General features: G+C 48.2%; 1 protein-coding gene and 1 non-coding gene across 2 annotated transcripts; one reads left to right on the top strand and one right to left on the bottom strand.

Moving 5' to 3' along the window:
• Positions 1 to 28,246: 28,246 nt before the first annotated feature.
• On the bottom strand, positions 28,247 to 170,847 carry FBXO24 (F-box protein 24). The gene is made up of 10 exons (XM_086945721.1): positions 170,758 to 170,847; positions 92,722 to 92,817; positions 82,292 to 82,475; positions 75,213 to 75,451; positions 69,644 to 69,887; positions 60,866 to 61,024; positions 59,702 to 59,823; positions 49,887 to 50,018; positions 42,470 to 42,640; positions 28,247 to 28,570 (listed from the first exon to the last, which is right to left on the bottom strand). The coding sequence occupies exons 1-10, from the start codon at positions 170,845 to 170,847 to the stop codon at positions 28,247 to 28,249; spliced, it is 1,761 nt and encodes a 586-aa protein (XP_086801847.1).
• A 24,437-nt stretch (positions 170,848 to 195,284) lies between these two features.
• Positions 195,285 to 195,356, top strand: TRNAC-GCA (transfer RNA cysteine (anticodon GCA)). The gene has a single exon. It is a non-coding gene; the product is annotated as a tRNA-Cys (tRNA).
• Positions 195,357 to 221,394: the final 26,038 nt, after the last annotated feature.

Below are 221,394 nucleotides of genomic sequence, written 5' to 3'. Positions count from 1 at the left end.
TGACTGTAAATATTCCTAATCCAGCACAAGAAATCTCTTTACCTGAAATAATGTCCTGAAGAAGGCTCTTGGATTAGGGACTGAAACTGGCTGTGCTAGGTTGGAACTACAGAAAGAAGCGCTGCTCTGGTACCTAATTTGTAATGAACATTTGGAGGCAGTAGCATCCTTGGATGAGCAGGGTCAACACATCCTGGTTTTACTGCTAGGATAAGTGCCCAATAAAGATTCTAGCTGTAGGGGTTATGCACTCTCCGAGAAATCAGAGTGCGTTTAAAGCCAGGGCGAAACTATCTGGAGATGGATGAACGCCCCCGTTCTAATGGGTTATCCAAAGTCAGGAAGAGATACTTGAAGTTACACAACAGATATTTTAAGTGAAAACAAAACTGGGGTTTAACATACCCTGATTAGAAGCGACTTGCATAGAGAAACTGGGGCAAAGGAACGTTTCACTCATCAGGAGAGTGGGTTATGGTTGAGCTGTGAATACAGTGGTGCATATTCACAAGCCCCTAACGCCACAGGAATGTCACTTTTAGTGATGTTCTGGTGGTGATAACCCCTTTACCTTATTTACAAGGCGGCATTAAGCCACTTAACGTGGCTTAATATCACTCAGTAAATAAGGCCCCGTTTCATGCTACACGTAGCGTGAAAGGAGCATGCAATGGGTGTTGGGGTGGGCGTTCTGCCGGAACACCCATTGATTTTGACGCTGTCCCCTATTTATAATGGTGGTGTAAATAGGAGGCAGCGTCAGAATTAAGACCAGGGAAAATCTGGTCTTAAAACATGGTGAACAGACTTTTTACTTTTTTTTATACAGAGTTTTTACTTTTTATATACAGACTTTTTATTTTTTTTATACATGCTTTTTACTTTTTTTATACAGACTTTTTACTTTTTATATACGGACTTTTTATTTTTTTTATACAGGCTTTTTACTTTTTTATAATAGGCTTTTTTACTCCTTCTGATTTGCACAAATTCAAATTACTTGATTTAAAAAATTGTTGGTCATGCTCATGTGACAATAGTGATTTACTCCATATGTTTTTCCAATGCCCTTTGGTCAATTCACTTTGGTCTCGCATTTGGTCCACACTAAACGACATTTTATCTACCGATGTTCCCTTTGAGATTGTACGTATTTTTCTGGGTGGTTCTTCGCTTATATGGAATGTTCATTGTAATGTACCTACATTTATAGATCTTTTCATAGCAATTTTGTTTCAGATAATTACAATCAACTGGAAAGATACTTCACAGATTTCATATAACGCTTGGTGGAATTTGTTATGTCATCACCACAGGCTTGACCGTGCCTTTGCCACCACTGTGCCCTTATTAATCAAAAAAGATTTGTCATGGTTGCCTTTAACTGAGTTTCTCTCCAGACCTGTGCCCTGAATTGTTTATTATCTTCCCTTCTCTCTTATCTTATTATGGTAATTATAGGTATTGTCTTTGTTCTCTAAGTTGCCCCCCTTTTCTCTCCCTTTTTTCCCCCTCCCTCATGACCAAAATACCCTTAAAAGCTTTGTTTCTTGGTACAGTTCACTTACCCCTTTGGGGTTTGAGTTTCATATGGTTTTATATTAACTGCGGTTCTATCTTCTTTAGTGTCCTTTACTTCTGTAATGCTCTTTTACTTTGCATACTTATATTTAATAAAGCTTTCTAAACTAAAAAAAAAAACCATGGTGAAACAAGGAAAACTGCTTCATTTCTCCTCGTGTTTGCTGTTTCTATGTGTCCTGCATTGCGCAGCGCACAGAGGCAGCAATCGCCATCAATGATTGTTTATGTGCCGGACCGTCCATTTAAAAAATGACGCTTTGCAACTTCTATGTGCGGGGCACAATGCAGCGCACAAAGAAGTTACACACCGCCATTCTGGATTGTTTATCTGCAGTCAGGGACACCTTCCTGCGCTTCATCAATCATTCCCCCCAGCAGGCACTCTTGCAAGGGGGCCTGCGTCGGCCCAAGGCAGCTGAATTTAGCGCCAGCGCAGGGAGAAATGCAGGGGTGCGCTGCGTTCTTGTAAATATGGCACATCCCTGCGTTTCTAAAGTGGCGGAGCGCTGCGTTAGCAATTTTGGAGCGAACCCGCGCTCTGCCACTTTCTTCTACATATGCCCCTATGTGTTTCCTTTCACAACACTCGACTAACTTGTCATTCTAATGAACCCCCTTGTGCTGCTGGGGCTAAAGTCTGAAGGAGGAGGGGGGGGGTTAAAACTAGTGCCTCCACTTTCTAAATCAGGGGGTCTTTAGAGCCACCAGGGGAAAGATACAGTCAGGAGGAAGCATCTGACAGTAGGGACGAGCCATCTGAACCGAAGGAGGGGGCAGCATCCGAGCTCAGGAGACAAGTCTGACGCCAAGGGGGGCCTCTATCCTGGTCCTGTCCCAACGCTTCTACGGGCAGAGGCTCCTTTGGTGTCCCACCGTGAACCCTGACCCCGCCCTGAGGGTCAGAACAGGGGGTCCCTGCCACTTACCCTCCCTGACCCCCTCTGATGCCCCCCACTGTGAACAATAATGATGCCCTGAGGGTTAGAGCTGGGGGGTCCCTGCCACTTATTCTCCCACCCCCTCTGAAGCACCCTTCACCCGCCTGAACCCTGTCCATCATGCCCTGCGGGTCAGAGGGGGGCCCTGCATACTTACCCTCCCTGACCCCCTCTGATACCCCCTTTAACCCCCCCCCCCCCCCCCACTCTGTGGACCCTGCCCATGGTGCCCTGCTTGTCAGAAGAGGGGCTCCCTGCCCTTACCCCCCCCCCCCACCCCGACCCCGTCTGATGCCCCCTTCACACCCACCCCCCTCCCCGTGAACCCTGCCCATCATGCCCTGCGGGTCAGTAGAGGGGGGCTCTGCATACTCACCCTCCCCGGGGGTCCGCCGCCGTCTCACCTGCAACCGATGACGTCAGAGCGCGTCTGCCTCAGCTGGCGGCGTTTGAAGGAAAATACTTCTGTCGCGGAGCCTCCGTGACGTCACAGAGCGCGGGTCCGCGCCATCCATGCATTCAAAGCATCACACGCGTGACACGCCCATGCTCTGTGCGTGCGACTCACAGTCAGATCACACGCCCATCCTGTGTGCGTGCCTCTCACAGCCAGATCAAACATGCGTGACACGCCCATCCTGATCACACGCGTGACACGTCCATCCCCTGTGCGCACGTCTCACAGCCAGATCACTCGCAGCCCAGAGACATCCCACCCTGGCCAGGCCGAGTGAGTCCGGGGCTCAGTCATAAGGGAGGTGTTGGGGTTTGTAGATTCATTTCTAGGCTTGTGGCGCCCTCTACCTGACACCGCAGGCAGTTCTGTATGAGAGGCCTCTTCGATCCCCCCGTGACATGGTTCATGGTTTGTGCGAGACACGTCTCGTGCACTGTGCATTGCTGCATCTATATAGCGCTACCTACCTCTACTTGGGGCGATGAAGCGCTTGCCTACAGGAGTAGCAGGCTGCACTGTGTGGGGTGTTTGGTTGGAAGTGCGCTGTCTCTGTTGTGATTCTGTGGGAACTGTCTCCTTGTCTGTTTATGTCTCTGTGGTCCGCAGGCCCGGCTCTAGCAGGGGGTGTAGGTGGGCCAGGCCCCACCAAAGTAGCCCCCTGCCCCCCCCCCCCCCCCCCCCCCCCCAAGGCCCATATAAAGTAGAAAAAACAAAATGTCGTTTTCCAATGTTTCACTGGGCCTGCAGCTGCTTTCTGAGTTAATTGGCAAACTTTCTGACACTCACCAGCGCGGTGGACTCCTTGAGTGACGGGGGAGAGATACACAGGGGCAGATTCACAAGCCCCTTGCGCCACTTTTGCGTCACTTTTAACATGGGACAAGTGGCGCAGGGGGCTTGTATATCTACCCCACAGTGCTTAAGTGATGACACGTGGCCAGTGCCGGTGGGATGTTGTGACTCCGTGGAGGGTGTGATGTCTTTGTAATTGTGGATTTGACGCATTTGTCATATACTGCCAATAATTTGCTGATATGAACCAAAACATTGATTGTAATTCAAACGGATCAAAAGTTACTAAAAAGACTTCCATGTGTGTTGCCAGCAGCGGCGGGTCTGTTCCCCTGAGCAGGCGGGGCTCTTCTCAGCTGCGGATCATTGTATTTAGGTGTTACACCCACATTAGTGAGGTGCAAGCTCTGCTCACACAGAGTTAACGTTAAAAAGGAAAACATGGTGAATCCTGATTCAAAATATGCCACATCAGGCCTCTTCTTGCCACATAATTGAGTGCGCCGTGCCGCATTATTTGACCCTCCCTTTCCAGGTGTTTGCAGCTGGCCCCGCAGACGGCAGAAACAATCTGACCGGATTTTGGCATCCTAAATAAAGTCATTGAAACTATGCAGACAATCAATATATATCTTAAAAGAGAGTGGTTTTCGTTTCTTCCAGCACCGTGTCTTTTCTTAACTCGAGCCGCTATATGTAAATAAACACTGCCAGGGCCACACGTTTGCACTTTTCTGAATTGAAAAGATTTTTATAAGTTTCACCAGCGCAACGCAGATACAGCGCGGGCAGGGGCAGCGCGAGCTCCGGGTACACAAAGAACAGTCATGGCAGCAGTTCTGGGGCTGTGCTGGCATCATGGACTGCCACTGTCCTGCCTACCCCTGCCACTGTCCTGCCTACCCCTGCCACTGTCCTGCCTACCCCTGCCACTGTCCTGACTACTCCTGTCACTGTCCTGCCTACCCCTGCCACTGTCCTGCCTACCCCTGCCACTGTCCTGACTACTCCTGTCACTGTCCTGCCTACCCCTGCCTCTGTCCTGCCTACCCCTGTCACTGTCCTGCCTACCCCTGCCTCTGTCCTGCCTACTCCTGTCACTGTCCTGCCTACCCCTGCCTCTGTCCTGCCTACCCCTGCCACTGTCCTGCCTACTCCTGTCACTGTCCTGCCTACCCCTGCCACTGTCCTGCCTACCTCTGCCTCTGTCCTGCCTACCCCTGCCACTGTCCTCCCTAACCCTGTCCTGCCTACCCCTGCCACTGTCCTGCCTACCCCTGCCACTGTCCTCCCTAACCCTGTCCTGCCTACCTCTGTCCTGCCTACCGCTGCCACTGTCCTCCCTAACCCTGTCCTGCCTACCCCTGCCACTGTCCTGCCTACCCCTGCCACTGTCCTCCCTAACCCTGTCCTGCCTACCCCTGCCACTGTCCTCCTGTCCTCCCTAACCCTGCCACTGTCCTTCCTACCCCTGCAACTGCACCTGCCTACCCCTGTCACTGTCCTGCCTACCCCTACCACTGTCCTGCCTACCCCTGCCACTGTCCTGACTACTCCTGTCACTGTCCTGCCTACCCTTGCCACTGTCCTGCCTACCCCTGCCACTGTCCTGACTACTCCTGTCACTGTCCTGCCTACCCCTGCCTCTGTCCTGCCTACCCCTGTCACTGTCCTGCCTACCCCTGCCTCTGTCCTGCCTACTCCTGTCACTGTCCTGCCTACCCCTGCCTCTGTCCTGCCTACCCCTGCCACTGTCCTGCCTACTCCTGTCACTGTCCTGCCTACCCCTGCCACTGTCTTGCCTACCTCTGCCTCTGTCCTGCCTACCCCTGCCACTGTCCTCCCTAACCCTGTCCTGCCTACTCCTGCCACTGTCCTGCCTACCCCTGCCACTGTCCTCCCTAACCCTGTCCTGCCTACCCCTGCCACTGTCCTCCTGTCCTCCCTAACCCTGCCACTGTCCTTCCTACCCCTGCCACTGTCCTACCTACCCCGGCCACTGTCCTGTCTACCCCTGCCACTGTCCTACCGACTCCTGCCACTGTCCTGCCTACTCCTGCCACTGTCCTGCCTACCCCTGCCACTGTCCTGCCAACCCCTGCCACTGTCCTGCCTACCCCTGCCACTGTCCTGCCTACTCATGCCACTGTCCTGCCTACCCCTGCCCTGCCTACCCCTTCCACTGTCCTGCCTACCCCTGCCCCTGTCCTGCCTACCCCTGCCACTGTCCTGCTTACCCCTGCCACTGTCCTCCCTAACCCTGTCCTGCCTACTCCTGCCACTGTCCTGCCTACTCATGACACTGTCCTGCCTACCCCTGCCCCTGTCCTGCCTACCCCTGCCGCTGTCCAGCCTACCCCTCCCACTGTCCTCCCTACCCCTGCCACTGTCCAGCCTACCCCTCCCACTGTCCTGCCTACTCCTGCCACTGTCCTGCCTACTCCTGCCACTGTCCTGCCTACCCCTGCCACTGTCCTCCCTACCCCTGTCCTGCCTACCCATGCCACTGTCCTGTCTACTCCTGTCACTGTCCTACCTACCCCTGCCACTGTCCTCCCTACCCCTGCCACTGTCCTCCCTAACACTGTCCTCCCTGCCCCTGCCACTGTCCTGCCTACTCCTGCCACTGTCCTGCCTACTCCTGCCACTGTCCTGTCTACTCCTGTCACTGTCCTACCTACCCCTGCCTCTGTCCTGCCTACCCCTGCCTCTGTCCTGTCTACCCCTGCCACTGTCCTGTCTACCCCTGCCACTGTCCTGCCTACCCCTGCCACTGTCCTGACTACTCCTGTCACTGTCCTGCCTACCCCTGCCACTGTCCTGCCTACCCCTGCCACTGTCCTGACTACTCCTGTCACTGTCCTGCCTACCCCTGCCTCTGTCCTGCCTACCCCTGTCACTGTCCTGCCTACCCCTGCCTCTGTCCTGCCTACTCCTGTCACTGTCCTGCCTACCCCTGCCTCTGTCCTGCCTACCCCTGCCACTGTCCTGCCTACTCCTGTCACTGTCCTGCCTACCCCTGCCACTGTCCTGCCTACCTCTGCCTCTGTCCTGCCTACCCCTGCCACTGTCCTCCCTAACCCTGTCCTGCCTACCCCTGCCACTGTCCTGCCTACCCCTGCCACTGTCCTCCCTAACCCTGTCCTGCCTACCTGTCCTGCCTACCGCTGCCACTGTCCTCCCTAACCCTGTCCTGCCTACCCCTGCCACTGTCCTGCCTACCCCTGCCACTGTCCTCCCTAACCCTGTCCTGCCTACCCCTGCCACTGTCCTCCTGTCCTCCCTAACCCTGCCACTGTCCTTCCTACCCCTGCAACTGCACCTGCCTACCCCTGTCACTGTCCTGCCTACCCCTACCACTGTCCTGCCTACCCCTGCCACTGTCCTGACTACTCCTGTCACTGTCCTGCCTACCCTTGCCACTGTCCTGCCTACCCCTGCCACTGTCCTGACTACTCCTGTCACTGTCCTGCCTACCCCTGCCTCTGTCCTGCCTACCCCTGTCACTGTCCTGCCTACCCCTGCCTCTGTCCTGCCTACTCCTGTCACTGTCCTGCCTACCCCTGCCTCTGTCCTGCCTACCCCTGCCACTGTCCTGCCTACTCCTGTCACTGTCCTGCCTACCCCTGCCACTGTCTTGCCTACCTCTGCCTCTGTCCTGCCTACCCCTGCCACTGTCCTCCCTAACCCTGTCCTGCCTACCCCTGCCACTGTCCTGCCTACCCCTGCCACTGTCCTCCCTAACCCTGTCCTGCCTACCCCTGCCACTGTCCTCCTGTCCTCCCTAACCCTGCCACTGTCCTTCCTACCCCTGCCACTGTCCTACCTACCCCGGCCACTGTCCTGTCTACCCCTGCCACTGTCCTACCGACTCCTGCCACTGTCCTGCCTACTCCTGCCACTGTCCTGCCTACCCCTGCCACTGTCCTGCCAACCCCTGCCACTGTCCTGCCTACCCCTGCCACTGTCCTGCCTACTCATGCCACTGTCCTGCCTACCCCTGCCCTGCCTACCCCTTCCACTGTCCTGCCTACCCCTGCCCCTGTCCTGCCTACCCCTGCCACTGTCCTGCTTACCCCTGCCACTGTCCTCCCTAACCCTGTCCTGCCTACTCCTGCCACTGTCCTGCCTACTCATGACACTGTCCTGCCTACCCCTGCCCCTGTCCTGCCTACCCCTGCCGCTGTCCAGCCTACCCCTCCCACTGTCCTCCCTACCCCTGCCACTGTCCTGCCTACTCCTGCCACTGCCCTGCCTACTCCTGCCACTGTCCTACCTACCCATGCCACTGTCCTCCATACCCCTGCCATTTCCTGCCTACCCCTCCCACTGTCCTCCCTGCCCCTGCCACTGTCCTGCCTACTCCTGCCACTGTCCTGCCTACTCCTGCCACTGTCCTGCCTACCCCTGCCACTGTCCTCCCTACCCCTGTCCTGCCTACCCATGCCACTGTCCTGTCTACTCCTGTCACTGTCCTACCTACCCCTGCCACTGTCCTCCCTACCCCTGCCACTGTCCTCCCTAACACTGTCCTCCCTGCCCCTGCCACTGTCCTGCCTACTCCTGCCACTGTCCTGCCTACTCCTGCCACTGTCCTGTCTACTCCTGTCACTGTCCTACCTACCCCTGCCTCTGTCCTGCCTACCCCTACCACTGTCCTGCCTACCCCTGCCTCAGTCCTGCCTACCCCTGCCACTGTCCTGCCTACTCCTGCCACTGTCCTGCCTACTCCTGCCACTGTCCTGCCTACCCCTGCCTCTGTCGTGCCTACCCCTGCCTCTGTCGTGCCTACCCTTGCCTCTGTCCTGTCTACCCCTGCCACTGTCCTGCCTACTCCTGCCACTGTCCTGCCTACCCCTGCCTCTGTCGTGCCTACCCCTGCCTCTGTCGTGCCTACCCCTGCCTCTGTCCTGTCTACCCCAGCCACTGTCCTGCCTACTCCTGCCACTGTCCTGTCTACCCCTGCCACTGTCCTGCCTACTCCTGCCACTGTCCTGCCTACCCCTGCCACTGTCCTGCCTACTCCTGCCACTGTCCTGCCTACCCCTGCCTCTGTCGTGCCTACCCCTGCCTCTGTCCTGTCTACCCCTGCCACTGTCCTGCCTACTCCTGCCACTGTCCTGCCTACCCCTGCCTCTGTCGTGCCTACCCCTGCCTCTGTCGTGCCTACCCCTGCCTCTGTCCTGTCTACCCCTGCCACTGTCCTGCCTACTCCTGCCACTGTCCTGCCTACCCCTGCCACTGTCCTGCCACTGTCCTGCCTACTCCTGCCACTGTCCTGCCTACTCCTGCCACTGTCCTGCCTACTCATGCCACTGTCCTGCCTACCCCTGCCTCTGTCGTGCCTACCCCTGCCTCTGTCATGCCTACCCCTGCCTCTGTCCTGCCTACCCCTGCCACTGTCCTGCCTACCCCTGCCACTGTCCTCCCTACCCCTGCCACTGTCCTGCATACTCCTGCCACTGTCCTGCCTACTCCTGCCACTGTCCTGCCTACTCCTGCCACTGTCCTGCTTACTCCTGCCACTGTCCTGCCTACCCCTGCCCCTGTCCTGCCTACCCCTGCCGCTGTCCTGCCTACTCATGACACTGTCCTGCCTACCCCTGCCCCTGTCCTGCCTACCCCTGCCGCTGTCCAGCCTACCCCTCCCACTGTCCTCCCTACCCCTGCCACTGTCCTGCCTACTCCTGCCACTGTCCTGCCTACTCCTGCCACTGTCCTACCTACCCATGCCACTGTCCTCCATACCCCTGCCATTTCCTGCCTACCCCTCCCACTGTCCTCCCTGCCCCTGCCACTGTCCTGCCTACTCCTGCCACTGTCCTGCCTACTCCTGCCACTGTCCTGCCTACCCCTGCCACTGTCCTCCCTACCCCTGTCCTGCCTACCCATGCCACTGTCCTGTCTACTCCTGTCACTGTCCTACCTACCCCTGCCACTGTCCTCCCTACCCCTGCCACTGTCCTCCCTAACCCTGTCCTCCCTGCCCCTGCCACTGTCCTGCCTACTCCTGCCACTGTCCTGCCTACTCCTGCCACTGTCCTGTCTACTCCTGTCACTGTCCTACCTACCCCTGCCTCTGTCCTGCCTACCCCTACCACTGTCCTGCCTACCCCTGCCTCAGTCCTGCCTACCCCTGCCACTGTCCTGCCTACTCCTGCCACTGTCCTGCCTACTCCTGCCACTGTCCTGCCTACCCCTGCCTCTGTCGTGCCTACCCCTGCCTCTGTCGTGCCTACCCTTGCCTCTGTCCTGTCTACCCCTGCCACTGTCCTGCCTACTCCTGCCACTGTCCTGCCTACCCCTGCCTCTGTCGTGCCTACCCCTGCCTCTGTCGTGCCTACCCCTGCCTCTGTCCTGTCTACCCCAGCCACTGTCCTGCCTACTCCTGCCACTGTCCTGTCTACCCCTGCCACTGTCCTGCCTACTCCTGCCACTGTCCTGCCTACCCCTGCCACTGTCCTGCCTACTCCTGCCACTGTCCTGCCTACCCCTGCCTCTGTCGTGCCTACCCCTGCCTCTGTCGTGCCTACCCCTGCCTCTGTCCTGTCTACCCCTGCCACTGTCCTGCCTACTCCTGCCACTGTCCTGCCTACCCCTGCCTCTGTCGTGCCTACCCCTGCCTCTGTCGTGCCTACCCCTGCCTCTGTCCTGTCTACCCCTGCCACTGTCCTGCCTACTCCTGCCACTGTCCTGCCTACCCCTGCCACTGTCCTGCCACTGTCCTGCCTACTCCTGCCACTGTCCTGCCTACTCCTGCCACTGTCCTGCCTACTCATGCCACTGTCCTGCCTACCCCTGCCTCTGTCGTGCCTACCCCTGCATCTGTCATGCCTACCCCTGCCTCTGTCCTGCCTACCCCTGCCACTGTCCTGCCTACCCCTGCCACTGTCCTGCCTACCCCTGCCACTGTCCTCCCTACCCCTGCCACTGTCCTGCATACTCCTGCCACTGTCCTGCCTACTCCTGCCACTGTCCTGCCTACTCCTGCCACTGTCCTGCTTACTCCTGCCACTGTCCTGCCTACCCCTGCCACTGTCCTGCCTACCCCTGCCACTGTCCTGCCTACTCCTGCCACTGTCCTGCCTACTCCTGCCACTGTCCTGCCTACCCCTGTCACTGTCCTGCCTACCCCTGCCTCTGTCCTGCCTACTCCTGTCACTGTCCTGCCTACCCCTGCCTCTGTCCTGCCTACCCCTGCCACTGTCCTGCCTACTCCTGTCACTGTCCTGCCTACCCCTGCCACTGTCTTGCCTACCTCTGCCTCTGTCCTGCCTACCCCTGCCACTGTCCTCCCTAACCCTGTCCTGCCTACCCCTGCCACTGTCCTGCCTACCCCTGCCACTGTCCTCCCTAACCCTGTCCTGCCTACCCCTGCCACTGTCCTCCTGTCCTCCCTAACCCTGCCACTGTCCTTCCTACCCCTGCCACTGTCCTACCTACCCCGGCCACTGTCCTGTCTACCCCTGCCACTGTCCTACCGACTCCTGCCACTGTCCTGCCTACTCCTGCCACTGTCCTGCCTACCCCTGCCACTGTCCTGCCAACCCCTGCCACTGTCCTGCCTACCCCTGCCACTGTCCTGCCTACTCATGCCACTGTCCTGCCTACCCCTGCCCTGCCTACCCCTTCCACTGTCCTGCCTACCCCTGCCCCTGTCCTGCCTACCCCTGCCACTGTCCTGCTTACCCCTGCCACTGTCCTGCCTACTCCTGCCACTGTCCTGCCTACTCATGACACTGTCCTGCCTACCCCTGCCCCTGTCCTGCCTACCCCTGCCGCTGTCCAGCCTACCCCTCCCACTGTCCTCCCTACCCCTGCCACTGTCCTGCCTACTCCTGCCACTGCCCTGCCTACTCCTGCCACTGTCCTACCTACCCATGCCACTGTCCTCCATACCCCTGCCATTTCCTGCCTACCCCTCCCACTGTCCTCCCTGCCCCTGCCACTGTCCTGCCTACTCCTGCCACTGTCCTGCCTACTCCTGCCACTGTCCTGCCTACCCCTGCCACTGTCCTCCCTACCCCTGTCCTGCCTACCCATGCCACTGTCCTGTCTACTCCTGTCACTGTCCTACCTACCCCTGCCACTGTCCTCCCTACCCCTGCCACTGTCCTCCCTAACACTGTCCTCCCTGCCCCTGCCACTGTCCTGCCTACTCCTGCCTACTCCTGCCACTGTCCTGTCTACTCCTGTCACTGTCCTACCTACCCCTGCCTCTGTCCTGCCTACCCCTACCACTGTCCTGCCTACCCCTGCCTCAGTCCTGCCTACCCCTGCCACTGTCCTGCCTACTCCTGCCACTGTCCTGCCTACTCCTGCCACTGTCCTGCCTACCCCTGCCTCTGTCGTGCCTACCCCTGCCTCTGTCGTGCCTACCCTTGCCTCTGTCCTGTCTACCCCTGCCACTGTCCTGCCTACTCCTGCCACTGTCATGCCTACCCCTGCCTCTGTCGTGCCTACCCCTGCCTCTGTCGTGCCTACCCCTGCCTCTGTCCTGTCTACCCCAGCCACTGTCCTGCCTACTCCTGCCACTGTCCTGTCTACCCCTGCCACTGTCCTGCCTACTCCTGCCACTGTCCTGCCTACCCCTGCCACTGTCCTGCCTACTCCTGCCACTGTCCTGCCTACCCCTGCCTCTGTCGTGCCTACCCCTGCCTCTGTCCTGTCTACCCCTGCCACTGTCCTGCCTACTCCTGCCACTGTCCTGCCTACCCCTGCCTCTGTCGTGCCTACCCCTGCCTCTGTCGTGCCTACCCCTGCCTCTGTCCTGTCTACCCCTGCCACTGTCCTGCCTACTCCTGCCACTGTCCTGCCTACCCCTGCCACTGTCCTGCCACTGTCCTGCCTACTCCTGCCACTGTCCTGCCTACTCCTGCCACTGTCCTGCCTACTCATGCCACTGTCCTGCCTACCCCTGCCTCTGTCGTGCCTACCCCTGCCTCTGTCATGCCTACCCCTGCCTCTGTCCTGCCTACCCCTGCCACTGTCCTGCCTACCCCTGCCACTGTCCTCCCTACCCCTGCCACTGTCCTGCATACTCCTGCCACTGTCCTGCCTACTCCTGCCACTGTCCTGCCTACTCCTGCCACTGTCCTGCTTACTCCTGCCACTGTCCTGCCTACCCCTGCCCCTGTCCTGCCTACCCCTGCCGCTGTCCTGCCTACTCATGACACTGTCCTGCCTACCCCTGCCCCTGTCCTGCCTACCCCTGCCGCTGTCCAGCCTACCCCTCCCACTGTCCTCCCTACCCCTGCCACTGTCCTGCCTACTCCTGCCACTGTCCTGCCTACTCCTGCCACTGTCCTACCTACCCATGCCACTGTCCTCCATACCCCTGCCATTTCCTGCCTACCCCTCCCACTGTCCTCCCTGCCCCTGCCACTGTCCTGCCTACTCCTGCCACTGTCCTGCCTACTCCTGCCACTGTCCTCCCTACCCCTGTCCTGCCTACCCATGCCACTGTCCTGTCTACTCCTGTCACTGTCCTACCTACCCCTGCCACTGTCCTCCCTACCCCTGCCACTGTCCTCCCTAACCCTGTCCTCCCTGCCCCTGCCACTGTCCTGCCTACTCCTGCCACTGTCCTGCCTACTCCTGCCACTGTCCTGTCTACTCCTGTCACTGTCCTACCTACCCCTGCCTCTGTCCTGCCTACCCCTACCACTGTCCTGCCTACCCCTGCCTCAGTCCTGCCTACCCCTGCCACTGTCCTGCCTACTCCTGCCACTGTCCTGCCTACTCCTGCCACTGTCCTGCCTACCCCTGCCTCTGTCGTGCCTACCCCTGCCTCTGTCGTGCCTACCCTTGCCTCTGTCCTGTCTACCCCTGCCACTGTCCTGCCTACTCCTGCCACTGTCCTGCCTACCCCTGCCTCTGTCGTGCCTACCCCTGCCTCTGTCGTGCCTACCCCTGCCTCTGTCCTGTCTACCCCAGCCACTGTCCTGCCTACTCCTGCCACTGTCCTGTCTACCCCTGCCACTGTCCTGCCTACTCCTGCCACTGTCCTGCCTACCCCTGCCACTGTCCTGCCTACTCCTGCCACTGTCCTGCCTACCCCTGCCTCTGTCGTGCCTACCCCTGCCTCTGTCCTGTCTACCCCTGCCACTGTCCTGCCTACTCCTGCCACTGTCGTGCCTACCCCTGCCTCTGTCGTGCCTACCCCTGCCTCTGTCCTGTCTACCCCTGCCCTGCCTACCTGTTCCACTGTCCTGCCTACCCCTGCCCCTGTCCTGCCTACCCCTGCCACTGTCCTGCTTACCCCTGCCGCTGTCCTCCCTAACCCTGTCCTGCCTACTCCTGCCACTGTCCTGCCTACTCATGCCACTGTCCTGCCTACCCCTGCCACTGTCCTGCCTACTCCTGCCACTGTCCTGCCTACCCCTGCCTCTGTCGTGCCTACCCCTGCCTCTGTCCTGTCTACCCCTGCCACTGTCCTGCCTACTCCTGCCACTGTCCTGCCTACCCCTGCCTCTGTCGTGCCTACCCCTGCCTCTGTCGTGCCTACCCCTGCCTCTGTCCTGTCTACCCCTGCCACTGTCCTGCCTACTCCTGCCACTGTCCTGCCTACCCCTGCCACTGTCCTGCCACTGTCCTGCCTACTCCTGCCACTGTCCTGCCTACTCCTGCCACTGTCCTGCCTACTCATGCCACTGTCCTGCCTACCCCTGCCTCTGTCGTGCCTACCCCTGCCTCTGTCATGCCTACCCCTGCCTCTGTCCTGCCTACCCCTGCCACTGTCCTGCCTACCCCTGCCACTGTCCTCCCTACCCCTGCCACTGTCCTGCATACTCCTGCCACTGTCCTGCCTACTCCTGCCACTGTCCTGCCTACTCCTGCCACTGTCCTGCTTACTCCTGCCACTGTCCTGCCTACCCCTGCCCCTGTCCTGCCTGCCGCTGTCCTGCCTACTCATGACACTGTCCTGCCTACCCCTGCCCCTGTCCTGCCTACCCCTGCCGCTGTCCAGCCTACCCCTCCCACTGTCCTCCCTACCCCTGCCACTGTCCTGCCTACTCCTGCCACTGTCCTGCCTACTCCTGCCACTGTCCTACCTACCCATGCCACTGTCCTCCATACCCCTGCCATTTCCTGCCTACCCCTCCCACTGTCCTCCCTGCCCCTGCCACTGTCCTGCCTACTCCTGCCACTGTCCTGCCTACTCCTGCCACTGTCCTGCCTACCCCTGCCACTGTCCTCCCTACCCCTGTCCTGCCTACCCATGCCACTGTCCTGTCTACTCCTGTCACTGTCCTACCTACCCCTGCCACTGTCCTCCCTACCCCTGCCACTGTCCTCCCTAACCCTGTCCTCCCTGCCCCTGCCACTGTCCTGCCTACTCCTGCCACTGTCCTGCCTACTCCTGCCACTGTCCTGTCTACTCCTGTCACTGTCCTACCTACCCCTGCCTCTGTCCTGCCTACCCCTACCACTGTCCTGCCTACCCCTGCCTCAGTCCTGCCTACCCCTGCCACTGTCCTGCCTACTCCTGCCACTGTCCTGCCTACTCCTGCCTACCCCTGCCTCTGTCGTGCCTACCCCTGCCTCTGTCGTGCCTACCCTTGCCTCTGTCCTGTCTACCCCTGCCACTGTCCTGCCTACTCCTGCCACTGTCCTGCCTACCCCTGCCTCTGTCGTGCCTACCCCTGCCTCTGTCGTGCCTACCCCTGCCTCTGTCCTGTCTACCCCAGCCACTGTCCTGCCTACTCCTGCCACTGTCCTGTCTACCCCTGCCACTGTCCTGCCTACTCCTGCCACTGTCCTGCCTACCCCTGCCACTGTCCTGCCTACTCCTGCCACTGTCCTGCCTACCCCTGCCTCTGTCGTGCCTACCCCTGCCTCTGTCCTGTCTACCCCTGCCACTGTCCTGCCTACTCCTGCCACTGTCCTGCCTACCCCTGCCTCTGTCGTGCCTACCCCTGCCTCTGTCGTGCCTACCCCTGCCTCTGTCCTGTCTACCCCTGCCACTGTCCTGCCTACTCCTGCCACTGTCCTGCCTACCCCTGCCACTGTCCTGCCACTGTCCTGCCTACTCCTGCCACTGTCCTGCCTACTCCTGCCACTGTCCTGCCTACTCATGCCACTGTCCTGCCTACCCCTGCCTCTGTCGTGCCTACCCCTGCCTCTGTCATGCCTACCCCTGCCTCTGTCCTGCCTACCCCTGCCACTGTCCTCCCTACCCCTGCCACTGTCCTCCCTACCCCTGCCACTGTCCTGCATACTCCTGCCACTGTCCTGCCTACTCCTGCCACTGTCCTGCCTACTCCTGCCACTGTCCTGCTTACTCCTGCCACTGTCCTGCCTACCCCTGCCACTGTCCTGCCTACCCCTGCCACTGTCCTGCCTACTCCTGCCACTGTCCTGCCTACTCCTGCCACTGTCCTGCCTACCCCTGCCACTGTCCTGCCTACTCCTGCCACTGTCCTGCCTACCCCTGCCACTGTCCTGCCTACTCATGACACTGTCCTGCCTACCCCTGCCCTGCCTACCCCTGCCACTGTCCTGCCTACTCCTGCCACTGTACTGCCTACCCCTGCCACTGTCCTGCCTACTCCTGCCACTGTCCTGCCTATCCCTGCCCCTGTCCTGCCTACCCCTGCCCCTGTCCTGCCTACCCCTGCCACTGTCCTGCCTACTCCTGCCACTGTCCTGCCTACCTCTGTCACTGTCCTGCCTACTCATGACACTGTCCTGCCTACCCCTGCAACTGTCCTGTCTACCCCTGCCACTGTCCTGCCTACCCCTGCCCCTGTCCTGCCTACCCCTGCCACTGTCCTGCCTACCCCTGCCACTGTCCTGCCTACTCCTGCCACTGTCCTGCCTACCCCTGCCCCTGTCCTGCCTACTCCTGCCACTGTCCTGCCTACTCCTGCCACTGTCCTGCCTACCCCTGCCCCTGTCCTGCCTACCCCTGCCACTGTCCTGCCTACTCCTGCCACTGTCCTGCCTACCCCTGCCACTGTCCTGCCTACTCATGACACTGTCCTGCCTACTCCTGCCACTGTCCTGCCTACCCCTGCCACTGTCCTGCCTACTCCTGCCACTGTCCTGCCTATCCCTGCTACTGTCCTGCCACTGCCTTGTCTACCCCTGCCACTGTCCTGCCTACTCCTGCCCCTGTCCTGCCTACCACTGCCACTGTCCTGCCTACCCCTGCCACTGTCCTCCCTAACCCTGTCCTGCCTAACCCTGCCACTGTCCTGCCGACCCCTGCCACTGTCCTCCCTAACCCTGTCCTGCCTACCCCTGCCACTGTCCTCCTGTCCTCCCTAACCCTGCCACTGTCCTTCCTACCCCTGTCACTGTCCTACCTACCCCTGCCACTGTCCTGTCTACCCCTGCCACTGTCCTACCTACCCCTGCCACTGCCCTGCCTACTCCTGCCACTGTCCTGCCTTCCCCTGCCACTGTCCTGCCTACCCCTGCCACTGTCCTGCCTACTCATGACACTGTCCTGCCTACCCCTGCCCCTGTCCTGCCTACCCCTGCCCCTGTCCTGCCTACCCCTGCCACTGTCCTGCCTACCCCTGCCACTGTCCTCCCTAACCCTGTCCTGCCTACCCCTGCCCTGCCTACCCCTGCCACTGTCCTGCCTACTCATGACACTGTCCTGCCTACCCCTGCCCCTGTCCTGCCTACCCCTGCCGCTGTCGAGCCTACCCCTCCCACTGTCCTCCCTACCCCAGTCCACTGTCCTGCCTACTCCTGCCACTGTACTGCCTACTCCTGCCACTGTCCTACCTACCCATGCCACTGTCCTCCATACCCCTGCCATTTCCTGCCTACCCCTCCCACTGTCCTCCCTGCCCCTGCCTCTGTCCTGCCTACCCCTGCCACTGTCCTCTCTACCCCTGTCCTGCCTACCCCTGCCACTGTCCTGTCTACTCCTGTCACTGTCCTACCTACCCCTGCCACTGTCCTCCCTACCCCTGCCACTGTCCTCCCTAACCCTGTCCTCCCTGCCCCTGCCACTGTCCTGCCTACTCCTGCCACTGTCCTGCCTACTCCTGCCACTGTCCTGTCTACTCCTGTCATTGTCCTACCTACCCCTGCCTCTGTCATGCATACCCCTACCACTGTCCTGCCTACCCCTGCCTCAGTCCTGCCTACCCCTGCCACTGTCCTGCCTACTTCTGCCACTGTCCTGTCTACTCCTGTCACTGTCCTACCTACCCCTGCCTCTGTCCTGCCTACCCCTACCACTGTCCTGCCTACCCCTGCCTCAGTCCTGCCTACCCCTGCCACTGTCCTGCCTACCCCTGCCTCAGTCCTGCCTACCCCTGCCACTGTCCTGCCTACCCCTGCCACTGTCCTGCCTACCCCTACCACTGTCCTGCCTACCCCTGCCTCAGTCCTGCCTACCCCTACCACTGTCCTGCCTACCCCTGCCTCAGTCCTGCCTACCCCTGCCACTGTCCTGCCTACCCCTGCCACTGTCCTGCCTACCCCTGCCACTGTCCTGCCTACTCATGACACTGTCCTGCCTACCCCTGCCCCTGTCCTGCCTACCCCTGCCCCTGTCCTGCCTACCCCTGCCCCTGTCCTGCCTACCCCTGCCTCAGTCCTGCCTACCCCTGCCACTGTCCTGCCTACCCCTGCCACTGTCCTGCCTACTCATGACACTGTCCTGCCTACCCCTGCCACTGTCCTGCCTACCCCTGCCCCTGTCCTGCCTACCCCTGCCTCAGTCCTGCCTACCCCTGCCACTGTCCTGCCTACCCCTGCCACTGTCCTGCCTACTCATGACACTGTCCTGCCTACCCCTGCCACTGTCCTGCCTACCCCTGCCACTGTCCTGCCTACCCCTGCCACTGTCCTGCCTACTCCTGCCTCTGCCCTGCCTACCCCTACCACTGTCCTGCCTACCCCTACCTCAGTCCTGCCTACCCCTGCCACTGCCCTGCCTACTCCCAATCTCCAGAGGTGCTGGCATTATTAGATGGGCGTAAAGGCGGAACAGCGCCCTTTGGGGCGCAGGAAACTGTGTATTTATTCTCTTCCAGCAAATTCTCTATTTATGTCAAATGACTAGAAATGGATTATAGGGATGCTGCAACCCCTCCGTCCTAAACCAAAAACGATAGTAGAGTGGGCTAATGCACTTGCTGCCAAGATGTTCCTACAATTGGTGGGGTTCAAGTACTGCTACCCTGCTTTTTGGATTTTTTTGCCTGAAGATTAGGGCAGCAAGATTAGAACTGCAGACACTGTAAAAAAACAAAACACATGTCCTGCCAACAATTTAAAAACTCGGAACTTTTAGGAGTCCCTGATCCCGGATAAAGAACACATTTATTTGAGCTGCAAATAATTGTGTTTGGGCGCATTTTGAGACGATGGGCACAGAACCCGCGTAGACCTCTGATGTTACTGTCAACTAACTCGCAGCTTTGGATGCGGTGTGTCCTTTCTTCAGGCGTCCTGAGAAACCCAGGCCCGCAACTTCCACAACCGCGGCTCTGTAGGGCAGTGGCCGTAATCCGAATTCTAGATTCCTGACAAGAGGAACTGGTGATGGGATTGGTGCAGAGAAGAGGAAAGGAGGAGGAGGGTGTGGGCAAAGAAAAGATGAGGCACATAAGGAAGGATAACAAGAAAGAAGGGCAAGGCAAGAGGTGGATGAAGAAGAAGAGGGAAGTAGAGAGTAGAAGGGGAGAGAACAAATAGGACAGAAGGAGTGTAGGAGAGGGGTGTGTGCCATAAAGTAGAGAATGTGATGAAGATGAGCTAGAGGTGAACGAATAAGGACAGAGGAGGAGAAAGATGAGCCAAGCAGGTGATGGACATAGGGTGGTTGATGGATCTGATCCGAGGAAGGGCTCAGATGTGAGGAGAGAGTAGAGTAGGGAAGGGCGAACTATTTACAAAAATAGAGAGGCAAGTAGCCAAGGTTGTCAACAATACGTACATTCAATATCAATATCGAGGAACAAAGAAGTATGTTGCGAGAGGCCTTGTGCTCTTTTTTAATTTTTTTGCTTCTTTTATTCATTTTGGGTCAGTATACACACTTCGGCACAGCCAACGCGTTTCGCCCACAGTACGGGCTTCATCAGGGCTGTGAACATGACAAACAAGACTATTAACATTGGACAGGTCACAAAAACCTTAAAGGATGGGGCTGATGAAGGCCTAGGAGGATGATTGCCACATTGTTCTTCTCAACATAGTTTCTACTTGTGAGAAGTTGGCCTGGCATATGCTGTCCACAAGTTATAGTGTGCACCGTGCACCAGTCCAAACAACCCTTATTGATGATAGGTTTAAGACAATCTTTATTGAAAGCTATCCTAGTGGTAGCTGTGGAGAGCAACCTTCAGGCTAAGTCTCGAAGGAGTGTAAAGCAGCTTAGTTTACCAGATTATAACCCCTTGAAGGTTTAAATGAAAGAAGAACCACACAATGTATATATATAAAATATATGTATTTATTACTAAACACTCTCTAGCAATCCCTTTATGACATTACAGAGCAAAGTACACACTTTTAATGCAATAGAACTTCAGTAATAGCACAATATTTACTGGGCCCCAGGGGGGAACCAAACCATATATTAAGAAAGTGGTATAAAAACCACGACGTGACTAGACACAAGGCCTAGAGCCTGTAGAATCGCTGGTACCACAAGGAACCACCCAAGGTAGTGACACAGGGGTCCCACGGGGGACGCGTGCAGTGTGAGAACACATCCGCGAGACGCCGTTAGCTTCTATGGGGAACGTTGCGGTTGGAATTTTAAAGATAAAGGACACTTAAGAGAGCACTTTGAGCAAACCCCTTTAGACTTATGGGGTTCTAGGGCCAACACCCACGGGAGCACCGGAGTTTTTGAGTTACCTCACCCAGGGAAGCCAGGTGCATAGGTGTCAAATGGTGTCGGGAATCGTCGTTGATTTCAATGGCGATCTGCTGCAAAGTGCTGCTGCCATGGAGAAGAGAAGTGTCAGGTGTGATCCAAGCCTGGATCACAGATGTGAGGAAACTGAAAACAGAGGGGACAGAGTCTGGGCCATTTGCCAGTGACCAGGGGCTTGGTAGACGAATGCCCACCAATGTTTGGTGATTCAGCTGTGAAGAGGTGAATCTTGACTCTGCAGCCACGATTACCAGGAGGCATCAATGACAACTAGGAGCTGGATTTGAGCTGTCCCACAAAGGAGTGCTGTGGCATCTCCCAACAAGCCTTGGCAACAGCAACCCACGCAGGAAGAGAAAAAATGCTTAGGTGTAGACCAGCAAGGTCCAAGGGACTCCCCAAGTGGTGGAGAGTCAGGGCACGTTTGGAGCAACCAGGGAAGTCCAAGGAAAGTCAAAGTTGCCTTCTCAGGGACCCACCAGTCGACGGACCAGGGATCGCAAAGGTACCTGAAGCAAAAACACAAAGGGCCGGCTCACAGAACACTCGTGGAGTGTAGGCTGGCAATCTTCAGTGGAAATGCTGCTCGGGGTCTGGACTACAAGTAACCCAATGCACAGCTTCAAGGGATGTCGAGAAGCTGATGCACCTGCAAATGTTCACGGTGTCCAGGGGTTCTAGTTCCACAGTACCCACGAGGTCTATGGTTCTCAGCGTTGCTTACAGCTCCGGTCGGCCTCTGGGAAGTCTGGAAATCCACCTCCTGTGTTGCAAATACTTCGGAGTCCGGCGGGATCTTCAAAGATGCAAACCCGTCAGATGTGTCTTTGGTGCCTGCCACGCAGGGGAGCAACTCCTTAACTCCAAGGGAGATTCTTCAGTCATCCAGCATCGTGCAGATTATCGAAGTTGCAGGATTCAGTATCAGAGTTTCATCCAGGTGTAATCTAAAGTGCTGTTGCCAGGGGTTCCTATCTTATACCCCAGGAAGGGGTGGGACAAACTCTGGAGACCCACCTATGGGAGGGTTTGGAAAGAGGGGTGGCTACACCCATTTCCTTTGTCCAGTTTTGCGCCAGAGCAGGGGCTGGTAGCCCTTGCAACCGGTTTGAACTGGGCTATGCACAGGGACACCACATGTGCCCCCAGTGTTGACTTCAAAGCACTCTTGGAGTGCACCCACCCAGCCCCAATACACTAAAGCCAGTCTGGGAGGTGGTGACACCTCCCTGTGACAGGAAACCTATTGTCCAGGCCTCCCCTGCCGGAGTTTCGTCCAGCAGCAGGAGGCCATATATGTGTCTGTGGCACCCATTTTGTGATGCAAGGGTTCTTTTAAACTGGTACCGGGTGTACCGGTGTGTACATGTCTCTCCCTCTAGAAGGGTGGAATCATACCCCCGCTCGACAACAGGATGTGGGAACACACCGCTGACATTCTGGGAAATGCAGTCTCTTGTAGCTCGCTCCGATATTTTCGAGTATTTCTCCAAGGTTGGCGCAGATATTGCTGATCTCTAGACACGTGTTTCTGGTTTATTAACCGCCATCAGTAGTGAATACACTCTTGTATTTTGGGGTTTGCTGAGTAGGCTGCCAAACATTATATCAGGTCCGGTACCTCTCACTGGTGCGCAGGTACTTCATCCACAAGCTCGTCAGCTCAATTACTCATGCGAGTACTTTAACTAGACAACAGGATGTGGGAGCACACCGCTGACCTCTCAGGCAAGGTTCGCCCCCGGCATTCTGGGAAACGGAGTCTCTTGTAGCTCACTCTGATATTTTCGAGTATTTCACCAAGGACTGGTGGGGGGGGGGGTATGATTCCAAAGTGTTCGACACCAAACACAACATGTTTCCTTGCAGCCATTCCAAAGTTAGCATTAGGTTATAATGCACTTAAGAGTAATGGTCTGGCTGCATCACAGAACAACCCCGGAGAATAGATTCCGAAGGCTGCAGAGGGACCCTGCTCATGCATGGGCACCCTCTCACGCAAAACCCAGCACCCTACCTTCAGGATTGATAAGGCCTGCCATAGGCGTGACTGATAGGTTTATGTGTGCAGTGATATAAGGTAAATATAGGGAACCTATATCTAAGTAAGGGGTGCATACACCACCTTACACAGGCTGCAGTAGCAGTCCTGTGGTGTCATTTTGAAAGTCTTCCCAGGGGTGGCATATTACATGCTGCAGCCCCTGGTAGGCCTCTGAGGTATTATGCCCTGGAATGTCGGATACCATATACTAAGGACTAATAAGGGTACCCCAGTAGCCAAACTGGAGTGAACCTAAAGTACTTGGAATCATTTTAGAAAGGAAAGAAGATAGGCTGGGGCCCTGAATAGCAGGATCCCAGCCAAACTAAGTCAAAAACCTTCAAAACACCAGGAAAAAAGTGGGGACAACCATGTAGTCAGATTCCACCTTCCTACATAACCCCCCCCCCCAAACGAAAGGAGATGAGACTAACCTTGTCCATGTGAGCCTTTATTGACTAAGTGGCCTTATAAGTAAGAACCTGCAGTAGCATGGTTACCCCCTGTCTTATGGTCCATTAAGCAATCCCTCACCCTAAGGGGATGAGAGGGTATGAGAGGAGGGGCTAGTTTCCCACCATGGGGAATTACTACCTGTGGTGTGTTTTGGTAAAGTAAAAGGCTGGTGGGTGTCTGAGTAGGGAAGGGAGGCCCTAATAAAGATGGCCTCAGCTTCCTCAGATCACTGGTCACCATGGAGGCCTTACTTCCTATGACTGAGTTGCATCTTGCTCTAAGGGTCAACCTGTGGCTGCCTACAGCTTGAGGTTGGGTCCCTTTGGTTGGGACACTGGAGGGGCATGGTAGGTTTGGGTCCTTTTGGTCCCAGGTTTGCCTTGGCCCAACAGAGTCCATCTGGGGGTAGTCCCTATTCAATATCAAGAGGAATCCCTCAGTGGGTTGAGGAATTTTCACCTGGCTCGGGTTACTAGACTGGGTGCCCCTAATCTGCTGATGGGGGTTTCATCTGGGCAGTGGGCCCTGTAGGGTCCACTGACCTCCACGACCTGGGCCCTGGGCTGGCTAGGGTAGGTTAGAGGGGGCAGGTTACCTGCTCCAGACTGGATACCACCTTGGAAGGGTCCCCTGTCATCAGGGGGTGGTCAGGCCAGGCCTGACTACCTCTGGGGCAGTTCCTTCACAAGGGGTAGGATCAGTTCCCTGAGGAGGCTGACCCTCACCTGAAGTCTGGTGGGAGGTAGACTTTTCTTTAACCCTTCTCCTCTCTTGTGGAGGAGAGTGGGCCATTCTTTCAGGCTCCATCACTCCAAATATCCCTGGGGTTGGGCGGTGTCCCTCACAACCCCACTGACTCTATCAGGGAGGCCCAACATTCTTAAGTGGGCCTGGTATTCAACTTCAGCCCAGGCTGAAATCTCTAGATCATTGCCCATCAGACAATCTACAGGCAAGTTTGGGGACACTGCCACTCTCCTTGGGCCAGTGACCCCTCCCCAGCTGAGATTGACTATGGCCATGGGGTGATCTATTCTGACACCATCAATGTTGGTCCCCTGGTACTTAAACTCAGGTAAAAGCTGGTGAGGGAGGGCTAGTTTCCCTGTCACCATGGTGACACTAGCCCCTGTGTCCCTAAATGCCACAGCCGTCTGACCATTGATTACGGGCTCCTGTCTGTCCTTGCCCAAAGTATTGGGACTCATAGTAAAAGTGGCAAATCCCATGCCACCATCACAGACTGAGGAGGCCTGTGAAAGGGACCTCTCCAATTCAGGGCCCACCTCTGTTCCCCATGAAAAAGCACCTAACTTTGTTGGTGCACTGCTACCAGCTGGGGGATTACTACTTGTAGTACCAGGAGGGGTGGTAGTAGTGCAGGAGGAACATTCTCTTTATTACCAACCCTAAGGCAACTGGGATCAATCTTCCAGTGGCCAGGCCTTTTACAAACATGGCAAAAAGGTTTCTTTTCAGGGGAGGAAGGAGTTTGGGACCACCCCCAGAAGTGGATTTTTGGGGCCCTGTAGTGGATCTATCTTTTGATGTATCCCCACCTTTCTCTTGGGACTTGGTAGAACCTTTCTTCTGGTCTCCACCCTGAGTCTTAGGCCTTACCCTGGTTCTGACCCATTTGTCTGCCTTCTTTCCCAATTCTTGGGGAGAGGTCAGATCAGAGTCCCACCAGGTACTGGGGTAAAAGTTGGCTTTGACAATTATTAAGGATCTGCTCCCTCATAATTAAGTTGTACAATCCTTTAAAATCACACACCATTCTGCCAAGTAGCCAGCCCTCCAGAGCCTTAGTGGCACAATCTAAAAAGTTGTCAACCCAGCCTTGGGGCTGTGCCTTTTGGGTATCTCTGAACTTAATCCTGTATTGTTCAGTGGTAAAGCCAAACCCTTCAATCAGAGCACTCTTCATGACTTTGTCATTATCAGCATTTTCTTCTCTTACAGCGAGGAGCTTGTCTCTACCTTTGTCTGCAAAAGGAGAGCCACAAGATTGCTGCCCACTGCTCCTGAGGGACCCTCTGTACTTTACAGGCCCTCTCAAGTGCAGTTATCCATTTGTGGATGTCATCCCCACTCTGGTAGGGAGGGACAATCTTGTTCAGGTTCCTTTGGTCATGAGTATGTTCTCTAACTCTAGGGACACTGTTGCTGCCACCATGGGGCTCTATTCCCAACTTGTTAGAAGCTCTCTGGAGCTCTAGGGCTTCCCTGTCTAAATCCAACTGTGCTCTTCTGATCATGAGTCTCTCATTCTCAAAGGCAAGCAGTCTGCCCTCTCTCTCAGAGGAGGACTCTCTCCTGTAGGAGGCTGAGGTCCCGTGAGATACAGAGGTCCCTACAGATGAACCAGAATGGTTAGATTCCACTGAGGGAGATCTAGACCTTCTAGGTACACTGTTAGTTCCACCTGGAAGGAGGAATAGGGGACCCCTGGGGATCCCGTCTTCATCCACAGGAAGAACTTGGTTATCCAGGTTAGAGTCAAGTCAAGTCAAGTCAAGTCATACTTTATTCGATTAATTAAAATCATAAAAGCAGTTCCATCACACATATAAGGTTAGAGTCATCCTGATCTACCTGGTCAGCATCAAGGTCAAGGTCTTGGGTGTTTTCACCTCCGGACCTTTCCTCTTCTGCTGCCCCACCCGACCTGCCTGTCTCGTCAGACCTAGGGGTCTTTCTGAGATCATCTAAAAGCAATACCTCTATGAGGCGTTGGGTATCTGGGTGTCTCCCTGTCTTCAATTTCCTAGCTGTACACATGGACCTAAATTCTGGAAATGGGACACGGTCATACTTAGTTAATCTGAAGCCACTGGCCTCAGCCCTTGAAGACATACTAGTGTGGTGTGGTGTCTGCACCTACCTACTGTAGTGGGACAACTAAACTCTCTCTTGAGTTGTAGAAAGGGTGTGCTAGACCCTTGGCACACAACTCTAAGTTCAGTAGAACTTACTTAATTCTAACCTTGATTTATATGTACCTATAGTGGTTTTCAGTCACTCACGGCTCTCCACAGTCCAACAGTTGAAATGATCAGTCTGAGTTTAACGTAACTGTGCATGGTGCGACCGTCGAGATGATCAACCTGAGCTGACCGTGGCTCGCCACAGTCCAACAGTATCAATGATCAGCATTGGCTGGCCACGGCTCTCAACTGTCCATTAGTAGAGGTGGTCAACCTAAGCTGACCACGGCTCTCCACAGTCCAACAGCATCAATGATCAGCATTGGCTGGCCACGGCTCTCAACTGTCCATTAGTAGAGGTGGTCAACCTAAGCTGACCACGGCTCTCCACAGTCCAACAGCATCAATGATCAGCATTGGCTGGCCACGGCTCTCAACTGTCCATTAGTAGAGGTGGTCAACCTAAGCTGACCACGGCTCTCCACAGTCCAACAGCATCAATGATCAGCATTGGCTAGCCATGGCTCTCAACTGTCCATTAGTAGAGGTGGTCAACCTAAGCTGACCACGGCTCTCCACAGTCCAACAGCATCAATGATCAGCATTGGCTGGCCACGGCTCTCAACTGTCCATTAGTAGAGGTGGTCAACCTAAGCTGACCACGGCTCTCCACAGTCCAACAGCATCAATGATCAGCATTGGCTGGCCACGGCTCTCAACTGTCCATTAGTAGAGGTGGTCAACCTAAGCTGACCACGGCTCTCCACAGTCCAACAGCATCAATGATCAGCATTGGCTGGCCACGGCTCTCAACTGTCCATTAGTAGAGGTGGTCAACCTAAGCTGACCACGGCTCTCCACAGTCCAACAGCATCAATGATCAGCATTGGCTGGCCACGGCTCTCAACTGTCCATTAGTAGAGATGGTCATCCTGAGCTGGCCGTGGCTCTCCAGAGTCCAACGTTAGAGAAGATCAACCTCAGCTGATCAATGGTCATAAGTTGGGGGTTTCGGGGACTTCACTTAACTAGCAATGGCTAACCTTCATGTTGGCACCTGGAATGTATGATGTGCTTCAAAGAGTTTATATCTCTAAATGACTACACACATGTGAATGTAAAGTTAGTTGAAGGCGTCCTACAGGATAAGGCTCACCCATGGATGTGGTTTTTTCATGTGTACTAGTTTTAGAGATGTCGGAGCATATTTTGAGCATGATATTTCTAGCCATGAGGGGTGAGATAAGGGGTGATCTTCAAGTGATTATCTTCAGCGACCGTCCGAAGTGAAGAGACCCACAAGAAGAACACGAGTCTGTGGCTTTCAAAGGCAGTTTCATGAGGGAAAAGAATTGTTCTGTGCAATTGGAAGAGCTAGAAGAAGGTGAACACTGGGGAATTAACATCGGAACACACAAAACTGATAAACCTAGAGGGACTTACTTTTCTCCTGGAGCTGGGGAAACATTCCTAATACAGTCTTAGTATCAAATATTTGTGTTTCTGTAATATGTATGTGGTTTGCCAATGTTTCTGTTCAGCTTTCTTTACGTCTGCCTGCCAGTGTTTTTACTGTGGTTCTTTGTAATATTTGTGAACAGTAAATACATGCCTTTAATCTAAAAAGTTAAATCCATACCCCAACTCAAAGTTGAGGACAGATTCCAAAGAGTGGTGGGATTGAACATAGTGTGTTAAAACTGCAGAGAGCCATGCTCCACGTGTACTCCAAGACCACCCTTGCTTCTTATGTGTCTGATGAAAGTCAAGATGAGGTTCAAATCACAGACCCCTCACAATTTCCCCTCTTTGCAAAGTTTCTCAGGTGAGACCTGGTCTTCAGAAAGCACATTCCTTGCATTCACCCTTCAAAATACTCTGCCAAAAGTCTGTCACTTTTTATGGGTTCATTTATTTGCTTTATTTTTTTTCCAGTTATATAATTGGTGGGCGGTAGTAAACAAGACTTTTCTCCATTCTCAATCAGTAATAGCATGATCAGGTCTTCGTGCAGTGTGCAGGCCAGGCACCGCCTCCCGGCCTCTGGATTCAGGAGATGAAGACATCCAAAGTGTTCAGCGATGTCTCCATATCCTCCACTCCTTCCCCATCTGGTTCCCTTGTTCCCCCATAATGTGTTTCTAATATCCCTCGTCCTCCTCTTTCTCGTCCTTCCGTCTCTGTAGCGCCGAGCTAGTTGAGGACCTGTTTTTGCTGGGCTTGCCGCTGCATCATGCCCAGGGCTTCCCAGAAGAAGTCCTTCTGGAAGCCAAAGAGTGACATGTGTCCCACGATCTCCCGCATCTTGGCCATCTGCTCTTCGAGGCTGGCACACTTGTGGAGCTGGCTGAGGTACTCCTCGCAGGCCCGGGCAGCCTCGGCTTCCAGGTCCGTGCCCTGGCACCGGGCCTTACCAGCGGGCAGCTCGCGGTAGCAGGACAGCTCCTCCACGTCATAGCTGGAGAACATGTAGAGACACTCGCGAGTGGAGCAGAGCTGCTTGGTGCAGAGGGGCACCTGTGGGACGAGAAGAGGGCATGGCGTTAGAGAGAGGACCATGTGAGCAGGAGACACCACTGAGGGAAGCAGGGGGTGTTGGGGCAGGAGTAGCAGGATGAGTGACTACTAGGATCATTTGGAGCTCATGGGATTCAAATCCTGGTAAGTAGGGTTCAATTGCAATCTAATGATCTGGCCAGTGACATAGACATTCCATAAAAAAATAAGAATCCAAAATCACAATGCATGAAAACCTGACCTGCTTCATTTAGACTTATTGGCCGTCCCACTGGTAGCAGAGATTAGAGATAAATTGTTATGGTAATGATCTGTATAAATGTCCTTTTCTGTCTGCCTATCCCTATCACCTCTCTGTCTGACTCCATTACAGTTTTGTGTAGCGTAATGTAGACCCACCAAAGCATTTTACATAAGGAATGATTGTACGGAGGGTGAGACATAGAAAAAGGATTTACAGTAATTGTATTTATGTAGCGCTTTCTACCCCTGAAGAGGTGTCAATGCACTTCTTAGAGAGTAGCACGCTTCTCCGGATCCAACAAATGATTTGTGGTGGATTAGTAGAGGGAAATATGAGTTAGTTCAAGCAGTGGACACGTGAGTCTGTTCGCTGGATTGGAACGGATAATGGAGGGATAGAAGAGGGAAGAGTCTAGAGAGTGTTATTTGGGAGATCATAACAGTAAGATGGAGCTTGGGATGAGGGGGAAGCAGCTTGCTTTCTTATTATGTGTTCCCTGGGGTGGGATGGGCTAGTTATTACATCTGATGAAATCAGACACTGAGGTGTTTGGAAGTTATCTGGTGCAAACATTTTCACCTGTCATGAGTGCTTTCCTGAAAATGGAGATGAACAAATGGATGTTGGTGCTTTCCGCACCCAAATGGGATGTCCGGGTATTTTCTTGTTCTTTTTCACTCTTTACATTCTTGGAAATTTGACACAATAAAATTTAACAGGGGCTGCAGGCTTTTTCACCTCTGTTAATTTCTGGGTGTGATAAGCATTGCACTGCTTATAATTGCAATCCTTGCACAAACAGATGTTTCCAGGTGAGATTCTTAGGGAATATTTCCTAGCGATCTGAATCTGACAATTATGGAGTAAAAATCAATATGTTTAAACTTAGGTCCTAGCCAGCCCACCAGGAAACTCAGACCCGGATCTCTCGCCGTAGCTGCCACCCATCACATCCTCCTGACAACCAGTGGAGGACGCTCCTTCTCCCATCTGGCGGCCAAGATGGATGTATGTCGTTACAACGCATGCTTTTTCCACGCATGCCTTTACAATGCAGGTTTTACACTGCAAGTCGTTACAACGACTTGCGTTGGGGGGCGCTGGATAGTGAATAGTTTAATTTACTATTCCAACTCCAGTCCCCGTGGATAGTAGGGAAGGTTTTGGATAGTAAATTAAACTATTCCCTATCCTACAGCGCCCTCCAGTGCAAGTCATTGTAACGACTTGCGTTGTAATTCCTGCGTTGTATAGGTACTGCGTGGAAAAAGTTTCGTTGTAAAGGATGTTTCCCGGCCAAGACATGGAATAACCTTCCCCTGCACCTCAGAGCCTCACCATCGTTCCAGCAATTCTGCATGGACCTCAAGACATGGATGTTCAACCAATAGGAGAACAGGCAGATAGCATCTTGAGACCCTCACAGGTGAAGCAGCCGCGCTCCACAAATCCTGAATGATTGATTGATTGATTGAGTTTTAAAGTTTTTACAAGATCTTCCAAAACATGACCTCATTTTGGTGGCTGGTTTGTGGCAGGACATTGCTGCAAAGAACGCTATAAAAGCAAGGCTTTTTAGCTATTTCTTGAAGATTTAAGCTCTTTCTCAAAAATCACATGAGAGGGTTTTTCTTAAAGCCGGGGAGATGGAGTTCCAAACTTTGGGACCCCTCCATGAGATGGTTAGGTTTAGGGTTCCTGCTCTTTTGCAGGATGGAATTTAAAGATGGCAGAAGTACTTTGAAGTGAAGACAGAGGTTTAGATACTCTAGTCTCACCACTCAGCAAAGGGGCCAGTCTACCTAGCTGACTGGCAAACACAGCAGAGAAAGAATGTATACCCTCCCATGCAGACGGATCAACCAGAACTGTTAGAAACACGAGTTTCTTCCTACAATGGAGGCCCCTTCAATGGTTGAGGCTGTCTCTGTTGTGTTGCAGATGAGGTGTGATTGCCCTGAAGCAAGGCAGATTCATCATTCATGGCACTTAGGTGTTGTCCCACAATGAGGTAAACCTTGTCCCAGACCTGAGGCGGAAGCCGGGTTCTGGAGGTACTCCACTGCTCTTTTAAAAATTGTTCTTAACACTGCACTCGTGCTCTTGTGTGGTGTCACTGTTGTTATTGTTTGTTTTTAATTCACCAAGCACTTTTCAGTGCTCGCTCTCACTCAGCGCACAGCTGATAGTAATAGCTGTTCGCGCTCTCCTGCTTCCTGCTTGCAGCCGCCATCGCCAACGGCGTGCGCGCTGGCTCCGCCCCCTTTTTAGGCCACGCCCCCTGATCATCCTACTTAACCCCGCTGATTCCTAGCGGTAGTGTAAACCTTGTCCCAGACCTGAGGCGGAAGCCGGGTTCTGGGGGTACTCCACTGCTCTTTTAAAAATTGTTCTTAACACTGCACTCGTGCTCTTGTGTGGTGTCACTGTTGTTATTGTTTGTTTTTAATTCACCAAGCACTTTTCAGTGCTCGCTCTCACTCAGCGCACAGCTGATAGTAATAGCTGTTCGCGCTCTCCTGCTTCCTGCTTGCAGCCGCCATCGCCAACGGCGTGCGCGCTGGCTCCGCCCCCTTTTTAGGCCACGCCCCCTTCCTTGCCCCTACAAATGTGCTTTCAGAGGTCGCGCAGCGGACGAGCGCAGCGGGAGCGCCGTTTGCGCGCCGAAGGCGCGCCTAAGGGAAGCCCGTCTGCGCCAAGACCGCGCCAGGCGCAGGAACCCCTGCCCAACACCCTCTTGGCATCAGGTATGCACCCAATGTCCTTCGCAAACTTCAAGGCAGATCGGACTGCCCCTGCAAACTCGACCTCTCAACTACATTTGGTCCCACTAGTTGTAATAATTGTCGTTGGACCCTCAACTTCGCCACGAATCAGCCAACCCCTCCTACGCAACCTTGTTTCACCGGAGGTCTAATTAACGCCAGGTCCATGTGTAAACACAGTCAGGACATCCACGACCTTATTATTGACCACAACTTGGACTGCCTTATGATCACCGAGACCTGGCTTACTGAAGACAGTAACCCTGACATTGCCATCGCCCTCCCCTCAGGGTACTCTTTCCACAGACAGGATAGACTGAAAGGTAGAGGTGGAGGTGTCGCGGTCATTTTAAGGAATTCCTTCAGTTGCCACACATTCTGCCTCGACCCCCTCACCGATGCCGAGGGACTAGGTTTTTCCATCAAGCTTAGCCACACCCTCTCTTTTTCAGGTGGGCTGATCTATCGCCCGCCGGGAAATGCGACGAAATTCCTCGGTTCCCTCAACGACGCACTCGGTCATTTCCTTCTCCGCTACCCTCACTTCACCCTCCTGGGCGATTTTAATCTTCACCTGGAAATACCGATCGACCCCTCCACCAGTAACCTGCTGCAGACATTGGACATCTTCGACCTTCAACAAAGTGTCAAGCTGCCCACACACTCCCTTGGTCATACCCTGGACGGTGTCTGCTCTAATTTCCCAGCCATCTCCACCTCACCCCCCATTCCCCAAATCTGGTCGGATCACAGCCTGATCCCTTTCCACATTCTCAATGTCCTCCCTTCTAACTGCAAAAAACCAATCCGCCAACACACTCACTCCATTAATTGGAAAACTGTGCAGGCAAGTCTTATCTCTCACCCCCTCTCCCCTTCTAACGCCCCCCCTTCCTCTGGAAACATCGATAAAGATGCTGTTTCTTTCAACAAATGGCTTTCGCAAGAAATCTCCGAACGATGTCCACCTAACAAAAAAGTCAACACCCTAAAAAAAACGAAAAACAAAGCACCCTGGTATACTCCTGACCTTACCGCCGCCCACCTCCTCTGCAGGAAAGCAGAACGCAAGTGGCGTAGATCATACGACAACGACGACCGTAGCAACTACATACTCCTGAGAAAAAATTATCTCTCAACTATAAAATCAGCTAAAAAAACCTACTATGTAAACGCCATCAATGCCGCCAATCAGAAACAACAAACCCTCTTCTCCATAGTAAAGTCTTTTACCAAACCAAAAGCCCTCCAACCAGAGATCCCCCCGTCACAAGAGCTGTGCGATAAGATCTCCGACTACTTCGAGGAAAAAATAAGCTCCATTCACATCAACTTTCCCCCTTCCCCCCCGGTGTTCTCTTTCTCAGAGCTTGACAAATTTCGCCCGACCACAAATTGCCTCACTCATTTCTCTCCGGTAACTCTAACTCAAACCAGAGAAGTGATTCTCTCATGCAAATCAGGCTCTCCCTCTGACCCTTGTCCCCCCAAGATCCTCCATATCATCATTGATGAAATAAACCCCATCATCAACGAAATAATCAACCTCTCCCTCAAATCGGGCTCTGTCCCACTTACCTGGAAAAAAGGTACGGTTAAACCTCTGATGAAAAAGGCGAACAAACCCCCCTCTGATCTAACTAACCTTCGTCCCATCACCCTGCTACCCGCACTGGGCAAAATCACGGAACAATTAGTCCATAAAGAGCTTAAGGCCTTCCTCGATGCCCACAACCTACTTCACCCCCAGCAATCCGGTTTTCGGTCTAGACATTCCACCGAGACCGCCCTGATCGAGCTGACCGACACCATTAAAAACCTTCAAGATCAGAGGAAGAAGGCCATCCTGATCCTTCTTGACCTCACGGCGGCCTTCGACACTATTTCCCACTCCATACTGCTAAACAGACTCATGGGTATCGGCATTACCCACTCAGCTCTAGCCTGGATCAGGTCTTTCCTCAGTGACAGGTCTCAGACCATCTCACTGGGCCCCTTCCAATCCAAAGAAAAAAAAATCTCGTGTGGAGTACCCCAGGGCTCCATTTTAAGTCCCCTTCTATTCAACATATACCTCATCCCCCTGCTTTCACTCATAGAATCGTTCGGCATAATCGTCACGTCTTATGCCGACGATACTCAGCTTGTCATCCCTCTCGAAGACAACTCCAACCTGGCCGAACTCAACCTTAAATGCTGCCTCACAGCGGTCTTTCAATGGATGGATAACAACCACCTTCGCTGTAACTCCAGCAAAACCGAAATCCTGCCCATTGGGAAGAACGCATCCTTTTGTCCCGCTCTGTGGTGGCCTGATAACTCTGCTGCTCCACCCCAGACAGTTTCATCGGCCAGAAACCTCGGAGTCATCTTCGATTCCGATCTGTCCTTTGATTCCCATGCCACTACCGTGGCGGGTAAATGCTTTGGCATTATAAAATCCATGAGAAAGTTCTGCGACTTTCTCCCGCTCGACTCCAGAAAGACCATTGCAGTAGCCCTCATTCTCTCTCGGGTGGACTACTGCAACGGCCTCTTGGCAGGGACCAAGAAATCCACCCAACTAAAACTGCAAAGTGTCCTGCACACTGCCGCGCGTCTGGTCTTAAAACTCCCACGTAAATCCTCTATTTCCACTGCCCTCAGATTCCTCCACTGGCTCCCCCTGCACAAGAGAATCCTATTCAAAATTCTCGTTGTAGCCTTCCGAGCCTTCCACAAATCTGGCCCAGTTTACCTTGCGAAACGTTTCCCTCATTACATCCCGGGTCGCATTCTTAGATCCTCTCAAGAAAACCTCATGACCCTCCCCAAATTCAACCTAAAAACCAAAGGCGGAAAAACTCTCAGCACCCTAGCTATCAGAGCCTGGAATAGTATGCCAAAGCATCTTAGATTCCAGACGCAAGAGAAACCCTTTAGGAAACACCTCAAAACATGGATTTTTAATCTCTCTGACGACTGGACTAAAGCAGCCATCTAAACCCCCCACTGCCCTCCCTCTGATCTGGTCCCAGGTTTTCATAGCGCCAAGATGCTCCCTTCGGAGCGAACGTCTGCGCTTTACAAATACCCCTCCAATATCCAATATCCAATGAGAGCCTGCTGTTAATATTTTTCTGAATTTAGATTAAACCTCACATTGCCTGTGTTCAAACTCCTTATGTGCATGTCATGGTCTATCCTTTTATTGGGGTCCTCAGCTCAGCTCTTCAGCAGTTACTCTGACTTCAATGTGTCAAACAGTAGTGGCAGATATCTTCATTCAGAAAGAATACTGCATCCCCACAGCAACTAAGCATAAGGCTGCAGGCCCCTGGAGCATTTATTTGACACCCAGGTAAGTTCACTATTACGTGTAATGGGGCAACTCTGTGTCCCTCCGTGCTACAATTTGTTTTGTTGGGTTTCACAATTGCTTTGTGACAATAGTAATTTGTATTCAATTTCATTAGACAAAATGAATCAAAGATACACCACACAGTATACTACCAACATTTATATATTATATGAACATATTATCATAAATATGGCTGCTATACAATCAAATTCATAACACAACATATTGAGAAAACGTTTTTAGACCAACAAAAATGGTGACATAAATAGTGATAGACATGTGCAACATGAATCACATCCACAACAACATCAAGAGCTTCACAAAATTCATGATGATCCGTCTTTATAGATTTCAGGGTTGTTCAACTCCCGCCCTATATTATTTTCACAATTGTTTAGATAGGGGGAGTGACTCAAGACGTGCAATGGCTGTAACGTCGGCGTTTCAACCTGGGATGTATGTGTTATTGTAAAAACATCACAGCCAGTCTTCTTCAGGACTGGCGAAAAAACATATAGACAGCCTATAGAAAAACAGGGACAAGAATGAATAATTGTGGTGTACCGAACCAGAAATAGACCATAATGACTGGAAGGTGTGTTTGGGGAAATTCACCAATGAAGGTGGTGGACTCATCCAGTTCTTGGATAGAGCCTGAAAGCAACTATTCAAATAAGGTCCATATTCAATGCAAGCGATGTGCATGTTCCCCATGAGTGATTCTAGGGGAATATATAAAATAAATGCTAGAATTACTCAATGAGTAGATTGAATCATGCCGCTGAGGGAGGGACCCAATTATGGAAAAAGGAGCTCACCCATCTGGATGAATGATTCCAGTACCGATAGCCTGAAGATATTCCAGGAAATGGCAGTCACAGTGCTAAATGAATTGGCATAGATGTGGCCTAATAAAAATTATATACACTTGTTGGGAATTGTGAGCACAAGCGTAAACAGAATTGCAAGAGTAATTCTAGCATTTATTCTATACTAGCTTACCCGTCGCGCGTTGCTACGATCTCAGAAGAAAGGAAATTTAAGGAAACTTGTTATGATAACATTCAATTTACATTGTGTCATTTTTATTGAAACTTATTCATTTTAATATGGAAAACATTTTAAATTGTTGTTTTAATTCTGTTTATTTATTTGAGTGCTTGTGGATACACAGTATTTTTTGTTTTTCCGTCTGGTGCGTACACAAATGAATCAGAAGGTTTTCCGACGCGTGTGCTGGCCACATACAGTTGTCCATGTGAGAAGCACGGATTCTCCAAATCTAGTCCACACTCTTGCAGCGATTGTCCTTGTGCTTTGTTGATGGTCATTGCAAAAGCGAGTCGCACCGGAAACTGTAAACGTTCAGTATTGGAAAGATTATGAGGGCCCTGGGGGGCCGATATTTACCAATTTCTTTTTTCTTTTTTGCCAGAAACCTTCGCGGGAGTGTACTCAACAACTTCCCAACGTTTCATGGCGAATGGTGTAGAAATGCATAATGGACAAACAGATATAGATATTCCCCTAAAATCACTCATGGGGAACAAGCACACGCTTGCATTGAATAAGGACCTTATCTGAATAATTGCATTTGGGCTCTATCCAAGAACTGGACGAGTCCACCGTCTTCATTGATGAATTTTCCTAAACAGACCTTCAAGTCATTATGGTCTATATCTGGCGCACTCCCCCTGTCTAAACAACTGTGAAACTAATATGGGGCGGGAGTTGAGCAACCCTGAAATCTAAAAAGACGGAACATCATGAATTTTGCGAAGCCCTTTAGGTTGTTGTGAAATGTGATTCATGTTGCTCATGTCTGTCACTATTTATGTCACAATTTTTGTTGGTCTAAAAACGTTTTCTCAATATTTTTTGTTATGAATTGGATTGTATAGCAGCCATATTTCTGATAAGATGTTCATATAATATATAAATGTTTTATAAGTATACTGTGTGGTGTATCTTTGATTCATTTTTCCTAATGAAATTGAATGTGAACTACTATTGTTACAAAGCAATTGTGAGACCCAACAGAACCAATGGTAGCACCCATCCAGGCAGGTTCAGCCTTTCTAGTGTTCATTGCTGGGTCCCCAGTCAGACCACAGTGTAATCTGGCACTTCCAGTGGTTCACATCTGCTTCAGCCTCTTCCTATGATTTCCATTGTGTGCCCTGTTGACAGCATCACAGCAGCAGTGAGAGGTGTAAACAGACCAAACTCAAGATGGGAAATGGTGCACATCAGGTGGGAAGATGGCATACCCCCACTGTTGTGCCCACCTGTGAGACACTGACACAGGGGCATCTCCTCACTGGTCAGGAAAAGGCTCTCATGAGCAGCTGCCAACTGCCCACCTGTGAGATTCCCATTTGATTGTGAGATGCCCCATCTGCCCTTCTACCAGTGGGGATGATCCATCCACAAATCTGATACTTAATAAAGCCTTCATTTGGGTGCCCGCGCTCCCTGAGCTCTTCTTCTTGCCCACATATGAACACCACGAGGGATGACAAACTATAGCTATAGTGCTTATTCAAGAGATATTTGTTGCAGCCAAGGTAACCACGAGATCCTCGCATTCAAGCCAATGGCGTTGCTTCTCTCCAGTCCTTTGGAAACATGAGGGCGCAGAGAAGGAGTAATGACTGAGCGGGTGCTCGCTAGGGGAGGAGACTGCTTTGGTGCTCTCTTCGCAGCCTCTAAGTGAAGTTGTTACACTACTTGCTGTGAGTACTATTCGGCTCAACACTAGTCCTGTCCATTTTATCCCTATCTCCTTCTTCCTTCTCTTTTTCCTCGTTAGCTTACTCTCTCCCTAAAGTTTCTATCTCAAATTCATTTCGGTGGAGGGGAGCTTGGCTATCTCGAGAAGGTGGGAACAAGACACAGGCAATTGCTAGGGGAAGATACTGGGCGAGGAACCTAGTCTGCAGGTCTGGAGGTGAGGGGATACCAGTATGCAACACTGAAACACAAAGACGATGGGTGGGATGCTCACAAAATGTGCCGCTTATGCAGTTACTCAAACAATGTTCCAGTCACAGTTTTTTGCCTACTTCCCTGCTCCAGGCAGTAACCTGTCATATACAAATCAGAACTGGTACAGCTCCAGCAGGTAGAGTCCAGCCCATGGCTACTGCTGAAGTAGGCTACTTCTCCTTATGCTGGAGCGCTAGGTGTAGTCATTCGGTGGCAGACATTTTTTTTTCTGTGCGGCTGGCATTCTATAGCTTCACACCAACAGGTGCTGCAGCTCATTCAATAAGGTCACATCCTCCCCTTCCCTAACAGTTGCCCCATTTTCCAAATTTTTGTTTCTCACACTTCAGTAGATCATGCTTCCATCCTTGTGTTGGAAGATTGCTCACTATTGGCCAAATGGGCCATAGAGAGGGTTCCAGAGATGGAGAAGGGCAGGGTATGCTTCTTCCATTATTTTGGGTGCCTTAAAAAGATAGAGGACTCATGTTGATTCTGGACCTTTGACTTCCGAACACCTCCTGAGGAAGGACAAGGTGAGAATGTTGCTTCCACCTTGAATTCAGGGAAGTGGATGGTGTCCTAGAGATGCTTCCTGCCATTTTGTGTTGGGGTCAGAGCATTTCTGTTCTACCCTTCAGAATCACATCTGCCCCTTAGGTTTTAGATGATGCCAGTGGTCGCATCTCATTTTTGCAGGTTAGAGTTGCATGTATGTCAACACCTTGATGACTGGCTCCTGAAGGCAGTTGTTTGTGGACCTCCCGTAGACAGTGGTCAACTTTCAGACAGCCAACGTCAACCTCATCAAAATAAAATGGCTGAACCTTCAAGGGATCTTCCTAATGTTTTGAGGGCCTTTGGGCACATTTCAACTGAGTCAAGGGTGTAGCAACAGTGATGGCAAGAGGAGTTCTGATAATGTACATCTGCCAGGCTGCTACCTGGGTGCCGAAACATACCTTCATCAGGCATTACTTTCTAGACAATCAAGTCCACAAGGGAGGCCATTTAGGCCGCTCGGTCCTGGAGGCCTTTCTGAATGTCCACTCCTTAGTCCCTCTACCATTGTGGGAAAGTGCTTTGGTATCTATTCAAAAGGTGAGGAATCTACAGTCAGAAGTATCCAACAGAACAAGTTCTACACCGTTGACACCTTTCTGATGATGGGGGCTCTCTGTAACCGCAGATTCATCACCACCTCCTTCCTTCCTTTTTTGTACCATGGACTTTCAGGGTTCTACAAAGGTTTTGAGTTACATTTCACACATTGTTATTATTCCCGTTTGACACAGATAAAAAATGAACAAGGCTTCCCAGAAATTAGTATCTTGAATTCTCAGTTATTGTTTGAGCAGCGAGCTATATTTCACAGAATAACTCGAAGAAAGCATAGGGGTGGTTCAGTATTAATTGTTTATTTTGAAGATGTTCAATCAGAGTATATAAACTGGAATGAAGCCTTATTAAATACAGAATAACTTAATTCCAGGTACTAGATAGGAACCTGTATCCAGGGACAGGAGGCTGAAGGCCATCCAATAGCCACAAACAACTTTCCTTTCTGAAACTAATGAGAAAGCACCTAAAGTCCTCGTAGCTTCTTATCTGCAAGTTCGACAACAACATAACCACTTAGACAAGAACAGAAGCTGCTGTTCCTTTATTGAACATTGCTTCTATTGTTCAGAAAAGGTGTGTGGGTGCAGACCATCTATGAAACTCAAGTGGGCCCCTTTTAGTGCTAGGTTTAGCTCAGCCTAGGGAAAGGAGGGTTTCAGGTTGTTGAGGTAAAGAAGTCCTTAAACACCATCATAACTTTACAAAATATTTATTTTTCCACCGTCCGACCGATATTGTGACTATTAAAGAAGGAAAGAAACGGTCCAGGAATCCTGAGACTGGACATGAATCCCAAATATTTCTCGGAGGAAAGTTTACTCAAGGCTCTGGACCTCTCCAGCCTCTAGAGAACATAGGTAAAAAGGGTTGCGAGCGTGTATTCCTCCTTTCCCAATGTTGTAGTTCATTCCCATCAATGGGTATATTTAGCTTGAAAGTAGAAGATAGCACTTTTTATTGATGTTTTCACTAGGTTTCATCCATTTCCACTCATTTTTCAGTTATTCATTGTGCAGTTTTTCTTTGGAAACAAAAGAGCCGAACAGCCGACACGTGTTTCGCCTTGTATGGCGAGTAAGGCCAGGGCTTTCTCAAGGCTAATTTTTGTTTTTTCCTTTTTTTCAGGGCAGCAAAGTATCACGATTAATTAATTCATTGTCACACAGTGAAATAAACATCATCAGCAGACAGTCAAATTTGAAAAACGGTCTTCGTCAGATCTAAGGTCACCGGGTAAATCAGCTGCCCAATGAATAACTGAAAAAGGAGTGGAAATGGATGAAACCTAGTGAAAACATCAATAAAAAGATCCTTGCTCACTAGAACTAACTAGTACTGTGCTATCTTCTTCTTTCAAGCAAAATATACCCATTGATGGGAATGAACTACAACATTGGGAAAGGAGGAATACACGCTCGCAACCCTTTTTACCGATATTGTGACTGTTTATTTTTTATAATTGTTACTATTCATATTGTGTGCACCGGGGTAGGATTTTAATTTGAATAAATCTTGAACAAATATTCCTAGTTTCCTAGTGTTCTTGAGTGTGTCTATTCATGATGAAAGAGGGTCTGGTTTCCATGAACAATGCCTGTGAAGTCTTACAGTACCTAAAACGTTCCTTACTAGTAATGCTCGGTGGCTTATGGGATGTTGTGGACCACCGGGTTCTCTGCGTCATTTCAGTCCATTGACTAAGTCCTTGTGCCAAATGTTTAGAAAACTAATCCCTGTGCGATTTTCTGGAAAGTCTTGAAAATGTATCATAACTTGTTCATCCAGTCAGTGGTGTTGAAAAAAATGGAACGTGACATAGAATTTGAAAAGTGTAGCTGTTAAAAATGGTCCCAGCAGAAAAGCCATTAGATTAGGGGCCAGATGTAGGTGGCCATTTACCGACCGGTAACGGCCGATTTCGGCCGTTACCGACCGGTAAATGGTCATTTGTGATGTAGGGACCCTATTTTACAGATTCGGTAAATTTACCGAATCAGTAAATTTACTGAATCGGTAAAATACTTAATCGGTATTTTTACTGATTCGGTAACTTGGAGATGTAGGTGGGACTCTTCTGAGTCCCACAGGCCTTACAGAATCGATATTTTACCACCCAATCCAATTGGGTGGTAAAATACCGAATCCAGGTGTGCATGAACATGTGTGCATGCACACCTGTGCCATGTGACAGACAGACATGCCCTTAGGCATGTCTGTGTGCCACATGTCACACGTGCCTGAATTCGGGGTGCTAGAGGGTGTCAAAGTGACACCCCCTGCACGCTTGCAACATTCGGTATTTACCGAATCGGTAAATACCGATTCGGTAATGCCCATTGATTCCTATGGGCTTCAATGCCCATAGGAATCAATGGGCATTACCGATTCGGAATTTACAGAATCTGAAATACCTACATCACCCCCCTCCATTTTACTATTTTACTATTTTTATATGAATCGGTATTTATGAAGTGGTAAAATGAATTTACCTACATCGGGCCCTAGGTCTTTTGTGCCGCTGAGATATGACTCCACGAAGGATTGTATCTCTTACAAAACTAAAGCAGCAGTCATGAGTTCATCCCTTTGGCAATGTATTATATATGTGTTATGGCTTATTTAGCATGGATTCCACCCTAACCGGTTTCAAAGTGCTGATGAACAACCAAGGATAGACTAATGTCAGTCGACCAGTGATAAAAACAGTAAAGCAACACAAATGTAAAGATACAGTGAGGCAGGTGAACAGGTTCAGCAGTCATAGGTGAGGAACTGCACTAAGATTATTGCAGAAAGGTGAAATAATAAATAACAAACTCAACAGGGAATGATACTTTAATAAGAGGTAATGTTGGGAGGGCATAAGAAGACACTAATATAGTTTCATTGGTGACCATTCAGACAAGATGGGTTACCAGTGCTTGCTTAAAGGAAATGTCATATATGTGTATGGGGGCCCAAATCTAAGAATAATAGGCAAAGACAACAGCAGGGAGTAAAGTCTATGATGTGACAAAGCTAAAAATCACAGCCTAGGACTGTAGTGGGGCAAAGCAGTGAAGGGAAACTTAGGAACAGAAAAAAGAGCTATATCTCATTGAGGGGAAGAGAATATCTCAAACGGATGGTTTAAGGGGGCATAAAGAGGTGTTAAAATAGTAATGGAGGTACACTCGAAACTAATATTTTTTCTCCACTGGCAGAGAATTCACCACTTTCTTGAAAGCTCAGCAGCTCTTTTTTGACCAACCACCTCCAAATCAGGCCTCTTGAGTTCAAGTTCAAGTTCAGAGATTTGTATAGCGCACTACTCACCCAGAGGGTCTCAAGGCGCTTGAGGGGGGGGGGGGGAGGGTTGGTGAGGCCAGTTCAGCCTCCCTGTCTTCTCCAAGGTGCCTCCCCTTCCCATGCCCATGGGTGCCACCTGAGCACTCACTGACCTTGACATGCAGCTTGACGAATGAGGCGCTGCCCTTCAGCCAGCCCGGCAGCCTCCCGCCTGCCCCGCATCCGCTGCCGTGCACCTCCTTGCTGAAGTCGGCCCCTTGGGTGAGGACCAGGGAGTGGTTCAAGCCGCACCAGATGTCGATGGGCCGCTTCAGGTAGCGCACCTACAGAGAGAGAGAGAGGCGGCAGTGCCCAGGTGCACACGTGGCAGCTTTCGAAGTGATTATGATCTTAGCTTTATGTTAGTAGAAGGTTTTCTTAAGTGCTAAATGAACCAGTGACATCACAGTACTCTACAACACATGGAAACAATATCAAACAATATAACTGGTCCTTTAAGTCCTAATAGTTGTACCCTGAGATTGCTCTCAATCTCTCAGGAAGACTCCAAACATGGAACATTACCTCAGCTGGCCCAAAACGAGGCACACTACGAGGTTTTTTAAGCATGTCGGTATTGTCCTTCATCCATCCATCCATCCATCCATCCATTCAACTAAGGGGAAATATCAAAGGTTATTGGTAGGTCAGTAAACAAATTATGTCCTTATTTGTAAGAGGTCGCAGAGCAGAATCTACCCCTCCGGCGGTAGAACCGTATGGTTTACAACACTTTGATGACAGATGTGTCCCGAAAGGACCTCCAGCTGGGATAGCAGCTCCCCCAAAAGCTGATGATATATATATATATATATAAATCGGCAGCTGTTTCTTCACGAGGGCGGAAGAAGGTCGCCCCCTGTCTATTGCGGGCAGCACAGGAAAAAATAAAAGGACAATGAAAAAATGTCATGAGCGCACTGCAGCAGTCAGTCTACCCCGAGCCCAGAGACATGCCACGCGTGTCCTCTGCTGCCAAATGGCAGAATGGAGGACTGAGGCAGTGGCTGGCTAGACACTACAAAGGGTGCATGTCCCTTTGGCCAGCTGTCTTGCGCCAGCCAAAGTGACATGCGCACTTTGAAGCTCTCCGCCCAGCAGGGTGTAGACCAAGCACAGGCCTCCAGGGCCTGAAAGAGAGAAGCAGCCAGCCCACTCCATCCAATCTAGGCACTTCTCTCATGCTGGTTAATAGCATGAGAGGAGCATCTGGATTGGTTAGGGGAGGTCGACCTCTTCACAGCAGACTGCAGATTCAGAAGTGGAACACAGAGGAGCAGCCGGGTCCGTGCAAGTAACTGCTGTGGGGCAGTGTAAGGGGGGATTCCGAGGGACGATGCAGAGGGCAAATTAAATAAATAATTCATTTCCTCTCGGCATTGTCACTCGAAATCTCCCGTACATGGCCCCACCGCACCACTGCTGTTACCTGCACGGACCGCGGCTGCAGAGGAGGACGTACCGCTGTGGGTAAGTACCATTTATTTTATTTATCTAAAATGTTATTGTAGTTGTTTTTTACGGCTTTTGGAGGGAAGGGTTGTTTTATTTGGGGCTTTTGGAGGGAGGGGGTGTTTTATTTAGTTTTACACACCTGTATACAGCAATATATATATATATATATATATATATATATGCACACACACACACCTGACCTGTTTACAAAAATATATATAAACACACCTGTTTACAACACTATACACAAACACACTTATTTATGACGCTCCCTCTCTCTTTCAATGGTGGAATCTGCCGAAACGCGTCTGAGCTGTTGCATTTGGATTAAAGAAATCTTACTTTGAGAAGTATTCACGGAGTCAGTGCCTTCTTTTGATGGAAAGTTTAGACTGGTGTTCGATATATATATATATATATATATATATATATATATATATATATATATATATATATATATATATATATATATATATATATATATATATATATATATGTATATATATATATGTATATATATATATATATATCCAAAATCATGCAGAACCCTTGTGGATTGAGCCACACGGACACCTCATCTCAGCAAAATTGTTTTATTGGCAGCTTGCTGGCAAACCATCCTTCAGGTGAGTAAAAACAAACTGCAGCCATAATTCCAGCCAAACGCGTTTCAGGAGTGAAATCCCTTCGTCAGTGGCTCGTGTGAAGGGCTGGCAGGAAAGCGTTATTTCGGCACCTGGATTCATTAACAAGCCCCCGCCCCACTAGGCGTCGTCAATTTGGCATTATGGGGGTTGTAGTCCTCGCCATTTGAAACCACAATGGGTGCTTTCACCGGAGCCCAAATGTCATTGTTACAAGGCAACTCTCCCGATGAAGACTCTGCCCTGCTTTATTGCTGCCAACTGCTGAGAGCAAACACCACTCTGCAAGGCGTCTGCTCCGGTCCGTTCTGTGATCCGCGATGCTCAATGTCATCGCCACGGAACCGCTCAGACAAGCGGCAGGCTCGTCCGCGACCCAGGAAGGCCGCTTAAAATCCAAAATCATGCAGAACCCTTGTGGATTGAGCCACACGGACACCTCATCTCAGCAAAATTCTTTTATTGGCAGCTTGCTGGCAAACCATCCTTCAGGTGAGTAAAAACAAACTGCAGCCATAATTCCAGCCAAACGCGTTTCAGGAGTGAAATCCCTTTGTCAGTGGCTCGTGTGAAGGGCTGGCAGGAAAGCGTTATTTCGGCACCTGGATTCATTAACAAGCCCCCGCCACACTAGGCGTCGTCAATTTGGCATTATGGGGGTTGTAGTCCTCGCCATTTGAAACCACAATGGGTGCTTTCACCGGAGCCCAAATGTCATTGTTACAAGGCAACTCTCCCGATGAAGACTCTGCCCTGCTTTATTGCTGCCAACTGCTGAGAGCAAACACCACTCTGCAAGGCGTCTGCTCCGGTCCATTCTGTGATCCGCGATGCTCAATGTCATCACCACGGAACCGCTCAGACAAGCGGCAGGCTCGTTCCGCGACCCGGGAAGGCCGCTTAAAATCCAAAATCATGCAGAACCCTTGTGGATTGAGCCACACGGACACCTCATCTCAGCAAAATTCTTTTATTGGCAGCTTGCTGGCAAACCATCCTTCAGGTGAGTAAAAACAAACTGCAGCCATAATTCCAGCCAAACGCGTTTCAGGAGTGAAATCCCTTCGTCAGTGGCTCGTGTGAAGGGCTGGCAGGAAAGCGTTATTTCGGCACCTGGATTCATTAACAAGCCCCCGCCCCACTAGGCGTCGTCAATTTGGCATTATGGGGGTTGTAGTCCTCGCCATTTGAAACCACAATGGGTGCTTTCACCGGAGCCCAAATGTCATTGTTACAAGGCAACTCTCCCGATGAAGACTCTGCCCTGCTTTATTGCTGCCAACTGCTGAGAGCAAACACCACTCTGCAAGGCGTCTGCTCCGGTCCGTTCTGTGATCCGCGATGCTCAATGTCATCGCCACGGAACCGCTCAGACAAGCGGCAGGCTCGTTCCGCGACCCGGGAAGGCCGCTTAAAATCCAAAATCATGCAGAACCCTTGTGCCGGAGCAGACGCCTTGCAGAGTGGTGTTTGCTCTCAGCAGTTGGCAGCAATAAAGCAGGGATTTTAATGCAAACCCCCCTTCACCCCTGACAGACGCGTTTCGCTAATCTAGCTTCGTCAGTGTCAGTTTGTGTTTGTAAAGTGACGCCATTTTAAGCCTATTGGCCGAAACAAAAATCATTGACATCGATGATGTACCATTCTGTCAACGTGGCGGCCATCTTTAAACATATATTTGTCCTCTATTTACAGAGTAAAACATAGGCAATGGCGTAAAAGATAAAGTGCTAAGTGCTCATTTAAAAACATTACAGACAACAAACATTTCATAATTACAGTACACATCATTATTTGCTTGATACTTTCTGGGATATATGATAACAAGACATCAGGTCCTAATATAACCATAAGTAATCTTAGTTTGTTTAGACTTGTGGGGGTGTATCCCCCTATATGCATTTTTTATATTTACATCAGACCTAAAAGTCATTGTTTATTCACCATTCTTGTTATGTAGCCCTGTATGGACAAAAGTATCTTATTCTAATATTCATGATCCCATGTGTATGTTCACAGATGGACCCACAATTCCTCATCGTTATTAAGGCCCCATGGTGTCATAGTTTTTAAGTCAATGATGTATCTTGACGCCAAAATTCTGAGTGCCATTTCTCTGTCTCCCCCACGTTCTAAACGATTTACTTGATCGATACAGTAAAAGCTTAGCAGGTCTCTATTGCTCTGATGAAATTCCGCAAAATGCTGGGCAACCGGTTATGACTTATCTTTGTTAACGATTGCTCGCATGTGTTCAAGTATCCTAAGCTTTGTGGGGTTAATGGTGCTCCCTATGTATCTTCTTTTGCATGGGCACACTAGACAGTAAACGGTATATTCTGAATTGCAATTTAATAGTTTGTTGATTTTCCTGTTGGGTCTCTCTTCACCTGTTCTGCCTGGGCATTCTAAAGTTTTTCTACTCCCTTTGCAGGCTTTACAGCGCAAACAGGGGAAGAAACCTTTCAGGTTCGATCGGTTAGTGGGCTGTGGCTCTGGAGAAAAATGGCTACTTACAAGATGGCCAGACAGTGATTGACAGCGCCGATAAGTTATTAACGGCTGCTTAGATAGATGTTTTTCAAAATGCTGTCAGTTGTCAAAATATGCCAATTTTTCTTGAAAGAGTGAACCAGATCGCCTGATTTTGTGTTAAATTTGGTGATCATTCTCACCTCCTCCTCCACTTTAGGCGCTATTTTAGGCACCAGGAGATCCCTCCTATGGATCGTAGATGCTTTGTTGGAAGCCTGTCGCAGTAGGTTTTTGGAATATCCCCTGCTCAGGAACCTGTTGTTCGCCTCATTACTGGCTTGTTGAAAATTGGTTTCTACTGAACAATTTCTTTTTAGGCGTAATAATTCGCCATAGGGGACGTTTTTTATCAGACTCTTTGGGTGGTAACTCGCTGCATGCAGAACGGCGTTACCAGCTGTTGGTTTCCTATGGAGTCTTGTTTGGAGGGTATTGTTGTTTATATAGACCTCCAAATCCAAATAACAAATGCTAGTCTCACTTATAGTGCTTGTAAATTTCAGGTTCATCCTATTGTCATTCAGTTTGGAGATGTACTCCTCAGCCGAGGTACGATCTCCACAACAAATAATAAAAAGATCATCTATGTATCTGGTCCACATTAAAATGTTATCTGTCCATGCCTCATTGATCTCAACCCATGCTGCGTGCTTCTCCCACCAGCCCACGAACAAGTTCGCGTAACTGGGGGAAAAGCACGAGCCCATCGATGTACCCCTGATCTGTTTGTATAATTGGTTTGAAAAAAGAAAGATGTTGTGGTATAAACAGAAGCGTATCATGCTAATTATCATGTTGCTGTGTGACCTGTATTTTTCTGGCTTTTTATCTAAAAACCATTTGATTGTCATTAAGCCAGTCTCATGGGCTATACAGGTGTATAGATTTACCACATCCAATGTGATTAAAAGCATGTTTTCATCCCAACTGATATTGTCCATAATACAGAGAAAATCCTGTGTATCTCTCATGTATGACGGTAAATCTTTCACAATGGGAGCAAGATACCAGTCTATGAAACGAGATGTATTTTCCAAAAGACACCCAATTGAAGATACAATTGGGTGCCCTGGCGGTCTTTTGGCGTGCTTGTGGATTTTGGGGAGGTGATAAAAAGTGGGCAGGACCAGTGATTCACAATGTAGAAATGCGAACTCATCAGCATTGAGCATGCCTTCCTCCTTCCATTCGATTAGCATTCCATGGACGTCACTGATACTCTTTACATACTCTGTTCTTTGAATGATGATGTAGCACTCTTTGTCTTTCAATTGTCTGTGTGCTTCTTGTTCGTAATGTTCTTTATTGAAGATCACGATATTGCTGCCCTTGTCAGAGGGCTTTATTTAGATGGTTTTGTATATAACTTTAAAACCTCCTGCTTCTAAGTTGCAGGTAACGAGTTTCGGCCGCAAAAACACCCTACAACAGTGCACGTGATGAATAGACATAAAAGACTGTTACCAGTGTAGCTGCACTTCGTATAAATGTGTTTATGTATGTATATATATATATATATATATATATATATACATACACACACACATATATATATATATAAACACACATACACTGAGGGAGGTTTGCAGCACAGGTACGGACCACAAAGCATCTTTACAGAGTCCTGGACAAAGGATTCGCCATTCTTTTTTATTGACCTCACCACAAGTGAAACAGACAAGTGTCCGCCCCAGACGCGTTTCGATCGCACACCGCGATCTTGATCACGGATTGAATTTATATATAGACGCTCACCTCTTTGCAACAGTATATATACACACTCAAACACTTCGTTCCTGCACCCTTGGTCTTGCTTCAAGCAGCACTATATAACATAGGCCTTGCTATGTCTGCGCATGTTAGTTCTTCATTCCTGCACCCTTGGTCTTACTAGGCATTGCTATGTCTGCGCTGCTAATGCTAGTTCTTCTTTCCTACACCCTAGATCTTGTTTCGTGCAGCACTATATAACCTAGGTCTGACAACTTGGCCTCACATCAGCCTGGCTGATGAGGGGTGTTATTCAGACACCGGTCCCAGGATGCTTGTTTCTGGTCCAGGGAAGACCTGGCTTGGCAGTTTGGGCTGGACTGTTCCCATGAGGTACAGGGTCAAGACTGATTTGCATATAGCTGGGCCTGAACTGGGGTGGTGAAGTGAGCTAAAGACTGATGATGGATTCAACGCAGATCTGTGACTGGGGGTGAGTGTCTGGAAAGTTTCAGTGCTCGTCCATCATCTCCTTGTGTTTGCTTTGTTCGCCGGGTATGCCCAGACGTGGGTCCCTTGCTCACTTTGTCACTGGATTCAAGCTAGCCTGGCCAATGAGGGTTATTACCGGTCCCAGGATACTTGTTTCTGGTTCAGAGAAGACCTGACTTGGCAATTTGGGTGGACTGTTCCCATTAGAGCAGGGTGACAACTGATTTGCATATGGCTGGGTCCAAACTGAGGTGGTGAAGTGAGCAGAAGAACAATGATGGATTCAACCCAGATCAGTGACTGGGGGTGAGTGTCTGAAAAGTTTCAGCGCTCCATCCATCATCTTCTTGTGTTTCCAGTGTACATTCTATGCCATGCTCCTGTGCTGAACAGTCTTTGCTTTGCATCACTATCAATGGGCTCCTCTAGACTTCTTTGCAATGTGTATTTTTCTGCTTCACCTAATGGCTCCTGGTTCTTTCTGCTCCTTGTTGTATATCCCCCTGCTCTTACCCTATCCTGCTGCATAGACACTTGGCCTCCATACCTAAAGATGTGCCTTTTAAAACGGTATCATTCTCCCTCTACACTCTGACCAGTCCAGCACCCCCCTCCCACAGACCACCGTGTGTCCACCCACCCACATTCAGAAGCACGCGGCGCAGGAGGGGGGCGCGCCGCTCCTGTGTCTCACCTGTGTGGGTTCACCGCGGTCAATTTTATCTCCTGTTCCCAGCTGCCCATACCTGTTGTTTCCTTGCATAAAAATCCGCCCATACTCGTCCACCAGGCCCAGGTGATTGTATCCGAGAGAGCAGAAGATTATCTGTAAGAGAAAAGGACTGGTTGTGGTTCACTGGTGAAAGGATGGCACAGCCTCATGATGTGGACAAAAGGGTACCCAAGGAGGAGGGGCGACTACAGATGATTCAAGGAGCAAACGACTCTCCAGTGCATGGGAAGTCTTCTGAAGTCAGGGCCCATCCATACTGGGTATGTTTCACCAGGTTGGCTTCTTGTTTTTAACACTTTGGGGAAGATTCTGATGTGGTTTGGAAAGCTTCCCGACCAAATGGGTTTGGGAATAGTTTCTGACTGAATCGGATCAGGAGAGTCCGGCCAACCGAGTACAATGCATCCGGATGCTTCCAGATACGATTTGGTTGGACCCCCATTGACTTCAATGGGAGCCTTTGTTCCGATGCAATGCATAGGCTCCCATTGAAGAAAGGGGTGGCTGGGGAAAATTGGGCACACTGTGGTGGGCACCCCTGGTGCCTGTCACACTGTGCATGGCTGGTCCTCAGACCCATGGGTACCTCCCACAGGCCGGATTGGGAAGGCTCCGGGTGCAGGGGTCTGATTCTGACTGCTGATTCGTGTCTGATGGTACGATTCGGAAAGGCTGTCCAAATCCAGCATCGTACTCGGTCATCGTGGCCTGTAGAGACGTACAATACTGCTCCGTACGGCTCAGTCATTCCAGATGTTGTCAGGTTAGGATTGGGATATTCCTAACGCCTAATTTGCATCATACTCGGTTGGTCAGAAACCTTTAAGAGTCAGTCAGAAAGACACCTTCCCGATCCAATTTCGACAGAACAAATGCTGTTAGGAGGCCTTCCTAACCGCATCAGAATCAGGCCCTTTGTGTTCATTCCAGAACTAGGAAGTACATTAAGTTTTAGTTTGATGCCAGATTAAAGAGCTCTCCTAAAGTGTTTGGTAGGGGGCAGGTTGTGATGTTGGAATGACCAGAGTGCTATGGGCCCTGCAGAACTCTCTGGGGGAGGTAGGGGGGGTTGTTGGACTCACCTGGATGCCATGGGCCCTGCAGAACTCTCTGGGGGTGGGGTCTCAGGGCAGGGGAGGGGGTGTTGGACTGACCAGAGTGTCATGAGCCCTGCGGAGCACTCCAGTTGTTTTCAATCTATCGGATGTTTGCAATAGCACTGGTACACAGTCAGCTTATACAAATATGATTGCACCTCACCTACACAGAGACCACACATTCCAGTGCCATGGCTCTCACTTTTCATTGGTTCTTTGTTATTGCTCTTTAAGGCCATTGGTTTATTGGTATTACCAGGCTTCACCTTCCATTTAAAATGTTTTCCCTGCTGGTTACACAAGCACAAACGCAAATTCAAGCTATACCAAATATACTTCATAAGAATTGTATTTAATATTGAATTATAAATCAAGGAAGTTTAAAAAGTAAAGCTCATAGCATAGTGGTGGCCTCAAGATGCTAAAGTTCAGATTCCCTCGACTAGGTTGGCATCCCATGGGCTATCTGGGAATTATTCAAGCATGTGAATCTATGAAAGATCCAATGCTGGAGAATCATATACTAAACCTAGTTATTGGATGCGGCCACCTTGTAGCGCAATATGGAAGAACTGCTTTTACTGACTCTGAGAAACTGCAAGACAACCAGTAGGTGTCGTGTTAGATGGTACTCACTGCATCATCGGCAGCTAGAGGTGTGGGCACAGTCAGGTCCCGATCACGGAGGAAGGTGAGAGGCCGGCTACCGACACATTGCGAATCCTTCCTCTGATGGTGAGCAAAAGACAGAGACAAGGGTCATCCCTAGGCTGCAACAGTCTCTTGGGAGGTATGATGCGGAGTGATCTGCAGCAAAACATAAAGGAACAGAGCAGAGCAGGTGACCAAGGTGGAAGAACCCGAGAGCAATGTTTGGGGTATCCGTAACAAATTCAACGGTATCCCTCTGGAGCAGGCGCAGGTCAAAGAGTTGAGGAACCTGAGGGGGCAGGCGGACACCACTGGCTGAGGGGTTCAATGGGGCAGTAGGATGTGCAGCTTAAGCACAAATAGACGCAGGAGATTCAACAACCACCGTATCAGGTTCACAATCGAAGAAAGAGTGGAAATATCATTGAATATCAACTCCTAAATCCTCAAACAATTCTTTTTCAGACTAAGAGCCAACATAGGTAGAAAAACAAGAGGGGAGGAAGCAGACGACATATTCAAAACTACGCAAGGGACGTGCCTTTCAAGATTAAACATTGAACACCAACATTTAATCAATTTTCAAAGGAATGAGAGCAGAGGGCTAGGAGCAAGAAGCACAGCAATGTCTGTTTATGGAAAGAGTTACGTATTGCTAAACTTTGATCCAACAATGGAAGACGGGACTCTTATAGTACAAGTATTAGAGGTTGTATGTCAGTACAACGCATGCTTTTACCCCGCATGCCATTACGACGCGGGGATTACAATGCAAGTCGTAACAACGACTTGCGTTGGGGGGCGCTGGATAGTGGAATAGTTTAATTTTCTATTCCAACTCCAGTCCCCGTGGATAGTAGGGAAGGTGTTGGATAGAAAATTAAACTATTCCCTATCCAACAGCGCCCTCCAGCGAAAGTCGTTGTAACGACTTTCGTTGTAATCCCCGCGTTGTAATGGTAGTGCGGGGTAATAGTTGCATCGTAAAGGATGTTCTCCGTATTAGAACATGAAGTAACTATGAAAAATAGATTATTCATCTCACAATATTTCTTTTCACAAACAAGATCCTTCTATTTTTCCAGTTGTTTAACTAAAACTCATGAAAGTGCACTGAAGCCTCCAGGTTGACCCTTCTTGCTTCTAGAAAATCATTACTGCAACCTTTTCTGTCTGTATTGAGAACTTTCTACTGTCTGTGGTAAGAGAGATGAACACTGGTCATTTACTAAGGATGTTGAATTTCCTAACGTTTGGTGAAGAATTGATTCTGTTTTTGAGGATACCACACGCCTACTCAGGTAAACTACACATAGTGAAGGAATGGATGCAACTGAGTGGTCTCTTTTTAGCAAACCTCAGATGACAATAAAATTCTGATGAAAATGATCCAAATTTTTATTATGTTTATTTTGGCTCTATGGACCAACATTTTTTGAAAGTATAGTTACTTCAGTTGACTCCGATATGGCTCTCGTCTATGGTAAAATGTGTTTAACTCTTTTGAAAAACGTTTAGGGGCTAATGGCACTGCATATCTATTACAGTTTGAACTGTTAGCAAATTTGTCACATCACTCCATTAATACTTATGGAGAGCGTAAAGTTCATTATTAGTGGCTACTAAGCATGGGCGGAAAATCCGTTACGCTCGCGGATTTTGCGGATTTTCGGTAAATTCGCAATCCGCGAGATTCGCGAATTTCCTGCAAAATCCGCAAATCCGCGAGCAGCGGATTTTATGGCTTGCTCGCACTGTTCGCGCGAGTTCGCGGCTTCCCAGTTCAACTTCGCGCCCCTTGAATAAGCGCTAAATTGCAGAAATACGATCTTAGCAAAACTGAAACTACTTACCAGGTTCAAAAGTTCAAGCTCATCATTAGTAGCCATTTCCTGTAGTGCTTCCTGAGGGGCCCCTCCAGAGTTCAGTTGCCTACTTGCAACTATTATGTGACCCTGCTCTGACCCTCAGAATAGTTACACAAAGGTCCTGAATTACAGCTAAGGCAGACAAGCAGGAGCCAGGCTGGAAGTTCAAACCCAGTGACACATTAATCAGCCCCTAATTCATTATTGTCAGTTGGGGCAGGGCAGGTGTTGTAACTAATTTTGCAACAATGAAAGCACTTAGCAAGTGCAAAAGATCACTAATCAGGAAGCACTAAGGAAGCAGGTGCCAGCTAAAAAAATATTCTGTGACACATTAATCAGCCCCAAATTAATTCAGGTCACTTGAGGCAGGGAAGGTGTGCTTTGCTTTGCCACAATAATGTACACTGGACAACCAGAGGGTGCTGTGATGAAACAGAGGGTGGCATGGGTGGGCCAGAGGGTGGCATGAGTAGTCAGAGAGTGGCAGTGGTGACAGAGAGTGGCAGTGATGAAGAAGAGTGTCCCAAACAGGCTGGACACGTAGAAACAACAAGTTCGCAAAACTTGCGACCCGACAGGTAAGTTCGCGTTTGGGAAATTGTACAAAACCCTCGCGAACTGGCAGAAACCCGCGCGAACACAAAAAAAAAATCCGCAAATTCGCGAGAATTCGCGGATTTTGCAGATTGCGAGTTCGCAAATACGCAAAATTCGCAAACGCGAGATTCGCAAAATTCGCCCATGCTTAGTGGCTACCTGTACAATATTCAACTTAGTAGGCTTCCATGTATTAAGGAAGTGGCTCATAACATTTCTTTCATGTAGTTTCTAAACTCAAGGTCTCAAATTCACAATGGTTGCTGTCGAAAGAGACTCTTTGAAATCCAGAAGAAACTGAGCTTGACTATCCTCATGAGGTCTTGAATGTTGGTGATAAAAAGCTGCTGTACATAGAAGAATCTTTTGAAGATATACCTCTTCAAGAGCAGAAGAGGATTACAAGGTGTACAAAGTTACTTTAGAGGGGGTTCCTGTCTCAGATGCACACGCTATGCTGAACACCCGAGTGGAGACAAGAAGGACTACATGTCCCATGGAGCCAGAAGTCTCTCGTGAGACTGGTAAATGGTGACAGACATCTTGAATGCTGATCATAAGGTCATCTTGCTCCATAGCCATTGCGATACATAGTTGCTGCATCTGTGACTTGTTGGGCAAAAGTTTGGACTCCTCACAATCTCTTATTCTTGGAAGTCAATGAAAGATGTAACTAGAGTCAGAGAATTGCTGTAAAATGAAAAAAACTGCACTTAAACATACTTTTTTGAATTCTTTAAGACTATAAACTCTTTGGACAATTTTTTTCACCAGGAGTCATCCATAAGGATTATAAACGTAATCTTGCACTTGATGGTTTACACAAGTTGTCAGGCAATAGGATTACACACATAAACTGGCCCTTGATGGTTTACACAAGAAGTAATCCAATAGGATACAAACTTAATCTTGCACTTGATGGTTTAAACAAGGGGTCATCCGATAGGATTACAAACATAATCTTCACTTGATGGCTTAAACGCGAAGGCATCCAATAGGACTACAAATGTAATCTTGTACTTGATGGCTTACACAAGAATATCATCAAAAAAGAGGAGTATAGAGGGAACAGAGAATACGGGTTGCCCTCCACTCTCAAGTCATCAATACAAAAAACCCGTTCTCCTAAGGCAACAATATTTACAAATATGAGCCTAATAGTCGCTTTGGCTATATGCTCTGCGTAGTGTACCTGTCGCATTCCTATCTATTCACAACACACCATCTGTTATTTTTATGGTTTATTTGTGACGCTCTCTTGCCTTTTATTAAAAACTAGTTGCCCTTAATCCAATGACAGTCCCTCACAAGAAACGGCGGTGCATGAATTTACAATTCTTTACAGTTTATCCAGTGCATCAAATAAATTGCTTAATAAGTTGAAATCCCACTTATTCGGGAAATAAATTGTGGAATGGCAATGAACAACCCAAGGGGTAACTGGCAGGTACTCACCAGATAAGCCCACTTTTCTCATCATCGGAGGTTACTTTGTCGTGAATTACATACAAGCTTCTTATAATAGGTTAACGACTGAATTAACTGGATAAAAAACTGTCTTTAATGTTCCTATTAGTCTAGATGTGTCACCACCACACACCTGTAATAAAGAAATTACATCTATGATGACCAAAACACATAGAATGTGTTATGGTAGCTATACATGCATACCAAAGGCATGTGAAAATTGGTATGCATGTATAGCTACCAAAACACATTTTAAATTGGCAGTTCACTCCTAATAAGTAATAAAGTAATTGTGAGAAAGGTGTGCCTGTCAATTTTAACCTCATTCCGTCACTGATTTGAGTGGACTCTGCTGGTCACTCTATCACTTTCACATATTTTGTTTGGACACTTTCTTTTTCTTTTCACGACAAAGTAACCTTAGTAAAATGCAACATGTACATGATTACAAAAATATATTTGCACGCACTTTAGTATGTCACTGTCTCGAGCAGCTGCAGTTGAGAGTTTGCTGTTAGCGTGCAATCCTGCTGTGTGCACAGTGAACAACACTGCCATCAATGTTTCTTTATCAGTGAACACCTGTGAAAGAGGTGATCAGCTATGGAAGTTATTCCATCATAGATGTAATGTATTTATTACAGGTGTGTGGTGGTGACAAATCTAGACTTCTAGACTAGTAGGAACATTAAAGACAGTTTTTTATCCAGTTAATTCAGTCTTTAACCTATTATAAGAAGCTTGTATGTAAGAAGACATGCAGCATACTGTTAACCCAAGATGTCTGAAGGAACTTCAGCATTTCGCCTCATAAGGGCTTCACTGGAAAAATAATTATGACTAGCAGCATAATGTACTGTGAATGTCCTCACTGTTATTTGTATACATGGAACTGAATTACGGATGACATAATATATCAATTGTTGGTACTACGATTAATGTGTACTACTTTATTTGTTTGATTTTTTCCTTTGCTTTATTTAACTCAGTCAGTATTTTGGATAATATTGTCAGAATGTAAGGAGCAATGCATGCAGCAAAAAGTGAGTTAACTGCCATACAGGCAGATGCATCAAAGAAAATACCGGGAGCAAACGGGCAGATTCTCAGAATCTGGCCGTTTGCTCCCGGTATTTTTGCATTTGGGATGCATCATCCCAAATGCGGAAATGGCAATTTAAGGAATCTCTAAATAGCGATTCCTTAAATTGCTCTTGCATTTAAGGAATCCCAAAATGAGATTCCTTAAATGCAATGCATGAAACCCCAAAAAATAGCGATTTCGCTAATAGGGGGAGCAAATTACCATGAAGTTGAACTTCATGGTAATTTGCTAAAATTTTGAAAAATGCACTTTTGTGCATTTTTCTAAGTCACATGTTGCGCACACACATGCCCTTAGGGCATGCGTGTGTGTAACATTTGTGCACAGGTCCATTTCAGGTGTGCGACAGGGTGTCCTTTGGACACCCTGGCACCCTTGAAATAGCGGAACATTAGCTATTCGGTAATAGCTAATCGCTAATAAGGAATGGCTTTCCCATTCATTCCTATGGGCCTTAGGCCCATAGGAATGAATGGGAAAGCCATTCCTTATTGGCGATTAGCTATTACCGAATCGCAAATAAGGAATCTGTAGGAATCGCTAATAACATTGCGATTCCTACATGCATCCCGTTTTGCGAGTCTTTATTAGCGATTCCTTAAAATTCGCTATTAAGGACTCGCAAAACATACCTTTGATGCATCTGCCAGTACGTCTGATAAAAAGGAGTTCTTATGATATGAATACATTGTTTGGTAACTCATTAAGTGGATACAAATTAAAGTAAACAGTGCGAAAATGTGTCTGGTTAAGACTTGCATTTGCCTGCATACTTAGTATTGCATTTAATTTTGTGTTGTTCTTCACTTGTTACATTTTATATTTACATTTATTTAGATTCGCTATTTTAGTTATTGTGTTCATATCCATGGAGTCATACGCATTTGAAACTTTGTCTCAAGCGTTGTTAGATCCAATGCTTGTGTGCCTGATGTACACAGCGTACTAGGCCATGGTGGGGGATTATGGTGTGTTTCCCTATCCACCCTCACCTACTAACTCTTGCAAATAAAGCACCACATTCACATCATCTTCATCATTTTCCTCTCACTGGTCGATGTGGGTGAACAGTGCAAGGATTACTGGAAGAGGATGTGTGGGGTTAGGGACTTACCTTCATCACAGCTACAAGGAAAATATTTTATGGAAGAGACTGCATGCTTAAATGGCTTTCCAAGCAGCATAGTCTCAGATCGAGAACCCAGTTTACTTCATGTTTCTGAGAAACCTTAAAGGCATTGATCAGAGTACAAACATATAAAGCCAGCAGTTATCACCATCCTCATTCTGACAGACAGACCAAAAGAGTTAACAGATTAGTAAATAATGCCAATGTTTTCTAAGGCAATACCAGTATGACTGGCTTCACTAGGCTCCAATGGCGGAATTCATGCATACCAATTCATTGGATGGCTCTATTGACTGGCCTGTGTTCTATTGCACCACTGGTTCCCATGTCCATATGCCTCCAATAGACATTCCTTCCAGTTCTGTTATGGCATTCAATGCCTTAGAATATGGCCCAGACTTTACATTTCCCGAAGGATTCCATGTGCCGCTTTAGACTTGTTTCCTAATATACAGAAATGGAGCACCAAGTGCGGTGATGTGGCTGCTATGAATATGCCAGTACAAACAAATGTAATAAAATGGGAGCGATTATGCATAGCAATTGCCTGAGCACTGCGGAAAATATTTCCATACATTTGTGGGACTCTGCTTGAAGTTATTGTGCTGGGGTATGGTCAATGTGCACTCTCAGCTGGTCACACAGCACATTCTTGGGAAGAACTTAATTTCTCCATGAGATTAAAAGTACAGAATTTCTTGAAATAAATGCAAATATGATCAGAATTCTAATTGATTCATCTCATGCCAAGATGGCCTCCAAGACTTAGTGGTTGCGAGTGTTAACAGGCTGTTGCATTCCCTCGAACCCAATATGCTAGGGTATAGGAATAGGAAGTTAAGGAGGACGGTGTAGGAATATATGAAAAGGATCCCTGTTTCTGTGCTAAAACTCCCAGTCCAATGTGTAGAGACCTGGAAACCACCCTTAATGCTGGGTTTCTTTTCTCCCTTTACCGCCAGCAGACAGGGGGCTTTAAGATTCAGATGGGTTAATCGAAGAGACAGGGAATTAATGCCACGTACCTGGATCCCGATTATTATTTATGTTATTCACTTTAATTGTTTTTTTTGTAATAAACACATTTTTCACTTAGATGTGAGCATTTCTTTTTTTAATGTTTTATTTTGAATGTTACTAAATGCAGATTTAAAAACAAAATAATCACATTGAACAAATAAATGACTCCCGCTAAAGTTTTGCAATGAAGCATACTTGTTTAAACTTCCTAAGAAAACAATTATAAAATTCACATGGAACTTGGACTATGCAATATGGTGATTCTTTCAGTCTACCCTTTAATGAGAAAATTTTATTGGGGGAACTGAAGAAGGTAATAATAGTCAAAGAAACAGACCTTGTACCCCACATGGATAGACCCACCCATATGTAGCCAAGACCTTTGACTACCGACCCCACAGCCAGCTCGATTCTGGCACATTAGATCCAGGCAGACATACAGAGAGCTGAACTTGACTAAAGTCGCACCTGAAAAATACCCTGGACAGCAACTCTTAGAAGCTAATCAGTTCCAAGGTGGACTCATTGAGCTAAACTAAGGATTGATCCTCTTCCACAAAGCTTGATATGTCTGTCATTGTTGTACTGTGCAAGGCTCTGCGTCTGATTCCAATAGAGGTGGGGTCTTACTTTTGGCAAAAGGGCTGGTCACTTTCTTACCAAGTCCCAAAAGTCATTAAAAGGCATTCCATAGGATTATAACTCCTGACCCAAAATAACCCATTTTCTCTGCCCTAGAATATCCACCTTCGGAGACCAGGCTACTGAGAAGGCTTTTTTGACCAGTTTTGTAACTTGTCTTTTTGTGGTTCAGAAGACCCATTTCTTTCTGATCTTACCTTGGATGTTAAAGACAGCGCCAGCGGCATCTGCAAGTCCAGGGGGTCGAAGGCATGAAGCGTTCCAAAGAGGTCGCGATACACTCCGGCTGCGTGGACCTCAAAGTACACAGCTCCCAAATCTACAGAGGCAGGAGGGGAAATGTTAGGTGAACCCCGTACACTTCCACTGTGTATGCCTCAACATTATACAGAGGCCACATGTACGTAGCTATCTCTCGGTTGCAAATGTTCTGATTCACAGAATTACAGACCCCTATTTTGCGATTGAGTAACCTATTACCAAATCTCAAAATAGGTTAGCGATTCAGTATTAGGAATGGGCGTGTTAATGGCATCCTACCTAATACTGAATTGCAGCGGTATGTATGAATGTTTTGTGACCCTTCCCGTTTGTGTAGGGTTGTGAAAATGTTTTTACGAGCAGGTAGTGGTCCCACAAGAAAGTGTTTTTTTTTTTTCAAACGCATTCCGTTTTCCTTTAAGGACTACAGACTGCAATTTGTTTTTAAAACATTGCTTAATTTTAAAACATGCACAGACATGGTGGTCTGCTGTCCTCAGCAGGCCAGCATCCATGTGTTTTTAGAAATCCCCAATGGGTCGCAAATTGCAACCTACCTCATGAATATTAATGAGATAGGTCAATTGTGACCCCCATTAGGAATCACTAAATGTGTCAAAGACACATTAGTACATACATGTTTGATATTTCCTAATAGCGAATTGCAAAGATTCACTATTAGGAAATCACAAAATGAAACCTACATACATGTGGCCCATAGTTCCCCAAATCTGGGTAAGCAGGAGACAGTTTAGATTACCTGTGTGCATCCCCACAGCAAACATTTCCAAGTATGGTCCCCTACCCTAGAGAAGCACACTGCACAGTTAGCATGATGCACACACATGGTGTGCTCCAGCAGACATCATGTTTGAGTGCTTTTTTCTGTGATATCCAGAAAGCACCCTTCTTGTGGTCTCATGCCAGCAGTCTACATGTTGCTCCCTCTCTATGTGCTTCATGCAAACAGATGTTGTGCATATTTAGTGCTTGTTGAGCAGTCTTACATGACATCATGCCAGCAGCATGCTTGCTGATCACTCTGTGATACCAGGCAGATAGCAAGCGTGTTCTGTGAATACAGGTAACATGTACTTTACCTGTGACATAGATCACACTGCTCTGGTTGGAGTAGATGTGATTCACCACAATATGAGAGAGGCACTTGGAGATCTTCCGCAGGGAAAGCTGGACGGTGTAGGATCGCGGCTGGTCTAGTTGGGTCTCGTTCACGATAAGACTGTAAACTTTGCCTTCCTCTAAGGACAAAAGAGATGAGACGAGGCCAACCTGAGAAAGTGAACTTTATGGATGACATGGTGCATTTATCTGATTATACAGTAATGTCTGACCATGGACTGTTCTGCCTTTTCTTGCATCATATGCTACCTCTTCCCTGTTACCCTGCTCCTTTCACTCTATTCCCAAAAAAGACAGGATGGGTGTTGAGGGCCAACTTACTTATCAAAGATCACATTAGGAGAGTGGCAGTAGCAGAGCGACTGCATGGCCCTCTCTGGATTCCCTACTAAGCCCACACGAGGGGTTTGCAATGAGCAGGAAATGAGTGACCTGCATCTTGCTCATGGATAGGCTGTCTTCAGTCCCTTGTTTGAAATGATGGTCCGACCAGCCTAAGACCATTTTAACAATCAAGAACAAGTGACGACTGGGTCATAAGGCTGGAAGAAGATCCCGACACCAGACAGCCAGGTGTAGGATGAAATGCAATCTGTTAACCCTCATTATAAATGTGTCCTCCTGTACTAGTGAATAAACCCTTCTCTATGAATGTATTCCCTCTTTCTTTAAGTCTGGCTTTAATGGGTTTCGAGCAATGAGCAGTCAGCAAGCAACTCTCATCTCTATGAAGGCTCCCATTTAAGACATATGAAATTGAAATGGGAGGGCTAAATGGTGTGTCTTGATTTGCACCTTGAAAGTGGATGTTTGAACCAAACCAAGGACAGCATTCCCTCTGACACCTGTAGAGACAAGCCTCACCTCACTCCATGTCATCACTCCCTGCGATGCACGCTCCATCAAGGTAAAAAAATCACTACTACTGGTGCAAAGCTCACCACAAAAGCAGAGCCCATCTTGCCAATGACCTCCAAGTCTCTCATTGGCCACCAGGTTCACATGACAGTAATATCAGTGGTCATGTGACTTGCATCCAATGTATTGTTCTCCACCACAGTGTTTTCCTATCCAGAGTTTCTGCCACAGAAAGCCCTCAAAATCCCTCTACCCCTGTATGTACTATAGTGTAACATGCAACCCAGACATGCAAAAGCCTTAAATCATGCAACTTCAGCACAGCCTCTGAAAAATTCCCCCCAAGGATGCCACGCCCATAGTAGAAGCCTTCTTGCCAGTGACTTTCAAGCGTCCTATTTGCTGACCAGGATCATTTGACACGTACATCCGTGGCTGTGTGCCATAGCCTCTCTCATGCTCAACAACTAACTATAGTTAGGCTATCCTGTTTTAGGTTTAAACCTATAATAACTGATAAAACCCCACAGAAAAGGAAACAGCCCTCACCAGTGTAAACATATAAACACTCATAAACACCTCCGCAACCATAAACTGAATGCCATTCAAAGAAAGGAAAAGAAGAGTGAAAGAGTCATTTCTATTTCTTCCTGAAGGGGCCAATACAATGTAACTTTGTTATACAAAGTAAGCAGCAAGAACGACTGGGCTAACATTTTTCTGTTTGAGCTGTGTTGTTTAGGGATGTCACTAAGATATTGTTTCTTTTTGCTTTTTTCAGTTTTGTGGTCTAGAGAATCAAGAAATATCAAAACCATATTTGGTATTTTGGCTACATTTGATTCTTTCACTATGTAAAATGGCTGGTTTGATTAGAATCTTTCTCAAAATGTACCATCACGTTTACCCACAGACAGAGAATTGTTGAAACATCAGCCTCCTTTTATAGCGACTCAGTATTGATAGTAGGTGAATTGCCAAACACCCCGGGATTTAAACATTCAATGCAGGGTGCAGTGATAGGGATATGTGAAAAGAGTGCTGTCACCAAGATACTGGGATAGAGGTGAAACATGACTCCAGACTTTTGGAAAACATGGAACACAGAGTCACTTGGAATGCTGCTGTAAAATGTTCTTACCAAATTCATGAAAGTTTGGAGTTATATTATTCGTTTTTGCAGTGATTCAACTACGTATATGAAAAGGTTTTTTGATGAGCTGTGAAAATTGAAACCTGAGCGGAAGTTCTTCCCAGTAAGAGATCCTTCCCACTTGCTAGATGGTATGCTGAAAGCATATTTACAATCTTCAGAGTTAATGAAGAATGATATTGACTTTGTAATCCATTCTGGTGCACAGTTTCGTTATGCGTGGAAACTAAAACCCAAATATTTTCATTTTTTGCTTTGTTTTGCATCAAAGAAAGAGTCATCCCAACTCTGCCATTTAGCCGGTGGTTCTCAGTTCTAGAGGCCGTGAATGCTATATTATCCGTGTGGCAACCGCTTACAACATGTTTGCTTAGTGATGATGCCAAAGGCAAGAAATGTGAGGATCTTTGGTCAGATATTGATAGTGATGTGAAAGAAAGTACAGTCTACTACATTCTTAGATTTTTATACGAAAACATGACAGCTGTAGTGGACATAATAAAAGAACTAGAGTCTGAAAATGCCGTTGTCTACCAAGTATTCAGCATCATTGGTGCAGATGTGAAACATCTCCTTGAGAGTAGGCTGGCAACCTTTAGTGACTTTGGCACTTCAAAATGTTCCATGTTAGAATTCTTGCCACTTGATAAGCAAAGAAATGTTGAGGAGCAATTCAGGAAATGCTATTTAACAATGCACGAGAAATGGCTTGCAATGATGCATAGAAATAGCCCTTCACCGACCATGACATTTGAAGTCAATGAAGCCTCACTGTGGTACTCTGCACAAGTTCTAGATCCCTTCCGTAAAAGGGGATTATTTTCTCAGGACTTTGAAAAGTACTGCTTCATTTTCAACTGTTTCTATGAGGGCAGATGTGCCCAGTTCAATGCATATGTTGCAGAACCTGTTCCGGAAAATCACAATATTCAGGTGCACCAGTATTGGCATTGAAAGCTATGTCAGTGGACAGTGTTAGCAAACTGTGTACTGGCTGGTTTGGTGTTGCACGTCTCAAGTGTCAATGTTGAGAGGGCCTTTTCACAGAGAAAAGTTTACATGGGAACAAAAGAGCGGGAGTGCATGACCAAAGACTCACTGAAGAAGTCTTGTATGGCTTGCTAGGATAAGTTTGATTTGTAAAAATGTATTTTGATGTCATACACACTGTACGTACACTGGCTATATACCATGCACTAACAACGCAATAATAAAAGAAAAGTGTTCCATAAACACCAGAATAATACTAAAAATGTGTAACCACTGATAACCACTGTTTTTTGAAGTACTGAAACCACTGGAAAACACTGAAATAACCCCACCAGAATTGACCAAAAATAGAAACTGTAAAACAAGAAAGCCTAACTATACTGTTTCCTCGTCTTTGCCTATGAATGGTAGAAGATACTTAGGATGACTCCTGTGGTGACTCCTGTATGAGTGTGGAATGGTCTAGGTTTACAATCCCTGCCATCCACACCTCAGATAAGCTTCTTTGATGTGCTAGATTCTCAGCATTCCTTCCAAAGGTGCCACACACCCCTCCCCCTCACACACAATCAAACAAACCAAACTACACTTGCACCTCCAATTCCAGTAACGTCATGTCATACACATCCCAATCACCATCAACAACAGACCATTCTCTGAGCCAACCCTGAAAGTTAAACGCATAAATACACACTCTTCAATATGTAAAATCTGCATATATAGCAGAAGCCAACCTCACAACAATCTCATCACAAACTTCATTACAGAGACTCATCACCCCTTCTCCTTTTCCTCTACTCACAACTGAGACATCTTCACTCCCAGAGGCTACACCATACTATGAGCACACACAGTAGACCAGAGGAGGGCTCAGTTAACAACAAGCCTCTTTGCTTCAAACTCGACAGAAAGCTACAGCTTCACTCACTTCCACACTGTCGTCTCCGCTTTCCAAGCATCCATCATTAATCCTGATGGATAGAGTACCTGGAAATGTTAAGAGTTTAAGTGAAGAATTCTTTGCCTCGTTACCACAACCTCCATCAACCCCTCTGATAATGTCTTTATTGTACCCTTCAACCTCCCAGCAGCCTCATCCAACTGAAACTTAAAGAGATAGGCTTCATCCTCCCTAACTCGATGACCCTCATGCCGTACTCCTCTAAAGTAGCCCACTTTCAAGGAACAACCATGATCTTCACCACAGCGCCACCTTTTTAATGTTACTCTCTAATGCCACTGGACAGACCACTTCGATATCCTGATCCTTATCGACCATGCACCGACCACTCTCCATGGGCAACTCAAACTCTTGAAGCAGCAATTCAGCTCCCTTAAAGGCTTCTTCATTAACCCCTTTGCTGCTCGGTACATTCCCCTGCTGTGCTGGGGGGAGGTGGGGGGGGGCGCACGCAGTGCTCCCATGCTCATGACAAGCTGAGCTCGTCACAGCCACACCCGTTTCTTTAGAACGCTCAGCACAGCAGGGGAATTAGCCCAGCGTGTGAGCGTTCTAAAGGCCATGAAGAGTTCAGCTCGTCATGAGCACCGGAGCACTGTAGCTCATGACGAGCTGAGCTCGTCATGAGCATAGAAGGGGTTAAAAACTGCAAACAAGACCAAGGGAGTGCTGCGGCCACAATCTAATCAACATTCAATGTCAACACCAGTAAGGACTCTCAGTACCTGAAGGTCACATCACTCTAAAGCTGCTGTCTACCACTCCCAAGCCCTCTTTGAATGACCACCAGCTCACTAACTCTTTCCTGTCTAAAGGGTGGAAGGGCACTTCTTGGCAGCATCTCTGACTCCATTCTGGCTGCTTTGCAACTCATCGAAGGACTCATGAAGTAAAAGGTCCTTGCTCGAAGCCAAGCACATCTACATTGGCTGCTCCTGGCAGCTCACCTCATCTCCAGACCTGTTGAATCACTGACAAGGAAGTAGCATCCAGTGCAATGCCTTACCATCTCCAGAGAGAGTGCAACACAATAATCACATAATCACCAGACTTGAAATTAAGAGGAACAGAAAGGAAAAGACCAGAAAACAAATAAGGAACTCTAGGATCTAAAACCCCTCAATATATCAGACTTTTCTCATCACTTGTGTATTTTAAAGGAAAGTCTGAAACACGTCTCTTCAGTACAGATGAAGTACTTCTTTGAGGCCCAAGTGTGAGACTTCTCGTCCATGAGCCACTAATGTCCTTGATCTTCCGTCATTCCGAGACCCAAATATAAAGCACAGTGCTTCATAGTTGCTCCACAAGTTAGCACTCTAAAGGTACCAATGGAACTAAGAGGCCGCCAAGAGCCAGGAATCTCACACAGTAGGGCGGTGTTTCCCAGGGTAGGATGTGGCCTAACCAAGTCGGTTGGGGATGGATGTAGCCGGCAGGACTGTCACAGAGGGTGGCAGGGTCCAAAGCTCATGAAGGATACATAAAAATAATAAGAAAGTGGGATTCTACAAGTCAATGAAAATAACACAGCATGCTTGAGAACAATCTCTTGTCAACTGAGCTCTGTAGGACTTGCTGCCCCGGAATATGACTTCCATGATCCCAGTTTCAGACCAAAGGGGAGGATGGTGTTGACAAACTGAACCTGTTTACATTTGCTGTGTAGGTATCAGCCCTTCTACTTCACTTAGTCTTTTCCTTTTGAAATTTAGTCACCAGCAAGTGAGTGCGGATATTGAATACATATTTCAAAATGGATCTTTTGTCTGGAACCCCACAAAATGCTAAATGAAGCCAACTATGGGCTTGCTTGCGATGTGCGCCTTCAGCCAGGTGTGTTGTGGACACATCTTCCAGGGGTTGAGACTTTGGGATATAAATCGGTGGAGGTAGGTTAGACTCCTGCGAGGATCAGTCTCTCACACATTGGTGGCGGCAAACGCAGTCTTCGTAGAGTTAGCTCATGCACAAAGTCTGGAGAATCGAAGAACGTTTTAGAATTCATGGCACAGAACAGTGCAGGAGGGAATCAGGAGGAAATTTAGTGAGGGGGGACTTAAACTTGCAGAGTACGTTCTGACCAGTCACAGAGTAAACCCAGGAAACAAAACATGCTGTAGTAACACAAAGAACTTACTAGAGAAAATTGTTGCTTATGCATCTCAGGCACTGTTCCTCTAGCCCTCATCCCTTTTATCCAGATGTTATCAACAGCTCTGCGTGTGTTACTGAGCTGAAGCACAGTGTGTGGGGCCTGGAGAAAAGTTAGGAATAGTGCAAACATGAGGTATGGAAGCCAAAGCACGAAGACACCTTTGCATGGGTTCTAAACTTTGACCTACACTTAGTAGCCAGCCAAATGTGAAGCTCACGGTTGAGAATCTCTTTCCTGGTAAGTTAGGAAAGAAGATGTTCACAGCTTCTCCAAAGGTCTGATAAGTGTCCACCACACTGGATAGAATTTGAGACTAGAAGCTCTGCACTGGCGTCCCTGTTTACAGTGATTCAGTTGATGCATTATCCCAGTCGCTAACTTTGCAATGGTGACGTCTCTCTGTCAGTCAAAGGTGACCTCATAAGAAGCTTGACTCTCAGTGAAGTTTCCACACTGGCCAAGTAGAAAAGTCCACACTAATAGTGGGCGAATTCACCCACTAGGAATACCAGTACTGTCTGCTGTCTCACCTCTGGTCCAACAGCAAGGTTTGCACAGCTGGAGTAACTGTGATCCAACAGGCAACCATGCACCGGCCAAGGCTCCTTCCGAAGACCGACACTTGACAAATGCGCCAATTATGGTGACCACACTAAATTATTTTGTAATGCTTTCACACACTATTCCCATTTGTCTAGGGCTGTCACTGTGGTGCCAACGCTAGCTGGTGAATCTAGCATTGAAGGACAAACCAACTGAGTTCTTGGCTAGGGAGTAATTTATCATTGTCATTTGGACTGGACGCTTTCTGAAATTAAATAGAGCTATGACTCAAAATGCAGGTTTGTGTAAGTTTTCAGAATGGTCCTAAATTTGCCTAAAAGACCCTTTACAGCTTGAGTGGTAACTCTCAGATGTGCTCTTTCTCAAGCAGACTCATTTCTCTCTTCCGCAGTGATTGCAGGCCCCAGGCAGGCATGCTAACTGGTCAGAGCATGAAGCATATGCAGAGGGACAGTCAGAAGTGCAGGTCAATTGAGAGGTGTCCGCGGGTGGGGTGGAGAAAGGAGATGCCCAACCCGTCAGCTGCAGCTTCCAACACAAGATAATAATTTCACTCCAGTTATTGTTAAAGGGCAGGCACGCAATTGTTGGGATCTTCTGAACGTGTGATGTGGTCGACTAAGATCCAGACAGCTATGTGAGATTGTGGTGGAATCTGCAACAATCAAGCAGGTGTGTTTGAAAATGAATTGACGCTGTCATGCCGGTGAACCCAGATAGATGACCATGTGTGGTTGCATGTGGGTTAATAGGATTTTGCCTCTTGCTGTCTTCTAAGGTCCCTCTTATGAGTTTAAGTGTAATGCACTCAGTGCACCAGGGCAGGGTCTATCCCTTGGTATACAAGTGCATGCTACTTCTTTCATGGTGCTGCAGTTTACTCTGTATAAAAGGGGTAGATACATTCCTGCCTCAAACCCACATTCCTACCTGTGTCCAGGGCCTAACTTGGTGTCATGAATGTCAAGAGGCAGAGTTCACTAGCCAACTGCAGGTGTCCTCCATGATCTTGGTTATGAGAAGTGCTGGCCATCTCCCAACAATGTCTTCATAGTTCTTGTCCCCGGAGTCCTCTGACCCACTAAAGTCTGCTTCCAACTCTGAGCATTGGGCTGGACCAGCTAGCACCAGGCTTCCTCAAAGATACAATCCAGGTATAACCCTATCTGTGTACAGCGCAGAGACCATACAGTCCTCATCTACCCCTCAAAGATACAGAATCAACTCACTTCTGCTCCAGCTATCAAACGTCTTAAAAGGGTCTTCTAGCTAATAAAGTGACAATCTATCTCAAAACCCAACAAGATCTCATCCCGCAGAGGGGCGCTCTGTAATGTCCATTACTGGGTGAAGAGACTTGAATTTTTCCTTGGCACAATGTTGTCCCTTTAATATATCCCTGCATTTTCCAGGATTTTGGACTGTATCTATTGTGTGAAAGTTGCTAAAGCAAACACAAGGAGATGCTGGACGGAGCGTTGAAACTTTTCAGCCACTCACCCCAGTCACAGATCTGGGTTGAATCCATCATCGTTCTTTAGCTCACTTCGCTACCAAAGTTCAGACCCAGCCATATGTAAATCAGTCTTGACCCTGTGCCTCATGGGAACAGTCCAGCCCGAACTGCCAAGCCATGTCTTCCCTGGACCAAAAAGAAGCACCCTGGTACCGGTTTTGGGTCTGAATTGGGGTGGCGAATTGAGCTAAAGAATGATGACGGATTCAGCCCAGATCTGCGACTGGGGGTGAATGCCTGAAAAGTTGCAGCGCTCCCTCCATCATCTCCATGTGTAAGCTTCTAAAACATACTTTGGATTGCTTCATCGGCCTTCATTCCGAACCATCGTCGATCGCTAGGGAAGACGGTTGTCTAACCAAGACATACACAAGTGACTATCTCTAGTGGCCATGCTGTTATCTCCTAACCCCTACACTATCTTACAGATGTTGATTGTTCCAAACTCTTCTTGTGTCAGTGGAAGTCCCACCTCCCACAGCCCCCAGCACACTCAACGCCCTCTAAAGACTTTAAGGATCGCTGTACCTTTATATACCTGTCAATAGCAGCAGCGACCGCTCCGTCTCCTGACCCACCAGCAGGATCTGCTTGAACTTCATGGATGAGTGGAAGGTCATCTTGAACACCCGCTGCCCGCTGGACTGCAGATAAACTTCCACGCAGTCGCAGGCCAGCTGGGGGCTGTGGGTATCTCGGGACACGATGGGAGCCTGCTCCCGGGTGGCCAGTACGTAGAGGTATTTCCGGTAGATGGTGTCGTTCCTGGGGTCACTAGAAAACTAGAACAGAGAAAGGGAAAAAGGCAACTTTCAAGGAGAGTCCAAGAGGCGACCACAGAAGGTGGCTGCTGTAGAGGGAATCAACCCAACAAGTCAACAACGGCTCTCAACTAAACTAGTGCCATGTCGAGCAAACCAACTCCAACCGGAAATACCGCCACGGCCTGAGTAATTCAAGGAATTGTCGATACTGACAACTTCAGCTTCAACTACCCGTGCATATTTAACTAAGTGAAGAAACACACTATCCATGGCCTAAGTCTGTGAGTTAAATTGTGCTCCTACTCAGATTGATAGGTGAACCAGCATCTCCAGGCATTTGGCCTGTGTACCTACCAAGGGATTTTGCACAATCTCAAAATCAATGTTTTGGCCAAGACATAGACTTAGTACTGAGAGAGAGGGGTCACAGTAAAGGACAATCAATTTATAGACATAAAAAAATAGAGAAACAGTGCATAAGAGATAAGCCTACACTGTATTTATTTGCAATGTAGGTGCGTATTCAATATCATATCATTGCATGAACATACATAAACTGTAAAGTGCCCCAAGGGGTAAGGGAAGTGATAAGGTGAGGATGGTGTGGATAGGGAATAGTGACTGTAAAATACAACCAAATGGCGCAATCACAATTGTATGTCAATTTTAGATGTAAACCAACAAAAGACCAAAGGTTCAGAACATCACTTAATCAAATTCATACTCCACATAAAACATCAATGTGTATCAATAATGGGGTGAAGCTGAAAAATAAAGAGACAGTTGTCGACGTTTCGACCCTCTAAATGTCGCAGGATTTAGTTGTACCCTTGCTTCAGGGTCTTCATCAAGACGGGTTAGGGGCAGGCAACCAAATTAATTGGTGCTCGTCTTCAGATTGAGAGTAGACAGGGTGAGATACATCTGATGTTGTAAGCTTCGAATCATGCTGTGTTGATGCTGAAGGGCCCTCAGGTAGTAAGGATGAGCGATCGGCTCGCTACTAGTCACGAGCCGATGAAGAGTACAGATTAACTCTGCCTCCGATGCTGCACTAATGCGGTGTTTTTTCGATGTTATACACGAACGGGGACTTACATAGCAACGGTCTACCCACGGACTCTCCGGCCTGAGCTTATGCTTTATCTTCAACTACGATCGCTCATCCTTACTACCTGAGGGCCCTTCAGCATCAACACAGCATGATTCGAAGCTTACAACATCAGATGTATCTCACCCTGTCTACTCTCAATCTGAAGACGAGCAACAATTAATTTGGTTGCCTGCCCCTACCCCTTCCTGATGAAGACCCTGAAGCAAGGGTACAACTAAATCCTGCGACATTTAGAGGGTCGAAACGTCGACAACTGTCTCTTTATTTTTCAGCTTCACCCCATTATTGATACACATTGATGTTTTATGTGGAGTATGAATTTGATTAAGTGATGTACTGAACCTTTGGTCTTTTGTTGGTTTACATCTAAAATTGGCATATAATTGTGATTGCGCCATTTGGTTGTATTTTACAGTCACTATTCCCTATCCACACCATCCTCAACCTTATCACTTCCCTTACCCCTTGGGGCACTTTACAGTTTATGTATGTTCATTCAATGATATGATATTGAATACGCACCTACATTGCGAATAAATACAGTGTAGGCTTATCTCTTATGCACTGTTTCTCTATTTTTTTATGTTTATAAATTGATTGTCCTTTACTGGGACCCCTCTCTCTCAGTACTGTAACTACCCAGGTCCCAGTGACTATGGTTGGGTGAACCCTTTGTTGCTATACTCCAAGACAGAGACTTAGACATAGTCTTAGACATGGGCACAGTTATTAAACTTACCCTGTAACATCGCCCAAAACTGGTGAAGTTGAGAAATAAAAAAAATGTAACACAACTCTGTAAAATATGTTTTGGGTGAAAGACCTCTTGCAGAATGCAGGCAGTTTTTCTGTAGGGACAACATTACAACATATATTTTTATTTTAAAAGTTTTATATAGCGTGAACATGACCCAGGGGTATCAGAGTGCTTTACAACTGGTAAGGAAAGAATAGGTATGTAGAGTAAACAACAGAGTGAGCGTAAAAAGGTACAGGATGTAAGAAATCAAAGTAATAGATCAAAACACAGTGGTAACAGTAGAGTAATAGACCGGGGCGAAGATGGCATGTCACATCGGGGCCAAAGAGGATGGGTTCTAGGACAGTAGTGTGTTCATCGATAGCGCTTTCACTTCATTTTTGAAAGGTGTCGTTGAGGGGTTCAGTCTGATTTTAGGGAGCAGGGATTTCCAAATTCTCGGGGCAATACTCAAGAAGGCTCGGTTGTTTCGTTTTTCTTTTTGTGGAATTTCTGTGGTTTCAACCGTAAGGTGCTGGAACTTCTAGATGATCAGCAGCCACCAGACAGCTCTAGTTTTTGAGTGAGGTAAATCGGGGTATTGAAGTGAAGGGCGTTATGAGCCATGCAGGTAATTTTGAGCTATATCCGTGCTTCATATGGGAGCCAGTTTAGGGATTTCAGATCGGAAGTGATGTGGTATTTCTTTTAGCTCCAGTGACGAGTCTTGCCGCAGAGTTAAGAGAGTCCCTTAGTGGAGCCAGCTTAGATCGTGGTAGGCTGCAGAAGGCTGAACTACCATAGTACAGCTTGGAAATCACACGGGCTTGCACGGCAGACTTTAAGTCATTAAGAGGAAGGAAAGGTTTGATTTTCCTTTAAATTTTCATTTGAAAGTTTGCTCCTTTGGTGACAGCACTGATGTACTTCTACATGTTGAAGTTTTTGTCCAGCAGTATTCCTAGTGATCTCGTGTAATCAATAATGTGTGGAACGCAATTAAGAGCTGTTAGTGGCTTCATACATTCTTCAATAGCAGGGGACTATTTGGGAGAGGGGATTAGGAGGAAATATATTTTGAGGGTGTTTATTTTGAGGTGGTTGTAGGTCAGCCAGTTTGGGTTTTTTGTAGGGTTATGTTGAGTGTACTGATGTTCTCAGGGGAAGTGATTTTCAAGTACATTTGGGTGTCATCGGTATACATGTGGTAATGGATGTTAGATAGTTTCAGAATTTCAATTAGCGGCTCCATGAACAAGTTGGAGAGTGGGTGAGAGCGTGGACCCCTGTGGCACCCCTAGAGTGACCAATACAAAATTGGACAGCAATGGGTCAACCTTGATTCTTTGAGTTCTATTGTGGAGAAACGAGGCAAGCCCATTTAGGATGGACCCTGAGAGCCCCATATTATGTTCCAATACATCTAGAAGGCTGTATGTTTAACTGTATCGAAAGCTGACAATAGGTCAAGGAGGATCAGAAGGCCAGAATCTCTCTGATCCAGCATTTTTAACGCGTCATCCACAATGTGTGTGAGAGCGGATTTGTTGCTATGACCCTGACGGAAGCCAGATTGGAATTGATCTAGTAGTCGAAATTGTTCAATGTGGTTTCATAGTTGGGCGTGGACACATTTTTCAAGGAGGTTTGACGGAGTCGGAATGTCAAGGTTGTTAACTTTGCTGGAACATTTTTAATTCCTTAAACTCCAAATTACACTTTATACCCAGTGAGTTAACACATGCTCACATCCACAGCCAGGATTAGGTAATGGTTAAGATCACATTGCACATATACTTATGAAAGCGGGTTTGTGTATACTCACGGTTCGTAATGTTGACATAAAGTGCATCTCTCTAAACAACAGGTAAACTGCTAGGGCAACCAAACCAGCAAGTTAAAATAGACTCTTGTCCAAACTAAAGCCTTGATGACAGACCAGAGCTTATAAAGAAATATGAGAAATATGAGAGTAACTTAAGGATCCCAATATTCTGACAACCTTTTCTACTGCCATCACTAGATGTGTTTAGGCCTGTAAGGAAACATAATGCCAGTTAATCAACTGATGAGTCAACAGTGTTGGCATCTAGAACTAATTTAGGACAAAATGAAATTTGTTGACATAATGGGTCACGCAGCTCAATCAACGAGACCAAAGAGTTAACAAGCCCGAATGAGCGTCACCTGTCCAGGTGGAGGGCACAGAGTGTAGAGGTAGGACGCAGAGCCAATAAACTCTCCACATGCCGCCAGTGCCATGCTGAAGGATACGTCCCCCAACCAGACACTACCCACCTACCAAATATACATCCTCCACCAATAGCAAATTGATTCCACTTCTCAAACCGTACTCACAGCTTCTGATGGATACATCTTCCTGCCTACTCCTCACCTTAAGAATATTCTACCAGGTGTAAGGATGGTCCAGAAGAGATTTTCCTAGCAGTAGCTTTCCAGGGAGTGCCATGACTCTGCCCACTTGACATGATGTCACTGACATATAACAGGCAGCAGCCTGTGTTCTGACATCACTTCCTATTTTCTGTGCTTCGTCGACACAGTCTAGAGGTCGCTCTCTGTATTTCACCAACAAAATTTTCCTTAACTTCAGCAGTGACTAAGTCAAATGTCTCCTCTGAAGGTTTCTTGGTTCAAGCACTGCCGTAAGTGGGGCAAGCAGACGTCTTTATAGCTCCTCACCGCATTGCATATGATGTCCATGGTTTGCGATTCATGATTTCTGATACACCTGATGGCCATCAGGCCATGGGAGACCAAGTAATACTACCCAAGGCAAGTGGGGATACACCAAAGAGTACCCTCTCTCTGACAGGTACGTCCCTGTGAGGGAACTATTTCTCAAAAGGTCTTGCCATAAAAAGACCCACAAAAAGTGCTACATAAAAGAAAAATACTCCTCTTCCTTGTTCCCACACTCTAGAATCATCCTCTGAGCCAATTCCAAGACTGCAGTAGATTCAACTTTTACTGCAGGCTGTAGCGGACATTTGTAGGACCGGTCTGGTACACTCTGACCACTCCTCAAGGATGAACCTTCTTGGTGCTGGGCGACTCGGTTGACACAGACTCCTCCCAGCTCTGCACCTCAAAAGGCTCTGACCTTAGGGTATAAAAATAACTATTATTGTGTAATTACGCTCTCTCTCAGTGCCTCGCAGCATGCCTTACTAGGAAGCTGATGTCAGAGCGCAGGTTGGCACCTATTACATGCCAATGACGTCACGCCCAGCAGGCAAGAGAGCGGATGGAGTCAACACTGGGTAACTACAACAAGGGAGAAGTTTTTGGGGCCAGTGTTAAACCTAGGGGAATATTCTTGAGGTGAGGAACTTGCAGGAAGATTATGTATCCAGCAGAAACATCATTACTGTAAGTAGGTAACTTCTACTTTAATGACCCACCCAATACTTTGCCCAAACTGCTGCTAAATAGAGAAAGAAGACTGAAAGTGGTAAGTGAACCTCACATCCTTGGCATGACGGCATAGCACCACGTAGCGACAGGCTCTCTTCCACTGGATCTGTCCGAGGGTGGAGGAGACCAAAGCGTTCTTCAGAAAGAAGAGGGTTCCCGTGTAGTCCATGATGAAGACGTGGTCCTTGGTGGCCAGGAAGCGGCGGTAGCCATGGGAGAGGTGTGGGGCCACCGTCTTGCTGAGGATTCGCCTCCGGCCCCCAAAGGTTTGGAAGTACAGGCCCTTAGTAGCTGCACGAAATACAAAGTTGACAAAAGAGAAAATGTTAATAAGCGTGGAGGGGAAGGGGCAGAGGAAGAGAGCACACCAACACAAATGGAATATTCTTTAAAAAGACACCAGGTTCAGTTCAGTTTCCTCTGGTTTGCACTCCATTCATAAGGGCTGGAGTACCTCCTTGGTCAGCACCACATGCCCTAAGGCTCTAGAGCCCCAGCTGCAACTGCCCGCAGCACGGCTTGGAGGGGCTGGATTCGGAAGTATAGGTGACTACTGTAGGAACTGGGATCACCAGTTCCCCGGGGGGTAGCTTGACGCGAGCAGGTAGGCACCCGAAAGCTTAGGTGTAAAGTGACCATACAGCACACACATCCACTGAGACACGAAACGCACATAAGGACTGGGATCACACATATAAGGTTGATTAAAATCAATAAGCTTTTATATAGAATCAAGGTTCAGATTAAGCAGATCACTCAAGGAGTTAATAATCAGGGTATCGATATCTAATTCCAACATTTCATCAGGGGAGCAAATAAATAACCAAAGTAGTATGTCTCAATAATCAATCCATTTAAAGGATAAAAGTTGCATTACTCAACAATTACCATTTCATTCTATACCTGTAGCCTAACCACTTCAGGGGAATTCAGGCAACATCTCATTAGGCAATGATAACAGTGCATCAGGTAAAAATGGGCATTTCATTTAAAGCAAAGATAAACCAGGCATCAGGTAAAAATGGGCATTTCATTTAAGGCAAAGATAAACCAGGCATCAGGTAAAAATGGGCATTTCATTTAAGGCAAAGTTAAACCAGGCATCATGGAGTACTTCAATAATCTGGGCCTGGCGTGAACTGTCAATCAACCCTACCCCAGGTCGGGGTTAACTCGACTAACCAGCAGTTACTGTGGGCCTTAGCAATGTCTTGGCCCAGTTCAGGCATTTTTAATGGCCCATTAGGGCCAACGGGGCCCAACAACAGTCTTCCCCAGGGGAGGGGCGAACTCGGGCCTCCTACGGCCTTCCGCCCTCCTCCCCGGGTTACCTTGGTCTTCGGGCCGCTCCGGGCCCCTTGTGACAGTGTCTCGTGGAGGGGGAGGGCTCTCGGTACTCCCGAGCCCTTCAGTGAAGTGGTGTCCTGTTCCCGGGCCCATGATGACGTGGGCGGCCCAGGAACCAATCAGCAGGCGGTTCGGGTGGGCGCGTCAGCGTCAGCCAATCGCTGCGTGTGCCGGATGGGGGCGTGGCCAGGGATACCGCGTCCCCCGTCACGTGATACGGGCAAGGCTTCAGCGGCCTAGCGAGGCCCAGTGGGGCCTACTCAGGATTCCGGCAGCCCTCTCCTGACACCGGGGGCCGCCGCGGGGGTCCAAGCAGCAGCCGGGTCCACTCGAGGAGAAGCACCAAGGTTGCGACGGTAAAGCTCCGAACACCTCAGAGGCCCCAAGAATGACAACGGCCCTTCGCTAATGCGGCGCCGGGCCGCGATCGTGAGTACCTTAGCAGCGCCTCGGCGGGGGCACACGGGCGGCAGCGCGTCTGAGTCCAGCGCCGGGGCGGTCTGGCGCGATCGCTTCTTGGGCACAGAGGGGAGCTCCGCACGATGGGGGCAGAGGCCAAAACACAGCGCCTCGGGTGTCCCGGTGCGAGTGTGGACAGACCGGTGCTGCTCAATTATAGCGCCTCGAGGGCCCTAACAGTTACGGGCTCAGCGCTTCCACAGGCAGCAGGGTGTAGGGGTCCAGCGATTCTCCAGGGGCACAGAGGGGAGCGCTGACACTGCAATACAGCTCGGTTAGGCAGTTCAGGCAGTTCAAGCAGAAAGGCAGTTCAAGGGCTAGCGCTAGTAAATCAGAGCGCTTAGCAGGAAGTCCAAGAACACACAACAGTGGCAGGCCAGCAAAAGGGACCCAGGCAGAGCCAAGGGGTGCAGGGGGGTAACACAGCGCCAGTACCTGGTTGATTCCCAGTGATCCTGCTGGCATAAGAAAGTGGTCTTCTCGGCGCTTGGTGGTTCTAGCGCCCTTGGTAGGCAGTTTCTTGAAGGGGGGGTTGAGTTGAAGGCTGCTGACAGGATTCCTCAGCCGGTCACTGCAGGTGGTCCCTGGGTTTCCCTCCGCCGGGCCAGATCAGTGGGCTAGTTCAGTGTTCCTCACACAGCTTGGTGGGCAGCGCCTAAACCCTGTCACCCCCAGTGGTATAGGTTCCTGACTAGGCCCTACTGCCTAAGTCTCCTGCATAGGTTCCCCCAGGGCAGTGATGCCCCAACTGACTAAAAACTTTATATATGCCCAGGTCAGGTGACCACACTCTAAGGTGGCAAAAGCAGACCCCGCCCCAATTCTTAAAGGTTCCAGGAGCTTCCCTACTCTAACTAAGGGCAGGCAAGGCAGGCTGGTATTGCAACAATGTTTATGGGTTCCAGCCAGCTCGTGGCAGCTAGGGTGCTACTAAAAAGACCACTCCGCAGTAGCAGGGACCTGTGGCAGCCATGTTGGAAGTAGAGAGCACCTGCACCTTAGCATTGGTTAGCAATGGGAAGGTGCTCGGAGACCTAAGGCCAACAAAAAAAAAGAAGGTGGGAAAAATGAGGCAAGGGCGAAAAAATACGGAAAGACCACCCTTGGGCTGACAGGTCTAACAACTACCTGTCAGGGACTGTCCGGGACTATGTGGGGAACACAGTCAGGGACTTGGACAAGGACTGGGAACTGGGTAGAAGACGTACACAGAAAGGAGGAGTACAGTGCTGCCCAGGATCATACAGGGAGTCAGAGGAGAAAGAGGGATCCAAAGGGGAAGCCTTTACAAGTGAACAAGATGGGTAAGACTCAGAAAGGAAGCGCACTCACAAGGCAATTTAGCATTCAGACTAACTACACCCAGGACGGACGTGCAAGACATTTATATAATACAACATTAACAATAAAGGGGGGTTTGGGGTAAAGCACTCAGGAGCTCCACATGGTAAGACTGAAGCTCAGTAAGTTTCTCACCCACAATTGCTGTTACAGATACCGACTGCAAACTCCCACATGTAGGATATGCTTGCAAAGGCAGGGTCTGTGGAGCTTATACCTATGGTGATGTTATAAATGTAACTCAAAGACAATACTCACAGTGAACAAGAAACACCACCTAGGTACTCAGCTGAGCCCACGGATCCTGGCGATCAAACAGGAACACGCAAGGCAGAAACAGCAAAGGGGTAGAACTAAACACAAGCACAATAGACAAGGAGCTCGCAAGCAGGAGTGCATAACAGGAAAGGAAGGAAATGACAGGGCACACTTGGCAGAAAGCAGTTAACACACATACAAGGTAACAGAGGTAAGACAGCAGAATAGAAAGGCAGCAAACTAGAACTGTAACAAAGGAAATGGGAAGAAAGGCAGGGACTGGAAACGGATATACAGAAGGGGAGGCTACAAGGGTATACTAGAGTAGAGCAGGTTAAGGCATCAAGAAAACAAAGTAGCAGAGAAGGCAGTGCTGGGGCAGGAACAAGAAGGGAGCTAAGGATCAGGAGTCAAGGCAGCACTGCAGAAGGTGCTGGTTCAGGAACTACCAAAGCTTCAGGAGTCAAGGTAGCACTGCAGGCAATACTGGTCCAAGGAAAGAGGACATAGCTACAGCCCAGGAAACAAGGAGTCAAGAGAGCACTGCAAGCAGTGCACATCAGGAACAAGAAATAGATAAGCCCAGGAACAAAGAATAACTATAGCTCAGGAACTCAGGAAACAAGGTAGCACTGCAGGCAGTGCTAATTCAGGTACAGGGAATAGCTATAGCTCAGGAACTCAGGAAACAAGGCTGCACTGGAAGCAGTGCTAATTCATGAGAAGGGAAACTGCTGCAGTTCAGGAACAAGGAATAATAAAGCTATGGGGTCGGGGTAGCACTGCAGGCAGTGCTAATTCAGGAACAGGGAAAACAGCAGCAGGTCAGGAACCATGCATAATTAAAGCTCAGGAAACACTGGAAACAAGAATAGCAAAAGCTCAGGGAACTCTGGAACCAAGGATCGGTCTCACCGGTAAACAACTACAATGACCAACCCTTGCCTGAAGGGAGCTGGGGCTTGAAAGAGCTCACAGTAATCACATGCAGCTGGTGTGAGCAGGCTAGCAGCAGCCAGCCACAGGTGAGCTGAATTCCTCCACCCATCCTTGGCCTGCAGGGGTGGAGACAAAGCAGTGAACAGGGAATTCTGGGTAATGGAGTTTCAGGCATGAGTAGGCTGGATTTAAGTCTAAGTTGGCTGGCTTTCACAAAACCCGACATGGATTGGGAATGGATGTCAATTCCCAAATAGTGTCCAAATGGCTGGAAGTCAAGATATACATACAGGGGAGTGTCTGGAGGCATATTAGAACACTGGAGAGTCCCACAGTTCAGCCCCCTGGTGGTGGACACGAGAACATAGGGAGCGAATCGCGACACTACACTTTGTACATCTGCACTCATAAGGGTCACAATGACACCACAGTTGGACTAAGATAATACATTTTTTTAGGTTTAATTTCTTTCATTGATTTTACAAAGAAAATAAATTACAATTCATTAACTTGCCCCATTCCCAATCCCGCCACCGCTTAAATAAGGAGAGAGATGTGACTCACACCATGTGTAAACACATTGTAATCCATACCTGACATTGGATCACTTGAACAGCAGAATTGGTATCATTGGACTAAGGTAATACTTGTGATGTGGGATTCCCTGCCGCACTGCTCAATAGGCTTCGGAAATGATAAACCAGGGAGATTTGATGGTTTACTCACAGGATGAGGAAATGTGCCCAAATGATTGCTTTCCATAAAGCCCACCTTTGGTTCTCAGAGAAACAGTGAGTAGAGACAAAGATACACTGTATCTAAGATTTTAGAAGACACTACTGGAGAAAAGAGAGTTGAGCTGTTAGGATCAGACGGGGCTTTTTCAGCCAAGATATCACCGAGCTCAGAGGGGCGATTCTGGCGTCTAACAGGGCTTCATTTTACAAGTCCTTTTCTGATGGATACTTCTAACCACAGGTTCCTCACCTTTGCAATATTCTCAGACACTACACTGGATCCAGAGATTTTTTCCAGCAAGGCTCACGACACACCAGTAGGTGACTTGACCCCACCCTGGAAGTGATTTAGGGAAGCCACATATAGATGAAACCCGTGCGAGCTGGCGTTCTTAACTCTGTAAGTTTTCCGACAACTGAAAAATTATCCGGGCAGTGTGCCAGGGAATGGGTTTCCCCCCAGAAAACAAGATAAATGATGTGCCATGACTGCAAGCTCCTTGAAGGTTGACTTGTTTTTGGCATTATTTGTGGTTCGGAATGAAATAAAACAAATATTTTCACGCAATAGGTCTCTCGCTCCTTTCTTGATACACACTTGTTGCCTGATTGATCTGTGTGTTAAGTCTCAATTTAATGTACGACTATCTTGGCCCGATTCACAAAAGTAATCTGAGACAAAATCCTAACTTTACAACTTTCGGGATTCACAAAGGGCATTTAGGAATCCTAACTTTACTACTCCTAAATGCCCTTTGTGAATACCGAAAATCGTAAAGTTAGGATTTTGTCTCAGTTAAACTTAAGTTTTGGTCTTAAGTTAACTTAAGTTTAACTGAGACAGAATCCTAACTTTACTTTTTTATAATCACAAAGAGCATTTAGGAGTACTTTACTACTCCTAAATGCCCTTTGTGAATACCAAAAGTCATAAAGTTAGGGCGTTGGCTCAGATCACTTTTGTGAATCGGCCCTCTGTTCTTTGCAAGCTCTCCATCTCATTTCACATTTCTTCCTTCTGCTGTTCTCCTTTCCTCCCTACAGCCTCCCCCAGTGCATAGCAGCCATTTATGCATGTGGTATTTTAGTAGCACAAGCCTGGCCATAGACAGCAGAGCTCTCTACAGACCAGGAAATCTGAAACATTTGGTAATAATGAAGAGCGGGTCGAAGACAAGGCATGGGAGGAGGTGCCAAGACTCCAGGATTCCTGCAATTGAGAAACAGTTTAGATTTAGACACCATGGCCTTATTATACAAAGTGCCCCGGGGGCGCAACGAGCATGTGCGCCCACTTTGAAACACAGAGCAGCTGCTTCAAACCTGCACCGACAGAAACTCCTGAGACTATGAAAGCACATGCAAATATAAGGATGGGTTGACTCTGCTATTGCTCAACCCTTGATGCAACACATTTATTGATTGCATGAATTCAGAAATGCCTTTATCAAGGGGTGCAGATGAGAGCAAAGTAAACATCATGATTAACTTTTTTTGTTGTTTGAGGTCTTATGTTACCTGCAGCCTACCACAGGAGACCTATCTATGCATAATGAGAAAAGTTATAAGCAAATGACTTAAAGACCTGTTGGCTTGAGATGGATTCCAGAGACTCACCGACCAAAATGGCTGTAGAGACACTCGCCATTCAACATGGCTGACAGAGACACTCGACATTCAAAAAAGCTGCCAGAGATACTCAGCAGTCAAAATGACTGCCAGGGACACTCACCGTTCAAAATAGATGCCAGAGACACTCACCATTCAAAATGGCTGCCAGAGACACGCACCGTTCAAAATAGCTACCAGAGGCACTCGCCATTCAAAATGGCTGCCAGAGACACGCACCATTCAAAATGGCTACCAAGACACTCGCCATTCAAAATCTCTGCCAGAGACACTCAGCATTCAAAATGACTGCCAAGGACACTCACTGTTCAAAATGGCTGCCAGAGACACTCACCATTCAAAATGGCTGCCAGAGACACTCACAATTCAAAATGACTGCCAAAGACACTTACCATTCAAAATGACTGCGAGAGACACTCACCATTCAGAATGGCTGCCCTCCTCCAGGATCGCACGTAGTTCCATTCTTCCTTGAGTCGAGGAGAGAGGCGCTTGCAGATCTTCCTCCAGATACCCTCGCTGTTGCTGACCTCGTGGAAGTAGCGGCAGGTCTCTCCCAAAGCCACCACATCCCTCACGGACAGGAAAGAGATGATGTGTTCCAGCTGTTCACAGTGAAAGATTTACAACATGTGCTATTCATGGGGGTTGAAGGCAAAGAATAATAAATGCATTGCACCGGCCCCAGGCGGTCACTGGAAATTGGCGGACTACTTTCAGGTGTGCTTATTCTGAATAACCACATGGATTCATGCTATATTTAAAAAAAGTATTTTGAGTTGACCCAATCCACAGAGACACCTTTGGGACCCTTCTTGTGCTTAAAATGCCTTGAAAGCTAATATTCCCAGTAGACAACCTCAGCTTGGGCTTTCCTGCCCCTCTTAGCACGGGAGATTCTCACAGTGATTGTGAGATTTCTTCTATTGATAGAGGTTTCCACTCTCAAGAAGGCATATGCAGATGTGCAAACATCTGCCTTCCTATATTATAGGTGAACACAATAACTAGAAGCAGCAGGAAAGAACCTGGAGATCTATTGATCTTCTAGCCTGAATAGATCTTTTAATTCTAGTGGTCCAAGGAGCAAAGGGTGAAACATGGTGCTGTTAGTGGTATAAATAGCATCCCATAAGGTCCATGCATACCAACCCCTTCCATGCACAGGACTAACCTTAAAATCTTAACATTCCTTTTAAACTATACGTACGGGGGCAGAAATATAACCGTAAAATGCTGAATCTCTTTTGCTTAAGCTCTGGATTATCCCAGGTATGTATGTGATTTTCATATAGCGCAAACTTGGCCAAAATGCAGCAAATCGTTTCCACTGCTAACGGCCAGCATTGCCGCATGGATCGGTTGTTTGCCCTTATTGGCATATTGGTAGACAGCAGACTTGTGGCCACCTTAGCCTGATTGAAAAACGAAACCAGCCCTGGCAAAAAGGCTTCCACCAGCCACACTTTGCGTTCTTGGTACGACTGCAGCAAACTATCCGGTGACTCTCCACCGAGTATGGCTGAGACACACGTATTCCACTCTCGAGCAAACCATAAGAAAAATGGATTCAAACAGTAAAAACCTCAGCCCAAATTTGACATACAAATATTGGCTATCTATTGTCTGAGCTGCATCATGATGGCTCATCAAGCTCTAGAAGCAGTCCCCTTACTTGCAATCATCTGGGAAAAACAATGCTCAATGGCCAGGAGGACCAAGGGGGTTAGGGGTCACCTAAAAGAGAACACACGTTTTATGTGTTGGCTGAAAGTACTTGCCTAAGACAGTTACTGGTAAGGCCACTTAGAATTACAATCAGGAGGCACTGGTAGAGAGGAATTGCAAACCAAGGGCGCGCCTTCGCTCCACCCGCTCTTCATCGTTTTCCTCAGAAACCATGGAATGGACCTGCGGTGTGCCACAGAGACCAATGTTATCCCTTAGGGATGATAAGGATGAACTATTTCCTGGATTTTCAATGACGACAAGGTAAGTCTCACACTTGTTCTTCTCCAGTGCCCCAGTGTTTATTTGGTCAGCATTTGCTGTTTGACCCTGATGCGCGGTGTAATAGAACACTCAACATTGTAAAGTCCTCTTTTACACCATCCTCCTGTGCCAAGTTCACAAATTACTTAAATAAATGTCCCCTTATCAGTAGGTCTTTCCCCAAACAAGTTTTGGATATATTAAACTTTATTGACTCCAAAAATAATCCTTTGTTGAATGTAGCCCTATGGACCAAGCAACCGGCTGTGAAGAGGGAATGTCAACAGAGGTCATTGAGCCGGGAAGACACTGACCAACGACAGGGTAGATTAAAGATGAGAAGAGCCGAGGTGCGTTGGACACCCTGGAGATGAAGCAGAAGGTGTTGCCAGGAATAGTAACAAACGTCTATGTAAAGTCATGAGAGATACAATCTTTCAAGATCAGTATCCCAGGTTTCATGCCTCGTACAAAGTCAGATTGGGTCTAGAGAGGAAACTGCAGAAGAAGGCTTGGAAAGTGGTGTAGGACACCACAAGGTTTCACTTCCTGGTTTAGACTGGAGCTTTCAGGGCAACGGGGGCTGCACCAGCATTTAAGAAGCTTACAGACAGTAAGCAGCTGCCTGGCAACATTCCTGGGTGTCCTCAGCTTCCAGCTCTGGGTCTGTGTACTGGTAAGACAGGGGCTGGTTACAGTTCTCCTTCAGATATTACATTTCATGAGCTTGTTCATCAGAATGAGTTCTGTTTGTCTTGTATTGTTTTGTGTTGAAAGATTACCAAGGGGTGGTTCTGTGAAGAGCCGATGCTGCTGTTGGTGCCGTTCAAAACCAGTGTCTCTGCTGTCTCCCTTTTCCCTAGTTTCCTCTGGATACCTTATTTGGACAATATATCCAAAACCGGAATATCGTGTCCAAAATATGGAGGACTATAATATCATGTAGGTCCTTTCCTATGGGTAAGTAAAATTTTACAAAATATAAAGCTAAGAATAGTGAATCAATACTTACCTATTTGCACTTATCTACTCGATATTCTTGTCCTTGATATTTTTGACACAATATTCTGTCTACACAATATTCCCGTTTCCGATATTCTGTCACTGATCCCCTGGCTCCACATTGCGGTATTAACGTCCATCACCTCGATTGGAACCGATGGAGGATTGGAACTCTCGACTAAAAGTGATCTCTTCATACAAATCCTGACTGTCTGCCCGGCCGCCTGTCCACCAAGGGTGGAATCTGCTGATGATCCCTTACAAGTCATGGTGCCAGCCGTCTCTAAGGCTCAAAGTGAGGTAGAAATGGCACAACAACAACGCTCCATTTTTGTTCAACCCAATTACTCTGTTGACCATCACCTCCAGAAGGTCCACCCGGGGTTTGTGCTAATGAGACTATTACCAGAACAAACCCTGTTACATATGGAAGTCTTGGGTCAGACAATGCTCGACCTGAGTCAGGCCGCATGAGTGGACCACAGAACCTTCTAGACCCGACCTGATAGGTTTTTTAGTGAAGTGCTGGTTTCTAGTTGAGGTGTTATTGTCCTTTGCCTTGATTGGAACATGTACAGGATTGGGACAATGGGCTTTATTCTTTCAGGAAATTCATCGCTTCAAACAACCCCTGGCAGGCGTACCCGTAATCCAGAGGCAATGGAACCAGTGCTTGAACTAACATCTCTAGGGCAGATACAGGAAGAAATGAGACAGCTTCCTGGGTGTTTTAAGGAGTGAAACTCAGACTTGAGTGGAAAAGGTCTGTGGTCAGACCAAAAGCCTAAGCTCTAACTAGGCCTGGCCGGTGAACTCCACTCCGTTTGCAGACTTTTCCGCACTCCACGCTCCGCGGAGCGCACAAAAAGCCCACCTCCAGGGCCTTGGGGTTGGCCACCTCAGGTAGTAGAGTACCCCATGGGCACAGAGGACGTCTTCGAACAAGCTTCTATAAGTACCACGGGGTCCGCATTATGACAGTCAATAAAGTTGAATATATCCAAAGCTTGATTGGGGAAAGACTTACTGATAAGGAAGCATTTATTTAAGTCAAAAATTTGTATAGCATATAAAGTACATAGAATATATAAACATCTATTATTAAAATAGTTACAAATACAAACAGGACTAAAAACATTTAATCAGAAATTAAAAATATTATAACAAAAACTCAGTCATAAGAATTTATCCCAAACAGCGTTACAATATTACAATATTACAATAACATTACTTATATCAATAATTCATGAGCCAACACAGTTTTACGTGTCAGGTTGCGTTTCCTACTGTTCAGTGAAGACCATAAAAATTAATCCAAGGAAAAACATACGAAAGGATCTGCTAACTGTTGGATGAAATACATAGCGACCCGGCATAGTCTGAAATTTTGTCTATGCAGGAGAAGAAAAATTAGATAAAATGAATCTTTTGCTCTGGATGTGATAAAAGCTGCAGAAGAATTAAATATGTAAGATTGTTTGGGGTGACAGACTACCACAGGGACATGATTAAGTCACTGTATACACATGTCGTGTAGAGCGCATGGCTACCCGGGCTTCCCAGCGCTATCGGTCCTAGCTGGAGTGGAGATATTCAGGGATATTTAGGGAGAGAGGTAGGTTTTCACTTGTTTTCTGAAGCTCATTAAGTTGCCATTATGAACTTGTCACAGGAGGTCGGTGTAAAAGAGGACTTTAGAATGTTGAGTGTTCTATTTAGGGTTAAACTGCAAATCTGACCCATATAAACACTGGGGCACTGGAGAAGGACAAGTCTGAGACTTACCTTGCAGTAATTGAAAATGAAGTATATTCGTTGAGTATATAGCCAAGGTGGAGTAGCGCCTCTTAGGAGAACCATGGTTCCTGGTTCTGGGTATGGTCCGGTAGCGGACTGGCGCGGACAAGCGCAAACGGGCTTGCGTTTGGTGAGGACATGCAGCAACCAGAGTTCCTGGTTCTGGGTACGGTTCGGGTGCAGACAGGCGCAGAAGAGCTCGCGTTTGGTGCGGACATGCGCAACCAGAGTTCCTGGTTCTGGGTACGGTTCGCGTGCAGACAGGCGCAGAAGGGCTCGCGTTTGGTGCGGACATGCAGCAACCAGAGTTCCTGGTTCTGGGTACGGTTCGGGTGCAGATAGGCGCAGAAGGGCTCGTGTTTGGTGCAGACATGGAGCAACCAGAGTTCCTGGTTCTGGGTACGGTTCGGGTGCGGACAGGCGCAGAAGGGCTCGCGTTTGGTCCAGACATGCAGCAACCAGAGTTCATGGTTCTGGGTACGGTTGGGGTGCGGACAGGCGCAGAAGGGCTCGCGTTTGGTGCAGACATACAGCAACCAGAGTTCCTGGTTCTGGGTACGGTCCGGGTGCAGACGGGCGCAGACTGGCTTGCATTTGTTGTGAAAATGCAGCAACGTCCCTGAAACAGTCCTCCATGTAGGAAGGGCGCATGGCCACACGGAAAACTAGGCCCACACACAGAGCATGTTGTGTTTTAAAATAAGTGGAGAAAAAAAGATAATAAAGACAGAGGGGGCAGTTCCTCAAGCAAGGGACAGTACAGGCCCTGATAGATGAAACAAGAGGTCCCACCGGCCAGATCACGGGGGGATCCAAACGACCAGTTCAAAGTGCCCTCACACACCTGTTCGGGTGTCATGCTTCATCAGTGTGCCCTCCTTGTTTAGCTGTCGCTGCAATACCTGACGGGGCCCTCAATGGGAGATCTTTGGCAGAGATCTTCTGATCGACAAGCCGTATTATGATTGCAAGTGAGGGGTGATATAGGGTGGAACCAAGAGAACTTTATTGAAGTGGTGGTCCCTTGACACACTAAGAACAGAAAAGCTTTCTACGGTGACAATGTACCCCAATAAATACGGTGTGTGTGGGGTAAGGTCAACATTGTGTTTTCCTTCTACGCATACTGCATAAAACTTCGTATCCTCTTCATATTCTTTTGAAATATGTCCGATGGTTCATAGTGGAAAACATGTCAGCAGAAGCGTGGCTCGTCAGAGATCCTACACGTAATATTACTTAACATAATATGGAATACATTGATTGCATTTAGATGATTTCATTCCTCAGTTTTCTGTGCTCGGGATGTATAGAGTAGAGGTTGGCTATAACTTGCTTAATTTGCTGTAACATAATTATTCAAAATTACAGCAAAACGAAGCAAGAACCCGCAAAATTACGCGGGAGTGCTATGCACCTTTGTATCCAAAATGGACCTGTGGATGCTTTTTATGTAAGTAAAATAGCATTTAAATGCAACAGAACATGAACAGCTGCAGCCCCTGCTCTCTAGCCAAGTGCATTGTTCCTGTGCTCATTCGGTAGGATTTTTGTGCCAAATTACTAATAATCATGCCAACTGGCATAATGTCTCTGCATTAGTAATGAGAAATTACAGAAAGTTCTTTGACTCTGGATTGTGTCCAGGCCTGGCAGAAAGGCCTTCCTTATGTGAGCAAGAAAGCTCATCTGTTCTTCTTTGGGCGCCATATTTGTAAAGGCGAGCTGAACAGCATGGCTCATCTGTTTCCCATGAAACACTGGTCTCGAGGGGGCATATATTGGGTGATCAGTGGCCCAGGCGGGTGTGCTTGGCAGGGGCCTCCACAGACCCCTTGCACTCAGGGGCGGCTCCTGCATTTAAGCGGAGGAGCGTTGCCCCACAAACAAAAGCCCCAGGTCAGAGCTGAAAAATAGAATGGCATTAAAGTTTATTTATTTATTACCATTTTACTTTTCAGCAATCGACCAGGGAGCTTTGTGCTCTCGAATTTAAAATGTGCATGTCTCTTTGTCCAGCCAGGCATGTGCATTTTAAAGCTCTCTAACTCAGCTGTCTTAAGACAGCTTAATTAGAGAAAGCAAATGCCTCCAGTGCTCTTGTGAGCGCTGATAGAGGCCGCTCCCACCAATCCTAGCCCTGTTCTCATGTAGCATGAGAGCAGCACCAGGATTGGCTTGGGAGTCGGGAGCCTGCCTGCCTCAAGGAGAGAAGGATCAAGAAGGAGTCACGCTCATAGAACAGGTAAGTGCGTTTTATTTTATTTATGTGCCCCCCAGCTCCACCACCATCGAGACATGGCAGCGGCTAGTAAACAGACATGCTATTGAGTTGTTTATCCCGACTTGCACTAATATCGAGTGCAAAATATTGTGATACAAAAATATCGACTGTCAGAATATCGTTGTCAAGAATATTGACTCTAAGGTAAGTAATATCGTTTTTAAAAGTATCGAAGTCATTTATAGCGATTGCAAAAATATTGTTGTTTTAGTTAGTGCTATGTATTTTAGTATGTATTTTAAATGTATGTGTTCTATTTCTATGTCTAAGTATTACATTTGTTTTTTAATATGTGTTACCTTTTTAGAGGTTTTTTAGTAAATTTTGCTTTTAAGTCCGTAGCGGGTTGTTAATTAATTAGGTGTAAATTAATGTTAAATAATTTTCTGGAGTGGGAATAGTCAATGATTCCCCTCCGCTATCCAACACTTTCCCTACTGTTGCACTTGGTGGAGTGGGAATAGTAATTTTTATCCCTCCTCTATGCAACACTTTCCCTAATGTTGCACTATATGGAGTGGGAACATTCATTTTATCCCCTCCACTATCCAACACTTTCCTCACTGTTGCACTCCCTGGGGTGGGAATAGTAATTTTTACCCCTACGCTATCCAACACTTTCCCTACTGTTGTCATCCCTGGAGTGGAAATAGTAATTGTTACCCCTACGCTATCCAACACTTTCTCTACTGTTGTCATCCCTGGAGTGGGAATAGTAAATTATTCCCCTCCTCTATCCAACATTTTCCCTACTATTGCACTTGCTGGAGTGGGAATAGTAATTTTATCCCCTCCGCTATCCAACACTTTCAATACTGTTGCACTCTCTGGAGTGGGAATAGTAAATTATTCCCCTCAGCTATCCAACATTTTCCTCACTGTTGCACTCCCTGGAGTGGGTATGGTAATTCTATCCCCTACACTATCCAACACTTTCCCTACTGTTGCACTCATTGGAGAAGGAATAGTAAGTTATTCCCCTCCGTTATCCAACACTTTCCCTACTATTGCTATCCCTGGACTGGGAACAGTAATTTTTACCCCATGCTTTCCAACACTTTCCCTACTGTTGCACTCCCTGGAGTGGGAATAGTAAAATATTCCCCTTCGTTATCCAACACTTTCCCTACTGTTGCACACATTGGAGAAGGAATAGTAATTTATTCCCCTCCTCTATCCAACACTTTCACTACTATTGCAATCCATGGAGTGGAAATAGTAATTTTATCCCCTCTTCTATCAAACATTTTCCCTACTATTGCAGTTAATGTAGTGTAAAATGTAGTTCTAAAAAAATATACATTTTAATATTCTACTTTAATATATATACATATATATATATATATATATATATATAGAGAGAGAGAGAGAGAGAGAGAGAGAGAGAGAGATTTATTTTTATTTTTATGTTACATGTGTATGTATATATATATATATGTTTATGTATGTATTTATAATTTTTAATATTTTCTAACATTTTATAATTCATTAAAATAATTATTCATTCATATTAATCAGTAAATAAATATTATATTTTATATATGTATGTTTACTTTATGTGTACAATATACAAATTACTTAATATTTTTAACATTTTCTAATAATTCTAATTATCTATTTTTCAATTATATGAATCATTTAATTTATTATACATTCTTTTGTATACATTTTTTTAAAAACAATATTTTTAACAACAATATTTTTAACAACAATATTTGTTTTTGATATTTCGATATATATAGTATAAAGATAGGATGTAGATATTTTCGACGATATTTATGTCACAATATTTTAGTACAACGATATTTGTGTAGTCGATATTATGACAGTGATCCGCTACCTGCCACTGCTTGCACTACTGCTGTGCCTGACCCTTCCCACACTGTGGGATACATGCACTGTTACTGTGGCTTACCTTTCCAAAACTGTGAGGTGCACGCAGTGCTGCTGTGCCTGACCCGTCCCACGCTGTGGGGTGCATGCACTGCTGCTGTGCCTGACCCTTCCAAAACTGTGAGGTGCATGCACTGCTCTGACCCATCACACAATGTGGGGTGCATGCACTGCTGCTCTGCCTGATCCTTCCAAAACTGTGAGATGCATGAAGTGCTGCTGTGCCTGACCCTTCCCACACTGAGGGGTGCATGCACTGCTGCTGTGCCTGACCCTTCCCACACTGTGTGGTGCATGCACTGCTGCTGTGCCTGACCCTTCCCACACTGAGGGGTGCATGCACTGCTGCTGTGCCTGACCCTTCCCACACTGAGGGGTGCATGCACTGCTGCTGTGCCTGACCCTTCCCACACTGAGGGGTGCATGCACTGCTGCTGTGCCTGACCCTTCCCACACTGAGGGGTGCATGCACTGCTGCTGTGCCTGACCCTTCCCACACTGTGGTGCATGCACTGCTGCTGTGCCTGACCCTTCCCACACTGAGGGGTGCATGCACTGCTGCTGTGCCTGACCCTTCCCACACTGAGGGGTGCATGCACTGCTGCTGTGCCTGACCCTTCCCACACTGAGGGGTGCATGCACTGCTGCTGTGCCTGACCCTTCCCACACTGTGTGGTGCATGCACTGCTGCTGGGCTTGGCCCTTCCCAGTCTGTGGAGTGCATGCCTTGCTGCTGTGCCTGACCCTTCCCACACTGAGGGGTGCTTGCACTGCTGCTGTGCCTGACCCTTCTCGGACTGTGGGGTGCATGCACTGCTGCTGGGCTTGGCCCTTCCCAGTCTGTGGAGTGCATGCCTTGCTGCTGTGCCTGACCCTTCCCACACTGTGGGGTGCAGGCACTGCTGCCATGACCTACCCTTCTCAGGCTGTGGGGTGCATGCAGTGCTGCTGTGCCTGACCCTCCCTACGCTGTGGGGTGCATGCACTGCTTCTGTGCTGCACCCTTCCCACACTGTGGGTTGCATGCACTGCTGCTGTGCCTGACCCTTCCCACACTAAGTGGTGCATGCACTGCTGCTGTGCCTGACCCTTCCCACAAGCAGTGGTGCATGCAGTGCTGCTGTGCCTGACCCTTCCCACACTCAGTGGTGCATGCACTGCTGCTGGGCTTGGCCCTTCCCAGACTGTGGGTGCATACACTGTCCAGACTGTAGGGTGCATGCACTCTGCTGTGCCTGACCCTTCCCACGCTGTGGGGCGTTTGCACTGCTCCTGTGCCTGACCCTTCCCTCACGGTGGGTGCATGCACTGCTCCTGTGCCTGACCCTTCCCGGACTGTGGGGTGCATGCCCTGCTGCTGTGCCTGACTCTTCTCACACTGTGGGGCGCATGCACTGCTCTGACCCTTCCCCCGCTGTGGGGTGCATCCCATGCTGCTGTGCATGCCCCATCCCACACTCTGGGGTGCATGCAGTGCTGCTGTGCCTGACCCTTTCCCCGCTGTGGGTTGCATGCACTGCTGCTGTGCCTGACCCTTCCCCCGCTGAGGGTTGCATGCCCTGCTGCTGTGCATGATCCTTCCCACACTGCAGAGTGCATGCACTGATGCTGTGCCTGACTCTTCTCACACTGTGGGGTGCATGCCCTGCTGCTGTGCCTGACCCTTCCCAGACTGCGGGTTGCATGCACTGATGCTGTGCCTGACTCTTCTCACACTGTGGGGTGCATGCCCTGCTGCTGTGCCTGACCCGTCTCGGACTGTGGGGTGCATGCCCTGCTCTGACCCTTCCCCCGCTGAGGGTTGCATGTCCTGCTGCTGTGCATGCCCCTTCCCATGCTCTGGGGTGCATGCACAGCCCTGAGGTGGCTTCTCCTTTACTTACCAGTTCAGGAGGAAAGGACTGCATGGTGGTGGAGCTCATCCGCCCTTTCTTCCCCCCGCTCATGTCCACCATTGAGGGCGACCGTTTCCGTTTCACCTGCAGAGAAGGAACACACAGGCCCATCATGAAGCGAAGGAGGGGAGGGGACAAATACAGAAAGATACCCAAGCTCAGGCCCTGAGAGGACCTAACCCTCACCTAACCTGTTTGCTTTTTGCGAGAACGTCATATATGACTCTAATACCTTTGGCTCCCTGTACTGTACTCATCTCAACTCATAACAGCTTCACAATACGGCACGAGAGGACACACACAACTTCGCCTTGCAAATTTCAGAAGTATTCATTAAAATACACTTTAAATTTGGGCTTTCTCTAGGGTCGCCCCGTGGAGCCCCTTCCTGCACAAAAACAATCCTGCGTGCAGCACAGGAGCCGTTGCACTCTCGCGCAAGGGTACCTGCAGCGGTGCTAGGCATCAAACAGCGCGCCAGCACTAGGGGAGAACAGAAATGCCCCATACCCTTGTAAACTTGGGGTATTTCTGCTCTCTTCCTTTCACACACCACAGAGCAGCAAGTTCCCTTCACGGGCCTCTTTGCCTGAAATAATAATAAATATTCCCTGGGGAGTCAGTGCACACCACACTGTTATTATTATTATTATGTACTTTGTGGGCTCTGGAGATCAGCCCTAGGACTTGTCTGCTTCCGCTTAGGGACTTTTGTTCTGTTCAACAGCCTCTATTCAACTGTATTCATAGAAAACAACCAGTAGAGGTCAGTAAAATACCAGAATTGTTTTCTGCTGAGGGACTTTCTTATTTTATTTTTCTGACACGGCCTCTATTTAACTTTCTTGATAAAAAGCGACCAGCAGAGGTCAGTAAAATACCAGAATCACTTTAGCATTCTCTGGTTTCCAGTCCATAGAAGTTGTCTTCCTCGAGCACCCATGAACAATAATATTTTTTTCAAATCTTGTATTTTCAGTGATATGACCACCGACGCCCTGATTTTATATTAAAAACAGAGCTTTGGACTATACCATTTCCTGCTGAAAGGCAATATTTCTCTCCATGTGGTCTCATACCTGGCGTGTCACGCAGTTGGTGCTTACTTTCACTCCATGTTAAAGAACAGTAGATGTTTCAGCACCCAGGCTAATGTGCTGCTTAGCTAAATGCATATAAGGTCCCAAAGGCGAGACCTATTGCATTGCAAATGCTTGTTATTTCTATGCATGCTCATGGGAGTGATGCGTCGCCTTCTCCGGTGGCAAATCATGAGTTATCTGATCAGATTTAATTTAAACATATATTTGTGTAACTTTACACTGTCGGCTGGTCTGTATATGCCCGTCTTGTGTGTTTTCTCTGCAGTGCCAAGCCTCTGAACTAACTGATTAAAGACCTCACTCAGAATACGTCTAGATCATGGGTGTGAGAGCTGTACATGTTTGGGTCCTACCGGCACAGTGCCTTTCACAGGAAGCTGGCACTGAATGATACCATCACGCCGAGACATTCACGCAACGTCGAAAGTGAGTGTTTCGGAGTGAGAATGAAAAGTGGGCATAAAAGTATTTCAGAGTGAGATTAAAAAGTGAGTTGTTCCAGGGTGAGAATAAATTGTGTTTTCCACAGCGAGAATAAAAATATTGTATTTTGAAGTGAGAATAAAATTTGTGTGTTCCAGAGTGAGAATAAAATGTGAGTGTTCGGAGTGAGAATAAAACGTGACTGTTCCGGAGTGAGAATAAAACGTGAGTGTCCCTGAGTGAGAATAAAATGTGAGTGTTCGGATTGAGAATAAAATGTGAGTGATCCGGAGTGAGAATAAAATGTGAGTGATCCGGAGTGAGAATAAAACGTGAGTGTTCTGGAATGAGAATAAAACGTGAGTGTCCCGGAGTGAGAATAAAACGTGAGTGTCCCGGAGTGAGAATAAAATGTGAGTGATCCGGAGTGAGAATAAAATGTGAGTGTTCGGAGTGAGAACAAAATGTGTGCTCTCCGGAGTGAGAATAAAACGTGAGTGATCGGGAGTGAGAATAAAACGTGAGTGTTCAGAGTGAGAATAAAATGTGTACTCTCCGGAGTGAGAATAAAACGTGAGTGATCTGGAGTGAGACTAAAACGGGAGTGTACCCTAGTGAGAATAAAATGTGAGTGTACTGGAGTGAGAATAAAACGTGAGTGCACCAGAGTGAGAATAAAATGTGAGTGTTCCGAGTGAGATTAAAACATGAGTGTTCTGGAGTGAGAGTAAAAGTGAGTGTTCCGGAGTGAGAGTAAAACGTGAGCATTCCAGAGTTAGAATAAAAAGTGAGTGTACCGGAGTGAGAATACAACGGGAGAGTTCGGAGTCAGAATAAAACATGAGTGTTGCAGAGTGAGAATAAAACATTAGTGTTCGGAGTGAGAATAAAATGTGAGTGTTCGGAGTGAGAATAAAATGTGAGTGTTCAGAGTGAGAATAAAACGTGAGTGTACTGGAGTAAAAATAAAATGTGAGTGTTCCGAGTAAGAATAAAACATGAGTGTTCTAGAGTGAGAGTAAAAGTGAGTGTTCCGGAGTGAGAGTACAACGTGTGTGTTCCGCAGTGAGAGTAAAACGTGAGCATTCCAGAGTTAGAATAAAACGTAAGAGTTCGGAGTCAGAATAAAACACAAGTGTTGCAGAGTGAGAATAAAACGTGAGTGTTCGGAGTGAGAATAAAATGTGAGTGTTCGGAGTGAGAATAAAATGTGAGTGTTCGGAGTGAGAATAAAACGTGAGTGTACTGGAGTGACTATCAAACATGAGTGTATCAGAGTGAGAATAAAACGTGAGAGTTCGGAGCGAGAATAAAACTTGAGTATTCCGTAGTGAGAAAAAATGTGCGTGTTCTGGAGTGAGAGTAAAAGTGAGTGTTCCGCAGTGAGAGTAAAACGTGAGCATTCCAGAGTTAGAAAAAAAAACGTGAGTGTACTGGAGTGAGAATACGACGTGATAGTGTCGGGGTCAGAATAAAACACGAGTGTTGCAGAGTGGGAATAAAACGTGAGTGTTCGGAGTGAGAATAAAATGTGAGTGTTCGGAGTGAGAATAAAATGTGAGTGTTCGGAGTGAGAATAAAACGTGAGTGTACTGGAGTGAGAATCAAACATGAGTGTACTGGAGTGAGAATAAAACGTGAGAGTTCCCAGTGAGAATAAAACTTGAGTGTTCCGTAGTGAGTGAGAATCAAACATGAGCATTCCAGAGTTAGAATAAAATGTGAGAGTTCGGAGTGAGAATAAAACTTGAGTGTTCCGTAGTGAGAAAAAAATGTGAGTGTCCGGAGTGATAATAGAACGCGAGTGTATGAGAGTAAGAATGGAAAGTGAATGTTCAAGACCGAGAATAAAAAGTGAGTGGTTGAGGAGAAACAAGTGAGTGTTCCAGAGTAAGAATAAAGGATTGGGGATGATGTAGCCTGTGGCAGATGGTACTCTAAGTAAGAGTGCAGAGGATATTACGTCCTTCAACCTGACGGAGAACACTCTACCAAGACAGAAACCACCCTCATTGCGGTTGCTGACAAAAAGTTTGGTGGACAGCCGGTCACGGATTTGATGGCCACTCGCTAAACCTTTACAAACTTTTTCTTTTTTTTCAAAAAACAATCACCCAAAGTTGAAGCTTGTTATTGAAAAACAAGAAACTCCCATGGTGTGAGGGTCCATATTTCTTTTTTCTCTGTGAAATTTGAAGACAGAAAAAAGGATACCACACTGTCCACCCGGAAAAGTGGGTGGCGTAAATGCCCTTCTTTCAACAGGACTTACTCCTTCGGGCGTCAGGGGACAATGGATGGTGCAAGCTCGCCTGTCCTAACGATGGCCCTGCCAACCCATTCTTTTACAAATTAAGCACTGCCAAGACCCCATGGCTTTGGCTAAGTAGAAGGCTGGCAGTATGCCTTTTTAAATTAAGCAAAGGATGTTTCCACTGGCACCATTGCTGATAAGCTGTTCCAGTGCTGGGTCCTCCTGTTGCAAATGGCTCACACCTCCTCACCCAGAATCGGGTCACACAGTTGCCAAGTGGCCTCATACCATGTGTGACAGCTCCAGTAAATACAGACTTTTTAACCAATAGCAATTTGATGGGCAGGATTTTTGAGCCCATACTTATAAGCCTAAAAGAAAAACTACAAGTCCCAGAATCCAGTGGGCTTGGATCTAGAGGCCAGGCCTGGCTAGTGGACCACACATGACCGGAGGCCACTTAGCAGCAATACACAGATCTGGGGATGGAACCTGAGAAAGGGAAATGTCCCTTTTTGCTTCAGTATTTCCAAGCAAATGCTCTGTATAATGTAGCTTAAAAGCCATAGTTGGTTTCAGTGTGGCTGTGCCAAAGACACAGACCTCTCAAAGATATTCAACAATCACCCATGCCTTTCACCTCTTTTGAGACTTATCAGTGTGACGTAGTTTACATACTTAGGAGGTCATTAGGATGGCGACCGGACTTTGCCGTCCGCCATCCTCACGGGGATTGCGACCACCCGCCATAAGGGCGGGGGTCCCGTGGTGGGGATTAGGATGCGCCCCCCACAGTGGCGGGCGCATCCCTCATTTTTAACATTGTGGCGGGTGGTGCTCTCTGCACCGCCCGCCACAATACTAAAAGTGCATGTATGCATTTGCATACACGAAGCGGCAGGCACCGCGCAGTGCCTGCCGCTTTGTGTATGCAAATGCTGGGGGGTACCACAAGGTACCCCCCGTGTGCACCCCCACCTCTCCTTTACTCTGGGGGCCCGCAGGGGGCCCCCAGAGTGAAGGCCACATGCCTTTCCGTGGCGGCATCACCGCCACGGAAAGGCATCTAACTGACCCCATTGTAATATGGCTGGGGGTGTCTAATAAACACCACCACCATCTCACCCACCCGTGAAGTCCACTCCTCCCCACACGTCCCCAACGCTACAGCCTATCACACACCTGATATAACCTCTCCTCTCCTCTCACTCATTGGCGGAGATTCCCCCCTCTCATACATCCTCCATACCCCCTCCTCCTCTACCCCACACCTCTCACCTCCCACGAGTCTCGTAGACCCCTCCATCGGTCGGAACCTATCTCCCCCGCCCCGCAGCAGGCCCGTCTCCTATCCTATCTCCCCTCCCACGCTTACTCCCCACTACCCCACTCTCCCAACTAGACTCGCAGAACACATCACCTCCCCTACTTCAACTCCTCCTACGCGCTCCCCCCCATTCTCAGCCCCCAATACCCGCTTCACACCCCCACTGCCTCCAGCCTCCCCCTATCCCCTAACGCACCTGGGCCCCCCCCCCACCAGCACCCCCACCCACGCCTCTGCCCTCCCCCCTTCCCCATCCACATCCCTCACCCACAATCTCTCTCACCCATCGAACGATGCCACTCTCACTACTACAGCAGAGCCCGGCTCCATCGCTAGCATAACCTCCCCCCCCCCCTAGCCAGTCCCCTTTCCAGCTCCCCAATCAACGACTCACCCACGGCTCCCATCCCCTACACCATCCCCAACCCACCTCTGGACACGATTTTATCCACCCTCTTGCAAGTCAAAGAAGAACTCCACACCATCAAAGAGCTTCTTACCACGCGCACCAGACAACCCCTACCTACCACCTCCTCCTCACCCTACAAGTCCCCCATCCGCCCCACATACCCTCTCAAGCTATACTCCCCGTGCTGGCCCTCTATCCCCGCTCGCAACCACACCCACCGTCCACGGCGCGCCCGCAACTCCCTTTCGAACCATGACTTATACACCCTCCTTCGCTCATTTGGCCCTGGCCCTTTAAAACACATAACTGCTACACACCTCCCCATTCCCACAATCCTCACAAATCCCCTTAGGCCCCCCACTCTAAGCAACAGAAGTTCCGTCCCCAATAATCTCAGAAAAATTCCCCTCTCTACAGAACACGCGATCTCCCCTCTTTCCCCCAGACTCAAATGCATCCTACTCAATTGTAGATCAGCCCCGAGACACTCCTCCGACATACGGATCTCATCATTGCATTGGACCTAGACCTGGCCATCTTGACTGAAACGTGGCTAACTGAAGCTTCTACACCTATAATGGACATACTAGTCCCCCCCAACTACCATATCATTAGGCTCGATAGGTCCGGCAAGTTGGGCGGTGGAATCGCATGCATTTTTAGGAGCCACCTCTCTGTTACCAAAATCACTTCCCCCTCCCTCACTTCCTGTGAACTCTTCTGCCTCGATATCTCCAGCATGGGCAAACCTATCTGCTCTTTACATGTCTTCTACCACCCGCCCGGTGACAACCTCACCTTCACCCAACAACTCATGGACACGATCTCATCCAATGCCGGTCGACTGATCACTCAAATTTTCCTGGGTGACTTCAATCTACATTGGAACGATCATAAAGACGCAGTGGTGAATGGTCTCAAAACTTTCCTCAATGCGCTTGACCTCACCCAAATATGCAATAGCCCGACAGACGACAAAGGCTCGATCCTCGACCTTATTATCGCCAAAGAAGGCTCTACCCAATTGGGGTCGATCCAACCCTGTGACTGGTCAGACCATCACATCATCACTTTCTTCATCAACGAAAAAGTTAAACCGATCACAGCTCAACCCACCAAATCCAAGATCTGGAAAAGGGACTTGAAGAATCTCAACCCTATCTCCCTTCCGGCTCGCACTTGCAGTCTCCTCCTTCCTCCGACTGGTGCCCTTGATGTCCAATCACTGACTGACCACTACCTCGACTCGATGAACTCAATAATCAACGAAGCAGCCCCCCAGCAATTGAAGAGAGTCTCCACCAAGAAGTCGAACCCTTGGTACGATGGCAGACTCAACGAAGATAGACGGGCTATGCGAATGGCGGAGCGCACCTGGAGATCTGATCCCTCAGCACTGCACCTAAAAACACTGAAGATCAAGAGAAATGCCTATTTTAGGAAAATCAAGCGTTCGAAATCTAACTTCTTCAGCCTCCAGTTGGACCAAGCAAAGAACCGTCCAAGAAAACTGTTCGAACTAGTCAAAACTCAAACTAAGATGCAGCCGCCTCAATCAAACAGCGCAACAAGCGATATTCCACACTGTGAAGACTTTTCTGCATTCTTCAAGCTAAAGACTGACAACATCAGAAGTGATCTCCTCATTGATGTAAGCCGATACTCCAGACCCATCAGCATGACCACCACTCACCCAAAAAACAACGCTTCATGGACGTCATTCGACACCTACACTGAAGAGACAATTCACAAGCTGCTTGGAACCTTGAAGCCCGCTAATCACTTCTCAGACCCCCTACCTGCTAATGCTGTGAAAGACTTCACACCCCCTGCTCCTCCCACTCTGGACGAACATCATTAACAGCTCCCTTCAAGAAGGTTGCATCCCTGACTCCCTCAAGGAAGGGCAAGTCACACCCATACTCAAGAAACCTACAGCTGACCCGGCTGACATGAACAACTATCGCCCTATCACCAATATCCCCACCTTGGCAAAGCTACTGGAAAAATGTGTACAAATCCAATTGACAAAACACATCGATCAGTTTGACCTCCTCAACCCTCATCAATCAGGCTTCCGAGCGAAACACAGCACGGAAACGGCTATGACGCACATCATTGATGACGCCCTCCAAATCCTTGATCGCAACGATTCCTGCCTACTCATCCTTTTGGACCTCTCCTCAGCTTTTGATACTGTCAAACATGAGAACCTACTGGAGCTGCTAAATACCAGAATGGGTCTATCCGGGACTGTCCTCAAATGGTTCACTTCCTTCCTACATAACCGGTCTCAGACGTTCAAGATCAACAACGTGCTGTCTTCATCGGTGCCTGTAACCTTAGGCATCCCACAAGGCTCATCCCTATCCCCTACTTTGTTCAACCTCGTCATGGAGCCACTCACCACCTTGCTTCATGCATCTAATGTACACTTCCATATGTACGCCGATGACACTCAACTTTACCTCAAGCTACAATCCCCGGAAGACATCAAGCTTCTGAACGCCACACTCAGAAACACCCAATCATGGTTCGCCGATAATCACCTCAAACTAAATGCTCTGAAAACTGAGTTCCTTCTGATATCACCTCCCACGAAGATTGCCATCACCCAGACCTGGCTCAAGGAACTAACGGCGTTCAATGTCCAACCCACCATCGTGGATTCTGCGAAATCCTTAGGCATTACACTGGACGCCAGGCTCAACATGCAGCAGCACATTAGCAAAGCTACTAAAGGAGCCAACTTCCAAATCAACACCTTGAGGAAACTTAAACCTTTCCTCCCTGCTAAGGACTTCCAAACTGCTGTACAGGCCCTAGTTATCCCCAGCATAGACTACGGAATTGTGGCCCTTAGCGGACTCCCCATTACAACAACCACTCCCCTAAGAGCCTCCTTGAACGCTGCCGCGAGACTCATCACTGGATCAAGGAAACATTTGCATATATCCCCGGATTTAAAATCCCTGAACTGGCTGCCCTTTGAGGCCAGAATACAGCTGAAAATTGCCGTTATGACACATTCGGCAATTCACCACAAGTCACCCAGCTACCTCACCCATAAGCTGACTATATCTGGAGGCTCGAGAACCAATAGAAGTACAAATAATCTACTCCTGAAACCTCGTAGATTCCGGAAGGAAAAAACATGCAAACGCTCCTTCTCAGGAATGGCCCCCAGAATCTGGAATGCACCTCCTCCTGAAACCAGGCTTATTTCCTCTACGGCACTTTTTAAGAAAGAGGTAAAAGCCTTCCTTATGGCCAAGTTCACCTGAACTCTCCCGCTGCTGGAACAGAGACTGCTGCACCGTTGCCGCTGGACTGGTTACCTGATTGACTATTGGTACTATCCTTGTAATGTCTGTTATCCTAGTATGCTACAGTCTACTATATTGCTCCTAATAGTTGTTCCAATTACCCTCCTGCTGCCCCTACCCCCTTCCCTGCGAGCTTTGAGAAAGAGGTAAATGTCTAAGTACACCTGGTCACTACTGCTGCGGGACCCACGACTCGGGACTGTTTCGCTATCATCATTTCCATGTCGTTTATTGGTTTTATATATGTACTGCTGCTACCCTTTACTGCTAGGCTACCATATTGTACCCCATAGTGGATTTATACACCCTCCAGTTGCCCCTACACCTATTTCTGTAAAGCGCTCTGATATCTGCAAAGATCTTGTTCGCGCTATATAAAACTTTGAATAAATAAATAAATAAATAAGGTAGGAAAAAAGAGAACGGAGGAGGGCATATCCATGTGGGCTCCCAGCCCCTTTAGACCCCCCTGCCTGAAACAGCCACCCCCTATCACTAACAGACAAACTTATGACAGCAATGTAGAGAAGTTAGAGGGTACTGTGAGACACCGCCCGGCCTCTTAGAGCAGACAGTTGCAGGTCCAACACTTGTAAAAGCCATGCCAACCCATCCCAATCCAGCCGATCTTAACCTTGGCCCTTCCGAACAAAAACACGAACCCCCTCCAGTGAGACCCAAAGGCACACAAAGAGGCAATAAAGGAGAAAAGAGTCAGCAGAAATCATCCCATGGCTACCAGCAGGCAGTGAGTCCTCAGGAACTGTAGATGCAGACGAACTCTCCCGCAGAGATGAACAGTCCCAATGTGTCTTGAACAGGAGTCGTAGCGTCACCAGGAAGGGAGAAGATGACCACAAATTAGATGGATAGTCACAAACAAAAGTCTCCGGGAGGGGAACGCCTGACGATATCTCCAAAGCCGGTAGTGGTGGAAGGTTCAGCAATGTCATGACATCCTCTGGAACACCATCCACCAGGGCACCATCCGATGGTTCCAGTACTCGTTTCCTCACGGGGTTCTCGCACGGAGTCAAAATGGCCGCGTTTAGAATGGCTGCAGAATCCCGTGTCAACAATAAGGCCGGGCCCGGTTCCACCAGGAGCATTTCAGATAGGCGAGTGTCCAATTTGCTCAACAAAGTATCCACATGTGAGCGGAATGCCCAAAGTTCTGCCAGTATTAACTTCAGCGATGGCTCATGCACCGTTCGGTCCATATTCTTGCTATCAATCTCTATCACCACCCCGGGAGATTCCGGCATCCTCGAGGGGGGACAGACAGGATCTCGAACGTGCAGATGCGAAGGGTGACCAGTCTTTGTTCGCAGCCACGGTCAACCCAGTTAAGGGCGCAGGCCGGTAACCCCGAACCACCGAGCCCCGAAGGGAGCAAACCGGGTCTGCGGGACGGGGACCCCCACCCGCAGTCAGCAGCACGCAGACTCACTCCTCCATCGATACTGAGCAATGACAACGATCGCCACCAAATCCGGGCTGAAACAAAGCCTCCACTCCGGTCGACCGGGCCCAGCCCGAGTCTCCTGGCCGATGTTGTTGCACTACAGCCCGGCTGTGAAAGTACTCCAGGCCCCGGCTTCACCGCTGGAGCAGGCCGCAAACTTAAACTCGATGTAACTCCGTCAAACAAGCCGATAAAAGTTTCCGGATTTCACCATCGGAGTGCGGGACAGTTCATGCACACAGAGGCTAGGCGTTAAATCAGGATAACATGCAGGATATCGCGGCGGGTTACGAAGGTCGACGGAGCCGGGAGCCTAAGCAGCCATCTTGCATGCTGACGTAGCTCCTCCTCTCGATGAATGCATCCTTGACCTAGACCAGGATGACCCAGACTTCGAGCATTCCCTATCAGAGGAAGAGCTTCCTTCATCCACTAAAGAAATTATACCCAACCCACTGGGTGAGGAGATGTTCTTTCCACATAATATCAGACACCCGAGGAGCTCAGAATGGTGGCCCCAAGATCATGTAGCCAAATTCATAAAAAGATGGATTAGGAACCCCCTAGAAAGAGAAACACGAAATATCCTAAGGGCAGAATGTCCCAGACCAGCGGTTCAAGAAAAGGTATGCCTGACACCCAACCTCGACCCAGAATGAATCAAATTCCTATTCAAACTGGTTAGAGACCTCAGGAAGAGCAAGGAAAGGTCACTGAAGGCCTGCCAAGATCGCATGGTTGATATTTTAGGCCCTCTGCCTAGAATAATTGATAAGGCAGACAACAGCCTCATTAACGGTACCCCGTTAGACTTAGCTCTACTAAGAGGATGGAGTCGGAGAACCCTGCTCCTATCAGGGAATGCGAATGCAGGGATAAATGCAGATCAAAAAAGAGTAGTCCTTACCAAGAGCAACCCTAAGCTGAGCGGCATGGCTGACAAAGAACCCTCAGCAAACCCCAAAGTATTCGGAGAGGACATGATAAAGACCGTAGGCAAATATGTTGCAACCTTTTCAGCTCTAGACAAGTCTCAGAACAACGTGCGTCGAGTATTCAACCCTAGTGCTCTGCCAGGGCCTGCAAGTCCATACTACAGACAACGAGGATTTGGTCGCCTTTACCAAGGGAATATCACCACACAATTCTACCCGCAGAGAGGAAGACCCTACCACTCTAGAGGATGATCGAGCCCTTCAAAGAGTGAAGGCGAGAGCCCTCCATGCTGGACTATGGTATGGAGACAAAGTAACCCTAGACCACGAAGCCAAATCAGAAATGAACTGGTGGTTAGAGAATCTAGATGCCTGGAACAGCAACGCCATTTTCAGAAACTCTCCAGAATTCATTCTAGGGTCGGATGCGAGCCTTCATGGCTGGGACGTGTGCTCACAGAATCAGAACATGGGAGATCTACAGTCCTATACAGAGAGCTCACACCACATAAACTACCTAGAATTAACTGCTGGCCCTTACACTCTGATGAGCTTCAAACAATCCCTACAAGGCTGACCGATTATTCTAAAAATGGAAAAAATATCAGTTGTGGCATACATACATTTCTCAGATAGTATAAAATCCTCAGACCTGTTGAATCTAGCCCGAAAACTCTGGATGTTCTGTCTAGAACACAAGATAATCAGCTTAAGCACAATTGTTCACAGGAAACTCATTTCAGTCAGCAAAAGTTTTTGTTTTCAGCAAGTTCCAACTATCTTGCAATGATGTAAGCAAACATGTATTTATTTATTTAATGACATGTGTCTGGAGAGAAACAACCAACCAATTTTACTTATTCAACACTCACTTCAGCCAAGTGAATGCTTTTTAATTTGTAACAACATAACCAGTTATACCAAAAATAAATTAGCATTTTGCTGTGTATTGACAATATTTACATATATATTTATACGAGAGAGATTGTGACTCACGTGACCCCAGTGGAGTGACCAAAACCAACAAGTGAGTAAGGTAAAGTGACAGTTTTAAAAGGAATTGGTTATTGGAATTCAGGGATGTCCATGCTAATTTTGGTTTTGGATAACTATTTATCTTGTTGCAAATTAAAAAAGCATTCACTTTGGCTGCCAAAGACATTCTTTTAGTGTTGGGCGCCTGGAGTAGTCTAAATTGTCACACTTGTAGGGGTGTGATGGTAAGTAGCTGTGCTGGTCTGTTCTTGACAGTATTGGTAGGGGCAATGGGTGTTGAAAATGGTAGTGGACTCCTGACGAGAGCCGTGGCACTTATTATTTCAAAAATTAAACACTACCGGAGTAAGTCAATCCAACTTTTAATGTACGCAAATGACGCAGTAATATTCAACCAGACAAGCATCTGTCTACAACACACTTTCTACCAGCTAAACTAATACTGCGCAGGCAATCAACTTATCATTACCTAAGACAGGTAGAACCTATACATAGGCAATAGGATGTCTAGGAAAAGCTCTTGGTAAATGTTATGTTATGTTATGTTAACCGGATTTATTGAGCGCACAGATGCCCCAGCAACAACAAAATCATTAAACAGCAGATTCATATAAGTACTTGGGCATTAGGTTCAATAGCAAGGACTCCTTTTAGAGACAAAAGAAGAAACTGAATCCAAAGAAAGGCACATGTCAGACACCCATACGAACCTAGCAACAGTTTAGCCGGTCCCTTGCTGCAGCCAATGCTTAGTGTAATCAAGCCACATTCATCCCACATTACTTCGGCTGCGAAGCTTCCCCGCCTCATCGATCAGACAACTGGACACTGCCCAGTCATGGCTATTGACTCTCCCTTTATCCACAACTCAGCTACAGATAGGGCTGGAATTTAACAAATGAGTCTGTCCATCTACCAGGCGGGGCTGCAGGGTGTGCCAAGGGGAGTCGCTGAGATCGCGTTTATGGGCAAACTGACTTATATGCTGTGAGTCAAGGGAATGATCTCTCGAGGACTTGGTAAAATCAATCACAAGAGCACAGATGAAAGAGAAGAGGGTGAGACAACACCCTGGCCCCAATTCAAACTATTAGTTAAAAAACACCAGTATTGATGCTCTGTTCTCATTTACTTCTTATTAGCAAAACTTTAAACCATGTTAACATTTTACTGAGCCTGTATGCGGACTTAACATAATTCCAACATAAACGAGATATGGTAAGAGTAAGATTTGGCATATTTCATCTGGCAAATAGTGACAATAAGCATTGGCAAAGCCAATAGGTCTCGCCTAAGCAAATTATGGATTAGCCAATGTGTTTTAGCCATGTTGTACACTTGCATGGCTGCTGTTTGGCACGGCTAAATGTTTGTGGCGTAAAGGAGAGTGTTGTAAATTGGAGTAGAGTTGTCTACTGTGAAGTGTCATAGAGTGGCATAGAGTGGAGTGGCGTAGAGTGGAGTGGCATAGAGTGGAGTGGCGTAGAATGGAGTGGCATAGAGTGGAGTGGCATAGAGTGGAGTGGCATAGGGTGGCGTGACATAGAGAAGAGTAAAGTGGGGTTGAATGGAGTAAAGTGTTGTGGAGTGTTGTGTCATAGAGTGGAGGGATGTAAAGTGTTGTGGAGTGGAATAGAGTTTTGAAGAGTGTCTTAGAGCAAACTGATGTAGAGTGGAGTGGCGTAGAGTGTTGTAAAGTGTTGTAGAGTATCAAAGAGTGGAGTAGAGTGTCATAGAGTGGAGTGGGGAAAGTGCCGTAGCATAGAGTGGAGCAAAGTGTTGTTATGAGGAGTGCAGTAGAGTGTCGCGGAAGGCCGTTCAGTTTAGTGGAGTGGAGTGGCATAGCTTAGAGTGTAGTAAAGTGTTGTGGAGTGGCGTAGAGTGAAGTAAAGTAGTGTAGAGTGTTGCATAGTGGCATAGAGTGGAGTGGAGTAAAGTGTCGTTGAGTGGAGTGGAGTAAAGTGTTGTTGAGTGGAGTGGAGTAGAGTGTTGTACAGTAGAGTAACATAGAGTAGAGTGGTGTACAGTGGAGTATCATAGAGTAGTGTGTCGAGGAGTGGAGTAGAGTGGAGTGACGTAGAGTGGAGGGGCATAGCGTAGAGTGCTGTAGTGTGTCATGGGGTACAGTGTTGGAGAGTGGAGTTGTGTAGAGTACACTATGCATAGTGTGGTAGTGCACTGTCATTACAGACAACAAATGCTCAGTTGAAATGACCATTACATTTGCACACAAATACAATTTCAAAGCTATGCAGCACACAGACAATAGTGTGTGGAAATGTCATCATCTAGTGTATTGGTTTGTTTGGATCGTATTAAAATACTTGTTTTTACCACCCTTCAGATTTACAAAAAAAATGTGCTTGATGCGTGCTTTCCCTTTTCTGATATATTCTGAAATATTTGTAGAGTTCATTTACTGGCATTTAAATTTTGCTGTGTCCTAGAAAACTATAGCATTCTCCAGCAGGTGTCTCCAACCAGTTGATCTCTCAGACACGTTCAGAGCAGCTTGCTGTCCTGAATTAATTTTTAAATAAGCACTGGTTACATTTTCCTTTGAAAGTGAAGGGAAGCCTGTGTTTACTTTACATTATTATCTTCTGGCTGCAGATAGCAGGGCCTGAAACGAGTAGTGCTCAGTCAGATGTATGACCCAGGCTGTAGCACAGAGGGTAAGAACTGAAGCACTGAGGTATTCAACTCTTAAATAAATGTCCTTGTGAATTAAATATTGGAGCTTGAGAGCAAAATGACGTTTCTGAATGCTTTTAAATGGGAGAAAATGAAAATGAAAAGGTACATTAATGATTAAGTTAACTCTGCATTTCAATGTTCTCCCGTTTCAAAGTCTCACCTTTACGCACAGCGGGCATCTTGCTTCCAGTGGACAGTAGACACAGTGCCATATTTATAACTGATAAATACAGTGCAGAAAAATGTTTCATATTTGGAACATTTTTGTGGAACATTTTTTTGCACAATAAATATATCCCATTAAAAAAATGGTTGCAGGTTTGTATTGTTCATGTAACGGTGCCACATACGCGAAAGGTATATCCTGTGCCACAATTACATACATCACAGGTTTCAGTCACCCATACACATATATCACATTCATATGCACATGTTCACACATCCCCAAAGGCCACACTTTCACTGACATACAAGGCAGTCCTCTCTTAGTGCCCTGAGTCAAAGTATTTTGTCCAAACCATAGCCTCTGGCTCTAAGGACATTAGATTTAAAGTCAATGAAGCTGGAAACGGGGGTGTCTGGTAACAGTTTGTGAGTTGTCTAGCCTTTAGCAGCTCACAAAGATTTTCACTGATCAGAAGTAGCTGTCACTGCAGAAAAGATTGGACACCCCTGATCTAAAGCCTTTTCCTTTCAAATGGGTACCCAGCAGGATTGTCACATAAATCCTTTCACTTTGAAGCCAGCTAAAGAGAAGTTAACACCAAGCTCCCTCGGAAGACAGAACCTGTCATTTGTCCTCTATCTTTGAATGCACACCAAATGTGACAAGATAAGAACAAAATCTAAAGGTCTATTTACAGAAAGTGAGCACTCGTGGAAGAATACAAGGAGCGATGGTAAACAGGCAATGGTCCACAGGAGGGCCATGAACATACTGGACAGCCTAACACAAATAAAAGCAGCAGATAAAAAACAAGCACCTTTAAGTTACAAACCACAAAGGCAATGGTCAGCAATGGGTGGAATGCATTCCCATGGAAGCTATCAGGATGTCTGGTAGGCTTCAACCTAAAATGGAAATATACATGCTGTGCCATAAGTTGCCGCTAGCCTTTTTACTGGAAGGAATCTTTGACCCATGTCATTTGCTGGTGTCCAAATTTCGCGATCGTGCACTCGAGACTTTTACTTCCATCAATTAGATGGATGGCTTAACAGACTTTGCTCACAGGCAGTAAAACAATGCTTTACTCCATCAGACATGCAGCTGACCAATGCTTCATGAAAGTTTTAAAAGTGATTCTTTCCGAACTGACACCTCAGGTCCAGGTATCAGTTGTAAGGTTGAAAACAAGTACTTTTTAATGCATTCTTTGAAACTAACATTTACAGCGCATTTCATGTTCGGTAATTAATACTACCTGTACATTGCTTGCTGTTACAATGCGCCAATATAAATATTTATTTGTTTAATTCATTAAAAAGAAGCTAATTTCAAACCTGCTCTTACAACGTATCTTTTCCTTACAGTAACATATCTAGTTTTTTAGGTCTCGCCTCTCAATGCGCATGCGCATTGCAGAGCGAGACTATAGCGTCTTAAACAGACTTTACCCAACTGGGCGATTTGCTGTGCCCGTGGCTTTTAGGTCAATGCGCAAGCGCATTGACCTAAAATGCGCGTGCACATCATCAAATCGCCATCTGTTCCCTCAGCCGCACTCCTCCCACTCCTTTGAAGGGAAGCTTAGCTTCACTTCAAAGGCCCCTGCTGCTTCACACCCTCATCGCCGCTCTCCCCGCTCCGCCCCCTGCTGCAGCCGTGTCGCATTTCTCCTCCCCCCTCCCCACAGCAATGCCCTCCGTCTTGTTTTATTTATTTTTTTAACTTGTTTTCGTTAGGGTTGGTGACACTTTCCCCCCATGTTCAAAGTGACAACAGGCGGCGCAAGGGCCTTGTAAATATGCCCCTCCCCCCATGCACTAAACTGCGCTTTTCTTTTGATCCAGGTACTTGAGTTACTTACGCGCTGCCCTGCACTAGTGATCTGTGTTGTGTCCAGAACTGGAGCAGCTGTTGCCCTGGAGCTGCTGGTGCCCGGGTACCGCCTAGTCCCATTGCTAGGGAGCAAGTTGAAAAGTATGCCAGGGGGGTTGCTCACTCACCAGTGTCACTAGTTTCAGCTTCCGCTCATCGGCAGCGCCCCCCATGGCGCAGCGGCGCGCAGTGTCTGAGGCACAGGATACACTAGGCACAATGACACAAAAGAAGGGGGCGGGGCCATGTGAATGGCTCTGTTTCAGATCGTTTCTACTTTCGATTACTCCTCTGTAATCCGAGTTTGCCAGGCATGTTTTGGTTCATGGTGACGACACGTGGGCAAACAATGCTGTCAGCAGTCTTTGACCCCTTCAAGTGACCGGTGTATTCTTACTGCATTGTGAATTTTATTTAGCTACTTGTTTAATAGTTTTATTAATCGCATTTCGCTTACTTTATAGGGCATGTATAAAGCGGAATGGAAGAAAGCATTGACAAGCAAAATAGTCCATCTGGCGTGGTAGAAATATCTGGGTCCTATCACGATTCCCCCACCCCTCCTTCAACTCCTTCACCCCTCCACCCCTCAGCGCGGGGCGATTCTACGAGCACCAGTTACGTTACACAATGACTGTTTCATATTTTTTGTAGACACGGGGAGATTAATCGGCAGCTCAGGACATTTCTTTAACAGACCAGCCGATTAATCTACCAGTGTCTACAAAAATATTAAACTGCCATTGTATAATGTAACTGGTGGAAAGCGCTGCCGGTCACCATCACCATTTTAAACACGCAGCATTAGTGACAGCAAAGCCCGTGCGATGCTCGTGCAATCAGCTGGCAACGATACACGCACAAACATGTTTATTTCTAGTTCATGTATTGCTGCTAGCTGATCGTGGCACAGGCTTTCCTGTCCCTGACAAAAATGCCTGCAAACAAACTGACTCCTCTAATATGAGCAATCAGTTGCCTTTGAAAATAAGCGTAGTCTCCAAAGGCTCCTTCTGAAACGGTTTGCTGTCAGAGATGGCAGGACACGCTCTCGTAATCCTAGCTATGGAAGCATCTATACTGCAGTATTCAACCTGCGGCAGGCAGTGAGGAAGGTATTTTTGGAGCCACTTTAACTGGTTTCCGGCTTAGTGAAGTGGGAAATTGAAGCAGAGATCTGCTAGCCAGCTTCAATCACCGCTGCTGGAAGCCAGAACGACTGATTCTGGTCAATGACATTTTATTGAAAACGTCCACCATTGAGAAAAAATATCTTCAGACGGGCTAATTAAAATGGCTGTGCTCATTTGGTAAGCCCATCTGCCACCACGCGGGATTGGTACATTTTGTGTACTGTTGGAGATGGCTGTGAGTACAGAGATCTGTGCACATCCAGGCTTGTATTAAACCATTTCCATCACATTCCAGTGACACCGTAATGTGTTTTAGGCTCTATTTTCTTTAAATGTGTCTACTTTTATTAACAAGATATTTGTGTTTAGCAAGAAAACGTGTTTATCTGGAGGACCGTTACACATGGGTTTCCATTATGATTGATAGTTCCCAGGAGCTCACAATTTTACGGCTGCTACACCTCCTGTTACTGTCTCTCAAAAGGATGTGGCCTCACGGCTGCCAACTTTGGAGCTGAAGAACCAGGTTCGAGCGTTGGCATCGGCTCATCACCCAGAGCCTACATTATGTGGAATTATTTGTTTATTCAATATACTCATTTCAGTTTCTTGAAAACATTATTTAACATAACCTAGTTTGAATTTGTACGGCTCTTTTCCGAACCTTGAAATAGCCAAGTTAAATAAACCCTCAAATTACATTATCAATAGCCACCGGGACTATCTGCAGCGAATTCTGAGGGGTTCCTTTCACCCGAATTATTGCTGTTTTTGCTTTCAAGCCGGGGAACACACGCACTATTTTCCTTCTTTCCTTGCTTGCTTCAGAGTCTGTGTCCCATTTCACCTCCCCCCTCCCCACAGCAATTGACATTGTGTACTGGCCTTTTCAAATTGCTACCCCTGTTTTCCCTGGTGGCAAACTTGAACGCGTGCAGTGGCAGCTTGCTCCATGTCACTGCGAGAGAGCCATATACCATACATGAGGGAGCCTAGATCACTGCAAGAGAGCCATATCCTATACAGGGTGGAGCGTCGATCACTGCAAGAGAACCATATACCATACAGGAGGGAGCCTCGATCACTGCGAGAGAGCCATATCCTATACAGGGGGGAGCGTCGATCACTGCAAGAGGACTATATACCATACATGAGGGAGCCTAGATCACTGCAAGAGAGCCATATCCTATACAGGGGGGAGCATCGATCACTGCAAGAGAACTATATACCATACAGGAGGGAGCCTCGATCACTGTGAGAGAGCCATATCCTATACAGGGGGGAGCGTCGATCACTGCAAGAGAACCATATACCATACAGGAGGGAGCCTCGATCACTGCGAGAGAGCCATATCCTATACAGTGGGGAGCGTCGATCACTGCAAGAGAACTATATACCATACATGAGGGAGCCTAGATCACTGCAAGAGAGCCATATCCTGTACAGGGGGGAGCATCGATCACTGCAAGAGAACTATATACCATACAGGAGGGAGCCTCGATCACTGCGAGAGAGCCATATCCTATACAGGGGGGAGCGTCGATCACTGAAAGAGAACTATCTCCTATACAGGGGGGAGCGTCGATCACTGCAAGAGAACCATATACCATACAGGAGGGAGCCTCGATCACTGCGAGAGAGCCATATCCTATATAGGGGGGAGCGTCGATCACCGCAAGAGAACTATATACCATACATGAGGGAGCCTAGATCACTGCAAGAGAGCCATATCCTATACAGGGGGGAGCATCGATCACTGCAAGAGAACTATATACCATACATGAGGCAGCATCGATCACTGCGAGAGAGCCATATCCTATACAGGGGGGAGCGTCGATCACTGCAAGAGAACCATATACCATACAGGAGGGAGCCTCGATCACTGCGAGAGAGCCATATCCTATACAGGGGGGAGAGTCGATCACTGCAAGAGAACCATATCCTATACAGGGGGGAGCGTCAATCACTGCAAGAGAACTATATACCATACAGGGGGGAGCGTCGATCACTGCAAGAGAACAATATACCATACAGGAGGGAGCCTCGATCACTGCGAGAGAGCCATATCCTATACAGGGGGGAGCGTTGATCACTGTAAGAGAACTATATACCATACATGAGGGAGCCTAGATCACTGCAAGAGAGCCATATCCTATACAGGGGGGAGCATCGATCACTGCAAGAGAACTATATACCATACAGGAGGGAGCCTCGATCACTGCGAGAGAGCCATATCCTATACAGGGGGGAGCGTCGATCACTGCAAGAGAACCATATACCATACAGGAGGGAGCCTCGATCACTGCGAGAGAGCCATATCCTATACAGGGGGGAGCGTCGATCATTGCAAGAGAACTATATACCATACATGAGGGAGCCTAGATCACTGCAAGAGAGCCATATCCTATACAGGGGGGAGCATCGATCACTGCAAGAGAACTATATACCATACAGGAGGGAGCCTCGATCACTGCGAGAGAGCCATATCCTATACAGGGGGGAGCGTCGATCACTGCAAGAGAACTATATCCTATACAGGGAGGAGCGTCGATCACTGCAAGAGAACTATATACCATACAGGAGGGAGCCTCGATCACTGCGAGAGAGCCATATGCCATACATGAGGGAGCCTCGATCACTGCGAGAGAGCCATATCCTATACAGGGGGGAGCGTCGATCACTACAAGAGAACCATATCCTATACAAGGGGAGCGTCGATCACTGCAAGAGAACTATATACCATACAGGAGGGAGCATCGATCACTGCGAGAGAACCATATACCATACATGAGGGAGCCTAGATCACTGCAAGAGAGCCATATCCTATACAGGGGGGAGCATCGATCACTGCAAGAGAACTATATACCATACAGGAGGGAGCCTCGATCACTGCGAGAGAGCCATATCCTATACAGGGGGGAGCGTTGATCACTGCAAGAGAACCATATCCTATACAGGAAGGAGCGTCGATCACTGCAAGAGAACTATATACCATACAGGAGGGAGCCTCGATCACTGCGAGAGAGCCATATCCTATACAGGGGGGAGCGTCGATCACTGCAAGAGAACCATATCCTATACAGGGGGGAGCGTCGATCACTGCAAGAGAACTATATACCATACAGGGGGGAGCGTCGATCACTGCAAGAGAACTATATACCATACAGGAGGGAGCCTCGATCACTGCGAGAAAACCATATACCATACATGAGGGAGCCTAGATCACTGCAAGAGAGCCATATCCTATACAGGGGGGAGCGTCGATCACTGCAAGAGAACCATATCCTATACAGGGGGGAGCGTCGATCACTGCAAGAGAACTATATACCATACAGGAGGGAGCCTCGATCACTGCGAGAGAACCATATACCATACATGAGGGAGCCTAGATCACTGCAAGAGAGCCATATCCTATACAGGGGGGAGCATCGATCACTGCAAGAGAACTATATACCATACAGGAGGGAGCCTCGATCACTGCGAGAGAGCCATATCCTATACAGGGGGAGCGTCGATCACTGCAAGAGAACCATATCCTATACAGGGAGGAGCGTCGATCACTGCAAGAGAACTATATACCATACAGGAGGGAGCCTCGATCACTGCGAGAGAGCCATATCCTATACAGGGGGGAGCGTCGATCACTGCAAGAGAACCATATCCTATACAGGGGGGAGCGCCGATCACTGCAAGAGAACTATATACCATACAGGAGGGAGCCTCGATCACTGCGAGAGAGCCATATCCCATACAGGAGGGAGCCTCGATCACTGCGAGAGAGCCATATCCTATACAGGGGGGAGCATCGATCACTGCAAGAGAACCATATACCATACAGGAGGGAGCCTCGATCACTGCGAAAGAGCCATATCCTATACAGGGGGGAGCGTCGATCACTGCAAGCGAACTATATACCATACAGGAGGGAGCCTCGATCACTGCGCGAGAGCCATATCCTATACAGGGGGGAGCGTCGATCGCTGCAAGAGAACTATATACCATACAGGAGGGAGCCTCGATCACTGCGAGAGAGCCATATCGTATACAGGGGGGAGCGTCGATCACTGCAAGAGAACCATATACCATACAGGAGGGAGCCTCGATCACTGCGAGAGAGCCATATCCTATACAGGGGGGAGCGTCGATCACTGCAAGCGAACTATATACCATACAGGAGGGAGCCTCGATCACTGCGCGAGAGCCATATCCTATACAGGGGGGAGCGTCGATCACTGCAAGAGAACTATATACCATACAGGAGGGAGCCTCGATCACTGCGAGAGAGCCATATCCTATACAGGGGGGAGCGTCGATCACTGCAAGAGAACTATATACCATACAAGAGGGAGCCTCGATCACTGCGAGAGAGCCACATCCCATACAGGAGGGAGCCTCGATCACTGCGAGAGAGCCATATCCTATACAGGGGGGAGCGTCGATCACTGCAAGAGAACTATATACCATACTGGAGGGAGCCTCGATCACTGCGAGAGAGCCAAATACCATACATGAGGGAGCCTAGATCACTGCAAGAGAACCATATCCCATACAGGAGGGAGCCTCGATCACTGCGAGAGAGCCATATCCTATACAGGGGGGAGCGTCGATCACTGCAAGAGAACTATATACCATACAGGAGGGAGCCTCGATCACTGCGAGAGAGCCATATCCTCTACAAGGGGGAGCGTCGATCACTGCAAGAGAACCATATCCTATACAGGGGGAGGGAGCCTCGATCACTGCGAGAGAGCCATATCCTATACAGGGGGGAGCGTCGATCACTGCAAGAGAACTATATACCATACAGGGGGGAGCGTCAATCACTGCAAGAGAACTATATACCATACAGGAGGGAGCGTCCATCACTGCAAGAGAACTATGTACCATACAGGAGGGAGCCTCGATCACTGCGAGAGAGCCATATCCTATACAGGGGGGAGCGTCGATCACTGCAAGAGAACCATATCCTATACAGGGGGGAGCATTGATCACTGCAAGAGAACTATATACCATACAGGAGGGAGCCTCGATCACTGCGAGAGAGCCATATCCTATACAGGGGGGAGCATCGATCACTGCAAGAGAACCATATCCTATGCAGGGGGGAGCGTCGATCACTGCAAGAGAACTATATACCATACAGGGGGGAGCATCGATCACTGCAAGAGAACTATATACCATACAGGAGGGAGCCTCGATCACTGCGAGAGAGCCATATTCTATACAGGGGGAAGCGTCGATCACTGCAAGAGAACCATATACCATACAGGAGGGAGCCTCGATCACTGCGAGAGAGCCATATCCTATACAGGGGGGAGCGTCGATCACTGCAAGAGAACTATATACCATACAGGAGGGAGCCTCGATCACTGCGAGAGAGCCATTTCCTATACAGGGGGGAGCGTCGATCACTGCAAGAGAACTATAAACCATACAGGAGGGAGCCTTGATCACTGCGAGAGAGCCATATCCTATACAGGGGGGAGCGTCGATCACTGCGAGAGAGCCATATCCTATACAGGGGGGAGCGTTGATCACTGCAAGAGAACCATATCCCATACAGGAGGGAGCCTCGATCACTGCGAGAGAGCCATATCCTATACAGGGGGGAGCGTCGATCACTGCAAGAGAACCATATACCATACAGGAGGGAGCCTCGATCACTGCGAGAGAGCCATATCCTATACAGGGGGGAGCGTCGATCACTGCAAGAGAACTATATACCATACAGGAGGGAGCATCGATCACTGCGAGAGAGCCATATCCTATACAGGGGGGAGCGTCGATCACTGCAAGAGAACTATATACCATACAGGAGGGAGCCTCGATCACTGCAAGAGAGCCATATACCATACAGGAGGGAGCCTTGATCACTGCAAGAGAACCATATACCATACAGGAGGGAGCCTCGATCACTGCAAGAGAGCCGTATACCATATAGGAGGGAGCCTCGATCACTGCAAGCGAACTACATACCGTACAGGAGGGAGCCTCGATCACTGCGAGAGAGCCATATACCATACAGGAGGGAGCCTCGATCACTGCGAGAAAGCCATATACCATACAGGAGGGAGCCTGGATCACTGCAAGAGAACCATATACGATACAGGAGGGAACCTCGATCACTGCGGGAGAGCCATATCCCATACAGGAGGGAGCCTCGATCACTGCAAGAGAACTATATACCATACAGGCGGGAGCCTCGATCACTGCGAGAGACCCATATCCCATACAGGAGGGAGCCTCGATCACTGCAAGAGAACTATATACCAAACAGGAGGGAGCCTCGATCACTGCGAGAGAGCCATATACCATACAGGAGGGAGCCTCGATCACTGCGAGAGCGCCATATACAATACAGGAGGGAGCCTCGTCACTGTGAGAGAACCATATACCATACAGGAGGGAGCCTCGATCACTGTGAGAGAACCATATACAGTACAGGAGGGAGCCTCGATCACTGCGAGGAAAGCCATATCCCATACAGGAGGGAGCCTCGATCACTGCAAGAGAACTATATACCAAACAGGAGGGAGCCTCGATCACTGCGAGAGAGCCGTATACAATACAGGAGGGAGCCTCGTCACTTGAGAGAACCATATACCATACAGGAGGGAGCCTGGATCACTGCAAGAGAACTGTGACACAAGAACAATGACAATACAGGAGGCAGACTTGTGCACTGTATGCATATAATAGTACATCAAACACCAATTCTGAAAATAGCTAAAGAGGGTGAATGTATAAATCAAGATTTAGCAAAAAATAATAAATATTGCAAATATTTTGGTAAAAAGAAAGAAAATAAAATGCAGAAAAATAGTTATTGGAGGAATAGTTATTACATAACTGAATTGGCTGACCTGGACTAAAAATAAAGCTCACTTAAATAAAAAAAGAAAATATTCCTATTGGAATGGCTGTCCCTAAAGGTTGAATTAGACAAAGAAATTGTGGCTGGAGAGCTAGGTAGGAAAGCTTCCAGGCGCTGTGTCGGAAACGCCAAGAGAGGTTTGATGATATTTGGTGGTGGGCAGTATTGAAAGATGAAGAGATGTCTGGGAGCCAGGTTGTCATCAAGATGAATTTCAAAAAATGAAGAAAGTCAGCCTGACCGACTGAAATCAGGTTCATGAAACTTTATTCCAGAGAACGACGAAATATCGTTTCAATGAACGTAGACCGTTGTCGTGGAAAAAATATGTTAAATAAAAGTGTTGCAGTAGGCTTTCTTCTATGTCTACCATGACCTGTTACTTGAAAACATGTCGAAGAAGGTGATATGGGAAGAGAAGAGGGAGCAGGCGAAGTTCTGAAGGGAGGGGGAGGGTTTCCAGTATGGGGGGGGGGGGGGGGGTTGAATAGGGTAGGGCAGGGGAGGTTGTTAGAGATTAGAAAAACAAGATAATTGGGGTTAAGCAGGAGGGGGCAGCACAAAGGGTATTCAAGGCACTGGAGAAGGTGAAAAGATCGGGAGGACAAGGGGTGGAACATCCTTACATCCTTCCGGGAACAAATAGGGGGTCATTAGCATGGCGGGCGGATCGCCACTGCCGGCACGGCGGTGGCGATCCACCCACCATCCCAAATAGATGTATCACGGCGGACGGAAAGTCCGGCCGCCGCTTTTCCGCCGGTCGGCAATCGCTCCGATTGGCAGCTGGGCAGAATTGGGGCATAATATGGTGGCGGCGCCTAGAAGGCACCGCCAGGCATATTATGATGCTGGGTATCTCAGGCCTTTCCATGGCGGCTTCGCGGCCATGGAAAGGCTGTGGGGAAATTGCTTTGGGGGCCCCCGGGGGCTGGGGGTTGAGGAGGATACACTTTGCCATGCACAAGGTGGCAGGCGCCGCACAGTGCCTGCCACGTTGTGCATGGCAATGCACAACATGCCTCTTTGGCACCCGCTGCAATGTCAAAGATGCGGAATACGACCGCTAGGGTGGCCGTCGTATCCTAATTGGCGGTGCCGGACCGCCACACCTCTGGCGGCCGGTCCCACTACCGCTAGGCTGGGTCCGCCTGCCATCCTAATGAGACCCATAGTGTCGAGACTGGAGCCCCCTTCTCACTTAAATTACTGAAAAACTAACCTGAAGAAATATCTCTTTTTTAGGAATCGGGTCCCTAATTTAGTTTAATTTTGCACCTAATGTTGCCCATCATTTATTTACAGTGTTTCTCTATTATTAATTTATTTATTTCAATATTAGCACTCGTGAAACAAGTGTTTCTGCTCGATGCCTCAAAGACATGGTATTTAACCTTGCACAGTAGTTTAGTTAAGGTTTTTTGGGATGTTGACAACTGTTTTTTGTGTGTGAACTTTCAAAGCAAACAATTACCCCTTCATTTCATGCTTCAGCATTTATTTGTGTATAACTAGGGAGTATATTAAAGCATTATTTAAAAAAACTCCATTTGTTAAATTTTTCAAACATGTACACATTTGTATACTGGAGCCACTCAGTGATGCACATACTGCGGCACTGAGAGCTGCAGCCGAAGGGAAACAACCTTTACAGCGCAACTTTTACACTGCGCTCCCATTACAACGAAACTTTTACAACGCAACATCCATTACAACGCTTGCATTTACAACGCAACTATTACAACGCATGACACTACAACGCACACCACTACAACGCACACCACTACAACGCATGCCATTACAACGCAGTCATTACAACGCATACCATTACAACGCATAGCATTACAACACATAGTGCCTCTACACTATCCAACACTTACCCTACTGTTGCACCCCCTGGAGTTAGAATAGTAATTTTTACCCCTACACTATCCAATACTTAACTTACATGCAATGTAATGTTATGCGTTGTAATGGTATGCGTTGTAAATGTAGTATGCTTTGTAGTGGAATGCGTTCTAAAGGTAGTTTCAAAGAATTCGTTGTAATGGCATGCGTTGTAATGGTATGCGTTGTAATGGATGTTGCGGTGTAAAAATTGCGTTTTAAAGGTAGGCATTGAAAAAGTATGCGTTGTAACGTCAATTGAAAATACAGTAAATTAGGAACTGGTTAATTTATGGACTGAGACTGACATCGGACAAAAGTGAATATATCTTAACCAAGATTTTGGTACAAAAAATGTTTATTCTTTATTAAATCATATTTGGTTTTTTTAACAAAAAGAGCAATATTGTTTGGCTGCTTCAAATATATGACAAACTTTCTACATATATGACATACTATAAATTCTAATTCATGCATATTTATGGTGCATTACAGTAGTTATTTAAAACATGGCTATAAATTACAGTGTACTACGCGCGTTTCGGCTGTGAGCCTTCATCAGGAAGCCATGAGTATTTCCAGGGAACCTGAAAATGGATTAGGATTATCAAAGGCAGCTTTAAAAGGGATATGCTGGTGTTAGGCAATGGAGTCTTGTATATGGAAATTAGAGCTTGCCTGGGCCATTCACATAGGTGTGGTTTTTGCTGGTACTGCGCATCGACTGTGTCGCGATGTCCAATAATGGAATCTGGTGAGGTGGTGAAGCTGAATAGACAGTCTATGATTGTAGGTATCTGGAAAGGCAGTCTCGTTGTTGTTGCTATGCGGGATTCTAAAGGTCTGGGATCGCAGCATGTGCGAAGTCCGGAGTCCGTTGTACCGTGATCTCTTCAGACGGTCCCGCAGGCGATCCTATGATGGAGTCTGTCTGGCGCCTCGGATATGTATCCCGATGAGCGTCATACATCCGCAGCCGAATAATGGGACATATTATCAACACATTGCGATAAATTTCGCAAAGCGTTGTTAGCGCTATTATTTTCAACGCCGGCTATCGCTGGATTTCAACGCCGAGATAGCACATTATTAACAACAATTATCTCTGAGGCGTTATGAAATCCAGCAATAGCAGCGAAAAGCGACATTATCTCTTGAAAATCCAAGATAAAAATTAGAGATAAGGAAATCCTTGCTGATATGTCCCTGTGACCTTAACCCTGCAATCCACCTACCATTATGTAGATGCCTAAGTCACCTTTAAAGCAGGTGTTAAAATACTGCGATAAGGTGGCTTAGCGCTGTAACTCTTGTCGCTAAGCGGGTCTACTGAAGGCTTGTAAATAAAGTGAAGCCTTGTTAGCGTCTATTTCCATGTTGTTTCGCTCCGTAACGCCTACTTAGCATGTCATTAGAGATGGCATGCAAGGCGATAAAAAACGGGAGCAAAACCATGGAAACTAGCGCTAACATGGCTTAGCGCAAGCTTGTAAATAGGGCGATGAAATTATCGACGCTTTAGCGGCAAAAAGTGCTGCTAATTCGGTGATAATGCCCTTGATAATATGCCCCAATGTGTGCTGCTCAGTGGATAAAATAAACTTGAAAACCTATTATACTTGATCCCAAACAATCTGTCCTGGGCTTTGGGGGATATGAACCCCACACCCGCCCCTCTGCGACTCTGCAGAATGGTTTCACCAGATTGATTCGTCAACCTGGTGACACTGATTCTTAAAGATAAATTCATCCAGAAACGTCATTGTGTCCAGGTTAGTTCTTCACCAAGAACACGTATAACTGTCAGGTAGGAGTAAAGGGTGAAAGCTGCCTGTTCCTTGTGGAGTTTAGAAAGTTCAATGAGTCTGGTTCTGTGGGACGAGGTGAGTGGAAGCCAGACTGTAGGGGATTAATTCACTTGGAGATGGATCGATAGTTGGTGACTGTGGAATAAAAGTTTCTTCAAAATGATTGAAAACAGGGAGGGGCGCATGGGTGAGGGGATGTAGAATGTTATGGTATGTTATAAAGGGATTTGTATCGCGCACTGCTACTCAAGAGTGTCCTGGCGCGTAGGGGAACAGTAACATGGGAGGCAGCAAGAGCTAGCGGGTCTGTTTAAACAGATGAGTTTTTAGAAGTTTTTTGAAGATGGACAGTTCCTTAGTATGCTGTAGATCATCTGGCAGAGCATTCCACAGCGTGCCGGCTTTTACCACAAAGGACTGCCCCCCGAGCCGCGCTCGCCGAAATCTGGGGATCACCAGCCGTCTTTGCAAAGCGGAGCGGAGGGGACTGCTAGGAAGGTAGAAGGCAAACCTGGAGCTAATATAGGCAGGGCCCGAGCCGTGGAGTGCCTTATGCGTCATGGTCAGAGCTTTAAAGTGCACTCGCTGAGCGACGGGCAGCCAGTGTAGGTTGCTTAGCTGCTTACGAACGCTCAAACACCTCGGGATGTTAAATGGAAGCCTAACTGCAGCATTCTGGATGACCTGCAGCTTTCCCAGGAGGTACACAGGGATGCCAAGGCAGAGGGCATTGGCATAGTCCAGACGAGACAAAATAAGCGCCCTGGTCACCGTCTCCCTAGCAGAGCGGGGTAGCAGGGGGAAAAACCTCCTCAAGGCTTTAAGTGTGCCAAAGCACACCCCTGAGAGTCTCTTGATCTGCTCATGAAAGCCCAAATCACCCCCAAACCAAATTTCCAGATTCTTGGCTACTCCACAATCTCCACTGGGACATGGGAACCCAGTAGGCCAGAGGGACTCTCTAAAGGCGGGAGGGAAATGGCCATAGAGGAGCACCTCAGATTTATCTTCATTGCACTTCAGGCTAGCCTGAGCCAACCAAGAAAATACAGATGACAGGCATCGGTGGGCCACCTCAGTATGAAGATCATCACCCTTCCACGTGAAGAGAAGCTGGGTGTCATCGGCGTAAGCCATGATTTTAGCACCCAGCTTCTCTGCCAAATAGATCAGGGGTGTGAGGTAAATATTGAAAAGAAGGGGGCTCAATGTAGACCCCTGAGGGACTCCAGTGGCCACTCTACTGTCAGATGAAGAGAAGGGAGGCATCCACACCTGTTGGGAGCGGTTGTTCAAAAAAGGATTTGACCCAGTCCCAGGCCATGCCTGTGATGCCAATATCAGACGGGCGGGAGAGAAGCTGGAGGTGGGGTACCGTATCGAAGGCGGCAGAGAGGTTGAGCAAAATCAGAGCCTCCCTGCCGCGCGCGTCCAGAATCTCCACTAGCGCTGTCTCGGTGCTAAAGGATGTCCTAAACCCGGATTGCACCGGGTGAAGAGCTCCCGAGAATAGAAGATGGAGAAAATAGTGACCTCCAACTGAAGCATTAATAACTGTTTTATTTGTGTCCTGACCATGCTCTGTACTTTACAGGTTGTGCTATAGAAAATCTTTGCCAGGGTTTACTATACACAAGCGTTGCCAGGGTTTGCTGTACACAAGCTTTACAGTGTTTGCGGTAGATAAGCTTTTGCTGTGGACAAGATTGGCTGAGATTTTTCTGTAAACCTTGTTTCTGGGTCTTGCCATGCACAATCTCTGATAGGTTGTTCTGTGGACAGATACCTTTGCCAGGTTTACCTGTGAACAGATACCTTTGACAGGTGTTCCTGTGAACAGATACCTTTGCCAGGTTTTCCTGTTTGCAACCTTTGCCAGGTTTTCCTGTGTACAACCTTTGCCAGGTTTTCCTGTGGACACGCATATTCAGGTTTTCATGTGGACAACCTTTGCCAAGTTTTCCTGTTACTTCCTTTGCCAGGTTTTCATATGGACAACCTTTGCCAGGTTTTCCTGTGGCCATACATTGCCAGGTTTTTCCTGAGACAAGCGTTACCAGGTCTTTGTGAGTGCACAGAAAGAATATCGAGTTTTAAATGTCGACATACACAAATATCGAGTTGGAAATATTGTGATAGAAATATCGACAGTAAGAATATCGTGGTCAAGAACATCGACTTGCAGGTAAGAAATGTCGTTTTTGGAAATATCGAAGTCATTAATATCATTTGCAAAAATATAGTTATTTTAATTAGTGTGATGTATTTCAGTATGTATTTTAAAAGTATGTGTTTTTTTGTAACAGAATTGCTTTTGTTTTTTAATATATGTGTTTATTTTTTAGTAGTTATTAATTTTATTTTAATTATATTTTGTGTTTTTTAGTTCTGTAGTGGGTTGTGGGTTTACAGGAGTATAGGGTGGGAAGTAATTTAATTATAAAAAATGCATTAATATTTTTTATTTATTAACATTTATTTAATTTATAATGTATAGTGTCAATTGTGGGAATGAATTTGTTTTTAATTATTTATTAATTTGTTAATTATTATTAATTATTTAATTGGTAATTAATTATGTTAATTGTGTCATTTTTTAAGGAGCGGGTGGTGGGGTTTATAGGCAAATAGGGTGGGAAGTAATTTATTTATAATTAATTAATTATTATTTGTTAATTAATGCTAATTAATTCATTAACATTTAAATATGGCAATTGTGTAATCCATTTTAGATGTTATGGGGTGACTAGTGGTAAAGGGTGGAAAGTAAATTCCTTAAATTAATTCATACGTTTTTGTTAATTGATAATCATTTATTAACCTCTTGGCCGTGGGGGTAAGTACCCCTCTGTGCTGGGGGGCGGGGGGCGTGCACAGCGCCCAGGTGCTCGTGACGACATCAGCTCGTCACGGCCTCACCCGTTTCCTCAGAACGCTCAGCACAGCAGGGGAATTGGCCCCACGTGTGAGCGTTATGACCGTTATGACAAGCTCAGCTGGTCATGAGCGCACAGGAACCATGGCTCATGACGAGCTGAGCTCGTCATGAGCATGGGAGGGGTTAATGTAAAATTAGTTATGGAAATTGTGTAATGATTTTTAGGTGTGGGCTGTGGTGTTTATTGGGGAAGAGGGTGGAAAGTAATTTATGTTTAATTAATTAATAATTCATTGATTATTAATATTAAATCATCAATTGAAAAATATTTATTGTAATTGTTTATTTTTATTTTGTTTGTGGGTTTTCAATCAATCAATCAAGCCTTTTGTTAAGCACAACTACTTACCCGTAAGGGTCTCAAGGCGCTGGGGGTGGGGGGTGCAGGTTCCAGTCCATCAAGGAGGTGGTCTGGTCTTGAGATCTCTTGAGAAGATGGGAAGCGATGTTGTCTGTCTGAGGTGGAGCAGAAGGGGGTTCTAGGCCTTGGTCGCGAGGAAGGAGAAGGAGCGGCCTCTCGATATGGTTTTTCTGGTGCGGGGACTACGGCGTAGGGGAGCTGCGCCGATCGCAGGGTCCTTTAGGGTGCGTGGAATTTGAGTCAGCTGTTCAGGTATGCTGATCTGGTGTTGTGTAGGGCCTTGTGAGCATGGGTTAGTATCTTGAAGGTGGCTCTTGCCTTGATGGGGAGCCAGTGGAGTGTGCGCGGGTGCTGGGAGATGTGGCAGTGGCTTGGCAGGTTCAGGACCAGTCTTGCGGCGGCGTTCTGGATGTTGTTTCCATAGGGGTAATGTTTGGGTAGTAAATTATTTTCTATCGGTATTAATTTGTTTTTTAATTAATAATATTTCTTTAATTGATAATTAATTATGTTAATTATGGAGGTACATCTTTTATAAAATGTAAATGTGTGTTATGAATTGTGTAGTGTTATAGGGTGGGAAATAAAAAAGATTACATTTATGTAATAATTAATGTTTTTGTTTATAAATCATTTCTATAAAAAATAGTTTTTTGTTTGTATATTATTTTCAATTTTTTTAAAATAAGCTTTCTAGGTATTCGTTAGATTTTTTAACATTATAATCGGTTTCTAGCTTTTGTAATATTTAATCTTTTTATATATGTTTTGATTTTTTAGTTTTTTAAAATCTTTGGTGTTGTTGATATTTTGATTGTTTTAAATTTTGAACGGGCTTCAGTGGACATAATAATTTGTACCCCTCTGCTATCCAACACTTTGCTTATTGTTGCACTAACTAGAACGGGAATAGTAATTTTTACCCCTATGCTATCGAACACTTTCCCTCCTGTTGCACTCACTGGAGTGGGATTAGTCATTTTTACTAGTACGCTATCCAACATTTTCCCTACTGTTGCACTCAATGGAGTGCATAATTTAAGCTTATAATATAATGTTTTGTTATTAGATTTTCTGTTATCAGTGTATGTAAATATATACATATTATTTTGTAAATGTTTATGTATTTATAAAATTATAAAGTAAATTAAAATGAACAGTTTATTAATTGTTGTAACGTAAATAGATACATATATAAAATGTAATATTACCTACTGGAGGTCGCCAGTAGGTAGTTATAGTTAGGACCTAGTTTCCATAGGAAATCCGCAACATTCTATTTGGAATAACTTTGGCGCCGGTTGACAAATACACGCAAAATTCTCCAATAAAAATGGCCTGCTCTGCTCCGCTCCTCCCCTGAAAGTTTCAGGGTGAATATTGAAGCAGGGGCCGAGAAAAAAGGGGGGTCCCAAAACGTGTTTTCTTCATGCAATTTTCCATAGGGACATTTAAGACAGGCTACAGCCCGAACTGCTGAACGGAATTATACCAAATTAGGCAAAAAGGTAGAGTTTGGTTCGCAGATTACACTTTTTGTTAAATGGTGTAAATCCGTTCAGTAGTTTCTGAGAAAATCTAAAGTAAAATCATAGATATATCTATAGACGAACTACTGTACGAGTACTGTCCGAGGATAGTGTGCGTACCATTACGAGCACGAGCAGCATGCTAATTGTCAGTGGACTGTCTGTCAACACTCCAAACCAGGAAGTGTTGGCAGCCATCTTGTGCCTCGGTAGAACCGAGGCACAAGAAAGCAGCGAAAGAAACGCGAAAAACATGAAATGGGGTCGTGGTAGAAACATCCTGACCCCATAGGCCTGCTCAGGGAGTCCCACAAGGACCCCCAAGGCAAAAAACAATATTGAACAGAGGTAAGTTATATGAATGGAAATATATGTTATTTAATGAATTAGTACGTGCAAAGTATTGATTAGGAGCGATGTCATAATCTTCAATTTATCTTTCATTTCCAGAGAGGGATCATATCGTTTTTTTTTGTGGTTTTAAAAAAAAATATTTTCTTTCCCCACTTCCATAGCAAGGTTAGCATTTGACAATACACACTTTCCATACACAATGGTTACATGATTATCATAACATTACATGCTTTTATCAAACTGGATATTCCATTGAAGTACTTCAATCAAAATTTCCAACAAAGATCATAGATACACATAGTCTATTGCTACATATTTGGTAGCGTTGTATTTTTTTTTTCAGTTATTCATATAAACCAAAAATTGCTCCCAAATCATTAGTCCCATTTTGTGCTTTCTAGCTCCTTTTAGCGAGTGTAAGCTAAATTCCAAGCTTGAGATTCTAAATAACTTGGCCCTCCACACCTCAAATCTTGGAGGTTCTTGACATAGCCATTCCCCCGCTATACATAAGCGGGCTATGGTCATTGCGACAAATAAAAAATATCTAAATTTATACAAACTACCCCCCTTTGAAACCTCGTGACCCATCCCTAGCATCATCAAAGCTGGGGTTATCCTAACAGGTATCTCTAATGCTTCACATAAAAATCTTTCCAAAGCTTGTATAAAAGGAAGCAATTTAACACACATATAAAAAATATGGTCTATGTCCGCCTCGGGTGAAGCACATCGAAAACATTTCCCATCGTATCTGTTACCCCATTTTTTCATTCGCGCAGGCGTATAGTACAATCTAAATACAGTTTTAAAAAATTGCACTTGTAAATTTGCTGACATTAAAGTTTCCTTAGCTCTTACAATCGCTTCCTCTATTGATATATCTATTTCGTTCTCACCAAGCGTTTCGGTCCAATATACCATATGTTTCCCCAAATCATCATTCTTTCTTGAGTTTAAGATTTTATACAGTCCCCCTATTCTGCTATGAACCTTTACAGCCTCCATCAACGGATTAGATATCAACTTTAAGTTTTTTTTACCTAAGAAATCCCTAATTTGTATATATTTAAAAAACTGTGTTTGTGGTATACCATAATCCTGTGACAGTATTGCAAACTGCCAGATTGGTCGTATAAATCCCCTAGCGTGTTAATCCCTTTACCCTGCCAAAACCTCGTCACACTGTCTGTACATATAGCTGGGAGCAATTTTGTTGCATTTAATGGGGTATAGTAAGTTATGGTTCCTAAGTTGATTAACCTACGTACTTTCTTCCAGATTTTATTGACTGCTTCTATCGTCTTGAACTTGGTTCTTTTATGGTAGCTCCATTCTATTTCCCTGAATAAGCTCCGATTTGCAGCCATTCCCAGAGTTAAAGAGTATATAGAAATATTAAAACTCGATGTTGCTGAATGAATTCCCTCTTCGCCTCCCATCACTACACTATGCATCTTTTGCAGAAAGCAAACATAATAATACAATAAAAAATCAGGGACCGATAGTCCCCCTCTGTCTTTTGGTAGCGTCATGAGCCGCATGACTCTCCGTGGTTTACCCGAAGTCCATATAAAACTGGCACACAAAGCCTGCAGTTGTTGAATTTGGGCTGGTAATATTTCTAATGGTAGGGACCTAAAGAGATATAAAACCCTTGGTAGTATAATCATTTTTATTATATTCGTTCTGCCGATTAGAGTAAAATGTAGCCTCCCCCACTTTTCTAAAGACTCCGCTATATTTCTGTACAATGAGACCCAATTGGCTGCTACCACTTCTGACATGGCTGCTCTTATCTTGACCCCCAAGTAGGTTGCTTCTACTACTACTCTGGGGTCATTCACCTTAACTGTATGCGAGCACACCAACTGTGTTTTTGCAGCATTCAATTTATAGCCCGATAGTTGACCAAAAACCTTAGCTAGTCGCTCAATTTCTACCAATCCAAGAGTCGGGATCATACTGTTAATGTATATTTTAATTTATATTTTACTGTATGATCCTTCAACTGGAGTTGATTGACTTACAACCAGAATCTTTTTTTTTTTAGTATGCAAGTATTTCTTTATGATTGTAAAATTTACTAAAAATAAAACTCTTTATCTTCTAGAGTGAAATTGGGCTAAAAGTATTTATATTAAGTTGTGCTTTTTCCAATTTTCACTCATGAAGAATAGGAGGATTATCTTTGCTAGTACTTTTTGGGAAAAAAGTAATATAATTGTTGTTTAAAAAGTCATGATTGCTAAATGTAATAATGACATGTAATGTACATAAAAAAAGAAAGATGAAGTGGTGAGGGAGTGTTTGTCGTAGCACTTCTATTCTACTTTATCTGAAAGTAAAAGAAGCCCAAACATTTATAAAAATATGATTGGGCAACACTTATATAATGTAAACATAAGGAATGAGTGCTTATGATAAAATAAAATAAATATGGTCGAACGCGTGATACCAATGAATGTAAAAGAATTTTTGCATTTCACCCATATGATGAATATAAAAGACTCAATAAAAATATTTTGAAAACATAAGAATTTTTCTTTCAAGGATGGTTTGAAAGTTATACATTTTATAAAAGAACCTAGTACTGCACGCTAAAGGAGAAAAGTCAGCACAATTATGATAGAATAGAAAATAGAATAATGTTTTTAAATACTTTTACAGTCAACAAACTCGTAAGCCGAGTACACAGTTTAAGTTAAAAACACCCTACCACAACTAGTTTTTGAAATGCATAGTAAAATAAAGTGCGTAACAAAATGGACTGTATTGTAACGTCACATAGAAAAAGAGAGTCAATCAAAATTAGCATGAGGAAGGTAGACGTAAGTACACAACAGCCAATCAAATTATTTTCAAAATCTGCGCAAGGAAAGAGATTGGTCGCTAATACGTTTTCTTACAATGCTTCACAACCAATCAAAAAGAGGTGTTGAAAGTTTCTGTTTTTAACATACGAGTAAATCAGATATCTTTGCATGTACACGCAGCGAGAGGGAATTATTAAAGATGACTTGCTTTCGCAAGACCCCGAAAGACTTCTTCAAGAAAAAGTACACACTTTACTGCCAGACCCCATTTAATGATTATCCAGGCACTCAAGCCTAAACACGTCAGAAGTCATCTCTCATCACTTTCTTCTTTTTAGTGTATTGTGTGTGGCAGACTGCGTGACCCTATGTCCAGAGCCCTCGTAGGCCCTCGAGACTGCGACACTGAAGAGCAGCTCCTGCAGTGTCCCGGAGCCGCGTGGCTCCCCTCCCAACATTTAAAAGCCATGGGGGAGGTGGTAAATTAGTCAAGACTGAATACGTTAGTATAGCCCACTCCGCTTATGCTACCAGGAAAACACAACAACACTACATGGCCCAGATTTCCATTGTAGTGAATGGTTAGTTCTAGGTCTAGTTGTCCGATCGGCACATACACACTCCCTCATGGCTGGTATAGACCCATACCACACCCATCCAACGCATACCTCACAACACACATGACCCTACCAATAAAAAAGACGGAGGGCACGTGTTGTGCGCCATTTTAGAGTTGTTCCCAAACTACCGAACAAGGGGGCCCACTACAACACCTGAAGCACTAAGCGGGTGAAGAATCTGCGATGATGATGATGGGAGCACGAGTATATCATTAGCAATAGAGATATCAAGACTTAGCACCATATATGAGACTTCTTTGTTGTAGATCGGGACTACATGATGCAGAAGGTGTCTTTTCCACGAAAAGGTGAGCAGTGAGACCAGTGTATGCATCGGAGGGAGTCAAAGGGTTGTAGCAGACTAGATACAAAAAGGCCATTAGCGATTTAGACGAACGTACTCCTATATAGTGTATCAATTTACATGTATAATTTTTTTTCTCAATAGCAGGAACGTTTTTATAATTGCTGAAACGTCCGGAATATTACCTATACAAATAGTTCGTATAAATGTGAGAAGGAACGTGTATGAAAGCGCAATGTTATCTAACTCCACATTAAGATGGTAACAATTACCAATCATAACATCTTTCTTTTACTATCTTTTAGATGTAGAGCTTCAGGGTGCATTATGTTCGGCACATGGTGAAAAACACAGATGACAGAAAGGTGAGCTGCGAATATTGTTTTCAGTCACCCTCTTATTTACTCTCTCCTTTCATTAAAAAATTACACACAATGTTAACTACCTTTTTATCTTACAGGTTGTGTTTTACAAATTGACAAAACCCTCACAAAAGAAAACTACAAAGCTCTACGTTTGTGTATTCTGCGATGATGCGTGGCCATTGTAACAATGACTGAGAAGCCTGCTTCGACACGTACTGCACCCTATTTGAATGATGGCAATGGTATAAGGTGAGCAAAGAAGCTTGTTTCCCAAACAACGACAAGTTATCTGTGAAAGGAGAGAATATGTAGTGTGCAGCAGGTGCGCAATACCCATTAGGCTAACGGAACTTCAGCCCCCCCACCCATCTTGTGTGTCTCTTCCACGTTTTAATGTCTTTTTTTCTCTCTCTTTCTTACTGTCTCTCACGTCGTTTTTTTTTTTTTACAGTTATGGACACTGCTGTCTCCACTGTGCTGTATAGAACCTTACCTGAGTTTAAGTGGTGAACTCTGTTGGCTACAGTGAAGCCTGCTTCGAGACGTAGAGCACCGTCTTTTAATCATGCCTATGGCACTAGGTGAGTAAAGAAACTTGTTTCAAAAACAACAACAAATTATCTGTGAAAGGAGAGAGTGGGTAGTGTGCAGCAGCTTGAGTGTGTAGAAATGCAAAACTATCTCCGAGCAGTGACAACAGATAGGTTACAACAGTCTGAGGAACAGATCTACAAGCTTATTGCTCCACTTTTGTGTCACTTTTAACATGGAAAAAGTGGCGCAAGGAGCTTGTAAATCTGCATCTGACTTTTCAAGAAAAACTCTCAACTCCAGACTCTGCGAGTCAATGGGGTGCAACAGTCTAGGTACGCAATATTAAGAACTCACATTAAAATTCACTTTTGTAAGGAGTTTCGCAATTCAGTTTACGGTGATTAATCAAATGTCCTTTTTTTTGCTTCACCAAACATCCTTCAGAAACAATCACGGCATATCGAGCAACAGCAATGGAATTGTCCGCAACAAATTGAATATATTTTGACGTGTAGAAGCAGAGTTAAAGTGAAGTTGTGAACTCTGATGGCCGCAGTGTTTATACAAGGTAAGCACAGCGGCCTAGATATACAATGCCTCCAATTAAATGCATTAGAAATAAATCGGCGTATTTACAATCCCGTTGTGCCACTTTTGTGTCAGTAACGCAGTAGGCACTTCCATATAGACACCACTTGAATGCGGGGCTATAACTGAAGTGAAATGTACACGGCACACTGCACATGTAAAATCGTAGTGTTACCTTGACTTGTAATGTTTCACCTCATTTAGTCATATCTACATAATTTTAAACTCTAATTTTCTTTTTTGTTTTGCAGATTACCTATCGTACGCCTTTTGGAGTCCACATCATAGTTTGTTTATAATATTGTTTTATTAAAGTTATTTTTCTAGTTGTTTATTACATTGTTATCTTTAAGTTATGTTTACAGTTACTGTTGTTTTAATAAAAGTTAATTAAAAAACTATATACTTTTTTTAGAAATAATATTAATAATTTGAAGTACTATGGTAAGACGTTTGAGAGTAGGGTTGAAAAGTACTGGCTGTACAATAAGTTATATTTTACTCTGGGTGCTCTAAAAGACAGAAAGGAAATCATAGTAAAACAAAACAATGTGTACCAGATTTACAAACCCCTTGCGCCACTTTCGCGTGCAAAGCCACCCCCTACAAAATTAAAAGTGTGTGTGCCTCAATGACGCCCTTCAAACCACGGAAGCAACCACCCCCGGAGATTTCTATATTGTGTGAGGGGGGCTGCGTGGCCCTCCGCTTGGTGCCCTGGAGTTCACCATGCCCAGATCCAGTTCCTGCAGTGTCCTGGGTGGGAAACAGCCATTACAACGCAGTCATAACCACGCGTGGCCGTCACCACAAAGCCATTAGCACGCATATGGCTTTACCACGCATGCCTTTACCACGCATGCTTTTACGACTAGTATGCTTTTACCACACATGATGAAGGCATAAGCGTGGTAATGGCTTTGTGGTAACGGTCATGCGTTGTAATGGCTGTGGCTTACGTGCTTCAAATTAGTTTTTAGGTATGCGTGTGGCCAAGTCTGATAAGATCGGAGGCCAAGGACAAACACCATGGTGTCTGTGGTAGGAAATCTCATGGCTCACAGAGAAGGTAGGCGGGGGGTAAAATAAAAATGAAAGTGGCAGGTATAATAAAAAATAACGGAGGAAACTACTAAAATGGCGGTGACGGAGTATGTAATCAAGGTTTGGCGCACCAGGCAATAAGTTTCAAATAAATATAGATAGAAAATGATTATTAATATATTAGAAAAGTCTAGCAGCGGATGAGGTACACGGCCCGGGAGAAGAAAGTGGCAATTTAAAACCTGAAATGAGGAGAGGTTTGCTTGGCGAACTTGAAGAAAAACAAAGAAGCGTGGTCTTGGAAACGAGGTTGCGCACGCGTAGAGAGTGCAACTGGTGCAGAAAAAAAGGAAAGTTTAACATACTATCACATTTGAGATGTCATCAGTGATGTCATGAGTGATGTCACTGACCATGTCATGAGTGATGTAATATGTGACGTCATCAGCAGTGCATTGCGGGGACGCGAGTTATAGTTAGCTGAACTAACTATAACGGGGGAATTTCAATGGTTTTGTATGAGTGAAATGTCCAGCTAACTATAACATGTGTAAAACCTATGGTTTTTTCAGTGAATATATATATGTTTAAATATTTTTTTAATTAAATGTATTTCTTATATTTATTAAAATGTATATTAAATCGAAATAAGTTTTTTAAATATTAATTTTATTTCATATATCAACATTTTGTACATCAATATTTTTACATCAATATTTTTTCCCGATTTTTTCATATTTACTATTATAAATATAGGATGTCGATATTTTTTACATTAATATTTAAAACTCGATATTTGTGTATGGAGATATTTTGGGCGTTGATCAGTGAACCGTTTTTGTGTGGACAACCTTTGTCAGGATTTGGGATTTTGCATATAATACGGGGGAGTGAGACAGAGGTATAGGTTGTGCCCTCCCACACAAGTGCTGTGCTCATACACTAAACACCTTTTTCCACACCAGGATGGAGTAGGTCCTTGACTTTGATAGTCTAGAGAAACTGACTCTGGCAGGGGTAACTCGTTCAAAGTCACCTCCCAAGATAACAAGAGGTTATGTCTTTATGGACGCTGGACTCTCACCTACATGTGTGGCATGAGTGGGTGGGAGCTCGGAGCTGGAAGGTGGTACTGCAATTAGTTACTATGGGAACAGTTTAAGAAAAGGAGGAATAAAGGGGTGATTAAAAGCAACTGATGGCATACCGTAGGGTTAAGGCAGAATTCTCATGTGTGTTGTATAGGGCCGGACTGGAAACACAAACCAACTCTGGCAATTCAGCTGGACCTGCACGAGGAAGGGGTGGAGGTGCTTGCATGAAGCAATGCTGACTCTTTTGTTACAAGGGGCAGATATTGCAGCACAGCTGCACATTCGGCCCACTGTAACAAAAGCGACCCCCACCCAACCCGCCCACCAGGAAAACGCCTGTCGCCCGCTTTGGCCAGTCCAACCCTGGTGTTGTACCAATATGTGTCAACATATTTTTGCTCATCACAAAGTCACCATCAAAAAGGATCCCAGATATTTGTCAGGACATACTTACTATACTAACTAGTGACCCCTACATCATCAGAAACCTACATCTTTCCCAAAACAGAAAAGAGTTGTGTGAATAATGCATGAAAAAGGGTCACATGCACCCTGATTTGATAACAGTAATAGTAGGCCCCTCCTTGGTATATTAAACAAAGGAGTGAAAGGACAGTCCCTCTTGGGGGAAGGGGGGCAATGCAGCACCCACTGTATGCTTCTAATGTATGCAAGAGGTGTATTCCCCTAGCTTATTACCCGGTCCTGAGGAATGTCCTTGACCTTTAGAGGTGACTTTGTGATGGACCGAAACATATATTTATGTTTGTTAAGTGTTAATTTGAAAGCGCATTACATCACCATTTTTTCTAAGAAGCACCAGGTCTGGAGGTTCAGATCATGGACGCCTTGTCTGATACAGAGCTTTTCATCAATACTCAACTAAATGCAATTACCATAAACACACCGCATCTCTCGTATATGATGCAGTCCCTCTTCCCTTTCTTGTTTTGGTCCCCCCCCTCCCACACTCCCCGTTGGTGTAGTGTCCCCCCCTGAACTTCTCAGACACCTGTACAGAGGACTGTCTAAGGAGTTTGACAAACTGTAAGCATCCAGGCTGTATTTGGCCCGACATGCATCACCACCACCACATCTGTCGTAAGTCACCCCACGGACCCCTGCTCAAAGAGAGATCCGGTTTGAAGGCTCTTCATATTGTTCATAGATCCATAGAAGGCCATACTCAAGTCTACGCAACAACAGTGTTTGAGATTTACTATCCATCAACGCGATTGTGGTCGGCCTCCATGAACCTGATGGTCATCCTCCTGCCCCGGCTTCAAAGAGTTGGTGGTAGGTCTCAGGGTTCAGATTCCACTTATTGGAATGTCCTCCCTCTCTCCTAGCAATTCAAGGAGAATTGCCGATGAAGCCTAAACACAACTCCTCCATGTATTTGATTTCTCATACTAGACATGAAGGCTCACAAACAGCCTCCAGCACAGCTTGCCTTCACCTCAGCCCCATCAACTGGTGAGATGCTCAAGACCGACTCTTAAATCTCAGGCTCTCACACTTGAAGCCTGTCAAGGAAACCCAAGACTTAGAAGATGCAGCCAATGAATACAACACTTGTGGCCAGGCAGAAACGAGATGCTTCCGGACCACGCAGTGCACTCCACCACCATCCTATTGACTCTACCAAAGTACTGTGGTAGAGGTGCAGCTTCACAACACCACACAACAACTCAACATTACCAAAGCTAAACAAGACAAGCTCATAAGCCAGAATTCCTACAGGCAAGGTGGGATCCTGGTCAGCTACTGAGGATTAAATCTGCCCTGAAATGTGACAGAAAGAGAGAAGGGCTGGGACCTGAGAGAGCAGAGAGAAGAACTCCAGAGATCAGGAAAGGGTAAGGAGAAAGACTTCAAGTTGGAGGTGTGGGAAGTTGTCCAAGAAAATCTGGGAATACAAGAATAAGGAGGGAGAAAGAACTGAATGACTTCAGAAAGACTGGGGCAAATGAAGGTCATGGAAGCGAGGAAATGATAACATCATTCAAGTCAAAGAGGGAAAGACACCCACCGAAATGAGATTAAGAAGAGAGCGTTACAACCCTTGGTAGGAATAAGAGTAGACACATGGACATAGATGGCGTGGAGTGGATCCAGGAAGCAGGCAGTGACCCCAGGAAGAATGAACAAACAAAGTCATGATGAGGCAAAAGGTTTGGAGCAGAAATATTCTAACATTAGAAACAAGACGTGTTGGGGACAGAGGGTGTAAATACCCAAAGACGGCTTCAAGTGGACACCAAGGGCCGAAGGTGACAGAGATTTGATGAAGGGAAGAGGATTGTAGAAATGGGAAAGACAGGCATGAATACTGTGGCATGAACAAATATATTTTGATAGCTGATGGATTAGAGCAAGAGATGCCATGTTTTCAGTAAGAAGGAGATTGCAATAAGAACTCGGAAAATAATCTGTAAAAAGAAGAATAAAAGAAGACCCACTGGTTTCATAACATTTATTGAACTTTGTAGAAACTTTCTGGAATGCAAGTCTTAGTGTTTATTGTAAAGGAATGAACACTAATTTGATTAAAAACAACTCTTGAAAAGGTCCAATGCTGACCTTTTGACCCTGTAGACCTCAAAGAGGAGCTTTGTGATTGGCCAGCCCTTCTGAGAAAGGAGGGTTGCAGTGGGTAACAAGAAGGTGTTGTTTTCCAGGTGGGCCTCTGCTATGCTAGGCTTGCCATCTCTTACCTTGAGTCCAGGTGGAAAGCTTCACCCCTCCTTCCCCCTCTCACCTTGGACCTGATGGTCATCTCTTTCTCGGAGTCTAGGTGGATGGCTTCACCGGTCTTTACCCCTCTCGCCTTGGACCTGATGGCCATCTCTTTCTCTGAGTCTAGGTGGATGGCTTCACCCCTCCTTACCCTCTCGCCTTGGACCTGATGGCCATCTCTTTCCTGGAGTCTAGGTGGAAATCTTCACCCCTCCTTCCCCCTCTCGCCTTGGACCTGATGGCCATCTCTAGGTGGAAAGCTTCACTCCTCCTTACCCTCTCACCTTGGACCTGATGGCCATCTCTTTCCTTGAGTCTAGGTGGATGGCTTCACCCCTCCTTACCCTCTCACCTTGGACCTGAGGGTCATCTCTTTCTCTGAGTCCAGGTGGATGGCTTCACCCCTCCTTACCCTCTCACCTTGGACCTGAGGGTCATCTCTTTCTCTGAGTCCAGGTGGATGGCTTCACCCCTCCTTACCCTCTCACCTTGGACCCGAGGGCCATCTCTTTCCTTGAGTCTAGGTGGATGGCTTTACCCCTCCTTACCCTCTCACCTTGGACCTGATGGTCATCTCTTTCTCTGAGTCTAGGTGGATGGCTTCACCGGTCTTTACCCCTCTCGCCTTGGACCTGATGGCCATCTCTTTCTCTGAGTCTAGGTGGATGGCTTCACCCCTCCTTACCCTCTCGCCTTGGACCTGATGGCCATCTCTTTCCTGGAGTCTAGGTGGAAATCTTCACCCCTCCTTCCCCCTCTCGCCTTGGACCTGATGGCCATCTCTAGGTGGAAAGCTTCACTCCTCCTTACCCTCTCACCTTGGACCTGATGGCCATCTCTTTCCTTGAGTCTAGGTGGATGGCTTCACCCCTCCTTACCCTCTCACCTTGGACCTGAGGGTCATCTCTTTCTCTGAGTCCAGGTGGATGGCTTCACCCCTCCTTACCCTCTCACCTTGGACCCGAGGGTCATCTCTTTCTTTGAGTCTAGGTGGATGGCTTTACTCCTCCTTACCCCTCTCGCCTTGGACCCGAGGGTCATCTCTTTCTCTGAGTCCAGGTGGATGGCTTCACTCCTCCTTACCCCTCTCGCCTTGAACCCAAGGGTCATCTCTTTCTCTGAGTCCAGGTGGATGGCTTCACTCCTCCTTACCCCTCTCACCTTGCACCCGAGGGTCATCTCTTTCTCTGAGTCTAGGTGGAAAGCTTCACCCCTCCTTACCCCTCTCGCCTGGGACCCGAGGGTCATCTCTTTCTTTGAGTCTAGGTGGATGGCTTCACCCCTCCTTACCCCTCTCACCTTGGACCCGAGGGTCATCTCTTTCTCTGAGTCTAGGTGGATGGCTTCACCCCTTCTTAACCTCTCGCCTTCGACCCGAGGGTCATCTCTTTCCTTGAGTCTAGGTGGATGGCTTCACCCCTCCTTACCCTCTCACCTTGGACCCGAGGGTCATCTCTTTCTCTGAGTCCAGGTGGATAGCTTCACCCCTCCTTACCCTCTCGCCTTGGACCCGAGGGTCATCTCTTTCCTTGAGTCTAGGTGGATGGCTTCACCCCTCCTTACCCTCTCACCTTGGACCCGAGGGTCATCTCTTTCTCTGAGTCTAGGTGGATGGCTTCACCCCTCCTTACCCCTCTCACCTTGGACCCGAGGGTCATCTCTTTCCTTGAGTCTAGGTGGATGGCTTCACCCCTCCTTACCCTCTCACCTTGGACCCGAGGGTCTTCTCTTTCTCTGAGTCTAGGTGGATGGCTTCACCCCTTCTTCCCCCCTCTCGCCTTGGACCCGAGGGTCATCTCTTTCTCTGAGTCTAGGTGGATGGCTTCACCCCTCCTTACCCCTCTCGCCTTGGACCCGAGGGTCATCTCTTTCCTGGAGTCTAGGTGGAAATCTTCGCCCCTCCTTACCCCTCTCGCCTTGGACCTGATGGCCATCTCTTTCTCTGAGTCTAGATGGAAAGCTTCACCCCTCCTTCGCCCTCTCACCTTGGACCCGAGGGTCATCTCTTTCTCTGAGTCTAGGTGGATGGCTTCACCCCTCCTTACCCTCTCGCCTTGGACCTGATGGCCATCTCTTTCTCTGAGTCTAGATGGAAAGCTTCACCCCTCCTTCCCCCTCTCGCCTTGGATCTGATGGCCATCTCTAGGTGGAAAGCTTCACTCCTCCTTACCCTCTCACCTTGGACCTGATGGCCATCTCTTTCCTTGAGTCTAGGTGGATGGCTTCACCCCTCCTTACCCTCTCACCTTGGACCTGAGGGTCATCTCTTTCTCTGAGTCCAGGTGGATGGCTTCACCCCTCCTTACCCTCTCACCTTGGACCCGAGGGTCATCTCTTTCTTTGAGTCTAGGTGGATGGCTTCACTCCTCCTTACCCCTCTCGCCTTGGACCCGAGGGTCATCTCTTTCTCTGAGTCCAGGTGGATGGCTTCACTCCTCCTTACCCCTCTCGCCTTGGACCCAAGGGTCATCTCTTTCTCTGAGTCCAGGTGGATGGCTTCACTCCTCCTTACCCCTCTCACCTTGCACCCGAGGGTCATCTCTTTCTCTGAGTCTAGGTGGAAAGCTTCACCCCTCCTTACCCTCTCACCTTGGACCCGAGTGTCATCTCTTTCTCTGAGTCTAGGTGGATGGCTTCACCCCTCCTTACCCCTCTCACCTTGGACCCGAGGGTCATCTCTTTCTTTGAGTCTAGGTGGATGGCTTCACCCCTCCTTACCCTCTCACCTTGGACCCGAGGGTCACCTCTTTCTTTGAGTCTAGGTGGATGGCTTCACCCCTCCTTACCCCTCTCACCTTGGACCTGAGGGTCATCTCTTTCTCTGAGTCTAGGTGGATGGCTTCACCCCTCCTTACCGCTCTCGCCTTGGACCTGAGGGTCATCTCTTTCTCTGAGTCTAGGTGGATGGCTTCACCCCTCCTTACCCTCTCGCCTTGGACCCAAGGGTCATCTCTTTCTCTGAGTCTAGGTGGATGGCTACACCGCTCCTTACCCTCTCACCTTGGACCCGAGGGTCATCTCTTTCTCTGAGTCTAGGTGGATGGCTTCACCCCTCCTTACCCTCTCACCTTGGACCCGAGGGTCATCTCTTTCTCTGAGTCTAGGTGGATGGCTTCACCCCTCCTTACCCCTCTCGCCTTGGACCTGAGGGTCATCTCTTTCTCTGAGTCTAGGTGGATGGCTTCACCCCTCCTTACCCCTCTCGCCTTGGACCCGAGGGTCATCTCTTTCTTTGAGTCTAGGTGGATGGCTTCACCCCTTCTTCCCCCCTCTCCCCTTGGACCCGAGGGTCATCTCTTTCTCTGAGTCTAGGTGGATGGCTTCACCCCTTCTTACCCTCTCGCCTTGGACCCGAGGGTCATCTCTTTCTCTAAGTCTAGGTGGATGGCTTCACCCCTCCTTACCCTCTCACCTTGGACCTGAGGGTCATCTCTTTCTCTGAGTCCAGGTGGATGGCTTCACCCCTTCTTCCCCCTCTCGCCTTGGACCCGAGGGTCATCTCTTTCTCTGAGTCTAGGTGGATGGCTTCACCCCTCCTTACCCCTCTCACCTTGGACCCGAGGGTCATCTCTTTCTCTGAGTCTAGGTGGATGGCTTCACCCCTCCTTACCACTCTCGCCTTGGACCTGAGGGTCATCTCTTTCTCAGAGTCTAGGTGGATGGCTTCACCCCTTCTTCCCCCCTCTCGCCTTGGACCCGAGGGTCATCTCTTTCTCTGAGTCTAGGTGGATGGCTTCACCCCTCCTTACCCTCTCGCCTTGGACCCGAGGGCCCTCTCTTTCCTTGAGTCTAGGTGGATGGCTTCACCGCTCCTTACCCTCTCACCTTGGACCTGAGGGTCATCTCTTTCTCTGAGTCCAGGTGGATGGCTTCACCCCTTCTTCCCCCTCTCGCCTTGGACCCGAGGGCCATCTCTTTCTCTGAGTCTAGGTGGATGGCTTCACCCCTCCTTACCCCTCTCGCCTTGGACCCGAGGGTCATCTCTTTCTCTGAGTCCAGGTGGATGGCTTCACCCCTTCTTACCCTCTCGCCTTCGACCTGAGGGTCTTCTCTTTCTCTGAGTCCAGGTGGATGGCTTCACCCCTTCTTCCCCCCTCTCGCCTTGGACCCGAGGGTCTTCTCTTTCTCTGAGTCTAGGTGAAAAGCTTCAACCCTCCTTACCCCTCTCACCTTGGACCCGAGGGTCATCTCTTTCTCTGAGTCTAGGTGGAAAGCTTCACTCCTCCTTACCCTCTTGCCTTAGACCTGAGGGTCATCTCTTTCTCTGAGTCCAGGTGGATGGCTTCACCCCTCCTTACCCCTCTCACCTTGGACCCCAGGGTCATCTCTTTCTCTCAGTCTAGGTGGATGGCTTCACCCCTTCTTACCCTCTCGCCTTCGACCTGATGGTCATCTCTTTCTCTGAGTCTAGGTGGATGGCTTCACCCCTCCTTACCCTCTCGCCTTGGACCCGAGGGCCATCTCTTTCCTTGAGTCTAGGTGGATGGCTTCACCCCTCCTTACCCTCTCACCTTGGACCCGAGGGTCATCTCTTTCTCTGAGTCTAAGTGGATGGCTTCACCCCTCCTTACCCTCTCGCCTTGGACCCGAGGGTCATCTCTTTCTCTGAGTCTAGGTGGATGGCTTCACCCCTCCTTACCCTCTCACCTTGGACCCGAGGGTCATTTCTTTCTCTGAGTCTAGGTGGATGGCTTCACCCCTCCTTACCCCTCTCGCCTTGGACCCGAGGGTCATCTCTTTCTCTGAATCTAGGTGGATGGCTTCACCCCTTCTTACCCTCTCGCCTTCGACCTGATGGCCATCTCTTTCTCTGAGTCTAGGTGGATGGCTTCACCCCTCCGTACCCCTCTCGCCTTGGACCCGAGGGTCTTCTCTTTCTCTGAGTCTAGGTGGAAAGCTTCACCCCTCCTTACCCCTCTCACCTTGGACCCGAGGGTCATCTCTTTCTCTGAGTCTAGGTGGATGGCTTCACCCCTCCTTACCCTCTCACCTTGGACCTGAAGGTCATCTCTTTCTCTGAGTCCAGGTGGATGGCTTCACCCCTTCTTCCCCCCTCTCGCCTTGGACCCGAGGGTCATCTCTTTCTCTGAGTCCAGGTGGATGGCTTCACCCCTTCTTCCCCCCTCTTGGCTTGGACCCGAGGGCCATCTCTTTCCTTGAGTCTAGGTGGATGGCTTCACCCCTCCTTACCCTCTCACCTTGGACCTGAGGGTCATCTCTTTCTCTGAGTCCAGGTGGATGGCTTCACCCCTTCTTCCCCCCTCTCGCCTTGGACCCGAGGGTCTTCTCTTTCTCTGAGTCTAGTTGGAAAGCTTCACCCCTCCTTACCCCTCTCACCTTGGACCCGAGGGTCATCTCTTTCTCTGAGTCTAGGTGGATGGCTTCACCCCTCCTTACCCTCTCACCTTGGACCTGAGGGTCATCTCTTTCTCTGAGTCCAGGTGGATGGCTTCACCCCTTCTTCCCCCCTCTCGCCTTGGACCCGAGGGTCATCTCTTTCTCTGAGTCCAGGTGGATGGCTTCACCCCTCCTTACCCTCTCACCTTGGACCCGAGGGTCATCTCTTTCTCTGAGTCTAGGTGGATGGCTTCACCCCTCCTTACCCTCTCACCTTGGACCTGAGGGTCATCTCTTTCTCTGAGTGTAGGTGGATGGCTTCACCCCTTCTTCCCCCCTCTCGCCTTGGACCCGAGGGTCATCTCTTTCTCTGAGTCTAGGTGGATGGCTTCACCCCTTCTTACCCCTCTCGCCTTGGACCCGAGGGTCTTCTCTTTCTCTGAGTCTAGGTGGAAAGCTTCACCCCTCCTTACCCCTCTCACCTTGGACCCAAGGGTCATCTCTTTCTCTGAGTCTAGGTGGATGGCTTCACCCCTGCTTACCCTCTCACCTTGGACCCGAGGGTCATCTCTTTCTCTGAGTCCAGGTGGATGGCTTCACCCCTTCTTCCCCCCTCTCGCCTTGGACCCGAGGGTCATCTCTTTCTCTGAGTCTAGGTGGATGGCTTCACCCCTCCTTACCCCTCTCACCTTGGACCCGAGGGTCATCTCTTTCTCTGAGTCTAGGTGGATGGCTTCACCCCTCCTTACCCCTCTCACCTTGGACCCGAGGGTCATCTCTTTCTCTGAGTCCAGGTGGATGGCTTCACCCCTCCTTACCCTCTCACCTAGGACCCGAGGGTCATCTCTTTCTCTGAGTCTAGGTGGATGGCTTCACCCCTCCTTACCCCTCTCGCCTTGGACCTGAGGGTCATCTCTTTCTCTGAGTCTAGGTGGATGGCTTCACCCCTCCTTACCCCTCTCACCTTGGACCCGAGGGTCATCTCTTTCTCTGAGTCTAGGTGGATGGCTTCACCCCTCCTTACCCCTCTCGCCTTGGACCTGAGGGTCATCTCTTTCGCTGAGTCTAGGTGGATGGCTTCACCCCTCTTTACCCCTCTCACCTTGGACCCGAGGGTCATCTCTTTCTCTGAGTCTAGGTGGATGGCTTCACCCCTCCTTACCCCTCTCGCCTTGGACCTGAGGGTCATCTCTTTCTCTGAGTCTAGGTGGATGGCTTCACCCCTCCTTACCCCTCTCACCTTGGACCTGAGGGTCATCTCTTTCTCTGAGTCTAGGTGGATGGCTTCACCCCTCCTTACCCCTCTCGCCTTGGACCTGAGGGTCATCTCTTTCCTTGAGTCTAGGTGGATGGCTTCACCCCTCCTTACCCCTCTCGCCTTGGACCAGAGGGTCATCTCTTTCCTTGAGTCTAGGTGGATGGCTTCACCCCTCCTTACCCTCTCAACTTGGACCCGAGGGTCATCTCTTTCTCTGAGTATGGGTGGATGGCTTCACCCCTCCTTACTCTCTCGCCTCGGACCCGAGGGTCATCTCTTTCTTTGAGTCTAGGTGGATGGCTTCACTCCTCCTTACCCTCTCACCTTGGACCCGAGGGTCATCTCTTTCTCTGAGTCTAGGTGGATGGCTTCACCCCTCCTTACCCTCTCGCCTTGGACCCGAGGGTCATCTCTTTCTCTGAGTCTAGGTGGATGGCTTCACCCCTCCTTACCCTCTCACCTTGGACCCAAGGGTCATCTCTTTCTCTGAGTCTAGGTGGATGGCTTCACCCCTCCTTACCCTCTCGCCTTGGACCCGAGGGTCATCTCTTTCTTTGAGTCTAGGTGGATGGCTTCACCCCTCCTTACCCCTCTCGCCTTGGACCCGAGGGCCATCTCTTTCTTTGAGTCTAGGTGGATGGCTTCACCCCTCTCGCCTTGGACCCGAGGGTCATCTCTTTCTCTGAGTCTAGTTGGATGGCTTCACCCCTCCTTACCCTCTCACCTTGGACCCGAGGGTCATCTCTTTCTCTGAGTCTAGGTGGATGGCTTCACCGCTCCTTACCCTCTCACCTTGGACCCGAGGGTCATCTCTTTCTCTGAGTCTAGGTGGATGGCTTCACCCCTCCTTACCCTCTCACCTTGGACCCGAGGGTCATCTCTTTCTCTGAGTCTAGGTGGATGGCTTCACTCCTCCTTACCCCTCTCGCCTTGGACCCGGGGGTCATCTCTTTCTCTGAGTCCAGGTGGTTGGCTTCACCCCTCCTTACCCTCTCGCCTTGGACCCGAGGGTCATCTCTTTCTCTGAGTCTAGGTGGATGGCTTCACCCCTCCTTACCCTCTCGCTTTGGACCCGAGGGTCATCTCTTTCTCTGAGTCCAGGTGGTTGGCTTCACCCCTCCTTACCCTCTCGCCTTGGACCCGAGGGTCATCTCTTTCTCTGAGTCTAGGTGGATGGCTTCACCCCTCCTTACCCTCTCACCTTGGACCCGAGGGTCATCTCTTTCTCTGAGTCTAGGTGGATGGCTTCACCCCTTCTTCCCCCTCACGCCTTGGACCTGAGGGTCATCTCTTTCCTTGAGTCTAGGTGGAAAGCTTCACTCCTCCTTACCCCTCTCACCTTGGACCCGAGGGTCATCTCTTTCTCTGAGTCTAGGTGGAAAGCTTCACCCCTCCTTACCCCTCTCACCTTGGACCCGAGGGTCATCTCTTTCTCTGAGTCTAGGTGGATGGCTTCACCCCTCCTTACCCCTCTCACCTTGGACCCGAGGGTCATCTCTTTCCTTGAGTCTAGGTGGATGGCTTCACCCCTCCTCACCCTCTCGCCTTGGACCCGAGGGTCATCTCTTTCTCTGAGTCTAGGTGGAACGCTTCACCCCTCCTTACCCTCTCACCTTGGACCCGAGGGTCATCTCTTTCTCTGAGTTTAGGTGGATGGCTTCACTCCTCCTTACCCCTCTCGCCTTGGACCGAGGGTCATCTCTTTCTCTGAGTGTAGGTGGATGGCTTCACCCCTCCTTACCCTCTTCGCCTTGGACCCGAGGGCCATCTCTTTCTCTGAGTCCAGGTGGATGGCTTCACTCCTTCTTACCCCTCTCGCCTTGGACCCATGGTCATCTCTTTCTCTGAGTCCAGGTGGATGGCTTCACCCCTCCTTACCCTCTCACCTTGGCCCTGAGGGTCATCTCTTTCTCTGAGTCTAGGTGGATGGCTTCACCCCTCCTTACCCCTCTCACCTTGGACCCGAGGGTCATCTCTTTCTCTGAGTCTAGGTGGAAAGCTTCACTCCTCCTTACCCCTCTCGCCTTGGACCCGAGGGTCATCTCTTTCTCTGAGTCTAGGTGGATGGCTTCACCCCTCCTTACCCCTCTCACCTTGGACCCGAGGGTCATCTCTTTCCTTGAGTCTAGGTGGATGGCTTCACCCCTTCTTCCCCCCTCTCACCTTGGACCCGAGGGTCATCTCTTTCTCTGAGTCTAGGTGGAAAGCTTCACTCCTCCTTACCCCTCTCGCCTTGGACCCGAGGGTCATCTCTTTCTCTGAGTCTAGGTGGAAAGCTTCACTCCTCCTTACCCCTCTCGCCTTGGACCCGAGGGTCATCTCTTTCTCTGAGTCTAGGTGGATGGCTTCACCCCTCCTTACCCCTCTCACCTTGGACCCGAGGGTCATCTCTTTCCTTGAGTCTAGGTGGATGGCTTCACCCCTTCTTCCCCCCTCTCGCCTTGGACCCGAGGGTCATCTCTTTCTCTGAGTCTAGGTGGAAAGCTTCACTCCTCCTTACCCCTCTCGCCTTGGACCCGAGGGTCATCTCTTTCTCTGAGTCTAGGTGGATGGCTTCACTCCTCCTTACCCCTCTCACCTTGGACCCGAGGGTCATCTCTTTCTCTGAGTCTAGGTGGAAAGCTTCACCCCTCCTTACCCCTCTCGCCTTGGACCCGAGGGTCATCTCTTTCTCTGAGTCTAGGTGGATGGCTTCACCCCTCCTTACCCCTCTCACCTTGGACCCGAGGGTCATCTCTTTCCTTGAGTCTAGGTGGATGGCTTCACCCCTTCTTCCCCCCTCTCGCCTTGGACCCGAGGGTCATCTCTTTCTCTGAGTCTAGGTGGAAAGCTTCATTCCTCCTTACCCCTCTCGCCTTGGACCCGAGGGTCATCTCTTTCTCTGAGTCTAGGTGGATGGCTTCACCCCTCTCGCCTTGGACCCGAGGGTCATCTCTTTCTCTGAGTCTAGGTGGAAAGCTTCACCCCTCCTTACCCCTCTCACCTTGGACCCGAGGGTCATCTCTTTCCTTGAGTCTAGGTGGATGGCTTCACCCCTCCTTACCCCTCTCACCTTGGACCCGAGGGTCATCTCTTTCCTTGAGTCTAGGTGGATGGCTTCACCCCTCCTTACCCTCTCACCTTGGACCCGAGGGTCATCTCTTTCTCTGAGTCCAGGTGGAAAGCTTCACCCCTCCTTACCCCTCTCACCTTGGACCCGAGGGTCATCTCTTTCTCTGAGTCTAGGTGGATGGCTTCACCCCTCCTTACCCCTCTCACCTTGGACCCGAGGGTCATCTCTTTCCTTGAGTCTAGGTGGATGGCTTCACCCCTCCTTACCCTCTCACCTTGGACCTGAGGGTCATCTCTTTCTCTGAGTCCAGGTGGATGGCTTCACCCCTTCTTCCCCCCTCTCGCCTTGGACCCGAGGGTCTTCTCTTTCTCTGAGTCTAGGTGGATGGCTTCACCCCTCCTTACCCCTCTCGCCTTGGACCCGAGGGTCATCTCTTCCTCTGAGTCTAGGTGGATACCTTCACTCCTCCTTACCCCTCTCGCCTTGGACCCGAGGGTCATCTCTTTCTCTGAGTCTAGGTAGATGGCTTCCCCCCTCCTTACCCTCTCGCCTTGGACCCGAGGGTCATCTCTTTCTCTGAGTCCAGGTGGAAGGCTTCACTCCTCCTTACCCCTCTCACCTTGGACCCGAGGGTCATCTCTTTCTCTGAGTCCAGGTGGATGGCTTCACCCCTCCTTACCCCTCTCGCCTTGGACCTGATGCAGGTGCATGTAAGAGCTCTATGGAGTGTGCCCAGTTAGAATCAGGGCACAGTGTTTATCTTCAAGTAGGCACAGTTGTTAAACGAGTTTCAGAATTACTTTCTAATGAAAGGTGTTTGAAATTGAATCCCCAAAAGCAGAGGTAATCAAACAGTAATATTTTCCTGCACCCCCATGACGGGCTCATTTTATTATCCAAGTGCACATGAATAAAACAGTGGGTTGTATAGCATATGTGGAGGTTATTAGACATGGCTCTGACAAAACCAGCTAGACACCTTAGGCTAGGTGCCGCCTTACTTACACTGCACATACAAAATGTGACAAAAATGTAAATTCTCCCAACATTTCTTCATACATATCGTGGGGCCTGGTTTAGGGTTTGGCGAGTGAAGTAAAGGCAGACAGGGAGTTGGGGGACTTTACCTCCAGCATCGTGCCTTTATTCCGCCTGCCAAATCTAGACATAGCCGGCGGGCCCGCAGATATCTCTATACATTGGCAAAAACCTCCATCCTTGCGTTTCCTGTCAAAGTAGAAAGTTTGACGGGTGGCTTTGTTAAACATAAAAGCCAGCCATCAAATTTTCCCAAAGCTTTTTTTATTTTTCAAAGACAAGCTTCCAAAGCGTGAGTTTGTTTCTGAAAAATAAAAAAACTTATGACTCCCATGGGAGTTTTCTCCAATTGTATGGATGTAATTTTTCTTTTTTTATGTTCCTTCACAGCCAGGATATACCTGCCAGTGACAGACAGTAAATAAAAGCCATCCGAGCACCAACTTTAAATACGGCGGACGGTTGTATGGCTTACCTCATATGGCCCCTACACCCTCCGGCTGTCAGAGGAAGGTTTACACCAATAGAGTAACTTTTAACCCATCAACTTAAACCTGGAGATCCACCCACCTCTATTCAGGCAGTCGGACCGAAAGTTTGACAAAGAGGGTACTCATTGTTGCGATGGAGTACCCTCTCCACCAGACTTCGAATCAGACCCATTGCACTTTGCAATATACCCATAACACAGTTTCAGAGGCAGAACTGAGTTATTTCTGTGATTATCTGGGATGGGAGAGAGAGAGCAGAGTAACTGGTGCTCTAAAGTCATTGTTTCAAACATGTACAAACTCTACAAGAGTCTAGAGTCCACGTCTGGAGGTCTTCCAGTTGGTCCCTACCTCCAAGGTGAATCTATGCCTAGGCTGCTAAACTTCTAGCCATGTTACACAGTAGAGTTCTTATGGATTGTAAGCATCAGGACTAGAGTGTTTGCATACTGGCTGTCTTCATGTAACTTTCTTATGAATGCTAACAGCTGGTTTAACTACAGATGTAACATTTACAGCCAAGGAAATTAGGTGAATAGTCAATCAACTATCTTAAGTGTGAACATAATGGGTAAAATTCCAAAATTCTACAAAGGAATGATAGACGCGAGCAGAGAACAGGGCACCTTGTCTGGGAAGAACACTGGGAAACAATGTGTAGGATGGGAAATAGTAACAGCTGGGTACGTAGATCAATCATGATACTTTTGAGAAATTAATCAAAGTTTTAAGTGATCCAGAGCATGTACACAATTTCTAGAATTAAAGTCTCACACCACGTTTACTACAGGAGAGAGAGGTATTCAGTTTGAGATCTGTTTCTCCTGAAGAATTATCAGGGTTCCTGAAATCAGACCTGACCAAGGCGAGGTGCCCAATGAGGGGCGCTTATAGTTTTTATAAGAATGGTCAATTTATGTTATCTCCGACTTCTTCAATGAAGATGAGTCTGCCTTACCCAGAGATATCAGTACATAGAGTTTGTCATGAGCATCTGTTTGGAAAGGGGATGAACCAGAATGGTGCATCATACCTACACCGTCAAAGGCGCAAACATGTCAAGCGTTGTAGTGGTGCTCAAACGACAACCCCCAAAATGACCAATGTTGCTTTAATCTATTTCAATGTACAAATCATGACTAACAATAAAGACTGGTTGGATTTTGAGTTCAGTGGATCCTAGAGCTTTTGTGTTGTATCAGTGCCTTTAAAAACATGACAGGGTTGGGGCAGAGCTACCACCAGTCAGGTTTAGATCTGACATGTAATTGATCTTTCTCCATCCCTAGCAGCCTTCAAACATACAGACGGTGCATAAACTAACCAATTTCCCTAGAGAGAGGCCCACCTCTGCCCATACAACAGTTTTTCAGTGCAGGTCTGACCGGGGAAGACCCAGAATCCTGTGCTGTAGACCTTGGCATGACATGAAGCAGAAGCAGCTCCTGTCCTGCTGGAGAAATGCCCTTGGGCGTCTAGGCGCTGTAGTCTTGCTATGCCACTTGGGAAGAACTGGTACTACAAGCTCCCATTGATACTATGACTTCCTACAGTGTAAGCAACCAGGCTTTAAGGCCTTCCTGAAGGGGGAATGCAGCTCCAGGCATGTGAGATGACAGGAAAGACTATTCCAAAGCCTTGCTGCCAAGACTGACAAAGATCTGCCACCCAGTGATGTTGTGCTTAACGAAGATTTATAATAGGACCATACCATTGGAACATGGATTTCATTCCAGCTGGACCTACCATCTAGAGAGCCTTATGCACAATGTAGAGTTCCAGAGTGCAGTGGAGAGTCCTGGTTTGGGACCCACAGCTTTCTAGAGGGTGCTAGAGTTGGCAACAGCCCAGCATGACTTAGAGGCCATACATTCACTAGCAAAGGACCATTGTGAGTGATCGCCCCTCCTTGCGGGTTCTTTTCTAGCACGTGTAATAGAAATGAAGGCTTGTATTGTCTCTGCTACTTACCCTCTGGGGCTCTTCGCTATTTTGGATCTGGGGGACCCTCAGGATCCTCCCGCGCCTGCTCCTATTCACCATCCTCACCTCCGTGTCAGGGTTTCCAATACTTTTGGGCCTCATAAATGCTCATTGATGCAGCTGTTTGGTGCTGACACTGTAGCAGTGTCCACCATTGTGCATTTACCAACATCTGTTATGGCCTGGCATGGTGCTCAGGGGTCTATCTATTTTTTCACCAGTGGGTCTATGTGTGCAAGGGCCAGAGGCTGGCTGTTATGGCAACCTCCTCATTGTGACAGCACCGAGGTGCCCCAAGCACCTTCATTGTGCTTTGCTCAGTATTGTGATATCACAGGTTATGGTGTGACAGGCAGGCTATTCTTAAAGAAGGGCCAATCCCTAGACACACCCATAAACTTTGGGGAAACTGGAACCATATAGTCAGGATGTCCAATATTGACCCTATGAGGGTGTTAGGCTATAGAGGTGATGCCCCTAAAGCCTCCCCTTTTTGGGGTCTCCTATGACTTTACAAGTCTAGGATTTTTGGCCACATATCTGCTTTTCCAATACTGGAATATCACACAGTGGACTATAAATACCTGCGCTTGCTCTTAACTGCCTTCACTATCTCCTCTCATCTTTAGTAGCCCCAAAAAGTCTCCAGCAATCTGTCGACCATGTTTCAACTAGCAGACAACATTTAACTGTTGTGAGGATCAATATAGTGGCACTTTTCTACTGAACCGCTATTAAAGGCCTGTAAGTATTGACACCACCAGATCAATTCTTGAGTATTGTCTTCCACCATGCTTCCTCTGAAAATATCTAACCCCTCAACTTACACTGCCCATCCCCCCTACTTCTCTCCTAAGATGCCCTCTCACACACCTCATCTTCCACTGCACATCTCCACTTCTTCGGTCCTTAGATGTCCTCTTACATACCTCATCTTCCACTGCATATTTCTACTACTTATCTCCTAAAAAGTAATTTCACACACCTCATCTTCCACTATTTCTCTCCTAAGATGTCCTTTTACACATCTCATCTTCCACTACGTCTCTCCTAGGATGTCTTCCCACACACCTCATCTGCCACTTCGTGTCTCGACTACTTCTCTCCTTAGATGTCCTCTCACACACCTTATCTTCCACTACAATTATCTGCTACTTCTGTCCTAAGATGTCCTATCACACACCTCATCTTCCACTGAGCGTTTCCACTACTTCACAAACACACCACCGAAATCTGGGAACTCCTCGACAGCACCACCCCGGACATCGCGTTTCGCACTGAAACCTGGACCAACACCACCTCAGGACCTGACATTGCCATTCCCCAGGGATACAAGATCTCGCGGAAAGACCACCCCACCTGCCCAGTGGGGGGAATTGCCATTCTCCACAAATCCACCCTCTGAGTGCACACACTTTCCGATGAGCCCACAGACCTGATGGAACACCTACACTTAAAAGTACAGGCCAGCCATGCCGCCATCCTCCAAGGAGCCCTCGTCTAGTGACCCCCTGGACCCCGCGGACCATTTGCCAACGCCATCACAACGGCATCACCCTCGCATCCACCAACTACACCTTGCTGGGAGACCTCAACTTCCACCTCGACAACCTACAAGACCCCAGCACCACATTCCTCCTGGACAATCTCCACAACATTGGACTCCCCAAGATCCTGACCGAACCCACGCACTCAACAGGACACACCCTCGACCCCATCTTCACAACAGGAAACTCCATCACTTTCAGCCACCCCACCGAACTCCCGTGGACAGACCATTGCTGCATCCATTTCACCTTCAGTACACCCCCCCATCCACAAAACCCAGCACCTGCTCCCACAAAGAAATTGGACCAAAATCACAGATGACCAGCTCACCACCACACTTGGCAACTGCACCCCAAACATCACGGACAACGACGACCCAGACACCGCAGCCCAAAACCTGTGCAGATGGATCTACGACTGCACCAACACCTTAGCCCCCCTCAAGAACAACAACAAACATGCCAGGAAAGCCAGTTGGTTCCACACCGGACTCCGAGAGTCCAGACGCACATGCCGCCACCCCGAAAAGGCCTGGGAAAACTACAAATTTACAGAAGCCAACAACAACTTCAGAACCGCCACCAACGCCCACCACCAACTCATCAGGAATACAAGAAAAAAGCGATCGAAGACAGAATCTCCACGCACGCGCACAACAGCAAAGAACTCTTCAGCATCATGATGGAGTTCTCCCAACCCATCAGCGTGTCTACAGACATCCCTCCCTCACAAGACCTCTGCGACAACTCAGCACCTTCTTCCACCACAAAATCAAGAACATTTACGTCAATTCTGACAAAGATACCCAACACACAGAACCCACACCAACCACCCCTGACACCTTTTTTTTTTTTTTTACAGAGTTTTATATACCGCAAACTTAACCCAGTATCGGGTATCAGAGCGCTTTACATAGCACCAGTTGCGTTACATGAGGACACATTCATTTTTGTTAGGCACGGGGAGATTAAGTGATTTGCAGAGAATCACAGGATGTTCAGCGTCATTGCTGAGACTCGAACCTGGTTCCCCAGATTTGAGGTCAACCGCCCTAGCCGTTAGGCCAACTCCTCTCCTCAAAGCCAACAATTGACAGCTGGACAACCCTCACCACCGAAGACACACTGAAGATGATGAAGTCAATCCACTTCGGGCCCCCACCTACCCCTGCCCACACTACATCTTCAACAGAGTCGCCGACACCATCGTCCCCATGCTTCACCACACCATCAACCGCTCCATCTTGAACGCCTCCTTCCCCTATGACTGGAAGCACGCTGAGATCAACCCCCTCCTGAAGAAACCCTTGGCAGACCCCACCGACCTCAAAAACTACAGACCCATCTCCCTGCTCCCATTCCCAGCAAAAGTCATTGAGAAAGCCATCAACAGCCAACTTGCCACCTTTATCGAAGAGCACAACATCCTTGACTCCTCCCAATCCGGCTTCAGAAAAAGCCACAGCACAGAAACCGCCCTCCTTGCCGCAACAGACATTATCCGCTCCCTCCTGGACAGAGGAGAGACAGTAGCCCTCATTCTCCTTGACCTTTCAGCGGCCTTCGACACAGTCTCTCACCGCATCCTAACATGCAGACTTCACGACGCAGGGTTCTGGGACAAGGCCCTCAATTGGACCCGCTAATTCCTCTCCGGCAGAACGCAGCGGGCCAGACTCCCTCCCTTTCCTCTCGGACCCCACACTAACCACTTGCGAAGTCCCCAAAGGATCTTTCCTCAGCCTCACTTTGTTTAACATCTACATGGCTCCGCTCGCCCCCATCATCAGAACCCATGGACTCGACATTGTTTCATACGCAGATGACACCCGACTCATCCTCTCCCTATCCAAGGAACCCAACGCAGCCGAACATAACTTTCAAGAAGGCATGGAAGCAGATGCAAAAGGGATGAATAGCAGCTATTTACACCTCAACACAGACAAAATGGAAGTACTCATCATGGGCCCACACCAAGATGCATGGAATGACACCTGGTGGCCCCCTGCCCTCGGAAGCCCACCCACTCCCATGGACCATGCACGCAACCTCGGAATCATCCTGGAATCCGAACTCAAAATGGACCACCAGATCAACTCTGTTGCATCCTCCTGCTTCCAGACCCTCCGCCTCCTACGCAAGACCTTCAAATGGATCCCCCTCCAGCACAGAAAGACAATTACACACGCCCTTGTCACCAGCAGACTTGACTTGGGCAAGGCACTCTATGCCGGAATCAACAAAAACCTCACCTGCAAACTTCAAAACATCCAGAACACTGCCGCCGGACTATTCCTCAACCTGCCAAGACACTGCCACATCACACAGCACCTGCGTACACTCCACTGCCTTCCCATCGAGGCTAGAATCACCTTCAAGATTCTCACCCACCCACACAAAGCCCTCCACAACACCGGACCAGCATACCTGAAAAGCCGACTCACATTTCCACGGATCCCAAAGGACCCTACGATCAGCCCAGCTCTCCAACTCCGTGGTCCCTCTCACCAGGAAGCCCAGATGGGGAGGCCGCTCCTTCTCCTTCCTCACGGCCAGAGCCTGGAACGCCCTCCCACTCCTCCTCAGACAGACGACCTCACTCCCCAACTTCACGAGGGACCTCAAAACATGGCTCTTCGATAGACCGCCTCCTGGATGGACAGGACCCTGCGCCTCCCACCAGCACCTTGAGACCCTTATGGGCGAGTAGTCGCGTTTAACAAACCCATGATTGTTTGATTGGCTCCACTGACTCATCTTTACGGTTTACGATTTAATTCGCTCCACTGACTTACTGGCGCATCTTTCCTGCTGAGTATTTTATTTGCTCCACTGACTCCTCTTTTACTATTAGTATTTATTTTTTTACCCTTGTTCATCTATCCTGGTTAGTATTTCAATCAATCCACTAACTCACTGTCTCATCTTTCCTGGTTAATATTTCATTTGACTCACTGCTCACCTTTTCTGGACAGTATTTCTTTTGCTCCACTGGCTCCTCTTTCCTGGTTAGTATTTCATTCTCTCCACCCACTGGTTCATCTTTCCTGGTTAGTATTTCAATCGCTCCATTGACTCAGTGACTCCTCTTTCCTGGTTAGTATTAAATTCTCTCCAACGACTCACCTTTTCCAGATAGTATTTCATTCGCTCCCATCACTGGTTCATCTTATCTGGTTAGTATTTCAATCGCTCGACTGATTATACTTCCCGCTTACCTTTCCCAGATTATATTTCAGTCGCTCCATTGACTCACTTGGTCATCTTTCCTACATGGCATTCCATTCTCTCCACTCACTGGCTCATCTTTCTTGGTTACTATTTCCTTTGCTCCACGAACTCAACTTTCCTTGTTAGTATTTCATTAGCTCCACTCACTGTCTCATCTTTCCTGGTTAGTATTTCGTTCTCTACACTGGCTCATCTTTACTGTTACTATTTCAATCGCTCCACTTACTAGTTCACCTTTCCTGGTTAGAATTTAATTCGCTTCACCTAATGGTTTATCTTTCCTGGTTAGTATTTCATACGCAACACGGACTCATCTTTTCCGGTTAGAATTTCATTTGACACACTTACTCACTTGTTCATCTTTCTCGGTTAGTATTTCTTGCGCTCCACTGACTCATCTTTCCTATATGGTATTTCATTCACTCCAGTCACTGACTCATCTTTCCTATATGGTATTTCATTCACTCCAGTCACTGGCTCATCTTTCCTATATGGTATTTCATTCACTCCAGTCACTGACTAAACTTTCCTGGATCATATGTCATTCACTCCACTGACTCACAACTGACTGTTACAATTGTTTTGCTTTTTGCTCCGCTGATTCGTTGGTTCATCCTCCCTGAATCGATGTTCCCATACTGCATTAATTCTGTTTCCTCTTTCTGAAACATGCATTCCCCCCTCCCATTGACTCTGGCTTAAAAGACTATACTGAACCCGTGCACAGGGCATGAAAAGGCACCATGATGCGCAAACCGTGGGAGAAGAAAGCCTCAAATGACTGAAGAATGAATAGTCCTGACTTTAAAACCCCTCCGCCCTGTAACACGCATCCGGGCACCTTCCTGTGCCTCATAACACCTCGTGGAGTATCTGATATTTTGGTGGCAGGCCTTTAGGAGTAAGCATGGGCGGAAAATCCATTCCGCTCGCTGATTTTGCGGATTTTCGGTAAATTCGCGATCCGCGAACGCTCGCGAATTTACCGAAAATCCGCAAATTTGCACGCAGCAATTTTTTTTCTTGGTGATACAATTTTGCGGCGTGCGGCGTAAGTTCGCAATTGTGAACATGTAGGTGCGGCGGGCAGCAACAATCTCGCACTCGCAAAATTACAAAATTTCCAATTCTGCACAAGAAATGCACTAGCAAGCAGCATAGACCTTCTGAAAATGATGATTTTTATCAGAATAACTCCTCAGGTTGACATTTGCCTGCCCTTTTTTGGATTTGAGGCCTTTTGACTTTTTTTGGATCACTTTTGGATTAGAAATCAACTTTCACAAGTAAGTTTGTTTGGGGCATTACATTTGCTGTTCTGCAGAAAAACGAGTTTTGCTAAACTGAAAGCACTCAGCAGGTGCAAAAGTTCAAATTCATCATTAATAACCATTCCCTGTACTGCTTCCTGACTGGGGCCCCTCCAGAGTTCAGTTGCTAGTTGCAACAATTGTATGACCCTGCTCTGACCCTCACAGCCGGATCATAGAATAGCTACAAGTAGGCCACAAAGGTCCTGGAGAAAAAAAATTGCACTGCAACAGAAAGCAAATTACAGATAAGGAAGCAGGTACCAGACTGGAATTTTAAAACAGTGACACATTAATAAATCAACCCCAAATTAATTCATGTCAGTTGAAGCAGGGCAGGTGTGCTTGCTTTTTCCCTCCATAATCTACAGTGATGATGATGAACCAGAGGGTGGCATTGATGTACCAGAGGGTGGCATGGGTGAAACAGAGGGTGGCAGTGTTGAAACAGAGGGTGCTGTGAACCTGTGATGATGAACCAGACGTAGAAACAACATAGTCGTGACCGTTGCGTGTCGACAAGTAAGTTCGCAATTGCGAACTGGTACAAAATCCTCGCGAACTGGCAGAAACCCTTGAGAACACTATAAAAACAAAAAAATCTGCAAATTCGCGAGAATTCACGGATTTTGCGGATTGCGAGTTCGCAAATACGCAAATTCGCGAACGCCAGATTCGCAAAATTCGCCCATTCTTATTTAGGAGCCGGAGTTGTAATTGCATTTGCACAGGTCACCTTCCTCCCTGTTAAGAGGGTTCAAGATACTGACACCCGGGCTTCCAATTCGACTCTACCAGCCGAACAGAAACAAGCAGTATTTCCCAGGTCGCCCGCCAGGGGGGGCTCATACAGAGGTTCCCGTGCTTTGAGAGTGATCCTCTTCTGAGCCTGGCATTGGACTCTCCCCAGGACTGAGACTTGGTGGCGGTTGCAACACCTTTCATCTGATGGGCAGGCTTCTGTTCTCTTCCCCTCAAGTGCAGAATCTGAGTCCAGGCCACCTATCTTTTGCAACCAGAATGTTACCCAGCAGGTCTTCACTTCTACCTTTACCGGTTAAACCTTTAGTTTAGTGAGGACTGCTGGTCAAGGTGATCCCTGAGACAGGGTCATCTTCCGCAGGATGAGGCCTCCTCTCCATGGACCACCTGGTTTATCAAGGGGTCCATCCTGCAGCCTTCTCTGGTGGAGGCAGAACCCGAGCATGGGGCCTCTTTCACTTGCTTGTGTATATTATCTCCTGCGTCCATTTCCCCATCCTCCCAGGGTGGTGTTTGGGGTACTCAGAGAGTGAGGGGTGGTCCTTCCTCAATGAATGGTCCTTTTTTCGATGTTTCTATTCCTGTTTGCTCATGACCCTGAAAGGTTTGCCTCTCCCTGCCTCCACTCATGGAGACTTATCTTGCATTCCCATCCGGAAGGAGCTCTGTTGAGGCAGAGACACATCTGGTGCGAGGCGTCGGCATCTGCAGAAAGCTGCACCGACTCAGAAGGACACTGGCCCCTCCAGGGACCCATGGTGTGCCGGACCTTCTGAACCCTGCGCTCCAGAGAGACAGAGCATCTGTCGCGCCCCTCTCAATGGACCACAGGGCAGGCGGGGGCAGCCATGTTGATTGAGGGTGTCCTGACGTCCACCCTACTATGGCTCTGCAATCTGGGCCAAGTGCAGCCCTTTCCGTCCATGACTCTCAGGGTAGAGAGGGCTTGCGGTCACATGTGATCAGAGGGCTAGTGTGGGGGTGCACAAGCTCAGAACTCAAAAGTAAACTAACAGAAAACCAGCTTTTATGTCCAGCCTAGTGCTTCTCTTTTAAGAAAAAGAAAGTCACACACAGTACTAAATACAATGTAATTCAATTTAAGGTACAATTTAGGGACCCTCGTGATATCCTACTCTTGTGGGGCTAGACCCACTGAGTCCCCATTCTGCACTAAACCCACCCTTGGTAATCCACTACTGATCTAGTGGGCATGTGGCAGTTTGTTGTGCTCCTCCTGGAATATATACTTGTACTTTGAAGTTCTTACGGGGGGCAAGTCATGGCCAGCAACCTTGGGGCCACCGTGCCGGCACACTTGTGTGGCTGTCCAATGCAGAATCGACTATAAACTTTTTTTAAAAATGTAGCGCTTAGAATTCGCTGTGCTATATCCTTATTCCCTATGTTTTTGGCCTTTCCAGTCAGAGGCCCTTGGCACACCCAGACAAGGGAGGTATCATTTTACTCGGGAGACTGAGGGGATTGCTGAGTGGTAGGAAATTAGTGCCGGAACCGTGATCCCACACAAAAATTTGAGGTTTTCACAGGATTCTGGGTAGGAAAACGTTGCGGGATCCACACAACCCATACCTCCATGGACTCCCCAGGGTGCCTAGTTTTCAGAAATGTGTGAGTTTGATACGTTTCCCTAGGTGGCTGCCAAGCCAAGGCGGAAAACCCAGGTGCCCCCCCCCTTGCAAAACCATGTTGTTTTGTGATAGGTAATTTTAATGTCTCCACAATGTGTTTTGGGCCCTTGCCTGTCATGGTTATTTGGCCCACCCACACAAGTATGGTACCATTTTTATCAGGAGACCTGGGGGAATGATGTATGGTAGGAAACTTATGTCAGCCCGGTAATCCCACAACATTCCCACACACAAATGTAAGAAAAAAGTGTTTTTTTTGGCCTAATTGGAAGTTTACAGGGGATTATAGGTAAAGATAGTTGGAGGATCTATGCAACCCATACCTCCCTGGACTACCCAGGGTGTCTAGTTTTCTGAAATTTGTGGGTTTGGTAGGTTTCCCGAAATGGCAGCTGAGCCCAGGAACATAAACGCTGGTGACCCCCTTGATAAACCAGGTTGTTATGTGATTGATAGGTGGGCACCTGTGTTTTTGGTCCTGGGTTTGCAGAGATCTAGGGGAACCTAAACAACCCAGACATTCCTAAAAACTCGACACCCGTGGGAGTCAATATTCTGCTGCAAAGCTCAAATTTAGCGAAAAAAGTCAAATTTTCCTCCAATATCTGTGTGGGAAAGTTGTGGGATCACTGCAGGGCACATGTTTCCTACCACACAGTGTTCCCCTCAATCTCCTGATAAAAATGATACCTTACTTGTGTGGATGGGCCAAGTGTCTATGACATGGAAGGGACTGAGTGGGGCCCAAATCGGGTCTAAAGGGGCAGCTTGCTTATCCGTTTTTGGCTGACTTTGGGCACCCACACAAGTGAGGTATCATTTTTCCCGGGAGACCAGGGGGGATGGTGGGTAGTAGGAAATTTGTGCCTGAGCAGTGAAATGAAATGAAAAAGAATTTCTAAAGCGCATGGCTGCCCTTGAGCGTCCCAGCGCTACGTGTACACACAGACAGACCTCTGAACCGCATCCAGAGATGTTAGTCATTCTGGGGGAAAAGGAACGTTTTCAGAGATTTTCGGAATCTGGTCAAGCTAGGTTCTTTCCTCATTGATGTTGGGAGGGAGTTCCATAGCTGACCCGCATTTATTGAAAAGCGGCGTCTTCCGGTCCTTGCTCTTTTTGCTCTCGGATAGCTACCAGGTTTTCCTCGCCAGAGCGGAGCGTTCGTGATGATTTGTAAGGGCGGATCAGATCTCTGAGGATCGGAGGGCCTGTGCCTTGGAGGACTCTGAACACTGTACAGAGCGCTTTGAATTTCACTCTCGCTCTTATGGGCAGCCAATGGAGTGCTTTCAAGGCCAGTTTCGCTGACGTTCTTCTGGGTGTATTCGTCAGCAGTCTTGCGGCTGCATTCTGTGCCCTCTGGAGCATGTTCAGGGTGTATTCCGGTGCAGCCAGGAAAAGGGCGTTGTTATAATCCAGTCTTGACAGAATAAGGCCCTGTACCAGCAATTTCCTGGAGTCTAGTGGGAGTAAGGGCATAACTTTCCGTATTGAGCGGAGCAGCCCATAGCAACACCCTGCGTTTTTTTTCGCCTGAGTGTGCATCGACAGCTCCGGTTCAAGCCAGACGCCAAGACTTTTTATGGATCCCTTCGGGGTCGGAGGATCTCCTAAGCAGGCCGGCCACATACATTTGGGAAGGGAGGTGCAGAGATTTCCCAGCAACATCACCTCGGTTTTGGAGGCATTAAGCTTGAGTCTTGAGTCGGCCATCCATGCCATGATGTTGGTAAGGCAGGCGGCAAACTTCTCACCATGGTTTTCTGCGAGCGAGAGCGAAACAATCAATTGGGTGTCATCCGCGTACGTTCCGAGTTTCACTCCAAAGGGTGCGACCTCCCCCTCCAGTGGGGCCATGTAGACGTTAAAAAGCGTAGGGCTCAGTGATGAGCCCTGCGGGACACCACACTGAAGGGGGGTGGGCACTGATCTATTGTTGCCCTCGCACACTTGATATGTTCGATCACTCAAGAATGACGTTAGCCAGGTGAGCGCCAGGCCTCTTACTCCCAGCTCCTCCAACCGGTGGATCAAGATCTTGTGATCCACCGTGTCAAATGCCGCGCTCAGATCCAGGAGGACCAGAGCTGCTGATCCTCCTGAATCTAAGATGCACCTGCCCTCTTCTACCATGGTGATCAGTGCCGAGTCAGTGCCCTGACCGGGCCGAAAGCCAGTCTGGGTGTGCCGTAACAACTCGTTGGATTCCAAAAAGGACGAGAGTTGCCGGTTAACCCATTTCTCAGCAATCTTTCCCATCCCTGGCAGTAAGGAGATTGGCCGAAAGTTGGACAAATCGGCGGGGTCAAGCCCCGCTTTTTTTTAGCAGGGCTTTTAATATAGCCTGCTTCCAACTGGGGGGGGGGACCTTGGCGGCGGCAAAGGAAGCGTTGAGTAGATCTACTGCCGGACCCGCTATGACATCCGTAAACTGCTTTAGAATGTACATAGGCATGGGATCCGTCGGAGAGCCACTTTTTTGCGCGGCCAGCTCTTTACAGAAAGCTTCCCTAGTGATCGGGGCAAACTTGTCCAGCACGGCTCTATCAGTGGCCAGGCAGCTCTCCCCTAAGGGCGGGCTCTGACGGGGCAAGGGGAGGCCGGCTATGATGTTTTGAATTTTCTGGTCAAAGTACTGGGCCAGAAGGTTACAGCGGTCCGTACTCCCCTCTGAGGGTTCTGGAGATACTGGAACTTTGAGCAGCTCTTTGAGAATTTTATAGGTTTCCCTTGAAGAATTGGCTGATGATTTTATCCTATTTTCAAGGTAGGCCGCTTTGGTGGCATTGCGTGCCACTTTATACGTTCTCATGGCTGCCCTGTACTCTTGTAGTGATCCTACAACTCACCCAAACAGAAGTGTGAAGAGAATGTGACTTTGTAAATAAATTTGAGGTTTTCATGGGATTCTGGTTAAGAAAACAATAGGAGATCCAAGCAAGCCACACCGCCAGCCAAGAGTCCGTACACGCACACAACCATCTACACATACCACCAGCTCAGCACCATCCACACCCACCGCCAGCCAAGCGCCATCCACACCCACCATCAGCCAAGCACCATCCACACACACCACCATCCACGCTCACCACCAGCCAAGCGCCATCCATGCAGACCGTCAGCCAAGCACCATCCACACACACCACCATCCACGCTCACCACCAGCCAAGCACCATCCATGCAGACCGTCAGCCAAGCACCATTTAAACACACCACCAGTCAAGCGCCATCAATGTACACCACCAGCCAAGCGCCATCAAGGCACACCAACAGCCAAGCGCATCCACACACACAGCCAGCCAAATTCTATCAATGCACACAGTCAGCCAAGGAATATCCATGCACACCGCCAGCCCAGCGCCATCCACGCACTCTGCCAGCCCAGCGCCATTCCCCCACATCGCGAGCCAAGCAGAGCCAGACTGGGAACAGCAACCAGCCCTGGCAGATTGCTCCTAGAACATCCCTGAGTGGGGGTTGGGGAGGGGGGTGCTGATAAAAAGCACAGCTCCCGTTTTTCTTTTTTACTAGGGTCCGATATTGCAGCACTGCTGCAAAACTGGCATCTAGTGGCAAAACTGCCCCCATGGCCAGAAAACCAGCTCCCACCCCTCCAGCCCACTAGCCAAATGCCCGGTGCCCACTATGGCCAGTCCGGCCCTGCAGCCAAGCACCATCCATGCACACAACCAGCCAAGCACCATCCACATACACCGCCAGCCAAGCACCACTCCATGCACACCCCAGGCAAGCACCATCCACATACACCGCCAGCCAAGCACCACTCCATGCACACCCCCAGGCAAGCACCATCCACATACACCGCCAGCCAAGCACCACTCCATGCATACCCCCAGGCAAGCACCAATCTACATAGACCGTCATCAAGCACGAGTCCACCCATACTATTAGCCAAAAGCAGATCCACACCCACCACCAGCAAAATGCCAGCCAAAAGTCAGTACACACAGACCGTCTACCAAACTCCAGTTTATACCCGAGACCCTTGAAGGATACAGATCACCCTGAGATGGAAGAGGAGCCCCAGGACTCAACACGTCAGAAGCACAAGATGCCTGACCTAGGAATGGCCACCATTCCCAGAACCAACACTGAAAATGACTATTGATAAGGCCACAACAAGACCTTCATCAGCCTCGATATCTCTGACATCCGCAACTAGGACCCAAGGTCAGCATAGTCAGGGTCAATGGTCCTTAACGGGCTACCTGGGTCCAACAAAGGACCGGCCACAAGAAAGACTTGATTCAACGCCCCTCCAACGTAGCCGTGGTCCCATTGGGTAACATACGCGCCCTCTCTATACCTACCCGGACTTAAGTCTCTGATCCGTCAACACAGCTAGACAGAAATATCCCTGTCACCTAGAGAATTCCTCTATCGACACCACCCCCTTACCAGGAGATCAGGCCAACTCCAACTGCCTCACCCGGACCCAGAGAAACCCCACTCAGAACGCCCCCTTCCCCTCTGCTCCCCTCCTCCCGAGAAGCAAGCCCCCTGTCTCCTCAACTCCCCCTTCCCCTCCTGACCTGACTACACTCTCTCCTCTACACAACATTCCATCCTATTTCACATTGGAGAGAACCCGCCTCCCTCACAACACAGAAAAATGCCACCGGATATGCAATTGGCTTCCACCCCACAAATACCAAACTATCTGGGTCCCCATGGGCTGAACTCCTTCGCCATCACCTTTACCCCCAACCTCTCCAGTAAAGCGAAGAAACTCTTCAAACATAGATTCCTCAAACAACATCCCGAGACGCTATTTGTAGACACTTACCATTGCTCCTGTAGAGAGCAGATAAAAATGGACTTCATTTTCCACACTGAAAGGCCCGACAACTGGACCATCATTCTTAACACACACCTCATCATCTCCAAAACCACCACTACATCCCACACTCTCTCCCGAATCACCAGTCGTTGAGCGGCAATATTTCCTTAACCATCTTCGTTAATGGCACAGTCCTGATACAGGCTAAGAGCGCTCACCTTGAAGTCTTTGACTCCCTCTTCCTCTCTTTAAAAGAGGCTCCCGGGTACACCTCACGATCAGGACCGACTTCATCCCTCTCCCCAGAGACCCTTTCACGACAGGGGAGGCACCGGACCCCTCTCTCATCCGCCTCAAGATCCCCCTTCCCACCATCTCGAGACTCCTACTGTAACTCTGTACTCCCAAATAACGATCTCTCCCCCTTTGGCATATGACCTGCCCACCCCTGCCCCCCTCCCTTCCCCTACTGACTTCCAGGATCGAGAATTACCCTCTAGCTCAACCCCCCCATAGCCCCCCTGTCCTCATGCCACACGAGAACCGATGCCTGTCATGGGGCAGTACCCTCTCTGCCCATGAGCCCTCCCTTAATCAAACCAAGCAGCCCCTCCCCCAATAATCATCAGGACCGGGCCATACACCCCTCCTTTAACAACCATCTCGACAGGGATCCACCCCCTGCTCAAAGGGCAATGCTACCCCAGACACCCTCCCTCCCTCATCGGACCCTCCCCCCTCACCCAAGGACATCGCTGCCCCAGACACCGTCCCTCCCTCCTTGGATAACTTGACCCAATGCCTCATCCTCCTAGAAACTCAGCTCGAAATCCTGATCTGAGGCCTGAACGAAACTCTATCCAAACTGACCTTGTTCCGAAAGCCGACACAGCCACCCACTGAGCTATCTAGTCTCACCCAACCCAATCAAGGCAAGGTTCCATCCCCTAGTGAGCCTCATGGTCCCCCCAGACCCCGACCCTGGTCCAACAGAAAAGGGAATGATAATTGTTACGAAAGGGCCAGAAGAGCATCAACCGCACTTTCCCCTCAGGACGAGGCTCAACTAGCCTCATACTACGAACCCCCGGTGAATTCCTCCCCCCAAATCCAAATAATTGCGGGATTTAGAAGTGAACACCCCCTTCGAGATTCCCAGACCCCCAGCCCACTTAGCCTTCCTACCTAGACCCCAAGCCACTGAGAAAAGGAGCAAAGATGGCCCCCCCCCCATCAACTGCATGCTCCTTAACTGCAGATCAGCCTCTAAACATGCAACCGAACTAGCAGAAGCCATCCTCTCCCATGATATAGACATAGCTTTCTTAACGGCGACCTGGCTCAATAATCTCTCCTACCCCAGCATGGACATGCTGGTGCCTCTCGGATTCGCAATGATCAACAAAGACAGGCAAGTGAAAAGAGGTGGGGGCAAAGCAATCATCCACAAGAACAACATCTCCATCACAGAAACCTCCTCTTGTCTGTAGAGCTCCTTTGAATGTCTCTCAGTCATCATCAAAACACATGATACCAGGCCACCTTCTATACCACCCCTAAGGCAACTCCTCAGAATTTGGGGTTTACCTTGCCGACCTGATTGCCCATTGCGCACTCGGCAACTGTCACAACATATTTCTGGGCGACCTCAATCTAAGATGGAACGAAGTAAAAAACTCGCTCATTCAAACCCTAAACAACCTATTACTAGAAAACAATCTGACCCAACACTGCTCAGAAGAAACTCATCATAGAGGAGCAATCCTCGACGCAATTATAGCCGAAAGCAATACAATCTCCATCGACCACATCCTCCCCGTTGACTGGTCCGACCACCACATAGTTCTTTTTCACATCGACCGCTCGATCTTGTCCAATCTAATCCTCAAACAAGACCCCCAAAAATGGGTCAGGAACACAGCCCAGATCCCTCGAGCTGACCTAGAAGAAATAATTAGCTGGCTCCCCCCAACACCACTGACCATCTCTCAACTACTGAACTCACCTCTCTCTACAACTCCGATTTGACACGCACCCTGGATCACCTTGCCCCCATGAAACAAAAAAAATCCAGGAACATTCCTTCCAGATCATGGTTCTCCTCTGACATCAATGAGGAAAGAAGACAGCTAAAAGCCACGGAAAGAATCTGGAGGAACAATCCCTCTGCCCTCCATCGTGATCAACTTCAAGTAGCACGCAGGATGTACAAAAAGCACATTAAGAACACAAAGACAGCTTTCTTCTGCTCTGCGCTAGATACTGCAAAAAAACGCCCCGAAGAGCTTTTCAATATCATCAGGAAGCAAACCTCTAAGCCTATACCCCCTCCACTAAGGCATCCAAAGAACGTTACGACAACTTCGCCATCTTTTTCAATGACAAAATCGCCAAGAGAGATCTCTCACTTGGCTCAAATCTCATCCCCTCCACCGAGATCAAATCGACCAAAACTCCTGTTAGCACCTCCTTGAACCCCCCATAGCCCTGGTCCTCCTTCATTCCCATCCGGGAAGCAGAGATAGTCAAACTAATCTCCAACGCCAAACCCTCATCCCACGCCCTGGATCAGCTTCCCCCTCACCTGACCAAAGACCTGAAGCTTGTTCTAGCCCCGCTATGGTGCAGGATCATTAACAGCTCTGGAATCCTACCTGAATGCCTCAAAGTAGGCCAAGTCACGCCACTGATGAAAAAAACCAGGGCTAGACACTGAGGATCTGAATAACTTCAGACCTGTATCGAACCTACCTCTTTTGTCCAAGATCTTGGAAAGATGTGTACACCCTCAGTTGACCCAACACTTGGATAACATCAATCTCCAAGATCCCCATCAATCAGGCTTTAGAAAAGGCTGCAGCACCGAATCCGCATTCCTCGATGTCATAGACGATCTACTCAAGTCACTTGACTCATATCAATGCTGCCTTCTCATCCTCCTAGATTTATCGGCCGCATCTGATACAGTTGACCACAAATTTCTCATCAAGGTTTTACAAGAAAGGGCCGGTCTTCAGGAGAAGGTCCTCAACTGGTTCTCTTCCTTTCTCCACAACCGTTCACAAAGAATAAAAATTAAAAACTTTGAGTCCGACCTCCACCCTGTCACTAGGGGCGTTCCACAAAAGTCAGTGCTCCCCCCTCAACTTTTCAACATTTACATTGAACCCCTCACCTCTCTACTCAGGAAATCCAACATCCCCTTTCACTTATAAGCAGCCGACAGCAGCTCTATCTGGAAACCACTTCAATTGATGACATCCAGAGACTTAACACCATGTTCAAGGAGGTTCAACACTGGCTCACAAACAAACAATCGCCTGAAACTCAACCAAGAGAAAACGGAAATACTCCTCATCTCCAACAAAGACGAAAACCCCCAAATCGAAGAATGACTCAAAGCCATTGACCCCCTCAATGGTAACCTCACCTTAGCGAATTCTGTAAAATCTCTAGAGATCACCCTCGACTCGAAACTGGACATGAAGAAACACATTACAAGATCCGCTAAAAGTGCCTTTTTCAATCTGAAACTACTATACAAAATAAAACCCTTCCTCCCACCCAGGACCTTCAACAAGCCACCCAAGCACTGGTGCTCTCCAGAATAGACTACGGGATCGCTTCCCTGACTGGGACGGGAAAATCTAACCTCGCCCCCCTGAAGACAACCTTCAATGCAGCTGCCAGAATGGTTACGGGAACTAAGAAATTCGAACACATCTCTCCTGCTCTCAGAGAACTTAAATGGCTCCCAGTTGAGTTGTGAGCCAGCTTTAGAACAGCCTGCCTCACTCACAAAGCTCTGCACACAGGCAAACCGGAATAACTGGCCGGCACACTTAAAAGGGCCGGCCAGTCCGGAAACCTCAGGAACTCTAACTCTCTACTACTCAGCCCGCTAAAAACTCGCAAGCACAAAACCGCAAACAAATCATTTGCTGTAAACGCACCAAAAATACGGAACTCCACCCTCCCCACATCAGAACAACTCCCTCGTTTCCAGAATTCAAGACACTACTCAAAGCCCTCTTCCTCGACCGCTCTCTAACGAACTGATAGAGCCAAGGAAGTTCCTTGGCTGACGCTTCACCTTACCTTAACTTTGAGATCGATGACACTGATTCAGATCAAGAAAACTCTCTGCTAATTGAACAATGAATACGCTCGTATGAGCGTCTGGTTAGTCTTGCTCCCTCCTCCCCTTTGCCCCTTCGCTTAGGTGCATGTGCCCTACCTGTCGCAATTCCTCATGCTCTCCCAATTTCCTGTACTGTGTATGTGCACAAAATTGTATATGCTGTAAAGCGCTCTGATACCCCTGGGTCCAGCCAGCGCTATGTAAACTCCTAAAATAAATAAATAATAATAAATAAGCACACACACAAACTCTCCGAGGTTTCTTGTGGTTTTCTGCCCCTGCTTGGGTGCAGATGAGAATTAAAATATCACTGAAACAGCCAAAATATGTGCCGAAAAAAAAGGGAGCGGCCCTTGCCTTTGGGGTTTACCACTGGCGTGCCAATAAACATATCCCTGGAGCCTAGTGGGCTTTCTGCCACCCGCATGTTGGCGGATAAGGGGTGATTGCCCTGATCTGCCTTCAGAGGGGCAGAAAGCCTTTTTTGGCAGTGGGGGCATTAGCATGCCCATTCTCTGCAGCCCCCACCCCTACTCATAAAAAAACAAAATCCCTGGTGCGTAGTGGGCTTTCTCCCCCCCACCCCCGGGGGGCAGCTTACGGACTATTGGCCCCATCCAGGGAGTGAGAAAGGCTGTGGCAATTTTTTTCAGAGGGTGGAGGCATTGGCATGCCCATTTTGGGCAGACCCACCTCTACGTACAAACAATAAAACAATCCTTGGTGCCTAGTGGGCTTTCTGACACGGGGCAGATCAGTGGCTATTGCCCCCATCTGCCTCCTGGGGGGGCAGAAAGACTGTGTGATTTTGGGGACAGGGTGGGGGCATTGGCCAGCCCATTTTGGGCAGCCACCCTCCCTATATACAAAACAAATCCCTGATGCCTCGTGTGCTTTCTGACCCCCAGGGTGGGGGGAGCACACTGGAGGCTAATGCCCCATCTGTTCGTGGGGGTCAGAAAGACTGACTTTTTTGCGGTGGTGAGGGAATTGACATGCCCATTTTGGGCAACCCCCACCCATATAAACGTAAAAAAATACCTGGTGCCTAGTATGCTTACTGCCCCCAGGGTGGGCAGATCAGGGGCTACTGCCCCTATCTGCCTCCCAGGGGGGCAGAAAGACTGTGGAATTTTGTGGGGATGGGGGCATTGGTATGCCCATCTCGGGCAGCACCCGCCCCAAAATAAAATAAGCTAAATAAACCCTGGCATCTAGAGGGCTTTCTGCTCTCCAAAGGGCAGATCAGGGGCTATTGCCCCCATCTGCCTCCCATGGGGGTGCAGAAAGAATGTAAAATATTGTGGGGGAGGGGGCATTGGCATGCCCATGTCAGGCAGCATCACTCCTAAATAAGATAAGAAAAAGTAATCCTTGCCGGCTTTCTGCCCCCCTGAGAGGACAGATCAGGGGTCTATTGCCCCCATCTGCCTCCGGGGGGGGGGGGCAGAAAGACTTAAAATAGTGCAGGTGATGGGGACACTGGCATGCCCATCTTGGGCCGCCCCATCCCTAAATAAAATATTTAAAAAAACAATCCCTGGCTGCTAGTGGGCTTTCTGTGCGTCTAGGGGGAAAGATTTGAGGCTACTGCCTCCCTCTAACCCTCAGGGGGGACAGAAAGACTGACTTTCCATCAATTATTTTTGGGGGGCAAAGGGCCTTTCCCAAGGGGCACCTCCCCCCTCCCTTGTGTCTAATGGGTGGATCCCTGCTTGGGGATTGTCCTCCTTTGGGTGATCCCCAACCAGGGATCCACTAGGGAGGGGTACCATTGGAAAGGGGAGATGTTCCCCTTTCCAGTGATACCTCTCCCATCTTTCTACATGCTCGGGGGCTGAGATAGCCCCCTGAGCACGTAGAAAGTGAAACTGAAATGAGCCTGTCCGTCCGACACGCCAAAGGGCTTAAGAAGAAGCGCACAACTTGAGAGTTTGGAAAGTCTGCTGTCTTCCACTGCATTTCACCAGGGCTTCGAGTGAAGACATAACCGCCAGTGTTGTTTCTGGTCTGACCGGATTCTGCGTCCCAGCTGGTGCACTGAGTGTGTGCCTGGCTGAGCTTGGCTCCCCATGGAGATTCAGGGGCATATTTACAACAGCAGTTGCCTCACCCTTGCTTCACGTCTTGCGTGACCGCGCATGGCTTGATAGATCCAGAGTAACGCAGCGCAGTGCAAATACCCGTGTTGTGTTGCTCTTCTGCATTCTGCAGCACACATAGAAAAAGGACAATCCCTCAGAGGATTGTTTTTGTGCAGGCAGGAGTCCCTTCCTGCACAAAACAATCCTGATACAACATTGGCACTCTTGCACCGCGGTGCACGCGTGCCTGAGCTGGCTGTAGGTAGCCAAAAGGGCGCCAGTCCAAGCAATATAGAGGAATGCACCATATAAATACAGTGCCCTTTACCTTTTACACATCACGGCACAGTGGCCGGCTGCGCTGCTTGAAATAACGATAAATATGCCCCGCGGTGCGGAGAAGCAACACAGATAGTGAACGGGGAACACTCGCTGTGTACGTCCCACGCCATACCGTCTCTGTGTGAGGACTTTGCCAAGGAAAGAGCGCTCATAATTAGGTCATTTTCTGAACACCATCTTGCACGCCTGTTTTTCACGAGACCCATTTTTCTACCACTCTTGTCAAGACAAAACAAGCCTTGGCAACGTGAGTATCTCTGTAGTTGGTTGCCAGCTTTTTGGCTTTGTCAATGCTTGATTTTTATTTGTAAAATTGTATTGTCCCACTCAGTCTTTTCCCAACTCTTTCACACAACCTGTCTCTTACCCGCCTGTCCCACACTGCCTCTGACCCATCCTTCCCGCACAGCATCAGACAAACCCCCTCACACCACCTATTGGATAAGCCAGACCTCTCTGTCTCTGATAAGCCTCATCCTGCTTCCCACACTGGCCCACTCCCACCACTGCCCCATTCTTAGTGGCCCATGTGAGTGGACAGCAGAAGCTGAATTTTGCCTCTCTCAGTGCTTCTGAACTGTTGTACAAAGTCCACATACAGGCAGCCACATCGAAGAGGCCACTTCCACTGCTGAGACAGGTCACACTGTGTAAGTCCTGCAGATTGTTTAGATTGGCTGCTGTCACCAGTTTAAATGCCACTGACCTGACTTAATTCTCAATGGGTTCAGAATTGCATGGCTCAAAGGTGGTGAATTATCCAACCAGGTAATGTATTTATTTATTTGAGGTGTTTTATAGAGCACGAACACGACCCACCAGGGTGTCAGAGCACTGTACAGATAGCAGTCAGGCCATACATACAGGGTTATGAATGTACATCCTTGCTTGCGGACTCACCCACCGATGGGGCATACACCTATGCCCCAAAGGAAATGGTCCTTCAATCTGCTCTTGACCCAAGATTTCCAATGGGCGGTGTCCAAGTAACAAGACCCATGTTGCTTTTTACTCATTTGCAAGCTCACCTTGGTTAAGACGCACTTGGGCACCACCATGGCCATGGCCTTGCCACCAGCAGAGAGGTTCCTTCTCCCATCACTGCAGCCTGATCTCATCTTCAGGCAGGTGCCAAGCTTCCTGCAAGATCCTTCCTTGGACTGTGCGGCCACATGGCCTCCTGCTTTCAAGTGATGCCGCTAACCGGACTCTTCATATGTCCACCAAAGTACTTTCAAAAGACAAGCCTATCTTCTTGTCAGTCAATGTCACCCTGAGGTGGGCAGCACTCCAGCTACAGAAGAACATCTTCCATTATCCAGACTATTCCACCTTCCAGAACACCACCGAGCAGTGCCCTGGTAACAGAAGGTTCCAGCTGTAGACACCAAATGAATGTGGCTGTAGCTGGCCTTGGGTCCCTCGCGGAGAGCTGTCTGTCTATGGGGCTTCTTTTAAAAACAGCTTCACACATAGAAACAAACATCAGACACACATATATCCCTTCTTAATCAGAAACCATGCATAATGCTTTATAGTGTATCCTGAAGCAAGCAAAACCCTTGCATTTTTGTGCACAAACCTGTGGCAGAATAGACACTAAAATGATGTTCGGAGCTTTTCTCCAGGTCTTTGATGCAAAGTAGGGTGAGGACCATGGAGCAACACAATTCAATACTGAGTTCCATTATTCAAGGCCTGATAGATCTAATTCTTAGATCTTTAAAAGACCCGGCATTACACCCACTTAGGACGAGCCGTCTGCCAGAGGGAAGGCAGCTCCTTCAGCACCAGTCCTGGTGTCTAAGGGCCTGATTTACAGCTTGGTGGATGGGTCACTACGGTGACGGATATATAAATCCTATAGAATATAATGGGATTTATATTTTGGCGGACAGGATATCCTTCACCAATGTGATGGAGTGACCCATCCGACAAGATCTGAGCCAGGCCCTAAGTGCGGTTTTGAGTTTCAGGAGCATCATTGCTATCTCTACGGATGGGTCTACCACCACAACACTGAGGTAAAAAGATTGTGCTACAAAAGTATTGTAGCTAGAACATAGACTACCAAATATGGTGAAGGGACGTAGACATAGTTAAGTATCGATTCACTGTTCTTAACTCCACCTATATTTATGTATCTTGAGTGTCCATGGATGTGGGTTAGGAATTGTAAATCTTTACTTACCTATGTATTCTTTCTTTCAAACCATTTTGGTACTCAGTATTCGGGCTATTTTATTTTTGCAGCACAATATTTTTGTGCTCGATATTCTGACATACAATTGTCTGGATGTACTGTCTCAGTCTCAAACATGTTTAGTTGCCTTTTCAATCAGAAACTGTTTAGTACCAGAATATTGTGGCCTCATATCATTTGAAAATATATCACTTCAGTGGTGTAGATTTGATATTATTCACTCAAATAGGGTGATATTTTTGTAACCAATATTTAGGACACAATATTTCAGTCAGATACTGTCTTTGATATTAATGTTCTGACATACTCCCATCAGTACCTATCTCCTACTTGATTATGGAATAAATATTTGAAGCCCTATTTTTGCAAGTTAACCTGTACATATTGTGCTGGGTGGACTTGGGTGGGCCTGGCCTTCGCATGGATACTTTTGGTATTCTGGCTTCCAAAAGGTCTCTGTGCTGCATGGGAGAACTGTATTTACAACAAGGGGTGGTGAGGGACAGAGTCTCTGAATTAAGCAGAAATCTCTCACCCAGTCAAGAGATCAGGGCTAGATCAAACACCGTTTTTTAGCTCACTGCACCATCCCAGTTTCAGAACCTGGCTGTATGCATGTTGGACAGGCCACATGAAGGGCCGCTCTCCCCCGGCTCAACCGGGCCCGAGCCCAGCCACGCAAGAGACTACACACCCCCATTGCACGTCCTCCGTCCCCTCAGGGACCCCTGCCCTCGAACATGTTAACCTCGTGGGTCCGATCCTCTGCCGGCCCACGCGCCCAGCCCGGGCCGCCATCTTGGACACTTCACCACGAGGCCGCCTGGCCCCCGATCGACCTCAACCCTGGGCCTAGCCGGCCTCAGACATTCCGGCACCACCCTCCACCCAGGAGGTGAGCGGGCTACTTGGCAAGTCAATGGGAGAAAGAGGTGCCGATGGCTCTCCCCCGCCCAGTACCGCTCGCCCATCGCCTCCCCGGGCGCTGGCTCCACCCCCCTGCTGGGTGTCTGGACTCCCTCATCCCGGACCTCCCGACCTCCAAGTGCGAGGGTCCGGACATCAAAGCACACCAGCCCTATAACTGGGGCAGCTCCAGAGCAGGAAGGCAGTTGTATCTTGGAGTCGAGAGACGTAAAGAGGAACTCATCCTGGACGGACTACTGGCGCTGCCGTAGCTCTGTCTTGTGCACCATCGTCCGGCCTGTTGGCGCTGCCACAGCCGTCGTAACCTTCATCTTCGTCGTCACCGGGACCTGCAGGCTCCGCCGCGGACCGTCGTCCTTTCTTCATCCATCTCGGGACCTGCTTGGCTCCTCCACGGCCCGATCATCTACCACGCCGAGCTCGAGGATTGAGAGCTATTTTGAACTCACTGGTAACTAAGACTGTCCCGCTACCCTTTTCCTCAGCCCGAGATCAGAACCGAGGGGACCCCTGAGTCCAGACCTCCTTGTATCGTACTATCGTAACCTAAGAATTGCATATAAAGTCTCGTTAACCTTCAACCTTGTGTGGTGTCCGTCTGTGGGGGGGAAGTTACTTTTCTGTACAGTCGTTGGAGACGGCTCTCCCTGGAGACCTCTCCCCGTAATCTCGGCCGACCCTCCCGGTCCGTCTAACATTGGTGGCCAGCGGCGCGATCCGAATCACCGCATAACGTACAGAGAGTAGCTCACCCCACAACGAACCACAATGACAACTAAAGAAAGCGGATCAACTGAGAAGTTCCAAATGGAAAAACTAGAGGAGTACAGCCATCGGGAACTGAAGCAGTTCTGCATCGAACTAGGTATCGCTACCACCGGACTAAGCACCAAGGACGATTTTAAGCATGCCCTAGAATCTTGGGCAGAGACCGGGGATGTCGAAGCCCCCGAGCAAAGCACCGCGAAAAATACCAACACGGCCCCGGAAGGGCAAAGAACCAGTCTCTCGCAAGACGAGATCCAAGAAAGAGAAAAAACCCGACTACACGAACTAGAGATGGCCCGACTCAAGATGGACGTAGAACTCAAGTTGGCCGAACAAAAAATAAACTTAGAGCACCTGCGTCTCCGAGAAGAAAGAGAGGAGAAACAGAGGCAAAGGGAGCTCGAGGAAAAGAAACTGGCGTACGAGCACGAACGGAATCTAGCCGAGATCAACCTGCGCAAGCAAAATAAAGAGTTAGGGGTGCCCGACAGACCGCACACCCCAGGGACCACGGAGAAAAAAGTACACATCCCCAAGGATGTTGTCCGAGAATATTTTCGAGAAGACGACATCCAGCAATGGTTTAAGGCCTACGAAATCGCGATGACTGCGCACCGGATCGATAGAAACGATTGGGGAGCCGGCCTATGGGGCAAATTCCTCAATGAGGGTCGCGATACCCTGTTACAGCTCCCAGACCACCAGATGACCTCCTACGACCATATGAAAGCGGCCCTCCTCACCCGCTATGGCCTCACGCCCGAGATGTACCGTCAGAGGTTCAGAGACTGCACACGCATCCCGGGTACAACTTGGGTGGACTATGTAACGTACTTTAGCCGAGCCTTCGAAGGCTGGATCAGAGGGAACAACGTCACGACCTACGAGCAGCTGTTCAATCTGATGGTATGGGAGCACCTGTCCAACAATTGCTTCATTGAACTACGCCAACACCTCCTCGACAGCAAGTTAACCGATCCCCGGCAGCTCGCAGCCGAAGCTGACCGGTGGGAGATCACCAGAGTGGGCCGGAATGGGTCCTACGAGCAGAACAGGAACAACAATGGTCACCACCGACCCAGAGGAGGAGGAGGGGGCCAAGGACGAGGAAGAGACAACACTCCGGCCGCCCCCGCTACCAGCACCACCCCCCCGGCCAACCGGGGCAGCACCCCGGCGCGACCGGGGTATAGAGCCAATGTTACATGTCACCGATGCCAACGAGTCGGCCACTATGCGAACGACCCAAGCTGCCCGCAGTATCAGAGTCCGAAACCCCGCCATGTGGCCGCCGCGGCACTAGGGGAAGAACAGATCTCCGAGGAACAAGAAACAGACGAGCAAGAGTATCAAGAGTGGGAGCCAGCCGCCATGACTCTCGCGTGCTTAGGGGGAAGAGACATGGTCCCGCGGGTCCCCCTACCCGCTAACACCCAGAAGTACAGCCAATGGGTGAGCATCAATGGACAACGGGCCGAAGCTCTTCGGGACACCGGGGCCAGTGTGACAGCCGTCCGCTGTCACCTGGTGACCCCAGAACAATATCTACCGAACATTCTCTGCCCTGTGCGATCAGCCGACAACTCAGAGAGTCTGTGTCGGATGGCCTGCGTCCCCTTTGAGTGGGGAGGGGTCTCCGGCATGTTGAAAGTGACGGTCCGAGACGACGCCCCCGTGGACTGCCTCCTCGGAAATGACCTGGAAAGCTCCCCGTGGGCAGCCGTGGAGCGAAAAGAACACTTGGGGATGTTGGGCGTCCCGGACTGGGCGTGCGTCACCACCCGGTCCATGGCCGCCCGTGCCAACCATCACCCGGAAGAACCAGAATGGCCGGCGCCACCGCCTCCGGTCGCCCCAGCCGAGACCACCGACCAGGACATCCCCCTCGAACTTGCTCAACCCTCCGACCTCGCTAACCTTGACCAGTGGGCTCAAGAAGGGGGACCCACACAAGAACAATTTCGTCAGGAACAGAAGACCTGTCCCTCCCTCGAGGGACTCCGACAACAAGCGCTCGCCCAAAGCGCCGGGGATACCTCCGGAACTCATTGGGTCTACTGGGACAATGATCTGTTGTACAGCGAGCAACGAATCGCCGAGCTGGGGGCCAACCGAGTACTAGTAGTGCCCCTCCGCTTCAGAGACTTCCTGCTGAATCTGGCCCACGATGTCCCCCTGGCAGGGCACCTGGGACAAGATAAAACCTACAGCCGCCTGGTGACCCACTTCTTCTGGCCCAAAATGAGAAACGATGTGCACCAGCATTGCCGATCTTGCCCCACGTGCCAAGCTAGTGGGAAGAGCGGCCGCAAACTAAAGGCCCCCCTGCAACCCTTTCCAGTAGTCACGACCCCATTTGAGAGGGTCGGAATAGACATTGTGGGACCCCTGGACCCGCGTACAAGACAAGGCCATTGTTTCATCCTGGTACTAGTGGACCACGCCACCCGCTACCCTGAGGCTATCCCTCTCCGGACCGTGACAGCCCCAGTGGTCGGCCGGGCCCTGATGGGGATCTTCTCCCGTGTAGGGTTCCCCCGAGAAGTCGTCAGCGACAGAGGCACGAACTTTATCTCTAAATACATGAAGTCCCTCTGGCAACAGTGTGGGGTCACCTACCGCTTCACGACCCCCTATCACCCCCAAGGAAACGGACTTGTTGAGCGGTTCAATCACACGCTAAAAGGGATGATCGGGGGATTGGAAGAGCCCCTCCGTCGCCAGTGGGACGTGCTGCTGCCGTGCCTCCTCTTCGCCTACCGGGAGGTCCCACAGAAATCCCTAGGCTTCAGCCCCTTCGAACTACTATATGGGCACCCAGTGCGGGGGCCGCTCAGCCTGATCAAAGAAGGCTGGGAGATGCCTCCGGCCAAGAGTCCTCCAGATGTCTTCCGGTACCTCCTCACCCTCCGCAACCAGTCCCGGCGGTTCAGAGACCTAGCAAAAGCCAACCTAGAGGCCAGTCAAGAGGACATGAAGAAATGGTATGACCAGAACGCCTCATCAATTGAATTCGAGCCGGGGCAACAGGTATGGGTAATGTCCCCCACAGAGCCATGCGCTCTCCAAGACAAATGGACGGGACCCTTCAAAGTAATCGAGCGCAAGGGCCCTGCCACCTATCTGATCGATATGGAGTCCTCCCGGAATCCGCTCCGAGTCCTCCACACCAACAGACTGAAGCCCCACTTTGCACGAACAGAACTCAGCCTACTGATGGCCACAGACAATGGGGTTGAAGACGACTCCGAGCCTCTCCCTGACCTCTTGCGGGCCCAAGAGCAAGACGGCTCCGTGGATGGGGTCAGACTCTCGGAGACCCTCACCAGAGAACAACGCCAAGAGTGCCAAGCCCTCCTGTCACAGTTCGCCAGTCTGTTCTCCCTCACCCCAGGTGTCACTTCCTGGTGTGTGCACGATGTGGACACCGGAGACAGCCCTCCTATCCGCCATCGGGCCTACCGCGTACCTGATCGGGTACGGGCCTGCATCCAGGCGGAAGTAGCTAAGATGCTCACGCTCGGGGTCATCGAGCCCTCAGACAGTCCATGGGCCAGCCCGGTCGTACTGGTCCCCAAAGCAGCCGCCCCCGGAACCACCCCAGAACTCCGGTTCTGCGTCGACTACCGGGGCCTGAATGAAGTCACCAGGACGGACGCACATCCCATCCCCCGGGCAGATGAACTGGTCGACCGAATGGGAGCTGCCCGCTACCTCAGCATCTTCGACCTGACAGCAGGTTATTGGCAGATCGGCCTCACACCCCGAGCACAAGAACGTTCCGCCTTTTCCACCCCCGATGGCCACTATCATTTTACGGTCATGCCCTTCGGCATGAAAAATGCACCAGCAACTTTCCAACGGCTCGTCAACCAGGTCCTGGCGGGGCTCGAAGAGTTCAGCGCCGCCTACCTGGACGACATCGCTGTGTACAGCCACCATTGGACCGAGCACCTCCACCACCTCCGAGCAGTACTGCAAGCCCTTCAGCGAGCTGGCCTTACGATCAAGGCCAGCAAATGCCAAATCGGACAAGGGTCTGTGACCTACCTCGGACACCAGGTGGGAAGCGGCCTAGTGGCCCCTCTACAGCTGAAAATTGCCGCCATCCAGAACTGGCAGCCCCCTATCACACAAACCGAGGTGCGAGCCTTCCTGGGCCTCACGGGCTACTACCGAAGGTTCGTGAAAGACTATGGTACAATAGTGGGGCCTCTCACCGAGCTCACATCGAAGAATCAGCCCAAGAAGGTGAACTGGACCCCAGAGTGTTAAGCGGCCTTTGAACAGCTGAAGGCCGCCATGTGTTCCGCTCCTGTGCTCCAGGCCCCAGACTACAGCCGGGAGTTCGTCGTCCAGACGGACGCCTCTGACCAGGGCATTGGGGCGGTGCTGTCTCAAGTGAACACCGAAGGCCTTGATCAACCGGTGGCCTTCATCAGCCGGAGACTCCTACCACGGGAGCAACGCTGGAGCACCATAGAGAGGGAAGCCTTCGCTGTGGTATGGGCCCTCAAGAAACTCCGGCCCTACCTTTTTGGTACCCACTTTCGGGTACAAACTGACCACCGACCCCTGCAGTGGTTGATGCATATGCGGGGGGAAAACCCAAAATTGCTACGCTGGTCCATCTCCTTGCAAGGTATGGACTTCACAGTCGAACACCGGCCTGGGTCAGACCACGCCAACGCGGATGGCCTGTCCCGGTTTTTCCGCCTCGACGAGGAGAGTCCCCAAGAGGATGGGTAACTCTCCCCGCCTTCAGCTGGGGGGGACGCATGTTGGACAGGCCACATGAAGGGCCGCTCTCCCCCGGCTCAACCGGGCCCGAGCCCAGCCACGCAAGAGACTACACACCCCCATTGCACGTCCTCCATCCCCTCAGGGACCCCTGCCCTCGAACATGTTAACCTCGTGGGTCCGATCCTCTGCCGGCCCACGCGCCCAGCCCGGGCCGCCATCTTGGACACTTCACCACGAGGCCGCCTGGCCCCCGATCGACCTCAACCCTGGGCCTAGCCGGCCTCAGACATTCCGGCACCACCCTCCACCCAGGAGGTGAGCGGGCTACTTGGCAAGTCAATGGGAGAAAGAGGTGCCGATGGCTCTCCCCCGCCCAGTACCGCTCGCCCATCGCCTCCCCGGGCGCTGGCTCCACCCCCCTGCTGGGTGTCTGGACTCCCTCATCCCGGACCTCCCGACCTCCAAGTGCGAGGGTCCGGACATCAAAGCACACCAGCCCTATAACTGGGGCAGCTCCAGAGCAGGAAGGCAGTTGTATCTTGGAGTCGAGAGACGTAAAGAGGAACTCATCCTGGACGGACTACTGGCGCTGCCGTAGCTCTGTCTTGTGCACCATCGTCCGGCCTGTTGGCGCTGCCACAGCCGTCGTAACCTTCATCTTCGTCGTCACCGGGACCTGCAGGCTCCGCCGCGGACCGTCGTCCTTTCTTCATCCATCTCGGGACCTGCTTGGCTCCTCCACGGCCCGATCATCTACCACGCCGAGCTCGAGGATTGAGAGCTATTTTGAACTCACTGGTAACTAAGACTGTCCCGCTACCCTTTTCCTCAGCCCGAGATCAGAACCGAGGGGACCCCTGAGTCCAGACCTCCTTGTATCGTACTATCGTAACCTAAGAATTGCATATAAAGTCTCGTTAACCTTCAACCTTGTGTGGTGTCCGTCTGTGGGGGGGAAGTTACTTTTCTGTACAGTCGTTGGAGACGGCTCTCCCTGGAGACCTCTCCCCGTAATCTCGGCCGACCCTCCCGGTCCGTCTAACAATGCAAATTAGTCTGTTCCTGTCCCAGTGCATGATGGGAACAGGGCAAACCAAACTACAAAAGCCAATTCTTACACTGGGAAGGAAACAAGCTCCCGGGGACCGGTTTCTGGCATTACAGCCGTCTTCGGCCCGGTTTGCTTGAATCCTGATGGTGCAATGAGCAAGGGACTCACATCTGAGTATACCCTTCCACGCTTAGGGTGGACAAAAATATTTACAACAAGGGGTGGTGAGGGACAGAGTCTCTGAATTAAGCAGAAATCTCTCACCCAGTCAAGAGATCAGGGCTAGATCCAACACCGTTTTTTAGCTCACTGCACCATCCCAGTTTCAGAACCTGGCTGTATGCAAATTAGTCTGTTCCTGTCCCAGTGCATGATGGGAACAGGGCAAACCAAACTACAAAAGCCAATTCTTACACTGGGAAGGAAACAAGCTCCCGGGGACCGACTGATTTGCATATAGCCAGGTTCTGAGCTGGGATGGGGCAGTGAGATAAATAACGGTGATGGATCAAGCCCTGATCTTTGGACTGGGTAAGAGTGGTCTGCTTAATTCAGACACTCTGTTCATCACCACCCCCTTTTCTGAATCGTTTTTGGCCACTATAGGTGTGGCAGGGTATACTCAGACATGAGTCCCTTTCTCACTGCTCCATCAGGATTCAAGCAAGCCGGGCCGAAGAAGGCTGAAATGCCAGAAACCGGTCCCCGGTAGCTTGTCTCCTTTCTGGTGAAGAATTGGCTTGGTAGTTTAGTCTGCCCTGTTCCCATGATGCACTGGGCCAGGGACAGACTGATTTGCATATAGCCAGGTTCTGAGCTGGGATGGGGCAGTGAGATAAATAACGGTGATGGATCAAGCCCTGATCTTTGGACTGGGTAAGAGTGGTCTGCTTAATTCAGACACTCTGTTCATCACCACCCCCTTTTCTGAATCGCATGGGAGAACTGGTCTAAGCATGGGCGGAAAATCCGTTTCGCTCGCGGATTTTGCGGATTTTCGGTAAATTCGCAATCCGCGAGATTCGCGAATCTCCCGCAAAATCCGCAAATCCGCGAGCAGCGGATTTTATGGCTTGCTCGCACTGTTCGCGTGAGTTCGCGGCTTCCCAGTACAACTTCGCGCCCCGCGAATAAGCGCTAAATTGCAGAAATACGATCTTAGCAAAACTGAAACTACTTACCAGGTTCAAAAGTTCAGGCTAATCATTAGTAGCCATTTCCTGTAGTGCTTCCTGAGGGGCCCCTCCAGAGTTCAGTTGCCTACTTGCAACTATTATGTGACCCAGCTCTGAACCTCAGAATAGTTACACATATGCCACAAAGGTCCTGAATTACAGCTAAGGGAGACAAGCAGGAGCCAGGCTGGAAGTTCAAATCCATTAATCAGCCCCTAATTCATTATTGTCAGTTGGGGCAGGGCAGGTGTTGTAACTAATTTCGCAACAATGAAAGCACTTAGCAAGTGCAAAAGATCACTAATCAGGAAGCACTAAGGAAGCAGGTGCCAGCTAAAAAAATATTCTGTGACACATTAATCAGCCCCAAATTAATTCAGGTCACTTGAGGCAGGGAAGGCGTGCTTTGCTTTGCCACAATAATGTACACTGACTGGACAACCAGAGGGTGCTGTGATGAAACAGAGGGTGGCATGGGTGGGCCAGAGGGTGGCATGAGTAGTCAGAGAGTGGCAGTGGTGACAGAGAGTGGCAGTGATTAAGAAGAGTGTCCCAAACAGGTTGGACACGTAGAAACAACAAGTTCGCAAAACTTGCGAGCCGACAGGTAAGTTCGCGTTTTGCGAAATTGTACAAAACCCTCGCGAACTGGCAGAAACACGCGCGAACACAAAAAAAAATCCGCAAATTCGCGAGAATTCGCGGATTTTGCGAATTGCGAGTTCGCAAATCCGCAAAATTCGCGAACGCGAGATTCGCAAAATTCGCCCGTGCTTAAACTGGTCCTGCTTCTGTGGAAGGTGTGATTCTGGGGTTAGAAAGGCTCCTGACACCTCTTCCATTCTTCAACAAATGGGCCTCCTTACAAGAGAATGACTGCATCACATGTTTGAGACACAAGAAAGTTTGCAGGGACCATATGGGAGAGGCTGCAACCTCCACCAGAAGCTTCCCTGGGATGTTGAGACCCTTCCAGTCTTCACCTGAAAAATAAATAAGGAAGGATTATTCTGTGCATGCTTCTTAGGAACAATCCCAGCATAATCCATACATAGAGGCAGAGAGAGAAAAACAAGAGTGAGAGAAAAAGAGAGAGAGAGAGAGAGAGAGAGGGAGAGAGGGAGAGAGAGAGAGAGAGAGAGAGGGAGAGAGAGAGAGAGAGAGAGAGAGAGAGAAAAGACAGAGAGATGGGGAGAGAGTGAGTGAAAGAGAGAGAAAGACATTGGCAGAGTCAGAAAAAGATAGAGTGAGAATCACAGATATAGAGAGATGAGATAGGAAGTGGGTAAAACAGTGCACATAAGAGAGGCCAGAGAATGATAAACTGAGGAAAGAGCAGGAGAACAAGTGTCATGGTTACAGCCAAGCGTCCAGTCTTGGGCACGCGGCGAGACCAACAACCAGGAAGTGAGGAATGGGGCCGACGCGGAGATGTGGTCTAGTCTTCCGTGGCTCTCCGGCGGCCGCAAACCTTCCGGAAGCTGCGTTAATCATAGTCCGGTTTCCGAGTGTGGTGGCATAAAGGCCACGCTAAGGAGCCGGTTGGGGCCTGTAAATTGATTTTTCTTATGACACATGAATTTCTGTACAAGACCGGAGGCTACCATTATGCATTATTCCTTTAATGTCATTCCATGCACGCACTTAAAAGTCATACTGACAGCCTTATCTTTCTTGACTGTTTTTCTGTTTTCGGTCCCTTGCCGCATGGCCCGCTACCAGTAGATAGGCCAGCAAGTTATTTAGGATCAATAAACAAGAAAAGACTAATTTAAAAAACAGTCTTGCTATTGGATGCCATTTTTAAGAGTGATAGTACAATTTTCTAAAGACTTGTTTTGTGTCATTTTTTTCTGGTTTTATTAAATATAACTGAAGGAATGAAGTCATTCATATTCTCTGTTGGCTGCCAGAAAGATTCTATAACTAGGTATTACTGGATTTACGTGAGGGTTCGCATAATAGAATTGTGAGTATATGTTCGATTCACTATTCAGTGCTATATTTGTGTTGATTCCTTTAGGATTTTACGACATTTATAGGATTTCTATCACTAAAACACAAGTGGGAGGAGTTAGGTAAGAAACATGTACTGTATGTCCCTAGTCTCTTTTCAGGGATTCCTGTACTTGTAGTGAAGATTCTAAAAAACATTTTTTGTTATATTACTTTTTAGACATAAGATGTAGTTAGACCACTAAAGGAACCTTTAGAGTCAAGAGGTGAAACAGTAATCTTGAATGGGTCCTGGAGGGGTGCCTTGTGTTGTTCTCCACTTCCCCTTTCCCCTGGGTACTGTTTATTCTAGTTCTTCGATGGTTTTAGGGCTCCGGGTGGCTTAGGGACTTGGCTTCTGAATTCTCATCTTGCTCCCACAGAATTTGCATGGCCAGTTTTCTACAGTAGTTGTGCTCAGTTGTTATACCGAGAAGGAGAGTGATCATAAGGGAGACAGTGATAGAGAGAGTACAGGTGTACTTCCACCAAACTAATTTACGTCTACAAAAGAATGATGGAGGGAATGCGTACATTAATCTCAGAATTCATATATGTGATTATGTTTATGAATACATTTTGATGAACTCATATGGAAACAGAGGTCCCGTGGTGCCATTGTTTTATTTCAATGTGCTGCCATTGAGAGGCGAATCGTTTATCAGTATTGGCATTTTGTTGTTTATTGTTGCATTCCATTAATCTGAGGCACTGGTAATCACTCAAGCCGCATCCCAGTACATTGTTATTTTGCAAACCAACCAAGACACCTCAATTTAGGCCAAGCCATATGCAAATGAGTCTCGACTCAGCTTCAATAGGAACAGTCCAGCCCGAACTGCCAGGCCAGCAGGGGCGGCTCCTCCGTTTGAGCGAAGGAGCGCCGTCCCACTTAAAAATGCCCCAAAGCCTCAGAGCCATCACATCAGACATTTGAGGGTGGCTTTATACGTGCCAATCTTGAATGCTCTGGTGGCAGGGATGAACAGGGTTCCTAAGGAAAGAATACAATCTGCTTTAGCTAGCATTGTACCAGTAGGAGATTTTCTAAGGACAAATGTTTGGGTGTACCACCTGCCACCACACTCTACCACTGGTGTATCTCCTTTTTGTTTCTTAAGAAAGAGATCTTAAGTTTTTCCAGATTGGGTCAAGGAGCTTGTTCCAAAGGAGAAAGATTGTCACCGTAAAATCTCAGAGGTGGGCAAGGAGAGAGTGGCTGTGGTCCAGTCGCCCATAAAATTCACTATGACAATGATTATTGTTGTCGAGCTTATGAAGCGCAATGGTTACTCCAACTGGAGTATCCCCGCGCTAGGACATAGCTGAACCCCAACAACCCTCCCCAGCTGCCACCAAAACGCGGGCATCCAAACAAGATGGCACCTTACCACTACATTCCCCCCCGGGGAAAACGGAAGAGCCATGTTTTCAATTTCTTACGAAACAGAGACTCCGACTCAGTTGTCCTAAGATCCACTGGAAGCTCATTCCATGCCTTAGCTACCAGGAAGCCAAAAGATCTTCCACCCAACCGCGCCTTACGCACCCTGGGCACAATCACTCTTGCACTACCCAATGATCTCAAATTACGAGCAAATTGATTTTTACGGGTACTGATTGGGTGTTGATCAAACATCCCAACAGAGTACAAAAAGAGACAACCAGTCTTTGCTGGAGCAGTACGAATCTTTACAGTGGCGGGAGGGTCAGTCTTGCCTACTGAGAGAGGTTGGTGGAGCAAAAGAGCCCTTGTGAGGTTAACTTTGGAGCAAGCTGGGAAAATTCGCACACACACCAAGGGCTCATTAGTGGAAATGGAGGTCAAAACAGCGATGATTGGTTTGTATTAGAGAGAAACATTTCTGCTTCAAGTGTTCTCCTGAAGTGAGTGCAGAATGAAATACCTTTGAATCAACATTGACAGGTAATTCAGAAGAATGCACTGAGCCCTGGTCCTCTGAGGGTACTGATGTAATTTAGTCTCTAGAGGGAATGTCAGGACTTCAAGCAATGTTTCAGAGAAATAGAGGGATTATTATGTTCAATGAATTTTATATATTTTATTTTTATTTGTTTATTTTATAAGGGGGAAGCTGATGTAGTGTTTTACGCAGTCCCTTCTATTTCTTTATATCATGTTTCAGTCGTCACTGCCTACGCGCATGCGCGGCCTCGCACCATGTTTCGTTTTGTAATTGTAGTAGTTTGTAAGGTCTCATGCCCAGCGCTCCTTCTCCGTGGTACCCAGCTGCAGTATAGCCAGTCATAGCTGAGATCTCTTGGAGGCAGGACTTGCAGGACGTGGGCTCTTGTACCTTTACGAATAAAGGGGCATATTATCAAGAACGGCGTTAAAATTATCACCGCTTTAGCGGCAGGAAACTGCTGCTAAAGCGGCGATAATGGGCTTGATAATATACTCTTGAGAATTTCAATAGAAGTCCAGGTTCACACCAGAACATGGGCTTCTATGGGAATTCACAAGGGCATATTATCAAGCCCATTATCGCCGCTTTAGCGGCAGTTTCCTGCCGATACAAGTGGCGATAATTTTAACAACGTTTCTTGATAATAGGCCCCAAACGTTCTTTCCTCTGCACCTGAAGTCTCCTGCGGTGTGATTTCCATCTCCAGATCGTTGTAATGAGATAAGAATGAACATTTAAAGAACAAAGAAAACACTGAAATTTGGCAGTTATATTTTAGTCAACTAACTAAAGCTCGCACGCCCATTATGCCCTGCTTATGACCTCACATATGACATCACTCATGACAGGTTAAATGACATAATGGATGGCATCACTGTTCACATCTCAAATAGTATTGTGGATGACATCACTGATGAGATCATCCAATGATTGTGACCGTGTGCAAGAGGCATTGTGCACTGGAATTAATTCAAAATACTAAGGGCCGGATGTATGACCATTCATTCCATTTTGAAAGTTGCAAATTGCAACGTTTTGCTACTCGCAATTTGCAACTCGTATAATTGAATGTACAACAGTGTCTCAGACACTGTTTGCGATTCCCACTGGGGTTGCAAATGACTGTGCCTCATTATTATTCATGAGGCAGGTCACAATTTGTGACCCCATTGGGAATGGGCAGCACTCACAGAGATGGTGGCCTGCTGGGGTCAGCAGACCACCATGTCTGTGACTGCTCATTAAATAAATCCTATTTTTTTTATGCAGTCCGTTTTCCTTAAAAGAAAATGGGATGCATTTAAAAAGAAAAATGAAACATTTCTGTTTCATTAGGTCGAGCCTCAGGCATTGCTTGTTGGCGAGATATTTAGTGGGGCTTTCATAAATGCACCCAAAGTGCGGATCGGGTACAGTTCACGTGAGCCAGGCACGTGCACATCGCCAGCCACATCGCACACCATTTGTCTGAGCCTCGGCATCAGACTTCAAAGGAATCCGCTCCCCCGCCCCCCTCATCAGACTTCAAAGGAATCCGCTCCCCCACCCCCCGCCACGCAATGCCAAGAGCTGTTAGTAGATAGCTTAATGGTCTGTTGTATTTTATTCTCGTGTTACTCTAATGTCTCTGCACTCTCGATTTCTTTCAGTTTGTCTTCTCATCACAGTTTCACGGCACTCCCTATCACTCTCTTCCACTCGTTTCTGAATTAATCTCTTTTGTCTGTCTATGGCTCCTTGTTTTTTTAGGTTTATATTTGACTGTGCAGCTGTGTAAACTAGCTCTGTTATCCGCTAGCGAGTGGGCGGGCTGACTGAGGTTTGTTTGTGCCTCTTATCTTGTGCTCCGTAATGCTATGATTACTTTCGGTAATCCCCATTACTCTTAATCCTACTCGTCCTCGACCCAATCATCACTCATGAGGTATCCCACAAGACAGGAAACAAAACAGGAAACACTTTTAGGCTCCACCCCCCCACCTGCCAGGTGTTATATTACTCCCAACCACCAGAAGCACATCCTGACACACCAAGCAACAAAGGCATGGACAGGGAGGGAGGGTGGGAAGCATGACTGGGTCGAGGAGGACTAGGACTAAGAGTAATGGGGATTACCGAAAGTAATCATAGCATTACCTCTACGTCCCTCGTCCTCGACCCAGTCATCACTCATGAGGCATACCAAAGCAACGCCCAAAAAGGCCTTAGGCACACCCAACACAGCAAACACATACCAGACACAAAGGAGTGCAGCAAGTGAAAATTTAATAAACACACAGACTCAGAGCGAGGGGGCAACCCCCACAGCTTGCAACACCCCACAACCAAAATTGGTCCGGTCAGAGAGGGCACAATTCAACCGGTAGTGCCTCATGAGAGTGGATTCGGAGGCCCAAGTCCCAGCCCGACAGATTTCATCAAGAGAAACACCATGAAAAGCAGCCTAAGAGGCAGACACACCCCGAGTGGAACGCGCCTGAAAACCAGCAGGGCAAGGCAAACCAGCACCAAGATAACCCAGAGAAATGACTGCTTTTATCTAGCGACCCAAAATAAGCCAGGAGGCAGCCTTACCCCAGCCAGCCAAACCAAAGGTCACAAAGAGGAAGTCAGAGGAGCAAAACCCCGCAGACCTAGCCACGTAAACAGACAAGGCACGCTTCAGATCCAAAGATTGAAGCAAGAGCTCAGAAGGAGAAGGACACAAAGAAGGAAGAACCAGTTCCTGAGAGGAATGAAAACGAGAGCGGATTTTGGGGAGAAAACCGGGATCCAAAGAGAGGACCACAGCATCATCCAGAAACCGCAAAAACGGGGGAGAACAACGGAAGGCCGTAAGTTACCCGAGCCGTCTCGCAGAAGTAATAGCAACCAGAAACGTCACCTTGTAAGACAGGAACTTAAGGTCCACAGACTCCAAAGGTTCAAACGGAGAGGACTGTAAAACACCCAACACCAAGGAGAGATCCCAAGGGGGCACCAGAGATCGGATAGAAGGAGAAGAGAGAGAGAAATTTCAAAAGAGGCGAGAAACCAACAAGCCATCCGAAGGATGAAAAGAATTCGGATCCCGGAAGGCACAGATAGCAGACCATTGACCCCGCAAGGTAGACAAAGCAAAGCGCTTCTGAAAGCCGTCCAGAAACATCTGAAGAACAGACGACACAGGGCAAGAGGCAGGAGACAGAGCAAGGGAGGAACACCACCCAGAAAAAGAAGACCAGTGTTTGGAATAAGAAGCCAAAGTAGACTTCCTACGAGAGGCCTGCATCACAAATATAATGTGGTCGGGCAGACCACGGGCCCCATGAGACAACCGTTCAACCTCCAGACCGCCAAGGTGAGAGGAACCAGAAGGGAGGGAGACGGGGACCTCAGAGGAGAGGGGTAACGGGGCAGAATCCACGGAGGACCCACAGCCAGACCCAGTAACAGAGGAAACAAAAGACCTCCGCGGCCAGTGTGGGAGAACAGCCACCACCTCAGCCCCCACCTGCCGAACCTTCAGCAAGAAGGCAGGAATCAGAGGAAAAGGAGGAAAGACATAAAGAAGTCAAGGAGGCCACAGGAGAGACAAGGTATCCACCCTCCAAGCACCCTGTTCACAGACCTGGAGCAGAACAGGGGAACCAGGGCACTGGACCGAGAGGCAAACAGGTCCAGATCCGGAGTCCCGAACCTCCGGCAAATCAACCGAAAAGTCCGGGGAGCCAGACACAGGGACAGAGACAAAGGAAACCTCAGACTCAAGGAATCCGCCACCATGTTGTCCACACCCCGAATGTGCTGAGCAGAGAGGGCCAAAAGATGTTGCTCCGCCCAATCCGAAATGGAGCAGGCCACCAGATTCAGGGAAGAACTGCGGGTCCCACCCTGGTGATTGATGGAAGAAGCGAAGCACCCTCTCTACGGCAGAGAGCTCCCTCCAATTGGACGACCTGCGCGACTCCGACGGAAGCCAACGGGCCTGCACCGTACAATGATCCAAAGTTGCACCCCAGCCGGATGCGCTGGCATCCGTGGTCAAAACCAGAGGGGGAGGCAGATGGATACACATCCCCTTGGAAAGGTAGGAAGAATCCAGCCACCATTGGAGAGCAGCTACAATGTCCAGAGACACATGTACAGGAACAGCATAGTCCAAGACAGGAAAGGGGACCCACCGCTGAACATGCCACAGTAGATGAAACCTGGCCCTGGGGATGCTGAAGACAGATGCAGCCATGTGACCCTAATCCTCCAGCCACTGTAGGAGGGGAGCCGCAGCTTGGGACAACAACAGGAGACGGAGAATCCGGCAGAAACACCTTGTCCAGCACTGAGTCGAACAAGGCCCCGATGAAGGTTCTCCTGGTGGCCGGCACAAGGTGACACTTTGGCAAATTTATCAAGAATGCATGATCCCTGAGCGTAGTCAAGGTCAAGAGAAGGTGGTGAGACATGATCTCCAGAGATGGGGCCTGGACCATCCAGTTGTCCAGATATGGGAACACGGACACCCCCAGGAGATGGAGATGCGCCACCAAGGGAGCCACCACCTTGGTGAACACCCGGGGGGACGGGGGGGACCGGAGACCAAAAGGAAGGACGCAGAATTGCCAGTGCTGACCCTCCAGGCAGAAGCGCAGGAAACTCTGATCCCCACAGCCACAGGAATGTGAAGATAAGCGTCCTGGAGATCGAGAGTGGAGAACACCCACCCAGACTGGATCAGCGGAATCACCTTCTGGAGAGTCTCCATCTTGAATGGGATCTTCTGCACAAACAAGTTCAGACCCCGAAGGTTGATGACCACCCGGAAACCCCCCGTGATCTTCGGAACCACAAAGACGATGGAGTAGACACCCATCCCCAGTTCCCTCTGTGGAACAGGGACAGCTGCATGTTTGCTGACCAAAAGACGAACACCCTCCAGCAAGGCCAGACAGCGGGAGGCGTTCCGAGGAGGCGGAGTCACCAATACCTTGAGGGGGGGGACAGGAACTCGATCCCGTAACCCCGAGACAAAACATCTAGTACCCATTTGTCTGAGGTCGTCAATCGCCAAGCATGAAGAAACAGGCGAAACCTCCCACCAACCACAGGTGGACCACCAGCGAGACCGACCTCCTGGACGGCATAGTCAGGAACGCTGCGGGCCAGTCCCAGCACCCCGCTGGGATTTTAACCTGGAAGGTGGCGGAACGACCCGACACTAGAGAAGGAGGAACCCCTACGGGACGGAAGCTGACTAAAAGACAAGGAATGCTTGCGCTCCTTAAAGACCTTATGCAGCTTATCCTCAAGAGTCACCAAACAGACGGGTACCAGTGAAAGGCAACTGTAAAGCCATGGAACGTTGAGCCGCATCCGTCTTCCAAGCCCTCACACTACTTTAGTCCACACATACTGTCCCCTCACACTACTTTAGTCCACACACACTGCGCCCTCACACGACTTTAGTCCACACACACTGCGCCCTCACACGACTTTAGTCCACACACACTGCACCCAAACACTACTTTAGGCCACACACACTGCATCCACACACTACTTTAGTCCACACACACTGCGCACTCACACTACTTTAGGCCACACACACTGTGCCCTCACACTACTTTAGTCCACACACACTGCGCCCTCACACTACTTTAGTCCACACACACTGCTCCCAAACACTACTTTAGGCCACACACACTGCATCCACACACTACTTTAGTCCACACACACTGCGCCCTCACACTACTTTAGTCCACACAAGCTGCGCCCTCACATTACTTTAGTCCACACACACTGTGCCCTCACACTACTTTAGGACATACACAATGCACCCACACACTACTTTAGGCCACGCACACTGCACCATCACAGTACCTTAGGCCACGCACACTGTGCCCTCACACTACTTTAGGTCATGCACACTGCACCCTCACACTAGTTTAGGCCACACACACTGCGCCCTCACACTACATTAGGCCACACACTCTTAACCCTCACCCACTCTGCACCCACACACACTCTGCACCCTCACACACACTGCAACCTCACACTACCTTAGGCCACACTCACTACGCCCTCACACTACTTTAGGCCATGCACACTGCACACTCACACTACTTTAGGCCACGCACACTGCGCCCTCACACTACTTTAGGCCACACACACTGCACTCTCACACTCTGCACCCTCACACACTCTGCACCCTCACACACTGTGCACCCTCACACACCCTGCACCCTCACACACTCTGCACCCTCACATACTCTGCACCCTCACACACTCTGCACCCTCAATGCAACATTCACTCCAAATACCACTCAGTGCCACATAATTACACGCCACATAATTACACTGCACTCAATACAATATACACTCCAAATACCACTCACTGCCCCATAATTACATGTCACATAATTACACTCTACTGAATGCAACACACACTCCAAACAATACCACTCAATGCCACATAATTACACGCCACACAATTTCACTCTATTGAATATAACATACACTCCTCATAATACCCCTCAGTGCGACATAATTACATGCCACATAATTACACTGCACTCAATGCAGCATACACTCCAAATACCACTCAATGCCACATAATTACACACCACATAAATACACTCTACTGAATGCAACACACACTCCACACAATACCAGTCAGTGCCACATAATTATATGCTAAATAATTACAATGCAACATACACTCCAAACAATACCAATCAGTGCCAAATAATTATATGCTACATAATTGCAATGCAACATACACTCCAAACAATACCACTCAGTGCCACATAATTACACACCACACAATTACACTCTACTGAATACAACATACACTCCTCATAATACCCCTCAGTGCCACATAATGATATGCTACATATTAACACTGCACTCAACGCAAATTACACTCCAAATACCACTCAGTGCCACATAATTACACGCCACATAATTACTCTATCTATCTATCTATCTATCTATCTATCTATCTATCTATCTATCTATCTATCTATCTATCTATCTATCTATCTATCTAACACCGTCACTCTGGTGTGATAGAAACTGGCTCCCAGGGGAAGGCCCGAGGTGTGACAGAAACCAGTCTCTCAGGGGAGGCCGGAGGTGTCACCGAAACTCCTTGTCTTTGCTCACTAGGGTAGCCCTCATCCTCCCAACGGGGGCTGGCGCGTCTGGAGCCTACGCTGCGCTGGGGCTGGGGTCATGCTAGGCCCACGGAGTCAGGGATCTCGGGAAGGGAAAATGGCTGCCGGGGGGCTATGGGGCCTTGCGGGTTCAGGGCGCACGGGCTGGGAAGGTGGCCGGGGACAGGCCAATGCGGGTTGTGGGTGTTTGGCCGGACATGGCCAGGGCAGCTAGTGGTCTCTGGGTATGGAGCTGGGCTACTGGGGAGCCGTGTCGCGGGGGGGAACCACGCCACGAGGCCAGGTCCAACAGCCCGGTTGCCACGGTCAGGGAATACTTGAAGATCAGGCCACTCTTAGCTGGGCACTTCCTCATTCATGCTGATGGGTCACCACTAACCAGGTTCCAGCTGGAACGCATCATGGGGGCAGCTTAGGCCAAAGCGAGTCTTTCAGGAGCAGGTCAGAAATTCTCAAGCCACTCTTTTAGGATTGGAGCGGCCACGGCGGCATTTACGGCAGGGATGGGGGCGGAGGGAGTCAAGAGGGTAGGAAGATGGTCATCCACCTGTTTCCAGCGCTACATCCGCCCCTAGGAATGGCAGCAGTTGTTGGTTGGGCAGTACGGAATGTCTCCAAATATATGTATGGTATGTAATTATGTCTGATGGTTCTGCCACGACTTTTCAGTGAACTATGCGCAGTGTATACCTTTCAACTAAGTGTTCGGCCACGTCTTTCCAGTAAACTGTGTGCAGTGTGAACTATTAAACCACGTGTGTTAACATTACGGCGTCCTTCCCCCCTTTTTGTTTGAACGATCTTTTGTCTTCTTTCCAGCGGACTGTTGCGTGTGGGTGATGGGACATTCTTATGTTCCCAGGTTGGAACAATGGGCGGCACTCAAGAAGTGGACCCGGGTTTCGCACGGACGCAGATCGTATGGTTGGGCTTTCCTGGAATGAAATGGGGCAACTTGAAGTCCAAGCTAGACCAATACCTTGTCTTAAGGGGTGGCCCCCGAATGTCCTCATCATCCACCTGGGTGGGAACGATCTAGTCACACTGGGGAGGAGGGCCCTGATTCAGGTCATGCAGAGGGACTTGATAGCAGTGAGCAACAGGTTAGGAGCTGCTGAGCTTCTGTGGTCAGAAATTGTCCCTCGCAGAGAATGGAGGGGAGCTAGATCGCCAGCAGCGATAGAGCATTCCCGCAGGAGGGTCAACAGATCCATGCAGAAGCTTATGGAAAGGAGAGGCCTGGGTTTCATTAGGCATGCACTCATACAGGAAAAAACCGAAGGGTACTACGATAAAGACGGGGTACACTTGTCCGGATTAGGATTGGATATGTTCTTCCTGGACGTACAAGAGGCACTGACAGCGACAGGATGTAAGTAGCGTAGTGGGTGGGGGGCTCTGTCATCGACGGGGGCCTCCTCCAGAGCTGTGACGGAGTACAGGGCGATCTGGAGGCAGACGGCTACAGTAAGGGTACCTCTGCGGCAGAAGGGTACAGTAAGGGCACCTCTGCCTGGCACAGTAAGGGTGCCTGAGCCAAGGGCCAGGAGCCGCAGGAGGTTCCGGGAAACCGCGACGGCGCCCCATTAGTCCTTTGGGTGGTCGGGGGGCCTGAACCGACCGGGGGGGGGGGGGGGGTGAAGAAACCAGCTCACACGGGATGTTTGGCCGGCTGACAACTTTAATTGCTTTTCCATTTGTTATTCCACGGATTCGAATTTCGATGTAAGTGGATAGAAGAACCACAAAAACCTGCAGAGCTCTTTCCTGTCTCTTGAAAAGATGCCTGCCAGGTTACAAAGGTCCGTTCTTTTGTAGGTCGGTCGGTGGGCTCCGCGTCTCTTGATTTAAAGACATACAACTCGCAATCGGCTAGGGACAGCCCCTCCTAAGAGCTCCAGCAGCCAGGCTTCGAGGCGCTCCATCACTAGGGAACTAGCAGCCAGGCTTCGAGGCACTCCATCCCTAGTGAACCAGCAGCCAGGCTTCGAGGCGCTCCATCACTAGTGAACCAGCAGCCAGGCTTCGAGGCGCTCCCACACTAGTGAACCAGCAGCCAGGCTTTGAGGCGCTCCATCACTAGTGAACCAGCAGCCAGGCTTCGAGGCGCTCCATCACTAGTGAACCAGCAGCCAGGCTTCGAGGCGCTCCCACACTAGTGAACCAGCAGCCAGGCTTCGAGGCGCTCCATCACTAGTGAACCAGCAGCCAGGCTTCGAGGCGCTCCATCACTAGTGAACCAGCAGCCAGGCTTCGAGGTGCTCCATCACTAGTGAACAAGCAGCCAGGCTTCAAGGCACTCCCACACTAGTGAACCAGCAGCCAGGCTTCGAGGCGCTCCATCACCAGTGAACCAGCAGCCTGGCTTCGAGGCGCTCCCTCACTAGTGAACCAGCAGCCAGGCTTCGAGGCGCTCCCACACTAGTGAACCAGCAGCCAGGCTTCGAGGCGCTCCCACACTAGTGAACCAGCAGCCAGGCTTTGAGGCGCTCCATCACTAGTGAACCAGCAGCCAGGCTTCCAGGCGCTCCCACACTAGTGAACCAGCAGCCAGGCTTCGAGGCGCTCCATAGCGAACCAGCAGCCAGGCTTCGAGGCGCTCCCACACTAGTGAACCAGCAGCCAGGCTTCCAGGCGCTCTATCACTAGTGAACCAGCAGCCAGGCTTCGAGGCGCTCCCACACTAGTGAACCAGCAGCCAGGCTTTGAGGCGCTCCCATACTAGTGAACCAGCAGCCAGGCTTCGTGGTGCTCCATCACTAGTGAACCAGCAGCCAGGCTTCGAGGCGCTCCCACACTAGTGAACCAGCAGCCAGGCTTCGAGGCGCTCCCACACTAGTGAACCAGCAGCCAGGCTTCGAGGCGCTCCATCACTAGTGAACCAGCAGCCAGGCTTCGAGGCGCTCTATCACTAGTGAACCCGCCGATGACGTGAGAGCGTCTGGCTTCAAGGCGCTCCCTCACTAGTGAACCAGCTGATGACGTGAGACTGAGAGCGTTTCATAAATCTCACACAGAGCTGGCTTTAGTGCTGGTGGCGCCCGGTGCAACAATCTTTTTTAGGACCCCCTGCATACATCTCATTTGTTTTAAAGCATTGGTAAAGGCTGGCTTTATTAATCAACTCAGCTATCGACTTTAAATACAGATCGGCTCTTTGCAGCAGGTATATTAACCCTCTGCACTACTTTATGGCGAGTCAAAACTGCCGCTAGGCAATACACTGATCTTTCTCTAGCAGGAACATTCATCACAAGACTTATCTAGACATTTTTATTGCTGCCTGATATCGAGACACAAGGAGCTCTGCAGCAGGTGCTTTTAAATCTAAGTTATTGCTAAACATAGCCCCCCACCTGATGTCGGCACCCCCTCTCCAGGTCAGCGCCCTGTGCGGCTGCACCAGTCGCACCACCCTAAAGCCGGCAGTGATCTCACAGTCGGCTAGGGGACAGTCCCCCCCCCCCCTCGGGACCAGCACCCAGGCTCCGCCCCCTCCCCCCCACTAGTGAAGCCGCAGGTGGCTTCAGGGCCAGGCAGGGACCAGGAAGTGCCTCTCTCAGGTACACGTCTGCGGTGTCCAGGGCTGTCACTCACTGACGTCAGAGGCATCAGGGGGTATAGCTCAGTGGTAGAGCATTTGACTGCAGATCAAGAGGTCCCTGGTTCAAATCCGGGTGCCCCCTTCACGCTTTTAGTGAAAATTGAATTCTTTCCAAATTAGCGTCAGCTTGATTAGGTCCGTTGAGAAATGACCATCTTGGAATCGGTTTCGACCTCACTCTTTTCTTAATCAACACATTGCACTCTTCTTTTTCAGGCAACTGATTATATGAGTGTGTTTAGTGTGCACTGAAGTGCTTTGAAGTGCTTTTTACTCACAGTTACAGAGATCAGATCATGATCTGTGCAGGTGTGTGTTGGTTTTCCATCTCTTTATTCTTTACCTTGCGGTACTTGTAATCTTGCATTTATAGCGAATAAAAAAAAAGAAAAAGTTCCAGAACCTAGCAGCAGCAACGTCGCGTGCAGCAGAGCTCAGTCCATGCGTGACAGCTCACCCCCATGCGTGACAGCTCACCCCCATGCGTGACAGCTCACCCCCATGCGTGACAGCTCACTCCCATGCGTGAGCAGCTCACCCAGGCCTGGTCTATTTTCGTTTCATGCTGGGAGTTGTAGTCCTGTTTCACCCATTGCAAAACCAGGACTACAAGTCCCAGAAGCCAAAGAAAAGCCATGAACTGCATCCGCTGCTGGCAGGTGGAGCTTCATGGATCTGAAAGTTTCCCAATTGTGTGACTGTGAGATGTGCCTGTGTACCCGAGTGCACACCTGTGTGTAACGCTGTGTGTCCCTGTTTACCTCCATGTTTGTCTACGCTGGGATGTGAGTTTTTGTTGTTTGTTCCTGTGTATGTGTACAGGTGCTCCAACCCACATGCCGGCAAATACAGGTTCTCCTGCACTCTGTGCACCTTTGCCATCATTGGCTTTTGTGGAATACATTGTACTCTGCATGCCCATTCCATCCTTGGCCTCTTTGGTAGGACCGTAGCTCTACAAATTGCTACCAGCATCTTTCTGTAACTAATATGTGAAGAATCCTCCCGTTTCGCAGACTTTACACGAGGCGCCTATCAAATCAATTTTTTTTTCATTTGCTTTCTCGTACTTGATTTAAAAAATATATATAAACATTTCTTTACAGACAGTTAAAGCCAGTTAGTACATGTCATGGCAAGTCTCTCAAATTGTAATCCCCAAAAAAACACAAGATTCTTTTAAAGATGAATTTAATTTTGACATATAAAAATACATTCATACACATCAATAAACAGCTTAGACCCGCCCAACAGTTGTAAAGTCACATGGAGGGTGTCAGCTGATTGCAAGCCACATCCACTGCACTTCTGACTCCTAAGGCTCCTCTTATCAACACCTGATTGCCAGTTCCAACAACTCTTCAAAGTCTTTTCCATTCATTCTCAGCTTGATTTCCCACTTTATGCTCTGAGCCTCTGCCCCATCAGGGGATGCTTGGACCAGTATCTGGTGCATTCGCCCAATCCGGGCCTTTCCCCCTCACCGCCTCCACCACTGAGATTATTTTTGGGGGTTTTGAAATGGCCTTGTTCGTGCTTCCCCCACAGAAAGCACAGTCATTGCCGATATCTAAAAAAAAATATTTCGTCCTACCCCATACAGCTGCTGAAAGTTAAGGAAGGAAAGAACTGTCCTTCCCCAAATAAATCACCCTGAACTTTGATACCCCATTTCCCCCCATCTAAATGTGACTTGATCCTGGAAGATTGGGGGGAGAATACCTATACCTGAAAATGGTGTATATACATTTAATGTTGGAATATTTCATTTCTGCCTCCATACCTTAGAGGCAGCTTTTAATATATATATATATTTTTTTGTAATAACTGGGTTCCAATACCTTGACCAAACATCCCTGGCCACCACTCCCCAGGACTCATTTATGGATAGTTGGTCTCTCGGCCATGGGGACCTCTGCCGCACCCCCCACTAACGATCCACCCATGTGTTCCAAGAGACAAGCCCAATAGGAAACAAGAAAACTAGGAATTGCCCCCCCCTACCTCCCCACCTTGGAAGAATCATCCTTTTAGATGCTTTCCTTGGTTTGCGAAAACCAATAAAAATCTGTAACATACACTTCCAGCTTCACCAGCCATGAGGGGGAGGATGCTAAAGGGATAGTCCTAAATGCATTCAGCACCTTTGGCAGGAGCGACATCTTAAGGACATTGATTTTGCCAAATATCGAGAGATGTAAATGGTCCAATCTCTCCAAATATCTACAGACATTATCTAGGATCGGGATCATATTCAATTCAACAGGTTCATCTATTCGGCTGTAATTCTGACTCCCAGGTAGGTTACCTCAGGAACTACTGATGGCTCTGAGCACTGCATCTTTTCAGAGCAGAGAATCTGCGTTTTCTCCACATCGAGTTTATACCCCGGAGAGGCTTCAAGCCGCTCAGCTAAGCATTTTATCTCCGGGAGCGCAGTAGCGACCTCTGCGGTGCGGACCGCTATATCGTCCGCATCTGCCGGCGCTCTATATTAGACCCCATGAGCCTCCACCGCTTTAATATTGGTGTTTAACTCTAATTTCTTTGGAACGGGGTCGATATACAGAGCGAATAGTAGGGGAGAGTACGGACATCCTTGCCTAGTGCCCCTACTGATATCAAACAGATTTGAGTCCTGCCCTGTAATGTGATTAGCAGCCTTCGGTAGGAGATGTAAGGACCTGATTGACTTGACGAACTCTTCGCACTGGAGGACAGCCCACAGAAAACACCAGGAGACCCGGTCAAACGCATTCTCAGCGTCTAGCAGCACTGTTCCCAATGGTGAGCCTGTGGCTTGTGCCAAATGAAAAAGGGATATGACTCAGCTGACATGGTCTGCCATGCCTCTACCAGGGATAAACCCATGCCGTTGCGTTGAGACCAGAGGGGTGACTATCTTGCCCAGTCGGTTTGCGAGTATTTTTGAGTATATTTTACTGTTGCAGTTAATAAGGGATATGGGTCTAAACAAGCTTGGACTCAAATCTGGTTTCCCCTTTTTTTTAATTACAACTATAGTAGTCCGCTGTCACGAGGAGGGGACATACCCCCTTTGAGCCTGTAGGAATAATTGCAGTATTTCCTGCCTTAAAGATTGAAAAAAGGTTCTATAACATTCTAAGGGGATGCCATCAGGCCCAGCGGCTTCCCCGATGCCAGGGAGTTCAAAGCCTCCTCCATCGTCTTACAGGTTATTGGGGCCGCTGAGTTAGCATTTTGTTCCTATATGACCTTCGACGTCTCCAGATCTTTAAAACAATGTCCCGGATCCTCAAACCATGATCAGGCTGTTTCCTCAGCGTATAGCTGTTCATAATAGTTCTTAAAAACATTCAGCACTTCTGCCAAGGAGTCATGGATTAGGCCAGAATGATCCTTAATCTTGGGGAGTTAATTAGTTACTTTTTGCCTGTAATCGCCCAGTTTTTTCCTCCAGCTCTTAAGATTCAGCCCTATGCTGCATACATTTAGCAAATGCAAAAAGAACAATTGATGGACAGAATGCAGAACAATGTCATATATTCACCCCAGTACGGAGATCTGGGCCTAAATCCATCGTTTTTGTTCCTCATTCCATTCCAGTTTGAACCGAGCCATATGCAAATCAGTCTTGACCCTGTGCCCAATGGGAACAGCCCAGCCCGACTGCCAGGCCAGATCCTCCCTGGAATGGAAACAAGCATCCTAGGACTGGTTTCGGAGTTTCACCCCTCATCAGCCAGGATAGCTTGACTCCAGTGGCATGCAAAGCATGGGACCGATGTCTGGGCATACCTGCCCCACTTGCGATGACAAACTGAGGTGGCATGGTGAGCAAAAGAATGATGGATTAAACCCAGATCTCTTGACTGGGATGAATGTTTTGATTTGTTCTGCATTCAGTGCATCAATTGTGTGTCTTTTGCTTTCAAGCCCTAAGTGCGCCAGGTATGCCCAGACGTGGACCCCGGGCTCACTGGGACACTGGATTCAATCTATCCTAGCTGATTAGGGGGAAACCCCAAAACCAGTCCTACTCCTAGGAAGCTTGTTTACGGTCCAGGGAGGACCTGGCTTGGCAGTTCGGGCGGACTGTTCCCACGAGGCACAAGGTTAAGACTGATTTGCATATGGCCAGGTGTAAACTGGGGTGGCATGGTGAGCAAAGGAATGATGGATTTAACCCAGATCTCTTGACTGTGGGTGAATATTTTGATTTGTTCTGCATTCAATCCATCAGTTTTGTGTCTTTTGCACCAGGTATGCCCAGACGTGGGTCCCAGGCTCATTGTGCCACTGGATTCAAGCTGTAGTGGCTGATGAGGGGTGAAACCCTGAAACCCATCATAGGATGGTTGTTTCCGCCCAGGGACGATCTGGCCTGGTAGTCGGGCTGGACTGTTCCCATTGGACGCAGGGTCAGGACTGATTTGCATATGGCTGGGTTCAAACTGGAATGGCATGGGGAACAAAAAACAATTGATTTATTCCCAGGTATTTGTACTTGTGTGAATATATGACATTGTTCTGCATTCACTTTTTTGTTTTGAGATATAGTTATTTTGGCGATCATAGTAGTGGTATGGGGTTTGGGATAAGTGAAGGAGTGGATGTAGAGGATATATTGATAGATGTATAGGATGAGAGATAGGGTAGTGCATTGGAAGGAGTAGTAGAAAGAAGTTTGAGATGAGTCAGAAAGATGGGCTAGAAGATGTATTAAGCAAAGTATAGGCTGAGAAATAGGCTAGTGCATTGGAAATGCTAAATTAAAAGAAAGTGATAAATATATAGATCCATAAGTACATTGAAAGTATATAGATACATAAAGGGGGTAAGTATATGTAGATTAAAGATATTGATAGAGGCACAGGATGAGAAATAGGGTAGTGCATTGGATATGCTTTTTCAGGAGAAAAGTAACAGACACACAGATCCAAGTACATGGAAAGTACATAGATGCACAATGGAAGTATGTACATGTAGACCAAAGATGATTTTTATTTATTTATGAATATTATTATTATAATTATTATTATTTTTTTTGTCTCTTACCAACATAATTATTTTACATGTTTTATAAAGTAATACACAAAGATAGGTACATATCTATAGTGAAAAAAATGCTGGTATACAGAGGGATATGCTGTAAATTTCTGTTTGCGTATGGTGTTTATGTGAGGAAGAGCCAGAACTTGGTAGTTTTGTGAAGATAAGGTGGTTGTCGGTGGACCTTATGAAGAGTTCCATAGATTGGCTGTTTGAACAGAGAAGGATGTTCCACCCATGGTTTTTTTCTTGCATGATGGGATTTTGAGGCGAGATGCTCCTTTAGAGCTGAGGTTCCTTTGTTGAATGTGTTTGGTGATTTTATTCCTGATGAAGAGTGGTCATATTCCATGTATTGCTTTGTGGGTGATACAAAGCAGCTTGAACGTGATCTTCTGGCAGCCGGTAACCAATGCAGGGCTTTCAAGGCAGGGGAGATGTGGTCTCGTGGTTTGATATGCAAGAGTAGTCTGGCAGCCGAGCTCTGAATCCGTTGTAGTCTTTTCATGGTCGTTAAAGCTGATCCGTGGTAGAGGCTATTGACGTAATCGAGTTTGGACAGAACAAGGGAGATGGCAGCTTAGACCTTGTGTGGAAATCCCAAATGAGGGAAAATTCTTCGCAGCGTTTTTATAGTAGCAAAGCTTGATCTTGCTAGTTTATCCACTTGGGCATTCATCGACAGCTTGGAGTCCATGGTCATTCCGAGGTTTCTTACTTCCTTCGATACTTTAGGCAGTGATCCCAGTTCATTAGGCCATGCGGCAAGCGGGTTGTGATGTTTCCAATCGCCACACGTGAGTATTTCAGTTTTTGAAGCATTCGATTTGAGATGGCTCCAGGCCATCCACTGATCCACGGCTCTGAGACAGCTGAAAATTGGTGATTTTCCAATGTCTTTGGGGCTTTCCAGTTGAAGGAGTATTTGCGTGTCATCTGCATAGTTATAGCACGTGAGGTGAAATGTATTGATCAGTACTGGTAATGACTTCATGTAGATGTTGAAAAGCATGAGCGAGATGATAGAACCTTGAAGGATCCCTGCTTTTGTGGAGTACGGTTTAGACGAGAAAGGTGGGGTATGGATGACATTAGTTCTGTTTGGAAGGTAGGACGCGATCCAGTCTAGAGCAGTCCTCTCTATGCCGGCTTCATAGAGTCTTTGTTTCAGAGTGTCACGGTCAACCGTGTCAAAGGCAGCTGGGAGGTCCAGGAGGAGTAGCGCAGCAACCCCGTTGCAGTCAACTGTATTCTTTAGGTCATCCCAGATGGCAAGGAGGGCAGATTCAGTGCCACTTCCCGGACGTAATCCTATTTGGAAGTCTGAAAATGTGTCATTCTCTTCAATGAATTGTGACATCTGGGGGAAGGCTGCTCTTTCTATCAGGTTGCCCAGGAACGGTCCATTTGTAAGGGGTCTGTAGTTGTCAGGGTTCAGCGGGTCCAAGTTTGTTTTCTTCAGTAAAGGGCATATGTATGACTTTTTGAGTTCTTCTGGAAATATTCCAGTAGTTAAGGAATTGTTGATGATTCTTCTTACTGGAGTGGCAGCAGAGGTTGTTAAAAGAATTGTCTTGAAAGTTTTTGGCGGACACACATCAGAAGGGCTGCCGGCAGGCCTGCTTGCTTTGACCAGGTCCATAAACTCATCGTGTGAAATGTGTTGGAAGGAACATTCTTGGATTGTTGTTTTGTACAAGGATTAGTGCTGGTGCTTTGTTTCTGTTTTAAGTACGAGTCCAACGTGTCTGCTTTGTCCGTGTAATGATTTGCCAGTTTGTCTGTGAAATCATGAGTAACAGGATGAGTTCCTTCTAGGCAATTTGGTTTGCGTAATTCAGTGAGTATTTTATCGAATTCTATATTTGCACATTTAGCGTTTTGAATTCTGTCTGAATAGTACCTTTTCTTAGCTTTTTTTGATAGCGTTGCGTGATGTCGGGAGCTCCTGGGGTGGCTGCAGCAGCCTGGGGTTGATATTAGGGTGTCCCATGGAACGCGGGTTCTCTTGAGATACTCTGAGGCCAACAGCAGAGCAGATGGACAGCATGAGGGGTTAAAAAACAGGATGAGATTTCCCTAAATTCAGGCATAGGTTATCATATATTGGTGTACAATGCTAATATTTACCTGTTGATGTAGTGTTTTGTTATATTTGGATGTTTAGTTTTATCAAACGAGACAGGCAGAAATGAATGAGTGCATAGTTATCGGTTAAATCATTGTGGAAATATACCTTTTAAAGTTCCATTTATTCTCAAAACACGACATAAAAATGGATAAATACCAACAATATGAACAAAACAAAATATGATTAAATAAATATAGAAATGTTAAATAAAATACCATAAAACAGGGTGCTGTGTTGCAACTCCATGATTGTAGATCTGATTATGTAAGAGAATGGTAAAACACATTTCTCCATCTGAATTTATAATAGGACCCCTCTATTGTGCATGCAGTGAATTCTCAGACTGGATTGCCTAACCAGTGTGACTCTATTTGTTCTTTCTCACTGGCTCTCTATTGCTATATTTGCTTATCTTTTTGTTGTTTTCTATATATCCTTGATCATTCTTTTCTCTCCTGCTATTTATTTTTAGTACTCTTCCTGTTCTCTATTTTTGTTTTCAGATTTCGTTTTACGTTTTATTTTTCTCATTTGTTGACATTTCGTTCAATATTTGTTTCTCCCTCTTTAACCTTTGTCGTGTCTCCTTTCTTTCACTTCGTTCTTGCTTTCTATCATTTTCTTTTTCACTCTGCTCTCTTTATTTTTCTTATTCCCTTTACCATGTTCATTTTCATTTCATTTTGTTTTGTTTCTTTCACGTGCAGCTTATTTCTCTTGTTTTCTCAAATTAAATATGTTCTGTTTTGTCTTTTTCTGGTTGTTCTTTTGCATTTCCCTATTTTTCTCTTATTTGCTTTTTTTCTGACATTCTTCCATAAGTTTTTTCATATCATACTTTTTTCAATGTTGTTTTTATTGTCACTTCAATTCGACTTCATCTTTCTTTCTTTCTTTCTTTCTTTCTTTCTTTCTTTCTTTCTTTCTTTCTTTCTTTCTTTCTTTCTTTCCCTCGCTTCATTTCTTCCGTTCTCTGTCCCTCACGTCCTCCGTTGCTCTCCCCTGCCTCAATCCACTTTCTCGCTAACATTTCCTCTGTCCTTTCCTCTCTCCATCTTTTTCTCCTTCCCATTCTCTTGCCCTGGCTCTATTCTTCCTTCCCCGATCTCTGTTTCTTCTTCTCCATCTCAGACTCTCTCCGTGTTTGTTCCCCTCTGTCTCTACCCCACGCGCTCTTTTCCCTTCTCCCTCTACTCTTCCCTCTCTCAGCTCGTCTCCCCTCCCACCCCCTCCATGCATAACGCCCCCACCTCTCTCCCACTGAATCAGTATCACCGCCCTAAACCACTCTCGCTGCAGATCTCTCCCTGGCCAGTAGATGTCGCTAGACACCTGTCCTTCTTTCTAGTGGGCTGGACTCGAGGCCAGATATGGGGGGAGCTGTTTGTTGACCCCATGTCTCGCGTGACACCTTCCAGATGCATTCCTGGCCGAGGCTGCAGCCAACAGAGCTGTTCACTCTGAGAAAGAATTAAATGCAAGAAATGGAAAAGGAAACTACAGGAAAGGCACAAACAGAAAAAAACAGGGGGTTCAGATGGAAATGGAAAATGAACCCAATTCAGAGAAGCATGCAATCTGAACCTCCCTGGGAAGGATTGGGCTGCTGTGGGATTGCTCGAAGTCTGGCAAGACCACGAGGTGGGACTGGGAGTGGAAAGAGGCTGGACATCAAAAGAAAGGGGCCCCCCCATTAAGAAAGAGGGGCCCAGGTTTGCTAATCAGAGCAGTTTTGAACTTGTAAAGACAGGCTGGGTAGGTGTTTTGCAATGTATGACAAACTTTGCATTTGTGCTTGCTGCAAGCAATGTTTGAGGCAATAACAGGGCAAGCAACAGTAACAAGCATTAGCAAAGCCAATAGGTTTGGCCTATGTGAGCTCTGGTGCCATATTGCACAGTAGCCCGCGCTGCTGTGCAAGATGTCAAAAGAGCTGCAAGAGGGACAAGCCTTGCGGGGGAGGTGTGGGAGGAGGGGAGAAAGCAACAGGAAGGAGGCGCAAGAGAGGCGGGTGGGAGCAGCAACAAGGGGCTGCAGGAGACGACAAAGCAACACGATGGAGCTGCGGAGGGGAAGAGCAGCAAAGACGGACAGTGAGAGGAGAGTAAGGGGACAAGCAACAAGGAGGAGGTGAGGAGTAGGAGGGAGGGAGCAGCAACACAACAGAGAGCGGGAGGTGGGCGGGGGACAAGAAATACGAGAGAGGGGTGGAGAGAGAGACAGACTGCAGAACACAGCACTCTTCAAGACTGCATGTCAAATAGTAAAAAAAGAAAGTCCCTGCAGAAGCGCGTAGCCAGTGGAAGGACACTGTCCACAGACAGGAGCCTGTACTAGGGCATGCTCCAAACAATGGAAGCACCTGGAGGGAGGAGGAGGCGCTGACCAATCAGAAGCAAGGAAACAAGAGGGATGTGAAAGCCAACCAGTGGCTAGTAATGGTAATAGGTGGGTTCTAAGCCTGTTTTAAGCTTTTTTTAATAGATTTTGTCAACAGCGCACGCACAATGTCTCAGGCGAAACCCAAAAAACGTCCAGAAGCGGCCAAAGAAAGAGGCAGATCCGATCCTGGTAACAGGGAGAGCCGGAGAAGAGTCCGTTTGTAATGTTCTTGGGGCTCAAGAAATATCAAAGGGTTTCAAGTCTGAAAGATGATTCCAGCCAATGGCAGGCCATGTAGCAAAGGGGCCAGCCGTCTGTCTGACCCTGGAGGGCTCTTCTTCAGCCAAGGAGGCATCTTATATGCATGATATATTGAAAAATAGCATGAACGGGGGTTTCAGGCAGTGCCAAGGGCAGCCCGCTGAACCTTCCCAGGTCCACGCATAAGTCGTTCACTCAGTCTGAGTGTTTGCTTTGTATTCTGGGATGTTTAGTCCTGTTTATCTCATTATAAAATGTAAATAACAAATCCAACAATGCAAAAATGGATAAGCTCCTCGCCAATGGACCTTGGGAAAGTGAGAGTTCTGAAGGGGGCGTGCCTGGCTTATGACTTTGTAGCAGTTTACGGTCACATACTGCACCCTGGCGGCCTCTCTGTAAGACATGCCCACTTTGCATTCTCATTTCCTGTTTGCTCTACGTAGTTCAGAGGTCACCGGTGGGGTCAGCCCGGCTATGGGCCCTCAATTAGAGAATTCGGGCTTATTCAAGAGGTCCATGGTGTATCTACCACTCTGCACCTTGGAAGGAGGGATGTAAAAGCCCCCTAAAGAAGCCAGTAAGATACCCTGAGATCCCCCCTTGACAGAGTGAAGAGATGCCGAGGTGGACTCTGGATGAGGTTTATCTCTTCTACCAGACCAGGACCAGGGAGCGAGTGCGTCACTGCGGCTTCGGGAGGGTCTCCTCCTGGAGGTCTCAAGGGGGGGACCAGGGTGCCTGCAGCGGTGCGTGAGCAGTGAGAGGCCAAGACCTGCACCCAGGTCACCACCTGGGCTGAATGCATGTGTACCTTGGTTATGCAGAGATTCGAGAATTCATTTATGCAGATACCCGCCGGATTAGTGGACCTCGGGTCACAAATAAAAAGAGGCGATGTTCAGGGAGAGGGGATGTTTGGCGCTATGTCTGCTTTGATAGCTTACCGTGATATGACCGCCTTCCCCAAACCCCCTCTACAGACAGCTATGCCAATGAGAGAGGCGGCCCCTGTCTTTGTTAATGCACTCACCGATGCCCAAAATAATGGCCGAGGGGCTGTCGAAGCACACTGGCGCAGGCTATGGGTTCATGTCCCTTGGAAAAGGTCAGAGGTAATGCAGTTGAAAGGGCAGTTACTAGATCCTCGAAAAAATCCGGCTGCCTTTTACAAAGAATTAGGCAAGATAATATCTGCTGGTACACTTATTCTTGAAGACATCGACTTGCTCTTTGGTACGGTCGTTCCTACTGACATTTGGGATAAAATTCGACATACTGACCATGAAGTAGAGCTGGGAGGTAAATGAGCTAAGCTGGAAGCTATGGAAGACGCAAGGACAGGAGGGACTAAGCCAGAAGCTGCCATCCTGACTTTGTCCGATAAAATAATAACGCTTATGAAAACATTTTTGCCAGAAACAGTCATTAACTGGGATAAGATAAATGCCTTTAGGCAGCGAAAAGATGAAAGTGTGGCTGACTTCTTTACCCGTTTTGAAACAGAGTACAAGGGACATAGTGACTTGGACCCCCGGATCCCAGGCTCTAGCCAGTATTTGTCAATAAGTTTGTCAGCAACTTGCTTCCTGAGATTTCCGCCAGGCTCAAGAAGGTTGAGATTACATGGTCTGCACAGAGTATGACTGGTATCTTGGCTATGGCACAGTATCACGAGAATAGGGAGAATGAAGATAGAGAGAAGGAAAGTAAGAAGGCAAGGGATCTTAAGACTAAGGCACTTCTGCAACAGGCTTACCCTCCCCGAGGTCCCGATGCCCGCAGGAATTTCAGACCACAGCCCCAAACCCCTCCGAGGGCTCATCAAGCTACCCCCTCAGGCCCTCAATGCACGGGAGCCCCCCAAACAGATCAGTGTGCTTATTGTAAAGGGTACGGCCATTGGATAGATGAGTGTCTCGTATTAGCTGAAAACATCCGAACAGGGAAGACTCTGCCTGGTGCTCTTAGGAAGGGGAGGCCGACTAGGGACCATGGCCCGCCCCATCCGCAGGACAAAGAACGTAGGTCCAGGGATGATGCTCCTGTCTGGCAACGCCCGGCCAATAGGTTTGATGGATACGAAGCTACACGCACTTATTACAATGATGATTATGACGAAGTTGATGAGACAGGGCTCTATCAAGCATAGGACAGCCAGGAAAGGGGAATTACTAGAGTGCAAATTCCAGTGGATCATAGGGGCCTGTATGTTCAAATGTCAGTTGTGGGGAACGATCAGAATTTGCTTTTGGATACTGCTGCCACCAGGTCTTGTATTGCATGTCTGTCAGTCCCGGAGGCACCCCTTTCTGGCAAAATGAATGTCTCTGTGGTTTTTGCAGGATCACCCGTGACCAGCCCTGTCTCTGAACCCCTCCCTCTCGATATTGGCCCCGCACATGTTGACGCTCCCTTGGTCCTCACTACAGGTTGCAGTGAAAACTTATTAGGCATGGATTTACTGAAAGCTCTGTTTGTGACCATATCATGTAGTCCCCAAGGTGTATCCCTAATAATTTCCCCACCTCAGCCTCCTATATGTATCTCTCCGGTCCCCTCCCACCAGAGTTGCAGTCTTTACCTTCCTCCCTCTGCGCATTATCAGACACTGATGTCGGCTGTCTCAATATACCCCCTCATGTGGTACGTATTCAGTCTGGCGCCATCCTTCCCCGCCTTTGACAATATCGACTGCCTGCGGAAGGAGAAGCGGACCTTTTAACAAAAATATCTGAATTGATGGATAAGGGAGTAGTGGAGGAGACATGTGGTAATATCTGTAACAGTCCCATTATTCCGGTTCTTAAAAAGACCAATGGAGATGCTCTCTCCCCTAAAATATACAGATTTGTGATAGACCTGAGAGCCCTTAACAAAATAACGATCTCCCAATACCCTGTTGTCCCCGACATTACAACAGTCTTGACGATGGTCCCTTCTGACGCCACATACTTTTCTGTCATAGACCTAAAGAATGCCTTTTTCAGTATTCCTATACATCCTGACCGCAGACTTTTTTTGGTACCTCCCTTGGTGGGCGGAGCTTTAGATTTTGCCGCGCCCCTCGAGGCTTCACCGAGAGCCCCAGTATCTATAGTCAAGCTCTCAAAAGTCAACTAGATTCCTTGGAAATCCCTGATAATTCCACACTGATGCAGCATATTGATGACCTCCTCATTACTGCAAATTCCGCCCGACATGTAAAGAAGCTACTCTCTGTCTGTTACGCCACCTTGCCCTCCACAACCACAAGGTCTCTTTAAAAAAGCTTCAGGTTTGTCAAGAGAAGGTGACCTATTTAGATCATCTCCTCTCGAAGGAAGGAAGGCAGCTCACCACTGATCGTGTAGCTGTTATCAATGCTATGACGGCCCCAAGAACACAAAAGCAGGTGCGAGCCTTCATAGGTCTAACCTCATACTGCAGACAGTGAATTTCTAATTTTTCAGCCACGGTCAAACCTCTTCTTGCCCTCACCACTAAAGACATATCAGACAGTTCCTTTTCATGGACTAGAGAGCATGCGCAGGCCTTCCAGGATTTAAAGAGAGTTCTGTGTACTGCTCCAGTCCTCGGTACTCCTGATTATAACAAACAGTTTTTTCTTTTTGTACATGAGGCAGACGGCTGTGCATGCGCTGTCTTGACCCAGATATTCGGTGGTCACCATCGGCCATGTGCCTATTTTTCTTCTACCTTAGATCATGTTGCGAGGGCTCTCCCGGGATGCCTATGGATGACAGCTGCCGCCGCACTCATGGTCCGTCAGAGTGCGGGGATCATCATGAACTCCCCCTTGAGTCTTATGGTTCCCCATTCTGTGGAAACCCTCCTTAATAACACAAAGACACAGTACCTCACTAGCGCACAACTCACAGGATATGAATTGACACTCTTTTCCAGCCACATTAACATTAAGAGATGCACCGTACTGAATCCCGCCACCTTACTCCCACTGGATACTCAGGATGCCCGTTTAGATCCACATGACTGTACATTGAGGACTGTTAGACCTGGCACCATTGGCGTGGGTCTCCCTTCCAGTGTGCCATGGGCGTGTAAATCCAAATGCGGCTGGCGTGCCTGCAGCACTGGTTGTGCCACCCACAGAAGCAGCCTTGTAAAATGTGTCTAAGGTCTGCCATTGCAGAGCCTGCGTGCAGTCTGGTACTGTCATGCTGACTGGACAAGTGCACCTCCTTCCGAGTCCCTAAACTTCCCTTTTCTTCATATCAGTCACCCCTATGGTAGGCCCAAGGGCAGGGTGCATTGTAAGTATAAGACAAACCCTGACATGTGTGGCATGTCCTAATAGTGAATTACAGCCATTTTCGTTTTTTACTATTGCAAGGATACCTGTTCCCCATAGGCCAGAATGGGCTGTTAGAATTGTTACATTTTATAATCCTAACAGGCTCAGAGAACATGGTAGAAATTCAAGTTTAGAGTGCCTGAACTCAGAATAATAAAATACATCTTTTAGTGAAGTTAATTTTATTATTCTGTGTTTGCAAATACCACTTTTAAAAAGTAGGTATTTGCTTGTCTAACCATTCAAACCTGCCTCTGCTAGTTTGTGTATTCCAATGTCTGGTTTTGTGAGTGACAGGGCTGGGGAATTCCAGAAGACAGGCTGAGTCACCCACTTGTGAATAGAGAGACCTGCATCTAGATGGGAGGGAGGAGTGCACCTGAACCTTGAATAGGGCTATGCCTGCCTTCCACAATGCTGGCTCCACCCGCTGGGGAGTGGCTGATGTCTCTGCCCTGCACACTGAAAGAAGAGAAGGAGTACTGTCAACAAAGTGCTCCAGGACTGTACTTGCCTTCCACAATGCTGGCTCCACCTCCTCTGGAGCGTCTGATGTGCATGCCCTGCACTGTGAAAGGAAAATAGAAGTCTGGTAAACAGAGTGCTTCAGAACTGGTTTGGACTGGGCAGAAGCCACTCTCCCCTCAGAGAACAAAGGATTCTGGGGTATAAATAGTGGAACCCTGCTCCCAAGAAATTAGATCACTTTTGGACTACAAGAAGAAACCTTTACTGAGGAGAGGAACCTGAAGAAACTGAGGAGAGACTATTCCCAAGCTGAAGTGCTGCTTGAGGGATTGGCCTGCAGTGGTTGCCTTACTGCCAAAGGAAGGAGAAAGGAACTTTGTGTACTTTGCTTTCAACTTGTGAAGGATCTCCAAGGGCTTGGAAAAGAGCTTGCCTCCTGTTGAAGTCTCAGAGACAACACACTTCACTCCCCAGCTCACCAGAGTTCTTGTGGAAGTACCTGGTGCTGTTTTGGACCTTCTGAGGAACTGCGTGTCGCAACGAGCTGCAAGCGCGACTCCACGAGAAGAAGCGCGTCGCTGTGCCTGCCGTTGCAACTCCAGAGGAAGGAGGGTGTCGCCACTGGAACTGTAGCATTGCACTGCATCGGAGAGAAGAGTGCTACAACGAAGAGGGAGCGTGTCACCGTCGCTGCTGCTGCCGCCGCAACTCCAAAAAAGGGGGGGTGTCACCGCTGGAGCTGTCGCACTGCAGCGCATCAGGAGAAGAATCTCGCAACGCGGTCGGAGCGTGTCGCCATCGCTGTGCCTGCCGTCGAAACTCCGAAGGAGGGTGTCGCCGCTGGAACTGTTGCATTGAGTGCATCGACCAAGAGCACCTCGCATCCCTGAGAAGTGTGCCGCCGTCGGAGCTGCTGCCGTCGCATCTTGGATGTCGCCGCTGTAGTTGTTGCGTCGAGCGCAAGCTTCACGCACCGTGGGAGAAGAGCGTCACCGCTGGAGCTGCTGCTGTCGCATCTTGGATGTCGCCGCTGTAGTCCACGCATCAGATCGAGAGCTTCTCTCATACTGTCATGCCTGCCGAGCCCAGGGGAATAATGCGTGGTTGGCAACAGTTGGCAAGGAGAAAAATACGGACCTTGAAGCATGCGCAGTAACCGCGCATGCGCGAGTGATTAGCGTTGAAGTCTTAAGCCCGCCCTAAACTCACAGGAAACGCTTCGCGTTTAGCCAGTGAGAGTCCCATTTCGTTCCGGGTCTTGTTGTGGCGTCCGAGGAGCTAGGTGTTCGTGTTGGCGTTTCTGGGCCGTTAGGCTGTTGGATTGCGCATTTTCGAGTGTTCGTAAGTTGAGGAGCGGCTTGCTTCTCATCCATGATTGCATACCTGATTGTTGCATTTATCGTGTTAACTTGGATGTTGGCCGTGGATTTGAACGGTGATCCTCGTAATTGAAAGTTTGTTTCTAGGTGCTTTGTCCTTTATTAAGTGCCACCTGTTTGGGTGATGGAATAGGAGTTTCTTTACCTAAGCTTGCCATTAGGTTGGAGTATTTTGTTTTAGCGTTTTCACGTTGTTGTATTGGCGAGTGTCCCTTCATTTAGAGATAAGATAAGAGTAGGGCTTACGTATATCATTCATGAGGTTCATTTCCTTTACAGATACAGTGATTAGTAGCTACCATTTATACTACCATCATTCCAGTTCGTTTCCTACGTTATAGGCATTCTCCACTTCTCACAAGGTACAGACATTGGGGGGGGCAGTAATTTCCACATTGTAAGAAATAATAGGGAGGGTATAGTGTGCACTAAATTTTCTTGTATATATTGCAGTGCTCATATCCAGAAGAGAAACCTCATCTGAAGCAGAGGAGGAGTGTGGAGCGCCATCCTTTCTTTTCCTTTCTTACCCTTGTTTTGTTCCCCTGTGTTCCCCTTGGTTACTTGCTGGGTGTTGGTGTCTCTTCCTGACATCCGGGGGGTGACGAGGGGGAGACAGGGTGTTAAGCATCGTGGATCCAGGGTACTTCCGAGACAACAAGGTGCGTGCATTACACATACCCGAGAAGCGTGCCGCATCTGGAAGATCTTCACATCTTTATTTCTTTGCACCTGAACTTTGCTGCATTTCCCATTGCTGCGACATTGCTTGTCATGGAAGCACAGCGCAACCTAAGTTACTTTGACGGAGATTGTCGCATTTAAGAACTGAACAGAATTAAGCTTAACCCTAGCATCTTAAAGTAATCATAGTGTGTATTTTTGTCGTTTATGGTCTTGTGGTAACTCTATATAAAGTCTACTTATTTTTTATATAAAACCTGTGTGGTGTCCATTTGTAGTGTTGTCACTGGGTTACTGTATGTGGTCACAACTGCTTAACTTACAACGCCTCTGAAGTAAACCCTTGACTGGTCTCACCACGCTAAATAGAAGGTGAGCAGGGGTTATTTTAGGAGTGTAATCCCCCTTGTCCTGACTAGAGGAGAGGGTCCCTGCTTGTCACAAGTACCTACCTGTGCCAACCAAAGACCCCCAAATCTAACAAGGACAGAGGAGGAGACGAAGGGTCGGGTTGACTTACAGGATACTCAGATAGCAGACCCGGATCATGTCTCAGAGGGCCAGATGGTAACACATCAGCCACCTACGCCCTCACGACATTGGAGCAAGTAGTAGAAACAGCTCAGATTCCGCAGTGCTCTGCTCAAGCTGCAGAATTAGTGGCCCTCACTAGAGCCTGTGAGTTAAGCAAAGGAATAACGGTTAATATCTACACTGACAGCCAGTATGCTTTTGGGGTGGCTCACAACTTTGGGAGACTATGGAAAGAAAGGAATTTCCTTACTTCACATGGGACGAAAATTCAACATGGCCCCCTAATTCACCGATTATTAGACTCCCTGACATTTCCCAGAAAGGTAGCTATTATAAAATGTAAAGCGCATAAGAAAGTGATGGATGATGTTGGAAAAGGCAATGCCCTGGCTGACCAGACAGCCAGACAGACAGCTCTTAAGAAAAAGGAAGGAATGTATGTAGGAGGTCCCGCCAGGTGGGTGACAGACGAGGGCATGGTTGAAAACACTGTACAAAGTGTGATTGATATTCAGTCCCACACTACTCCTGAGGAACTAAGGGTGTGGAAGGAGCATTTGACGAAAGAGGGAATTGATGGTTGCTGGGTCCGCATCACTATGGAGAGACAATGGTTGTTGCCTGACAGTCATGTGCTACCAGTAGTTACGATGGCCAATGGCCCTGCTCACCTTAGTGCAAAAGGGATATGTAAGCTGTTGGAACCTACCTGGTATAACTCAAAGATACAAGCATATGCTGAGAGGTTGGTCAAAACATGCATGATTTGCCTTATGTATAACCCAGGTAAAGGCACAATTACTCCTGCAGGAGGATTCTCTCCCCCTACCTTTCCATTCAAAGCCCTCCAGGTGGATTATATCCAGATGGGCAGATGTAACAGTTTAAAATACGTCCAGGTGGTGGTCTGTACCTTCAGCCGATGGGTGGAGGCCTACCCTGTCAAAGTCTGCACCGCTCTCACTATCGCCAAAGTGCTATTGAAAGAATACTTCCCACGATTTGGTTTGCTCCGTTTGGTCTGGAGTGACAATGGGACACACTTTACAGCTCAAATAATGGAGTATGTCTGTTCCGCATTGGGTATGAAACAAAAATGTCATGCAGCTAACCACTCCCAACCAGCAGCTCTAGTGAAAGTGTAGAATGGCATCCTAAAGCCTAAAATGGCCAAGATTATAGCCGAGACAGGTGTCACTTGGGTTGATGCTCTGCCCCTGGCTCTGCTGTCTGTCAGGACAACGGCCCATACCAGGTAGGTCTATCTCCCCATGAGATTGTGTTCGGGAGGCCTGCCAATGTGTGGGGTGTTCCACGGCCCCAGAAACTGTCTGATGTTGAATACCCTGTGTTGACTGATTATCTGTACAGTTTGACTAACACCTTTCGTACTCTTTACCACCAGGTGCATGAGGCCATACCTGTTAAAGCGAGGGCCCAGGATACGTTATCCAACCTGGTGACTGGGTTCTGATTCGCAACTTTCAACGTACTAAGAGCCTCGAGCCCCACTGGACACAGCCCCATCAGGTGTTACTGGCCATCCACACTGCCGTGAAAGTTGAGGGACGGAAGAACTGGATCCACGCGACCCACTGCAGACGAACACCTCTGCCTCTCCCCTATGATCAGTGGGTGAGAGAAGGACAAGGAGACGCAGAGACAGAAATAGTCCCGATGTTTGTTCCCTTCAGCGACGCAAGATTACATTCTACATCTACGGAAGCAGAGAGTGACAGTATACTGAAGGGAAAGAGGGAACACTCCCCTCACTCTGCTAAGCATCAGGAACAATTATTCCCCGACCATACTGTCCCTACTTTCACCCGATATAACTTGCATTCCAGAAGGAAGGCTAGCCCTTGACTGCACTCAGGTGCCTATAGGCTGTAGGGCTGTGATCTCCCGGCTAAGAACGGTGCTGGTATGTCAGACTAAGGAACGCCCTAGGGCTCTTGGCACCTGCATCCAGTGAAGCAACCACCAATCACAGACAGCTGCTAGTGGCCCCTGGCTTAGCACAATGGCAGCCGTCCAATACACCCAAGTCCAGAAACGATATGTCAGTCTCCTACATAGCAAGTGCTTTGTGACCCCCGTGGTGACGCTGTTTGTCTCAATCATCTTGTCTATCATCCGTTGGATGTTACTGATCTACTATCCTGTTACCCCACCAACTCCTACCCCGACACCTGTAGAGCATCCGTATTTCACGTTACCTGTCCACGAATTGCCCCGCCATGCAGAATTTTTCACTAACACCTTTGTCCAGATGTTACATCATCATCAGCAGATCATAAATACTTCCAACTGTTGGGTATATGGACTGATGCCGCATGCTATGACACAACCTGTTCCATTCTTTCCTTATAATTTTTCCATCTCTGGGTCCTGTCTTGCATGGTGGATGTTGATGCAGGAGGCCTATACTGTCAATGGTACTGTCAATTCTGCCCTTGGAACATTTCGAGATGACTTCTGGCGAAACAGGTCTGGCAATACCAATACCCCTTTTTTCACGACCTGTTCAACCACATTGCTATTACCACCGGATGAACTCGGTGAAATGTTAGTATTTAACTTAACTTCTCGACAAACATTTACCAAATTTTACGCCAGAAGGCTACTACCTGATGTACGAAACACTCTGAATGTTATAAATGTGTGGGCCGTGTCTGCATCCATGGCTTAAGAACTAAGAAAGTTGGTACTAGTATCTGTGACATCACTAAAACTTTGAACTCTACGTCTCCTCCAAAGTTGGTGGCGTCCCCCAACACTTACTTTATCTGTGGCACACCAGACTACACTTGGCTCCCCCGTAACTGGTCTGGTATCTGCTATATGGCCTTCCTCCTTCCACCAACGTATCCTACCCATGGAGATTACCACCTGTTGATGAAGGGCGCGTTGCGCCGCTCACGTAGGGGTGTCATATCGGCTGAGGATACAGTAGGCCAGGAAGCCGGGGACTTCTTCAAGGGTTTCCTCCCATTCTGGGGTCCAATGGCAAACAGTCGGGCTATACGAGGACTGACCAGGGTCTTTGAGGCCACCAGAACAGAAACAGCTTGTGCCCTCTCCAACATCACTGCAGAGCTACAGGCAAACTGCCTTGTAACACTTCAAAATCGTATGGTCCTTGACATCCTTGCTGATCGTGGTGGTGTGTGTAAATTGATTGGCTCCAGCTGCTGTGTGTACATTCCAGATCACGCCCCCACAGTATATGATTCCATCCAACATCTGCATCACCTTTCCTCTGAGATTCATCAGGATGAAGGCAACTGGTCCTTCAAAGGCTGGATCTGGGGCCTCCTTTCCCAATGGGGATGAAGGGTCCTCATCTTCCTTGCCTTGGGAGTAGCTGCCCTAGTCTCCTTCTGTTTGTGCCTTCAGTGTCTGCCAATGCTCTGTGCAAAGTGTGTTCAGGCTCTCAAGCCTCAACCTTCTAACATTCATGACACCAATATGAAGATGATGCTCCAACAAGAAACAGATGATCTCATGAATATCGACGTTTCCTAGAGTATTTGCCACTCAATGGCAAAAGGAGGGTCTGAGGAAAAGTGTCCTTCTTGTCAGCATTTGTTTTGTAATTTGAAAAAAAGGGGACCCCTACTACTAATGCATTCACTACTTGTAGGGAATAATTTGAACTCTTTTTTGGAAAGCAGACAGCAGTGAGCTAAATAAATAAGCCAACAAACCCAAGGAAACCATCCAATTAAGTAAATAAGTATTGTGACATGTAGTTGGAACTGATGGAAACAAAAATTATTGATTGTGTATACATTGATTTTGTTGCTTTATTTAAATTATTTGCTTCATTTTTGTTAAACATTTCCTATATATAAATATACATATATTGCATTAAAAGTTCAGTGATAAACATATTTATAATCCAAAATATATGTGAAGACATACTACATTACAAATAAGAAAAGGGGAAAAGTAGACAACACAAATGACACTGATGTTAAATGGGGCTAGTGGAGTAAGCAAAGCGGTGGATGGGAACTCTACGCGCGTTTCGGCATTTGCCTTCTTCAGGAGTCCGTCATTTGCAATAGGACATTGGACACAACAATATGGATGTGGTGGCACACTATTTTCGTGATTTTATTCAAGATAGATAATTATGCTAAGGGGTATCGCTCCCATTACCTTACTTATTATCATGTAATTCTTATTTATGCGCTTCTTGGGAGACTTGCAGGCAAGTTGAAGTTGATAAGTAAAAAACAAGGCGCTTACTCTTAAGTAGCTGTGACTTAATGTTATACAATATTTGTAGAGAGTCAGAATGGCAATTTGATGGAACCTATGACGACTGTTGTATCCGATAAGATGTAATCATGACAGCTGTAATAAATGCAGATAATTATTAATAGGTAACTGAGGGGTTCGAAGCACCGCCAAACCTTCAAGATACTAATAAATGAGGCTTTACGTCAACAGACGATGTGTTGTAATAAGGATACTAGATGTCGTTAATATGGGGACTAGAAGTGCTGGCAGTCCTTGTCATAAGCAAACTTCATGATGTAATTGGGGTTCTGGATAGCGTCCGTCGTCGTGGCCAAACTCACTACTGTCTGCTTTACAAAAAACAGCATTTGTTTTGTGTCAGGACTCCATTATTTTTACATTGCCATTTCGTGTCAAACACCTCTGCACGACCCTCCTGGTCGTTTCTGCTGATATCTGATGAAACTCTAACTGTCACGACCACCCTGCCCTTCCTGCTCCTTATGGTTGAGCCAATTTCGAAAAAGGGAACAAAGAATAGACCTCACCACGCTCGGACTGAACTCCTGCACACCCCCACCCTGTTTCGCAAGACTTGGTCACACCACTGTCCCAGAACTTGTTTCTTTCACATATCCTGCTGTTCAAGATCTATCTGTTCTCTCACGTGCATATCCTGTTTTGCAAGACCTGTCCGTAATCTTTTGCATCATCTGTTGTAGCACCGTCCTGCCTGAACAAAGAATGACGTAACTATATTCTGACTCGGGGGCGCCAGGCCCCCATCCTAACTGGTTTCTCAAGGTGTGAAAGGTGTATATAAGGCCTGTAAGCTGCGGAGTAAAGCAGCAGCCTCCTCTGTCTTGTCTACGATGAGCTTGGGACTCTGTTCCATAGCCCGGGCTATTCGAATAAAACTTGGTTCCTCGTGCTAACGAAGGCTCCTGTGTCTCCTTTTTCTATATAAGGAGGGTATGGAAGACTTGCGAGGTTCCCCCGCTGCCGAAACCCAGTAAGTGGGTATACTTGGTTCTTCCGAAACCAAGGGCAGCATGCATGGGAGAGGAAAGTGATGATGGAAACCAAGGACAGCATGCATGGGAGGGTATAGTGAGGGAGTTGGAAACCAAGGGCAGCATGCATGGGAGAGGATAGGGATGGGGTGGAAACTAATGGCAGAATGCATGGGGAGGATAGAGAGGATGTAACCCAAGGACAGCAAGCATGGGAGATGATAGTGAGGGAGGTGGAAACCAAGGACAGCATGCATGGGAGAGGAATGTGAGGTTGGAAACCAGGGACAGCATGCATGGGAGAGGACAGTGATGGTGGAAACCAAGGACAGCATGCATAGGGGAGGATAGTGAGGGTGGAAACCATGGACAGCATGCACAGGAGAGCATAGTTATGGTTCAAACCGAGGACAGCATGGGCCTCGCACACTTTGCCACTGGATTCAAGCTAGCTTGGCTGAAGAGGGGTGTTACCCTGAAACCGGTCCCAGTATGCTTGTTTCCGGTCCAGGGAGGACCTGGCCTGGCAGTTTGGGATGGACGGTTCCCATGAGGCACAGGGTCAAGCCTGATTTGCATATGGCTGGGTCCAACCTGGGGTGGCGAAGTGAGCTAAAGAATGATGATGGATTCAACACAGATCTGTGACTGGGGATGAGTGTCTGGAAAGTTTTAGCACTCCGTCCATCATCTCCTTGTGTTTGCTTTCATCTTTTGTATCCATTCTTTCTTATCGTTTCCTCTGCCACACCTTGACCTTTCAGGTGAGAGGGGGATCTAGAGGAGCATGATGAAGATGGTGAACCCTGCCTACTCTTCTCTAGATTGTTAAACACAATATGTAATCTTTATATTCATGCACCACTTTTAAAGGCCAAGGAAAAATATTCTAAATTGCCAAATCTTTACCAAAAAAGTGTTTTTAATTTTTTTAAACTCTTCCACCACAAAATAATTGCTCACCCCAAACACTTGACTAATCTGTGAATGCCACCCACAGTATAGCACCAGAGGACTGTTTACTGATCTCTTTCCCCGTCAGCACAAAAAGGAAGCGCATGCATGTGAGATCGCCTCTCATCACTGCACATCTGCAGAACCGGCTTACTTCCTTCTTCCAAATTGGAAGATGCCAATTTTGAATGTCCTGTCAGCTCACCCAACCTTTTTAGCTGGGACACCAAAAGTATCTGATTTGGTGGCTTAGTGTGCTAATGTGTCCATGGTAGGGGGCTTGTGTTTGACCTCATGGTCACAGGTTCAAATTCCAGTGGGTTCATTCAGCCTTTCATTCTTCTAAATGAGTACTACAGAGTAGGGTAACAATAAACATCTGTTATTCAGCGCCAAGATACCCTTCGGTGAACGTGCCCTTTCCAAATACACGTTATGTTATCCAACCAGGGCTCTTTTCGAGCACTCCTGTAGCCTGCTGACCCCATGGATGGGCCCGGATTACCGCCAAGACTGACAGGGGAGGGTTCCAGAGCCCACAATGCAGATCAGAGGCAAGAAGAGATCACTGCTCCCTGGCTTCCTCATCTAAGACAAGAAACAAACAGGGATGCTGGCAATGGCACCCAACACAACGTGGCAAAGCTTGCAGTTTCAGTACTCCTAATAGTTGGTGCCTCGGAGTTGGGATTGAGCCCACATGTAATGATTGGGATGAGGACGATGGATGCAAAAGTCTTGCTTTGCATTTGTTACCCTTTCTAGAGTGTTAACACTATGCTTTTCCCCCTGGACAATAGGCTACATTTTTTAGGTCGAGCCTGGGCAGCACATGCCATGCTCTATGAGGCATGCTGTATTGTGGTTTGGACTTGAAGCTCCGCCCACTCTCCACCCATATTTTTCATTGGCTTGTGTGATTGTCCTTTGGAAACTGGAGCTTTTCATTGGTCAATAGACTTGGTAGTCCCTCCTTAGTACTGTCTTGTCTCACTTTGTACTCAGTAGGCTTTAATTACAGCCTCCGAGGGCTATTTTGCTAAATGGTTTTCTCCTACCTGCTGTTGCAGGCAGGACAAGCTCTCTTGCAACACTTTCTTTTTTTAATTTTGAAATGGCGGCCATGCCCCTTTCTTTAGAAGTGGTTCATGTAAAGAATAGGGTGCGGCCTACATTATCGTGAAAGCCGTCATGGGGCGCTTTTAAAAAATAAACATTTCTTTGTCAACTTGACAAACAAATGCTTTTTTTGTGCGCCCATTAAAAAAAGAGAAATGCGCTGGTAAACTTTACTGAGGCTCACCCCGCCTCAGCAGGGAAGCCGATACTATAATATTACCTGCACTAATGAAACTCGCCCCATAATGCTTTGCGGGCTCTTTATTCAAAACACATGTTTGCCCGTAACTCAGCCTGTGGTGGTCCTAGTATGATGAGACCACCACACAAAAATTCCACGCTTTTCTTTTCAAGGTCATCATCTGGGTCCTAACCTTAAGTTGGGGGGGACCCCAAAACAATCACCTTTCCCACTGTGAGATGAATTTTAAATTCACTCTCCCATAGTTGGAGCTAATGCTCTACAGCTGGGAGGATGTGTTTAAGGTAACTTTTTAGAAGTCTTACAAGGTCTAAGGGAAGTGTAATAGTAAGATGTTGTTTTCTAGGGGGTGGTTGGAAGGTTATGAAGTATTGCTTTTTATTATGCTGGTGCAATCAAATAATTGCGTTTCGTTGCTGTAGCATATTCACCTACATTACCATTTAGAATGCCAATAACTGTAAAACTCAATTAAATGTGAAACTGATTGCATTTCCAATGCTCATCTTCTCTTGACAAGAGTAAGGCTCTCAAACGACATGGACGTATTAATAGTGGTGCTTCTGCATTGGGCACTTGAGCACCACGTAGTGGCTGCCCGTGCACATGCAGACTGTGCTGCAAGGGTACAAATAAAGGGCCTGTGGGGTGATAATCTCTCCCATTGCCTGGTCCAAGGCATCTGTTTCGACAACAAAGGGCCTGGAGGTGTCATGCTGCTGCAAAGGGAGCTCAAATGAACTCAGATCTACATTTCTAAAGGCTCTGGTGGCATCTTTACTCCAGTTAAAGATCTGCAGCAGATCTGGATTGGTAAAATAAGTTTACAGAAACTCTTGGTGAGCTTGTGATCATCGTTTGCCAGACAGAGAAAACTCTCTGTTTCTTTCACTGAGAAAGAACCGGGCAGTCAAGGATAACTTGAACCTTTCGAGTATCCATGGCAATTATCTTTGATAACAGTACGTAACCTAAGTAGTCTACAGAGTCCTTCTCAAACAGGCACTTTTCAGGTTGAACTAGCCGCTTGCTTTCTCTTAATCGCTGCAGGACTTGTGTGACATGGTTAAGATGTTCTTCAGAGTCCTTAGAAAATACCAGGATATCTTCAAGGTAAAAAATCATAGTCTGGAGAATCAGATCTGAGAATATGGCATTCATAAAATGTTGAAAAAAAGTTGAGATATTGCAAAGACCCAACGGCAAATGATGCCCAAATGATGTTCTGAATGCTGCTTTCAATTTGTCTCCTGATCAGATTCAAATAAAGGGATATGCTCCTCTTGGGTATAGTTTGGTAAAGACCTTCGTTTCTTGGACTGCTTCTAAGATATCTGAAATTAGAGACAAGTAGCATCAGTCTTTCACAGTCACCAGATGTAACCCTCTGCAG

This window comes from Lissotriton vulgaris, chromosome 12 (assembly GCF_964263255.1).
Source record: "Lissotriton vulgaris chromosome 12, aLisVul1.2, whole genome shotgun sequence".
Taxonomy (NCBI): domain Eukaryota; kingdom Metazoa; phylum Chordata; class Amphibia; order Caudata; family Salamandridae; genus Lissotriton; species Lissotriton vulgaris.
This window is presented reverse-complemented; position numbering and strand designations above follow the sequence as displayed.

Bases quoted from the DNA above. Each gene is read 5' to 3' on its own strand.
- FBXO24 (XM_086945721.1), bottom strand. From the start codon at position 170,847: ATGAGATCAGGCTGCAGTGATGGGAGAAGGAACCTCTCTGCTGGTGGC. The intron at 69,888-75,212 runs GTGAGGTTCACT...TCTCTGTTCTAG, and splicing joins TATGCCGTCATGCCAAGGAT to TTTTCTAGTGACCCCAGGAA. The intron at 59,824-60,865 runs GTAAAGTACATG...CTGCCTCTGTAG, and splicing joins CAGTGTGATCTATGTCACAG to ATTTGGGAGCTGTGTACTTT.